The 212,679-nt window shown below is 37.9% G+C and overlaps 6 protein-coding genes and 2 long non-coding RNA genes across 19 annotated transcripts; 4 read left to right on the top strand and 4 right to left on the bottom strand.

Moving 5' to 3' along the window:
• Nucleotides 1-609: 609 nt before the first annotated feature.
• Nucleotides 610-41,792, bottom strand: LOC139140262 (cullin-2-like). 3 transcript variants are annotated; one of them, XM_070709387.1, is made up of 23 exons: nt 28,985-29,089; nt 26,195-26,295; nt 25,297-25,424; nt 24,658-24,760; nt 24,020-24,114; nt 23,075-23,177; nt 22,478-22,560; nt 19,896-19,992; nt 18,500-18,610; nt 17,682-17,844; nt 15,133-15,222; nt 14,853-14,887; nt 14,357-14,464; nt 12,112-12,174; nt 11,386-11,514; nt 9,503-9,589; nt 9,016-9,162; nt 6,878-6,955; nt 6,383-6,449; nt 5,751-5,950; nt 4,792-4,890; nt 4,524-4,640; nt 610-3,910 (listed from the first exon to the last, which is right to left on the bottom strand). In XM_070709387.1, exons 3-23 carry the CDS (start codon nt 25,413-25,415, stop codon nt 3,779-3,781), a joined length of 2,226 nt encoding a protein of 741 aa, XP_070565488.1. In that variant the 5' UTR covers nt 25,416-25,424; nt 26,195-26,295; nt 28,985-29,089; the 3' UTR covers nt 610-3,778. The 3 variants fall into 3 exon arrangements, with proteins under 3 accessions (XP_070565488.1, XP_070565490.1, XP_070565487.1); XM_070709389.1 differs by lacking the exons at nt 26,195-26,295; nt 28,985-29,089 and adding an exon at nt 41,771-41,792; XM_070709386.1 differs by lacking the exon at nt 26,195-26,295 and having other exon boundaries at nt 28,985-29,101.
• LOC139140264 (acyl-CoA-binding protein-like) lies at nt 29,105-41,780 on the top strand. Of its 2 annotated transcripts, none has more exons than XM_070709393.1 (4): nt 29,105-29,255; nt 33,659-33,776; nt 34,655-34,717; nt 40,849-41,780. In XM_070709393.1, the coding sequence occupies exons 1-4, from the start codon at nt 29,247-29,249 to the stop codon at nt 40,923-40,925; spliced, it is 267 nt and encodes an 88-aa protein (XP_070565494.1). In that variant the 5' UTR covers nt 29,105-29,246; the 3' UTR covers nt 40,926-41,780. The 2 variants fall into 2 exon arrangements, with proteins under 2 accessions (XP_070565494.1, XP_070565495.1); XM_070709394.1 differs by having other exon boundaries at nt 29,142-29,259; nt 33,663-33,776.
• Nucleotides 41,793-42,543: 751 nt separating the features above from the next.
• On the bottom strand, nt 42,544-105,818 carry LOC139140259 (sterol regulatory element-binding protein cleavage-activating protein-like). The gene is given in 25 exon segments (XM_070709383.1): nt 42,544-50,145; nt 50,652-50,714; nt 50,915-51,037; nt 51,040-51,126; nt 52,253-52,333; nt 52,623-52,777; nt 53,324-53,427; nt 53,731-53,819; nt 54,136-54,883; nt 56,645-57,229; nt 57,819-58,177; nt 58,525-58,878; nt 59,260-59,358; nt 60,031-60,125; nt 60,816-60,928; nt 61,615-61,741; nt 62,449-62,527; nt 63,044-63,146; nt 63,498-63,612; nt 67,116-67,324; nt 67,887-68,044; nt 74,365-74,527; nt 78,099-78,315; nt 87,272-87,351; nt 105,789-105,818. Coding segments are annotated over 23 exon segments (4,311 nt in total). The 5' UTR covers nt 78,218-78,315; nt 87,272-87,351; nt 105,789-105,818; the 3' UTR covers nt 42,544-49,962.
• A 1,975-nt stretch (nt 105,819-107,793) lies between these two features.
• On the bottom strand, nt 107,794-135,606 carry LOC139140255 (bifunctional coenzyme A synthase-like). Of its 2 annotated transcripts, none has more exons than XM_070709375.1 (9): nt 135,487-135,606; nt 132,664-133,274; nt 131,704-131,924; nt 130,868-130,999; nt 114,525-114,714; nt 113,415-113,564; nt 112,886-112,983; nt 110,823-110,969; nt 107,794-109,896 (listed from the first exon to the last, which is right to left on the bottom strand). In XM_070709375.1, exons 2-9 carry the CDS (start codon nt 133,265-133,267, stop codon nt 109,822-109,824), a joined length of 1,617 nt encoding a protein of 538 aa, XP_070565476.1. In that variant the 5' UTR covers nt 133,268-133,274; nt 135,487-135,606; the 3' UTR covers nt 107,794-109,821. The 2 variants fall into 2 exon arrangements, with proteins under 2 accessions (XP_070565476.1, XP_070565477.1); XM_070709376.1 differs by lacking the exon at nt 135,487-135,606 and adding an exon at nt 134,995-135,209.
• Nucleotides 116,827-128,095, top strand: LOC139140256 (uncharacterized). Of its 5 annotated transcripts, XM_070709378.1 has the most exons (12): nt 116,827-117,480; nt 117,998-118,148; nt 118,495-118,928; nt 119,328-119,462; nt 119,980-120,066; nt 120,395-120,698; nt 120,865-121,353; nt 121,632-121,775; nt 122,104-122,331; nt 123,219-123,409; nt 124,212-124,391; nt 125,087-128,095. In XM_070709378.1, the coding sequence occupies exons 3-10, from the start codon at nt 118,761-118,763 to the stop codon at nt 123,266-123,268; spliced, it is 1,605 nt and encodes a 534-aa protein (XP_070565479.1). In that variant the 5' UTR covers nt 116,827-117,480; nt 117,998-118,148; nt 118,495-118,760; the 3' UTR covers nt 123,269-123,409; nt 124,212-124,391; nt 125,087-128,095. The 5 variants fall into 5 exon arrangements, with proteins under 5 accessions (XP_070565479.1, XP_070565483.1, XP_070565481.1 ...); XM_070709382.1 differs by having other exon boundaries at nt 116,827-118,148; nt 120,410-120,698; XM_070709380.1 differs by having other exon boundaries at nt 116,827-118,148; nt 123,219-123,309.
• Nucleotides 124,798-130,857, bottom strand: LOC139140258 (uncharacterized). Its single transcript, XR_011553966.1, has 2 exons — nt 129,390-130,857; nt 124,798-129,036 (listed from the first exon to the last, which is right to left on the bottom strand). It is a non-coding gene; the product is annotated as an uncharacterized lncRNA (long non-coding RNA).
• Nucleotides 135,302-205,642, top strand: LOC139140254 (serine/threonine-protein phosphatase 6 regulatory ankyrin repeat subunit A-like). 4 transcript variants are annotated; one of them, XM_070709372.1, is made up of 27 exons: nt 135,302-135,582; nt 135,788-135,841; nt 153,500-153,583; nt 159,984-160,062; nt 163,058-163,128; nt 165,254-165,454; nt 171,963-172,050; nt 172,640-172,782; nt 173,859-173,984; nt 175,327-175,492; nt 182,309-182,332; nt 185,601-185,715; nt 188,889-188,971; nt 192,714-192,777; nt 193,067-193,276; nt 194,121-194,232; nt 195,096-195,170; nt 195,632-195,833; nt 196,515-196,720; nt 197,241-197,445; nt 197,937-198,024; nt 198,533-198,616; nt 200,627-200,772; nt 201,345-201,427; nt 201,822-201,904; nt 202,305-202,396; nt 203,018-205,642. In XM_070709372.1, exons 1-27 carry the CDS (start codon nt 135,481-135,483, stop codon nt 203,242-203,244), a joined length of 3,213 nt encoding a protein of 1,070 aa, XP_070565473.1. In that variant the 5' UTR covers nt 135,302-135,480; the 3' UTR covers nt 203,245-205,642. The 4 variants fall into 4 exon arrangements, with proteins under 4 accessions (XP_070565473.1, XP_070565474.1, XP_070565471.1 ...); XM_070709373.1 differs by lacking the exon at nt 182,309-182,332; XM_070709370.1 differs by lacking the exon at nt 182,309-182,332 and having other exon boundaries at nt 192,684-192,777.
• LOC139140257 (uncharacterized) lies at nt 185,734-187,803 on the top strand. Its single transcript, XR_011553965.1, has 2 exons — nt 185,734-187,149; nt 187,541-187,803. It is a non-coding gene; the product is annotated as an uncharacterized lncRNA (long non-coding RNA).
• Nucleotides 205,643-212,679: the final 7,037 nt, after the last annotated feature.

Here is a 212,679-nt window from a genome sequence, read left to right as displayed (position 1 = left end):
TACAGTATATTCTCTTCAATATATAAATGAGGATATTCAGCAAAAATGAAATGGAATGTTCCTGATCTTTTTATCTTCTGCAGAATTAATCAACAGGGGTGGTTCCCATGGAAGATTATAATAATATATTGGTAAACCCTTTCTTGGAACATATGTACTAAAACAATAAACATAAAACTGTGCGCAATGAGACCACCATTCAATGCTTCTGAAGTCAATCCACAAATTACTACCACACGTCAAATACCAACTCTGATGTTATTGACTAGGGGATAGACCATTAGATATCCACAGGGGGTGAGAGTCAATGAGCTCATGAACTTTTTTGTGTGTACTCTATAATTTGGCACATTTTCTGGACTTGTCGAAATATGGTCTTTTTTTCATAAATTCCGCTCTTTTTTCCAGTTTCCATTTATGTAAATACCCATTCTTTACAAACGTATCATGGCTACAAATATATTATTTTCTCCCCCTTCTTCCACATTGTTGACCACCCTACCCAGAGATCTAATGGTCAATCTCCACTTTACACTTGCATGACAGTCAGCTGTCACATAACTTTGACTAAAGCATGCTAGAGGAAGAAATGACGCAGAGACAATCCACTACAACCATGGTCTTAAATACAAATTTTTATTATTACCATTTCAATGAAAGCGAGGAAATAAAAATTCCTGTATTAAAGTTACTGAAGCAGCTGATGTCACAAAGATCACTGAAAAAGAAATAAGTCAAATGTACACTTCTAGACAATAAATACCAAGACTCCACCTCCCTGGGTGACAGTGTTTCCAGGCATCAGTTTTGTCCAAACACTGTACACCTCAATTTTCCCAAGATATAGCGGGTATCGGAATCTCATTCAGAGTCAAGCTGAAAAATACTTTGTGCAGGAACAGAGAGCTGGTTGACAAAGGAGCCCGAGTCTGATCCCGAGATTGGCTTTTCATTGTATGGATTGTTTTACAGTTCCCTTTTGCTTCTCAGTCTTCAAAATATGACTGACTGGTGAACCCACCATTTTGAAAACCACAGCGGGTCACATGCTGACTGGCTGATCACTGTGGAGTGCGGGACATCCCCCCAAAACACTGATCCAGTGCAATTTCAGAGTTGTGAAGTTAGGGCTCTAGGGAGGGATGACAAGGATATGATACTAATACAATGTACGGATCAGTTTGCTCCCCTGTCCTCAATCCAAGCTGAAAATAATCCATTTTTCATGTCTTCCATGTCTTTCTTTCTTCAAAGTTGACTTCTGAGAGATTTAATTTTCACAAAGACTCCAATAAGTTTGCTTGGACTATGATGCATGAGTTAATAAAAAATACAAAAAAAACTTCAAAGCCAGTGTTTATTTTAAAAACTTGGCACCACCAATGTTCTTGCATTTCAGATTTCATGCTAAAACTCTCTGCTTCAGCCCATTTTCTTTTTTTGCAGAATTACAATAACAAGAGATCTGACCTGCACTGAAATTTTAAAAGAGCAGTAGCTGTCACTGTTAATAATGATGTCATTATTTTTGTTCTAGTAAAACAACTGCAATCTATTCTTTTTCTTCTTCTCCCTAAAGTCCATTAAAATTCAATGTATCAGTCTTTTTAACACAATGTACATACAAATTACAATGTTGCTGTTGACAAATTAATTCTAACATGGACTAAAATTGTCTACAATAATATTGAATTTACTGTACAATGTGCCTCCTGGACAGATATTCACACTCTTAAACTTTTTCAATACTTTTATGCCCAACAGCTCGTAAGGCTCATTTTTCAGTTTTTACGGTAAAAAATTTTTTCACCATTTCAGTTTCTAGAATATCAACAATTGTATTTTTCCCAATAGAGTTCACATAGAGATAGTGGCCATTTTGAATTTCAAATATCGAGAAATGCAAGGTAGTTTGTTCATCTAGTTAGAACCTAACTTTGAACAGTGACCCTGATCTTTATATTTGATTTGGTAAGAGAATGGTTGAAAGTTTCACAGAGTTAAGTCTTTCATTTTTGAGACACGTACTACCTTCACTCAAATACAGACTTGTGTTGTCAAGTTGAATACTGGGCATTCTGACACAGTTTTGGGAACAGAACAAGAAATCATTGTTTTTCATAATACTGAGAATAAAAATAATGGAAAATGCCTCAAAAGTCAGTGTACATGGATCTTGAATGACTGACACGCGAGTGCAATGACCTTTTGTAACACATAGCAGTACACAGTACCAGTTATTAATGTGATAAACAGTCTAAATGTGGTTTTCTAATTAGTCAACTGTCCGAGGAAGAACATATGCACTAACACATTTGAACAAAGCCTGTGTCCAATCTTTGATGTACTGTCATACAACTTTTAGGGTCAGTCATTCAGTTCATCAAAAGAATCGCCGTGGAAAGTTACCTAAAGACTTCCCAACATCTAAACGCTTGCAACAGAGAATAATCATGACTTTATTGAGTGGTGGCTGGTATCCCTAAAAGATCACTTCATAAGCCGTGAAAAATAATTATTTACTTTACATGCCCTAATAAAATTTCAATGCAGGTCAAAAGAAGAAAGACATTAACCCCCTTCTCATATAAATATCACTCTACCTTAGTACTAGAGTCCCTCTAAACACCCCTGACTGCAAACATTTCTCAATTGTGCGTGTATAAAGACAGCACAAATAGTAAAGGTGATAGTCAATTACATGTCCCTGATGAAAGAAACGGGTGATGATGTAAGCATTGGTAATGAATTCAAACTGGATCAATTGTGTATAGATTGATACGGGAGTGCTCTGCAGGAGATGACTTGTTGCTCCCGAAATGCTTGATGTACAGGCTGCTCCTCTGTTATATTCGTCCTGCTGGTGTATTGATGATTGAAGTCTTTAGATGTTATATCTATGCATCAGATCTTGTGAGTTCATCTGATTTACTTTTCTCTAAGAGTTTGGATTAGTCACTGTTAATTTAATACCAATCTGCTGATGAATTTCTTCCCCGTGTTGTGTTTTGCTGCCTATGTACTCTATGTGAGTCTGCTGATCTAAGCAGCAAAATCATGAAAGTGTTTCAAGTTTGTTGATATCAAAACTGTCTGAAAGTTGAACTCTAGTTTTGAAGTTGGTTGTTGCTGGGTTTGAATTGGCTGTGGGTATGAGTGATGGAGCGTAGGTAGTTATCAGTGTAGTTTGAGAACAAGCAGGGAATCAAAAATTAGGCAGCTGGATGAGATGCTATCTCTCATTTAAGCCTAAATCCAATGTTTTGGGGTATATCTGCAGTGTTTCTCTTGAGATTTAATCTGAATGGTTGTATAGTTCATCCACTTCACATACACCTCTTTTTATAGTGCTTTCAGAGACACTGACAAAGTTACCGATGGACAATTTGCAAGATCACTTGCTAGCAATCCATACTAACGCCCGGGGAAGCTTGGCATGATGCAGAGTGGGAAACGAAGAAAGTGTATTGACATAGCTGAAACCTACATTCACAAAAAAATAAAATATTCAGCAACTGGTACAGATACTTGGGAGTACATGCTGTGGCTAGAGTGTGTCTTTCGACTGTGACTACTGTCTCTCATCTGTCTTTTCTACACAAAGAGGTCAACTCTTTTCTACAGTAATTTCCTTTCTGTCTCGGCAGCTTCCCTGTTTATGATACAAAAAAAACGAAAGCCGGCCAGGTGAGATGTGAAAGTGCCGCGGCAACTACTGTACACAGGTAGGTACAAAAAACCGGGAAGAGAGCCAAATTGGGATAAAAAGCCAGCTTGACTATGCTACATATTTGTATTCATCTGTAGATGTGTTATTTCTTTCAAGATACTGTTTGTCTATGAGGGACTCGATACATTTCTTGATCATGCTAATACTGGGTGAAAACCTGGCCTTCGATTGGCTGATGACCTGTCGAATGAAACAGACACAAAAAGCATATAGTTTAATTATCAGCTTGTCATTGTAATAAGTTGCTTCATGATTATTGACTGCATTACCATACCAGTATCTGACCCACAATAAACATTTTAACATATAATTGTGGACACAATACTATATTATAATCAAATAAAAATGTACGAGATAAGAATATAAATAAATAAGCAAACAATTAAATGTAAATTTGTAGTCAAATGGTAAAGGGAGAAGAATGGTTTCAGATCATTACTGCATCATTTCTGATGAATAAATGCACAGAAATGTTCTCTAAAACAGGACAACAATACCTGACCCACACATGATCCAAGAACTTTCATTATTTCAGTTCAAATACAAATTGTATGCCGAATGACTACAACAAAGTTTATTCATAGAATAATGACCTTTGTAAGCAGCACTGTAATGAGGATTTTAAGTACCAGTACTGAAGCAATTTCATAATTTTTTTACATTTTTCTCTGTAAGCTGAATGTCTTACACTTATGAAAACAAAAATTTCCTCTTTCACTTGTGCGGCGTATTGAATCCCCTTCAGCTTTTATACCAGTCAGTCTTATATAGTTTTTTAACTCCAATTTCTTACCTCTTGTATGAGTGTATTGTGTTTGAGAACTTTCCTAGCTTTCATAATTCTCACAATAGCTGCTTGAAGGTAAAGTTTCCTGTCTTCATCAACGGCATTGTGTGTTTGCTCAACTTCCTATACAGACAGAAAAAAAAAATGGCGAAAAAAGTATTAAAGGAAACTTCATTGCACTGACTTTCACTAAGGTTAATTCTTGGTGGAAATATAAAAGAAGTTTAACCATGTCAAGTCATTTCTGCAAAAAAATTGAACTTGTAATCCTTACCTGTGGAGTTTCTTTCTGAACGGCAGTCGTGATTTTGAACTTGGTTCTCTTATTGGTAAAATCTGTGTTCAGCAGGAAGGTAGACTTCCGGTCATTGCTCTGAAAAAACAAATGCCGTTCATAATTAGCAATGAAGGATTAATTCATATCTATCATTACAAAGATCCAACAATGTACAGCAACCCGTTTTTTGTAAAACTGATACATCAGGATTTGTTCACAACATTAACCCTTATCCTGCAAAGTTTATAATCCACCACAAAGTCAAGTTGGTTGTAACCAGTGAGACATGACATGTCCCATAGGTCATATTTTAACAAAGACTTGAACATTTAAAGGCTCAAGAAAACAGATACATAAACATGGTTTTTCGTGACTAGATCTGCTGAAACATAGCATGCCCAGTAGGTGGAAAAAGTACAGCCAGGTTTTGGTTCAATTCCCTTTTTATTGACTTGGCAGATGGGAAGTAAGGGACCTGGCTGGATTAAGGTTAAAGGTTTTATCTCTTCATGTTTTTGAATTTTTAACTTGAACCACATCAAATGAATACAGAGGGTGTTTGGATCAACATCACTTGGGATATGGAAGGGTTATTGATGCCTATACAGGCTGTCAGTGTGGTGTATCAAATCTACCAAAGCAAGACACTGGGTATACTAACATTATGTTTGTAACGAACCCTTTTTATGGTGTTGTTCCTACGATTTAGGACCATAGGTACATGTACTGTACTTTGTTTTGGTACAACTGAGACATATCCTCTGTCATCTAAAACAATCCGTCTGCTACCCTGACAGGAAACTGCAATGGGTGTCACCAGTGAGAGCTGTAAAATTTGCTGGCTCACTGCCCTTAACAAAAAGTTTTTCTCTATCCAAACAACATCAACAAAGTGAAAAACATGCTAAATAGAATCCAAACAGTTGATTTTATTGGAATTAAACAATTATTCTTACCTCTCCTTCTCTGTTAAGTATCTTAACATCGACTAGTGACTGAAGTGTCTTGGTGAGTTCCTTTTCATTGATTTGGGTCGTGTCTAACAGTTCCTTGAACGTCATACAATCACAGTTGTTATAAAGCAATAACACTGCCATCTGAAACGTTGTCACCGTCACTATGTATGGTTTCTTGAGGTATGAAAATTTCAGTTCACCTACAGTGTTGGAGACAAAATGTGTGCATGGTTTATAGCTTTCTGAAGGACATTGTATCCAATCCTGTGTGATCAACTTTTGAATGCAATATTGTTTCTGTACAACTGATACAAAAGCTGCTATGGGGATATGTCAGACAAATGGCATATGTTGTCTGTCTGACTTTCAGACTTTTCCATGTTTCAAATTGTCTTCTAAAAATAAATGCACTATCAATAACTGATTCGACAGAAGGCAATAAAATCTCCAAATGAATAATTCTATCCAGCTGTCGAAAAACATCATCATTGATCACTTTCTCTGGTTTTTACATCCCCACTGCCCTTTACAGGAGTCATAAAAATCTAAAAAAGTATTCAGTTTGAGAATTTCATATTGATGTTGCACACGAATCTCAGCTCAGAAGTTGCAGCAATTTTCACCCAGCTTACCTGAACACAAATGATGAAGCCATGTTAGTTTCCTGCCATTGAAACTGTTGTTGTAAAATAATTCGAACTGTATGGGAAAGACAAAAAGAGAGATTTTGTTGTGAAGAATGCTGGAAAATGTTAAAAAGACTTGTTACTCCCGTTTAAAGATAACTATGTATTATACAGGTAAGATTGTTTCAATAACATCTGGGAAACATTTGTTCATGCGTCATTTCATAGTAGGTTACTGTACTAGTTTTATAACTACTGAGAATTTACCATTAATTTAACTTATTCTTAAAGTGAGACAGAAAAATTTCCCTGTTACTCTTCATGTTTGGGGATTAACCTGTTCACCCCAATGCCCTGTAAACAAGTCCACACTCACCATTTATAACTATGAGTTTGGGCTAAACCATGGTGGTGAAAGGGTTAACCTACAATTACAAAAGACAAATTGATGCTGCAAGAGGCTTCAGATCAGAGAAAAGCAAAAACGCAAAGTTTGCCTACCTCCCTGACGCTCTTCTCCAACTCTTGTGGTATTGCAAATGGTGTTAAAGCTGACTGACCAAGTGGCCATGCACCAGCCTAAAATCAAACATCATACTTATGAATTTCACCAACATGATCAAACATTTGACAACGGCAAGTTTACAGGAATTTCTAGATGCATGTATTATGAATTTGATAAGGTTGCAGGGACTTGGTAAATACTATTAAAGACCTATTACATAAGAAGGAACTGTGATTGATTACTAAATAGACAGACAGCTATTCTATCTCTTACAAACCAATGATGAATTGTAAAATACTAGACACAAAACCGTCATTTTTCACTAGATATTAGCACCACTATGCCTGGAATCTTCCGAACTCTGACAGCCAGGTTTGGAATTTATGAAAATTTATGTGAATCCCGTGCCATTCTCCCTTTACCAGAATACGTACCAGTAACATTTATAATTTTGCATCAAAGATATCGTCCTTGAGGAAATGATGTGAGTCATTCCACAGTAAAGTGCAACCACTTTGTGACAATAAGGTCAAAAATTAAATTTATTAATCTGAATCTAAAAGTTGAGTGGGTGGACAGTACTACAGGTGTGTCATCTAAAAATATTTTTTTTAAGATAAATAATTTCTTTGTTTAAGAAGAAGGGCAAATTGTCGCGGCAACAGTAACGCGTGTAACATGGACAGACATGACATTGTATTGTATTTGATCACATGTATCCCATTATCATCCCTGTGCCAAGTTTGAAAGAAACCCATTAGTCTACAAGAACTAGAAACACACTTCAGAAGATGTTTTAATCTTAATATTATCAGAAGAGGAGGATATCTGATGCAACGTTATGGCAACTGGCAACGTATGTAACATATACAGACACTGGATTGGCTTTATACACAAATTGTGTGTGTTCCATTCTGAATAAAAGTACTTGATTGATTTATATACATGTATGTATATGTCATGACGAAGTTAAATACCTCAGAATTATGATGTGAATTGTTATAAATTGGCTCTGTGGATAACCATATCGACAACAGAGGGAAGACCCCTGTATTGTCTATGGGAAAACGTATGTAACATTGGACACACATCATCAGTTCTGTCCAATTCGTTCATAAACGATATGGGCATCTAAGGTGCATCGATAGTTGTAAAGAAAGCTTTCAGTAACTTTCTGATACAGATAGAATTGTCACACTAAAAAACAAATTAACATTATTCTATCCAGTATTTAATTAAACTACAATTACTTCCACGCGTGTAACACCGGTAACGCGTGTAACAAAGAGGACACACATCCTGCCATTCAGGTGCTCTCTGTAATGGTGGCCATCGGTTTATATTCAATTGCGCCATAAAACATGAACTTTAGGGCACTCTCAAATGACAAAATTTCAGCAATGTATACCAAAAGAATTTTTTTTAAATCTTGATTTTGGAAATGAGTTAACACGTGTAACATGTGGACACACTCCTTCCAGAAATATTTTTAACTGCAAGAGAACCCAAGCTTCAATAAAGACAGAATAAAGAATGTTACATAGTGGAAGATTTCATTGTTAGTCAAATGTATGAGTGGTTTGTTGCAGCTTACAGCCTTCACTATATTTATTGTTCTCATATTATCAATTCGCATAGAGTTGGACAGACATTGTTACACGCGTTAGCAATATTTTTGGGCATAATATTTGGCCCTTTCCTAGTGCTTTTTTTCTAAGAATAAATTTAGTTCGTAATTGCTTATAATACATTACTACTTTGCATTTGAAATCAATTCAAATGGTATAAATATTGTAAATATCCCTTCCTAATGTTACAGGGGTACAAAATGTCACAAAATGGTGAGCAAATAGAGGCCATATTTACAAAGATAAAAATCTATAATTTTTGTTGAGCTGGACATACAGCTTTAATATTATTTTTTATATATGTTCATATGTAGTACTTACTAAAAATAATAACATTCTGTGTGAATGCTGTTATCATTGAAAAAGCTAGAGCTCCAAAATTGGGAATGTCAAATGTTGCGCTTTACTGTGGAAAGACTCATGTATCAATGACACTTAGCGGACAAAATAATCAGCATCATCGTCCTTATAAATGATGAAGAAAAGTACTGAAGACAGACACTTACCTGAAGTACATAGATAGATAAGCTAATTCCTAGGTCTACCTCCTTTTCCTTGAGAAAATTACTAAATTTATTGTTGAGGTCACTACTAACACTCATATCTGTAAACATCCTATGAAGTTTATTGGTAAATTCGTAGCCACAGGCTTGCTGTAAGGAAACAGAAAAACAAAGCGTATTAAAAACTATGTTCCTTTTTTCAGCACTATTGGCTGCAGCATCAAAAAGCAAGAAGTAGGAGTCGAATTCTGCTTTTTACACTTGTTATAGCAAAAAGGTCAACATATTACCGAACTCTTTGATGAACAATTGTGTGATATCAGTGAAAATATGAACTGTATCAGTAACAGTGATAGTTGAAAGTTTGGTGAATATAATCACGCTTTACTGACTTCCGTCCAGATTGTATATTGTTGACGCTAAAACATCACTTGTTTACACACTGCTGCAATACTGTTTTACGACAGTCTTTCAGTTTCACTATACTGACCTTTAGCCTGTTAATCATTCCTTCCTCAGCGTCCATTGACATAGACAAGCCATGGATCAACCTTTTGGCCAACATTCGGGAGTAAAACTAGCAGAGCAATAGAAATACAAACACTGACATCAGTGTCTTTCATCATGTGTTCAATGACTGGCATAACAAGTGATGTCACACTTTTATTTAAAACAGGCACTGTAAAAGGATTGATTTGCGATTAAAATTTTCTGACTGCAAAATTGGGATCAAATAATTCTTATCTGACAAATCAACTTTTTATTTTACAACATTATTGGGAATGCCTTGATCAACAAAAATAAAAGTTCTCAGGTAGGGGTTTTGGTAACTTTTGAGGCATTCAGGTATCGCATTAGTTTCTAACTCATTATCAACAACTGTAGGAGAAAATAGACACCATGCACTGATGAAAATGATCTGCTTGCGATTCCAAAATACTACAGATGTCACAAGATATTGGATGAGATATGTCAGGGTGAGTGGGGACACTCCTTTCATTCAACTTGCTTTTTCTAGAAGTCAACACAGAAATTGAAGTAGCAATTGACATTCTAAAGCCTATATCACAGGAAAATATGACATTACATGGGTTCTATCTTGACTTCCTGTATTACTAAACATGAACAAGCGACCTAACGGCCGATATAGCTTCGCTGTGTTTATGTAGAGAATATCTATTTTTGACACATGTTGATAAAGAAGGTGGAAATCTTTGATAGCTCAATTCAGTGGCCCGTAAAAAGTGGCTAAAATAGCTGCAAAAACACACAATTGAAGATTTCATCAAACTTTTGAATATATCAGATCAGATCATCCCTAAGAACATGTCAAGCAAAGATATCTGACGAGTAGTTTTTTGAGAATAAAATTTTCTGACCAAAATGGCAACAATTGGCCCCAAAAATAAAAATTGCAGATTTCATCACAATTTCAAAAGATCAAATTTAGTTCATCTATAGGAACCTGCATATCAAATTTCAAAGCTATCAGACCAGTACTTTTCGAGAAACACATTTTTTGACCAAAAATGGAAAAATTGCCCCAATTGCACAAATACGAAATTGCAGATTTCCTCATTATTTCAATAAATGTCATTTAATTCATCTATTGGAACCTATATACCAAATTCCAAAGGTATCAGATAAGACAAGTAGTTTTGGAAATATACATTTTTTGACCAAAAATGGCCCCAAAAATACAAAATTACAGATTTCATCAGAAATTCAATATATTACTTAGTTCATCTATAGAAACCTGTATACTAAATTTCAAAAATATCAGACCAGCACTTTTTGAAAAATACATTTTTTGACCAAAAATGGCAAAAATTGCCTTAAAAGTGCAAATTTGCATATTTCTGCACAATTTGAACAAATCTCAAATATATCATCCCTAGGGACATATGTACCAAATATCAAAGCTATCTGACTGGTAGTTTTGAAGAAGAAGATTTTTAAAGATTTTTTTACCAAAAATGACAAAAATTGCCGTAAAAATACAAATATGCAAATTTCACCATGATTTGAACAAATCTGACTGAAGTCAGCCTAAGTAAAACTGCATATCAAATTTCAAAGCAATCGGACTTGCGGTTTCAGAGGAGAAGGCAATTGTTGACGGACGACGACGGAAAATCAACCTATTTGATAAGCTCCGCGTTGCTGACAGCAGAGCTAAAAATCTCAAATATTTTCAAGGTAATGTTAGTTTCAGGCATGTGCCAACAGGCACACGAAAACAATATTTGAAAGTTTTGATTCCAGTTCTAGCAAGGTATTAAAAAGTACAATTTGTCAGGTGTTTTTGAGGAGCTTCAACATCTGAAACAGAAAGGCAGATTGTGGCAAACCAGCCAAACTATGCTTACATACCTTTTGGAAGATGTCTTTATCATCAATGTATTTGAAGACTATAATAGACTGTGATAGTTTGTCATCAACCTCAGATTCACTGATTCCCTTGGAACTTTTCTTGAGTAGTGAGTCACAATACTTGGCTATCTGTGAGGAAAAAGAAAGGAAAAAAACAATCTGAGTATTGTAGAGTCCTTTGTAATGTCTGACAATGTCACCTGGTATGGCAATGATATGTTGATTGATGGACGTAAACTTGATGCTGTGCTTTCTTCAAGTGAATGTTTCATTTCAGCCACTGATAAATTGTTTTATTATTAATTATGTCTACTCAGACAGTAACCTTTAACAATGCCACCATTGGAAAACATGACAGGTATTACGCTTTCTGTGTAGTCTTTCCTCCATAACACATAAGTCTATTCTCACTGTTTCAGCAGTGAAAGTTAATCCATTTACTTGGGCAATGGTCAGACACTCGGCACAAATTTTAATCCGACCAAACATAACATTTCAGAACCCATGAAAATTCACAATTGACACTTGCTGAAATTTTAATTAAATCTGATGTGTGCTCCGAGTACTGATTTTAAGAACACATGCAACCTAGGTAATGTAAATGCACTTCTATATATCTAGTAGCTTACATGAAGACTTCTGCAGACACTCCTCACTGGGTTCATATCTGCCATTTGAAAATGAAATGCTAAAAACAATTACAAATTAAGATATGATTTATCATACCAGCTCCGGAGCTTTGCATACATGTCTTTGGGAAGGCTTCCAATTGACGACTGCTGTCAATGCCTGAAATGACAAAATTAAGATGAACATGTAGTATTAGAGTTGATCCTAGGCACTGAAAGACCCGGTTAGACAGTGTCTTGTTTTGTACAATTTATGCTTTACTGTTTATCTTAACTTTTTTCCTCCTAAAATTCCATTTGATGTTACTATAGTTACAAGCACATGAACATAAAATCTTAAATTTGATAACAACACAATTTTTTTCAACTTGGCAACTAGTCATATAGTTGACATAGCAATGTCCATATGGAGGTATGTAAGGGTAGCTCAAACCCCCAACTGGGACCGCCAACTGGGACTCCCAGTTGGCTTAAAATGCACTCTGGGACCGGTCCCAGTTCACTTCTGGGACCGGTCCCAGAAGCGAACTGGGACCGGTCCCAGTTGGCCTCTAGGACTGGTCCCAGAAGTGAACTGGGACCAGTCCCAGAAGCGTACTTGCTCGACGTAACTGGGACCATTATGATTGCGGGGAAACACACTTGTATCAAATGAACTGTACCATGGCGGTAAGGTACCTCCATGCTGTAATGACGAAACCATAATATTAATGGGAAAGAAGTTTCCCATCCCACTATATGCCTTTTGTAGCAATTGTATGCACTTGTTTTATTCATATTCTCTGTACTGTTGTGAAAATTATGTATGTTTTTTGTGTGGGAAAGCTAACATCTCCCAGTTTCATTCAAGGACAGTCAGGTCTCATTTCAATTCTGGGACTCGTAGCTCCATAGAGCTATGACAGACATACAGACTGAAATAGAAAACACTGAGACAGCATATACTACATATAGCTACTAGCTGTCAATGAAGTTTTGAAGCAGTGCATGTTGTTGACTTGTATATTCAAAACCCTTTGTCTTAAAATGTAATGGGACTATTATCACCTCATTGATGTCTATTTTTTCCTCGCATAACAATGAAATGATTCTGCTGTAACAGCACATGCATGCACTAATGGTTGCCCCTCTCCTATTTGTGTCTATCTGTTCAGAAATATAACTAGGTCCAAATTAAGATATCAGTCATATACTGCAAGTGAATTGCAATTCTATTAAAACACAGCGGGTTTTCATTAAAGGTTTTGCTTGCTGTTTTTAATGTAATGAAAGCCTTGATGAGTTAATTGCTAGTCTTGCACAGGTATTTTCATCTCCTTTTTCATCTGATTCAGTACACAGTCTCTCTATCAACGTGATCCGTGCAGTAAGATTTCAACACACACCATAGCACAGGACTAATTACTAGTTCTAAGAATGAGTACATCGCAGTAAGGCCAAAGTAATCAAATTCTTTGTTTAGCGCGCCCACTCAAATGTTTCGAAACATGAGCCGGAAGGCAGTACTAAAACACATACAAGAAAATCAAAACACACCTTATATTTTCTTGATTATTTCCATGTAACAACATAAGTGTCTATACAAAAATCATCAGAAACTTCCTTTCATCGTGATCATCATAAGTTATACCACAAGATGTGAAATTTTGTAAACAGGAAAGCTCAGTAAAATCCTATTCAAACCATTGGCAGTAGAAAAAACCCAGTATGTGCACACAGACAAAACAAAGAATTAAATTACTTTGGCCTTTAATAGTTGGGTTCTATTAAATGTCGCGTATACCTACGATTATGGCAGAGTAAAAAGATGAAAACATTAACAGATTGTTAGTATTAAGTACCAGTAACTGGGTTTTTTCATAGTGGTCCCAGTTTACAAATTGGATGTGTCCCTGAAGTGTACTGGAACTGATCCTGGAGGCCAACTAGGACCGCGGCCGTGGTCCTAGAGTTAATTTTGAAGCCAACTGGGACTGGTCCTGGAAGCAAACTGGGACCGGTCCCAGAGGCCAACTGGGACCAGTCCCAGTTCGCTTCTGGGACCGGTCCCAGAAGCGAACTGGGACCGGTCCCAGAAGCGAACTGGGACCGGTCCCAGAAGTGAACTGGGACCGGTCCCAGAAGTGAACTGGGACCGGTCCCAGAGTGCATTTTAAGCCAACTGGGAGTCCCAGTTGGCGGTCCCAGTTAGGGGTTTGAGCTACCCTTACATACCTGCCATATGCAAGCAAATCGGTGAATTATTTGTACACACTGAACATACACAATTCAAACTCTCAATGTCAGAGGATTCTGTATGAAATGATTTCCTGTAAGTAGATCTATAGTTTGAAATGACTTACTTTATCGAGAGCACTGGTAAAAGCCTGGTCACCAGCCAGAACATTCTGTATGAGTTTAGAAAATTTAGTGTGTACATCTAACACTGACTCTACGAACTGCGGCGGAACCTGAAATGATAGTGAGAATAATATGTACACTTGTAAGCTTTTAATAGATGGATTGCGCATGGTACTTGACACAGGAATATGTTTTCATCATATTACCTTATGTGTATGTGTGAGTTTGTGTGTGTGTGTGCGCGCGTGCGCGCATGCACAAATGATAAGGAGTGAGTGTTTGTGTAAATATGTGTGAGTTGTATGGAGAGATATTTATTCTGACCTTTCATTGGATATTAAATGTATGAGAATTTTTTTGACCAAACGACATGTCTCATGAACTACCAACATTACCTTCTCTGACAAAGTGTATGTACCTCTATGTTCTGGAAATGTTATAAACTTTCTCAACTATATACTAACTATATACTAACTCAAGTCACAAAGGACTACTTACATTATCTCCTCTCAGATTGCAAATTGCTTCAAGTCCTGCAAAAAAACAATGGGTAGTAATTTGGGTAATACTCTAGAGTTAAATGTGAACAAACTTTAACAGCACTACATCCTTGTAAAATCACTTCTTAGAGGTGTCCGTATAACAGTACTTGCACGCACTGGAGTACTTTAGGAAATATTTGTTTTACTCAAGTTTGGTGATAGAGGTCACAAATCTTTCAGGAGACAGAGAAATCACAATTATGCAACATCATTTGGAATTGTGAGTTGAGACTTACCTGTATCTTTGATGTGTTTCTCTAATTCCTGAATCATTTCTCCTAACCCACTCTGAATGGGTTGTAATAATTTAAACAGCCTTTGCATATCTGCAAGGAAAAAAACAAAGGCATGTCACAGTCATTAACCAGAAACCTTCTCTTGTAAATTGTAAATCACTATGAGCAATGAACATGTGAAACTACATTTAGAACAGAGGTCAGTGGTCTTTGGATTATCAAACTGAATATTTCCATACTACCTTGAGGAAGTTTTGTCAAGGTCAATATTGGGTTAAACCCTGAATTCATATGCACCACAATGCAAACAAAACCATGTGCAGAAACCACATGTAGATACCGGTAGAACTATGTGTGTTCCTATGCACGTATTTATCCATAGACCCTCGAGAAAAACGGGACAGGCAACTGCTGAGGTTTCTTTGTGCGATCTATCTTGGAATATATTAAAGTTTATTTACCAAGCGGTCCCCGCCCGGCGGTGGCAGTCCCCGGGTTGGTGGGTACCCATGCTTGTTACCCAAGTTTGAAAAGTACCCCCTTTCCAAGAATATTTCTGAGAAAACCCCCTATTTGTGGCAAATCTGGGAGAAATTAGCTGTAAAAAACATACCCTTATTTTCGAAATCTAGGAGGTTAGTATGTTGACTTCCAGGGTTGACCCTGGAGGTTGACTTTGTATACATGTACATACATCACAAATGTTTGTCCTCACCTGATTTTAGTCACATTCATACACAATCATCTAGAGTGAGACTAGACCAGATTTAGTGTCCTAGGGAGATTATGAAAGGACTACCCCTAATCTCGGAGGTTACTGTGAAAAAGTACCCCTTTTTCTCGATTTAACGGACCTAGAATCTCCGAGATGACTGAACAAAAACACCCCCTTTTCCGAGAATTTGGTAACGCGCATGGGTACCCACCAACCCAGGGACTGCCACCACCGGGGGTCCCCGACAACAATACTTCGTACTTAACACTGAATCTCATTAACGATCAAACTGACGTTCTGAATATGTACACTTTGCTCTTGCATGGGACGTTCCGAGTAATGACACGGAGAATTTGAGGGTTTTTGATACTAGTCATAGTGAATGTTCTGGTAACGATGAAGATCACATTTTGGATTCTAGCCGAAGCCAACGGGAAAAAACAGACGGTAAAAACAGTGTACATTTAGCCATAGACGCTGCAGAAAACTCTTGCTAGGTATCGACAATATAAGTTTACATTCCCTGCCATAAAAATCTCCGATAACAACAAACATTTACAAGTTAGACAGCTTTACACTTCCCCAGTCCTGCGAAACGAAAATCTGACCTTTATTTCATCTGTCACGCAACATTTGACGAAAATCAGGGAACATAAAAAATGACTACTCCATCGGAGCTCAAATACACGACCTCTAACATTTTGGTACTGTTTTAGCCTAAAGAAACACCAAAGTTCGGATAAGCTACACATGTGTACATCCGCAAGGTACTAGAAAATATATTTGTAACACTGACTTTCGCTGTCAGGAGAAACTTTGCGATAAATCGGGACTCTCCAACGGTAGGTGAAGTCAGAAGCGGTAAGGTAGACATGCATTTACACAAAGCTGAACGCTGTCCTCGTAAATTTGGCCGTTCTGTTTTCAAACAACAACATTCAAGTAGTTAACATACATACTTTACCGAATCATGGAGCACTCCTCGCACAGAAAATATTCCGAGGGTTAAAAAACTGCAAAAACGAGGGAAAATTCGGAGATACACGGACCATTGCGGAATGTAAACAACTCAGTGATGTCAACTGCTGTCAAGTCTGGAACTGCAGCGGTATGTGTTTCGAATTTCTATTCGAAACTTTGTCACTTTACAGCAACATACTAACTCCCTGCAGACTTCTAGTTGCATCGAATCTCGCTACAAATATGGAAAAAGTACTTTAAAACCATTTGCACGAATTCTTCTCAAAATATTTGTAACACTTTTCTTTCTAAAAATGGACTTGCGGGTAATCCGGGATAACTTGTAATCTGAAAATATTATTACCGTATACCCGCATGCACGTGTCTATGAACCGGACGTCGTGCAGTCGATCGGGTCCAGCTTCATTCCGTCAGCGACCCATTAACACCTTAATTATTCCAAGATAGATCGCACGCTGCTAATCCCATAGACCCTTTGTTCTCTAGCGCAGTTGCCTGTCCCGTTTTTCTCGAGGGTCTATGGTTTATCCATGCGTATCTGTTTGTACTGCTATGAGTATGACATACTGTTGTGAGTGTTTTCCAGAGAACACTGAAGTATTGACAGAGCACCATTTTATTCAAAAGAAGGCCAATTGGCTGAGTATTCTTGAATATTATCTGAATAGTAATGTTTCATAAAAAATATTGAAGATTAGTGAATCAGTCGTTCTAAATTCCAGCCAAATCCCTGCAATAGATCTTTACTTGTTTTAGTAATGTACTCATGAAATTCTCCACAAGAGATTAGTAGCATGTACAGCAATTTGTCAGAGCATTTTGTCAAAATGCTGATGCAGTTCTTTTTCCTCACCTTCTTTTTTTTCTTTCCTGACGATTTCTTTGCATTCATTGTGCAAAAAGAGCAAGTGTTCAGCCACCATCTTCTGCTGGCATTCGTTCGTAACTCTGTTGTAAGAACTAGGATGTAAAAATTTCCTACTGCGTAAATTTTCTTCAGATAATCGATGCAGCACCTGGTGAGAGAGAAGAGGTATGAGATTCATTCTTTTAGGTCACAGACAATGTTTCACCATTTCCATGACATGCTATGAACATACCTGTAAAGGATGGAAGTACGGGAGGATATTACATGATTTCATGAATTCAGAACAGGACACATTTCAAAAATATTTTACACAGACTGACAACAAAATTACAGGAGAACAGTACTTTCCTGGTACCGGTATGTTTCATTGTATGCTCTGACTACCACACACACATGCATTCACACACATACACATGTGCACACACATACACACACACACACACACACACACACACAAAGAAAATGCTACTGAATTATTTTACATGATTATCATGTTTGATCAATATTTACAGCAAGAAAACACCCATCATGTATACATTATGGGAAATTGTTCACTCAAAGGTAACAATATGGAAATATCAGTTGTACAGAGCTCAAATATTTTGATGTGTTATATGATGTGTTGTCTTGAAGTGGTATGCGTCAGCCTATTTGTCTAGTTTTGTTGTAGAGACCTAATGCTAGAACACAAAATGGAGCACCACTCTAAAATAAAGACTGTAAAAGCATATCATATATAATAGGTGCATAGGAAGGATAAGCCAGACTGTTCAATGATGTTACATAATGGTACATTTCCATACCTTTTCCATGTATTGTGAGCAGTCATTCTCATCAAGGAGTTTAGCGGCTTCCGCTCTGTAATAGTCCCCAGTCTCCTGAAGAAACGGCACTTCAAACAAATCCTGGTACAGCTGATGAACAAAATGAGCAAGAGGAATATACAGTTATAGCAGCATGCTAATTACACCCTTATTTGTCTAAAGAAATCATTAAAACTATGCAAATATTCTTTGAAATATTTCATTGCAACAGAATGTTCCTGGAACAGCAACGTACAAGGAAATGTCCCTGAATAACAACGATTAGTACCATATTTCAATCGGTGGTCTTTTCAACTCTTGTTGCAAAAATCAGTCTGCCCCACTCTAAAGATGGAACCAACCAAAGCGTCTTTCAACACCACTCTTGAATTATTTTTTTTAAAAAGCATACATAATGTTAAATAATACAGCACTCTACTTCACTATTCACTAATGTTGTGGCATATGAAGAATTTTATGTTTCTTTTTATTATCTAAAATATTTTGGTTAATTTCAGCATAGGGTTTAAAGTTTCACCTCTTCCAGTTAGTGTACTACATACAAACATATTAATGTTTCGCAATTTTTTTGGAAAAAGATTAAAAGTGGCGGTTGCCTGGAACTTCTGATAACTTTTTTACTATGTTTGTTCTTTATGTCAATTGAAAGGTCTTGTTCTTCTCCCCAAAGCATTGTTGAAATACCTACTGTACAGCCTGTCAGCAAAGTGTCTTTGTGTAAAAAGTGCTGTTATTGTCTAAATTTGAATTCCATTCTAGACCAAAATTCACCTATCAACAATAACAATGCAGTCTACATATGTACAGGCTGAGTTGACAAGGTGACTACTGTGTAACTCAATATGTTTTGGGGAGTAGAACAAGAAACTGAAGTTGACATCAAAATGAACAATAGTGAAAAAAAATCATCGTCTAATTCCTTTATTACTGGATGTATATAAAATAGTGACAATGTCACTGTTTGCTCCCATATAGTTATCAAAACAAGCCAACAATTGTAATTGTATGAAACATGGACATACCAGTCCATACAGACAGACAGACATGCACAGACTGGCACAGAGTGATGACATTGCCCCAAAGTGTGCCTTGGCCCAAGGAAAGTGATAAAGATATAACAAATGCAGGATAAAAGAACAAGAAATTGTAAATGACCACATTATCTTGGACATGCTCCATCATTCCATCGGTCTACTCACAGAATGAACTTTTTCATAACTAAATTGTCAATAAAGGATTTATGACAAATCTCAACGTCTATTAGAGAACTTTTTCTCAACATTCAGGTGATGAGTGAATCTTTTAAGACATTGAGTGGCAGAATAATATTTGGTACACACTGTTACATGTCAATGGTTGACTATAGCTTTCTCACCTTAAGTTTCATTTTCTTTTTGTATTCTTCCACATTGACAAATGAGTTAATCACACCATGTATGACGGCCTGGTTGGGACTCTCACCACACCTATCCCTACAATGTGTGAACAATATACTTACAGTTACAGTCAATACGAAACAAGTACCGGTAAATATGTATTACAAAATATTTACAAATAATATGAATTTATAGGAAGGATGAAGTTACTCAATGAATTTATCAGAACAAAAGCTAATTAAGATCATTTATTTATCATTGTAACGGACAGAAAGACAAAACTTTAGAATTGAGTCACAACTTATAACAACAAGTCATTGACAATGACATAGTCCCCACTTGTAATAGGAGTATTAGTCTTGAGGGGGCAGGGAAATGAGGTCATTAAGAAGTATCACTAAAGTGTATGTTCAGATCTATGGACACATAGGTCTATGTCATTGTTCCCAATTTGAAACAAGAGGCATGTCTAAGTTATGGTTCTAAATCGGGAAAAAAGATCAAACCTCTAGCTGTATTGGCCAGCCAAGAAATACATATGTGCATAATAAATGAGGTACAAGATGTGACATCTTAAGGTATATTATCCTATCAAAATTGAAGCGTAAAGAACTTGTGGTTACTGAGTTATGCATATATATGCATATTCAAGGTCATAGGTCATCAAGGTCACGTGACATTTTGAAAAAAAACATTGTATTGCTAATCCATCCATATATGCCAAAATTCAGACCTCTAGCTCTATTGGCTTGCCCACAATTATATATGGGCATAATTAACGAGGTAAAGCATGTGTTGTCATAAGGTCTCCCATCCTACTAAATATAAAGGACATAGCACTTGTGGTTACTTATTTATTGACATAATCGTGTATTTTAGGTAAAAGGTTATCGAGGTCACATGACATTTTGTCAAAAAATTTCTATCCTATAGTCTATCCCTATATACTAAAAATCATACATTTACCTCTATTGGCTTGCTCAAAATTAGATATGCACATAATTAATGAGGTACAATATGTGGCGTCATAAGGTGTCCCATCATGCCATATATGAAGGGTGTAGCACTTGTGGTTACTGAGTTATGGACAAATATGTATATTTGAGGTCAAAGGTCACCAAGGTCACGTGACATTTCGTCAAAAAAATTGTATTGCTAAGTTATCCCTACATACCAAAAATCAGACCTCTAGCTCTATTCGCTCACTCAAAATTAGATATGTGCATAATTAATGAGGTACAATATGTGGCGTTATAAGGTGTCCCATCATACCAAATATGAAGGGTGTACCACTTGTGGTTACTGAGTTTTGGACAAATATGTATATTTGAGGTCAAAGGTCATTGAGGTCACATTAAATTTTTTTCAAAATAATTGTATTGCTAAGTTATTCCTATATACCAAAAATCAGACCTCCAGCTCTATTGGCTCGCTCAAAATTAGATATGCACATAATTAATGAGGTACAATATGTGGCGTCATAGGGTGTCCCATCATACCATATATGAAAGGTTTACCACTTGTGGTTACTGAGTTATGGACAAATATGTATATTCGAGGTCAAAGGTCACCGAGGTCACATGACATTTTTTCAAAGTGTCTGAGATATCTGCGTGAACGGATGGACTCGCGTGGATTGACTCACGGACTGACATGACCCAATCTATGAGCCCCCTGGACTTTATCTGTGGGGACTAAAAACTGTGTCACTGCATCCTTTTTGCAAAATGAATACGATGAGAAACTAAATTTTTATTTTTCTTGGCCTTATACATGGGAGTCTATGGACTGCCTTATACATGGGAGTCTATGGTCTGCCTTATACATGGGAGTCTATGGTCTGCCTTATACATGGGAGTCTATGGAGGTGAAAACTAAAAAGTCCTCTACCACGGCAAAATTTGATCGCATTGTGAAACAAATCGACGTGCATCTGTATGAGGTATGGTACTATCCTTGTACCAAGTTTGAACGAAATCGCTCCAGGCGTCTCTGAGATATCTGCGTGAACGGACGGACGCACGGACGGACAGACGCACGGACGGACGCACGCACGGACGCACGGACATGACCAAACCTATAAGTCCCACCGGACGGTGTCCATGGGGACTAATTACAAACCTGTGAGAACTGGTCTGTATACAATGACAACATTGATACTTTAAGAGAAATTTACACACTTTTTCCTAATTTTCATCTGATCATTAATATGTTACTATGACATCATTACGACATTACTTTTCCATTATTTTGGTGAATATTCTGTACATATATGAATTTCACAACAAACTTTAGCAATCAATTCTCTATCACGTTCACTTATTCTTTTATAGGATACTCTTTACTACACAGTCTTAAGTCTACCTTGTCCAAATTCCTTTTCTTTGCTTGTTTGTTTATATTCAACTAATGCTGAAATTTTCTCTCTCAATCTTCACGTTGTCGTGCTAGCATTGTATAATGCTTGATTCATTTGTTTTATTCCAGATCTGTAGTGGGTCTTGCCCGCTGGTCTCAATAAAAACACATCAACATGATATTAAGTGAAATAATATTTTTTTCCTTGCATTGCATTTCTCACCTGTGTATTTCAGTGAGTAACATTCTCACCAGATGGTCTTTCAACGGTTCTATCATCAGTCTTTTCCAAATGTCAAGTGCCAGCTACAACCATTGAAACACACACATAAAATTACAAGTGTCATCAAAGCTGCCGATCAACGATGAAAAATTGTTAGCTAACATTTCCCCTATCACTGGCAAAATTTGAACATTCATCAAAAGTAAATTGTTGGATACAATTGGAACAAAGCTGCCCACTGGTTACAATGAACTGTCGATAGATATCATGCAAGTCACACATTACACTGTCTATTATTTATAAGTTGAGACAAATATAGAAATATGCCATACAAAACACCCCCACACACAGATGTAATTGTGTCCTTGAAAACAAAAAAAAGCAAAACACAAAGCAGTACGTGTGAACCACCTCTTCTACAGGGCACAGGCACTTTTTAATCCCTTTCCACCTAAAATCCACTACATACAAATACCACATATTCCACGTTTACCATCAAAATACACTGAATCATCCCAATGATTTGTTGCTGTATGGCATACATGAAATGGCAGTCTTTGTTATTCAAAACAATGTGACAGAAGCAGGGACTGTTACCTCTCCTATGTCCATCAGCTGCTCATTGATATCAATACCATAACCATATTGAATATCGGCATCACTCAACTTCTGCTTTTTAATAAACTGAGAATTTAAATACCTGATGAATAGATCACAAAAAGACGATTTATCTTTATTCATCGTTTTCATCTCCATTGTGATCATATTTTTTTCCTTTTCAGTTCTAGCTCTATTAACCCTTTGAGTGCGTAAGTCAAGTTTTGTCACCTTTAAAAAATATAACGCATATAATTTTTTCAGATCCAGATGTTTTCGGATTTTTCCCAAAATTTTGATAAAAACTGTAGCCAATCAAAAGTAATGTCCCTTTGGCCCAAAATGATCAAAACAAATACAGAAAACTTCATAAAAATTGGTAAAATGTTGCACTAAAATTAGGTGGGAAAAATTACAGCACTCAAAGGGTTAAACAGAGGTTGATAGGACTGGTTTACTACTACATGTATACATCATATGTTACTTTGAATCCTTCTGATCAATGCCTAGAGAGGGTGGCTTGGCCATACCTAGAGGATTATGATGTTACCGTAATAATACCAATGTCTTGACTAAACAATAGTTACTGGTGATTTACATCACATGATATAATGCAAAGCCTTTCACATTCACAAGAACTTCAAAATTACCATGTTTTTCACTTGTCACAGCGTAGACAGTGGAGAAACACTATGGTCAAAATTACCGAGGTTGAGAACACTGCGCTTGTAACAGGCTACATATAACCTTTATACCAAAAATTGCAGAAAATTTCATTGAACAGATTAGGAATTTTTGCCAAGTTGCTGATATTTTGTATAGTCATTCAATAAACAACTCTGGACAACATAGCCTAATACACAGCCCTGACGAACGTTGTATGTTAATTTCACCTAATATGTGGCCCTATAACACACAATGCTTTGAACACAAAACAAAACTTACCCATATAATTTATTCATGTAATTAGCTCCCCTGCTGTACCTTTCCCAGTATTTATGATACATCTGTAGTAGGTTTTCATCAGCTTTGCTAACTTCCTGTTTACAAGGCAATAGATTCCATGTGTGAAATTAAAAACATAGATTGAGGTACACATATGTATTATTTGTAAATGTTATAAAAATCTCCAGGGAAACATGATTTTCTCATACTGGGGAAGATGTACTCTAGCCTCCATGAGTATGATTTTCTAGTCACTGACACAGCATTGAAGACACCCTACACAAATTTTGATTTGGCGGAAAAAACAACAGTAGTACACATGTGTAAATGCTATCAAAGGAGCTTGATGTGTACTGCACAGGAACTATCAACACACTTGCCACTTCTGTAACTCTTGTCATCTTGCTCTCAAATTCGTAGTCAAATACAAGGATGCCATCAACAACAAAAGTAAATCTTGTTACTTTGTCTTTTGTCCATCGTTCACAATAGTTTGAAAAACACTCTATCATACAAGAATCTCAATTAGCATTGATCTGCAAAGTTACCACTGGTAGAATTGGAATAATTTATATCAGGAACTCAAACACATGTACCATTATGCATATTAACCCTCCATCCATGCATTGTGTACATACCTTATGCAGACCTTTGACGTGAGTTTCTAAGAATTTCTTAGTTTCGCTATACAGTTTGTCACCCAGAGGTTCTGGGTACGCCACACATAGTGCGTACACATCACTTTTTTGTGAATTAAGGAAAGATGTGCTTAAAACAAACAACAGAGAGCTTAAAGAAAAAGAACTACAATTATTCTTGAAATGACTATGAAGTACATAAATGTAACTGCTTTGTAAAAACAGGTAGTTTGACAATTGTTGGACATTACCATATAATAAACAAGGTTAAATCAGAACATCAATCATTAAAACAAAAAAATGTTAGGTTTTTAAAATAATTACCCAAAAACATTGATCACTCTTGCATTTCAAAGCTCTAACTCCAGTGGTATTAAAAACAATGTTTTCACAAAAAATGAGAAAACCGGCTCCTAAATCTGCATATTCGACTTTCACCATTATTTGAAAGAAGGCTGAGTGAGCTTATCCCAGAAAACTTATGTGTTTCTTCTAAAACAATATCTCAAGATATAAACTTAATGATAAACAGCCAAAGAATATTAAGAGTCAAGACTAAAAATTTTCCCTGATTTTTCAGTGGAAATCATTACCAAAACAAGAACTGACAGTTGAAATGATCTAACAAGCAAAGGATACGAGAACCTGTCATTCCAAGTTGCCCTGGGAACATTTCCAAGTTTGATAACTCCTTCAACAGTGTCAAGCAGCTTTCCCCAGGTTTCATCAAAATCCACAACACGTGGTTTCAGGGACATGACTTCAACCTGGAGAAAACAAAAGGGAAGAGATAAAATGTGTAAGTAGAACTAACATAACACAAAACAATTCTCCATGGCTTTGGTTAGGGTTTACTGCTGTCTGACATGCTTGGGTCCTAACTCAAAGACTTTGTGTTTTAACATAAAAAAAATTACAAAATGAATGTTGAATAATTTTCTTGAACTTTTTCTTAATCTGACAGGATGAGCCACCTAAACATTGGACTTCTGGAACAATTTTAGAGAAAGTGAATTTCATTGAATCTGAAATAGCGATGATGTGCATTGTTCACTTGCTCATTCTACAATTCAGCTTGAATATAACACCATTGGACAAGATATCACATGTTAGACCTGCAATAAAATATATATCAAGAAAGAAGCTTCAGAATGAAAAGTTTTTTAAGGACAATGGTTCATTTTGAAGGATGAGCTGTCACAATGACGACCAATGATTAAATATTGATCTATTTAAAGTTCCATAAGCTGTATCTTTTTGCTATTTTTTCAGAACTTTTGTTTTGTGGTTTCCCTACACTTTCTGCATCGACTCCCTAAACTGTAATTTAATGTCAAGTATTTAGCATATCAACACAACCTATATGAGTATAATCTACATTGTTATTGTTGAAAATTGTATTCAAGTCCGGACTAGAATTCATTTGTAAACAATAAACAATGATCACTACACACATACAAGCTGTGTTGACAAAAAAGAATACTGAAATTTCAGACACAGAAGTTGATATACAGAAGCAGAATACTGAAAAACTTGCCACAAGTTACAGCTTATGTCCCTTTAAATTGTCCAATCTCAGTTGTATACACTGTGTATTGCAGCCGTGTCATCTGTGTCCTTGAATGACCCAACCTTGACCTATTTACAAACAATAAACTTCATTGTCAAAGAAATGTGGTAACTTTGAGTGAGGTTGCATTGTTTAGGCACAAATATATGAAAACACATCAGAAACCGTTTCAAACTGTTGCCTTTTGTACAACATTTCAGAAACTATTAACTACACAGAAAAATTCACACCTTCACATGGAACCAGTGTCTGTGTCACCTACGGCCCATGGAAATACACTTTTTGAGCTAGCATAACTTTCACAAACAGAAGTGTCTCACTTTGTAGCACTACATTCATGAGAGCTTGAAACTGCTGATCAAATGTGATGCTAAAGCAAGAAAGAAATTAACTAGACGAGAATGGGATCATTTACTGTGAATTTCACTTATTCTGACAGGCTGAAACACCTAAACACCTCTGCTCTCATCATCTCATGGTTTCTGCACCCACATACAGGGAGATAGTGGGTGTTCATATATATGCAGGTATCATATGTCTTTATTAAAATACTCCTGACAAAGTAAAGCTACGCCTACCACATTTTGAGATCCATTTTATAGAATTGCCATTGTTAGAGAATACCAAATATGCGTAATATATGTACTGATGGGAAATGTATTTGTATATTGATGTGCTATAACAGTAACAAGTCATGGTCAGGTATGAATAACATAATGCATCCTTTTGAGTCCATTAAGGGGGCAAGCTCTGGACCTTGTACGCCTATATTTCTATGTCTGTACCTATCTAATTCACACCATGCAAACCTTTGTTTTTCCATTGAATTTTAAATCAACTGTAAAAATTTGCTTTCTGTTTAATCAGATTGAGAATATGCCTCATTAATCACCTGTCAAGTAATCCTTTCATGCTTATCACACACTTGATTATCGAAGAGTTGTCCAAAAGCAGATGGTATGAACAGCTCAATATTATTGCTACAACACATATTACTGGAAATGCAAGATATCTGGTAGCATTATGAATATTCATATGATGCCAGAGAGTGCAGTGGTATGAAAACTATACTGAGTATAACATTATCAATGTTGCCTCAAGTATGCAAAATCACTCCTTTGACCCAGCCTGTTTTACCACTTGCAATCAATCCTAATTTGAAATATCTTTCCCCAGACTACTCAAAGAAGTCCGGCATTAAAAGAAAGGGGGTTGGATTGGGTGATTGAAATACATCGCAATTTGTTTTGTATCTTTCTACACCACATCCAACCCCTTCATGAATTTTGCACTGTCATCATGGATTTTTTGTTTTGACTTAGGATTCTGTGCTCCATCCATCAAATAACAGTGCAGTTCAGTTGTAAATTACCCTTGCCTGGTGTTTATATAAAGACTGCAAAGGTTTTTGGTAAAATGGTGAATGTTAAAAATTGGTATAAATTGACAAAGCATGCCTTGAAGTCCACTTATAGACTGAACTGATAAAGAAGATGATGAAATTTCATGTTTTGACTAAAAATATGCACCCAAATGCGTAGATGGCTGTCTTCAAAACCAATTAAATCGTATTGCGAGGTTTCATTTAACATTCATAGTACAATATTATATGATCAGTTTGATGGAAACATTGAAAACAGCACATGCATCCTTTCATTAGAGCAGGGATATAGAAAAAAGCCAGCAGCGGGCTGTCAGCTAAATTTGCCAGCTGTGAAAATTAGAAGTTTTGTAAAAAATAAGGACATTTTGCACTAACTTAATGTGCTCACACACTATTTGTAACCGCCTATACTTGTATTTTTGCCTCTGTAACCAAAAATTTCTACATCCCTGACTCTTGGAGATGTATCCAGAGAGGTGCAAAGACATATGTTGTTGAGTTGTACTGGCAATTTGAGATAACATAGAGTACTAATGGTTTGTCAAGCTGTGGGTGAAATAATCATGGAAGGTCTGCACTGTACAAGTGTATGAGATAAGGAGATGAATGCTGTTAACCCTGCTTTAACATCGTGTATGACATGGAGAGATTGTGAGCTGGCAAGGGGAGGGGATTTTTATCAGCATCTATCAGATTCATCTGAGAGTAAATCCTGCAGTTGCACCTGAAAACAAAAACAGCGTTATTGGAAATGTAATAAAGGAAGATGCAAAAGAAAACAAATATGAGAACATCACTGCAAAGGTGCTCCTTCACATATGTCCCTTGGGATTGAAAGTTGCCCCAAACCTGTCTGTCACCTACAGGTCAACAGTACTTTGAAAGAGATTGCTCGAGATATCATTTAGAAATTTGATAAACCATCGAGACAGTTCCGTCAAAGTATATCAGTAGATATTATGTGACAATTATTACATTAATATTACATCGGCCAGTACACGGCACGCGCCGTAGTCGTGAGCGAACCATCGAGAATTGGCATCACGAAATAATGTCCACCCTCAACCAATACTTGCATTGCTGTCGGGTGGTTCATCACACCAGCTTTCATTTTAACCATTACGATGGTTTTCTTTGTACATCAAAAATAAAATTGCAAAATGATGACTAAGCGTTCTACGGCAATGATTCAAGAAAATTTTTGGCAGGATTTGGCGCATGTACCTGGCCTCAGCTGACTTGATTTTTTCTAACTTGCCGACACAGAAGATTCGTGATGAAATGCCTCAAACTCGGATCAAATATCTGAAATTTTCGAGCATTTTACGGCATCTCATAGTTTTCTCTCCTACCAGTTGACATTCAATATTTACCTTCTCAGATTACGATGATATTTACTTAAATTTCTGACGTTTTCCGTGTTGTCCCGGTCGACTTTCACCATTCTGTGGCAATCGCCATTTTAGGTAGAATCTCGATTTATCTCGTGACATATTTTATTTCTCGCGCGGATGACCTTTAACCTGTCGGGCAAGAATGAATCATCCGATTCATTCACTCGTCGACCCACTCGACCCATCATTTGTTGTAGCACCGGCTTAGAAGTTGAACCTCGTGTTATTAACAAAAATCAAAATGCCATCGGTAAGTTTCAACTAGTCCTTTCAAAATTGTTTCTAACTTTTATTCAGTTTACGAATCCATGATGATTCAATCATAAATCTTTTGAAGAAACCAGTATTTATATTTGCTGTCCAAAACCATCGAACAAAATAAGCATGCATTGATTCTGATTGTGTTGTCTGTTTAGTTTATCTCTAGCCGTAGCAGATGAATGAGATCCTTAGAACTTCATCTGCAACTTCACGGTACGATTTATTAAGTTGCGCGTTTTGCATAGTGCCTTTTTAGTAGTATTGTGTTTCCCTTTCATGCCTTTTATAACGTGTGAATTGTGATTCACGCGCGCAACCCTGTGTGTCTCAAATCACAGAGAAAGCCTTGCACTTTGTGCAAGCCATAGTATCCAGGTTCCAGTGTGACCATTCGATGAAGATGACCGATATCGGAGAGAGTTACGATTCCAATATTCGAGTTTGCAAATTGTACGGTTGTAAGTTACGGTTGTACCGTTCAGACAAGATACACGCTTGTGCACGCAAAGTTTAAAGCGTCGATGGGCGTGACCCATTCTGCGGCGTTCTGCATCGCGGCATCGCGTTCATACGTGGACAAACAGCGTGGTGAAATCTTGTACGAAGTAAATTTATTCATGGAATTGAACCCAGTTCGGAATGCAAAATGAAACAAATTTAGAAACACCGTCTGTTTCAGCGTGTAGGTCAAATTATTTTTTTTACTTTTTGGTTTCAGGTTCATTACTAATACCTCCATGCTAATACTAATTTTACTCTTTCGGCTTTAGCCCGCCTGACTGGTTGTGATGGGTATATGACCCTATACATCATGATCTCCCTGTAAATCAATGCAACCCGCATGGCTACAATTGGCAGTTATGCCGATGTATAATAGGACCTTGTTCAAGCTCACTCACTGTAGCCGTTGAAATCATAGCCATACTATAGATTCTGACCAGACAGGCAATGCAGGAACCATATGAATCTAGATCTTTATATTCTCAGCACATCATTAGAGAGTGGAAGTATGGATAATGTAACTGTAGCAAATTTTGGTGGCAGGATGAAAATGAATCATACACACCATTTTTACAACAATTACTATGAAAACTGAATGTGTGCCAGATCAGTATAAGTTATGCTAAAAGAATGATTTTGTCGAAGGATTGATATGGCGTCAGTACTATATTGATGTATTGACATCAAGCATTGAATCACTGCCAGGTATTGAAGTATGGTGCCATATTCTATATCATATATAATGTAAGTTTTTAAAAGAGGGACCAGACATGTTTTTAGCTCCAGGTTTAAGCTATGAACACAGCTGGCCACTATTCTCTTGATGATGTGTCAGTGTGGTTGGATGAGCATTGCTTAGCTGCAATATAATTGTAGCCCACTGGCCGTGCGCCGGCTTTTTCTGTCATGTTGGCTGTCTAGCACCAGCCCGGTAGGTATGCTATAAATTTTTAATGTGGTCAGATTTGTGGTGAATGGACTCTGTGACACAGGATTATCAATATTGTATTGTAACAATTTTGGTAACTTGTCGGTAATTGGAGAAAAACAAGTCTGCCCTTGGTGTTTGCAGATAAGAATAGACAGCTTGTAAATTAGAAACAAGAAATTTTAAGGCTTCCATGGTGCTCACCTAATGGCAGTAAAATGAAGCCAACATTGAGGCCAGAAATGTACAGGCAATCCCACCTATGGTGTATGAACCACAGTTGTTTCACAGCAATTTGACAATGTGCCTTAGGCTGAAATAATTAAATTCTTTAGTTTACCTGCATACATTTTTGGAAGTTTTCATCATGAAAAAGAACTTTTGCCATGTAGCTTTTCTGCCTACATCTTTTTACTGTAACAAATTTTGTAAAATGGAATTCAAATGTCTGCATGCTCACATTGTAATGAAAGTCATGGAAGTGAAAAAGAAGTATCTGCTTTGATTCTTGCACTGGCACTCATATAACATGGAAACGATCAAGTATATATTAAACTTGGATGTGTAAAATTTTCTGTGTTTATCTTTGAACCACATGCCCAATTAGATTTCAAGACTTTTTATTGGGCGCAAAACAAAGAATTTAATTACACTGGCCTGAATATTTGAACTTACATTTGACAAAAAGGCTATCATGTGTATAAAGTCACACAATACTTGTTTCCAAAATGGTAACCATGGAATTACATAACAAATATGCCATGTGATTTAATACACATTTTAATGATTTTGTTGGCTATTCTCATAAAAATATTTAAAAAATTGACATGTATATTGTACTGTGTATACATATACTGGATTCAGGTTGATTTCTTTATGTGTATTTTAACGTAAATATTGGAAACATAATGAGCATAATATTTTTAGCATGTAATAAAGACAACTAAATCAAGAAGTACATTAAAGCTGCCAGAATACCTATACTTATGCATACAATATTTAAATCACTACATAGATAAATTGTTGTCATAGAAGCTGAATGATGCATACAGGGTTTAATTAACTGTTGGATGATTGCTGTGATTTATGAGACACCAGTGAAGGGCATCATTACTGTAATAGCGGTAATTTTATATACAGCAGTTAGTAATTTGCAATGAGCGTTTCGCTCCCTGTAGTAACTCTGATTTATATATACTTGCCACAAATTCCATCGTGAGAAAAGCGTTACTGATATGCAGTGAAAATATATATGAGAGCATGGTAGAGTACAAATATTTGGTTTTTTTCGTCTCAGGACTGATCTTTCGCTCTATGCGGTGAAGATGCAAAAGATTATTACCCAAACTAGAGGTTGCATTATTGAACATTTGCCTTGAAGTTTTTAATTAGCTAACTGTCATTCTGTATTTTAAATATACAGAACCTGTCAATATTTCTAGAGTGGTAATTAATGGTTTTCTTTGTCAAAATAAAATCAATATCTGGTTATGTGTCTCTCAGTTAGTCGTGATTGACCTTGTGGCATGTTTGGCCAAATAATATTTATTGTCCAATGGAAGATCACCTCATATTGTGTGCTGGTATTTATGTCAATCACAGATCAGAAAATTATCAGGAAGAAATCACTATTGTCTTGTTTAGTTACATACATTTTTATTTGCATCAAATGGCAACTTATTTTGATAACAAGAAAAAATATGACCTTTGATTTACAGAATAAATCCTATACAATATCTGCATTTGTTGATACAGTGATTACACTTAGCTACAGTCTGAGTCCGGCACAGAGGGTGTACCGTCTGGTGGATAGCAATTGCTGTTCATTGTCTAAAGGTCATAATGTTTTGTGGTATTCAGAATTTTTTTTCATGGAGGATGCACAATTTGTTTCTTTCTTTCCCATTTTCTTAGATTCTGAATATATTATATTTTCCACATTTGAAAAGGGCAAAACTGTGTGAACATTTGTTTTGGCAAAGCCTCAGGCTGCAGTCCGGCCAAGAATGAACATCATCACTTACATATTATACGTCTGCAGGACTTTACACGTGACCCTCAGCAGAGGAGTGAATACCAGTATAATCAGCCATAAATTCTCAAAAGACACTGCTTTGTGAATATGTGAGATTTGCAGCAAGTCTCAGACATTGTTAAATCATACCAGAAAAAGTGCATGAAAAACTGACAGAAAAAAGTAAAAAAGTCTGTAGCACAAGGTCTACAACATCTTAAAAACAAGGTTCACCAAGTCACAGGCATTGAGTGTTGAATGTACAGTACAGTAAATAGCCTTTCATGTATTGCTGTGCACGCAACACACCCAAGCACCCACACACAAAGTCAGCAAATAACTATGCATAGGGATCATTTACACTTCTTGACCTTTGAACTTTATGAAAAACTAGTGGCCATCAAACAGGCATTGGCTAAGATGATTTATCAAACAGTGATTACTCTTTGGACCCTAAACCATGATGACCTTTGGATGTTAGAGCAAATTAGAATAATCAATAACTTTGTAGTACCAGTACAGTGTTGGTGTGTCCACAGTTGGTTTGTCTGTAAATTGAAGAATGCACCCCAAATTTGTGCTATAAATTAATGTGTGTAAAAGCCTGGTGTAAAAATAAATGGAATGTTCTGTGCATTGTTTATATGCATACTGTGTTTGTATTTTCAAAATCAAGTAATTTAGTCATAGACCCTAAAGGGTCTACGATCTAGTTAGATGTTCATTGAAATGTCATCACTACATTATTTATACTATATTTATATGAATGCACTTTACAACATATACCTGTACAGTGGTACAAATTGCAATCAGAATTTTGGCAAATTGCATACATTTGTCCCAAATGGTGCAGAGTTGAAATAAGTGAGTATTGTTGTTCTGTATCATAATTGCCTGTTTTTGTTAACTGTTTGTTTATTGTTTACTTATTTTGTTTACTGTCTTTCAGGCAGCATTTAACACAGCAGCTGAGGAAGTGAAGAAGCTGAAGCAGAAACCAACCGATGAGGAGATGTTGGAGATTTATGCTCTGTTCAAACAAGCTACCGTAGGCGATATTAACACAGGTAGGAGTTGGAACGTTTATTTGCCCAACTTTTGTTCAAGTTGTGATTCATTCACTGGTCGAAAATGTTCCACATCTCACAATGACTAACGATTGAAGAGTTCTTTCTGAATCAGAATCCAAATCGGTTTCACCAGACGTGATGCTGCCGCCAGTGCCAGTAGCTTCAGCATTTGATGCATTTCTGAATATATCCTTGACAGAGCACATAAGTATTTGTGACTTTGTATGACTACTGGAAAAATGAGGCTAATGTGCAGCATCTCGGAAGCTGTTACCCAGTTGGTTGGCTGAATCTCACCATTATCATTAAATTATACACAATAGACCCTAAGTTGCTGTTAATAGTGACAATCTACCAATCAAATATAACCTTCCACGCCAGCTACACATCAGCAGGAGAAATGCCCTTGTTTGATTCTGTAGTGAAAGTTGTTTGCTCCTTGTTCTTACATACTGTGACTGTCACAGAAAATATTCTCCATGTGATTTTCTATAATTTTCACATGCAAGCTACAAAGAAGTTTCCAACAAATTCATGATTACAATCAGAAAATTTACCACATCAATCCTGTTTTTACCAACATCTCATCCTCAAATACCCATTTCCTTACAAGTTAATAAGTTTATTTCAGTAATATTTAAAATGTAAAGGTTCAACCGTACCTAGACAGTGAACTTCCACTCCATTGTATGTTTGGTACCACTACATTCTTCAATTGTTAAGGTTGTGAACAGAAAATGACAGAGGTCATCAGATTTTATGACAACTTTAATAATGTACGTAATGATAGCATAATCTGCTTCTGGTAACAAAACACAAGCGATGCATTGCCCATGAATTAATCTTCGGTTGACATCAATATGATTGCATTGCAGATCGTCCAGGAATGTTGGATTTCAAAGGAAAGGCCAAGTGGGATGCCTGGGATGCCAAAAAAGGTTAGCCCAATCTCCATTACGAAAGTATTTTTAAGTTTCCCCAGAGGGTCAGTCCTGTATGTTTTTGAAATAACAGGAGTTGTTAGGATTATCTTGATTTGTAAAAGTTGTTCAAAAATGGACACAAGTCTTCTGCAGTCTTACCCTGTCAAAAGGTTTGTTTGACTAATTCTGAACTCTTTACCAGAAAATAGTTGTGTTGTCCAGACAGACCACTTTGCGTCAGTATAGCACCGGTGTTGGGCCAGGCTGAAGTAAAATAACCAATGTGGACACGCTACGTACGTCGACCTGAGGGCTGAAGTAGTTTGGTTGCGGCAAGAAGGGGGTTCAGGCCCGACACAAATTTGCATGTGTTGACAATTTGTGTCGGCCTTGGTCCAAGTTGACCAGGCCTCCGCCATGGATCAAAGTTGAACTAGTCGCCCTATTCACACAACACAGCACTTATCAAAAGTTTCCAATCCAGTCTTTATCATCCCATGTATACGCAGAACTACATTTTCCCACCAACTTTTGTTGTAGTTTATTTCTAATGCTTGGGCCTCAGCCCATCACAAAAAAGCATACATCAGAACAGAGAGATAGAAAAGTACAATGCAAAAAGTGTACTTGTTAATTTTTCAACAGTTAACACTTTTCAGAAGAAACTCTTCTCGAGCTTTAAATGATCTGTGCACATAAAGAGATAATTTGTACTGAACAAACTGGTTTTTTGAAGTTAACAGAGCAATAAATTTGTCATGTGTAGGATACAATCGGAATCTTTCTGGAATCAATTCTAGTCTATGCTGGTCATATAAAGGACAAAACAGTACAAAGTGGCATTCGTCCTCAACAACCTTACGACATTTACTTTGGCAGACAACACAAAATCTTTGTTCCGCTGGAACAACTGGTTTAGAGTGACGACCAGATTCAATGGCTAGATTATGACTGGATGTGAGAAGCCTGGCTTAACAAGATTTGAATTTCATTACACTAACAGAGGATAAATACATTTCAGGCTCTAGTAGAGATTTAAATTTTACATAAGTACACAGTCTTCGTGATTGTTGCATACTAGCAGACCACTCTTGCTTGTAGCAGTCCTGAAGTCTTAATTGAAATAAACGTAAAAAAGCCTTTTTATCACCGACCTGTTGTTCAACCCACGCAATTCCAAAGCCATATTTATAAAGAAGATCTTTAACCTTTGTTACCCAATTACTCCTTCCTGCTTCATCTAATTTGGTTAACATAGTGTAACAAGCTTTGGGATAACGGGTAGTGTCCATTTCTAAAAGTTTTAACCAATAAGATATGCAACGTTTCATATATGTACATGACAGGGGAAATCGACCACATTCTCCAAGGAGTACCTCAAAATTTACACTTGTATTTACCCCATTAAAAAACGACAAAAGTCCAATTGAACTCTTTCTATCTCAAAAGAATTATCACACCCCCAGATTTCAGCCCCATAACAAAGTACGGGTAAAACTGATGTATCAAACAATTTAAATGCTTCCCTTAAGGGGAGACCTAATTTTTTTATGACAATTTTTATTTGGTGCAAAGCTCTCTTTCCTTTCATGGCTAATTGATGTTTTGCTGGTGACCAAGACATTCTAGATGAAATTAAAATCCCTAGATAATTATAATGTTTGACTGTATTGATTTTTGCACCATTGTAGAACCAACATTCATAATGTTTAAGGATACCACCGTTTCTAAAGACAATGACTTTGTTTTATCTAAATTTACAGACATGAGCCATTGCTTGCAAAACAACTCAAGTTGATTTAACTTTCTTTGTAAAGATATCGGTAAATCAGCAACATCGGCAACATCATCTGCGTACATCAAAATTCCTAAATTTGGGAAATCGTCACTAATAAAAAATACCATAGTTCAGATTTATATCCATATATGAAGCTAACTCGTTCACAAATAAACAAAATAAAAAGGGACTTAACATACATCCTTGCCTAGTACCTACAGTACAATCAAAATATTCTGTTAAACCTCCATTACATAAGACACATGACTTTAAGTTATTGTACATTGAGCGAAGGACAGTTAAAACTCTACCGTGAAAACCATACGAGATTAATCTATGCCATAAATAACTGTGGTTTACTGAATCAAATGCTTTCGAAAAGTCTATGAATACGCAATACATTCGACATTTCTTTGAGATAAATACTTCTGAATCATTGATTGAAGAGAAAATATATTGTCAATGGTACAATATTTTTTCGAAAACCAGCCTGGGCTTCAACAATAATTCCAGATTCGTCTGCCCATTTTACAAATCTGTCGTTTACAATTTTTGTAAATATTTTACTCATCGCAGAGAGCAAAGAAATCCCTCTGAAATTATTTACATCAGAAAAGGAGCCTTTTTTATGTAGGGGGAATATTGTCCCTTTACACCAGCTCTCAGGAAAATTTCCTTTGCTCAAAATAAGATTAAATAAGTCACACAAATATTTACACATCATCTCAGTACCATGTTGAAACATTTCGTTGACAAGTCCATCTGGACCGGATGACTTATTCCTCTTTAAATGTTTAACAGAATTCACAACTTCTTGATGAGTAATATCCTTATTTACAGAGATGGGAAGATCATTTTGACAACTGTCACAATATAAATCATGATTTTCCAATTCACTTGAGATCTTAATATCGAAATCGGTGTCAACAGGATTACAACGAGTCTTGAACAAATCTTTAAAATAATGATACCATTCGGCAGATGCAATTTTATTTTGACTCGAAACTGTCCTTCCCGTCTTAATCTGTTTTATCATACTCCAAAATTTGAAAGGATCGTTCACACTTTCTAGTAAGCCTATACGTTGTTTCGACTTGTGAGCTTTAATTTTTGCGGCACACACTTTCTTGAAAAGATTGCGAGAATCTATATAACTTTTTAAATCATCTGCACTGTTTGAGGCACGGAATCTATTAAGATATTCAAATTTCTTTTTCCTAATATTAACACAATGATTCATTATCCCACCAAAGTCTTGTTGGTTCTGTACAATCATTATTAATAAACTTTGTGGGAATATTCATATTTTTACCAGCTCTTTCGAAATATTTTTCAAAATTTGTACAGCATTATCTACACTACATTGTTGAATTGAATGTTGGAAGTCAGCAAACCCCTTCCGTGAAACATCATCCTGTAAAAGGTTAACAAAATCTGACAAAAAATCTGACTTCCATTTATATTTTTCCCATGTATGAAGTTCAATGGAATCAAAACTTTCAGTAAACGCATTGTTGTCAACATCAATTGACAATGTACAAGAGATTGGGAAATGATCTGACCAATCATTATTACCAACAGTAAAGTCACATATGTAATCAAATAGTGAAGTGCTAACTATAATGTAGTCAATAGCACTTGTTCCATTATTTGTACAGCAAGTAAAATTACCATTGTTGTCACGTTGAAAACGACCATTTAGAAAATGTACATACAGTTTACAACAAAAATCAATTAAAGTACGACCAAAAGTATTTATTGTGTTGTCTCTGGATTTTCTACTTTCACAAAAATCATCAATCTCGTAGTCAAGGTGGTGTATATCATTTTCTTGTAGAGACTCTTTAAAATAGTCACAAAGATTACCAGTTCTAGCGTTGAAGTCGCCAATACGTCGGTTTCGAGTTACCATAAGACCATGCGGTAATTCAAGGATTTTAAGCTTTCGCCACTAGGGGCGCTCTTCCTTTGACCGGAAGTGAGGGCTACTTTCTGGACTCTGGTCTGCGTACATCGCGATAACACAGACTCCGTATTCGTAACCTAAGTTTAGTCTACTTTCATCTGCTCTGTTGTCACCGTAAGCGTTTGACTATGCCAAACTTTTACTGCAAAGCCGGCAAACTCGACAAATACCAATGGATGAATAGCATGACCTTCCACCGTTTCCCCGATGTTAAGAAACGCCTGAGATCGAAATGGATAAGGAAGATACGACGTGAACTTAGCTGGGTACCTAACAGTTTCCACATGTTTGTGATCTATTCCGCTCTCTGACTATGCGCTCCATAGACGTGTGTACATATGCCTGAGAAAAAGTATGTCAGGAAACCAAATGACTACCGGTATATTTCCTATATATAGGGATTATGCCACCATGTCATCTTCGACGTTTGATTTTACTGTGAAAAGTAGCAAGTTCATCTATCATGTAACCGTCGATCGTTCCCTATCATTCTCAAAATTCATACCTCGTACTTAATTTGCTTCAAAATCTCTCGTTTCGTGTGATTTTCTGCCGAATTCGACGGACACATCGCCAAAACATAAGCTTGAGCGACATTATTCGACCTTATTCGAGGGCGATGATTCTTATAATACTAAATGAAACGGCAACAGTCTCGATGTCGGCGTCTTGCCAACGCATGTAAAACGGGAACTTGCCTCGCTACTCGAAGAGCAAGATCATTAAAATGCATTAAAATAAATTTTCACAAACACAAACTAAGGAAAGAATCTGCACTGCGACTGATGAGAAACTACGCTCGGGTTTCGAATCGCAAGCATGAAGTGCCACTCTATTAACTTTTCACACCATCATAGGCCCGGCTGCGTCTCGCCATAAGCTTTCCCCACACGAACAAAACATTACCGTACACACAAATCCAAACTTCCCTACAAAACAAACATTTTTATTAACACAAACAATCGGATAAGAATGTAGGAACACATATTCAAAACGAATCAAACACAAACTCGACACAAAAAAAAACGATTTTGGATAGTATGGTAGGGAGCCTCTTTCACATGTTTTACATTAGTTCCTAATCCAAGGTCAGTGGATTTCTCAGCAAGCTCTACCAACTCAGCCTTTTTACCTTTGGAAAGGGGAATCTTCCTTGCTTTCAAAAATTCTCGTAGCTCTTTCATGTTCATTTACGGACGTCTTCACGCGTGATGTTGCGACTTCCCTCCATGACTAAAATTTTAGCCCTCACTTTTGAAAAATCTCGAGCGCCCCCATGCGACCGTTGTTAAAAATTCGTGCGTTTTCTGACAACTCGAAACCGACGTATTAAAATGAAATCTGGATTTATATACCTTGATTTAAGCTCCGTAACATAATTTTCTAAACGAATAATACCGTTGGGCTCATCGCCATATGTTGAGGCTCCCTGGGGTGGTACATATACACTTCCTAGGATTATGTCAACTTTTGCTCTGCAAGTGAGACCATGTACAGTTCACAGTACACGTAAGACATGCATTGGTTAATTTCTCCACCACCATTGGATGTATATCCTACGCTCATCCAATAAATAGTGACGATCTCTCCGATGATTGAAATGGTGAGTGGTGGTCATATTTGCCCTTCTTGTGCATAAAAAAACGCAGGAAAATCATGAACAGTAGAAACAGCGGGCCATGATTCAAATCCGCCATTTTGAACTTTGACAGGTCAGAGGTCACAAAGGACAGTAAATTTACGTCAGCCCAAATTCAGGTAATGGTAAGTGTGGATAAGTGCGGACATGGCCCAAATCTATTGTCAAAAGGACAATTATTTTATGTCGACCCAAATTTCAGTTGGATTGCAAATGTGCACAACATAATTGTGTCAGAAATGAAAATCATATATCAATACATCTTTAACAAAGATAAGAGTGACCATGTTTGGCAAAAAAATGCATGGCAAGTTTGTTTGGCAACCCTGGTGACACTGAGTGCAAACGAAAGAAGTTCCAGCATCTAAACACAGCTACTCATTTACATACTGAAATTACATAATTTTGTTAGTATTGGTACGTCTCTACCATAGTGAATACAGGTGATAATTACATGCTCTGATGCAAGTAGACAACAGTACAGCATGTAATAATAGGTCTTACATCACTCAACAGAAATAAGGTCTCATTCTCATTGTCCTTGTTTCTCACACATTTGCTACACACATACCCAGGCGTCTTGAGTACTGGGCAGGTGATAGGTGGCAAGAGAAGCAACATTATTTTACATACCAGCACAACATAACCCTTTCACCAAAATGGTTCAGCCCAACCCTATTGTTCTCATTGGCCTTTGAACAAGGAGACAGTGATGAAAGGACTGAAAATCATTGTTCAATACACTCTGTTTGCTGTTGTTTCAGGAACAAGCCAGGCAGATGCAGAACAGAAGTACATAGCAAAAGTTGAGGAACTCAAGGGCAAATATGGAATGGAATGAGCCAAGTGATACATTGTCAACCAAGGAGATCAGCTTTGTGTGGTTTTTATCATAGATAACTTCTAAGATGTTGTAATTTTGGAAGAGATTATCAGAAACTTAATTTTATCTGGCAAATGTTTATTTAAATTTCTTTGTGTAATATTCTTTTTGTTTTAAGATGTAATGTCATGAAATTTTGACCAGGTTTTTGTTTTAAGGTACATCCAAGAGTTGATAGTGCAAACAGGATACAAAAAAGAGGACTTCCTCTTTTGTAGTCAATCAGCTGTCAGTACTTCTCTATTGGCCCATTCATGTCACATGATGGTCATGTGAGCTGACTCAGAATGAGTAGATTTTTAGTAAATTTGTGTGACCATAGATTCCACACCCCAAATAGTGGTGGCGCTCTCACTTCCGTTGCACTTCTGCTCTGCTGCAGAAGTGAGAGCACCACCACCATTTGAAGTGTGCATAGATTCTAGTTTTGTAAGCTTCTCTATGGTGCTGAATTTGAGATTGAAAATTTTCTGCAGGGTGACATCTGGAATTATGACAGTTGCACATACTTGTTTTCGAAGCATTTCAAATGTGTCCTTGGAAAGTACTGAGAATCATACATAGTCCAACTGGTTGAGTCAGTATTGTTGTGAACCAGTATATCGCCAGAAGTATCTGAAATCAAACTTTGTAAAGCAGCATGTAATATCCTCACTGAAAGGTTCAGAAATTACTTGTGTTACATTGTTGTTCATGTAACCCAGAATATATCAATGTACCATGTGGACAAGAAGTCAATGCACGCATTTAGTATGTCGACAATGCATATGTGTTCGTAAAATAAAAACTGCAAAGGAACAAACCTAATCCAAAGATCTGTTGATGTGGCTGCGTTCATTTTACGGTTTGTGGCATTCATTGTTGTAGATGCAGTCTTCTCAATACACTAGTCTAAGACCTCCTCAGACACTGTATACAATATGCTCCCTTAGACCTCACCATTTGGCGGGAGTGTAGCATACTGGAGGAGGGGCCCTAGACTTCAGTACACCAACTGGAAAAGGATTTTTTGAAAGTTGAGAGAATGAGGAGTATCTGTTCACAGTTTTCATACAAAGTGGAAAACTTGCTGAAAAATTTCTTTATTGGTTGTTGACATTGCCAGGCCATAAATATTCATTATGCCATATTATTGCACACGTTGTCTGGCTTGTTTATGAGCAACACCCATTTAATCACAGGCCAATCATAAGAGGAACATTTTGACTGATTGACTTTCAAAGGGACGCCAGTGACATCATCGTCTCCACTGGAAACCATTCACTTTCAAATGAGCTGTTTTGCATCCTGGGAAGCTAAAAGTGGATCTCGAGGCTAGACGGAGTGGGGTCGGAGGCACGGAGGCCATAAGCGACGAATAGAATCTAGGCTAAAGAATGAGTTACTACCGAAGGAGAACACTAATTTGCCTCAATTGTGCTGCATGTCTCTTAGAATTATAAAAGAATTGAGTGTATACTATACGCCAGCTTATGGGGAATTCTAAATTCTTTTGGTATATTTCATATAAAATCTAACCCATGGCACTCTCTGCTCTCAGCATATGATGTCATAAAAGCACACAATATTTTTGTACTCCTTTTTTCCAGCTGTTATTTATTAGTAGTCGTCTCATCTATTCAAGAGCAAAATACATTGCACTGAAATTCCGAATGTTTTCACAAAGCTCTACAAGAATCAAAGAATACAAAACGTGAAAAAAGTGTGCAAAATTTCCAACAGTGTTGTGTTCATGACAGTGCTCAAAGAACTCTTTTTTTTCCTTTAATTTTAGAGTCACCGGGCCCATTACTTGTCTGTCTCAATTACAAGGGTAAGCATTACATCATATCAAAGGAATTCACAGAGACAGGCTGACACACACTCATGGCAGGATTTTGTACATACAAATGGGCGTTGTCAGCAACATATTCAATTTCGCAACATATCCAATTTCAGTTTTGTCACACACATATAGCATATCCCAGAGATGACCTGTCGCTTAATCAGGTACATACAATGTATGAATCCAGGGGAACAGGAAGTTCTATTTGAAAGTTCAAAGGTGATTGAAGTCCAGTATACCGTATAAGTGTAGTGGACATTCTATTCTGTGAAATACGTATCAATACGTCTGAAAGCATTTGATTGATAAACTCTTACTTGTAATCACCTGACTCTAATGAGAACTGATCACGAAACCAAAAGCTGTACAATTTGTGATAGATATGTTAATATTTGAAAATCTTTCTGTTTACATTTTCAAAAGTCACAAAAACTTTTTTCAAAGTTATGAAGAGTTAATGTCACCTGCTACATCATGTTAAAACTTATAAGAAAGATATAGACAATAACAAAACATAGGGCCAAAGTCCCTGAAGCTACTATAGACATGGATACAAAATTAAGTATTTCCTGACTGCATGAAATTATCTCACTAGGGTCATCCTAGGGACATTTAAACCAAATATTGAAGCTCTCTGACCAGCGGTTTTGAAAAAACAAGCGACTCAACAGTTGACAGAGCTCTGCTGTGTTATGTAGAGAATAACCTTTTGTGACACATGTATTGATGAAGAAGGTGGATATCTTTGATAGCTCATTTCAGGATTGCCTGACCAAAAATGAAAAAAATTCCGTAAAAATACAGATTTGCATATTTCATCAGACTATATTAGTGTATAATAGCAAATAAACGAGAGTTAATTACATTCTAATCAAAGAAACAAGACTTGCTTAAATCAAGATTTACGTCATAAAAAAACAGCATATCTGTCAGGTTATAAAGAATCTTGAGCTGGTTATCTCTTTGTAATATCAGTATTTTCATCCTATTAACCAAGCACATTTTAACTTTCAAATTAACATTGTAAGTATGTTCTGTTGAATAAGTTGAGACTGTACGTACTCAGAGAAAGCACACTGAAGAGACAAATGTTTCAAACTTAAGAAGTTCAAGGTCATCAAAAGCATTATAAGGAATCATGTTACACTTTCATTGCACTGTTTACACAGATTGCATAATTGCTATAAATAGCACATGAGAAATCTTACAGCCCAGCTTTACCATAAAAACCCTATCACTTTGACCACTCTTTTAATTGACCACTCTGTTTTTTCCTCAAAAAGTAATCTTATTTTATCCTTACCAAGTCAACCATAAATGGAAATTAGAACTTTCTCTATCTCTATTTATTTGACCACCCTATCATGACAAACTATTATGAACAATTTCTTTTAGATAACATAAATGGTGGTTCAGAATATATCAAAGTTGGGATTCAGGAAAGTTGCCTGTACATGTTTTAATCCTCAATTCACTATGAACTGTAAAAAAAGTTGAACTTTCTGATAATTCCACACTAAAATTGTTTTGGCTCTGATGATTTCCTAATTAATTCAATTATTTAAAATCATATTAATTAATTTTTTCTGGGTGAATTGATAGGGTTTATACAGTACAAGAATTACATACAATGTAAGTCAAACTTTGACCAAAAATGACAAAAAAATTCCTTAAAAATACACATTTGCATATTTCATCACAATTTGAACAAATCTAAGTTGGGTTATCCCTAGGGACCTGTATACCAAATAACAAAGCTGTCTGACCAGCGGTTATGAAGGAGAAGATTTTTACCGAAAACACCTTTTTGGCATTAATTTGCCTATTTTCAACAATATCAAAAAATTAAAAAAAATAGTTTCTCAAAATCATATTTTTCATCTACACAACAAATATCAAATCAGTAAGTACTGCGGTTCTCAAGATATTTGAGTGGACGGACGCCTCACAAACGGACATACATACATACATACATACATACATACATACAGACTGACGACGGACGGATACCCATCCCAATAGCTGCTATAGACTGTAGTCTATAGTAGCTAAAAATTGCTCCTCGTGAATGAACTTAACAGCACTGAGAGTGCTCACTTGGGAGATACAATATACAACACACACAAACACGACAGAGATGAGCCATGTAAATTATAGCGCCCTCTTGTGGCAAGATGACATGGCAGAGAACCTTTACTACTAATCACAGTTGCAACTGAACAATGATTATCTTTGCAAAATTGAGTATTTGCTCTCAGTGCTTCTGCCTTCTTTAGTTACGTGAGAGTACTCCTAATGCTACATTTCTACACTGCATTTTTCCATTTCATGAAAACAGGCGTGTTCTATTTAGCAGCTGGTCTCTATCCTACACTTCAGTGCAGAAGAGTATACTCTGCTATTCAGATGTAGCTCTGGCCAGCACTGACTGGGTACTCAAATAAGTACTTATTTACAGAGTTTGATGAACTGAGCTTCTGTACTGAAATTAACTATGCATGGTATATACATGTGATGGCTTGGTATGTGAATACATGGCAAAATTGCACGTCTGTTATCAGGATTATATGGTCTCTCCCTGGACATCTACTATTCACCTGTTGAGGCTAGGTTAAAGACGCAAAAAGAGAAAGTTTTGTTTCTCACCCTTCAGTCTGTTGATTTAGACTAGCCATGTCAATATGTTTTTTTCACATTCAAATGGAAAAACAACAACTGAAAAAAAATAGTTTTACGGAGGTTGTTGACGGAAGTTTCGTCACTTTTGCCTCCTCCACTCTATTAGCTTCCTCAGTTGCGTAACTTCGTCGCTAAAAATTACAATGTTTACAAGCATGACACAAAATATAACATGTAATATATGGGTTCACATATGCTCACACAATACAGTTGTGAACAGTGAAGTTATCGAAATTGACTTGCTGTGGTATCAGAATAACCACTGCATGCAATAAACATATCTGCTTTTGCTGTTTTCATGTAGTTGCATTTTGTGAGCTAAAAAGAATGACAAAAAAACCTTGTCACAGTGTCAGTTTAGTAAGGCACCCAGGCTGAGAAACAACTTAACATTTTCCCTTTGACATTCGGGTGAGTGTCCAGCTGGTAATGTCCAGGATAATGATCCCTGAACCCCACATCTTTTGGTACTCAACAGAGATATACAAACAAAAGTGCAATATTTTCTGAAACCAACACAACTAATTGAATTCACAAGTTCATGCGTTTATGGAAAAGCTTAAAGGGACGATGCCATCAGGGTTTTCTTAATATACCTCAAAATGAACTGAGAGCTCAAGATTTATAAAAGCTGTACTGCATGCTGTTGATGAATGGATTCTGTGGGAGGAAACATGGATTCATCAACAGATGCTTCTAACACACGTATGACTTTATCTTGTTTTCCTTTTTCTTGTGTCTCTGAGTGAGATTAAAGGTTTGTTCTGTACATCACTGGGATTCAGTATCTACATAGCTGACACTTGAGGGCACTCTGTACAGTCATCCTTTCCCCCCAAATGTGAAGAGCGCCCTCAAGCAACATGAGGATCTGGCATTTACACCATTAACTTTTCCGATATACAAATTTACAATACTCATGCTTGAAGCAGCAATCCTGTCCCTTTTCCAATCAAGTGAGAAAATAGTGCATGTCTACAGTGAGTGAACTTTGAACATTACAAGTTGCAGTATGACACTTAATAAGCAAAACAATCTCTGCAGCATACAATCACCATCGGTGATACAATGTAATTTCTCTTTAAAAAGTGACAAAGTCCTACAAAAAAAAGGAAGAAAGTGTTCTTCAAAACTGTTAAATGCCAGTCAACTATCCTGTACTACTATGAATATACTATAATTGTAAAAAAAAAAAACATTTTTGTGACACTGCATGACATTCAAGGATGCAATTCAACTGTGAGTCATGAACTCATGAAAGAAACCGTATACATTTTATGGAGTGACTTGATTGACAATGCCCATTATAAAATCCACTGTACTACCATTTCTTTGCTTGGTCATGTAACAAACCAGCACTGTACACAACACTGAAAGCTTGTCATGGACAAGGTACAAAGAATTCTACATTCCACATTCTTTTTTCAGTAATAAAGGTAATCTTAGCAAATAGTGCAGTCTCTGGATAAACAATTCAACACAAAACCATGATCAATTTACATCACACAAAATGTTAACAGAAAATTTAGTGCCTTGTCCCGACAGATCTTTTTCCATTGAACATTAAAAATCTGATTCAATTATCAACTTACTTTCCTGAGCAAATTCCACATAATGGCACTGAATTTGAATAGGTTTGGATTCTAGGTTGCAATTTGCACTGTGAAAAAAATGAGACACCTTTGTATCCTTAAAACTGCTGTCACAGAAAATCTATAGAATCAATGTACTTGCTCATCATACCTTTAATCATAATATATATATTTATACATCTATATATATCTGAAAAATCAGGAGAGTTAGAAGTTAATTTTTCATCTGTTATATTTTTTGTAAGTGTACATTATCGGAGGAAACAAAAGAGAAATCATTGAATCCTTTTTGACAAATAAAGCTGGTGGCAGTATCAAGTCAAAATTTTACACAATTTCAGTTTTTCATGATAAAGCAAAAATTTCACAAGGATTCAATTTGAAGTTTCTCAGGAAAATTTACAGTAATTCAACAATACTGCACATTTAATAGTTTAGCGCCAAAAGGCGAAAATGTTACAAAAATCTCACCTTTGACCTTCAACCAAGAGATGCCTTTTCAATCACTATATTTGTTTTGGAAGAATTTGAGAAAGAACAACTGTACCATGGCATTTTAAAAGGGCTGTACAACATTGAACTGCTTATGCATAGCACCCACTACCAAGTAACCCAACTTGGCCTGACAAGATAGCTTCACTTTTATGAGTGAAGGATCATGCATGAATAATTGCTTCGTAAAAATGTGGGAGCTGGTAATCCTCTGAATTATCCACTACAGTTCAAATTCTTTGCCTTCAAAAGTCTCCTCAAAGCATAATCTCAATCCTCACATTCATATACAGGTACCTCTCCTTTTATACTCTCTGGGTACATGTGGCTTGCTTTGTTTTTCTCATTGAAGATAAAAATCTCCTTGGTGATGTAAGTTATCAGTAAACAGTGATGTCACCTAGTTTTAAATTGTGATGTCATCTAGTAATATTATATAGGGCTCAGCCCTTGGTGTCGCGCCAGCGGTTAAGATGGGCAATGTTATTTGTATTGATTCATGATAAAATAGAATTAATTGTTACTTCATATACGTTTGTATGACAACTGTGCCCAGTTTCCCTCAGATGAAAGCAGTTCACGTACGTACACGACGTCAAACCCTGCAGCAGTGCAGGTATAGATTTTCTGTAATGTGTAAAAATGTTGGACAAAAATTGGCAATTTTTACCATGATAACAGCCTAATGTGTTAAAGAAGGGATGTATTATGCCATCGTTACCTTGCAATGGTAACCGCACTGCCCAACTTCCACTTGTAAGCTGAAAACTAGAGCGTTCCGTCTAAAAACTGGCAATTTTTGAATCTAGTTATTGACACAGGGGGCGCTTTTCTAAAATTCAATCCCAGCATTCTTTGCGTATGCCGCCGTTCATATGCACGACAGTTTTCTCCCATTTTCTTCTCTTTATGCGTGATATTAACGATATTTTGTATCAGCGACAAGGTGGATAATAACACTAACTGGCTAACAAAAGATATATTTTATAAATGGTATGCTATAAAATAATAATTTGCACGTTTTGTATTTGGTTATTTACGAGTACTCAAAAAAAACATGGCGGCGCCCATGAAGGTAGGGTACACTTCCGGTTCGTCGTATAGTTATTATGAATATGCGCACGCGTAGTCAGTAAGCCGCTGGCGCGACTATTAAATTGTGATGTCACAGTGTACCAATTGTGATGTCACAGTGTACCAAATTGTGATGTCACAGTGTACCAATTGTGATGTCACAGTGTACCATCTTGTGATACACATGTTGCACAGCTAAAATAGCTGAGCTGCCAAGCCCTGAACTAAAGCCTACAAACTATTAAATGAAAATTGCAAACTATAGCATTAACAAGCACTCTTCATGTTGATATGTATGATACATGCAACACTAGTGACTACAATGCCCATCAAGGTAATCTACTTGTGATATGGGGGTTTGCGTAGGCACTCTGTACTTTCTGTAAAATTGCTCTGTTCAGACACCTAGTGGGAGGACAATATCCATGCAATGAGATACCTCATCATTGATATGTTTTACATGGTACACTTCTCTGTCCAAAAGAAAGTTTACTCTGTGTGACCTTTATCTTTAGAATAGTTGATGTCTGTTGGAACATGCACTTGACTGCGTTTTGAATTTCAAAACTATTAGGGTTTTGATATAAGTTTCTTTGCGATGGAGATTTTTGGCAGTTTTACAAAACATTTTGAAGTACAAGGTGAGAAATATACAAATACTTATGTTGACAGTTGAGAGAAATGTGCAGTTGGTCCATTCAAATATTTTTTAACACTCAAGGGAATCTTTCAGAGATACCCACATGTTACCAACACTGCCAAACACACACGTTGAGTTTCCATAGATCTAAGTAAACTTCTGAGAATGAAACACTTTATTGAAGCACTTTGCAAGAATTTTACAAACATGTAACACATGTTCTTACGGAATATTTTGCGGCCAAAGCACATGTCATGAGTATCAAAGAATGAGTCTTCCAAATATGGTACAGTTGGTCTTTCCACAAATATCTCCAAAATGACATTTATTTTTGCGGAATATAAAAGGCATTTCATAGACCGTGTACATTGCATTCATAACATACCATCAACCTTAATCCTTGACAATATTCTCTGTACATATTCCCTTCACTAACTTTCTCTCTTCAAAAAGCAATTCCACACCTGATGCCTCGCTAGCCGTACAGTAATTTGTACCACAAAGACAATCGCTGCGAGGCACAAGTGTCAAGTCTCGGTCTTCTGTCTCCGTACGCGGCGCGAAAGCAGTCTCTCAACACTGTGAGAGGAACTGCGGGCTTCACCAGCACACACTTGTTAATCAAATATGTGTGGCTGTTTTATGACAAACTGGTGTTACCATTTTACGTTTCAGTATGTCCTTCATCCATTTTCAGTCCTCTCTGGCTCGCTGCATGACGATGGGGAAATTTACCACCCTCAGCTCCGTGCCAAAGTCACAGAGAACAGCTGAATAGTCAATGGACGAGACTTGTTGGACTGTTTGGTCCCTGCTTCCTAGCTTGACTTTCCTCAGTTTGACCCCATTGATGGCATCCCATAGTATCAAACATCCCTAAAGAAAGACACATACATTGCAAACACAGTCAGTTCCTATTCAGATACATCTAGCCATGGTAAACAGTGTTCACTACATATACGTGAGACCAATATATCTTATACAGGTGCTATTTACATGTGGTAATACTTCTCAACAATATGTATGACATTCACTTTCTCCAATACAATTAATTTCTCTATCAAACTCCTGTCTAATGATTGCTACACCGTAATGTAGGACATATCACTATTTTTTCAAATACATATACCAGTTGCAAATGATGTTCTTATATGCATACAAACACCTGGTAGGTGTATAACATTCATGAAGAGTGCAGCAGTCCCCTCCACATATCTTCCACTGTAATGAACACAGACAAACAATGGATGACAAGATACAAGTTCAATGTAACAGCTGTACCCATTCTGAAACAAACACGGATTATTACCCCTCTGTAACGGGCTTGGCAAACTATGATTGGAAACTTCCCTACTTATTACTATGATCAAGTTTCTACTCACCTGTCCACCTGATATCAACAGGTCATGTGATAACATTGCAACACTGTTACTAAAGCCACTCTCCTACAATGAAACCAGTAAAACAACATCATACTTATGTTTGGCATTATTTCGAAAGTGACTTGCAAATCACATACGTTATTGGCAAATGGGAGTTTGAATTGAGGACAACACTCAGAAATACACCAGAAATTCAATGTCCTATTGAAGTACAAAGCATGGATGGCTAGGTCAAGTTCATTTCTTTGGAGAAGAAAACGTACCTGATGTATGACATTCAGCAGTGATCCATGTCGTCTCTCCCACACACATAACCTATCATCCAGACCAATGCTGATCACATAGGCGGCTGTACAGGCCAGTGAGTTGACAGGACCACTGTGACCCTGAAGGTTGTGTTCACATGCCCAGTCAGTAAATCCCAGAGTCTGACGGAGCCGTCTCCTCCTCCACTAAGGGCTGCCAAGTGAACGGACTGTGAGGGAACAACAGAAAACTAATTAAAAACTGGTTTACACATAGATATACAAAAATGGGTGATCTCATCAGTACATTGCCAGCACTAGGGGTGATATTACAAAAATCGAGCAGCATAGTCATCTGGGTAAGTTCAGCTGTCTGGCCTCAATTGATATGCCGATGTAGGTAGCACATAGGTATTGGCTTTGCTCGAGTATTGAGACATAACAGTCTTATAAGATGTATGGTGAATTGATAATGTCCTGCAATTATCTAGTGATGCAGTTCCTATCTTTTCCTGTTTACCCTTCCAAGTCCTTGTTTCTATATTGTCGTGATACAGTGTTTTCAGAATGACGTATGGCATGCAGTGTTGGCAAAGACCACACAGTGTAGTAGAATGCACCTCAGGTACAGACATTTGGACTCTCAAATTTTTACAATAATTCCTTTCTGATCTACCACTGAAGATATTTTTACATGTTTTTACATGTAAGGCTCTTGGAGTAAGAAAAGCCTTAATTATCTCAGTTTTTTAAAATTGAAAATGTTATTTTCCCCATAAAGTTAGCATAGGGATGGTGGCCATTGTGAATTTCAAATATGAGTAAAGGTTGGGTAATTTGTTGCTCTAATACAAAACACACTGCAGTGTGACCCCTGATTTTCATTTTGAATTTGGTAAGAGTATGACTGAAAGTTTCATTGCGGAAAGTTTGAGCAGAAGTTTAGATCTGTCAGTTTCTGGGGACACACTACCTTAAAGGTATACAGTCACTTGTAATCTAAATATGCCCATATATGGTCAAAGGGGGCGTTCCTTGGTATTCAAAATGCCCATGTGAGGGCGCTGTTTTTACAAAGTGGCCACCCGCTTAAAATCTGTGATTGGTTAGATTTTTTATCTTTCCATGGTAACTGTGGCAAAATTGGAACAGGTGACAGTATACCTTTAACTGAAACTTGTCTAAGAAGATACCTCAACAATTATCATTGCACAATCACACAAAATTCTCATAGCATGACAATGCGAACACATAAATATTCAGAGTGAAACATCATCAACTGAACTGACTTCTGGCCTTATGTACCAAAATATTTGCCCTGTAATATGTCATGGCAGAGTCAATCAGTCCACTCACCTCGTCTAACTTTAAGGCTGTCACACTACTGGTATGCCCATGTAACGTATACAGACATAGGGCATCTTCCAACCGAAATACCTGTAGAGTGGAAGGAAAAAATATGTCCAAAACTGTAACAATTTTTTTATCATGAAAAAGACACATCAGTATTATCATAAGATTTAACTGAATTAAATGCAATGCAGTAGTAATTCCACTGAGCTCTCCTCTGATTGAAGCCTTTTTCATAATTACCTATTGAATAGGTTTGAGCTGACATGCAGTAAACAGCCTAAAGATAAAGTAGTAACGTCTAACGGAGCGCAGTGCTGATGATGTCATCTTCAGAAAGTGTATGTACAGCTGCTGTGAGTTTTACTGGGCTCACCTTGAGGGTGTGGTCCTGACTGGCAGTGACTACCCTACCACCAGCAGCCTTCAGACCATTGATTGGCTGTTGGTGGGCTTTCACACACCGCAACAGATGACACTGTAAAATACCACTGTAGAGTCCCTCGCTGGTCGACACATGCCGTGAATAGGCTGACAAGATACAAGACACATGGTCAGAGAACTTCAAGTTTGAGTCAAGGAGTGTGTCCCAGTGAACTTCTAGCTACAGGTTACAGGGTTAGAAGGCCATACCCTTGGAGTCAAGAATAGTATGGTGAACTTCAATTGATTCAAAATGTACAAGTTTTAAATGTACCTGCTCACAAAGTAATACCAATGCATAAATGATATTCAAAGATTTTATTACCATTCCGAAAAGTACAACTGTGACATAAAGTAAATTTTTAATAATACATTAGATTCTAATTTGATCACAATTACATATTTTCAAAGGAAGATTTTGATGCTTTGTCATGATTTCAAACTTCTTAATAAATTACAGATTATCAGTATTTCACTTTTCGCTTAGCTTTAAAAAATTCAGTTACCAAAATTTAGATTGAATAACAAACTTTTCAATTCGAGTTAGAGTAGTCACAGTGAGAGTCATCACAAAGAATATTTCATCAAGGGCTGAGAAGTTGCCTTGCTGTTAAAGATTTGACATTTCTTGGTTTGTCCTCTATGCTGACCTACCTGTTTGATATTGGAATGATCCATGTGGTGACGTGGGACTGTACATGCCATTGCCACTGATATCTATGAAATCTACGTAGCCATTCAACCTGGCTGTAACAATTCTGTGAAATAAACAAATACATTCACACAATCACACTTTCACTCACAGTGTCAACGTCACAGATTTAAATAACTGAGTGAAATGGGTCATTGCATACTTCAAAGAGTTACGTGTAGCTGATGATTATTCATACTGTAAACTCATATTGCCGTATATTGATATTCTAAAAGGCAGTCTGCTATGTTGGAAAATATCTTGCATGATATTTGTCTACGAAACTTAGGATATAACTAGCTTGCATGGAGGAAGCACTTCATTGTGACAACCACACCCATTTTTACTTGTGATCTGCACATAGTCTCACCTGTTTGATGTGATTACTAATGCTGTGACTCCAGCTTTGCTTTCATCATGATAAACATTTAACAAAAGGCCATTCACTGCATCCCACACCTGATGACAAGAATAGAATTTCTCAATTAACACTTTCAGGTGACTAAAAGTTTAGTCTAATTTAACAGCAATATCGACACTAAGTATTTGAAGAACATGATGAGCTTGATCAAAAGTTCCACACAGCGCCCTCTAGAGTTCTCTGGATCATCTGTAATCAATGTTGATCATGAGATGAATTCTTTCACATTTATATACAAGGGAATGAGACTGTGTAAGACATGTTATGAGTATCACAGTCATAATTTGCTAACCAACAGATAAGGAAGAGTAGTTTCAATGATAGATACATGACTGAAAACCATGAAAGCCTTACCTCGACTCTGCCATTGCCACACCCAGCAACAACCACATTGTCATGGCAACCAAGGCACCATATGGGTGGAGCTAGCACATTGGGCATATCCCCGCAGTGACCAAACGAGTCCTCATAACTCAACTGATGGGGTGTAAATAATTCCTCATCCGGAGGTGATTCTCCAAGTCCAAGACTCTCCATAGACACAGCATTTTCCAGGCTTCTCTGGGAAGCGGCTCCCGGCGACTGAATGCCACTGGGCAGGGTGGAAGTCTTTCCCAGGGACTGCAACATAAAGTACGAATCCACACTCTTGGAATGTTTCCTAAACTCCTCAAAGCTGTAGCCGTCCCCGGCAGCTCCCGCTGCTGCCCTGTGCCCTTCGTAAAAGCTTGAAAATTTACTGTCAAAGTCGTACCCACAGTTTCTCAAATCGTCGCTACCCGTCGACCTGTGGGTTTTCACTCGCTTCTCCTCTTCCCCTTTGGCACTGGTCTCACAGAACCCAGTGTCTATTGCACTGCGTAGGCAAGGTTGGTCCTCAAAGAGTTTGCGCTGGTTTCCTGACACAGCGCACAGTTTAGATGGATCAGACAAGGACCGTGGCTTGTGCTCCATGTCATGTATACCACTGCTGCTACTACTTGTACTGGGGCTCCTCACCATCCCAGGAGACGGTAACCCTCTTTGAGAAACCATTCTATCATTGCTCTTTCCATTTCCATAATGAGGCTTTCTGTATCGAATACTGCATAAATCCCTATATCTGGGAGATAAAAAGTAACATAACTACATTATTTCAACACCTCCTTTATCTGAGAAAGGTCTGGTTTAAGATCACCACACTTTTTACACATGAAACAAGTCATCGTTGATGACACAGTCCCCACTTGTTAATGGGTGCTTTGATTACAGGTCCTCAGAGAGGATAGAGTCCTCTTCATTAGGTCTGTGATAAAATACTTTTGAATAAATTCGCTTGATACATGTCTGAGTTGTAGTTCAGGACATGAAAAAATCGTAATAAAATGGCCACATGGTGGCCATATTGGATCGAATCACAAAACAAATCAATGTGCATATGTATGACACAGGTCAATGTCCTTGTACCAACTTTGATTAAAATCGGTTGAAATACGCCTGAGTTATGGCTTTGTACATGAAAAAATCATAACAAAATGGCCGCACAGCAGCCATATTGGATCGTATCACAAAACAAATTAACATGCATATGTATGACATTGGTCAATCTCCTTGTACCAACTTTGAATAAATTTGCTTGATACATGTCTGAGTTATGGTTCTGGACATGAAAAAACGTAATAAACTGGCAACACGGCGGCCATATTGGATCGTATCACATAACAAGTCAATGTGCATATGTATGACATTGGTCGATGTCCTTGTACCAAGTTTGAATAAAATTGGTTGAGATATGCCTGAGTTATGGCTCTGTACATGAAAAAATCGTAACAAAATGGCCGCACGGCGGCCATATTGGATCATATCACAAAACAAATTGATGTGCATAGCTATGACATTGGTCAATGTCCTTGTACCAACTTTGAATAAAATCTGTAGAAACAAGCCTGAGTAATGGCTCTGTACATGAAAAAATCGTAATAAAATGGCCGCCTGGCGGCCATATTGGATCGTATCACAAAACAAATTGATGTGCATATCTATGACATAGGTCAATGTCCTTGTACAATTTTGAATAAAATTGGTTGAGATATGCCTGAGTTATGGCTCTGTACATGAAAAAATCGTAACAAAATGGCCGCACGGCGGCCATATTGGATCGTATCACAAAAGAATTGACGTGTATATCTATGACATTGGTCAATGTCCTTGTACCAACTTTGAATAAAATCAGTTGAAACATGCCTGAATTATGGCTCTGTACATGAAAAAATCGTAATAAAATGGCCGCCTGGCAGCCATATTGGATCGTATCACAAAACAAATCGACGTGCATCTGTATGACATATGAAGTAATCCTTGTACCAAGTTTGAATGAAATTGCTTCAGGCATCTCTGAGATATCTGCGTGAACGGACGGACGGACGGACGCACGCACGCACGGACGCACGCACACACACGCACGGACATGACCAAACCTATAAGTCCCCCGGACGGTGTCCGTGGGGACTAATAACAGTTGCAAAGAAAGATATAGATTAGAGTATGTACGTTATCTTTTTTCTCCTCAGGTAGATAGAGTCAACGATTTCAAAAGTGAATTCACTATAAAATATGCTCAGATTTCAATGAATCTATCTTCCACAAATTTCGTTTGATTGATAAATCATCTGTTTACTGCCCATTAATAGTCTATATATCAACATTTATTTTGAAATACAACAATTACTATTCATATTGACAAAGCTTTCAGTTTGATGACTTAATTGACGTCTTTTGTACTAACAAACACTTCATTAAACAACAACAAACATGCTCATACAGGTACCAGCAATGAGAAGTTTACAGCTGAAGCACATGGAAAAGACAGAGAACTAAACCTCACCCTGCTCTGTTGATAGCAGTGACGCACTCTCCCGTCTTTGGGTCCCAGACTCGGATCTCCCCTCCAAGACAGGAACTGACAATGACAGCACCATCGCTGACCAAACACTCCACCTCCTGTATGTGTCCCTTGAGAACCGTTGGCGCCGTCTCAGCAATCTTTCTCACGTAACTCTCAGCCCGCGACTGAAGATATCTGAAGCTGCCTGTCTTGCCGTGGTTTCGGCCAGACACACATTTGTAGGTGACAACCAGCATAATGATAAAGAAGGCAGCACTCATCATGGCGAGCACGATGGTAAACCAGAAATCCCAGCGTGTGGCTTTGAACAAAGGCACCGGAGGACTGTCTATAAGGATCTTCCAATCGGTAATGTCATTATCTTCATCTTCCTCTTCCTGTTCATCATCATCGATTTCTTCTTGGGAAGTTATCATGTACTGTTCATCTTTATTAGGTACATACGGTGTCATGGTAGCTTGGTATCTATTGGCTTGGTTGATTTCTTTCGCATGTCTCATCGCGATGGCTTCTTCAGGATCAATGATGAAGGACAATTGAATTGGTGGCAGCATGCTGATATACCTTGAAGTTGAATAAAAAGTTCATTTGTAAGTCCTGAGACTCCAGCATTTCTACATTATCATACCTTCAGGAAATAAGCAGAATGGTACAAATCTTTTAGAGAACTTTCAACAGAAGAGCAGTAAGCACAGTGTATTGAAGTGTGAAATCCATAAAAGAATTGAAAGCTTACTATTTCAGCATTCACTAGGATTTTACTAATGTTATATGAAGTTCAGCAAATAATGTTTTGAGGTCTCAGAGGACAACGTGTTTTCTCCTTTGAGCAGTAAACAGACAATTATACTAATCTTCAAGTTCTACAAGTCTAGTAAATACAATGTGTTTATACAGCAAAAACTCTAAAAATCACCTGACAACATTGAAGGATCACAAGAATTACTTTTCTGTTGGTCCTATGGACCACCTATCGCTGAATAGGTTTGCTTACAAAGCTATAAGATAACATTTAAAAAAACTGCAATATTGCAGAGGTGTGGTTCATGGAGACTATCTGACAAGAATGTAAAAAATACATCAACTTGTTGACAGACTCAATGAAGAATTTAATAATCAAATGATAAACTAAAAAACAGAACCCACTTCCTACCTGTTGCTGAGACTGATGTTGTAACAATTGAACAGTGTCGGCCAGTGTCTGTATGATAACATTCTCCACCAGTCCTTAGTGCTTCCCAATTCCAATGGATGAGTGTAGGCGCTCTTGTCTTTCTTACGCTGTTTGACACTTCGGTCATCTCTACCAGCCGATGATATCAAGGTTGGCGGCTCACCCATGAGGTTGGAATCCACAACTGGTCTGGGATCAGGTGATCTGTGGTTTGCTATTTGGACGTTGGAGAGCTGTGACGGAGAGCTGGCGTTTGATTTACTTTCTGTTAACTGATGGACGATGCCTGACTTGTAGACCAGGAAACACGTCACAAGGATCCAAATGACACTTGCAACCTGCGTGAAAAGCAGACACAATAAAATACATAGGAAGTTTGTCACACTGCACATCAAGTGAAAGTGACAAAATCTGGATTCATGATAATAATATACATATTTCTGTTAAGTCTAAACAATGACAGTTTCCTTTATGTTCACACATATCTCTTAATAAATTTGGAACACATATGATACTTGCCAGGACTTAAAATGTAACTCACATATGTTAAAAATTCCTTCAGCAGTTTTACGTACATTTTGCAAACTCAGGTAGCGACCTCAACAGTTTGTGAGGATGTCATTAAAACTAACCATGACTGCCAAACAACAAAACAGGAAAGTATAGGAGTTGATCTCTGACTCACCATTACAATCCTGGAGACCACTCTATACCTAGCCCAGAAGAAATTCAACCTCAGTCTCTTCGGCATTTTGACTGCTGGTGGTGGCAGTGCAGCCGGTGGCATAGGTGAAGGTGAGGGCGCTGTGCCTTGGGTCGTCGGTGGGTTCAACAGAGACACAGTGGGTTGTAAATGTGAAGACTTGGGCAGATCCGACCAAAGTGACAAACCTGGAGATGACTTTGATCTCACAAGGTGACTAGATTGCACAGAGTTTTTGGATTCAGGAGTGGAGACAGCCTCCGTTTTGGCTTCTTCTTCGTCTTGTTGAGCCGCTTGCAGCTCTCGCTGCACGCTCTTTTTCTGCAAGTCAGACAGCTGAGAAAACAAGGGAATAAAGTTATTTAGTCATTAAGATCTATTAAGCATGAATAAGGAAGTAGGCACCATCATCACATATACAGAATCTTACATGTAAGAGTGGGAGAAGGGAGTATTGTAATGCAGTGTAAAAATAAGTTGTGCTTGTTTTCAAAAACAGATATGTGAAAATCCTACTTAATCACTTTGATTTCAGCCTTGATGTGGAAGATGGTAAGAAAATACACACACAGGTATACCGGACATGTGTAGGTTTCACAAACAACAGAATTGGATTTTATTATTGCTGAAGATGTTCTCTGATTTGTATAGCTGTTCGTCTGCTGGTCTGATTTGAATGGTTCAAGGATTTTATGCTTTCACAAAACGTTTTCTCACCTCCAACCGCCTGATATCAATTGAAAGCACTGTTACAAAAAACATCATTTGTAGGAGAAAATCCGTTATCAAACCCACTATGACAAACAGGCAAAACTCCTGGAAAACAAACATACAAAAAATTCCACAAGTTATTACTCTGTAACTTGAAAAAGTGCTGTTGAAATTTCACTACCACTTCCAATGTGAATCTGTATGAATTTGTAAGTACTGAGCACAAGAATTTCTATGGAAAAAGCCTTCAATATTGTGAAAAGCAAAGGGCACAGGTCAACCAAGCATACTGGGGCTGTGTATGTAATACCAATTTTTAACGATTGGTGCCATTCATTTGCAATAATGGAGTGTGAAAACAACATAAAACATAAAATATGGTACAACTTTCAGCATGAAAAGCTAAAGTTACTTATCATTAAATCTAAATAAGTATATGTTTGTATATTTTAAATGTTCATCAGCTCTGTATCAAATCTAAATGTTCATCAGCTCAGTATCAACAGTTTTTACACATAAAATAAAAGTTTGGCCACTAGGTGGCGCTGTCATTGGGTCGAACCTCTGAGACTAACATGCTTGAAAAAGTCCTACTTATTGTAGGACTGCTACTGTCAAACGATATCAGGATTAATTTCTTTAAATATAATTTCACAATCATTGTTTCATACATTTTCCAGATCTGAATGCTTTACCAGGATGCAGTCTCTACTAACGTCACACCCTTTCAGGTTAAAGTGCAAACTGCATCCTATGTAATTGCCATTGAGTACTTACCTGAATAGCTGGAACAAACGTAAAATAACCCACGCAAATGATCATCAACTCTGTGTATAAGTTTTTTGTGATATACCAGCCTTCACGGCTTAGTCCTGGAAAGACATAGAAAGGAAACACAAAAAATTTTCAGTAAGAATATCGACTGAGGCAACCTGTAAGCTTCAAAGCAAGGCTGCGGTTGAAAATTCATACTACAGTACAATATTAGCCTAGCCGTAAGACGTCCCACAGCAAATGAACATTTCATCGCAAACTCTCTCCCTTCCCCCTAAATGAAAGTTGACAGTACCACAGAGTTCTCCAACACATGATAAACTGCTGAAATACTTGAAGATTAAATTACTGACAGGGTTTTGAACAACAAAAATTTCAGAACAACTTCCGACTGGGGATTGAGAATCATGCATAGACATGGTTTCCATGGTGTGACTATACCATACATTTAAATGTGTGAATTTTTGCATGATAGTGAAAATAAAGGTAAGACAGATACAGATCATTTCACTGTTGTACATACATACAATGGGTAAAAGCCACCGAGTTTGCCTTAAGTCTTACAAACAATTTTTCTCATTAGTATATGCCAACAATTTGTGAATGCTGTATAACTTACACACAGTGATCTTTATCTTTCATAAATAGATGGTGGTTTGAACCAAGATTTGAAAATAACTGCACCAATATGGATCATCTAGGAAATGATGTCATTCATTTAATCCGGAAAACAGTCAAATGCTAGTAAAAGTTACTCTCAGAAGAAACAGAAATAAACTTTAACTAACCTTTAGCTACTCTAATTTTGACATCAAGGTGCACAGGGGTAGACACTACAGACTTTGTAAGTACCCAAATATTTTCTAAACCAATAAATACCACCATATATGGAAAAATTTCCCTGAAACGAAAAACATGACAGTAAATTTTACAAAACTTTTGTACAGTTATTATGTTTCTATTCAAAAAAGTATCTGAAAGGTGTTTTATAATAAGACTGAAAGATGCTGACATTATAGGTTTGGATACCATCTGGTTATTCCAATCTTACTAGCGATTAAAATTTCTATTTTCATTCGAGCTCTCCGGTGTACAGGAAACAATGCTACATGAAATGACAGGTATCATATGGTCTCACAATCCACATTGGGTACAAACTGCTGGTATGATTAAACCAACACCACATCTTTAGTACATGATACAGAAATTGAAAATAATCCATTTATACTGAATGATTTGAGAAAGAAAGGGATGCATTTGTCAGAATGCAACATCTTGATAATTTCAAAACAGTCTGTTGCTGGTAGAGAAAAGAGAGGTGCTTTAAAAACTACTGAATTATTACAAAACAGCAAGTATCTCTTTTTGAGCATATATTAAATTTCAAATCCTGTGATTAAAGAGAACTCTGCCCGAGGTAGGTAACAAAATCACAGCTTTATTCCAAGCTTATCGACAATGCTTGTATCAAACAATAGCAAGTCATCTGACCAAAGTAAAATGGAAGAAAGGTAAGTTAATTAGGACAATTAAATTTTGCATTATTAATTAACATTCAACTCCTCCAGTCCAAGAAAATAAACTTACCCTTCTCTGACGGTTGGAGTTAAACCAAAGAATGAACACAAACCAACAGACATCAAAAGTGATGCAATAACCATGGCGACAGCGCTGAAGGCTAAGCCCCATTTTGATTTCACCATCTCAATTTTACCTGTAAAAAAAAATCATAAAATGAAGATATTACTGCCTTCTGGTGAACTCTATTAAGAGAGCATTTTCATCAACTTATAAATGGTAACTCCATCTGGAAGCCATGCTGACAGTAAGAATAGCAGCGGCAAAGATGTTGAGGAAGTACTGCAAAGCGGAAATGGTGAAGACTAGAATTTTCCTGTGCTGGTAACGACAAAGATAAATGCCACCCACTAGGTCTGATATCAAGGACTAAAATTAGATGTTTTCCATACTTGTAAAGCTTGATTCCTCGCAACATGACGATGAACATAAAAAATCTGATACAAAGATGAAACAGAAGCAGTGATGTTTGTGACAGAATGAGATTCTAGAAAGCTACATATTATAGCTGTCAGTCATGTTCATTTTCTCTCAAATATTTCATCATTCCCAGCCTTCCCCATTTAATTTAGTGTTGTCACCACTACGACTGCAGTGACTGATATGCTGTTTGACACATATGAATGATGATAAAAATACATAAGGCATGTATTCTGCTACAGAAGTTTAGCTGTGGTATTAATAGATTCAGCAAGTTAACAGCCACTGAATTAACATTGCTCCCTGCTAATATACACGCAGAGATCAAATTGTGGAAAACGATATAGTAATCGTGTAACAGTTCAGTTTTCTTTCAAGTAACCTGCTTCAGCCTCCACCCAAAGACATGAATATGATACTTACGGACAGAAAAATAGACATACATAAATAGTATAAGATAAGTAAGGCCAAGCCATGTCAGTTCCACAAATCCTGGTTCATTCTGGTGAGAGAAAAACAATTCAAAGTCGATAAATACTAACAATTTTATTTCATTTCACAAACATCACGCAAAATACAATGAAACTTACATTGTTGATTCACTGATGTAGAAACGTTGAATCACATATTTACCAATTTTGAACAAAACCATTTTTCAAGATATTGCTAAAAAACATTTGTTTTTGAACAACCAACAGCTGGTTTGAGAAACTTCTGCTGATCCTATCATCTGGTATAAAGGCTTGCCCTGATAAATTGTTTGATGACCTTTACACATGCATTTCCACCCTTCTGATACCAAGTGCTATATTTGTCTAAGACCTTGAGAGCAGCCTTGAGTCTGGTGGCTGGTTTAATATATGACCTGGTTTCACAGCCATGGCTATCTATGACTACACAAGACAGGCAAGTGAAAAAGCCAAATACATACTTGGGAGTAATTTACAACCCTTTCACCACCATGGTTTGTCATTTACCAATTGTTATCAAAGATGTTAGTGGACAGAAAAGGTCTTACTTGGAAAAATATATGTGTCATTTCCTCTTCCTGGCTTTGGCTGATATTTACAAGGCTGTCTGGATAGATATGCTGAAGATGTGTCTTCACACCATCTATGAAACTGAATTTAGAAAACACATGGGTTTGTTACTTGCAACGAAAATACTATCTGTGACCAACGTCATTGAGTTCAACATGTAGAATTTGCTTAGAGAAATCTGAAGTAGTAACTTTTGCTACTTTCAAGTTTGACAATATGACTACTTTTAACTTTGTATTAAAGGTGTATTAAGATACAACTGTCAAATAGAGAAGATATGTACAATTCTCTGTATATGCCACTTGTGGGGGGGAACTCACACAGGTTATTAGGCAGCGACCTAATTCACTCTTGAGTGAGATTATTGAGAATGAGCAGGTCTGAACAAGAAGATACTTGGTAATCATAAATATTCCATGCTGCATCCCTTACCTTGCATTATAGGATTGCAGGACAACAGTAACGGAATAGGATATCACTCTTTGTCTATTGCGCATATAAAACCGGGATATTCCACTGTACTTCCATGGAATGCCAAATAATAAATCTGGAATAAAAGAGAGAACAAAATTCCATATAACATGCTAAGGAATGCATTGAAAGTATATCATCCAAAAATCCTGTACACTAGATGTCCCTTTTTCTGCCATAGAATCTTCAAACATGGTCAAACTTGAAAAAGCAAAATAACTGGCCACCAGTGGACTTAAGTCACGAATATTTTATAATAGTAGTAGTAGTACCAGTAGTAGTAGTAGTAGGTTTCATTATAGTGACTGGTGAAAAACAAGCAATGACAGGCATATTAGTCCTTTCAAAGTAAGTTGCATTTATTTCAGGACAACTGTTCCTGGAAAACATATTCATTAGTCAAAAGTTTTCGAAAACAAAACATAGAAGTTAATAAAACAACATGTCATATGAATATGTTGTATATAGTAGATGAAAGACACGATATAGGAGAGAGAAACGTCATCTAGGAAAGTATTGAATATTTACATGCAATGTAGAATTGACATCACTTTACACGTAACCAAGCATTCTTTACAATATGAAAGTTACCGATTTGAAGAACTGCCCAAGGACTCTATGAGTTTGGAAAAAAAGGTATTCATGGGCTGTATTTTCAGCCTTATTTTAGTTCACCAGTGAATAGCAATTTATCTCACTCAGTATTTGAACTTTAAGTGAACCGACGCTATCAGCATGGCATGGAAATGGTCTCCATAAATCATTCTAAATGGATTGAATCTGGTGGCATGTTCATACATTTGATGGAAGGGCTAAATAAAACATTAGGAGTCCCAATTCATTTGCTGAACTATTAAAGTCTAAGGTCTCTGCATCGACAAGTGCTGGCCACTGGTGACCTAAAAACACACATAATACATGACCTAAAATCATATTATATACATGTGCTATAAACATTACAAAAAAATCATTTGGACTGGCGACAGCAGATTTCAACTTAACTGGGTTTTTAAACTGCCTGGTAATCTATCATTTCTCAAGGTTATATGAGTCATATGGCTTAATTCTGAAATTCAAATACAACATACACATCTGGCAACGACTTTGAATTCCAAATCAAATCAAACCATCAATTCCACTACTCAACACTGGACAAATCCTCTTGGCCTATGACACTGAATTTCAACTGAGACCAGTGTATCTGGGCATGAACATTTCTCATGTCAATAACACTTGGTGGTTGCATTCTAGGGTAATCTACATCAGTTTCCATATTTCCTTACGCTTGGATTATGTCAATGTGATTGAATAAATGTAGATTAGAGAAACAGGTGTTTTTAGCGTTTACAGTTGCTTCTAAGAAAATATTGAATTATTTCCTTGCTATCAATTCAAATAACTGGTCCAGGAAATATTTTCAAATGGTTAGTTTCAAAATTCAGCCTTGTGTGTAAGCCTATCATATTTGGCATAAAAAAACATTTATTAGCAAGACTGATGGACAGGCTAGTTTACATTGACATCAGTCACAAAAGTCAAGTTGACCATGTTTTCAGTTTACACACTGGCTAGAGATGTCTAGGGGTCATTAGAAGTTGTGTCCTTGGCAGTTGATACAGTAAACGCCAGACATCTGATGTCTAGAATATGAATACAGACTGCCGACCTTGACCATCAGAGCATATGCTCGTTATTCAATGTCTGTGTTCAAACATTAAAGCTACCCTGTTGCATACGAAGAGGTATGTACACTGAGTTCCTCATTCCTCCAATAGACAATCCAGTAGTAATTCCACATGCCATCAACGGAGCAATGTTTGATGTTGCTTACATTCACCTTGACATATTTTACTTTATATCGGCAAGATGATCTTCCACATGGAAGTAGTAAGCTGTTTCCCAATCCTACGACAAAGACACGATAAGCCGTTGATGGGCGTAACTCTATTAACATGCCACTGTCTTAATGGCTAACAGAACACCTGTGAGATTGCATTATTGTACCAGTTTCTCCAATCACCACAAATGACCTTTATCTTTGCATGGCAGGAATTCGGTTGGACGACATGGTATCTGTCATTCAAGGTTCTAATTTTTTGGGAGACACTGCAAATACATTTCAGGCATGGCCATTTTGTGGATAGGTGCCACACAGACTAACAGCCAAATATGGACTAAACTTGCAGCAGCCACTCCAGACTACCTCTTTTTCACACAATAACATGTTGATGCCCCTATTCCCTGCAAAGGATGAATATGCATAGCTGTAACAAACAAACAAACAAACAAACAGTTGAAAGCTATCAGTACTATTGTCAAAACCAAGCATTTAAGGTCAGTTACCTCTTCCACTGGCCACATTGAGTACAAGTACACTAAAAAATACCGCAATTATACGGTGTCGCTCAAATTTGATCAGAATTGGTACATACCAGTATGCCCCAAAGATCAACAATGTATGTTGTTTCTATCTGTTCAGTGCAGGAAAATTCTACGTTGATGTTATGACAATGATTTCTGCACAGTACAACCAGAAAAACAACAAGAAATATTTTAAACAAGAAAAACAAGAATGACAAAAGTAATTAAGGTCTGAAACTTTAGGTACTGGAGGTCAACTTTAGCAACATGCATAGCAGAAAGGCAGCTAGCCCCCCTTAGTTTGACCACAGACTGTCTTCCTCCCCTCTACTGACGGTCTTCCTCCCCTCTACTGTCTATGGTTTGAGCAGGTCTGTTAATATGTAACAGTTCATAAACAATGACAGGAAATGACTCAAGTCAGTGGAGTAAGCCTGTGTCAAGCCTGTTTCAGAATTTCGCTTTTTCTTACCTCATTTGCACATTTTTGACACTGATGTGTTCATTTGAACAAATTCACATCTCAACCCCTACATCTACCTGTACACCAAATACTGAGACGGTAGCTTTGGCGGTATGGGAGCCTTTGTGTGTGACGGACATACATCCGCACATACCCACAAATATACAGACACAGACGCCACTTAGACTCATCATATAATGTATTTATATATAAAACCAAATGAGCTAAAAAACCAACAAACTGTCTGCAACCCTTATGTTGCCAGTCAGACTGGCATAAGCCCCTCACATGAACAGCAATCACTCAACAATAGGTAGAATATCTAAAGCCAAACACTGGACTCCGAGATGAGTTCATGCCAGGGTATTTCCACTGCACTTTAATTGTTCCCTTTAACAACACAGACATCACGTACGCCAAAAACTGATGGACCCTTTTAACCCTGCCTGACTTCTGGTATTTGCTTTAAAAGCCCACACCCTAAAATCGTTGCTGCTTATATGCAACCCAAAAACTGCAACTAACGGGGGTATTTGGGACAACAAATGGGGTATTTGGCACAACAAAGGATCACTTGGAGTACCACCACAAGGTAAACTTATTCCATGAAAGCAAGAATTGAGGGCAGCTGTGATACAATACATGTCTCCATTCTAAATGAACCATACCACTTTGATAAGTACCAGACACTCAAAACCTAGACATGGTAAAATTCATATTATACACTCGACTGGGCGTGCACTGCTTCTCTTTACCTTTCAGATTTGGTGAATAGTCGATAGTTGTTCCCTGATGTTTATAAATACTTTGGATAAGATCGCCGTCGCTTGAAAACTTTTCTTGCTGGTTCTCCCAGATGAGGGCCGGTGAGAGCATCAGGCAGTCGTGACGTGGCAGCACTTTTTTACTCTGGTGCTTTGGCAGCAGCTCCATCACGTAGTAACAGAAACTTTTGATTGAAAGGCTAGTGTTGAAAGAAACAGTATATTTTATTATTTTACAAAAACTATCCCACAGGAATCTTTTGGGAAAAAGTCCTCCAGCATCCAATTGGACTTCTTCACTACATTTGCTATTAAATTTCAGTGGTAATAATCTTTCTATCTACCGGTAGTAGAAATCTCATGGTAATTCTTATGGACAGTTTTAGTCTTGTGATAATCCCATAAGATTCCTACGGAATATGTTTCAGAAAATTGGTTGTACTCCATTCGTAACTGAAAAAAGTGCCATTTTATCCAGATATGGAAAACAACTAGCAACAATGGAAACACAACTTCCCCTTAGCTGTAACTGCTTTGTGATTTGACTCATTGAACATTCTGCTCAAGGGATCAAATAACCAGGCATGAATCAACTATGGGGTACATTACTGTTGCCTGTCCATGCATACTACGCTTACTATTATTATCAAATAGAGCAAACTTTGTATTTTTAATTTCTGCAATCCTAAACTACAAACTCTCACAAGTGCAGAAAGTTATTTATTTATTACAATTATTTCAACTAGAATGCTGCATACGTACCTATTATTGTACTTGAACTCATTCAACTCATTCAGCAGCTTGAAAACTTTTGACAGTGGTGCTCGGAAGGCGTCTGAGCGGATAAGGTTGGATTGCCAAGGTGATACCACAGCCTTAACATTGAACTGTTGTATGAAAGCAAGGGGAGGGCCATCAAACTGGAGAGAGAAAGCAAAAAGAGAAAAAACATTTATAAGTTTCTGTTCTCTAGAGTGTAACACTATCATCCACTTATTTCAAATTTTCCCTGTGAAAAATGAATTTTTCTCTTGATTTTCCCATACAGGCATCTGCAAATGTCACTATGTTCAGACAGATCTAACTGAAAATACAATTTGGAAAGGCTGAATAAACATCAAGAAAGCCTAGTCTGCCAACATAACTTTTCCATGATTGCAAAAAAAGGGCCAGCTGTACGTTGGAAATGAATAGTATTGAATTTATGTCTACATTCATTCTCTATGACCAGCTTATTTTCCCTGTGAAACCATATCAAACTGATCAGCTTGTTTTATTGTACAATGGTGACAAAATCTTCTCATCATTTCAGATGAACATCGACTTGCGTAGGAAACAGTGAAAGCCAAAACAACATCACCAACATTTTATGTACACATTACTCTAGTCTAAATAGAGAAGTTTGCTGACCAAAGAGTACATTTCTAAAATAACCTCGAGTTCCTATTTTAATACCACATATAAAATACAATGTTCAAATAAATTTGACATCAAGAAGAACTGCATGTCATTATAAATGGTAACATTCATCTCTTTTCCCTGACTGTATGGTCCATGATATCATGCAAGAATGTGATCATAAATTCAAGCAGACGCCACTTATGTGCATGCATATTTTCTGATATATATAAGGTTATGCCCTGTCAGAATAACGATAACAGTAGTTTAGCATGGTGTGGTGTCACTGTCGTTGGGACGAAAGTGAAAGAGTCCGGTGCATTGACGTTAGGTACTAACTCCTTTCAGACAAATGGCAAATGAAAAATCCAAAGATGATCAATACTAGTCTTAAGGGACAGAAAAATGTAAATATCCTGCTACCACATCACATACAGTAGTATTCTGCTGTAAGAGGGATGTCTGAATCATTCTGTTCTTATCAGATAAAATGGTGTCTTCAGTAAAGCAATAATTGCTGTCGATACACTGTCTTACATCAGACTCCAATCAGCCCAGAAGAAAACACCTAAATTATTTTTGTTCAAATGCTTGTTGGAAGTACTGTAATAATGCTGAACTTCTGGGAGACCTTTGCTGGTTTACATCTGCCTTCCCTGTGACACAGTGACCTTTAACCCCAGATCCAAAAGCACGACTATTTCTGTCATTGAATGTCTACAAAGAGGACATGCAATTTCAGCTGGTAGTGGTCGTCCACCACAAACCACTAAGTAGCATATTAGATATCCTATCATGATATTATGGTAGATCGCAAATAACCAAACCCCTAAAACATACATTTTTAATACTTGCCCAGCTTAAAGTATTGAAGTACTTTGTAGATCTACTAATTTATCTCAAACAAGTGCCCAGGCTGATAAGCACTTCATAACACCGGTGCACCTGCTGCAAATTTCACTACTCTGTCATATTTACAGAGGTCAACAAGTATCAAGATATTTCCCACAATACTTGATCACTCAAATTTTCAAGATAACCATAAACATCTTCTTTCAGACCACCAAGGACTACTTGAGGTATTGCTTCTACACAACATTCAAAATACGATCAATCTGATTGCTGGTGATCACGAATCAGTCTTTTGGCTGGATTCAGAGAAATAATGATTAAAGCAAATATAGTGGGTACCCTAAATATCATAACGTTTTAAGTACAAACTTAATCAATCATGTTGTAATGAGCATATACCTTACTAGCTTGTGAATTATTTATTCCTTTAACACACAAACACTAACAGTACCATTTATATAATAGCGTCAATGATATGACACTGTGCTCCTCCGTGCATTTAGCGGTAGGGATGCAAGGAGAGGGGTTTGGGGAATGTTGCTGAGAAAGATGCAAAGAAAGGGTGGAAATGACAAACTGTAATAAAACCTATTGTTTTTTTAGCAGTCAGCGTCCAGCTTGGTATAAAACATGCCATCTTGTACATGAAGGCAAAAAACATAATTTTCACATGTCCACCAAACTTGGAATTTGCATAGATGTACATAGATCATCCAAATTGATTTATCTGCAAGATTTTGTATGTTCCTTGCTACAAAATTCTTACCCAATTGAATTATAGCAGGAAAACATGCACGCATGATTGGACAGTGTGGACTGTATATTGCATGCACTACATCTGCCGTGATGATGGATTGTCAGACGACCACACTGCATCATGAAGTTTAAAACGAAAATATAATTCTAAACAAACTTTCTTCGTGTCATTGATAGCCTTAATTTTCTTTGGATATTGAATGGACACATTCATTAAAGACGTCACTTTAGCTTGTCATTGATAGTGAAATGATATTTTGCAGAAACTTGATCGGTCCAGCCAAGTACACATGCTTACTCATAACAGCTGGACTGCGATGATCATAACATTGTTTTGTGATATTCTGATACAAAATTAAAATAATTTTATTAATATGTCGCATTGACTATAAAGTTACAAATGTTTCCTTGGGTGTTGAAACATGTTAGCATAGTGTGTTACATTGAATCAACACACCAAACAGCAATGTTCATGTAAGAACAACCTGCTCGATTTCCATGGACTTTCTGGTCCGTCCATCACACTACTGTCTGTTTCCCCTCTTAGCTACCAAAAATCCTTAGTAAAGTTTCAAATTCAGTCTCAAAAGTTTTGAGTAAATTTCAAAATTGACTGTATTAATTAAATTGTCAGTTATCAACAAATTCCTTGTGTATGCCAATATAGCTCATCTCAGAACCGGACATACTTATATACACACAAGATTTGGCAACACCCTGACAATTAAATAATCTTAAACAGCACTGATTTACATTTACAAATTATTCTATGTGAAGTAATTCTTCAATTGCAGATACTATGATAGAAGAGTTCAGCACTGCCAAGATATGAGTATAGCACACTGAATTTTGAACCAGCGTTATGAAATGACTGAACTGTGTCACAATGAGTTTCTTTTATTAATCAATCGTTTCATTTTTTCTAAGATTGTAGAGACTAAAGGTTAAGGATATTAGTAACTTTAAACCAGGAAAAAATACCAATAAGTGGAAAGGATCAAAAGAAATCAACTTATTTATTTCTTTCTTTACATGTTACAAAACCAGAAAGTAACACATAATTCTAATTTAAGTGATTTTAGGCTAGTTTTACAAGCTTACTTGTCAATGTTTGATGATATAAAAGAAACAAAAAACCACGAATAAACCTCAAAAGCAACAAAATTCCAAGCATAACATTACACGATGGTTCAGAATGTTCATTTACAAAGTTCACTCAAAATGTACTTTGAAAACGATAGTATTTTGACAGCTGTACCGCGGCTACTTACTAAAAGTCTGTTGAAAAAGTCAGTAGGCCTACTATTAAAATCGTTGTTTTTCAGGTCAACAAGTGATTGAATCAGAAACATGTGTCATGAAACAGTAAAACAACAACTGATAAATAAGTAACTTTTCTAAAGAGTAACTTGAAACGCCTCGCCTGAAAGAAAATTTCATCCCGTTTCACAGAAACTGACTGCGTATTCGAGCGTCACAGCAATGAACGGTCGGGGAATCCCCGCGAAAAATCACTCACACATATGTACTCGTCCAAAACATTGATTGTTCACTTTTGAAACAAAAAACCACGAATAAACCTCAAAAGCAACAAAATTCCAAGCATAACATTACATGATGGTTCAGAATGTTCATTTACAAAGTTCACTCAAAATGTACTTTGAAAACGATAGTATTTTGACAGCTGTACCGCGGCTACTTACTAAAAGTCTGTTGAAAAAGTCAGTAGGCTACTATTAAATATCGTTGTTTTTCAGGTCAACAAGTGATTGAATCAGAAACATGTGTCATGAAACAGTAAAACAACAACTGATAAATAAGTAACTTTTCTAAAGAGTAACTTGAAACGCCTCGCCTGAAAGAAAATTTCATCCCGTTTCACAGAAACTGACTGCGTATTCGAGCGCCACAGCAATGAACGGTCGGGGAATCCCCGCGAAAAATCACTCACACGTATGTACTCGTCCAAAACATTGATTGTTCACTTTTTAGCTGCATGATTCAGCCTGCCGAAATATTTTTTTTGTAGATAAATAATTGAATTTATTACTTTTTTATTTAGTTTGTTAATGAAAAGTCATTTTAATATTTTTAGATGCTTTAAAAATTTCAAAACCTGCTAAAAAGCGACTATTTGGCCAAAATTCAAACGAAAAACAGGAAAACCAAGCTCGAATCATGGGCTATTTCTCTATGAATACTCTCAGTCTCTTTAAGCTTACGCATATTACTCTCGCCGATGCACGATTTTTGCATCGAAATTTTTCACTCATTTTCGTTGGTATGACTTTGAAACTCCAGGAAGCGATTGAGAAGAAAGGGTTACCTTGAATTATTGAGGTTTTTGCTGATAATTTGCCAAATTAAATGAGAAAAAACACTACGCAAATTTCCACACGCTTACACACTGACTGTTTCAGAGGCCGGCCTTTCATGTTCGTGTGGTACTACATGTGGAGGTAGTAGAGACTGAGGTTTCTTGCACGGTCGCGCCGATGAAATGGGAAGCTGAAATTTTCGCTCGTAATTTTACAAACGAAATCGTAAATCCACTCAAAACTTCGTATTTTTTGACATATTTGAAACCCATGAGGAACGTAATTCATTCTCCCCTGCACAGTATTATAATAAAAGGAGATCGAAACGACATGCATGTCCAGGACCAAACGCATGCATGATGTCGAGACTGAGGTTTCTTGCACGGTCGCGCTGATGAAATGGGAAGCTGAAATTTTCGCTCGTAATTTTACAAACGAAATCGTAAATCCACTCAAAACTTCGTATTTTTTTGACATATTTGAAACCCACGAGGAACGTTATTCATTCTCCCCTGCACAGTAAAAGGGAGATCGAAACGACGTGCATGTCAGGACCAAACGCACGCAAGATGTCCGTCAACATCCATTAATCTCGTAATTTACACTGACAGAACAAAAACAATTTGATCGAGCATGGACGTTCTAACGTAAATGCATCATAGTCTATCGCATTTTCATGTAAGCCAATACACTCACTTGTACGCTCTAAGTTCAATTATAATGTCAATTCAACACGATCTGGTATTTTCGCTGATAGTGAGTGTGCAACGTGAATGGTATGCCATGGAGGTATGCTAGTGTAGTCGTTAAATAACACTGATCACGTGGTGTGACAAAATAGTTTTACGGAAGTTGTTGACGGAAATGACGTCAATTTTGCCTCTCCCAACTCTATAAGCTTCCTCAGTTACGTAACTTCGTCGCTAATAATGTAATTTTTTTTTCAAATGAGAGTCTTATTGAAATTTCTTCAATATTTTATAGTTTGCTTTGTGTCTGTTTAATCCAATTATGCATACATTGAATGGATACTACAAGGATAGAGATTAAATTTAAAATGCATAATGGAAACAGTTGTCCACAATCCATGTTGTTTACATGAAATCTCACCAAATAATACTTGATATAAGGTCATGACCTCGCTGCAGACACTATGATTCGACACAGATCAGTGGCCACAAAGAAACTGACCAATCAGCTTCATTCTCATGGTGATAGATAATAGCTGTGAATTGTCTGCTGTCTGGATGTAACAATTCAGTCTAGACATGTTTTGTAATCACACTGCAGAATTGGATACATGGGTTACCTAATCCCACCTCTCTCTTTCAAACCGAGATAAACAAGAAATTATTTGCTCTGCTTCAGCTGGTAGATGAAATCAAAATCATCCTTTCCCTCATCAGAGAAACCACAGAAACTATCTTTTTGTTGAAAATTTTGACTTCTTTTTAAAAACTATTTCAGGTCCAATGGTGAAATTTGAAGTAAGATGAGAGAAAGTGAGGCTTGGGGCAGCGTAGTACTTATAATACTATGGCAACAATACAATTATCTTTTTTCACAGAAGTATGACCATCCTCGTGAGCCAGCACATTATTTTTGCTCCACGACACTTCCCAGAAATCAAGTGGTGATGCATCAAGGTCTAGAATCAACAATGCAATGGTTTATAATGGGTATAACCAATGGAATTATTCCTCTCACAGGAAACAACACATTTACAGCCTTTTCCCCAAGATATCTTTGTCCACTACTTGCTTTGAACCTAATCTGCTGTAGGGTTGTGGCTGCAGAATACATGTATCCCATGGCAAAGATAGTCTTAGTGATGTCAAACATAGTCTTAGCAATGTCAATGATAGACTATGCCAATGATCATAAGATGAGAACAGGACTCTTTTTTTCAATCTTACCCAATTGGGAGTGGAGGACTCCACACTAGCCTCTGGGGTACTTGGTGTGGGAGGTTGGGTTGGTCTGTTCTGACTCTTTCTGAGGGGTAAACTGTACTCTTTCACAGGTGTAGAGAACTCCAATGGGGCATAGCCAGGCAGTGGTAGGTTGACCAATGGAGCACTGAGAGAAAAAGACAACAAGAATGTGGTCAGATGAAAATTCCCTTCTTTTTAATAGATTAAATGATGGATGCAATCTCTTTCTAAATGTCTTTACCATGATACGTGCAATCTGACTATATGAACAGAAAACAGGCTTTTGGTTCTATGTATGTAAAAACAATACACACCCTACTATTTAGAGTGCACTAGTTGGTCAAATTAATTTCAATAATGTCATTTAACCGGGTCAGTAAGATATCTTTTTACATGTTAATCAATGTCAACCCTCCTTGTTTTAAAAGGTGAGGTTGACAATCAGTATAGTTCACTCACAGGTTGATAATGTTTACCAGCGACTACTTTGACAAATTTGTACAGTTTGCACTGAACAAATATTTACGCTGATAAGGAATTGCCTTGCCAAGTGAAATGATAAATCAGATCAGCCAGGAACAATGGAAGACCTAAAAATACCTTCAAGGGTATGATCTGAGAAAGGGTAATCAATGAAGGGCTTCTTTCAGTAAAATTACACAGCATTTGTATGCTTAAACTTAGCCAGGCCAACTTTTGGCAGGTTAAAAGGACAAATAATGTTACTCTCTAGGTACATGATGTCAACATTCCTGTTTGTAAGCAGTTATTTGGCATGTAGGCTGTCTATCGTTTCTACTACGAGTTAGTGCAGCAGGAACAGTTTTCCCGAGTAAGGGGAAAACCATTTGATTTCTGGGGGGGGGGGGTATGGAGGATTTTGAGAAAAAAAAAAATGTCGCCAGGTGAGATAGAAGAAAAAAAATTGATCCTGTCATGGCCTGAGAAAAAAAAATTGTCATAACAGACGGAAGTGAAAAAAATTGTCATAATGCACCAGAAATTAGCAAAATTTGGAAACCCTATTCTCATGTATTCTTTGCCGGCGCGGCGCAAATGTTTTTACCACAAGCAATTCTTATATTTTTTTCCCAGCACTTATGATATAAGCATGCACTACATAGGTCTACTTACACCTCAGTGCACTCAATGTTTTCCTTCCCTTTCCTGACCCAAGAAATCATATTTCAGGATTTCTGTTGCAATATCTCAATGGCATAGGCACTATCTAAAGGGGACTTTTTGACTTCTGTAAATTGTGAAAATTTTAAAACAGAAGACAGGAGTCAATAAACTAGTGTTAAAATCAATATAGTATTCTCTCAATATAAATATATTAGGAAGATGTACAAGTTGACAATGAAAAATTGAGGAACAACAAATGTAATGAAATACAAGGGAGAGGGTCACTAAAAAAATTGAAAACTTAAGGGGGCGTTACTCAAAATGTGGAGAGGAAGAAGGGGGACGGGTTACTCAATATATTTTGGCGAAATAAATTGAAACACATCTCAGATTGCCACCATTGCACACATCCATTTCTCAAAATGTTCAATGCGAGAAGGGGGTACCCCCTCTCGTGTGCTCTCCCCCCCGGCTCTTCTAACAGTGTTACTGGTAAAAGACAAATTTAAAATACCTATCGGATTTGCACTACACTGGACTGTGGCAGCACATCAATTTCTCAAAATTTTCAAGGATCTAGGACAAAACTGAACTGTTGTGAATTCATCCTTTATTATCACAGAGACATGTTTTCATTTACCTCAGTTCAATGACCATTTTGACAGTTAAACATACCATATTCATGCTTTTCATTAGAAGCTGGCAGCTGGAGAAATGACACAAGAAGGTCACAAATTTTCCGTTCCTGTATATTTATTTATCTTCAGTCTCTGGCAAACAGAACTGTTTTTCACAAATTGTATTGTCATTGTTTGGTTGTTGAATATTGTGATACAAACACTGATCATGCATAAAATGTAAAAAAATATTGCAGTGTTCAATGTCATTTTCAAACAGTTTTACCAAATGCAAAATAACCTGAAACTCCTCTCAGATTGCACCATTAAACACATCAATTTCCCAAAATTTCCAATACGAGAGGGGAAACCCCCTCTCGTGCTCTCCCCCTTGGGGTGTTCTAACAGTTTCACTTAGTAAAAAAAAATTAAAAAACACCTCTCAGATCGCACCAGACTGCACCATTGCACACATCAATATCTTAAACTTTCCATGCAAGATAGGGGAAAGCCCCTGTGACACTTTCCCCCTAAGCCTCTCACGTGTTCTCCCCCTGTACTTTCAAATTCTGCCCGGTCAGATATCCTAGTGAAAACCTTGTCATAATACCCATCCAAATTAAACAATATACTATATGGTTAGATACTGCGTGAGCTTTTATATCTTTATTTTATTGTGACTTGCAATTTCATTTTGATGGGTTCACCTTTTTTGAACCATCATGAGATAACTGATGATAGTCTAGCAGAGTACATCAGGATTTCAAAGGTCTTTACTGTTAAATTGCTGTATTTTGTAAATTTTACAAATACATGTATTTGTATTTAACTTTTCTAAGTGGGGGGATCAGTCAAAATTTCAGAGTTAGAGAGGGGAGTTACTCAAATTCATCATGGTTGACGGGGTGGGGGGGGGGTGGGGGGTGGTGTCACTTGAAATTTCTGAGTTTCAGGCCGTAAATAATGACGCTCCCTTATATACAACGCATCACAAACTTGATGACAAAGAAAAAAAATTTGCATTGCTACTCCATTTGAAAAAAAAAATTGATGCAGCTCTGACAGTAGAAAAAAAAAATTGCTGTCACTGTGACAGGAAAAAAAAATTTGCTCCCATACCCATTTCCTCCATACCCCCCCCCAAAAAAATCAAATGGTTCTCCCCTAATGTCAATGTAAACGTCACTCAATCCAGCTCTCATAACCCTGCCGGAATTAGTGTTTATTATTAAAAAATACAAACAAGATCCTCAATCAGTTATTTTGAGTTTACCAAAAGTGGTGTTACTTTTTCATAGTTGGCAAGATCAAACCTCTAAATAACTCATTTGCAATGCAAATGTATGACTACACAGTTATGTACACCATGATGGAGGGCCAGTGTGCTGGCATTTAAACCTGTGTGAACTCTTGCAAATGAAATGCTTCTCTACACGGCAGTAATAGTACCCAGTCCATTTTATTGATAAAGAGGGATTCAATTTTATGTCGCAGTACGAGGAACTACTGGGTATCCTGATTAATTTTGTTCTGCTCACTTCAGACATAAACTGTAGTACATATTACACTTTCCCACTCACATACCATTCAAAAATGCAATCCATTTAGATATGACATTGCTGGTCGTGGGTGTTAAATTTGTATCATATACAAAGCTTTTAAAGGTTTACTGACGCACAATCACGCCTACACAGTTATTGTGGCCTGTTTGTCAACTTCAAAATGGATTTCCTTTTATTACAGCTGTCTCAGAAAATCTGACGTTTTCCTTTCAAATGGATATTTCATCTTTTTAATGTAAGCCATAACTGTAGGAAAGATTCAAAATTTTTCTCCTTCAGATATCACTTGCACAAAAATGGAAAAGAGGCAATTCGACGTTATTCTTTACTTTGTCATTAGGCAGATTCTAATATACCGGTATGAGAAAGACAAAGAGAGCGCATGTTCAAATCATAACCTTCTCATACTCACCTGCAAATAATCGCTATAAGTATTGTCAAACAAATCATGAACGTTGGGTGACTGGAACAAAACAGGCCGTACTTGTAGTACACCTGGGACACCATGTTACGTAGTCTCTTGGTCGCCATCTTTGACTGTCTTGGTTTGTGAGGTGCTATGTGGCGGTTGGCAGGTGACTCTGGTAACAATGATGGATGATACGAATCCTATGCTAGCTCATAATAATCTGAAAGACAAACACAAACATTTATCAAGCTTTACAACAGTAACTGACTTTAAAATTTAAATGAAACACGCGCTGTGAGATTCCTTGCTGGTCTCTTTGTTAACATTTGACAGAATAATTCACAGGGAAATATCACATTATGTACAAAGATGGGACCTAGTTTGGAGCTGAATCATTTTTTCACTTGGACTAGTATAAATGTAATCTGTGAATCCTGTGAAATAATGGTGGTTTGTTTGTACATACCTCAGAACATGGATTGTGGTTAAATTAACAAACTATCACACATTTACTAGTAACCCTAGAAATAATTTAACACTAATTAAAGAAATGCACTGTATTGCTTACATTAAATACAAGATCATAAAAATAACATGACTATGTATTTTGACAGAGACATAATGACTGAATATAATAACATTCGGCCAAGGGACATCAAAACTGTCTGCCTCAGAGCAGAGTTAGTTGGTCAATACAGGGTCAACTCAATCAATATTTCAGTCAACTGGATCCACCTTGTAACAACACAAATCTTTCTTCTGAACTGAGTTCATCTTTAACCAACTACAAAGACAGATGCACAGACAATGCCTTCATTGATTTCTTGTTATGTCCTTGCTCACTGGGCATGAACTTCTTGAAAGGTTTGTTTTGCAGCACGGCTAGACATCAATTCAAAACCCTGTACTGTTGTCCTCCTTGTGTTTCCACAACAAACATGCAGAGGTCTAGGTCACCAATGGTTGTATGTTGTATCTACACATACACCTACAACCACACACGGGTGAGGGCAACATGCTATTTTTTACAGGCAGGGGGAAAATTTATTCAAAAAGTGTATACAGTATGGTTTGTAGTTTGATCAAAGCAAAGGCGGTGTGGGAATACAAATGATATTTCCTACAGGGAAAAAAGCATGTATTTACCAGTGTTCCATCTACAGAGGGGATGGGGATTCCCCTTTTGTTGAGATGTTGGTACCCCTAGTAATTTGTCAAGGGGAGAACAGCCCCATGAAATGGTGCTAGTCACACCTTATAAGATCTTACAAGATACAAGTAGAATGCACGAACTGATGAAATCACCCCTAAATTTTCTGGTAAAGGGGGAAAATCCCCCCCCCCCCCCGGTTGATGCCAGCCTGGATGAAACACTGATTTACTAGTCCATACTTAGGAGAAAACATACTTTGTGACTTTAATATTTGTCTGTCCACAAGGCAATTTATGGTAATGGCCTACTGACTAATATTTATGTGAAAATGTTGATATATTTGATAACTACTTTAGTTGAGAATGCCAAGAATGTTTGCTGAAATTATTTGGGTACAAAGGACAACTGTTTGCAACATCAATAATTGTCATACATTTTACCTTCCAATTGATAAAGAAAAAAATCTCAACTTGCCCTAAAAAATATGGGAACTTTAATTACTCTAACGTTTTATCTTTCCTGCAAATAATTCATTTTCAAACATCTGCAATCAGGTGGCAAAGCACATAGATTTCAACCCAACATTCCTTTAATACTAGTAGATTTCAGTGTATCGATGTCCTTGTGTATCATTCCTGCAACCACAATTCAATCCAATCAGGTGTAATTGCATTGTGAGCAGTTATCGGTCAGAAGGTCAGAACAGTGATAATGTGCACTGACGGTATACAATGGGAAGGATCTGACAAGATGTTAGAGATACTGCAGCCTGGGGACTAAATACCACTTGAAATGAATGAAGAGACAACCTGTGTGTATCACCAAAGGTTTTTAAACACATACCCAATACCAGACGAAGTTACGGCAAAATGGTGATAGTACAAAACTTGAAATGTTGCACACGCCGCTTGAAGATGTCCACTTCAAATTTTCACAGGACACAATAACCTGCCAGGTCAATGGCATTGGCACAGATAATGTATTGCACAGTCCTTTAAAGTAAAGGACTTACCTCATGATACACCTATCTCAATAGATTAAAATATCTGGATGTACTTTGTATTTACACAAACTATTCTTTCTATCTATCTTTTGTTTCTCCCATACAGTATTTTAATCAGCATACAACAAAGGAAATTTCACCTGGACATCAACTCTTGGGTTATCTGACCCTTTTTCTATTCTTTTATTGTAAGTTTGAGTTGACTGAAGTCATGTCAAATGTCAAATTCTAGTGTTGACAAACATGATCATTTGGAGGCTCCATACTGTGACACATATACATAATTTTCAAGGACTAGTTTTGCAAAGTTATGTATTAACATTCTTTTTTTACCTGACCTGGTGGTGATGATGTAGGTCAGTAGTGTACGTACATGTACATGTAGCAGTGACTTTTTGGGTAACTTTATTATTAAAGAGAAATAATCTGATTTTGCAATGATTGGACCCCTAACAATTAAAAATTTACACTATTTTATCAGCATGTTATGGTAGGTAGCTGTTACCAGAATGAGAGTTTTGATAGCATAGTAACACCAGTACACATTTACAAAACACAATAGAACAGTTCACTGGTACGTTGATGCAAGTATGTCATGGGTTTTCCCTCTGCCCTTGTAAATAATAATAATATAATCTTGTCGTAATTTAACACTTCGTCGTCCATTGATTATTAAAATCGATGGACGTTGAAATCTTGTCAAATGAACATATCGCATGTGGTCTCCACAAAAAATTATTGAAGTGAGAAATATCCCAGTTTCAAAATGAAAATTGCGTATTAAAACCAGAAAACCATTATTTAAATGTAAATGTGTGTTGAAAAATACGAGTCTTTTCAAATGTTTGGATATCAACCAAATTCAGCATCTTTAGTTGTCCTGAGTAAATTCTCTTCTACGGCTCTAGTATCTCATGTTGGATGACCTATGAACCTGCATCAGTAGCATCAATTTCTGTTGTTGTGTTTCATGCAACCTTCAACCATACAAGAAAGCAGTCTAAATCTGTAGCTGGAGCTGTACAGTGTATGTACCAAGTAATTTGCAAGTGCATACAAGAACCTCTTGTACTATGTGGCACAATAATCTTTACTGTAAGACAAATCAGTGACGTTTGTTCAAAAAGATTCTACAATCCTTGGTCATAAAACTGCATGGGTGTTTATCCTGCAGACTTAACGATCGTAATATTCTAAAACAGATCACAAAATGCCACTACAGGCACGTATCCATTGTTCATTACATTTTTTGCTGAATACGGTATTTGAGTGGAACTATTTCAGTCTGACCTAGCAAGGTACAAGCTTAGCGTAAAAAGAGACAGGTACTTAGTGTGTATGACATACACTTCACTACATTGGTATGCTTTCAGCACAGTACAATCTCCTAAATGATATAACTGAAATACTTTGCTCTCAATATGAAATGAGGAAATACCTGCCCCTACACTTTATGGACAGGCTAATCTGGATCGTAAACTAGCAAATAAACCGATGTTCATGAATTCTGTTCATATTCATACACACCATAGTTGAGCTTATTATTATAACTACCAGTATAAGACAACATGCATGTACAAATCACATCATAGCACAACATTTCAACTTTGATCCACAGACATCAATACAGATATTTGAATATATTATTTGCCTGGGATAAAATTTAAATAACAATTGCATCAGTCTTGTTTGCAGAGAAAGTTGCCACAGTGGGCAGATGCACTCGGCAGGACATCTTTTCATCACATCAAAACCTGCAAAGCAAGTACCTGACTTTTTCACTTCACAAATTCAGTGAATGCAGGTGGAATTTCATGTCAGTTATATTCCAATTTCAATACCTGGACCACAAACTCACAATTATTTTTTACCCTACTTCCTATTTCTATAGACGGTAGAAGTGAGACTGTCTATGCTACTTCAAGCTATTCATAATAATTTCGACTGTACGGCTTGTTAATCAGCAATACACTCACTTCCCCTTTGTCTTGAGATCATGAGCTCACAGTAGATTTTATCTGTACGAAGGCCACCTGTATCTCCAACATATCTCAATGAAAACTACATCTACATGTATTCATGAAGGATTATGCAACACTCATTAATCTCAATATTGCAACTTATGAGCTAATGATGAACTGATATCAAACAAAACGCTGAGACAAAACGCTGGCACCAAACTCTTCACTTGTAATCACATAATGCTTATTTGGCGATGTATTGATGGTATGGAAATGAACCTTTCAAATTCAAGGTGAGCATGATGCAGGGATTTATTGCTTCTGTCTAGACTTTGGGTCAATGACCCAGGGATCCAACTAAAACCATGGAAAAACATGTCACCTCTGATATCTATTCTTCATTACTGCAAGTAAACCTACATTTCAAAGTGGCAACAGCTTGAAAACGAAGTTTATTTATGAATTGGAAATTAATCCCCACATAGATGCTGCAAATATTAAGTTATTAGATAACCTTCAGTACTGCATGGAATTATGAATAAAAACAAATCCCATAGTACTTGCATCGTGGTTCACTTTTGCCCATTGATGGACGGACAGAACAGACTAGCCTTTATTATTGGTACACCTCATTTTAGGGTCAGTCTACGCAAACATGAATCTTACAGAAACAGCTCATCAATGAATCTCATCAAAACATGCAACATTTTTGATTGAGAAAAGTCCATTCTAAGCTGTTCAATGGTAATCAGTCCCACTGTGAAGAGGAAAACAAGCATTCTCCATATGAAAACCTATTCCTCTTCCACAATACAGAAACATACCTGTCTACAGCCAGAATTAAGATTTTTCTCACAATTTACAAGATGTAGTGTGTAGTAACACTTACACAGTTCCATTTCACCAAATTTGCTAACAAAATCAATATTGACATGGTTTAGATATGGTATGCTGTCATGGGACAAATACTGTTGAGTCTGACAACAGCCAATGACAGGATTCAGTGTGTGTGTATGTGTATATTATGGTTACAGTAGCCAATTGATGAAGTCAACAGGTATAAAGCCTGTGCCACAGTCACTCCACGTGGAGTGACCATGGCTGTGCACATGGTACCAGCACTTACAAAACACATTCACTTCATTGTTTACACAAGTACTTTCTCAATATACATGTAGCTAGGAACAAAGTACCGTCATTATTGCCAATTTCTCATTTCTATAATCCAATACTTTTTTGAGCATGATCTTTACATGACATAGGACATCGCTGAGTGACAGATGCAAGTCTCATGGTTTTGTGTTCATCAGTATTTTGACCATGATAATAAATATTACCTTTTTGAACTTGATTAGTTTCCACATGGTTTCTGATTGCTGAATGATGTACACCGTGGACAAGGTAGTTATGGCATGTTGCTAATTACAGATATGCATGACAGTGCCTCTACTAGTTCAGTAGATGTATATGTACAATCGGTACTGTTGACTTGGGGTGAAAAAAAGGACACTGAGTTTAAAAGGTTAACATTAGTGATGTTCAGATGAAATAAGCATCAATCACAGCAATGGTTTTGGCCATCTCATGAGATGCATCTCACGCTACAACTTACAAGTACAAAAGTACTTCTCAATATCAAAATATAATTTCCCCAGGGCTTCAATAAAGCTTTGAGCACCAAAAAATACCACAATGCCATGCTGGAATATAATTCATGCTATAGTATACTACAGCTTCTGCTAACATCTGTGAATCTTTTGCCGAAACTCTTTTGAGGAATTTCAAAACAATCTTCACAGCAATGGTTTTAAGCAAACTTTTGAAGTGTTTCAAAAAAATTAAATCATGTCCACATTTTTTTTCATTTAGTATAAACCAAGATTCATTGACATGTACACCTACTACAAAGAAACACAGAAAGCAAGAAGCGGGACATTTTCCCAAATTATTATTTACAATATCTATTCATCCTATGTGAGAATTGGCTACCTTTTGAAGGGAGTTTGATTGTAGAAATGGTTTCTTAGGGGCAGTGGATAATTAAAACAAGTGCACGGTAAACGCAACTTATGTGTTTAGGGGGTGGGGATTTGGCAGTATTTCAACTACTGTGTGCAAAAATCGCACATGTTTTTATATCCCAACATCTCGCTACACATTTTTATATATCGCAAAATATCGCACTATATTATTTGGTGTGTACCTGGACAGTGCAGCACCAGCACCACACCAGCATTCTTTTGACATACATGTGGTTCAGTGTAAAAGTAAAATAACGTATCAATCATTTTGAATACACTGTTTCATTTCATTCCATTGGTTGCATCATTGTTGAGTTTTGAGTTGGCGCTGGAGAAAGATCGATTTTAGAGGGGGTTGGTAGCATACGCGACGTTATTACAAATTGTTGGTATGCTGACAGAGAATGAGGCTTGGTTGGATTTTCACACTTCTACTTTCTTTGGGGGGGGGGAGAGGGGTTGAGGCCAAACACAATTAGTTGCATATACCTTGTGCATGTTTTAATTATCCACAGCCCCTTCACTGTATATGGTGAAAGGGCACATAGAGTATCATACAAAGGTAATAAATTTTCAACAGCTTGGTGATTTGCAATGTTGTTTGCTTGTTTCTAGCAACTACACCAGGGGTTTGGAAAAGGTCCTTCACCCTAAGGTCATCAGATCTGTTTGTACACTGGGGTTCATAGAAAAGTCAGCTCTGACACAATATGTAGGTAACCACTTACTACACGGGTGCTGGCAGCAAAAAACAAGGATTAATTGAACTACTTGTAAACAACACGCCTCCTTCATTCTTTTTTTGAGTGAGCGAAAAGTGACGAATTCCCAGGGGCACTGGCAATGTTCAATTGCAAATCATTGTATGCATCTTTACATGAAAGCAAAGTTTTTTCACAATCTTTTTTACCAGTATTACAACAGAGATTGATACTCACAGGACTATAGTTTCTTTACATGTAAGAGGCAAACTTTTGATCAGAAAACTGTTCATCCATCCAGACTGACTAATCCTTTCTTTGCTGCATGTTACTTCCCACTGCTAAAAAATCTTTACAATGTGTAAATAAATGGTACAAATTCCCTTCTGCCAGACTTCCTTTATTTCATAGATTAAATTTCTTTTATTACACGGTATACAGTGTAGCACCAAACACCAAAATTGGAGTTCAGCTAGAGTTACTGTAATGATTAAGGGATAGACCATGGAAGAGTTGGTCAAAGATGGTAAAAACAAATTTGCAGAGCAAAAATATTCGCTTTGAAGTCAGGCCTAAAATGTGTATATATTTGGTAAAAAATATCAGTGTCACATAAAATTCAAAATAAAACAACTTTGCCCAATTTTGGAATATTAAAAAAATTACATGACCACATGCTGCCCATCCCCTTTAAACAGCTTCATAAGGCCTTGCCTCATAAGTAAAAGGGGAGGATCTGGTGAGAACAAAAGACTTTCCAGTATAATGATCTGAAAGGTCAGAGCACCACCTATTAAGCTCATCTGACATGTGTCATAGTATTGGCATTACCGTTCCTGAAGGAAGCCTATATAGTTGTAACTTGTCTTCAGTTTCTGATGGGCTCTACTTGTCCCATTGCCACAACTAGAATCTCTCACGCTTGCACTCTTACCTTTGAACCTGCTTGTGAATGTAACGTTACTTTGGCAATGTCACCTGACTAGGGTGAAGCAATGCTCTTCATGACATAATCCGTTTGTATTTTAAGCACACTTTGCCAACTGAATAATCTTAATTAACTCTACATACATGCTAGACTTCAAACATCTTTTTGATCTGTATCACTGGCAATCTGGTACAACTCTGATATTGGCAAGCTAGGCAAGCATCACTTGTGACTGACACTAGTTCCGTTGGTTTTTAGAGAAAATTTTTCTTTTCAAAACATTTATTGCTACTAAATGTAATGTAAACTGTTATTTGCTAACATGCAATAAAATGTTATTACTATTATTAATGTACCAGACAATCCTCCATTGTACAGGACCAACTCAGCCACTAACTGGGTCACTGTCCATTTTGTGTATGAAGGGAAATCAGGTTTGTTCCAAGGTTGAAGAAGTTGGTTTAGACCATTTGGTAGCTCCATGGTTAGACTGAATGTGTCTAGTTGTAACCTCAGAAAAATTCAATATAAAATTTGCTGGTCTCAGTGCACATATACTTGACCATAGAAGTAGAGAGTAAGACCCATGACCTGACTAAGAACAACTTAGTCAAAATTGCTATGTGGGAGGTTCGAGATACTATTAACATCATGTGTACCACTGAGAAATGTAACATCAGTCATCATTACCTTTTGATAGATTCGGATGTAGCCATTTCATGCTAACAGAAGTGTTATTGCCTGATTCTAAGTGATCACCCAGTGCACCTGCATCTTGTTAACTCTTGTTTGAGTTAATCATAGACAGCAGCAGCTATCCAGCAATGAGCATAAATGCGGATGATGCCCGGGAAGAAACTGAACGGAATATTATCGGAGTTCTTCTGTTTATTCCATGCTGTGGCAGCCTACCTGCACAAGCTATGCGACATCACTACCGACCTATCATGTCGGATCTCAGGACTATGACTCATTCGGTATTTGCTCCCAGTTCCGTAGTTACAACCGTACAATGATGTACGGGCTATTATATTAGCGTTTACTTTGGTGGGTACTGTACCAGCACTCGCACGGCGCGGTGCCAGACAATACTTTGACGCACACGTCGTCGAAACAGGGCGTGATTCGCAATGGCACTTACTGCCTGATGCCAACGTGGGAATGGTTCTGCGTCTTAACAATAAGTATGCGATACGTCATCGAAACCATAACTTAACTGGCCATGTGCAAGTAGTACAGAAATGGATTATTTATACATCGATGATGCAATGAACTACAGACTAGAGTACAATGCGATTGTGTATGGATCGGAATGACATGAAAACATGTCCAAAAACGCAATTTAGTTGAATAAAAGTTAGAAAACCACACCTTTCCTTCTACAAAACTTATGTGCATAAAAAACTCACCATACTTATGCTCCTCTTCCTTTCGCTTTCAGGGAGTGTATTTTTTTCATCGTGTCAACGGTAATGTGTTCAGCTCACTGATAATGGTCTCATGCTAACGGTCATGAATTGGGTAAACACACGCCGCTAAAGTACATGTGAATTCTCGTACATCTATGAATGCTCGTACGAGGTGTTGCAAGGTGCATGCTTCGTACTTTCCTGATTGCTCCTACGAGGTTAGGGTCACGAATGCTTTAAACACACGCCGCCAAGCTAGATGTGAACTCTCGTACCACTATGAATGCTCGTACGAGATTTGGCGGGGTGCATGTACAGTGTGCTTTGAAACACCTTCCGCCTGGATAGGAATAAACTCTCATACCCTTGGTTATGCTCACACGGTTGTCTGCAGAATTCATGTACAAATTGCCTAACACCAAGTACACCCCTAGTGTAGGGGAACACAGTAGCTGATGGTGATGATGATTCACACGTACCAATGACAGCTCACTCAGTATCTCATAACCATCCACATATAATTCACATGGCCATCAAGACACAGAGACGTAGTACATGAGAACCAAGTGGAATAATGCCGACCTGATAATGTTCATACACACTCTTAAGTTGGTCGTGGTTGGCATGGTCCAATAGTATAAGGTGTGGTCAAATGCATAAGGTGCTGACATAGTGCAAGGCATGTGCTGTGTGGTCGTGGTCAGCATGGTCGTATAGTACAAGGTGTGGTCAAATGCATAAGGTGCTGACATAGTGCAAGGCATGTGCTGTGTGGTCGTGGTCAGCATGGTCGCATAGTACAAGGTGTGGTCAAATGCATAAAGTGCTGGCACACAGCAAGGCATGTACTGTGTAGTCGTGGTCAGCATGGTCATATAGTATAAGGTGTGGTCAAATGCATAAAGTACTGACATAGTGAAAGGCATGTGCTGTGTGGTCGTGGTCAGCATGGTCATATAGTATAAGGTGTGGTCAAATGCATAAAGTACTGACATAGTGCAAGGCATGTGCTGTGTGGTCGTGGTCAGCATGGTCGTATAGTATAAGGTGTGATCAAATGCATAAAGTACTGACATAGTGCAAGGCATGTGCTGTGTGGTCGTGGTCAGCATGGTCATATAATATAAGGTGTGGTCAAATGCATAAAGTACTGACATAGTGCAGGGCATGTGCTGTGTGGTCGTGGTCAGCATGGTCGTATAGTATAAGGTGTGGTCAATGCATAAAGTACTGACGTAGTGCAAGGCATGTACTGTGTGGTCGTGGTCAGCATGGTCGTATAGGATAAGGTGTGGTCAAATGCATAAAGTACTAACATAGAGCAAGTCATGTGCTGCGTGGTCGTGGTCAGCATGGTCGTATAGTATAAGTGTGGTCAAATGCATAAAGTACTGAAATAGAGCAAGGCATGTACTGTGTGGTCGTGGTCAGCATGGTCGTATAGTATAAGGTGTGGTCAAATGCATAAAGTACTGACATAGTGCAAGGCATGTGCTGTGTGGTCGTGGTCAGCATGGTCGTATAGTATAAGGTGTGGTCAAATCCATTAGGTGCAGACATACAGCAAGGCATGTGCTGTGTGGTCGTGGTCAGCATGGTCGTATAGTATAAGGTGTGGTCAAATGCATAAGCTGCTGACATAGAGGAAGGCATGGACTCTGTGGTCGTGGTCAGCATGGTCGTATAGAAGAAGCTGTTGTCTAATTCGAGAAGTGCTAACATACAGCAAGGCATGTGCTGTGTGATCGTGATCAGCATGGTCCCATAGTGTAAGGTGTGGTAAAATGCATAAAGTACTGACAGAGTGCAGCGCATGTGCTGTGTGGTCGTGGTCAGCATGGTCGTATAGTATATGGTGTGGTAAAATCCATTAGGTGCAGACATACAGCAAGGCATGTGCTCTGTGGTCGTGGTCAGCATGGTCGTATTGTAAAAGGTGTGGTCAAATGCATGAAGTACTGACATAGTGCAGGGCATGTGCTGTGTGGTCATGATCAGCATGGTCGTATAGTATAAGCTGTGGTCAAATTCGAGAAGTGCTAACATACAGCAAGGCATGTGCTGTGTGGTCGTGGTCAGCATGGTCGTATAGTATAAGATGTGGTCAAATGCATAAAGTACTGACATAGTGCAGGGCATGTGCTGTGTGGTCATGGTCAGCATGGTCGTATAGTATAAGGTGTGGTCAAATGCATAAAGTACTGACATAGTGCAAGGCATGTGCTGTGTGGTCGTGGTCAGCATGGTCGTATAGTATAAGGTGTGGTCAAATGCATAAAGTACTGACATAGTGCAAGGCATGTGCTGTGTGGTCGTGGTCAGCATGGTCGTATAGTATAAGGTGTGGTCAAATGCATAAAGTACTGACAGAGTGCAGGGCATGTGCTGTGTGGTCGTGGTCAGCATGGTCGTATAGTATAAGGTGTGGTCAATGCATAAAGTACTGACAGAGTGCAGGCATGTGCTCGTGTGGTCGCGGTCAGCATGGTCGTATAGTATAAGGTGTGGTCGAATGCATAAAGTACTGACATAGTGCACGGCATGTGCTGTGTGGTCGTGGTCAGCATGGTCGTATTGTATAAGGTGTGGTCAAATGCATAAAGTACTGACAGAGTGCAGGCATGTGCTGTGTGGTCGTGGTCAGCATGGTCGTATAGTATAAGGTGTGGTCAAATGCAAAAAGTACTGACATAGTGCAGGGCATGTGCTGTGTGGTCGTGGTCAGCATGGTCGTATAGTATAAGGTGTGGTCAATGCATAAAGTACTGACATAGTGCACGGCATGTGCTGTGTGGTCGTGGTCAGCATGGTCGTATAGTATAAGATGTGGTCAAATGCATAAAGTACTGACAGAGTGCAGGCATGTGCTGTGTGGTCGTGGTCAGCATGGTCGTATAGTATAAGGTGTGGTCAAATGCATAAAGTACTGACATAGTGCAAGGCATGTGCTGTGTGGTCGTGGTCAGCATGGTCGTATAGTATAAGGTGTGGTCAAATGCATAAAGTACTGACATAGTGCAAGGCATGTGCTGTGTGGTCGTGGTCAGCATGGTCGTATAGTATAAGGTGTGGTCAAATGCATAAAGTACTGACATAGTGCACGGCATGTGCTGTGTGGTCGTGGTCAGCATGGTCGTATAGTATAAGGTGTGGTCAAATGCATAAAGTACTGACATAGTGCAGGCATGTGCTGTGTGGTCGTCGTCAGCATGGTCGTATAGTATAAGGTGTGGTCAAATGCATAAAGTACTGACATAGTGCAAGGCATGTGCTGTGTGGTGGGCAGCGGGTCGTATTATAGAAGAAGCTGTGGTCAAATTCAAGAAGTGCTAACATACAGCAAGGCATGTGCTGTGTGGTCGTGGTCAGCATGGTCGTATAGTATAAGGTGTGGTCAAATGCATAAAGTACTGACATAGTGCAAGGCATGTGTTGTGTGGTCGTGGTCAGCATGGTCGTATAGTATAAGGTGTGGTCAAATGCATAAAGTACTGACAGAGTGCAGGGCATGTGCTGTGTGGTCGTGGTCAGCATGGTCGTATAGTATAAGGTGTGGTCAAATGCATAAAGTACTGACAGAGTGCAGGGCATGTGCTGTGTGGTCGTGGTCAGCATGGTCGTATAGTATAAGGTGTGGTCGAATGCATAAAGTACTGACATAGTGCACGGCATGTGCTGTGTGGTCGTGGTCAGCATGGTCGTATAGTATAAGGTGTGGTCAAATGCATAAAGTACTGACAGAGTGCAGGGCATGTGCTGTGTGGTCGTGGTCAGCATGGTCGTATAGTATAAGGTGTGGTCAAATGCATAAAGTACTGACATAGTGCAGGGCATGTGCTGTGTGGTCGTGGTCAGCATGGTCGTATAGTATAAGGTGTGGTCAAATGCATAAAGTACTGACATAGTGCAGGGCATGTGCTGTGTGGTCGTGGTCAGCATGGTCGTATAGTATAAGGTGTGGTCGAATGCATAAAGTACTAACATAGTGCACGGCATGTGCTGTGTGGTCGTGATCAGCTTGGTCGTATAGTATAAGATGTGGTCGAATGCATAAAGTACTGACATAGTGCAAGGCATGTGCTGTGTGGTCGTGATCAGCATGGTCGTATAGTATAAGATGTGGTCAAATGCATAAAGTACTGACAGAGTGCAGGGCATGTGCTGTGTGGTCGTCGTCAGCATAGTCGTATAGTATAAGGTGTGGTCAAATGCATAAAGTACTGACATAGTGCAGGGCATGTGCTGTGTGGTCGTGGTCAGCATGGTCGTATAGAAGAAGCTGTGGTCAAATTCGAGAAGTGCTAACATACAGCAAGGCATGTGCTGTGTGGTCGTGGTCAGCGTGGTCGTATAGTGTAAGGTGTGGTCAAATGCATAAAGTACTGACATAGTGCAAGGCATGTGCTGTGTGGTCGTGGTCAGCATGATCGTATAGTTTAAGGTGTAGTCAAATGCATAAAGTACTGTCATAGTGCAAGGCATGTGCTGTGTGGTCGTGGTCAGCATGGTAGTATAGTATAAGGTGTGGTCAAATGCATAAAGTACTAACATAGTGCAAGTCATGTGCTGCGTGGTCGTGGTCAGCATGGTCGTATAGTATAAGGTGTGGTCAAATGCATATAGTACTGACATAGAGCAAGGCATGTACTGTGTGGTCGTGGTCAGCATGGTCGTATAGTATAAGGTGTGGTCAAATCCATTAGGTGCAGACATACAGCAAGGCATGTGCTGTGTGGTCGTGGTCAGCATGGTCGTATAGTATAAGGTGTGGTCAAATGCATAAGGTGCAGACATACAGCAAGGCATGTGCTGTGTGGTCTGGTCAGCATGGTCGTATAGTATAAGGTGTGGTCAAATGCATAAGCTGCTGACATAGAGGAAGGCATGGCTTCTGTGGTCGTGGTCAGCATGGTCGTATAGAAGAAGCTGTTGTCTAATCGAGAAGTGCTAAAATACAGCAAGGCATGTGCTATGTGGTCGTGGTCAGCATGGTCGTATAGTATAAGGTGTGGTCAAATGCATAAAGTACTGACAGAGTGCAAGGCATGTGCTGTGTGGTCGTGGTCAGCATGGTCGTATAGTTTAAGGTGTAGTCAAATGCATAAGTACTGACATAGTGCAAGGCATGTGCTGTGTGGTCGTGGTCAGCATGGTCGTATACTATAAGGTGTGGTCAAATGCATAAAGTACTGACATAGTGCAGGGCATGTGTTTGTGTGGTCGTGGTCAGCATGGTCGTATAGTATAAGGTGTGGTCAAATGCATAAAGTACTGACATAGTGCAGGCATGTGCTGTGTTGTCGTGGTCAGCATGGTCGTATAGTATAAGATGTGGTCAAATGCATAAAGTACTGACATAGTACAGGGCATGTGCTGTGTGGTCGTGGTCATCATGGTCGTATAGTATAAGGTGTGGTCGAATGCATAAAGTACTGACATAGTGCAAGGCATGTGCTGTGTGGTCGTGGTCAGCATGGTCGTATACTATAAGGTGTGGTCAAATGCATAAAGTGCTAACATACAGCAAGGCATGTGTTGTGTGGTCGTGGTCAGCATGGTCGTATAGTATAAGGTGTGGTCAAATGCATAAAGTACTGACATAGTGCAGGGCATGTGCTGTGCGGTCGTGGTCAGCATGGTCGTATAGTTTAAGGTGTAGTCAAATGCATAAAGTACTGACATAGTGCAAGGCATGTGCTGTGTGGTCGTGGTCAGCATGGTCGTATACTATAAGGTGTGGTCAAATGCATAAAGTACTGACATAGTGCAAGGAATGTGCTGTGTGGTCGTGGTCAGCATGGTCGTATAGTATAAGGTGTGGTAAAATGCATATAGTACTGACATAGAGCAAGGCATGTACTGTGTGGTCGTGGTCAGCATGGTCGTATAGTATAAGGTGTGGTCAAATCCATTAGGTGCAGACATACAGCAAGGCATGTGCTGTGTGGTCGTGGTCAGCATGGTCGTATAGTATAAGGTGTGGTCAAATCCATTAGGTGCAGACATACAGCAAGGCATGTGCTGTGTGGTCATGGTCAGCATGGTCGTATAGTATAAGGTGTGGTCAAATGCATAAGCTGCTGACATAGAGGAAGGCATGGCTTCTGTGGTCGTGGTCAGCATGGTCGTATAGAAGAAGCTGTTGTCTAATTCGAGAAGTGCTAAAATACAGCAAGGCATGTGCTATGTGGTCGTGGTCAGCATGGTCGTATAGTATAAGGTGTGGTCAAATGCATAAAGTACTGACAGAGTGCAGGGCATGTGCTGTGTGGTCGTGGTCAGCATAGTCGTATAGTATAAGGTGTGGTCAAATGCATTAAGTACTGACATAGTGCAGGGCATGTGCTGTGTGGTCGTGGTCAGCATGGTCGTATAGTTTAAGGTGTAGTCAAATGCATAAAGTACTGACATAGTGCAAGGCATGTGCTGTGTGGTCGTGGTCAGCATGGTCGTATACTATAAGGTGTGGTCAAATGCATAAAGTACTGACATAGTGCAGGGCATGTGTTGTGTGGTCGTGGTCAGCATGGTCGTATAGTATAAGGTGTGGTCAAATGCATAAAGTACTGACATAGTGCAGGGCATGTGCTGTGTTGTCGTGGTCAGCATGGTCGTATAGTATAAGATGTGGTCAAATGCATAAAGTACTGACATAGTACAGGGCATGTGCTGTGTGGTCGTGGTCATCATGGTCGTATAGTATAAGGTGTGGTCGAATGCATAAAGTACTGACATAGTGCAAGGCATGTGCTGTGTGGTCGTGGTCAGCATGGTCGTATACTATAAGGTGTGGTCAAATGCATAAAGTGCTAACATACAGCAAGGCATGTGCTGTGTGGTCGTGGTCAGCATGGTCGTATAGTATAAGGTGTGGTCAAATGCATAAAGTACTGACATAGTGCAGGGCATGTGCTGTGTGGTCGTGGTCAGCATGGTCGTATAGTTTAAGGTGTAGTCAAATGCATAAAGTACTGACATAGTGCAAGGCATGTGCTGTGTGGTCGTGGTCAGCATGGTCGTATACTATAAGGTGTGGTCAAATGCATAAAGTACTGACATAGTGCAAGGAATGTGCTGTGTGGTCGTGGTCAGCATGGTCGTATAGTATAAGGTGTGGTCAAATGCATAAAGTACTGACGTAGGGCAAGGCATGTACTGTGTGGTCGTGGTCAGCATGGTCGTATAGTATAAGGTGTGGTCAAATGCATAAAGTACTAACATAGTGCAAGTTATGTGCTGCGTGGTCGTGGTCAGCATGGTCGTATAGTATAAGGTGTGGTCAAATGCATAAGTACTGACATAGAGCAAGGCATGTACTGTGTGGTCGTGGTCAGCATGGTCGTATAGTATAAGGTGTGGTCAAATGCATTAGGTGCAGACATACAGCAAGGCATGTGCTGTGTGGTCGTGGTCAGCATGGTCGTATAGTATAAGGTGTGGTCAAATGCATAAAGTACTGACATAGTGCAAGGCATGTGCTGTGTGGTCGTGGTCAGCATGGTCGTATAGTATAAGGTGTGGTCAAATGCATAAGCTGCTGACATAGAGGAAGGCATGGACTCTGTGGTCGTGGTCAGCATGGTCGTATAGAAGAAGCTGTTGTCTAATTCGAGAAGTGCTAACATACAGCAAGGCATGTGCTGTGTGGTCGTGGTCAGCATGGTCGTATAGTATAGGTGTGGTCAAATGCATAAAGTACTGACATAGTGCAAGGCATGTGCTGTGTGGTCGTGGTCAGCATGGTCGTATAGTATAAGGTGTGGTCAAATGCATAAAGTACTGACATAGTGCAGGGCATGTGCTGTGTGGTCGTGGTCAGCATGGTCGTATAGAAGAAGCTGTGGTCAAATTCAAGAAGTGCTAACATACAGCAAGGCATGTGCTGTGTGGTCGTGGTCAGCATGGTCGTATAGTATAAGGTGTGGTCAAATGCATAAAGTACTGACATAGTGCAAGGCATGTGTTGTGTGGTCGTGGTCAGCATGGTCGTATAGTATAAGGTGTGGTCAAATGCATAAAGTACTAACATAGTGCAGGGCATGTGCTGTGTGGTCGTGGTCAGCATGGTCGTATATATAAGATGTGGTCAAATGCATAAGTACTGACATAGTACAGGGCATGTGCTGTGTGGTCGTGGTCATCATGGTCGTATAGTATAAGGTGTGGTCGAATGCATAAAGTACTGACATAGTGCAAGGCATGTGCTGTGTGGTCGTGGTCAGCATGGTCGTATAGTATAAGGTGTGGTCAAATGCATAAAGTGCTGACATACAGCAAGGCATGTGCTGTGTGGTCGTGGTCAGCATGGTCGTATAGTATAAGGTGTGGTCAAATGCATAAAGTACTAACATAGTGCAAGTTATGTGCTGCGTGGTCGTGGTCAGCATGGTCGTATAGTATAAGGTGTGGTCAAATGCATATAGTACTGACATAGAGCAAGGCATGTGCTGTGTGGTCGTGGTCAGCATGGTCGTATAGTATAAGGTGTGGTCAAATCCATAAGGTGCAGACATACAGCAAGGCATGTGCTGTGTGGTCGTGGTCAGCATGGTCGTATAGTATAAGGTGTGGTCAAATCCATTAGGTGCAGACATACAGCAAGGCATGTGCTGTGTGGTCGTGGTCAGCATGGTCGTATAGTATAAGGTGTGGTCAAATGCATAAGCTGCTGACATAGAGGAAGGCATGGACTCTGTGGTCGTGGTCAGCATGGTCGTATAGAAGAAGCTGTTGTCTAATTCGAGAAGTGCTAACATACAGCAAGGCATGTGCTGTGTGGTCGTGGTCAGCATGGTCGTATAGTATAAGGTGTGGTCAAATGCATAAAGTACTGACAGAGTGCAGGGCATGTGCTGTGTGGTCGCGGTCAGCATAGTCGTATAGCATAAGGTTTGGTCAAATGCATAAAGTACTGACATAGTGTAGGGCATGTGCTGTGTGGTCGTGGTCAGCATGGTCGTATAGAAGAAGCTGTGGTCAAATTCAAGAAGTGCTAACATACAGCAAGGCATGTGCTGTGTGGTCGTGGTCAGCGTGGTCGTATAGTATAAGGTGTGGTCAAATGCATAAAGTACTGACATAGTGCAAGGCATATGTTGTGTGGTCGTGGTCAGCATGGTCGTATAGTATAAGGTGTGGTCAAATGCATAAAGTACTGACATAGTGCAGGGCATGTGCTGTGTTGTCGTGGTCAGCATGGTCGTATAGTATAAGATGTGGTCAAATGCATAAAGTACTGACATAGTACAGGGCATGTGCTGTGTGGTCGTGGTCATCATGGTCGTATAGTATAAGGTGTGGTCGAATGCATAAAGTACTGACATAGTGCAAGGCATGTGCTGTGTGGTCGTGGTCAGCATGGTCGTATAGTATAGGTGTGGTCAAATGCATAAAGTGCTGACATACAGCAAGGCATGTGCTGTGTGGTCGTGGTCAGCATGGTCGTATAGTATAAGGTTTGGTCAAATGCATAAAGTACAGACATAGTGAAAGGCATATCCTGTGTGGTCGTGGTCAGCGTGGTCGTATAGAGTATGGTGTGGTCAAATGCATTAAGTACTGACATAGTGCAAGGCATGTACTGTGTGGTCGTGGTCGGCATGGTCATTTAGTATAAGGTGTGGTCAAATGCAAGAGGTGCTGATATACAGAAAAGCATGTGCTGTGTGGTCGTGTTCGGCAGGGTCGTATAGTATAAGCTGTGGTGGGGCAACTTTCTATAAGGTTGTATTACTGTGAACTTGGAAATTTTCGCGACGATAAATTTTCGCGCTGTCCATAAAGGCGACTATTTCACGACGATTGTTTTTCACGTTCTCTCATTTCACTATAAAATTTTTGTCTGTTTTATCGATAACTGCACGGTTATCTCCGAAAAACAAGATATTGCACATTTATTTTTTTGTATTTGTAGCAAGATTCTTAGTTACAAAACATGGTGTCGTGACCCATTCAAACACGCGCAATGTGTAGAATGACAGCAGCATAGTTGCACTTCGGTTTTGGCCGTATTAAATTTAAAACAGAATATGTTTTGAGTGTCGGATTTCATTTGGCTTTGACACTTCGGCCGTACTAACTTTTTTTGTGTGTGTGTTTTCGGCCGAACTAAAACTCATATTGGCGTATGAGGGTGCAAGCAAATGTATCCGCACGGTTTAAAGTTGGGTTCCAGCGCGAATTTCCGCGAAAAATAAATCTGTGCGGATAATATGGGTCTTTGTGATCTTCCATGTAGCTCCGACGTCGGGCAACTTTTCATAAGGTTGTTATATATGGGTCTATGTAACCGTCCATTTAGCTCTGAAGTGGTTAAACTTTTTATGTGGTTGTTAAATATTGGTTTGTGCGATCTTCCATTTAGCTCTGAGGTTGGTCGATTCTCCATGATGTTGTATGCGGTTCATTTAGCTCTGAGATAGGGCAACTTTTGATACGGTTGGTAAATAATTATGCTGTCTTTTGTGTATTTGAGACTTTTCAAGTGATTTTAATGCTGAAGAAAACCTTCAAATTATTGTATTTGAAGTATTCGAAACCAAGCTATATTCTAAATTTTCTCCATTTAAAAATTTGTCTGTTTATCTCTCATATTGCCTACAATGGACATAAAGTGTTGTGTACTTCGCAATATTAACTTTACTGTGCAATAAGACTAAAAATACAGTTATGCTTAAGTTCATTTAATGAAACGATTTTGAATAGACACTTTCAGTTAGATCATGATCACGTAATTAAATCAGAAATCCCAATTATTCAACCTTTAGGTCCATAAGTATGATGTTGAAAGGACAAAGCTTTTTACAATCAATTGTATTTCGAGGTTTGACTATTTGACACATGCTTACTTGTGGCTTCTGGTGAAGTGTAAAAAATACTCTGCTCCAAAACAGACAAGATAAAACATTCCGTTAAACATTCTCTCGTACAGACAGAATATCAATTTCAATGCTCAACTGTCTGTCACCATGCATGATTTTACACTGTTACATAATGTTTAGACATGTAGGTTTATGATATGATCTTGATTATAGGGATTCCTTTCATTGAGACCAAGTCCTCCAGTGCCAAAAAACATTGCATTGTTTAGGTTTCGGAGTCGCCGATGAAGTGTTAGTGATGTGTTTTTTACAAAAGTGACTGGGAGGTGCTCTTCCAGTTCGTTACCGTTAGCATGAGACAACAACCTGTTTTCTGGAATTTATTTTCGGTTTTGGCGACCGTCTCAGGCACATTTAGGCAAATTTCTGCTGAAAACTGGAATTTCCCCAAGTGTATTGACAGGATATCCAGCAGCGATATCGGTAAACATGGTACCAGCTGTCCAGTCATAATATCCTCGCTGGACAAACAAAAGGCCTCCTTATGAAAACATCGCAACTTCATCAGCGACTCGAAGTTGAACTGAAATACTCGTCATACTCGAAGTTGACAAAAGCGATCTGTCGTTCAAAATGGAAGCACTTCCAACTAGAACACCAACAAAATCATCAAAAAGTCTCGATACTCTATGCATGTGTGGAGGGATTGTTGTGTTGAGTATGACACCCGCTATCAAGTTTTGTCAAAGTGCTTTAAGGAAGCAGATTTGCTCGGAAAAATTACCAGATTTGGTCATCCAGTTGAACTCGCCATCAGGCAACCCGATTTGTCGTAAATGCCACGACCTTGTGATAGAAAAGGGACGAATTTGACATCGACTTACTGCTTGAGAACTGACTAGAAAGCGACATGACACAAACGACAGTTTTCTGAATCTACCATTTTTGGAAACTCGCCCACGAAAACCAATTTTGCATCCTTTTTTTCGCAAAATTAAACAGCCCTGTAGACATCTTTGCTCTGCTTCTGATAGTTTAACATTTTTAGAAAAAGTAAGTGATTAGATTACTGTAATTTAAATGAGATCTCTTTACAGGAATAGATTAGAAGTTTAAGGACCAAAGATCAAAGTCAAAGATCGGTCACTGATAAAAATAATAATTACTCATTTTTTACGTGGTGGGGGGGGGGGTTAATCAAAAAAAGTTTTCTATCATACAAAATCAATATATTAGCGTTTTAGTTGGCTTAGAACTCTTTTCAAATTACATATTTTGCTTAATTTGGGGAAAATCGATCGAGTCACAAAGTAAATACAGAAATGAACAGAAATAAATGTGTTTTTATTGGAACAATGTATATATATCATATATCAATAACATATATGAGTGATAATGTAGTTTTCTATCCTGTTAAAGTTTTAAGTATGAATAGAGTTGTCACAACAATGAAATAATGGGACGTACAGATCAATCAACAATTAAGTTACAATTGGGTTAGGGGTTGGAGCAGAACCTAAAGAATTGTTTTTTTCTCAGACATTGAACCATTGACGTCGTCCCTTACGTAAGTGAGACGTATTTAGGGACGACGTCATTAGTTCAATGTCTGATAAAAATTGATTCTTTAAGTTTGGGGTCGGGGTTTTTAATCCCAAAAAGTTTTCCATCAGACAAAATCAATATAAGAGTTTGAGATGGTCGAGAATTTTAAAATTACATATTTTTGTTCCATTTGTGGAAAAAATCGACCAAGACCAAAAGTAAACTAAAAATTATAAGAAATAAATGTGTTTTATTGGAATATTGTGGATATTTCATAGATCATTATCATATATGTGTGATAGTATAGTTTTCTATCGAGGTTATGTTTCAAGTATGAATGGAGATGTCACGATAAGCAAATAATCAACATTGAACAATTAAGCTACAAGGGAGTGCAAAACTTAAAGAATTTTTTTAATCAGAAACTGAACTATTGACGTCGCACCTTACTGTCCCGAAATCGCCCGTATGATTACCGTTTTCATGTATGTTGATAAAGTACGTGTTCCAATATTAAAGTAACAATGTGAGTAATATGTGGCGATTTTTTTCGGTGGTTATGCTTTTAGCATTTATTTCGGTTTCTTATTCAAACCCCTGTAGTTATGTTTAACTACCAAGTGTAATGCTTAATATGAACCATTCAAACTTTTCCCCACAAACTTGTCACCTTGGATTACTCACACCTCTCTCAATCCTACTGTTCGTAATGTTTTCCCCGTAAACACATCTATCGCACGTTTTTAATACATTTCGCGGGTTCTTGAGCAAGGTTGGTTAAAATTGGCTGTTCTGGCCATTTCAATTTCCCCTCTTAAAATGTTTGAGACACTAACATTTACTACATAACATGAACGGAGCCCCTAGATAAAACTACAAAAACTACCGTCGCGTTCATCGAGAACAATGACCACAAAATACAGAAAAAACAACAAAAAGACATAAATGTGAAATAAAACTTGTATGCTTTTTCAGCGTGAAATATGTACGTGAAACATTTTCCTACGTGCGAAATACATTAAAATGTTCTCTGTCTTAAAAAGTGACACGCGTAAAGTGGAGGTTTATTAATCAAAGTGAACTTCCGGTATTTTTTCATGGGCGTGAGGATAAGAGAGGTGGTTTTGTCACTTAAGAACTTTCGTTTTGAGGGGGGAGGGAGGGGGTTTCAAGTGAAACGAAGGAATTACGTTTCTTGTGCGTCCGCTTTTATTATCGACAGCCCCTAACTTGTCACGCTTTATTCGTCTGGGAAAGAGTAAATTTTTATTCATAGCCTTTGTAGGTGGTTTCAACCTGATATAATATGAAATCCCCAGATTTTCATGTGATATCAGAGTGTACGTAAACAAGGAAAGTAAACTATGAACTTTAATAGACGTGGTGGATGTGACCAATTTTAGCTAAATTGGTCACAGCCACCAAATCTAAATCTGTGTGGGGGAAATGTTGTAGTGCACCAACGGTTTTTTATTAATAATTTGCTCATTCCTAACATTAACCACAACTTGTACTAAACGACCTTGGGACCACGATCACAACTGTTTAAATTACAGAGAGACATGCTGAATATGACCACACAGCGCTTGCCTTGATGTATGTAAGCACTATTTGCATTTGACCACAGCTTATACTATACGGCCATTCTGACCACGACCACACAGCACATGCCTTGCACTATGTCAGTGCTTTATGCATTTGACCACACCTTATACTATACGACCATGCTGACCACGACCACACAGGATATGCCTTGCACTATGTCAGTACTATATGCATTTGACCACACCTTATACTATACGACCATGCTGACCACGACAACATAGCACATGCCTTGCACTATGTCAGTACTTTATGCATTTGACGACACCTTATACTATACGACCACGCTGACCAAGACCACACAGCACAGGCCTTGCACTATGTCAGTACTTTATGCATTTGACCACACCTTATACTATACGACCATGCTGACCACGACCACACAGCACATGCCGTGCACTATGTCAGTACTTTCTGCATTGACCACACCTTATACTATACGACCATGCTGACCACGACCACACAGCACATGCCCTGCACTATGTCAGTACTTTATCCATTTGACCACATCTTATACTATACGACCATGCTGACCACGACCACACAGCACATGCCCTGCACTATGTCAGTACTTTATGCATTTGACCACACCTTATACTATACGACCATGCTGACCACGACCACACAGCACATGCCCTGCACTATGTCAGTACTTTATGCATTTGACCACACCTTATACTATACGACCAGGCTGACCACGACCACACAGCACATGCCCTGCACTATGTCAGTACTATATGCATTTGACCACATCTTATACTATACGACCATGCTGACCACGACCACACATCACATGCCTTGCTGTATGTTAGCACTTCTTGAATTTGACCACAGCTTCTTCTATACGACCATGCTGACTACGACCACAGAGTCCATGCCTTGCACTATGTCCGTACTTTATGCATTTGACCACACCTTATACTATACGACCACGACCACACATCACATGCCTTGCTGTATGTCAGTACTTTATGCATTTGACCACACCTTATACTATACGACCATGCTGACCACGACCACACAGCACATGCCTTGCACTATGTCAGTACTTTATGCATTTGACCACACCTTGTACTATACGACCATGCTGACCACGACCACATAGCACATGCCTTGCACTATGTCAGTACTTCACCTTATACTATACGACCATGCTGACCACGACCACACAGCACATGCCTTGCACTATGTCAGTACTTTATGCATTTGACCACACCTTATACTATACGACCACGCTGACCACGACCACACAGGATATGGCTTGCACTACGTCAGTACTTTATGCATTTGACCACATCTTATACTATACGACCATGCTGACCACGACCACACAGCACATGCCTTGCACTATGTCAGTACTTTCTGCATTTGACCACACCTTATACTATACGACCATGCTGACCACGACCGTATAGCACATGCCTTGAACTATGTCAGTACTTTCTGCATTTGACCACACCTTATACTATACGACCACGCTGACCACGACTACACAGCACATCCCTTGCACTATGTCAGTACTTTATGCATTTGACCACACCTTATACTATACGACCATGCTGACCACGACCACACAGCACATGCCTTGCACTATGTCAGTACTTTCTGCATTTGACCACACCTAGACTATACGACCATGCTGACGACGACCACACAGCACATGCATTGCACTATCTTAGTACTTTATGCATTTGACCACACCATATACTATACGACCATGCTGACCACGACCACACAGCACATGCATTATGCACTATGTCAGTACTTTATGCATTTGACCGCACCTTATACTATATGACCATGCTGACCACGACCACACAGCACATGCCCTGCACTATGTCAGTACTTTATGCATTTGACCACACCTTATACTATACGACCAGGCTGACCACGACCACACAGCACATGCCCTGCACTATGTCAGAACTAAATGCATTTGACCACATCTTATACTATACGACCATGCTGACCACGACCACACAGCACATGCCTTGCTGTATGTTAGCACTTCTTGAATTTGACCAGAGCTTCTTCTATACGACCATGCTGACCACGACCACACAGCACATGCCTTGCTGTATGTCTGCACCTAATGGATTTGACCACATCTTATACTATACGACCATGCTGACCACGACCACACAGCACATGCCCTGCACTATGTCAGTACTTTATGCATTTGACCACATCTTATACTATGCGACCATGCTGACCACGACCACACAGCACATGCCCTGCACTATGTCAGTACTTTATGCATTTGACCACACCTTATACGACCATGCTGACCACGACCACACAGCACATGCCCTGCACTATGTCAGTACGTTATGCAATTGACCACACCTTATACTATACGACCAGGCTGACCACGACCACACAGCACATGCCCTGCACTATGTCAGTACTATATGCATTTGACCACATCTTATACTATACGACCATGCTGACCACGACCACACATCACATGCCTTGCTGTATGTTAGCACTTCTTGAATTTGACCACAGCTTCTTCTTAAGACCATGATGACTACGACCACAGAGTCCATGCCTTGCTCTATGTCAGTACTTTATGCATTTGACCACACCTTATACTATACGACCATGCTGACCACGACCACACAGCACATGCCTTGCACTATGTCAGTACTTTATGCATTTGACCACACCTTGTACTATACGACCATGCTGACCACGACCACAAAGCACATGCCTTGCGCTATGTCAGTACTTCACCTTATACTATACGACCATGCTGACCACGACCACACAGCACATGCCTTGCACTATGTCAGTACTTACTGCATTTGACCACACCTTATACTATACGACCACGCTGACCACGACCACACAGGATATGGCTTGCACTATGTCAGTACTTTATGCATTTGACCACATCTTATACTATACGACCATGCTGACCACGACCACACAGCACATGCCTTGCACTATGTCAGTACTTTCTGCATTTGACCACACTTATACTATACGACCATGCTGACCACGACCTCACAGCACATGCCCTGCACTATGTTAGTACTTTATGCATTTGACCACATCTTATACTATACGACCATGCTGACCACGTCCACACAGCACATGCCGCGCACTATGTCAGTACTTTCTGCATTTGACCACACCTTATACTATACGACCATGCTGACCACGACCACACAGCACATGCCTTGCACTATGTCAGTACTTTATGCATTTGACCACACCTTATACTATACGACCATGCTGACCACGACCACACAGCACATGCCTTGCACTATGTCAGTACTTTATGCATTTGACCACAACTTATACTATACGACCATGCTGACCACGACCACACAGCACATGCCGTGCACTATGCCAGTACTTTATGCATTTGACCACACCTTGTACTATACGACCATGCTGACCACGACCACAAAGCACATGCCTTGCGCTATGTCAGTACTTCACCTTATACTATACGACCATGCTGACCACGACCACACAGCACATGCCTTGCACTATGTCAGTACTTTATGCATTTGACCACAACTTATACTATACGACCATGCTGACCATGACCACACAGCACATGCCGTGCACTATGTCAGTACTTTGTGCATTTGACCACACCTTATACTATACGACCACGCTGACCACGACCACAAAGCACATGCCTTGCATTATGTCAGTACTTTATGCATTCGACCACACCTTATACTATACGACCATGCTGACCACGACCACACAGCACATGCCTTGCTGTATGTCTGCACCTAATGGATTTGACCACACCTTATACTATACGACCATGCTGACCACGACCACACAGCACATGCCTTGCTGTATATCAGCACTTCTTGAATTTGACCACAGCTAATTTTTACGACCATGCGGACCACGACCACAGAGTCTATGCCTTGCTATATGACAGCACCTTATGCATTTGACCACACCTTATACTATTGGACCATGCCGACCACGACCAACTTAAGAGTGTGTATGAACATCATCAGGTCGGCATTATTCCACTTGGTTCTCATGTACTACGTCTCTGTGTCTTGATGGCCATGTGAATTATACGTGGATGGTTATGAGATACTGAGTGAGCTGTCATTGGTACGTGTGAATCATCACCATCAACTACTGTATTCCCCTACAATAGGGGTGTACTTGTCGTTAGGCAATTTGTACATGCATTCTGCAGACAACCGTGTGAGCATAACCAAGGGTATGAGAGTTTATTCCTATCCAGGCGGAAGGTGTTTCAAAGCACACTGTACATGCACCCCGCCAAATCTCGTACAAGCATTCATAGTGGTACGAGAGTTCACATCTAGCTTGGCGGCGTGTGTTTAAAGCATTTGTGACCCTAACCTCGTAGGAGCAATCACGAAAGTACGAGGCATGCACCTTGCAACACCTCGTACGAGCATTCATAGATGTACGAGAATTCACATGTAATTAATCTCGTACGAGCATTCATAGATGTACGAGAATTCACATGTACTTTAGCGGCGTGTGTTTACCCAATTCATGACCGTTAGCATGAGACCATTACCAGCTCACTGCAGTCCGCCATTTTTGGCATTTGATTACCCATGATGCACCGGTGGAGGCGGCACCCGGAAAAACATAGCAGATTGGTTCATATTCGGACATGCATACGGCCGGTGTATAAGGGACCGGCCATTTTCAACTACGTTGAGCATGGAGGGGATGAACAAGTTGGGGGGGGGCATTTTGAAAATTATCATCCCGGCGTCTAACCTATTCTAGTTTCATATCAAGGGTAAATAGAGGCAATATATATGAAAAATTGAATTAACCTTCAGCATTCTAGCCCAATGAATTGAAATAAGTCGTCCTTCAATTATTTTTAAAAAAAAATGAAAAAAGTTATAACTTCACCTTTTCTTCTTTCCAATTTTCACACTTACTGAAATATAAATCACAGATGCAATTCACTTTGGGTACTAAATGGTTTACATTCATTTGTATTCCCCTGCAAATACTAAAATTTACATTACATTAAAAAAATAAATAAAATAAAAGGTATTTGTTATATTAGGAGTAAATAGTTTTGAATTTTTGAAATGATTTAAGTAGTTTTGAGAGTTAAAATTACAATTTTTTGTAATAATGAATTTAAAAAGTTTCCCATAAAGAGAATACATTTTTCATATATACGTTGGATGTTGGTTACCATCTCATAAAATTAACCCTCTATTTCAAAAATAACACACAATTATTTGTAAATAAAAAACAAGAAGACTAAAATGGCAACCACAATCAGACATTAAACACTGGTAGAAATACCTCATTCTCTTCTAACAGTAATTAAATGATTAAACAATAAAAATCTTTCTCTTTGCCAATTTCTTTTTCATTGTTTCTCTATCCCTTTACAGCTGTGACATTAAAAAAAATCATTCTTTTATTTTTATTCAGCATCTTTAGAAGCTGTCCTAGGCTAATATATTGTGGCAATTACTTTTGTTCCCTTCTCTACGGTCATTTACCACATTATCATGGAAGACAAAATAAATACGTTTTTTTTATTCTGCTGCCCTTCTAAATTTACACAATGCCCGGAGCAGACCTTACTATGCAATCCACTTATGACATTCTGACACAACGTTCCTCATATTTCTGTTGGTGTAGCTTAAACCTTGTCACAGAAAGAGGAAATATTGTAAATGCATTGAAACAACAAAGCTGCCTGTTGTTCAGAATAAAGTCATGCATACCAGACTGACAAGGACTCTGAGCCCCTGCTACATGTATTGACAGATGACTTATGCCCTTATACCAAGATGGGCCATGCAATGGATTATTCATCATCAAACTCTGCCCTGATGTTTTAATAGTACATGAAAGTGGAATTCTTCATATACAGATACATGTATCAAACCATCAAAGGGCAGAAATTTAGCAAGCAGTATCACTTGCAAAGGGATAGAACCTTTTAAAACACTAGATATAATTTACAAAAAATGTATAAAATTTAGCAACTCAGGTCTGTTCATTTACAATACACACTTTTAATCCATTTTGAAGCAAGGTTTAATTCTCTAACTGAAGAGAACACATTGCCATCACGACAGCCCAAGGGAGCTGGAGATATGAAATGGCGCCCTCTTTAGGTGAAATAATAAGCTTTTATGAATCTAAATGATGCTAGGCACTGTCCCGTCTTCAGTAGCAAGGAAAATCATGCAGAACGTTATGAAAAGTTAACTGGCAAATGCATTGTTGATTTGGATGGGATTACAACCACACTTTCCTTTTACTTTAAAAAACAAATCCATACATTTGGAGTAGAAAGGAAGGCACACCTGTAGAACACATGGTAACTTAGCTGATCGAAGAATTCATTGCATGTCTGAAGGTGCCTGCAATGGTATATAAACACAAAAAAAACAAGATAATCTTGAACCGTCCTGCAATCGTGCTGGGTCCAGTGTCCTTCGGATCTTGCAAAGAGGAACAGAAAAATGAGAACATTTTGAGCACGATCTTGACATCACTAACCGTTTATTTATGAACAAAGACTGAATGCAAAAGAAGCTATACTTCTGTAATGTGGTAAGAATCATTTAATTTATTGCACTGATGAAATGGAAGAATTACAATTTCGACATCCCATATAAAACGTGTATCAAAAATGCTCATTTCATGTACATGAAAATACTAATTCATAGGCGAGCATCAGAGATTACAATAAATTTCTATTGACCATTAAGGAATTTTGCATTGCTTGGAAGGTCCAGTTTTTGGATACCTGGCCAGTTCAGTACATTATACTTGTTTTGACAATACTACAAAGTGAATACAAATCCTTTGTTTTTCCCATGGTATAAAGTTTGTTTCAATGTTGCAAAATTCTATATTTGATGGTGGAGTCTCATCACAAGTGGCCATGTTACATAAAAACCAACGTCATGTGATTGCATTCAACAATGTGACAAAAGCATGGCTCACATAATGATGTTGGAATTATGCAAAAGAAACATACATCAAGGTGCAGCAATTCTTTTTCTTTCCTCATTGTACAAATCCTCTATAAACAAAGGTTTGTTGAGTCTTCACAATGACAAACTATGAATATTTAACCCTTTCATCGCAATGGTTTGTTCTGATTCTATTGTTGTCTGTGGAAAAGTTGGACCTCTACACAGGGCAACTGGGTGAAAGGGATAAACAGCAGGGATCATATTAGTTGTACACAAGGCGGTGTCTTCCATACCAAAGATATGCTACAAGGAACTGTTTACTTTTTTGATCCTTCACTTTTCCAGGGGCAAAAACCAATCAACACGATCAGATTATCTTTATGACAACATTTAATGCCTCTTCAATGTATATAATTGGATCAAGTCAGTGATTATTTCAGTACCTCTGAAAATTTGGAAGATTCTTTCTTGACCTTACAACAAGACAATGTGGTTGGACAATGGTAATCAACAGGAAACAAAGGGTTAAAAACGTTTAATTTCAATTGACATCAAAAACAAACTTGGTAAGAAAAGAATTTAATTTGTTGTTCATGTAAATATACTACTGTGTTAAACAATCAAATATCAATGACTGTTCACCACTGGTTTTTTGTTCGTTTGTTTGACAAACTGATTCAAATGCAGTAGTTTATTCACCTTTCATGAAACTTCCTTCACACATATTGGGTTCACAATTATACAAAGCCTGGAATTCAAGAACTAGATATAGATATACGTAATGTAGGCACTGAAAATAACCTTTTTTTTCACATGAGCCGGAGTCTGAGAAAGCTGTTTATGAACTGAGACAGAAATGAAAATAACCAATGTAATGGTGATCAGTTTGAAAGTTGTCATGGAAATTTTAAAAGAAACCCTAAATTTATTAAGTATTCTTCACTGTTTGCAATGTATTTATTTATAAACAGGTATTATTGCCCAAATGATAATTTGGCCTTTGCGCTATTCTTTGACTAAATTTAGTCAAATTGACTGATAAAAACAGGACAGATTCAATTAGGGAATGTGGAATCTTTGAAAGACACATTGCAACATTTATGTCATGGCTGATACAGAAGCAGACAAGTGAGACAATGATCAAAGACAAACAAGCAACTACACAAGCTTTAGAGGATTGTTGCTGATAAAAAGCTGGCCACTTTGCACAGGTTCACCTGAAAGTCAACTTTGCTAAATCCATTTAACGTGATGTCAAATGATGCATTACGATAGACGCAAAATAACAACAAAACACAAGACATGTGAAGAACACAATTTATCTTGGACAGTGCACTGTGTAGAAAAAGTCCATGTCCCTATTCAGGTTAATGCATTGGATGTGCGTCTATATTTAGGCATGTACTAAATCAGCCTTTGATAGGTATCAATATAAATTATTCTTTCCACAGTATTTGACTCCGGTCTATAAGACCCTTTTCATAAGTCTAGCGCCCTCCTGTGGCCACTGTGAATTTGAAATCAAAGTGAGGCCACTGGGGAAAACCATGAATGGCAGAATACAGATGAAAACATTATTTTAAAACCGTATTTATACATTAAGCTGGTGTCCATACAGGATTAATCCTAGGAGAATTTTATTTCAAGTTTACAGTTTTGAATCTTCACTTTGTTGTGTACTGGAAGAAATTCTAGCTTGGAGCTGTTCCCAAGCCTTCTCTACCTGTGAACAAAACCAAAACGTCAACAGTTAAATGTACTGCACACTGTAAACATAGACTATAATAATTTATGACCTAATAAATCTAATACTTTAATTAATATCATATTAATCATCACATTAATTCAGACTTATCTGAGCATGTAATCCTGCATTAAGGGAACAATCTATCTGCATTAACCATTTATAAACTACAAACTATGACTATGTCTCTTCATATGAGGATACAAACGGCAAGTATAGTCTGCCAAATCTGTGACAATATTTATTTACTCACTTATTTCTATCCTCAATGATCATATTGCCTCATAAATTTCCTAATTCATCTCATTTAGTTTCCTATTTTTGGACACACCTTTCTTCAGGTATATCTGCATTGCACATTCATCTACATGTGCTTATTACAAATTTTGTATTAAAGTATGGGTACATGTAAGGCTAATGGATGGAACAAGCAAATAATATCCTCCATATTATAAGCCTGTGTATCTTACAGTAGACAAGAGGCTCTAGGATAGATACCCCTGAACATGAACACTAATATCCTAATGTTATCCCTGACCCAAGACCTGACTGTTGGGTGGTAAGTGTTCAGGGGCACCTGTTCTGATACCATGTAGGATGGATCTGTGAATATTCACCCTTGATAATGAGTGACTATGATTGGTTTTCATACTTGCTCAGTTCTAATATTTACATTTTATATAAATGAATACTATCAACTAGAAATTCAAGCACAATGTATATCTCATAGAAAGCTAATTTCCAGAGTAAAATTTAGCAGCATTCTACTTGTACCATGACCTTTCTTATTTCATGCATAATTGTGTACATTACTAAGAATATCATTGAGTTTGAACGGTATATACTGTACTGCATTACTTTTTAAGGAAGGCCTTAAGGAAGAACATAGCTGATGTTAGCCATACCTGTAGTTGAGTTACTTCAGGTTCCCACAGTGTGCTCAGAACCACATTAGCACTGGCCACCCTCTCACTGTTACTGATCTGTGATTCAACACGCTGCAGCGCCCTCTCTTCACTCAGACCATCTCTCTCTACAATCCTCTTCACTGCCTAACATAAAAATAAAATAGAGGAAACAGCGTAAGAAATAAGACAAAAAGTTTTTATAGGAATTTTCTACTTTTTCTAAACTACAGACAGGAGTGAGAAAATTGCCTGGGTGTTGGTGGCTACCACAGACCAGAATCATGGTTAATTTGCTGGTCCCACGACAAAGTGGACTGGTAGTCATAAAGCCATCAATTTCGCTAGAGTGGTCTTGCAGGACTAGCAGACTTACAAATCAAAGTTCATCTGAGACAAAAACGTTGGGTACAGGAACCAAAACCATGAAATTTCTTTACTCATTTTCAGATTTTTAAGTAAGTTCATCTGAGTGAATGTTTGAATCAAGAATCCTTTTGCATATTACATGTATTAGTAGAGGGCTGGCACAAGGAAATTTTAAGGTTTTTCAAAACTGACTAATGATATCAGGAATATTGGAAGTTTGAAGGAACCTTGTCTAATGGCTTGTGGAAGGTGACAAGAGTTAAAATATGACCCATAGTAACTGCTAATCATTCAGCTTCAGGGAACATTGTCTAATCAATAGTTTACAGTTTAACAGCTAACTGTTTGGCCTAATGGTTTCCATTTCAAACAATGGCACAATGACTGTCACCACAGTGGTCTACCCTGCTTGCAATTGACTAAATCTCTGACTGTTACAAACTACTGTATTGTTTTGAAAACCTGATAGCACAACCACAAACAGTGCATCAGTACAGCCACAGGAAGACTGTACAAAGCACCAATCAATGGCTGAATAGTAGTTAGCCTTGTGTTAACAAAGCAAAGATCTGTATATTGTAATTTGAAGGTATCATGCAGAGAGCTTTCTTTGGCCTGAAGAAGCTAATCGTCACTAAAAAATGAAGTACTGGTACACTACAAACTTCACATGTAATGAAATAATTTCCATAACATTTTACGTTTCTTTTCGTCAGCTTTATGATTTTCATATATTTTCACTGTTGAATTGTCCTACAGATGGTATCTGTTCATCACGAGTATTAACTTTAATTTTTTTTCAGTTGGACTTCTGGTGACAGTTTTGTAATTATCATGATAAACGATTCAAACTACAATGCAAAATTATATTTAAATAGGATGTGAACAACCATAGGTCCAATATCATATGCTGAGTTAAGTGGAAGTATTTACCAGACAGTGATAAGTCACATACATCCAGATACATGTTTCAAAATCTTTGACCGAATTTCTCGTACAGGAACACTGTACTTATAACCATTGAAAATCACCCATATGCTGTCAATCGGTGCCACTGTCAAATCTGAATCAATTGGGGCCAGGTTTAATTCACTCAAAGCTATTTTGGCTCAAAAATTGCTTTTTCATCTGTGTTTCCAGTGTATTTGACCTTTCATGGCTGTGAAATTGTATCATTGAATGTAACTTAGAATTAGACATTAGATTCCAGATATTTTTCAGACAGTTTATAGGTGACTCTAGATGTGTCATACTCCTTGAGTTTACAAATCACTTTGACCATCAAAATCTGTCAATATTTATTCTCTATGACGAAAATTCAGACACTTACTAGATTTTAAATTAACTGTAAGAATCTTTCCTTCAGAAAAAAGGATTTTACACTCACTGTCAAACATGACAGGCTTGCTGAGTATGATAACTACTTAAATACAAATATTAAAATCTACCAGACTTCTAAATTGAATATGAATTTGAAATTGACATTATTTTTGAATTTACTGCACATCAAAATTATGTATTCAATATATTTTTGCCATTTGGTACTGTTTAATTTGTGATTTTGGCACTAAACCTGTACACTTGAAGTGACAAGATCAGACCACTAAAAGCACAGTTAAGTTAAGATAGTTAATGTAGTTAAGATGAATGAAAGGCTGTTCTCTTCCTTGGTTCATTTCTTAAGATTTTCTCACCTCATCTTTTGGAACGACTGAAACCCAAACTTCATGAACAAAGTCAATCCAACCAGCTTCCAACAGTACTGCAGCGTCCAGAATGCACACTTTTATTCCTGCAAATAAAGAAAAAACAAAGAACCTTGGAATGGATACTTCCATCAGCATAATATTCTTCTTTCTGGAAGAATATAATATTCACCTTAAAGCGGTATAAACTTTTGCAACATTTATTTATCCATGGTGAAGCATACATTCAAATGGATAGAAGCTGTTGTACACACATATCAAATTAGTGTTCTATGCCGATCGTGTTCTCTGTTCTGACTTGGTATGGGGATGGGAGGGGGATGGGGATGTTGGCTTAAATTTTCTGTTTATTGATATATATGTCACACAGCAGTCATGGAATGTAGACACTGTTTTTTGCTTGGTTTCATTGTTAACTATCAGTGACTTTAACAATGACATTCGGAGGACAGCTACAGCAGAGCCAGAAACTTTATAATCAATAAGGTCATCAATGCACTCATCAGAATATCATTACCTTTGTTGCTACACTCAGCAATCTGTTCTTTGGCCAGCCTGGCTATTTCTGGCCACACAATCTGATTAAGAATCTGTAATCTAGATTTGTTGGCAAACACTTTGGCTCCCAAGGCTCGTCTGTTGATTTGACCAGTCTCAGCCACAATGTCTGAAAGTTTGGTCAGAAAACAACAACACAGATGTTAATAGGAATATTTACTAGCTCATGTGGAAATGTTTATCCTCCAAAGACATCAACTACAAAATTGCATGTTATGTTCATAAGGTTTCATAGCGATGTATGTGTGCGTCTGGAAACAGGAATAATCTATTGAACAAATAAATAATCTGGTACTAGAGCACAATAAAACAAATTAATGGTACTATATAGATACAATATACATATAAACTGTTTCCACTTGTATCTTTCTGAGACATTTTACTTTAAATATTGCCATTTCTTGCATAAGTTCTGCCCTTTCCTTCCAAAGCTGTAGACTGGTTGAATTTTTCATAATTCCTGCTGCATAACATGTTGGAAGCATTTTGAGAAAAGTTGGCATGTACTTCTTAAATGACCAGTACAAAAATATAAAATTTGGTACAATAATTCTTACCAAGGTTTATTAACCTTTCTTGAAAAGGTACCATGGCAAAACTGGTTGGTATTCACAGTATGATAGATAAACATTTCATTAATTAACACATATATTGTTTCCATTTCAAATGCAGTTTTCATTTGCATCTTTTCAAGACAGTGTACTTGAAATAAATGTAATTTCTTGTGTAAGTTCCACCCTCTCGTCATGAAACCATTAATGAAAAAACTACAGCTTTGGGAGCCTTTATAATGTGAAATTTTGATAGAAAAATCTTCAACAAATACTGGGGTTTTTACATTACAACTATTCCAAGGTTAACCACAGCGTGTGAAATATTGAATGCTCAGCTCTTGAAAAGAGCTTGAAGGCACTTACTTCAGTATCAATAAGTTGTTTATTCCAACACAGCTCTCACTGATATTTGTGAACTTGTTTCATGCTCACATAATACTCACAAAAATTGATTAAAACATTAAATGTTTCTTTGAAACAATTTTGAAACATTCTTTACATCATCAAGGTCTTACCTTGTCCAAATTCTTTGATGAGTTTTTGATAAGTTTCAGTGCCTGGCTCATATGCCTTGTGTCCCAGCTTGTCACAATCAATGACATATGCACCTAGTTTTTCTAATCTCCTACAGACGGAAGACTTGCCGCTTGCACTACCTCCTGTCAAACCCACGATGTACGGGACCTGAGGGAGCTCTGGTCTGTCCTTTATTACAAAGAAAAGGAACAATTACAGGTAAAAAAAAACCTTTTCAATTCACTTTTTCAGAATATCCTAGCTCACATGTCAAAAAGAAGTATTAAATATTTTTTCAAAATTTTTGGAATTCAAGGCATGTCCAACCATAATACATACCACATCTTAATCATGTCCATGAAACAGATTTGTGGTCAGAGAAGCATAATTGGGTCAGGAACTTCAAGTTTTATTCATCATCACTTCACAAATACTCAGTTGTATGAGAGCTACATGTACATGAGTTGGATCAAGGTGAACTTTGGTAAGTCAACACAACATCAATGCAGTAAAAAGATAATATCATAGTAACTTTTTTTATGATTGACTTACAGTAAAAACATTAGTACCATTATTATGACAAATTCGAAATAGGAGTACACAAATTCGACAGTGTGCACAATGTATAAATGAACCTACAGATGAGATGTCGATAAGAGTATTGAACATTAATCTTATACTGGTATATTGAACAATAATCTTATATATTGACAACATCAGTATGGTGAAAAGCGCTATCATCTCTGATATGTGACTGAAAGCATTGCAATCATAATTATCACAAATTTGAAAAGGAGATTATAAATTTAATGGCGCTCACAGATCTGCAGATGAAAAATGTTGGTATTGAAACTTGTATAACTTTCTCAATGAAGATTTGGTCAATTGTCCTATTCTGTTGCTTGCAATACTGGTATTGGTGAAGCTCACTCACAGAATGGTAACAAACTGGTCACACTCTGACACAAGACAAAAATACCGTCAATGACGCTGTACCTTCTCTAATGTGTGGCCAGGTCAGGTAATTGGTTGTTGGCATGGAGTTGTTGGTAAATAGTTGATGATGTAGGGGCATGAGGTGGGATATGGACCCAAAGAACAAAAAAAAAATTCTAAGCTACAGTATAAACTGCCTAAAGATAGTTCAATGTGGAAAAAAGTTAAACAATTCAGAAATAAGAATTAACAGTCCAAAATAGTAATGACGCACTTCCTTACTGACCTGAGTGCATGTGAAATACACAACCTGGCATCTGTAAATTAAACGTATACCAAGTGATCATTTCCAGTCACTTTGAACTGTTTTTAATGGATTTTCCAAAGAGTCCTGTGGAAATGATGAAAAACGCTTATCTGGTCTTGTGTTTGTATAACCTCATGGCTGATAATTGTCATAGTATTGAAAAAAATTGAAAGTGAAGAAATTACTGTTTTTAATAGGCATATTTTCCTTGAAATACATTACCGTGTAAAGAATATATGCTAAAAGTGTTTAAGAGAAATTTCTTTTCAAAAAATATTTAATTTGTGACCAAAGGATTTTTATTCTTTGAGTTTACAAATTCAAACATTGCAATTTGTTCAACCATCTTGTGCAGTGCAAAATTTATAAAATGACTGAAAAACAAAAAACTTGGCAGAATTACAGTCTTTGTGATGTAAAATTATGGGTTGACATCACGATAACTGTTAATCTGTTTGAAGTACTAATATACTATAATTTAAAAAAGAAAAATTCATGCAGAAACGGTAAAATATATTGTCAGCAATGTAGTGTTAATTTTGACTTTACATCAAAATATGCCTTTGCTGGATACCAAATATATAGGGCGAAATATCAGCCATGTTCAGGAAAATCCACACAACAGCATTGATCCTTTTCTAATTTGATTTGATTTGCTTATGTTATCCTTGTATGACAGTCAGTACAATATGGAACTTGAACACAACACAGTGAATAAGTATGCTGTAAATGAAATGGTGTGGCTGCATCCACATGCAGCAATAGGAGTGCCTTTGTCTCTCACCCCTCATTTCCAACCTGTCCCATCCCTGAAAAAATAGTTTGGTCTTATATTTATAATGTTAATAATTTCTGTATTTGTTAAAATGTGCGCATCTCAAAAACTTTTGATCATAAACATTTTCATTGTTTTTTATAGCTGACCAATCAGTTAACCTGTTTATTTTGAATATTTGCGCATTTTTCCTCAGTATTTGACATTTTCTGAATACCTTCTTATTCAGTTTGTCATTTTCTAAAAGTTTATAAAATGCTCCATTGTGTGGTCAAGCTTTCCACAAGCATCAAATATCGCAGGGGGGGATGTGCACGACGCGATTGGCTGAAAATATTGGCTAATTTGCATAATATTAATAATTCATGAGCAATAAAAATCTCAATTTTTTCCCGGAATTACGACTTATTATTTTTAATATCATAGCAACTTTCAATTGCAAGTAGTTGGAGACACAACTATGATGAAATTGTAGAGTTGTTTGCATGCTAACCCTCTTTTTCGGATTGGCCGATTACGTTGTACGACTGTGAAGAGATGTTGATAATATGCGGTTTTCTGCTTTATTTTATAACCGCAAGTCTCAATACTGAGATATGTTGTATACAATTTGTCAGATTTCCGTCTAGAATGATTGCTCCAAATTGCTCCACCCTTATTTAGTCGCCCCTGATGTTCAAAGTTAGCTAATTAATATGCAATGTCGCAACGTAACGTACTACGTCTCGTGAGCCCAGGTCAAAAATCAGGTGACTATGACGTAAGATGTCAACATTACGTCTGTGTGGTCACGAGCTCAGGGACGCTGGTCATGAGCACAAAATGAGCAAAAATGAGTAAAAAGAGTAAAGATTTACGGAGCTCTCCTGATGGAAAGAGCAAAACGGAGCAGAATGAAAAGTCAAGGAAAGTGTTTGGAATCACCGGTCGTGGCAAGGTGAGTGAGACATGGAGAATAGACGGTTCAAAGACCTTTAAATTTCGCTTCAGCTTGACGACATGTACCCCATCATGATGCAAGTGTCAGTTCAGTATATGCTAGTTTTACGTCACTTCTACCTATAAAGGTTTAAGAATGGGTGCCATCGTGCTATCAGTAAGTGGAAATTAGTAACAAAGATAGATTTCGCACCAGTTCTTCATGGATTTTTTATTGCTGAACACATAATCGCTGGGTAACCTTCCCCTTTAGCTGCTATCAGTGCATGTTAACCAGTATGCGTACCCTGTGTCACGCGACTGTTGCTAGTATTAAAGACGGTTGGTAATTACTGACAGTATAATTGTTAATCAGCATAATCTTGGCAAAATTTCAGGGCAGTACATTGTAAGCTTTAATTGTCAAAGTCAAACGATGATCTACTGCCATGACCAAACATAGGCTACCTGATAGGCGTTACATGTGTGTGATATTTACACATGTATGTGATATTTCTTGTAATTTATTTAAATAGACATGGACTCAAACGGAAGAAAAACTTCTGGTAGAGTATATGACAAATCATACTGAGGATGATTGGGCTGAGGGATTTTCTGCAGATTTTTGGAGGAACATGTCAAAATACATTGCGGAGAACAGTGGATGTGATAGACCTGAGAGAGGGTGTAAGTATAGTACTTAATTTCCTTTAGCATATCTTGAAATGAAGTGGTGGATGTTTAAGTGAAATAAAATTGCTTACACTTTGAAAAGGTGAACATGTAAATTCCCTGGAATTATGAATTATATTATATACCTGCATGGGGTAAGATATCAACTTTTGGCCATTAGGGTACTTATGTAACTTGGAATTGCTTTCAAACCTGTTACACTTTGATAAGGTTCCTTCTTTTTCAAAAATGAAACTTTTTATATTACAAGTAGTTTTTGTTTCAGGAAAATTCAAACTTTGCCATGATTTTCCTCAAACTGGTCCCTTTAATGATACTGTAACTCCCCATTTTCTTGTAGGGAAATCCTGTCAGCGGAAAGCAGTTCATTTGAGAGAGAAGTTTCAGAAACTTCATGTTGCAGAAGATCACTATGGCATAGATGTCTTACAGGATGATGTGGATCATGATGAAAACATGTCATCAACACTATCAGATATCATAACATCCCTTCAAACATTAGAACCAGTATGCTTGATGACAGTAATGGATGTGGCATTCAAACAAATTGTGGAAGATGTAGAGCTAGACTGACCCACTGATTTTCTTCAACTGGCATTGCAGGCTATGGCACATCTACAAGATAAACATAAACCAAATCTGATTTACCTAGCTGCTAAAGGTTTTGGTACAATGAGGACTGGTGGGGGTGATTCACGAATCCCAACTGACAGGATGCCATATGGGGTTTTGGAGTACTCTCTGCAGTTCTTCAATGCATCACATACAAATCAGGTATTTGCAAACAAAATAATTTGGATGTTTTTGATTTTATCACAATTTATCACCAATCAGGTGTTTCAAATTGTGGTAAAAATCCCCAATATCATATTTTATTGTTCAGGATGAACATTGTTCTGACAAAAAGTGCAATACATACATCACAATAACTTCATTAAAATATGTTCTTCAATGCATCACATACAAATCAGGTATTTGCAAATAAAATAATTTGGATGTTTTTGATTTTATCACAATTTATCACCAATCAGGTGTTTCAAATTGTGGTAAAAATCCCCAATATCATATTTTATTGTTCAGGATGAACATTGTTCTGACAAAAAGTGCAATACATACATCAAAATAACTTCATTAAAATATGTTCAGATTGTGAATACACCTATAAATTTACAGATCACCTGTCCCCCGGATCTCAGGAAGTTCACCCAAACAATTTATGATGAGATTGGAGGAAAGGGCTTGAACTTGTTTACTGGGCCAATGTTTAAAGCTGGAGATTGCACACCTGGCACACGTGATCCAATGAAGGTAAAGTGAAATACTCAAGATATTGTTAAATTACAGAAACATGAACTGCTAACTTGATTTGGTTGATAATATGTGCTTATTAAACAACCTAAATAGACTAATTCAGCCATTGTTTGTGTTGGTTTTCATTTTCCCACTTAATTTAAGAAAATTTTTGTCTGTTTCTATAATAAAAAAATTTCAAGTGGCCAAACCCCCCCCCCCCCAAAAAAAAAAAAAAATTGTAATTTTAACCACAATTTGAACAGATGTGACTGTGGTCAACCCTAGTTTCACAGAATAATCTTTTTTAACCATAAATGAGAAAAATTACAAAAAATATTCATGAAATGTAGCGAATTCCAGATATTGACCCTAGTTGCCAAAAAATCATACGAGGTCTGCCTAAGTTACTTTATGTGCCATTTTTTTAAGGAATTTGACCAGTCATTATTGAGTTTTACAATTTTGACTGTTTTTACTTTTTTTTTCAAACATATAACTTCATTTTATTTCTACCCATTTATTTTTGTTTTAGGCAAAAGTGAACATTCCAACAGTCAGTAGGTCAACCCTCAACAGGGACATGAAAGACAGTGGATTTATAAGTGGACCATACATTCAGGTATTCAATTCTACGTACATGTAGCACTGTCCATCCATTTTCATTTGTAACAGAAGAAGCCAGTTTGATAAAACACATGATGAAAAGATATGATTTAATTACAAGACAGACTGAATACTTGTTTTAGAATGGGTAGCTAGTTGATGCAGAAATGTCACACACATACACCAATAAGGTGACCTGATGACAGATAAGCTTTGTCTGTACAGGTGAAGTCTAAAATAGACAAAATTGTAGCAATAGCAATAGACTTGTACATTGTTCTTGTTGTCTGAATCCAATGTATTTTTTTCTGTATACATCTCCATTGCTGTCTTATAATTTCTAGCATTGTTATTTTCAGGATAAAGTCTTATCAGACATGAAAGAAAACATGCCCACTCTGAGAGTGTGGTTGAAGGGGGATGCTACAGATGTTAATAAAGGGCTCTTTGAATCAAGACAATTGGAGTGGAATGGAGATGTAGACATGGGAGATGGTACATTACAAAAAACACACAAAGAATATATTGATAATATTCAGACCATCAAAAAGACCGGTCTTGGAACAAGGCGAAATGTGAAGGCTATTGTAGAGGATCTACTCAATTTGAAGCATGGTATTGAAAATGACCTGCTGTTTGCCAAGAAAGGTTGGTACAGTGATAATTAAGACTTAAAAATTATTTTTGACAAAGTCTATAATAGTGCTAGTTTGCATTATTTATTTGTAACTGTGTGTTTTAATGTATTTTCTCAATACCAAACCACACATTTTTATTTCACAAGGAAATGATTTCCTATTTTATATTTTGATAGGCGTGAGTGCATCCATGAAAGAAAATGAGAAAATCATCAGTGGCAAAATAAAGAATGAATCCAAGATAAGAGCTATCCAGTGGGATATGATAGAATTTACACATATAGTAGATTGTTGTACAAGTGTTCTCCACAATATGAAATCCATCCTTAAAGATATCACTGGTGATGGCGAAATAGATTTACTTGGAGCAGCTATGGTTTGCAGTGACATAGATGATAACATCCTGCATACGGTTCCTGACTTGTCACAACGATTAACCAGTATGAGAGAAACTCTAGTGACACTGCAAAAAGGAGTCATGAGAAAACGACGCGTGCCTGCCAGCCATGTCTTTGTTTGGATGGTGTCTGATGAATTCCGTCAGTTCAAGCCATATGCTCTTCCAGTGAAGTGGTTTGCCTACAAATCATTGACAGATGTCAGACTGAGAGATGAATGTGACAAGGTTGTACAAGCTCTCCATGACAAAGGCTATGAAGTTCTTGGTAAGTCCACAGTTCAGTTAATTGAGATAAAACTATATTTTCATAGAGCAGTGTTGGTGGTATGCTGACAATTAACTCAGTCATGCATTACAGTTGATTCCATAAAATTTTGCTGGAGCAGACATTACGCACTACACTTTGAGTCATGGTTAGGGTTGGGTGTTGGGATGCGTTACTCACACACAAGTTTATCTTTCAGTTTATTCCAAAGATACAATGGAACCATTTTCCATCCGTAATTTTTTCCTCTTTATATGACATTTTTCCTGACACTGTAGGTTTGGTGACAGATGGAGAGTTCAATTCATTAAGAACAACTGGAAGGAGTCGCCCAATCTCAATTTGGGCCTTGCAAAAGGAGGCCAAAGCAGAGTTTCAAAGAAAGCCTGTTGAGGAAATGGTTAAAATGCTAACAGTTGAAGGTAAAAATAATAACAGTTCAATATTGACCTTCTGGTGTTATTACAAGTAACAAAATACTGCAGAGTATATAATCCCATAAATTGGCATTAACACAGTCATTGAACATAGCCTGACTCATTATTGTCCTGTTTGCAATTGAAACAAGCACAATAACTGGCCATAACATTTTTATATTCATCTCTTATAACATTTTTATATTCATCTCTTATAAATATATTTGGTAGTATAATAACATATTGTTTGTTTTGTTTCTAAATAATATTCATTAATCCTAACAAATCACTTAGAATGCGGATTTAAAGATCATCTGTTCATCTTGTTCAATAGTCTGTCCTGGTGGAAGTCTCCGTTCCAAGGCAAACAACCCATATCTGCCTGAAAGTGCCATTCAACAGATTGTTTTATGTCAGGAACAAGGGATGGACATTCATCAGATAGCTTCGCTTTTACGGGTTAGCCAAGTACCTCAAGTATGGAGAGACAGAGATCATAATGACCCAGATTTTCATCCCATGTGGAAAACACACACCTACATGCAAGAAACCTGGAGACCAGGTATGTCACATATACTACCAAGGGTAGGAATCATTACATTTTAGATGACAGCAGAGGCCAATTTTTTATCAGAATTTTATGTGTTTGCAATGAATCAACTTCATTTTGGTTTCTTAAATCAGCATTTGCTGCATTCTGAAAGTGTCACACAGCATCACAGTGTATCATAGATATGATAATTAATAAAGGTAATTAGATTTGAACTTGTGCTGTATATTCATCAATAAATTTTGGGCCAAGTAACTGTAATATTTCAATATTGTTTTATTTGAAAATTATCAAAGCATCATCTGATCACTCCATTTTACATGATTTCATAACACTTGATTTTGTATATACAGATAAAAATAAGATTAAATGTACTTGTCACCAAATGAGAGTAAGTAGTGTATGTTTTGTTTTATATTTAGGTCATAGTGAGAATCTAGCCGAAAAGTTGAGATCAGTCTTAGCTCAGTACAAATTTGCAAAGTTAGTTAGTGATTACACTGAGGATGGCATTAACTTCAGGGAAAATTTCTATGTAGCTGAGGTACATCCTATTACACAGGCAAAGTTTGGAGAGAGGGAAGATCACAACCATATTTTGAAGGTAGGGTATAGAGAAGTGTATGGTCTCCAGGTACATGTACTTCGTTTAAAATTTCTTGACCAGGGTGAGTTTTTTTATAGTAAAATGTTAAAAAATGTCATATTGAGAATGCTTAGTTCATTTCATGTGAAGTGGTACATGCATAAAATGTATCATCACAAGACTACATGTACTTTCATTATTTTTATTGGCCAGTCAAATTAAAGTGATAAGACATGAAAATATTTTAATATTTAATTTTGTTTTGTTAATTGCCACAATTGATAAGCTTGTTATTTTATTTTTTATTTTACAGAGAATTGCAGACTCCACCAGGCAAGGTGGGCCAAAGAAGCGTGGTTTTAAGATGAAGCGTTTAAAAGAAGCTGCAGATGATCCATCAACAGGTATCACTGATGACGCATTGACAGGTTCAAACAAGCAGTGTGTTGGAGATTGTGAGAAGCTTCTTAACTTACAAGTTGCAAACTGGTTATTGAGTCACGGGTATGTTTTGTTTTGTTAGACCTGCAGTCAATATCAAAAAAATACAGATAAGGCCAGGCTGAATAAATAAATTGGTCCTCTGAATCACCGCTTCAGGTTTAGCCGAATTGGATTTTTTTAAATGGAAATGTGGCACAAACTATACTGCCGCATTGCAGTTATTTTGAGATTGTTGGTGATGGCGCCCTTTAGTTTCTTGGGTTTATGTGCCTGCGGGGCTTCGAATGAGACTTTTATCACCGCCATTTGACTCTGAGGACTACCGCTACCGATAGTATTGACACGTTTCACAATGGGTGTAGAGTTTTCAGCTGTAATACCCTTAGCCTAATGATATTTTTATTGGTCACTGATCTATATCTTCAACTCTGTTGACCTAATGAGATAATATAGCATTACACTCACACTATAAGTAGTATTTATGAAGTGTGGGTTCTGATTGCTGCCATAGTAACTCTGCAGTATAGTGATACTATATATTTTTTTTATTTTACCAACATTAACCACTTTGAGAGAGAAATGGTGTAATTCTGATTCACTATTGTTTCAAGTGCTGCAGTCCCGTAACAGCAACATGTACCTAGCAGTTGCTTGTGTATGCATTGACAATCACTCACTCAAGGACCTAGACAATCATGATATGTCACTATCAACAGATGCAACTCATTACAAATCACTGTAATTCTCAATTTAAGTTAAACTGTTAGGATTATACAGTATTTTTTGTTGGTGATCAGGAATTATTCAAAATTTCATTAAATTGAATTTTACATTCCATATTTTATTTATCTTCCTTTTACAGGTACCGTACAGAATACGAACATGTTTACACTATTGCACAGTGGCACAGGGCTAGTGATGACAGGGGTATGACACAAGATGAGAGGCAAGAAGCTAATATGAACATGTACAGGTATATTCTGGATGAGCTGTTACCATGGCACCGAAAATGCTTAGATTTATCTTCCATTGATGTGAACATGTAAGCATGTTACTAAAGTCACAATGCATTGTGTGTAAACAATATAATTATTTTTTGATTTGCTTATGTTTTTGTTCATTCAACTGTGGAAAATACTTGTGATGAAATGGCTGTGTCACCATGAGTTGAAGACGAGTAGTGACACGGTCATTACCCCACAAGTATTTTCCACAGCTGAATGAACAAAAATATTAGTGAATACAGTAATATACTTCTCACATGCACAAGCCAAGTTTTCATCCGTTCATGCACATTAAATCATGTTTTGATATCAATTAATGTACAATTTTTAATTCTGAACTATATTTTTGTTGATATTCTTCTGCATGATACCAGTTGACAATCATCCGCTGTCATGTGTCATCACAAAATGTAAGGAATTTCACACAAGGCAGACACCAGACAATTTCAACATGTCACAAATTTTAATTCACCAGTATTATTCTCTACAAAAAACAACTAAACTCCATCAGCCTTTCTGTCATCTGCCTTAATTATCTCATCCAATTGCAGCTATTATCATGTTTAAATTCTCAAGGAGGAAAATGAGTTTAATTTCACATTATAAAATGTCTTTCAGCTATATTTACTCCTCATTGACTCACTCTTGACTAGAGTGATCACATGATAAGTCAGTTGTGTTCCGGAGCCATTGGTGCCATTTTTAATTCTATTTACTTGTGTTCTCTTTTCAGGAAGTGGTCTGCTTGTGGGTTTACACGGGAAATTCTTGTTGGCATATTTGCTAACATATGTGATCAAGAGAGACGACGACACAATAGTTTATCACCAGAACATCCAAGGGCATCAACAACAGATGACGTTGAGTGTTTTTTCTCTACTGCTCATCAGCACCTCGGTGACTGTTTCACACTCAAAGACTGGAAGCAATATTTTCCACATCTGTGTGAAGTACATTCTCGACGATTGGATTCAAATATGCCTTTCTACTATTACACATCTGACAATGAACGTTATTCTATGGATCCTCTGCCATCATTTGATCTACCAAAATCTGACAATAAACCATCACGCTTATTGCAACAACATAGAGTGCCAAGAAGAGACGTTCTTGCTGCAGTCATTCCAGGAAGAGCTAATTTCCCGGTCCATGGTGCACAAACAATACGTACACAATTTCACAATAATACTCACACAATGCCTAAGCCCCCTTGTCAAATATAACATCATAAATATGGTGTCTATTGAAAGTCTGATGGATCAGTAAAGGAATGTTCTCAGTAAAATACTTGGATATGGAATATTTTCACTGTAAACATGATACATTGATGTGTATTCCTATTCATATAAAGCTGTAATTATTGTATTTTTTAATCTTCTAGGAAATCAAGCACATTCTAATAGCAATCTTATCATGTAGTAAAAAATATTTTGGTACTGTCAGGATCAAACTAATCAAGCACATTCTAATAGCAATCTTATCATGTAGTAAAAAATATTTTGGTACTGTCAGGATCAAACTACTTTCCTGGATCACATAACCTTTACAGCCATGGATCTAGCTGTATTGTGTGAAGTTCGTTGTTCTGTGTTACCCTAGACTTACTGTAGACAGTGTCACCCATAAAGATAAAAGCCATATTTTAATTATTAGAAATATTCCAAGACATAACCAAAATGTTCTATGCCTGTTTCAAATGCAATTGTAAATAATTAAAAATTCTCAGCAAAACATGAACATTTTTAGATCCACTGTCAACGATGTGGAGCTTATCTGCTAGGGTGATTGTCCGTTGTCCGTCTGTCATCTGTCAACAATGGTCTTCTTCTCTGAAACCATAAGTCGGTTTGCTTTGAAACTTGATATGGAGGTTCATTGGAGTGACCTCAGTCAAGTTTGTTCAAATTGTATTGAAATTTGCATAATTGTATTTCGGGGCAATTGTATTTTTGGGTAATTTTTTTCCATTTTTGGTCAAAAAATCTTCAAGTCTGGAACCACAGGTCTGATTGATTTGAAACTTAGGATGGAGGTTTTTAGGGGTGACCTCAGTAAGATTCGATCAAATTTTGGTGAAATTCGCATAATTGTATTTTTGGGGCAATTTTCCTTTTTTTTCCAATTTTGCCATTTTTTAAAAAAAATCACCCCTCTTTTACAGAGCTTCGAAAGGTGTGTTGTTGAAAGGGGTAATTAAGGTAGAACGCACCTCAAGACAGACATTCAGACTCTCAAACTTTTACAATTCTCTTCTGATGTACCACATGTTAAAGCTCTTGGTGAAAGAAAACTTTTCACCGGATTAGTTTTTCAAAATTCGAAAATTTTTATTTTTCTCCATAGAGTTAACACAGAGATCGCGGCCATTTTGAATTTCTAATATCGGTAAATCTTGAGTAATTTGTTTCTTTAGTACCAAAATTTGAACGATGACCCCCTATTTTTATTCTTGATTTTGAAAGAGAATGATTGAAAGCTTCCTTGATGAAAGTTAGAGCAAAAGTTTTTTGTCTTTCACTTTCGAGGTGCATACTCCCTTAATTTAGTGTAGAGATTAAGTCCAAATGATAAGGGAACAGAGAAAGCCAAGCCATCTGTCTTTACATAAGTCATTAATGGAGGTGCTTTAAACTGAAATAAAAGTCTGGGAGATGGCATTTGGAAGAATATTCCTGTGAATTTGATCAAGAAATGTAATTACTCAAAACTTCTTGTTTTTTAATATCTTGATATATGTCGAAATTGTCATGTAATCTGCAATGTTAACGCTAGTACTAAGATAAGCAAATTTCTACTTTCTAAGTTGAAAATTGCTCACAATTTTCTCACATTTTTAGCATCTTTTGTAAATAATATGGAAGCAAATAGTGACAATTGTGGTGAAATTTTCATGATTGTATTTTCGAGGTAATTTTTCCCATATTTGGTCAAAAAATCTCAGAATCCTGCAGCCTGACTTTTTATGCTGTGTTCACCCTGGGCTATCCGACCTAGATTTGCTGCAGTTATAATAAAACCACTCTGATCATATGGGAGCGACACCGTCTTATTGGCAATATTTTTCAGTTACTTTCCACATTTTTTTTCTTAATGGAGCAAAAGTGTCATTGATGACATTGTTTTTGTTCAAAAACCTCAGAATCACCTGGACTGATATTTGAAAACTTGGTACCAATTCACAAAATGGATTTTCAGATAAACAGTAGTATGTTAACTTGACAATCAATTTAAAGAATAAACAATCTCTAAAATCCTGTATTGTACTCCATAATAATATAGGGGATATATGTGTAAGTGGAACAATGATAACCACATAACTCAACTTTGTGCATTGTAATAGCAATATTAATATTTATTTCAGTATTTGTGGCCTCTGGCCAAGATATACAAAATATATAAATGACACAATAAAGTGATTGCTAGTACATGTATTGTAAGTTAGACATTCCACAGAAGAGTAGACAGCAATATTAAATATACAGATAAATGGTGAAATAAATTAATATAGATAACTTTACAGCTTTGAGTTTTTGACAGTTTCCTTCCTGTGAATTGTGCATTTGGTAGTCAAACTGTAATTGTACAACAGACAAGAAAGTATTTGAATGAAAATTACTCATTGTATTTATTTATTTATTATTTATTTATTTATCAAGTTAAAACCAAACACATTTTAATGAAATCAATGCTCATGTATATTGGAATAAAATTAATGCAGTATCTGTTCTGCTTTTAAAATTCATTATTAATTGCACTCATCCATTCATTTAAATATTTAAATATTTCTCCTATCCCTGTTATTAGAATATCATATTGTTCTCTCTTGTTACTTTTTCTGTGACCCAGGCCAAAATATCTGCAAATATCTTACATGTCTTTCACAGGCAGAACTGGCCGAACCAGGATACCAAGACCATGCCAGAGGTTTGCAGATTTCCCCTATCCCTTGGATTTAGAATATTGTGTTTTTCTTGTTATTTTTCTATGACCTTGGCCAAAATATCTGCAAATATCTTACATGTCTATCACAGGCAGAACTAGCCGAACCAGGACACCAAGACCGTGCCAGAGGTTTGCAGATTTCCCCTATCCCTTGAATTCCTACCTAGTACTGCAAACTCTTATAACTTCTTGTGGCCACTCACCCTTCTTTTCAATCAACACAGATGTGAAATAACCCACCCCTGAATTCCTCCAACAAGTTAAATAATCAACCCATTCCAACTTCATTGAGATAATTAAATTATGGTTGATGGCAGGATGGACATACTTGGTGATTTCCTTTACAACATAGCCTATTCGTCTCCAATTATTTCTAAAGTAAACCTGAAACGCAATGGCATTATTATCTATTTCATTTTCTGGTTCAGGCTTTAGTCTTACCCTAACATCTCTGAGTAAATCAACATCAATCTCTGAGAGTTCCTCAAGTACATCCTGATAATCTTTTTTCTTTAAAACACCTATAACTTTAAAAGGAATACAGTGTGTTCTTGTATCGTTAATATTAATGTCCAAATTGTCATCATCATCCAATCCATACGTTTCATCTTCACTGTTATGATTTTCATACTCATCTCCACATGAAACATCTTCATGTGTCTGCTCATCGACGGTATACATCCCAATAAAAGGAATCTTCTGCCACACAAATCCTGGGTACTTGTCTTCATCAAAGTGATTCTATATAAAATTCAAAGGGCATTTTATCATTATTGGTAGCTCCCAAAGGGTGTAAATCTTTGTATGCACCACTGTGCCTGACATGTGAAAAACACTTACTCAGCAGTTTTTGGCGTTTGTTTTCAACATTATTTTGTCAGCAAATCCATCCATATTTAACATTTTGAAAAAGGATATATCAAAATCTCCGATCCGTCACAGTAGGAAAATGTATTGCGCATTCGATATTTACGGTATACGTTTTTGTTGCTTTTATTTTGTTTTTATGTTGACTCGATGCAGTATGCAGCAATCGCCGCACGCGCGCACGCACTGCTATCTGTTGAACAAAAAAAATTGGGAATGATACTTACATCTATCCATTGAAAATGCTGAGCATTTATCCTGACTGGTAATGAAATTTTTTCGAAGTCGGGTAAAAATTGGTTTTTCAAAAGGACGGCGCCGGTGAGTACACGATCGTTATCGTCTGCGTAGCAATCTAACTGTACAACATACGCCGTCACTCTCAGTTTGGGTAAAATTTCCACCGTCTCTACACTTTCCAAGCTGTTTACGGTTAGGGTAGATCTTGGGACTCCATCTTCTTCAAGGACATTACTTAACTCTAGATGGAAACCGCACTGCTGGAGTAGGTGCAACATATTTTAACTTTGGCCTACGACAATCCGGAAGTTTTCACTATGACGTATCGCGACGAACTAACGGTCACTGCCCTCGATCGACGCAACAGCGCCCTCTCGTGCACATCCCCCCCTGAAATGTGGTACTTCATATAGGAGGGTCTGCCTCTAGAGGGCGGGCATCATGAACACTCCTGTGTTTGTTGGTTAATTCCTCCACGTAAACTTCTGATTGTACTGTAAACATTGAACATGGCCGACGTCCGATTTTCCTGTCTAAAACTTTCACTCATTTTCGTTCATATGACTCTGAAACTCCAGGAAACGATTGGGAAGAAAGGGTTATCTTGAAATATTGAGGTACTCGCCGATATTTTGCAAAATTCAATGAGAAAAAATGCAAGGAAAATGCCGACAGGCTTACACAATGACAGTTTTCAGACTCGGAGGAGGCATATGATCATCTCTAGCTCTGCAGATTATGCAACAGGCCCAGATCACGTGAGGCCATGAGGGGATATCCACGCAACTCAGTACCAAACACTAGCGCTCACAGAGTGAGCAAACACAAAGTGAGTACCCCTAACGTCAGCTCAGTAGTCTGTAATAGATTGTAGTCAACTAAGAAACCTTGGAGAAAGGCTTAACACTGTGGCTATGCCGCTAAGTCCCTTTTGATTTTTGTCATAGCTCAAAATCGTTCTCCCACACCTCAACCTGAGCCATGAAACCCCTACCAGTTTATGATATGACCCATCACAATGGCATGACGTCAACGGATCTTGACAGACGGAAGTCTTGACAGACGGAAGTTCTTGACAGCAGCATATTGGTTTTCAACTCTAATACCTTCTCTGTCTATAAATAGACACGAGAAGGTAAAAACTAACAGTTGGTCACATGTTAGTTTGACTAAATAGGGGATAAGTGAGGATTAAAATTAATGTTCAATAATTTTATTTACACGCTTTTCCTAGATCAATTGCGATGGATGAATATGTCAAAAAAATTGTAGGGGTCTTGGAACATAACCCTGGGTTGGCACAGCTAACAAGTCCAGAGGTAACTTGAAGTTTCATAAATTCAAGAAGCACTTGTTTTAACTGCACAATGCTACATAAAAAATCACAGTACTCATTAAAAAGTAAAGAGAGTACTATATTAAACTGTGCATGCAAATACATCATTTTACATACATAATAACTTACCAGAGGGGGCTTGAGCAAAAGTCCCAGCATCCTTAGTCTTTGACTTGAAGAACTGATCTTACTTTCTTCATGTGGTGCATGATGGGTATCCTCCACAAGGTCAATGGTATACACATCAAGCTTGCTTAGTCCCTGTATAATACATACAAATATGCTCACTGAAGTTTTACTCTGGTAAGATACAGTGTTTTCATGTAGGAATCATGATCTTTGGTACTGTATTAGTTTCTTCAAGCATATCAGCGGTTCAAACACAATAACATGTTCACTGATGTCAACTCAGTCTAAGCTGCAGCACTTACTGGTATGGTAATACTGAATTTAACAGTAGCTTAGTGAAAATGTCACTGGCATCAATATCTCAAGCGTTTTACTCCCTGCCCCTATTCACTAGACTCAGCTTCTATTACAAACTCATTGAAACTAATACGCACAACTAGCATACATGAATATTGTAACCTGCAATCATCCTAGGTCAAACAATCTGCAATATGACAAGCACTAGAGCTAAGAAATATCGGCAGTTAACATATACATGACTATAGTATGACTGTTGTGGCTATGATTACATATTACTGTCTTTGCACTTTGCACATGCGACTTGGACTTCTTACCTTAAGTTCATCTTAAGTGCACAACATTGTGGCCAAAGAGGTCAAGTGACTCTCATTACCAGTCTGTGTATCATACCGAATCTGGAAATCTTTTATGACTGTACCTGCACATTTACGAACATGGTTATTTGCAATAACAGAAGAATGCACGATCTACAGATTTCAGAGTTATTTTTTCCGAACAGGCTGATTCAAAACCCCCATTACTCATAAAAACTGTACCTTTTCAATCCTCTTCTGATTAACCATGTCTCCACCTTTCTGGGTTTCTTCACTGACCACGATGCATTCAATGTCTGGATGTACGATGGATGGACCAAACGGATCAATGATTGGAACCACAGACTGGTCGTACAGGATCCACGGCTTCACGTCCTTCACAAACCCTACAACATCGTCAATTCTTTGTTGTACCGGCACGATCAGCTCACAGAGGGTTTTCTCTGGAAGAAAGTAAAAATATTTGAAACTATTGATTGTGATTCTGTAACACAAGCATGATACAGTCGGAAAGATGTGTCTTTAGAGAATTATCACCAAAATTTATTGTCCTCCCTTCATATGTTCACAATGGTCATAACAAATGTAAAGAGTTTTTAATTTTTGGTAGACTTGCTCTTTAACCCTTTGAGCGCCAAAGTCAATTTTTGTCTCCTTTAGAAAATATACTCCAGTCAATTTTTTTCAGATTTTTGACAAAATTTTGATAACAACCTGTTGCCAATTAACTGTGACATCCACTTGGTCCAAAATTATAGAAAAATTACAGAAAAATTCATAAAAGTTGGTAAAAAGGTTGCACTTAAAATTTGCTGGGAACAATTACAGCACTCAAAGGGTTAAACTATTACTATAAAATAAATTTGATTTGATCAATCGTCTGTTCAATGCTCCAAAAAAGTCTGAATACAGAAAATCGAAATTACACATAAATTTTAGAAATGTCACTTCTTTTAAACTCACATTTGTACTGGTTGTGTTTTTGTAGATACCAGCATGTGCAGGCAGCAAATGTTTGGCAAAGCTCAACAGATCCAAACCACTTCATTGCAATTACAATTGTGACCAGTTTCTAAAACTACTACATATTCTCCAGCATTCATGAATTTTTGATAGTGATGTTGATTCTTGCTGGAGAATCATGAAACTAAATTGTTGTATACAATGTTATATCATACTCACTCCTGTTCATTGCACCATCGGTAACGCCAATCGTTATCTTCTCTTCTGCTAGAAGACAAGATTCACTCAGTAAAATTTTGTGTCCATTGTGCAATCTATCAAATGTTCCACCGAGAACTATATGCTTGTAAGACGTCATGCTTTCCTCTGTGCTTTCTGAGGTGGCATCCTCCAATTTACAGTCTTCAAGATGTTTCACCTCAACGTCCACCTTGACACTATACCCTGCCCTGATGAACTGTTGCAGGCCATTGCCACTCTTGGGAAAATCAGTCAGCACGACCTCCACATCCCGCCCAAGTTGCCACGGTAACTGATGATTCAGTTGCCGATTACTGATGTTGTGGAGCATCACGCGGACGTCCAAATTCTGACATACATTGGCAGCGTTTGAGTATATGCTTGTAACCAAAGATGACACTTCCTTCGAAAGTCTGATAGTTGGAATAGTTTGGACATTGACTGACGACTGATGAAGAAATGGTTGCAAGTTGACGTACAGGGTTTCTTTGATGTGTCGCGATGCATCAATTAGAATTGGAGCTATATTGGACCGCACCACATGAATTGGTGATGTGAGAAGCAAGAGTCCAGTTCGAAACATTTCAAATCTGTAAAAAATTAGAAAAAAATTTTTTATACAGTGGAAACATTTTGGATTTTTATATGAATGCTATTTCATTGTGATTTGGATACAATTTACAGAAAATGCTACTCAGGTAGATGTAACAAATGACAAAGATTGACAGCTATGGAGTGACTAAAATTTATTTCATTTGACTAATTTCTGCATATTTTGTTTACATTAAACTTTGAACGACTTTATTTCCACATATTTCAGACAGAATGGACAATTATGAAGCATTACCACACACGTGAGATTCAAAATTGAATTGATCATATTCCGTAAAATGAAAGACCTTTGCAGGTTTTCTGTGTCTATATATGTTTAGTAGATTTCATACCGCTAACTGTACAATGAAACTGACACACCCACTTCTGGTAGAATAAAATTTACAATTTCATCGAGACTCAACAGACACATTCCACACTAATATGGATATTAATGACAGAATCTGAATTTTTACAGAAAAAAATTATGATAAACGGGTAAAATTTCTGGATGAATATTTTGTGCCTTGGTTACGCTGATAATTAAGGATTCAACCTGCCTTGCTGATGCTGGCAAGGTTCCAAATGCCCACTCTTGCATGTGTAAATTTTTAGTGTTTATATGGCTTTCTTCACAATTTTTGGTTCTGATTATATTTGTGTACATTAAACCCTATCTGATAGACCAATATCAATTAAACTGTCCTAACTTTTGGTAGACCTTTAAGCAACATCTTGAAGAACACAGATGAGCATGGATCTTTGCAAACTTCCTATGGTTTCTATCATTTGACAGAATTCAAGTCAATTTGAACAACACTGAGAAGTAGACATTTGATGTTTACCAGGTACAAAACAGGGTTTTACTGAAACACTTGTCAAAATTCATGCTCAGGGATGAAGGAGCTTCTTGTATACAAAATCCTTAAACTTTACATGTTTTTGGCAAAAATTTGGAGTCACAGAAGCATTTTGAAAACTTGAGTTCAAAATTTCTATGATGTCATTTCATTGTGTCTATGGCAAGTGTTAACAAGGAATCACAAAGAGCCATGTTTTTTTTGTTTTGTTTTTTTTTTTTGGGGGGGGGGATACTAAACATTCCCCAAAATAACAATTGCTCAGTAATTTGAACCCTTCATTACTGGCATCCTTACATGTTCTAACTCATTAAGATAAAAGCCCATACTCCAGCTTTTTAAAACTGCCACAGAAATGTGTATGGACATGTTTCTAATTAATGCATTGCATGTATTATTGGCTCTTGCTCTCCTTGGGTGCATGGCAATGGCATAGGGCCACCATCTCCATTTACACGACATGGTATATGCTGCTCATTAGAAATTACCTACAGAATAAAACTAGTAACTTTTAACTGTTGTGATTTTACTAATATATTACCACCATTATTTTATGGTGTCTGCACTTAAACACCAGAAGGCCAAAGACCAAAGTTAGGTTGTACATTCTTATGTTACTGGGCTTTGCATGAGAAACTAGACTTTAAAAAATATGTAATTGTTCTGTCTTTTGTTTATTGCATTGACTTGAGCAAATAAAATAAGCGCAAATTTTTCCAGCTTTGTCAAATTTATTATTTAATTTTTCTGTTGTACCATGATATTCTTGGTACATTCAAAAGATTCAATTTTTGTAAGAATTGTTTCATCTTTGCAATTGCTATCACTGACTGAACTTAGTTTAAATTATATTTCATACTATATGAATCTTTAACTGGCTGTCTGGGTGAAATGTCCACAACGGTATACAGGGGAGGGGGTAACCCTTGGGGGCAATCCAGCTATGATGTAATCACTAGCCACTGGCTATGGCTTCTTCTCTGGTGGTGGGTGTCATATGAACTTGTGAAGTTCCCACTTGACCAGTTTGTATAAAGTTGGTATGCGTGTCAATAACGAAACAGTTCCCATCGTGCAAAGCTCAAATAAAGGTTTTATCGCGTCCCAAAGGTCACTCGGCTCCTAGCAATATCGCTGGCATCAAGCCAGGCACACGGGCAAGCCACGACATACCGCTACCGCTGGCATAGCAGAGGGCACCGGGATTCCGAGCAGCGTCGCGTCTAACAAGCTAGTGAAGTTCGAAATTTCAAGCCGACAAATTTGCGGAAACTGTTCGAGAACGTGGACGGAATGTTCACTGGGAGAGTCGACGAAGTGTCTGCCCCCTTTGAGAATTGAAAGAATGTACCTATCTCCGGAGGAAAACTGGTCCCCGCTCGATCTCCGATTGAATCTGGGTCACGATTCGGATCGATCCCGTCGCAATGATTCACGATCTTTTCAGGTGAGAAGCAATAGTAATTTTGACCTTCAACCTTTATAACTGGGCATGCCCAGATCAATCATATGACGGTCACATGGGTGACTTTAACCAATCATCATCAATAAATTTACACTGACATGGCGGCAAGGGGATAGTCCATATAGCAAGATTCTTGGAGAATTCGATCGGATTCTGACCAGCCTTGTAATTCGAACCTCTTTTTCAGATAAAATTGGATCATTTTGGAACAGAGATGGTCATCCAGCACCTGTATGATGAGGTGAGGTCGCATTTTAATCGCTGATATGGGCAATTTATTTGGCTCCGTGTAAAGCGTGTCTCTCGTGTAACTCGTCAAACTCGCTTTCCACACAGTCACTGTCAAGTTGAAACACTTTGACCTTCGGCTGCAACGTTTTCGTGATTATGTTGAATATATTGTCAGTTTTTCATATTGCAGCTGTGTAAAGACTGTCTATGTACAGTGTCATGCCAAGAGATTTACCTCCTTTTCGTACACCGCCCCTGTCGAGGCGTAGCCTCTCTCGACACTTGAAATGAAACACGGAAGTGTTCTCGTGAGGGCACTCAACTATGATCAATCACTTTGTGGAGGGACCGTGCACTTTACAACATTATCGATGCTGTCAGTTTTAGCATATGACAGTGTTTGCAGGTAGTCTGAACAACCGGAGTGTTCAATGTAAAACTGTGACATTGATGTTCGTGACTGTTCACAACTACGCTTGCGGTTGCAGAGAATTACATTAACCCTTTTCCTGCCAAGTCGGTGAAAATCCGCTTGAAATTCGGTGTAGCTAGAATCTGAGCAGCCACGGCCGTTATCCTGCCAAGGCGGTGGAAATCGGGCTACTTTTTGGTACCCCCTTTCCTGCCTAGTCGACGGAACTACGTGTAGCAAACCCTTGCTCGCGCTAGGGGTCGTTCGAGGACAGGTTTTGGGCGAGGAACGGCGTTTGCTCTCGAAATGGGTTCACAGAGAGTCCAAGGACAGGGAAAGGTGCGGAAGCTACCCAGCCAGTCCCCCACCCCGGTGGGGGACTGGTTTTTTTGGGGGGGACGAGTAGCGTACTTGGCAGGTTAGCACGTTGACGTATTCTAGCGGAGTTTGGGGTAACTTGGCTCTGAGGCACTACATAGATTGCGGCCGAAATTGACCGTCTCGGCAACGCTAATCTGTAAGGCAACCGCCTAAGACCGCCTCAGCTGGCGGTGCAATTTTTTGCCAATGGTGCGAGACGAAAATCACGGACTTGGTCCTGATTGACGGAAGTGCGGACGGATTTGACGACTCGGCTTTCTCGAAGGCAACCGCCTAAGACCGCCTCAGCTGGCGGTGCAATTTTTTGCCAATGGTGCGAGACGAAAATCACGGACTTGGTCCTGATTGACGGGAAGTGCGGACGGATTTGACGGACTCGGCTTGATTAGTCCCTGACATGGAACTGATCCGAACGGACTTGAGCGACATTTGTGAAGGGTAACCACCGCTTTTAACCGACTTGTTACCTTCTCGAAAAGACTACCCACTCAGATGTCGGACGTTGTCGGCTGCACTTGGCTCTAGACGTTCAAGCCGTGCAACGAAACACACCGCCTCAGCCTTGCCATTCAGGAACATGGCCTCAAAATTTGATACCATTGTTCACCGACTTGGCGGCTGCGGTTAGGTGCGTGAACCGTTGTTCACCGACTTGTTACGCCTATGTTGTCCCTGTGAAGTTCGGCTAACGGCCGAGTCTAACGGGAGTTGGCAGACCTGTGTTTGGTTTATACCGTAGTATGACCGACTCAGGTAGAGGTACCTGTCGGTATATTCCGAGTTTTACGCACTCGGGCGTCAATGACGGGTCGTCATCACCGCTGATGACGTAGACGTGCTGGCCACGTTATTTGAAGGAGCCATGTTTGCCCAACGGACGAGGCCGAGACAGCCGTTGACAATTTTGGCATCCTTCATCTTTGACCGCCTTAGTTGGGTAAGCCGCTCGGCAGGCGACGGTTATGACCTAAACAAGCCGCTGAAGCACTGTTCGTTGCCGTACAAGAACGAGACGGCCAGTCCATTACTGCTTAATGGGCAATCTGTCGGGTTGGCTTGTCACCGACTTGGATGACAATACGCCCTGCGCAGGCGTACTTAGAAGGGACATGAGGTTAAAGATACGGGTTTCCCACCCGTACTAAACATGGGCTTGGGCAACGTCCTTGGGTGGCAGGTGCGCATGCCACGTACCCAGCTGGACGGAATGTCAAGTTGAGATGCTAATGACATTGACTATGTTATGCTAAGTGCTCGATTGATTTGCATCGCAAATGAGTATTATTAGCATATCAAATGGTGGCGGACAGGCAATTTACATGACGGGTAGGAATGTCAGCGCCGGTTGGTGGACTGATTGCCGTAGGTCCATTATAATAACAGGTGGATGCATATATTAACACCCCTGCGTCCAATCATGTCCAGGGCTTTGTTTCCCTGTGGCTTTAAAAGGGAGGGACCTGCTAGTCTGTCGACACTGTTCCAGACATGAGCTTGACGGACCGCAAAAGTTTTCTGAAGGCGAGCAGACGACTGAAGCTCAAAGATGCAGAGTCTCCGGGCGGTAGTGGTAGCGATCGTTGTGATGTCCCTAGTAAACGTTCTAAGAAGTCGGGCAAGAAACGCTCCGTAAGGCGAAGCCATCTCCGGCTGAAAAACCCAGTGGTAAGCGTAAACGTAAGACCGATCGTTCTGCCGATGAGGATGATGACGGGTCACCGGTTGCCAGTGGTTCTCACCCGGCTGCTCCGGGAGAGACTACTTCACCTGCAGAGACTACATCTGCTCTTGTGGGAGATACTTCACCTGCACAGACTACGTCTGCTGCTGCTAGTGAGACAGTGAGTAATGAGACGGCTGATGCCATTGGTTCTCCCCCGGCTGCTCCGGGAGAGACACCACCTGTTGCTACTATGAGCCCTCATCCTGCGTCAGGAGAGGTTCCTGTGCCCAGTGCGAAAGAGCTTGAGTCCTCGTCATCAGCAGAGGCTGCCGAGCCCGCTCCTGCCATAGTTTCGTGTGCTGCGATGTCCCCGCCGAAAAAGATAGTGCGGAGGGTTCGTTATCAGGATAGCCCACCTGATTTTGAGCCAGATATGATCCTTGATGCCGCTACGGGCGAGTTCAGGCCCAGACGCCCAGACGACGGTGATATCACCGCTGAGTCCGACTCGGAGGTTGACGAGGATGCGGCAGAGGACGATGACTTTTATGACAGGCAGTACGTAGGTGAGGCAAGCTCTGACGACGATGATGACGCTGCTGCTGTGTTGGCGGAGGACGACACACCTCCTGTCTGGCGTATGTCGGAGACTACCGATGCTAATATATTTGAGGAGACCAATTTTGACCATGAGAGAGGACCGACTTTCACCTTGCCCAGCCACGCCCGTGAGCTCGATTACTTTTTTAAGTTTATTCCAGCTACACTGATCAGATTGGCCAAGGACGAGACTAATAAATACGCCAAATTCCACCAGCGACATATCGCTAGGAAAATAGATAAATACTGGCGTAACGCTGACTACCGAGAGGTGCAGGCGTTCATTGGCGTCTTAGTCTGTATGGGTATCGACCGTAAATCATCAGTGGAGGATTATTGGTCTAGCGATCCCTTTCTGAGAAACCAGGGTATTTCTACTGTGATTACCCGCAGTCGCTTTCAGCAGCTTATGCGATACTTTCATCTGGCAGACCCAGAGAACGATCCACGTCGTGATCCTGATGAGGCACGCCGCCGACGTCGGTGTCAGGAGGATCCCCTGTATAAAATCAATCCATGGATGGAGCCCATAGTTGACCGGTGCGTAAATAATTATAAGATGGGTAGAGAGATCTCCATCGACGAGGGCATGGTGCGATTTAAGGGCCGTTCTAAATTTAAGCAGAGATTACCGCATAAGCCTGATCGAGACGGTTTCAAGATATGGCAGCTGTGCGACTCCACCACTGCATACATAGCTAACTTTGCACCGTACCTAGGTGTGAAATATCGGGATCGGACTGATGGGAGACGGCAGGAGCGAGGTGTGGTGAAAAGAATTACGATGGAGCTGGTCCAGCCATTCTGTGGATATAATCACAGCCTATTCTGTGATAGCCTGTTTAGCACGGTCGTTACTGCTAGAGAGCTGATGGAGACCGGGATCTACATGGTCGGGAGTTTCAACCGCCGTAATCGTCGCACCATGCCCCCTCAATTAATTCCGCCGGGTAAGAGGAAGCGCCTTCCTCTGTCTGTTGGGGATATGAAAGCCACGACCAGAACGGACTCTCGTCTTAACATCACTGCTTATCAGGATAGTAACGCTCAGGTGCTGATCTTGAATACGGTCTATCCACCCTTGGAGTGCGTGCCAGTGGGGGAGGGAGACGAGCGGCGACAAGTGCCTCTGTCGCTGTATAATTATCGCCGGTACATGGGAGGCGTCGACCGAGCCAACCAGAAGCGCAAGTACTTTCACACTGGGCGCAAGAACCACAGATGGTGGACATATCTGGCATGTTACCTGATTGATGTTGCCCTGGTAAATGCATATATATGCTTCAAGCATGTACACCCTGATAGTAAGCTGACCCATAAGATGTTTCATCTGCGTGTCGGGAAACAACTCATTGGCGGTTATTGTGGGCGATCGCAGCCCAGTGTGAGAGAGGTCGAGGCCACTGTTTCTCTTGCCTCGTACATCAATCCACAAAATCAGCCGTTGTCAGCCGTTTGGAGGGGCGGCAGAAATGCTGTAAAGTATGTAGCAGAGAGGGTAAGACCACTGCGAGCGGACGACTGTCTGAGACGTCCAAAGGATGTAGTCTGTGCGGGGTTCATCTTCACGAGGGCGAGTGTTTTGCGGCTTTTCATCATCGCATGATGCTACGAGGTAAGAGGAGCATTGGCGTGCAGACCTCTACTCACACAGCCCCGACGACACCCATCAGCAAGAGAACCCGACGTAAATAACGGACAGGGGACAGCTTCGCCTAACAGTGGCTTGACTGTATTCTGAACACGGACCATGATCACATTTTGAGCACGGTTGTGCCGTTTGTTTGTGCTTTACGATCCCGCTGATTGTAAATTGAAACACGGATTATTTTGTACAATCCCCGATTGTAATCTTTGTAACACGGACCATGCACTCGGACGTCGAGAACAGACTCTGAGATTTATTATTCGGCATAATGTAAATTATTCCCGAATAAAATACTATCTATGGATCGCATATTTTCGTTTTGTTTTGTTTTGTTTAGACGGATTATTTTGTACAATTCCCCCTATTATAATTTTTGAAACACGGATCTGCCACCCCGATTGTAATTTTTGAAACACGGACCATGCACTCGGACGTCGAGACAGACTCCGAGATTTATTGTTCGGCATAATGTAAATTATTCCCGAATAAAATACTATCTATGGATCGCATATTTTCGTTTGTTTTGTTTTTACCCCACTTTCGTTTTTGGCAGATCCGTAAGGACGCTATAGTAATGGATGAACGTGCGTTGTATCACGTGGGAGGGGCACAGCCCAACGGAGGCTGTGCTCGTGCGACGTAGACGTTGTACCAACCATCTGTCGTTGGGGTTAGTGCATAGAGCAGTTGCACTGTCCAGAGCTAAGGTGGTACAAAACTGCACCTTAGTAACAACTGCACAACTAACCTGTTAGGAAACGGTAACACTAACGAGCTAAGTGTTCACTGAACTGGCCAAACTACGTACACGCCTTCCTTCAATGGCGGAACTATGTCGTTGACACTACGTCAAAGCAGACTGCAATGTGCGACTCTTCCAAGTCGTTCAAAGTACGTGGCCAAGTGACACAACCCAGGGGAAACAGGACAGGTTTGAGGGTGCTCCCGCACCCATAGCACTAACCCCTGGGTCTTCTACTAACCCACGAGAGAGGTGACGTTTCCCCGGTGTGGCCGTGCGTGCCGGCGAACGAGCTTTACTTCCGCGAAAGTAAGCTAGAAAAGGGCATAAAAGTGCACGTCCCCCGGGGCAAACAACGCCCGTGACCTCGTCATTTCTGGACACACCTCATCAGCGGTTGCCCCTCTATACGGGCATGCAAAAATTTTTGAAGTCTAACACGTATATGGTCGGTAATCGTACCCCGAAAATGCGGTATTTTCCCGCCAAATGCCTGGCAGGAAAGCGTGCAGGAGAGCCTATCTTCTGTAGACACGGAAAAGGGGGCCGGTTTTGACCGACTTGGCAGGATAACGGACAGGGGCGCTCGGCAGGAAAAGGGTTAAAGCAACATTCACACCAATGACATGTCAACTGGACTGATCGTCTTTCAACCCTTTGCCAAATCTGAATCACCACCCAAAGGCAATGCACTTGCTGTGTCCCAGTTTTCAATTGTTGTCAGCAATAACACACATGCATTACCCCAGCGTGACGCCTAAAACCTGTCACAGACCCATTAATTACATTTGTCAATTGTAAATAGCACACCTGCAGTGGGCACTAAATAAATTATGGTATAAAAACGCCACCTCATATACTCATGTCATAGCTATAACTTTTGGCATATCACTGTAGGTTTTAAGCAGAGTAGGAGTAAATATCAGGTAACAACCTCCATGGTTTAAATGTACTTGTAATATTTTATGTTTTTTTTATTGATTCTATTTATTTATTTATAGTAGACCAGGGTTAAGGTCCATAGAAATACAAACTTTCAAAAGTAACTATAATTAAATTGAAAACAGGAAAACTCACCCAAAGCATATGATCAGTCGCAAAACTGTAAACTGTACCATATCAGTGAAGTGAACGTGTATGTATAAACACTTTTAATGAAATAAGTAAATATGTTTTTTTTCTACCCTCCGCTGTACACTTTTCATACTTCTTCACTGCTGAAGACCATTTGACTTGTTTGGAAGGAAAGATAGAGAGTAATAAATGATGCCTGTTGGTTTTGAGTCAAGACAATTCGCACTAAAACCAGGTCGCCCAACACAACTTCGTCTCAAAACCGTTTCGTACAAAATCCACCTTGTCACAGGTACATTTTCCTACTTTGTACCAAGACAACTTCACCCAAGTACCATGGGCTCATTACTTTCCTAGGGCATTTTGGCTAGAGTGAACCTCTTGTTCTCAAAAAAAAACATAAACTGTAGAATTAGAAAGAAAAGAACAATGCAAATGTGCCAGTAAAACTGCATGCACATGTACAATCATAGCCTAACGAGTATTTAATTATCGTGCCAAAAGCATCCAGCAATGAAAGCAGTGTTTTCCTACATGTTTCTACTGCTACTAGAAGAAGACGCCACAACTGGTGCGGTACCCTGTACAGAAGTACATAGTTTCTTCATATGTGTTCACTTTTAAGACTTCAATCATGGGATAGATGGGGAATGAAATCCCCATGGGCATTGGTAGGTTACGATATTTTCAGCTTTACTGGTCAGCAACAGTGTAGGACGAATCAGAGTTGTTGTGAGGATGAAATGGTTTGGGGGCGAAGAGGTTATGGTAAGAGGTCATTTGGTGTGAGGTGGTTTTTCATGCAAGATGATGTAGTGCATCTTGGTGGAAAACGTTACTGTTTGTAATTTAGATCATCATCAATTAAATTCGAAGGGGTGGAATATAAAAAGAAGAATTCACGATGAAGGAAATGGAAATTCACTGTGAGTTGCCTCATGGTCGCTTCTTGGCTGATAACCATCATTTTCTAGCATTTTCTGTGGACTTATCCACTGTGGAGCTGTATCATTGCCCTATCTTTGATTGAGTGGCCAAGACGAATAAAAAATGAATTGTTTCTTCTTATTTTTGGGAATTAAACCAGGTTCATTATCATTATAAGTTTATCAGCAAAGAATATTAGCTAGTATTACCAAAACCATGAAAATTCATTTTATTGTTGTTTTTTCAAGTGGAAATGTTGGATATTAAATGGATATACAGTTACCCTAAATCAATTACCCTTTGACGTTGAAATGTGACAAATGCCAAAGCAGAGTGAGGATAATTGGAAAAGCAAAGATGGAATGTTTTTCATTGAATAGTCAGTTTGAAAATTGAAATAAATTTCCACAAAAAACAGCTTTTGACCGTCATTTGTTCAGGTTAGCCAAGGTAACAAAGTGTAAAAGTGATCTTGACGTTGAAGTGGACACCTATGATTAATTGACCACTGATAACTGCAATGTCCCTGTACTTTCAAGGTGCAATGACTTTTAGAATGTCAGCAATACCAGTTAATCAAGCATGGACGTTCAACATGTTCTGTAAACAAACTGAATGTTGAAAGGCATGGCCAAAGATGGGTGACCGCAAGGATTCTCGTAAATGTACAATTATTTATTACAAGCCTATCAAATTTAGTCCCCCAAAAAAGCACTGAATTAACAAAAGAATCATACCAACATTCGGTGAAATCTGATGTGAAGATAAAATGTAACCTCTGGCAAACAATCATAATTTTCCAATAGAGAAGTATTTGACAAGGACATTTTATAAACATTGCATAATGTTATTGCTGGACTTATTGATTTTTGATTTAAGAATCTTCACTCTGTTTGTGTAGAGAGGACATAATGTGATGCAAAGTGGTTCAGTAAATATTGAAATATCTCTATTGCTTTTCATCTTCACTGTAAAAAAAAAATGGCGCTAGTTTTTACATGCAATTCTTTTACCAGATTTCTTCCTGTTTGCTTCGAGACATGCATGACATTTAGACATTTCAGGTAAACAAGATACTGCACAAAGGCAGCATAAATTTTACAGGAGTACCAGAATAATGAAGCAGTAATATTATAACCAGGACATCAGCCAACTACTTTGCTGTTCATCAGAGCTTGATGTAGAAAATACTCTGTAATTATAACCTACATTTTTCAAATTTTATGCAAATAAATGAAAAATGATGCCCATCAATATGGTGATCACCAGGTGATGACGGCAGATTGAAAAAACCAACAGTGAAATACGACTAGTCAGAGCTCAGAATGATCTTATTAAAATTTGATCTTTCCATAGACCCTAAAATATTTTCCTTTGAAGGAAAATGGTTTCTATTGTCTATGGACAGAGCCTGGTGCTAACTATTAATTAAGTACTATATTAACAGATTGTTTCAGTTAGTTTACAGTCATGTTCCTTTTACCGGTGGAACTCTGCTAATATTTCTGTTACAAAAGGAATGTTACTCATTGGATGATAATCATTACATTAATATACCAGTATATTGATGGCGCAAAAACAGTGATCTGATTGTGGAGGTGTGAAAATAACTACTATATTCGCAATATAGCACAGTTTGAACACCTATGTGGTCTCAGCAAGAGAAATATTCCTTTTCTGACATTTAATATAAGAATTTCAATGTACTATTACGATACAGCAATAAACCACTATAGCAACAGGTATACCATTCAGTTTTGACCAATTCGCACCATACTGTATATACACTAGCTATTACTCATGCATATACGTCATTAACTGGTGAAATCTTGTATTATACCATTGCTACTGTAGGTGGTGGTGTGTGAACATAATTGTAAGTGATGCTGCTAATGTCTTAGTGTGAACGGTCGTCATGGGGGTTTTGTGTTTTTCTACACCTTCATCCTGGTTTCAGAGCATGCAAGAAAGTAGCCTGCCTGGCATAAGTGGCAAAAGGCTTTTTGCACCTCTCTTCATCATCAGTCCATCAATCAGTGTTTGGAAAGACTGTTGATGTCATTGCTGCTGAACTTCTCAAGGCCTTTCAGGTTGAAATGCCATGTATGCATGAAATCAGGCAGGTGAAAGGGTGTAGAGTCATCCATTCAGAATTAGGAAATGTGATTTTTCTCTGCAGAGAAACAGAGCTTGTCATTCATACAAGACTATAAAATACAATGAAGAGGTTTCCTTTTCCTTTTGGAACTCTTCCCTCACATCATTGCCAAAAGTAATGTCTTCACTCTGTCTCCTCAACAATTTAATTTTATGTGTGACCTGTTTTGTGGCCAAATTGTTGACTCAGCTATTTGAAATGTGTGAACAAGTCAAATTATATTGACAGTTGTTGTGAAGAGCTCGCTGCTCCCACGGGAATGCTGTCATCTGGGTTGCTTTGAAGGCTTGAAATGGACAGAAATTAAGAATTCTTAAGTAAGGTAGAATGCAGCATTGTGATAACGATGAGACTGTGCCTTTAAATAGAAACACCCATATACTAATTCTGAATTCAGTATCAAAATGCCAACTGAAACTTGGCTCTCACCATTCAGCCATACAATAACTATAGCATAATTTGACACAGATATTTTTTCAAACGAAACTTAATATTATTCAGTAAATTTTCAATATGATCTATTGGTATTCCAGTATTAGAGTATGAATGTTACATTGGTAATCCCATGTTATACCGGTATGTTGATGTTATTGTCATTAGAATTGAAACTGCTGCATGCTAATGTAGGAGAGATAAATAAGTTAAATATTTATCAGTCTTCTTTTTGGACTATTTGAAAACCTTTGACTTGAGTCCACTTCTTGGAAATATAACTCCATGCATCAAGCCATGTGCTGCAGTCCTCTCAGACAGTCTGTGATGGTGTGTTTGGCCTCGCCATCTTCTGATGTTCATAATATTTTTGGTTGTGCTGTCTTATTGCAAGAACCTTATACATAATCAATACATCTTCCAAAAAACAAATAAATTGTGCTGTTCCTATAACATGGTTTTCAAAAATAGAGTAGGTAGGTCGGCAGGGATATTTTTTTCAAAAATATTTTTATTTTTAAGTATGCAATTTTCAGGGTTCAGAGCAATCAAAAACTGGCCACAACATCCCCCAAAAAACTTTTCATACATATAAAAGGAATAAAAAACATAAAAGAATTCCTCATTCAAGCAAAAATCAAATGCCAGGTAATGAATGCATGATTTTATGGGTTTTTTCTTTCTTTTTTTTTTACTCTATGTTTACGTAGCTTTAAAAAGTTCAGGGTCGGCAGGTAAAAAGAGGGTACCGGTAGGTTTGGTTATCGGAACGGCACAATTTTTTTTACTCGCCCTTAGAGCATGTGGCTCTTCAAATTTCAAAATTTATTGATTCATGCTGTGATCCAAATATATGTACTTGTATGCCCCACTGATCCTAAGTGCTGTTTCCATTTTGCTTTCAAAGATTCATCTTGCATTTGATAGATACTCCAAGGTACTGTTTCGTCCTTTCTTCCCTGTTTATGCTCAATGCAAATAAATTCCTTTGTCATGGCATGGGTGTACAGGAGAGTCTCAAATGTGGTGCTCTGACTAAAGTTACTCTCCAGTTGAACGAAACTTGAGATATGTTTAAGTTGGTGTGGTTTTACAAAAATGAGTTTGGTTACCAGATTTCGCTCTACCAGCCTTGATCTCCAGCAATGTTGGAGTCAGGTTCATTTACCATTCTTTCATCATATCAGTGTAAACATTTTCCAAGTTCATATAACACTGTCCCTAATACTTCGAAACATGAAATAATTTTACCATAGAATCCTGCAGTCTGATGACCCATGAGTCTTACAAAGTTCAGTGAATAATATTTACATGGAAACAAATGGTTAAAATCTTAGCTTTCTTCCTGCAACCTGGAAGTAAAAGAAATTATTTATTTATGCAGTGTTTACTCAGTGTGGTTATTCAGCTATGCTCAGACATTCCATCGATCACTCACAAATCACCGGCACTCAAACATAGCAATGGACCGTCCATCCACTGAGGACACCTACGGTATTCACTGTCTTTGTATGAACGTTACCTTTTCATTTCCAAGGTTAGGAGGCCTCTTGTCTTTGTGTAAGGAAAGTCAAAGTACATGTAAATTGGTTTGCTCTATGCAGATGACCCCCTTTGCAAAATCTTGTCAATGTCACAGTATTCTTTTGGCAGCAAACTAGTTTCAAGGGACTTAACCACACCAGTATGTCGGTGCTTCCAGGGCGTGGAAACATTTATCACAAATCTGGTAGTTACAAGAATATTGAAAATAAATGTGCATTGTAAATGCTGTCAGTCTTCAGCTTGTAAACTGCTTCCATTCCATTACAAATGTGTTTTTCTGATCATTCTATATCAGCCCAATGCAAGTAAGTCAGAAATCATATCCAGAATGTCAAACTTCTCAGAACCCTATCAATTTTTATTTTCTGAACAGAAGAAGAATATATTTCAGAGAAGTTATCATGAAATATCATCTGCCTGGCCTTCGTTATCAGTAAAGTCATACATGTATTATAGCGCACTCTGTCAGCCTGAAGGGATGATGAAGATAAATTCATTTCACAATTTTCATGATAATTATGTTGGCCCTGCGGTACATGTAGTAATATGATAGACATGAAGAATTATGCATCCACTGGATTCATACAACTGGATTGCCATATTCTCAAAATATGTCAGTGTTTGTGCAGGGAAGACAATATTCAAGTGTGTGTAAATATTTACTTGGGTAAGGACCCTCAAAAATAAGTGTGTGTATGTACATTTGTGCATATCCACCATTTATGTTGCAAGAACCCACCTTTATCATCAAAATTATTCCTTTCATACGGAAGTGTTTAAATTAGAAATTGCAATGTAATTCATGATATATTTCACTGTATTATTAAAATAAAATTACCTTTCACCTGTATTTTCACACACGATATGTCACATCATGTGTACATTGGCATGTCCTGTAAATACTATTTGCTGACTATATAAACATACAACTGACTCAACTTAGCTTCAGATTCCCAATGAAAATTTCACTGTCCTGTTCTGAAAGAGTGAAAGGGCCAGAAATGTTTGAAAAAGTGGGGGAAAACACTGAACTTCTGTTTCCGTGTAACAATCATTTCCTCCCGTTAAACTTGCATAGTACACAATATGGAACATGGCACAATAGCAAGTTCGTTTATGTACAGTTCACATTTATTAACAGATGTATACAGAAAAGTTATTTCACACTGATGAACAAGAACTGAAAATAGAAATTGGAAACATCAACTTTTTTCTTTTAAACCAAAAGTAAATTTTTAGTACCGTTTCAGATGACAGTAAAATGTGAAATATCATGCTCTCATATTTTCTTGTCAGTGCACAGAAACCCACAGAGAACAAAATGATTGACGCAGAATACCATTTGTGCTGTAAAACACGTTTGTGCTCTACTTCCAATTAAGAGAGTGCAAATATATGTACTTACCGGAGAAATATGAACAGTACCATAGAAAATTAAAAAGTACAGGGAAATTGTCTTTTGATTTACAGGCATACACAACATTTGCCAGAAATGATCTTATTCATAGTGCAAATGGCTGATATAACTGTAGAAACAGGCCACTGCGTTGCTCAGAAAACTGTGAAAAGTCAACGTAACTCTGATCTCGGTTGTCAGGGCTGTTTGCAGTAAAGATAAAGAGGACAGTGTCTTCAAAAATTTGGACTGGATTCATGGAGTCCAGTCCTGGTTTCAGACTTGCCATTGAAGAGGCAGGCAACATTCCCTGTAGAATGGTTACTTTATGTATACCTCATCTGGATTGTCCTAGGTGATTCTCCATCTCTCCATGTTTGGTAGCACACGACAATACTATACGTGCTGAGTCCAGTATCAAGGGTTTCGATAAGTTCAAGCACAAGCACAGTCCCTTAGCCGCAAGTTCTGTGACCGTGCAAATTGCAATACTATAAAACATGCCAGTCCAGCAGTTGTGACATAAACCGTCAGATGATAAACGTTTCCCATCTCTGGAATGCTGTCACATTGACAATACATTCCTCAGATATTTTTGCCATTGTTTATTCATGTCTCATATTTCACAAGTTTTTGACAAAATGAACTCTACAGAAAAGTCTTTGCAGCTCCCTACATATACATGTAAGTGTTTATTGGAATAATGCATGTCAGAATGACACATATGCACTAGTAAATTATCCTTACATTTTTTACCAGTCGTTTTATGTTCTTTTGTACTCCACGCAATCAATGAATTTATTGACATTACATCCTGAAAAATTTTAAGTATTACTACAAAATAAAAGCTACAGAAAAATTCAGGTCTGTGTAGTTTAATGGGCTGTTTGAAATATGGCAATGCAACAGTGATCCATATTTTCTGAATTGCTGGTATCAAGATTTACAATACTCAAGTATCATGTCATATATTTCAAAATTAATGTCATCAAGTTACCAAAATACCACTGAATGGATGTCTGCAACCAATTGTACTTAAGGGCTATAGCACAGAAAAAGTGAGAAAGATTGTTAAACAGTGTACCGTATAGTGTACAAAGATAAAGAATGTTGCCATCCTCGCAAACTATCTATCAAACTACAAGTTTCATCTCATTTGATAATCATTGACTAAATGTCACATCAGTACACATACTTTTACTATGGATGTGTTTGGGATTTTCGAAATCTCAAAATGGCAGCAACAATTTACAATTGCTTTGAACAGAACTCACATTTTGTGAGACATCATGATCACTTATTAGACATTCCACAAAACTCAACCCCTTTGGAAGGGGATCTGTACAACATACATGTACTGTTCTCAGACACACCAGTGCAGTAACCAGTATTTTGTCACAGGGTTTGTATGCACTCAGAAAGTTGCCGGGCTTTGAAATCATTCCTTTAAAAGTCCCTGTAAATTTGTAACTCCTAGAAAAAAGAACATTCACTTTCTGAAAGTCTTGGAAATTTGGTTCTGCTTTACATGCTCCATTGACATTTTGATTTTGACCCAAGTACCGGGTGATCCCACCTTGAAATTGGCATTGTACATCAGTTGCTACCAATGCCAGGAATTTTTGTTCACACTGAGCATGTGGACCCGTAAACCAGAACCATTCTATATCAGTATTGTTTGCCTATTCTGGTATTTTAAGTTGCAAAAAAATTACATCATAGGAAATGTTCACAGGTATTGTTCCCAAATTGATGTACATATTGAATAAAATCTGACAATATTGCAGGTACAATATTAATTAAATACACGCCCGGTTTAACCGAGATCGATACCAAATGTTGTAATTAATTTGATTGAACTAACAATAGTTAGCAATGGAGCCTCAAATGTGATTAGGGATGTAAAACAACTACAGTATCATATATCATTTTCAGTGTTTTCAGACCTTGCTTGTTGAACATACCCACAAATAGCGAATCTGTTTTGAAAAAATTCAACCACATCTACATGGAACAGATTAAAGGAATTCAGATTTTAAAAAAATTCAGCACCAACCAATATCATGATGTACTGAAGGAGTGAAAATCATTAACAAAGCCAGAATTATCTAATCATTTCGAATAATTTTGAAGGATCTATAAACATAAAATACATCGGTTTGATATATCAAATTTTGGACTGACTGACGAAAAAGTGTCATGCCAATGAAAAGTCCTTTTCAAAGTTCTGCTATGTCAGCAGATGTGTATTGACACATAATGTAGCCAGTATTAATTATAACTGCAGTATTTATATAATCTGACACAAGAGTAGTCTGAAAATTTCATGAAGACAAATAGATCGAATAGCAACGTACAGTAATGCATACTTGGCTCATCAAAATGATAGAGACTGACAGCCTGTTGTAATATACCTGCAGTAAATGCTATATATTCACTCAAATTCATAGTCGTTATGATTGTCTAAAAGAGAAAACAAATGGTATTGAAACTATCATTTATCTGTGGCTGGTTGCCATGATGGGTTAAATTTTTGGAGGTCGTATTAAAGTTGTAAGGACTTTCTTTTATAGCAGAGAGGAAAACCACTTCAAGGCCAGCAATGGAACCCATTTACTGCCATAGTATTATCAACTGTGTAAAAGTGTTACATTCAACAATACAATGTACAAGTTGCAATAATAATAGACTATGAATGTCTAAGAAGACAAAAATGTCATTTTATGCATGAAAAAATGTGGAGGAAAATTTTAAAAATTTTTGACAGAAAATATACATTGCTTTCAATAAAAAACCCTTGATATGCTCAGTATAATTTCCAAGAAAGAGTTTGCCTTTTCAATAGTGTTAGGAAAAATATACACTTTACAAAGTTCCGGTATATTATATCCATGGCTTTATATGATTAATGTTCATCAAAGTGATCTAGGACAAAAAAATGTCAGTACATGATTTGCATCATCGTCTTGCTTTACAACAATTTCATAGAGAAATCAGGTATCAGTCAACCGGATTTATTTCCCCCCATGTCCAGGCTGCAACATTTCCCGACATCTTTTAGAGCTTTATTACAGCAGTCGCCGGTCCCACCCTCACCCCTACCCACTCACCTGCAGAGGTCAATTTTAAGTGTAAGGTAGTTGTGTGCATGATTTTATATCACCAAGATTTATGAGTATTCTCTGAGCTATTATCAAGCCCTTTGTTACAAAGTATTTCTTCCTCTTTCCATAGGAATGCGATAATTGCATTTTCCCTATTAGCACCAAAGTATGATTTTAATGACAATCAGGAGATGAGGCTGCTATTGTTAATGACATATTTTATTGTGAAACATGAACTGTTAGCAGTGTTAGACACACTGGCTAGTTGGCTACCTGTCTTTGCAAGCCTGTAGAGGTCACATTTAGCTGATTTAGGTTGATTGACGGGTGTCTTTACCCAGTTACTGCATTCACAGACCGGCTGCCTGTCTGAGCAGACCCCAATCTAAAAATATCCTACTTCGCTGTATGCTGTGAGATATGTGTAGATAGTCAGTGAACCGTAGAGCTCTGTGCTGAGCAGTCGCTGCTGTAGGCGTTCTCTTCTCAGCTCTGTCTCACGACACTGAAATCCAGCTGTGGACTTTCTCGGTTTTAATATCAAGATAACAAGGCTTTTGGTCCGAGGTTTACTTATACAGACAAGGCTAGCATGGAATGCAGTGGTTCTTTGTTACCAGGTTGATGTGTGACGCTGAGGACAGAATTCTGCGGACACTGATATCACAGCCGCTGCACTCCGGTGATAATGGTGTGATTTCCTCCACACGTTATGTAATACATAACACGTAGCTCATAATTCCGTTCATCCACAACACTGAGAATTAATCCAGCCACAGCGGATATCTATCGCAGACTGACTTGCGATAAGGTTTATGAGCGAGCTAAATATTGTGCCAGATAAGCTCAGTCTACCAATGGTCAAGGTAGCAGTGGTCCATAGTGTGAATGGTAAACGGAGATAACGTGAAAAAGAGAAATTTACATTGCTTGATGCATAATATACCACCTCTCTTCAAGCATGGAATTATTATAATTTCATACAACGCACTACTGCTGTAGAATACCCTTGGTAAACCCTATGGTCTTCATCTATTTATTTACATGCAGGAACGGATGTTATATATATGTTGATATATATTTAAACCCTGTGTGTTAAATATACATTTACTGTCACAGTGTGGTAATTCACACGAGTTCAACACAGGAGCCCATAGTCTGTCATATTGTACATGAAGAGAGCACGTCATTTTGAGTAATAGCTGCTTTGCCTCGGAAGAAGAATGCAGAAATCAATATTGGCATGTGTCATTGAACTTTAGCTTGGCTTGTAATTGAGCCAGTGGACTTTATGAATATTTGCTGCTGGCAAAAAATTTTTTTGTCTCGTGATGATGACTCGTGATTACTAATGAATGACAGGCAGCAAGGATGTGGCTCTGACAAGTACAAGTTCATCTGTCTGCGAAACGGCTCATCTTCCAGACTTCCCTTTCCGAAATTCCCAGCCTTCTACACTCTGCGGTGAAACCGCATGGGATGCCTCCTGACACACTTGCACAGCGTCCCACATGTTGTACTGACATTCACACCAGGGAGGAACGTTAGCATCGCCAATCAACATGTTTTGTTTGTCTCTACCACAGCCACCGATAGTACAAGCTGTGTTCCACGGGGATGCTGATGAGGTCAGAGCTCTTATTTATAAAAAAGAAGATGTAAACATTCAGGTAGGTACTTATATTTTCTCAGTATGTCATTGTGAAATGGTTGGTATGTACATCGTTCGTAATGATACTGTTCGTACATAAGCTTATACATGTGTGTGTATAACTCATTACCCTGTCAAACGTTTGAATTCGCGTTTTGACAACTTTACATGTATTAATCTGTTTTGCAATGAAAGTTTACAGCCCTGAATATAGGCATAGCAATAATAATTTCTATTCACGCTTCATTTGCTAATTAATTATAATGTTGATGATCAATTTGTTTTGGTTGAATTCAATTTCTTGTCTTGGAAAGGGTTGAGTAGTGTGGTTTGTTTTTTGCCAGTAAATTTTTTTTATATATATGTCAAAAGATTTAGCCTACAACAAATATATTGAAAGTGTGCTGTGAAATTTCAATCAAACATAATTCCAAGACGCTAATCTATCAATTACTGTAAATTGACTCTATGGATGGGAGCAACAAAACCTCCACAGAAGCTTTGTAATTGCAGAGTGGCTACACTACACATATGCAAAGCTGGCTGTACCATCCATTTAGCAGTACCAGCATTATTTTACATGATTGTACATCTCTCTCCAGCTGGTTTTACAGATGCGCTGCTCCCAGAATTATGTACTTGTACCAAGGGTATTATATTCCCCAGGGTTTCAAAGTTTATTACTACAGAAAAAAAAAAATCAGTCAGAAAGAGAGAGATTCATGTAGGCTGTAATATGTGAAGAGAACTGCATTTATCACTGTCAGAAGCATGCTTGTGCAAATGTGCATGATATACGGTATACTGTAAAGACTCGTGTAAGATGCAAAAAATTTATGTGGCAAGTAGAGTGATATCCATTTTCTACTCAAACACCCATTCCAGAACACCAGCTGCAGTTTCTTTTATCCCCGTGATCATCGTAAACGGAAAATTGCAGGAGAAATGAAGCGTAACATACGATGTTGATGAATAAAAAGTACATGACACATATTTTCTTAAATTCCTATCTGTTTAATGTACAACTAGGTCATTGTGCCTCCTGGTTGGGAAAAAAAATAGAATTCAAGAAATAAAAATAGATAGCTGTGAAATTTGTACCTCCTCATGTCCTACACCCTTAAGTTAACATTACTCAAATACTACGTTTGGGGCTTGCATGGTAGTTGAGTTTGCAAACAGAGCATTGGGTGAGAGATAATGAAATTTTTTTGCGTATTTTTGGCAACCCTTTCATCTCCATTTCCCAATGTAGAGGTCCAACTTTGCCATAGAAAACCATAGGATTGGAACAAACCATACTGATGAAAGGGTTAAAATTTGCCATCTAAAGTCTTAGTAGCACGATGTTGTGATTTCAAGTTTTGTACCCTTGGTGCACTTGTACCCAGACCATTACATGTATAGCATTACTCCGAGCATTTTTGCTGTACTTGAAAAATGTGTCATACATCTTGATGGGGTCAAAGGTCAAGGTGTCACTTACCACCTGTGTGAAATGCTTGAAATTAACATTTATCAGGTTTTCTCGCCATGTGATTTTTAGAAATAGACAGATTATGATGGATGGAATTTTTTTGGTGCAGGACTCCAATAGTATAAGTGACTAGGCAAATTAAATGGGTGCATGTGTACTGTGTATTCTTCATGTATATATACGCATGTAAAAAATGATATTGAAATTGAAAATACACATACACTATGTTTTTGTACATTTGGATCATAGAGGTGTTAAAGCCTTTTTTTGTCATTTTCATCGACATATTATAGAATTACATGATTCATAGGAAGCATATAACCTTTTTATGCACAGTTTGTGAAAATGTGCCTTGGTTTCAAAAGGTTTTGTCGTTCAAATGAACAGTAACCATGTCACTGGCTCCTTCAATTACGTTAAAACAAGACTTTTTTTATGTCACTGAAAATTTTTTCAATTTCTTCCCACTAGAATATTATTTGGCTTGAGTCCAAAGCAATTTAACCTATTGATCCCAATTCCCAATAAAATAAATAAATCCACAATCACCATTGATAACAGTTGGTTTGGGCCAAACCATGGTGGTGAAAGGGTTACTTCTGCATGCAATTGACAATCTTGATGCATCAATCAGGAATTTAATTTCTGTAGTTTTCAATGGCTGACTCATCTTCCAAATGTCAGAAATCTGAATCTTTTCTAATGTGTCCATATTAGACCTCTTTTAAGGATAGTTCAAGCGAAAAGCTATCTAAGAATCGTGGTTGTGTTCATAAATTTGTAAAAGGAGTTAAAAAACCCAGAAGAAACTGTGTGTTGTCCTTTACCCGTTGCCATTCCAAAGGTGCTATAAAACAATATAGTTCTTCTGTAGTGCTTTAATGCCATGTCTGTTTATGAGGAAAAATTGATAGTTGTATGATATGATAGATAGGCAAACGATGTACCATGTCTCAATTGTGTTCGTTGTAGGCAATATATGTTGGTCATAACATTTAGCAAATTACATCAAATCTTTTATGATGAACATTTCCAGGAATTTCTCGCAAAATTCCTTGAATATTTCTTTTAAAGGTATACTTGTCATACATCTCCCATTAATCAAAATTTACACAAATACAGAAAGACACGGCATGACCTTTCCTTGAAATTACAATATTACATCAGGACAGTTGGAGACACAAAAAAACCACTTATTGATAATATCATCATCTGCAGTTCATATAGTTATACAAGTAAGTTTCACAGCGACAGCAAATCTTCCGTGATGATTAATGATAATAATTGCACAGTAAATTCATCCCCAGTGCTTGACATTCACACAGGAAATAAAACCCAACGGGGAATTTCCGGAGTATAGTAATTATTTCAGAAAGAGATAATACCTGTATAAAGACTCCACCCTCACTTTTCATGTAAAGTGGGTACCTTTCATTTACAATTTTTCTACGTTGATTTATCTAATTAGCTTTCTAGCCAGACAACTGTCAGTCGACTATGCTCATGTCAACTCCCCAGACTACAGATAGGGATGTATGTCTTCAGGGAATATTAATTCCATTATGTTAAGTTGTTGAACTTAATGATCATTGCAATAGAAATGTGTTGTTTACCTCGATACAGTTGTTTTGGTAGTTAGAATCGCCAGAGAGCAGTAAGCCGACGCAAGCGCAAAAGTTGCTGCTATTATTGAAAAAAAAACCTGAAATCTATCCTTGGGAAGCGAACATTGAATTCATGTACTGATGTGATAGAATCAATTGTTAATGTGGATAGATTACAGGAACTGTAAATTGTGAAAATGATACACCACAGATGTGAAGGATTGATTGTGCAGAAACCACTACTACAGCTACAAAGAAAGAAAGAAAAAGATTTCTATGTGATGATATTACATGTATTTTTTGGCTACAAATCAAAAATGTGCACAGATTCTGTGACTTTAGAATTTGCGTGTAATGTCTCTGTGCTATGAATTAGAGTATTGTGATGTCAAATGCCACAAACTGCAGCATCCACTCACCTCAATCAAGCCAAGCATTGTGTTTAACTCTGTGTGTTGCTTCCTACATCTTCTTTTATGTTTCTGGTAACAGGACTATGTAACTAGTGATTGCTAATGCAATTCCTGCAATCAGTGAAGTGAACACTTTAAATTTTATTTGATGGTATTCAGTAGATTTCATACTTTGAATAATATGCTTTTCAAGTTTTATATGTAATCATATTTCAGTTTACATCTGATACACTTGGGCAGTTGTAACCTTCAGAGTAGTTGAATATGCTTTCTTTTTCAAAACCAGCAAATAAAACCTCCCCCCTCCCCCCCCCCCCCCCCAGACCAGACGTCCATTTGCAAAGGACAACCATATGCCCTTGTAGCCATTTATGTCCTATCAAAAGAACTGTTGCAATTCAAAGTCAGCTCACGGCGGCGACTGTGCTAAGGAGATAGACATGGTTTGTCTCTCGGTATTTAATTCCGTGCTCTAAAAACATTTGCATGCCAGTAATAGAATTGATACACCCAATTTCCAGTCCAAGATAGCGCATGCTGTCTGTTTTCAATCCGGACGTGGATTGTTCAAAACCACAACTTCAGGCCACTCTTCTTTTGTAAAGGTATTTTCCATCACCACAGGTCAGGGCTTTCAATCAAAATAAAAACTAAATTTTGAAAAATTTGGGACGGAAAAAAACACAGGAAATATGTGTATAGCTTGTTACCTACATGGATGAGCACTGTAACTACAAACAAAAGGGACAAGATGTTACCTGTTCAAGCACCATGGTGTTTTCCTATTTAAAGACTGACAGATGTTCTCTGGTGAAGTGTGATCTAGTAGAGACAATTCAATGATGGATATCGGACGCCATAATATGCAGCAAATATTGACTTAGGATATTAACATCAACACCTATGCATCCAGCTTTGGTTTGACACTGGTGAGCTGTATTGTACAGTTCTTCTGTCAGTACAAGCACCCTAATTTCAATATTTTGATGATTTTTCTGTTTACATTGAAGGATGAAAAGCAAGATTCATATACACCATTGTAAATACCAGCCAATGCTGCCACTAACACATTGATTTACAATGAAGTCTATACATTTGTTCATTTCTTGAATTTCACTGAAATAGACATGGCATGTATACCGGTATATGTTTGTTAGTCCCCACGGACACCGTCCGGGGGGACTTATAGGTTTGGTCATGTCCGTGCGTGCGTTCCGTGCGTGCGTCCGTGCGTGCGTCCGTCCGTTCACGCAGATATCTCAGAGATGCAAGGAGCGATTTCATTCAAACTTGGTACAAGGATTACTTCATATGTCATACAGATGCAGGTCGATTTGTTTTGTGATACGATCCAATATGGCCGCCAGGCGGCCATTTTATTACGATATTTTCATGTACAGAGCCATAACTCAGACATGTTTCAACCAATTTTATTCAAAGTTGGTACAAGGACATTGACCAATGTCATAGATATGCACGTCGATTTGTTTTGTGATACGATCCAATATGGCCGCCAGGCGGCCATTTTATTACAATTTTTTCATGTATAGAGCCAAAACTCAGGCATATCTCAACCGATTTCATTCCAAGTTGGTACAAGGACATTGACCTATGTCATACATATGTACGTCTATTTGTTTTGTGATACGATCCAATATGGCCGCTAGGCAGCCATTTTATTACGATGTTTTCATGTACAGAGCCATAATACTCAGACATGTATCAAGCGAATTTATTCAAAGTTGGTACAAGGAGATTGACTACTGTCATACATATGCATGTCAATTTGTTATGTGATACGATCCAATATGGCTGCCGTGCGGCCATTTTATTACAATTTTTTCATGTACAGAGCCATAACTCAGACATGTTTCAACCAATTTTATTCAAAGTTGGTACAAGGACATTGACCAATGTCATAGATATGCACGTCGATTTGTTTTGTGATACGATCCAATATGGCCGCCAGGCGGCCATTTTATTACAATTTTTTCATGTATAGAGCCAAAACTCAGGCATATCTCAACCGATTTCATTCCAAGTTGGTACAAGGACATTGACCTATGTCATACATATGTACGTCTATTTGTTTTGTGATACGATCCAATATGGCCGCTAGGCAGCCATTTTATTACGATGTTTTCATGTACAGAGCCATAATACTCAGACATGTATCAAGCGAATTTATTCAAAGTTGGTACAAGGAGATTGACTACTGTCATACATATGCATGTCAATTTGTTATGTGATACGATCCAATATGGCTGCCGTGCGGCCATTTTGTTACGATTTTTTCATGTACAGAGCCATAATACTCAGGCATATCTCAACCGATTTTATTCAAAGTTGGTACAAGGACGTTAACCTATGTCATACATATGTAGGTCTTTCTTGTATGTAGGTCATTCTTGGCCATTGAGCGCTATCTGTATCAAAGTATTTTATCACAGACCTAATTAATGAAGAGGACTCTATCCTCTCTGAGGACATGTAATCAAAGTACCCATTAACAAGTGGGGACTGTGTCATCAACGATGACTTGTTTCATTTCATGTGTATGTTTTTTGGTGTTTTTGTGTGTCTGTCTAAAGCTGCATATTGGATACCATTTTTGTGTGTATGTGGTATGTGCTTATAAATACTCAGGTTCATAAAAGAATCCAGCAGCCAGTTTTACTTCTTGGTATAACAATTGAGTGTTCATGCATTCTTTTCAGATAATTCTGCTGAAAAGCCCATCACACCATTCCCATGATTTGATGTATAATCTTCTCTCCCCTCCTATTTGAAAATGGAATATCCTTTACTCTCACTACAGCACTGTGACTACATTACTTTCAGCAAAAATCTGCCAGATGTTCAGTTTCTCCATCTGCCCTGAAAACCCTCTAATGTTAAAATTGCCCCCTATTTTTTTTTGCCTAGGATATGGAAAGGCGGTCTCCATTACATGCAGCAGCATATTGTGGTGAGGCTGAAATCGTAGACTTGCTGATACAGAGCGGTGAGTATCATTACAGATTGCTGCAGATGCTGAAAAAACAATTCTTTCTCAAAATGTTATGTAGTCAACCGTGACATCAGTTGACATGATGGTCGTCACTGGTGTAAAAATACTACACTGATTCACAAATCCTGGATGGATTTTAAAATGATGAGATGAAAGTGTACATGCTCTTTCTTTTGATGCTGGACAGAGAAAGATATTTTACTCTTTAAATATTGAAAGGCTGCAAACGATGCCAAGACTAAATTATTGTTTTTTCTTAACGCAGGAAATGTCATGATAATGCACTCTTTCCTTGTCCAAATTTTTGCAGATGACAATATCTTTTGTGTAGATATCATGTTATACTCAATGCCAAGAGATTTCTCAATTTTCTTTGTCCTGTTATACTGCAATATACAATCTGATATTGATTTACATATATGGTATTAGTGTTCACACACCTGCTAATCTGGTTATTTTGCCGATAATAAGTTAAATTACTAGCTTTATTGAATAATCTCGCCATCTTATAGTCGCCAATTTCATTTATTATGTATGATTCATATGAAAAACCTAACAAAACTACATCACTATCGTTAGTGGCAAGCGGTGTGCGGTGTATTACTCAAGGCCTGTTTGCAAGCATACCTTGTGAACACTTTGATGATGTCATTTTGACAACCACTCGAAATGACTTGTCAGAATTTGGAACAGGTGAAACATGTAATTGGAAAGTACAAAAACCCTTTCCTTCACAAACAAAAATAAAAGCTAATATCAAAATATTGTATTACTCATGTTTTACATTTCAAGATGGTAATTTCATATTAAGAAAAGTTTAATCATGAATGATTTGTGTATACCAGAAGGACACTAGCTTACATGTACATCCTACTTGTATAGAATTCTACTACAGCTTAATGGGCTCAGTGTTGTACAGTGTTGCTATCATTTGCCTATGAAATATTTAGTGTACTTGGTGATTTATATTCAGTTTCTTAAATCGTTTTGTTTCTGTGAATGTTATCACTGATTCCACCCCACGTTTGGAGGTAGGGTTCCGTTACTACATGTAAAACCACATCACGATACTGAATCACAAGCTGTGTTGCAGAGACCCCAACACTTCATCAGGACACTTGCCATGGCCTGGGTCATAACAATGGTTTCTCATTTGTCCATAAACCATATAAGCAAAGCATTGAAGAAAGAAACATGGCGTGAACCACTTGTCACCATACCCCTGTACTTACAGGTCAAAAGACACACCCCCATACTGTACAGGACATAAAGGTCAAACCGGACACAATACCGGTGCTTAAACTGTGTTTCCTCTGGTTTCTGAAATTTTGTAGTAAATTTACGAATTGGGTATTGAAACTTTTAGTAAATTTTGAAATTCATAAGTAAACTTAACCGTTCGAATACGGAATATCATTCAATCAAATTCAAATTAAGTACAACATGTGCTTAGACAGAACTATTTTGAGGTTTGGGGGCCTTCAGCTCTCAATCAACTAGCTGCTTCCTTGCATTCGTATATTTACGAATCAACAATGAAAAAAATTAGTAAATCATCTAAAAAATTAGTAATTTTACGAATTTGAGAGTGGCAGAGGAAACACAGTTAAATATACGCATGCACCACAGCAAAGTGCAAATAAAATTCATTTTGACAAATGACTCAATGATGCATAATCCATGAATACAGGGATCAAAATTTGGTTGGAATTTTAATAGTTTTAAAGATAAAAAGATCAAAATAAAGTTTAAAAAAGTGAATATGTGAACCCACTTCAACTGTTTGTTGTAATCAGTTAAGGTGGTTGGAAAGGCTATTTTTGCACCAATTCTTTTCTCAGAGTTAATGTCAAGTTTCAAGTGTTAGAATCAAAATATTTAGTTCAAATTTTCAGGATAACTCCCTTAGTTAATATTTTCTCCAAAGAATATAAAAATTGTATATTTGCAGCCATGATTTTGAAATATGACACCAGTAAATATTAAAATTAATTTTTCATATTTTTTTACATATTTGAATTTAATAATAATTGGATAGTATTAATATTACCAAATTAGTTATAAATATGTTGACACTATTTATTGTAAGATTTGTACGGCAGGATTTGTAAATAAAATTTGTTTTTATGATTTTATATATCAAAAAATTATTAAAAATTATTTCAAATTTCAAAATGTGATTTTTCAAAAAGTACTTCAAATACAGGAAAATTGTGCCGTACAAATCTTATCTGTAACCTTGTTAATAGGCTGTAAAAATTCCATGTCCATATCTCATTTCAAAGTTGGATTAAATTGGTATACAATTATGTAGGAAAACTGTTATTCTGTCAAAAATGTTGAAAACAAGCCATATTTGCACCCCTCTTTTGAAGTCATAGAGCAGTTTTTTTTGTTAATCTCACTTTTGACACCTCTTTGACACTCAAAGAATCTAAAAATGCATTTACAATTATAGCAGTCACTCACTCTGAATGCCAGCACCGCCTTGTCAAACTTTCCTGAAAAACAGCAAATAATGACTTTCCCTTTTCAAACATTTTATTAAAAGCTAGGGGACCTCTACCATAGTTAATACACTAAGGACTCCCCAACTTCTTCTTATTTGGTCAGTTTTTCAGAAGTTTTAACAGGCTATAACTCTGCAATGCCTTTGTGCCCAAATGTCTAGTTTTTTTTATTCCACAGAGAATGTTGACTACTTTCATATTTTAATAGTTTTGTTGAAATTTATAACTGACGCTCTAGCCTTTACAACCACCTTAAGTCATTGATATGTCATGGGACCACATGAACCTTCATGTAGTGATTGTCAAATTGTTACTACCTTTGACCCCATCAATGACAGCTGCATACCCAAGCTGCCACTGAACGGCATTTTGACATATTTCTTATCATCCTAGCATAAAGTCTTCAAGTGAATATTTATTGCCCTGTAGTGGAGGAGCCCATTGCATGCTCACTCATCCATTTCTCCATAATATCATAGGTGCCAGAGTTAATACAAAAGACAACAGGTGGCTCACTCCTCTACACAGATCATGTGCTTCAAGAAGTGAGGTGAGTGTCTAGTTTATTGTATCTGATAAATCATTGCTATATAAACATTTGTGTATTCTTTATCATCAAGTTATCCCCACACCTTCATTTTCACTACCATGGATCAAGTTCTTATTATTTTAAGTATATTGTCAAAAATAGTAGAATTCAAAGCACAGTATCAATATGTACATCTTCTTATCCTGATGAAATTTTTAACCCACTGAATCCTTCACCAAAGTCTTTCACATTGATGACCTTTCCTGCCCACTAAACCCATGCTCTGGTGAACCCAACCTTCCTAGTAACTGTACCCATTTGCGCCCGTATCCAACTCTTTCTAACCCTTTAACTGTTGGTTAAATCCCTAACAAATCAATCCCTGTCACACTAATGACCCTTTACTGTGCATTCATTCACTGCTCCAATGAAACCTCACTCCCTCCTGTATCAACAGCTTCCATATATCCCCAAAACCTTCATCTTGTTAACCCTTCTGCCCATCCCAATATTTTCACCCAACAAGCCCACAAATCCTGCTAAACTACCTTCTCACTCTTTTCACCTTATCAGACCTGACTCTGCTAACACATCCACATGTACCTGCTAACCCCTTTCAACCGTATCAAATCCCCTTACCCTGCTAAGCCTTCATCCCACTTACTCTTTCCACCCTATCAAACCTGACTCTACTAACACATCCACATGTACCTGCTAACCCCTTTCAACCATATCAAATCCCCTTACCCTGCTTAGCCTTCATCCCACTTACTCTTTCCACCCTATCAAACCTGACCCTACCAACACTTGCATATGTACTTGCTAACCCCTTTCAACCCTATCAAACTCTGTCACCCTGCTAAGTCTTTATTCCCACTTGCCCTTTTCACCCTGTAGAACCCTTTCAGCCAATGGAGCCATTTCTTTTCATGAACAGTTGCTCCCTATGTAGATCCGGTGAAACCCTGAAATCTGCAAGCATTGGGCTGAGCTTTTGTAGGTTAGAGTGAAGCATACATTACCCAAGTGAATGCCACACAGGAATTTTTCCTGGAGGCTCAATGATCACTCACATGTGGCTGGAAAATGAACTTTCAACATGCAGACATTGTTTGATGTTGCTACAAGACTCCAAAGTGCCCCTAGCCAGCATTAGAAGACATGGCATGAACTCCACACTGCAGATTAGATAGTTGAAGAGAAACTCACTTGACCTGTTTTCTAATCTAAGACGTAAAAAACTGTCGGAAGTTTAAGATAACTGAAATGATTTAAGATGGCCCTTTATTGGTGGTATGAGATTTCTCAGTCATTATCCCACCACAGAGTTATATCTTATCTCAGAAGATTGCCAGTCTCTTTACTTCATTTCCCTAATACATAAAATCTGCCTGGTTCAGAACCATCTTAAAGTTCTATGACACTACCCCCTTGAATCTCAAACCTCATACTCATAGCGTAGGGTATCAACTCTCCCAGATAACTGTGCAGAAGGTTTTTTGCATGTGATTTCGATGGCAGTGTAATTTCATCTATGAAATACGTACAACCAGTGAACAACATTTTGATTTAGATGTTTTGGTGACTGGATTACTGTTTGCTTCCAATGTCAAGTTGAAACAAAAATCCATGCTCAAGATAACTTTTCTGCAGCTTTTTTAGTCCCCACGGACACCGTTCGGGGGACTTATAGGTTTGGTCCCGTCTGTCCGTCCATCCGTCCGTCCGTTCACGCAAATATCTCAGAGATGCCTGGAGTGATTTCATTCAAACTTTGTACAAGGATTACTTCATATGTCATACATATGCATGTCGATTTGTTTTGTGATACAATCCAATATGGCCGTCGTGAGGCCATTTTTTCATGTGCGGAGCCATAAATCAGGCACGTTTCAACCGATTTTATTCAAAGTTGGTACAAGGACATTGACCTATGTCATGCATATCCACATTGATTTGTCTTGTGATACGATCCAATATAATAGGTTTACATCAAAGGTACATCAAAGCTTCTAAATCCCACTTCATGATTGTTGAGAAAGCTGCTCTCTGAATATGTATACCGGTACATGATATCTCCCATGTGTTTGCAAAAACTTTACATCACCAGTCCCAACTCATGATGAACCATCGCTTGCTTCTGCAGGAGGTGGTCAAAGTTCTTCTGAAGCACAGCGCAGACATCAATGCCAGGGACAAGAACTGGCAGACCCCTCTCCATGTGGCGGCGGCCAATAACTCAGTGCAATGTGCAGAGTTGATCATTCCACAACTGACCAATGTCAATGTCAGTGATAGGCAAGGCAGGACCAGTCTACACCATGCTGCTTTCAATGGCCATCTCGAGGTAAGTGTTGGTCTTCAGTTTTGCCATGTATTTAGACTACAGGAGTTTAGAATGTGTGGAAACAAATGGCTGTAGACTTTAAACTTGTATATAATAATGTAAAATGAATAAATAAGTAAATGAACAAAATTATGTATTTTTTATTTATTTATTCATTCATTCATTCATTTACTCATGCATACATATAAACACACACACACATACATACATACATACATACATACATATATACATACATACATACATACCGTACATACATACATACATACATTACATACATACATGTATGCATGCTGCAGGCATACACACACACACACACACACACACACACACATACATACATGTACATACATACATACATACATGTGTGCAGAAAAAATAATTCCAACAAATGAACATTGATCATGGAAAAAGTATGTAACCGTATAGATCAATAGAAGGGAAACACTATGGTACATAAGTATTGATGGTTGTTCAGTTGTAGGGTCCCAACAGTACCAGGTTATTCAAATTTGCATGTAGTAATCTGCAGTCTGCGTTTGAGAGCAGCCAGTAAGTGAATTATCAAGCAATTAATTACGGAGGATAACACAACCTAAACTGCAAATGAGTTACAGTGAAACCACATTCAAGTCATGTGTCAGTCTTTATCCATTAGCTGGCATCAGACATGTAGATTTTTGTCATAAAAAACTCAATCAATAGACATACTTCTAGCAGAGAATAAATTTCATTGCAGATTGCCTTAAAAAAATCTTCACATGTATTTTTGGGGGAAGAAAAGATCTTTTACAGGATGTATGCACTGAACAAGAATGTAATGAGGATAATCCTGAGATGATTAACTTGTCCAGTCCAGTCTCCAGAGCTTCTCAGATGTACTTAATAAAACTTTGATCGCTTTTGAAATGGCAGGAATTAACAGCTGTACATTGTTGGTAGCTGTCTTGCTTCACAAATGATGTCGTAATTAAGGAGAAGTTATTGTCAGGTTTTAACTGTAATTGGTACAAATCCTTTATCTAGCTTGTCCTTAAATCAAATGTTCGTGTCAATGCAATTCTTGAATCATTGCTTTGTGGTGATGTTTTATTACACCGGGTTACGTTGAATGGTAAGGTTGTACCAGTACACACATTTGACGGAGATTGGTGCATTACTTAATTCTGTGATGCTCTCTGGGCATATACAGTTACAATTTACACAATACGAGTATCAAATAGACATTGCTTGACAAGATACCGCTGTAAATCATCAAAATTTGTACTAAAATCTTCCTGTATTAAACAAATCAAAATTTCAAAAAGTGTTATATTATCAAGGTCATAAATTCAACAGTTAAATGGAAAGCAGGCTGTTCATGCAAAGATTTGTGAAAATGGTTTACAGATCAGACTTGAAGCAGGTTGTATGAAAGTGGAACAGACAACCGGAGGATCAATCCAATTACCTTCACACATTGTACTTACCCTTCGGAATATAATGTCTGTATGCATGCATGTCAAAAGAGGGCCCATCCATCATAGCCTTGTTATGTCTGTCTGCAGTTTCCATTGATATTTGCCAGACCTCTATTATCATTCAAAGTCTTTCCCCACTGTCTGCATTATGCTCCGTTAATTGCAAAGAATATTAATTGATGCCTATCGCTAATTTTGTAGCTACTATAGACTATAGTCTATAGAAGCTATTGGGATGGGTATCCGTCCGGCGTCAGTCTGTATGTATGTATGTATGTCCGTTTGTGAGGCGTCTGTCTTAATCTGAAAAATATCATTTTGAGAAACTGTTTTTTTTAATTTTTTGATATTGTTGGAAATATGCAAATTAGCACCAAAAAAGGCGTTTTGGTAAAAATCTTCTTCTTCATAACCGCTGGTCAGACAGCTTTGTTATTTGGTATACAGGTCCCTAGGGATAACCCAACTTAGATTTGTTCAAATTGTGATGAAATATGCAAATCTGTATTTTTAAGGAATTTTTTTGTCATTTTTGGTCAAAATATTTGTTTCTCAAAAGTTACAAATCTTCAATTTTGTATTTTTGCCACTTTTGGTCAGGCCATCCTGAAATGAGCAATCAAAGATATCCACGTTCTTCATCAATACATGTGTCACAAAAAGTTATTCTCTACATAACAGCAGAGCTCTGTCGACTGTTGGGTCGCTTGTTTTTTCAAAACCGCTGGTCAGACAGCTTTAATATTTGGTTTACAGGTCCCTAGGATGACCTTAGTGAGATAATTTCATACAGTCAGGAAATACTTAATTTTGTATCCATGTCTATAGTAGCTTCAGGGACTTTGGCCCTATGTTTTAAAAAAGATGTTGTTGAAGCCTTTTGTGTAAATGTGGTCAGTTTTAAATAACCATCTTCAATTCTGGGTTTTGAAAAAAAGCTGAAATTGTAAATTGCACAGGCTCTGTTCCATGATTTTCTGATTGTGAGTGAAAATACCAGGTATTCCTGTACACAAACATTATGATAATGCATCGAACAGTAGCATTTGAAGAATGAAAATGTTGATTCTGTAAGTCTGTCATATTAACAGAGGTCATCTGGAGGAAACAATAGTGCATGGATATCTGTAAATTTACACGCCGACTTCATTCAATATGATCTGACCATCTCTGTCATGTTTTTTGAATGTTTGCAATATAAGTAGGTGTTGTGATACTGTAAGCCGATATTTTTCTCCAATTTCTCTTCCTTGTTCAGTGCAGTTGCTCCAAGCATGACTATATAAAAGTGCAAAATTATCAATGTGGATATGCCACTGCAAACTTTGACAGCTTCAAAATTAATACAAAAATATTTAAGAATTTAGAATATATTTATCACTATTCTTGACCTAGAAATATGAAATTACTTTTACAGAAATGATCAATGGAAGGTCATTTTTTATAGGAAATATTTTGTCCAGTGTACAGTTTTGCAAGTCACAGGAGAACAAAGGTGTATTTTTAGGACTGTCAGCTGCAAGTGGACTGTGGGGTCAAATTCTCTATCGGCAGCATTATCAGATTGTAGATAGTGGCTAACATTTTGCTGCCATTAAGAAACAGGATACTAGCAATATATCACAGCTCTCTGATAATCAAATTGATGTTTGTAGAGCTATGTTGTAATTCGGTTGCGTCTCTTTTGAGCCAGTTCAGAAATCGACAAGGTCAGATTCAATTTTCCTATTATGTATATTGTCTTCACTTCATTTCAGAGGGGCGTTTTGTCAGAGGGTAGTGTTTTACAGAGAGATTGTAACTTACAAATCAGAATGCAGTGTTCGTGACACATGTTATTTCATTGAGTGGGCTAGGTTCTCATAGATTAAATATTCCGATAGCTAACCCGTACAAATCACATTTGATTCGAGCTGTTGATTGTATCAGATTTAATTTGTTGCATTTGAAGATGTGTTAGGATTGCTCCAAGTATCCAATTTGACAGTACAGTGTCGCCAATGGATAGAAATTGGTCAGTTCCGGTGATTACAGTGATTTGCTCTTTACTTCTCAAAATCACCATTTGTGGTGTTCAGAAACACATTCAGGACGCGTGTCCTAACACCTACATGTCTTTAACCCTTATCCTGGCAAGGTCATAGGTCGCCCTCAGGTCAAGATGGTTAAATCTGATGGGGCGTAACATGACCTATGTGATGCATTTCATTAAAGACTCAAACATTTGAATGCCTATGAAAACATAGATACTGTAAACTTGATTCTGACCATACAAAGCTACTACAACAGAGCTTAGCACAACAGACCAAGCTGAGTAGGTGAAAATACCTGTAGTTTTTGGCTCAATGCTGCTTTTTTGCTGACTCAGCAGATCGCGTCCAGACCAGCCTGGTAGGATAAGGATTACTAACACAAGAAGTGTTATGACCTGAAGGTCAATAGTGACCTTGTCTTCCAACTGTTTGTCCGAATACCATGCAGACAGTGGTGATTTTGCAAAAATATGATGAAAATCTCAATGCCACACATCAAAATTCACCTGTTTTCTCAACACTGTCAGTTTAAGTCATGTCATGGTGCTTAAAATTTAATAAAAATGTGACCCTGCACTAAATGGCAAATGTAGAAATACTGTTCATGTAATGACATGCTAGTAATTTTGAACAGCTTACAATAGAAGGGGAAAGTTTTAGATAACACATGCTAATACCCATGTCATGCATTCGGTAATCTGTATTTACAAGTAAAAATTATTGCAGGCTTGGTACATCAAGGTTGGTTGTCTAGTTTTCGCTTTCCTGTGAGTTCGTTCACCTATTACGGTATTGTTGAGTTTCTTGTATTGAAAGCATTTTTTCCGTGATACTCAGTAAATTGTGATGGTAGTAGTGATTCAAACTTACTTCCAAATCATCAGATTGTATGCAAAATGGTCTATTATATTCTTTTTCAGTTTTTGAGAAATTGAGAAAAAAATGTTCCAAAGGAAATGAAGATTGACCGTCTGTGTCAATACAAGAAACAAATGTCATTAGATGGAAAGCCATCCAGACATCATTTTTGTCAGCAGCGATACTGTATGGTACATATTTATCAATTGTGAACACTCTGAATCAGAAAAAAATGAATTTATGAATTTTTTGTAAAATTCATGCTAAGAAGAAAATGCATCTGATCATCTTATTGTGCTCAACCTAGACACCATGTTTCATCTTGTCAGCATAGCTTGTATGTTGCCAGCATTGTCGACGACCCTTTTTTAATATGCATGTCTTCTTTTTGACATGATTTAGGTTATCTTTTGAATCATTGGAGCAACTATTTGATGTGTTGTTTTGTTGTGCGAGACGTGCAAAAGAAAATGTTATGAGTGCTCTGCTTAGGTGGACAAAGAAAGGATATCTGATATGCACCAGAAATCCATGATGCATAGTATTAGAATTTCAGATTCACTGAGGTAAAATGTGCCTCGGAGACGTATTCAAACTCTGAAGTATTTTCAATACTTTGCAGGTATCCTGCCTGGGAAGATTCTGAAAGCTTATGGAGTAAATTATATTTTCAGTCTCCTTTGTATGAAAAAACAAATTTTATTTTACCCTGTAGGGAAAAGACTAGGACGGCGTCCATTTTTCAATAGAATTAACGTTAAATCATAGGTAAATTATTTCAGTGGTACCAAAATTTGCCCGGTGACCCCTAATTTTTGTTCTTGATTTTGAAAGAAAATGGTTTAAATTTTCCTTGAGGATAGCTTGAGCAAAATTTGAATCCTCCAGTTTCAAGATGTGTGTGTGTATACCACCTTAAATTTGGTTTTTATCAAGGAAAATTCACAGCTGTCCATGCTGTGTTAAGAAGTTGAATCCTGTATTTTTCAACTAGAAAAAGACAAATAAAACTTGTGAAAGAAATTATCAAATATTTAGCTATTCAGTAGAGTCCAGCTTTACCCAAAATTTTCAATTATCTTCCAAAATGATTCTAACAAAATGTCATGTACCAAGGAAGTCTGTATAAACACCTCTGCTACGATTTCAGATCATTACACCAGTCCCACTGTACTATTTTTGATGTGCAAATGTCAAGAAAGATAACAACCAAGATGAGACCAGCCACAGTCAATCTGATCAGATATTATTTGTCAAAGTAAAATGTCATCTGTCCCGTGTGTTTCTCTCCCCGACTGCAATTTAAAGTTTTGTCTCCTTCTCCTCTTAGATAATTCTAAATATAGAACGGTTTATATCGAGGGCTTGACATCATCACTTTAAATTAGTTCTGTCCACTTTCAAATGAAATTATGCTTTTCCTCCCGCAGTAATTGTGTGTAATATGCATCACATCTGTGTCAAATTATCGAGTGAAATTTCATGAAAATCTCTTAGTATTCAATAAAAAAATTCTGTCGACCAGAAGTAATTAACTTTTACCAGCATACCAGACGGAATCAGCGAAGGAGTTATTTTTGTATCGTGGAATTCAAAATCCCTGTGATACTTGAAACCAGGAAGAACCGATGCGGAATTCATGAATTGTGTTACAAATATCTCGTGTCTGCGGTTATTCCAAATGAAACTTGACATCCTGCTAGTTAGCATCTAATGTGCTCTGACGTCATATGCATATCGGAGTGGCTACTTGCCCAGTCTGAGGAGAGTAGGGAACACTGCACATGGAAATACTTTCTCCGTTGAAATTCCATCCGTTATTGGGAAAATCTGTATTTAATCTTTAGTCCAGTACCTGCATGATACGTTCATTGCTGTTGAACTATTGGGATTGCATAGCTGCCTTGGGTGTTGACTCTTATTTTACACTGAGAACAGGAAACGACACATTTAGAAACTGTTATTAAGGTTGTTCCAGACGACACTGCACAAATCAAATTTGTAATTATGACTGCATTTTCTGCAATAATATTTAAAGCGCAATCATCATTGATTTCCTAATGATATTAAAATGGAGTCACATTTCATGAATATCTGGTTAGAATCTCTGTGCAAATTTTAAATACCTCTAATCTTTATATCTACCCTGGCCTACAGATGGTTGATCTGCTGCTGTCTAAAGGTGCAAGCATCAATGCGTTTGATAAGCGTGATCGAAGAGCCATACATTGGGCAGCGTACATGGGTAAGTCACCAACATTGTGAGATTTTCACACGAATTATCAAAGCTAGAAAGAAGTGAGAAATATGTCATTTGTGGAAAAACTAAAATTATAAAAATTAGAAATAGGTGAGAATTTTTTATCAAAAGGGAATCAATATTGTCAATGTAGACAGAATTCTCTTATGGAAAAAAAGTGCTTGTTTTATCATGTTTAGACATGCGAGAGGTTTCTCAAAGTTTTTTTCTCTGGTCCAGTCATTACTCCTATTTTTAAAGAAATGTAGTCAGAAACGTGCATTTTACAGTTATGAAAAGGCATCAATTTTATGATTACACAGGAGGTGCATTACAGATATTTAGTACTGATTTGGATTTTGTATCTTCTAAAACGCCATACACAAAATAATTTCTGTTCATTTTACGTAGTGATGTCTACCAATCAGAAACCCCTTTAACTTGTGTTAAACTAAGCAAGTAGGGAGGGTTGCTGCATTATTTCAACTGGCCTTCTACAAAAATGTTTTTACTTGATGGAGTTCCTTTGCTCGTTTTACGGTACATTTGAAACGGCCGTTGTCAGAAAATATTCTTCAATTTGTTGACTCGCCAGGTCACGTTGAAATTGTGAAGAAACTGATCAGTCACGGAGCTGAAGTGAACTGTAGAGATAAGAAGCAGTACACGCCGTTACATGCAGCAGCTGCCAGTGGACAAATATCCGTGGTCAAGTTGTTCCTAGATATGGGCGTGTCGGTGAGTCTTGTACTGTACCTTAGGAAATATAAGTTTCTTCAGATATTGGACCATCACACTTTGCTCAGCAGCTACCATCAATCTTACAGACGGTATCTGTACCTTCCTGAACTGTAACCACCTCAACACCGATTCTTCCGATGACAAAGTCCGTGATTACAGGTTTATTACTAAATATAACTGCACAAGTGTGACTCTGTACACTGCTGCTTGAGTGCTGACAAATTTTGTCAGTGTTGCATGTGCAGATGTTGTTGAATAGCATGTAGTCTGAGCGATTAATGTGTCTTTTAGTTTTCATTGTAACACTGGCAGTCGCCAACTAAGATGTATTTTCGTTGTTCTTACACACATAATTTCCTAATGTAATCCAAGAATGTGGACAAATATTTATTTTTGCATACTAATGAGAGACAATGACATCATTTGTGAACAGCTGAATTCTTCTGATGAGTTCATTTCAAATTACAAATAACATAGTTCTATCAATGACATGCAAATAAAATATTTGTCCAGAACGTGTCGTTAGACTGTTTGAATTTTTGGGTAGAGGAATAACAAAATGATAATTTATTTGTACCAGAATTGTGGTAAAGTCTAGCAAAAGCCCCCTTTGAAAGACTCTGATGATGAGCTGCAACAATAGCCCAGGCAAAACACGAAAAATTTGTCCGAATTTCTGTCGGTAGAGGCTAATGTTGCACACATTGTCGTCACAAACATACAATCATAGGTACCGTTGTTCTATTGCTTCAGCTGTCACTATTATTGCACCTCCTCCATGTTTAATTTATCCAACCTGGTCTTTTGTTTTACTTCACCACTAGCAATTTCTAAAATTCAATTATTGTAATGTCGTACAAACGATAAAACTTATTTTGTCAGTTGAATGTTGCTCTGGAAAACAGTCACTCATGTTTATTATTGAACATTCACTGACTTCAAATATTATGAATCCAGTACACACGAACAAGGTGCCTACTGCATACATGTGATGTAATAGACATCTTTTATCAGACAGATCTAGAACCACAGGGCTGCAGTCTGTAATGACTCACCAATTTTTTTTGCAATAGATTGATACTCCTAATTCCTATGGCAACACACCGATGCACGTTGCGTGTCACAACGGACAGGACGTCGTAGTCAATGAATTGCTGCTCTATGGTGCTTCAGTCGATTCACTCAACCAAAAGGGACAGGTAAGTTGCAATATACAACCACACTGTGGAATTCTTTACATGCTGCCAGCAAATTAAAAATTTAGATTGAATGAAACCCACCATGGGAATATGGCAGTTTAAACACCTGTCTGTGTTGACACAAGGAATGCGCAGTGCTATACATATCAGAGATCCAATGATATTATTGGATAACAGTTTTCAACAGAATTGCAACTTAATAAACGTGTTACGATATTTGTCCCAAGTCTCAAGACGGCTAGAATATGTTCAGGAGTGTACGGATCATCAAGGGATACCATAAACCTGGTACTTAAATTATCTTATACATAAAGTTCCCAAGATGTATTAGTTATTGTGGAATTTCCACATATTCAAAAGATGACGAATTCATGATGCAAATTACCATTTCCCCATGTAATGTTTCAGCTACATAATTGAAAAGAATGGGAGTGAGATAGCGTGGAAGAGTTTAATTCTGACCCCATGTGTACTATCATCTCTATTGTTACTGTGATTAGACTTTGTGCAGTTAGTCTTGTGGATTGAAGCATGCTACACATGGTATTATTACCAAATCTTGAAACAAAGAAGTGCTTGTTACATTTTCGCCTATTGAAAAAGACCCATATATCACCGAGCTACATGTAACTTGTTACAATTTTTAGGGCAACCCTGCTCAGGTGGCGCAAGTATTTGGTGACTGTAAATTTGAACAAGCTTTCACAAATGCACATCTGACACGTGTGAATCATTGATTTTGTCACTTGAGAGTGAAATGAAACACAGGCAGTCAAGCACTGCGGTGAAACCAGGATGAAGCATTGGGGAGATGTAAATTTCTTATCCCTTATTAAAAGAACTTAAACACACACACCTATAACCTGTCAACTTAAAGAGATATTTGTGTTTAGTGAAATGATTAGTAAGGGAAAATGTTGATGACATTCAAAGATTACTGTCAAATGTGCCATATTCATGTATACCGGTATTCATGGTGAAGATGACAAAATTTAAGTTTCAAAAATTTAAATTTAAACTTTAATTTAAAACATTTGAAAAATATTTTATATGCGTATGAATAAATTCCAGAAAACTTTATGAAAAAAAACTTAATGAAAAAGGTACACTATGTGAGAAAACCCACCGTCCCTAAATACGTATTAGGTCCAACTCTGATTCTCTTTGTCAGTTTGTGCTCCCTCACTGACGATAAATTGAAAGGATAAAGACTGTCAATGCCTGTCGCATCTTCACCACCATGGTATGGTCCAAACCCATTGTTCTCAATGATTAGTGTGGAGCTGTTTACGGGGAATAGGGATAGACAAGTTAACACACTTTAATTATGGAAATTTTCCAGAGTCCATTGCATCTAGCAGCAGCATCAACCCATGGTGCCTTGTGTCTTGATTTACTGGCCAATGATGGGGCTGACTGTAACCTCCAGTGCAAGGAAGGCAAGACACCCCTGCACATGACGGCAGTGCATGGAAGATTTACAAGATCCCAGACACTGTTACAACACGGTGAGTAACTCACAGCCATTGGGTAGGTGTAGGGCTACTGCATGGTAGATGAAATAGAAAACCTATCTGTAATTCAGATATGATTTCCCAAAACTTGTATCTACATGTAGCATCGTGGTCTGATTTTCTGATAATGCCATAAAACTGCTCATTTGATCATGATAGAACTTCAGTCTAGAAAAATTACGTCACTTGTGTCCCCTCAAAGCCAATCACTAAATTTATGCCTCAAGTAATTGGCCATGAATGCCATGGGAGTTCTACTGTGTCCAATTATGGCACACAGCTCTGTGTCCTGGAGACTGGTCGTAGGTGTACTAAGTAGTTATGCCTGAAAGAGTCACGTTTGGATGCGAGTTATATAATTTTTTCTAGACTTGAATCCTTTCTCAGTCAAGTGAGCAGCTTTATGGCTTTCGCACAGAATCAGAGCACGATGCTAGACGTGAATTTTGGTTATCATACCAAAACTATGGAGTGGTTCTAGACAACAGGAAACTGGGCAAACACAAACTTTTCCAAAATGTAGTCAACAGAAAGACAGTCATGTCTGTTAAAACAAGACCAGCAGACACAGACAGACAGACTGACTGACTGACTAACTGACAGACTAAATGACGGACAGACTCACAAACATCATACAGAGCACCGTCCCTCCACCCACCGGTCTGGAAACAGCTCCTGTTTCTTTGTTCCGATGCGCGTTACGGGTAAACATATCAATTACAAAAAATCCGTGAATCTCTGACACCTTAAAGGTGACAAGTACGTGAATTTGCATGAAAAATATGCTAATTTTAACCAAACTGACCAGAATACACTGCGCTATTCACTACAGCGATTTTGCTAATAAACTTGTCAATATTGTAACACAAACGTTTCGATATTGAGGTGGGCGCCTCAAGGTTCTTTCACATTTTTAGCTCCGCTGTCAGCGACGCGGAGCTTATCAAATAGGTTGATTTTCCGTCGTCGTCCGTCGTCGTCCCGTCGTCCGTCGTCCGTCGTCGTCGTCGTCGTCGTCGTCCGTCAACAATTGCCTTCTCCTCTGAAACCGCAAGTCCAATTGCTTTGAAATTTTATATGCGGTTCACTTGGGGTGACCTCACTTAAGTTTGTTCAAATCGTGGTGAAATTTGCATATTTGTATTTTTGGGGCATTTTTTGGTGTTTTTGGTAAAAAAAATCTTCTTTTCTCAAACCGCTTGTCCGATTGCTTTGAAATTTAATATGCAGTTTACTTATGGTGACTTCAGTCAGATTTCTTCAATCGTGGTGAAATTTGCATATTTGTATTTTTAAGGCAATTTTTGTCATTTTTGGTAAAAAAATCTTTAAAATCTTCTTCTTCAAAACTACCGGTCAGATAGCTTTGAAATTTGGTACATATGTCCCTAGGGATGATCTATTTAAGATTTGTTCAAATTGTGAAGAAATATGCAAATTTGCATTTTTAAGGCAATTTTTGCCATTTTTGGTCAAAAAATGTATTTCTCAAAAAGTACTGGTCTGATAGTTTTGAAATTTGGTATACAGGTTTCTATAGATGCACTTAGTAATATATATTGAATTTCTGATGAAATCTGTAATTTTGTATTTTTGGGCAATTTTTGCCATTTTTGGTCAAAAATGTGTATTGCCAAAACTACTCATCTGATAGCTTTGAAATTTGGTATAGAGGTTCCTACACATGAACTAAATGATATGTATTGAAATTATGATGAAATCTGCAATTTGTATTTTTGGGGCAATTTTTGCCATTTTTGGTCAAAAAATGTGTATTTCCAAAAGTACTCATCTGATAGCTTTGCAATTTAGTATACAGGTTCCTACAGATCACCTTAATGATATTTGTAGAAATTATGATGAAATCTGCGATTTTGTAATTTTGGGGCAATTTTTGCTATTTTTGGTCAAAAAACGTGTTTCTCAAAAAGTACTGGTCTGATAGCTTTGAAATTTGGTATACAGGTTCCTACAGATGAGCTAAGTAATATATATTTAATTTCTCCTGAAATCTGTAATTTTGTATTTTTGGGGCAATTTTTGCAATTTTAGGTCAAAAAATGTGTATTTCAACAACTGCTCATCTGATAGCTTTGAAATTTGGTATACAGGTTTCCATAGATGAACTACATGATATTTATTGAAATAATGATGAAATCTGCAATTTTGAATTTTGTGGCAATTTTTCCCATTTTGGTCAAAATATGTGTTTCTCAAAAAGTACTGGTCTAACAGCTTTGAAATTTGGTATACAGGTTTCTATAGATGAACTCAATTTGATCTTTTGAAATTATGATGAAATCTGCAATTTTTATTTTGGGGGGGCAATTGTTGCCATTTTTGGTCAGAAAATTTTATTCTCAAACACTACTCATCAGATAGCTTTGGTTGACATGTTCCTAGGGATGATCCGATGTGATATATTCAAAGTATGATGAAATCTTCAATTGTGTATTTTTGCAGCTTATTTTAGCCACTTTTTTCTGGCCACTGCATTGAGCTATCAAAGATTTCCTCCTTCTTCATCAACATGTGTCAAAAATAGTTATTCTCTACATAAACACAGCGGAGCTATATCGGCCGCTAGGTCGCTTGTTAAGTCCCCGCAAGCGGGGACTTTATGGGTTAGGTCATGTCCGTCCCGGCGTCCTTCCGTCCGTGCACCTGTCATCAACGATTTCTGTGGCATCTGTGAAGCGATCGTTTTGTAACTGGGCATAAATGTAGTACCATATGGTCTCTTGATGCACAGTCCTTATTATCTCAAAATAATTCAATTTAGTCACCAAAATTACTCTTGATGTCTTTTATTCAGACTTTTTTTCTCTGAATCGAATCTGAAGCCAATGTTTGGATCATGTAAATACACTGATGACGTAATCACCGGACTGTACGATTATTTATGGGGGAGACGCTAGCAAAGGTTGTAGTCGATTCCAAAAGGTATTTCGCAGGACTGGTGACGGTTTCGGTTGGTCAGTTTTAGGAGTTTTAGGCGTCAAGCGTTGTCTGTCGTGATGAACGAGAGCCACAGAAAGCTTTAGTAATTTGCAAAAAATGTCATCTCGTCAGTTTTAAACGTCATCGTTGACAAGCACTACGGTTGTTTATGCGGGCTCCCGTAAAATAATGGTATGGTCAGACGATTTGAATCGCTGGTGATCACATGCCTCACAGCTGATCAGCTTTATGTCGCCCTACTATTGATTGTGCCCAACGCACATAGATGCTCAAATGATTCTGTTTGTCTTGAGCGTAAAGGACATTTTACCCTACGTATTCGTGACAGATGAAAAGGTAGGTGTATTTTCATGTGCAACTTTGCTAACAGAGTGATTTTGGACGCGTTAACGTGTGATGGGTGAGTGCATGGAGGTGCAACTTTGCTAACAATAACAGAGTGATTTTAGACGCGTGTGATGGGTGAGTGCATGGAGGTAGCTACCTCTAGAGTGTAACTACATGTTCCGAAAACCATTTCGTTTAGTGTTATGTCGTCTTCAAATTTCCTGATCTAATTCATTTGTTAACGTGCAAAAAAAAAGAAACGAGCAAACAAAACAATCAATTTGACGTTTAATGCATACTCGACTCGGAAACAAATCCATGGCATTGTTTTCACATGGAGGTATAAACGAGACCTAGTTTGCTCATACGAAGATTTTATCGGTATGATTTGATTTTCTAGAGTGCACTATTTTTTCTAATGTAATCGCCTTTTCCCGATATTCCTTTACGAATTGTGAGTCATTTCATGGTGGTAGCAGCAGGAGTTTCGTTCAAGTTTAACTGTCTGGTTTGGTATGTCTCCTGCCCGTAGTAGGCACGTACGTAGTGTGCCGTGGATGGGAACGTTTTAGGCGGGCTCTGCGTGAGAAACAGCGTGCTTGACATGATGTCAATGACTGTTGGTGTTGATTGATTGAAATTTGTGATTGTTTGATGAAATTGGATCAGTACACATGCAGAGATATTTACCAGTATTTCATCCCGTGATTTGTCAGCATACGTGTCATGTACTACTCGATGCAGTTTCCGTTTGCGGAAAATTTTGCGTACTTGCGTAATTACACGCAACGAAATAATTTTGAATGCATATTGAGGCCGGTCATTGCGTACGGCATACGTTACTAAATTGGCTGCTTTATCTTGCAAAAATATACAAAAGCCCGCTTCAAAAGGGGCACTAGCACCTTCTGTTCTCCGTGTATTTTGAATAAGACTGAATCACTCTAAACTACGCGACCAGCTTCTGATAATATTGTGTCAGCAGCAAGAACCGATATACTAATCCGTCGATCACGCGTCACAGTGAACACGTGCTGTGAAATGTGGCTGTTTGACAAAGTTATCTGTTTGGGATCAGACGGTCCATCATGACGGGACGAAAAAATGAAGGCGGCGTTCGACGTCGACTGCATTGGCCACGAATGATGCCGTCCGCCAAGTAATGCAGTACCGAAAAACCGTCATTAATATTCAACTTTTTTCGCTACTCGGAAGTTGAAAGAACGGCTAGTACGGGATCTGAAATAAAATACTCGAGAAAGAACGTAGACTTTCAAAGTCTGAAGGAGCCATAAAATCATCCACCCCCACCGGCAGCGCCCCCAAGCGGTGAAATGATGTAAAAACGAAACAATCAAGACATTTCAGAAATCGCCTAATGATACTCAGAATTCAACATTAACACAATTATCAGTAGTTTACAGCTACTAAACATTCCAAACAATGTAAACAGCGGGGACTGTGTCATCTTTCGATGACTTGTTATACATAAAAATTCATTTCTTTTCAAAGCTGTTGCGTACTCTTTTGGCCTCCAAAACAGATTGAGCTTGCAAGGAATCGCCGCTAGACAACTGTACGTGACTGTACCCCTAAGTCTTAAAACGGATAAACAAAGACACAAACAAAATCACTAGCCCAAAAATCATCGTTTCGGACGAAAAAACATCAAAATAAGTGTCTCACCATTCGTAAAATATCGTAAATTTAATGTTCAATGACTGAAATATGCTGAGTGGGATTAGATTCAAATATGGAAGGGAGGAAACAAACTTCGTGACCAAAGAACCAACGTGCGCGATCAAAGTTTCAAAATGGCGTCGCGGCAAACTCAACAGCATTCCGAAACATCAAAAGCATAAATTTCGAGTAATGTTAGAATGGAAATCGATTCTAGAAAATAAACTTTTAGAAAGGTATACACCTCGCAAGTCAAAATTCACGGGGAATTTTACGGGTTGATTGGCAATTTTCGTTGTTCAAAAAACGCATGGCCGACGTATAGCGGCTGCCATCTTGATTTTTAACAACAAATGCATCGTCGAAAACTCGGGCGTTTTCTACAACAGAACAGAGTAAACGACAAAAAAAGGCATACTACCAATTTTAAAATCCCCATCGCTGATCGATCACGCCAAATTCGTTTCGATTTATTCTTATTTCTACAAGTGAAAGGGGGGAAAACTTTTGTACTATAAGGTGCCTCTTCCTACCTAGCGAGGTCAAATTTGGTGGGCGAAAATTCGACGAAAAAACACGGAAAATCATAGATGAAAATCTAAAAAGAAATTACTCTCAATAAACACAGTTTCTCTGTTGTAGCAGAAATCCTGGCTATGGTAACAAAGTTACCTGAGGAGCAAAGACATGACAATAAATAAAAGTTCTCCGCACCGCAAGATGTTGCCAAACGCTACTGATGGCGTCCCCAAGCAAGCATTTACATCCGTAACGCGCTTCGTACCAACGGTAGAGCAATTAACACCTTAAAACAATAGCGCACGTGTCGCGTTTCCAGACCGGTGGGTGGAGGGACGGTGTACAGAGAAAGGTTTAACAAGTTACATACTATCGCAGGTTCTTATTAAGACTCAGGAGTAAAAAAAAAATGAAAATGCCATTTTGTCATATGAAACCATGATTATGTACATGAATCAGTAGGGATTATTCTCCTGGCATACATGTAGAATTTTTTAAAAGTTGTAATGCAGTGCATCTCTTTGTAATGCGAAGATATAGTCTTCAAAAAAGCTGAGCAGATAATGACCTCAAAATGTTATGTAGATGGCAGTGCACTTCACGTTTCCTCCACATTTTCTCCCCATTTAATCCACTAACATTTAAAACTCTTTCAAAACCAATAGTTTTATTAATTTCAAACAATCAAAAATTGAAATTTAATTTTCACATCCCAAACATCAAAATACAATGGAATAGGCACTACCCAAACAATTTGGACTCTCAGTGTTTTGAATCAGGTCGGCTTTGGTAAGCTGCAAGTAAAATTATGGTAATGAAGGAGTTAATAAATAGCTATTGTGAAACCTGTAGGCTCCAATAAACTCAATGCATTCTGTATCCAATCTATGAGTTTGTGAAATAGTCATAGATTTAGGTAGAACCTCTGAATATCTTTGCTGTATCTGTATGGTGATGTAAGCTTGCAAATGTAAGCTTGCATGATAGCATACCCCACCCCTCTTCCTCCGGGAATGAAAGATTTTTGTGCAACCCAAGGTAATCCATGTCATCTTTTACTTTATTAGTGGTTATCTGCATGCTTAAAAACACAAACATATGATTAGTATACAAGACAGTACGGAAGCATGAACCCACCGAGGCATTACAACCCATATCCAGTACCTGCTTTGCTTGCTTCCAGTGATATGTTGCACTACTGCTTGCCCTGCATCCGTATTTTGCACCGCCTGCTCAGTTTCAGTGATTGTTGAATTTTCTTTCGTTTATTTGTATCATCCTGTTTCTGAAAAATGTCACTGTTTTGTCTCACTTACACTCCAGCGTTACAGTCAGTTTTCCGCCAGGGTGAGTAAAAACGTTACTGCCCGAAACATGCATGCTGAGCTGTCTTTCTTTTTTCGTTTTGACTTACAGCCCATGTTACCCTTTCCCCATATAATTGTCTGGTGCATCTGTCTATTCTCAAAGATATATAATGAAATTAAGTCAATTTCCCCTTCTGATAGAACTTTCAATTTCATGGCATAGAAGACTGAAACTTTGATATTTATGTCAAAAGACTTGGATAGAACCGGGCATATTCTATCTTACGCTGTGAGGTTCACCTAAGCTCACTCTCTGGTCCTATGAATATATCTCTGCCTTGCCATCTCTAACCCTTCACATTTCATGGACAGGGGTGTTATAAACACTGATATTCTTTCAACTTGCAACCTTTCTATATGAAATTCTTGTTCTCATTACCCACAGTAAAAAGTTCACATGATACAGGCCAGCAATGCTGTACAGTGTCCTTGTTGAATGTTCTTTTTGAGTACCAGTGATTTGGCTAGTAGCTTTTCTTTACTGTTGTCCTACCCCACTGTTCTTTTTTTCGTTAATGTCTACACTTCTGGTAGTTTATCCCGGTTATTAGTCCCCGCGGACGAAGTCCGGCGGGGACTTATAGATTGGGTCCCGTCCGTGTGTGTGTCCGTCCGTCCGTCCGTCATCAACAGTTTCTCAGACACTGCTGAACCAATTTTGTTCAAACTTGGCACAAAGGCAAAGCACTATGACCTACAGATGCACATCGATTTATTTTGCGATACGATCCAATATGGCCGCCAGACGGCCATTTTATTACAATTTTTTCATGTACAGAGCCATAACTCAGACATGTTTCATCCGATTTTATTCAAAGTTGGTACAAGGACATCGACCAATGTCATAGATATGCACGTCAATTTGTTTTGTGATACAATCCATTTTATTACGATTTTTTTCATGTACAGCGCCATAACTCAAACATGTTTCAACCGATTTTATTCAAAGTTGGTACAAGGACATTGACCAATATCATAGATATGCACGTCAATTTGTTTTGTGATATGATCCAATGTGGCTGCTGTGCAGCCATTTTGTTATGATTCTTTCGTGTACAGAGCCATAATTCAGGCATATCTCAACTGATTTTATCCAAAGTTGGTACAAGGACATTGACCTATGTCATACATAATGCACATTGATTTCTTTTGTGATACGATCCAATATGGCCGCCTTGTGGCCATTTTTTTTACGATTTTCCATGTCCTGAACCATAACTCAGACATGTATCAAGCAAATTTATTCAAAGTTGGTACAAGGATATTGACTTATAGTATACATATGTACTTTGATATAAATATGTACTTTGATTTGTTTCTCGATGTGGTCCGATATGGCCACATGGTGGCAATTTTGTTATGGTTTTTTTCATGTCCAGAGCCATAACTCTGGCAAGTCTCAACTGATTTTATTCAAAGTTTGTACCTGGACATTGACTTATGTCATACATATACATGTTGATTTTTTAAACAGTAAGATCAACTATCTCTGTGTGGCGGCGATTTTGTTACAATTTTCTCATGTACTGAGCCATAAGTCAGACATATTTTCACCAGTATCATTCAAAGTTGGTACAAGGACATTGACATATTTCATACATGCTCGTCAATTTGTTTCACATCATGTAGCAGTATCATGTCAATTATTGAAGTTTCATAATTAGGCTGATATGTCAAGAAATACTGCATCAAATTTCATGAAACTTTGTACAGATGTTAAGCTCACATTGCTTTAACAGTGAAAAAGACATTTATCAGTGTCATTTTAATTAATTTGTAATTGCATATGTAATGAACTTTCCTAATTAGAGTGATATATCCACAAATACAACGTCAAATTTGATGAAACTTGATACAGATGTTGATCTCATAGTGTTGTAAATACTGCATTAAACTTTATGAAATATGGTACTGGTGATAATCTTTTAGTGTTAGGATAGTATGAAAAAATGTTTTGCAACATCCTGTCAACTAATTCCCAGTTGACTCATTTAATGACCTTTAGGATAGTGGCCTACATTGGTTTTATGTTTTCATCACCATGGAACTCATTCTTGGCCATTGAGTGCCATCTGTATCAAAGTATTTTTATCACAGGACCTGTAATCAAAGTACCCATTAGCAAGCGGGGACTGTGTCATCAATGATGACTTGTTTATTATCATGGTTCTACATTCAGATAAGTTACAACATACAATATGTCTTGAAGCCAATACTTTCCCATCAGTGTATGGATCATGGGTGCATTTTTCTGATGGAATTTTAGGTTTTTGATCACAATTAACAAACACCTCCAAGTTCCCTGAAGTTTGTAGGGTATAAAAAGACCATTGAAACTGAAAAAGATGGGCTTTATGTTGAAGGGCAGTCGCTGTAACTTTTGGTGATTTTTTCGCTATTTTACTTTTCCTTGTAAATTGCAAGTTCTTGTTCTACTCCCCCAAACATTTTGAAATACACTCTGTATTCAGCTTGTCAACACAACACCTCTTGGTGTAAAAAGCACTGCCATTGTTATTGTTTACATCTGTGTTATAGTTCCAACTAGAACTCAGATCTCAACAAGAATGCAGTTTACACATGTACAGCCTGAGTTGACAAGCTGAATACTGTGTATCTCAATGCGCTTTTGGGTGTAGACCAAGAAACTGTTGTTAACATAAAAAAACTTTGTGAAAAAAATATAAAAAGTTACAGATACTGGGCCTTTAAACATGTATTCAGTGTTTTCTTTAGTTGAAGTTTAAAATGGCCTTTAAAACTGTTGCTGGACAGTATCGTTCAAGACAAGCGTTTTATCACTCTCTTAGAAAACTAATTCTGAAAAAAAATGTGCAAAATTTGTGTGAATTTAGAGGAGTGTTTTCGTGGAAGAAAGTAAACCCCAAATAGTAACCTCAAAATTACTTGGTTTTCAAAATGAATGTAAAGGGAGCGAATGAAATAAGAGGTATTCTCCTGAAAATGTGTCTGAGATGCATTGTGTTTTAATCGCTAGTTTCTCATTTGTCATGAACATTTAATATGAGTATTGTCACATTTGGTGAAAGTGATTTAAAAATGTGTAGGAATATTGTATACTTGAATATTTCAACATATATACCAAGAAAATCATTTAAAACTCTTTTTGTTTATAGCTTCCCATTTGGTTGAATTGCTGTCTCGATTCAATGGCGGTATTAATAGTCATTATTACGTTTGTTATGTGCAACAATCAAACTCACAACTTGACTGAATTTATTCACCAGGTGCCCACGTTGACATAGTAGATAAGAATGGAAACACGCCGCTGCATATCGCTTCAAGATACGGACATGAGTTGCTGATAGGGACCTTACTAAACAACGGAGCAAACCACAACAAGTAGGTAGTCACTTTGAATCATTTACACGCGCATTACACTTTATAGCACTCATCGAAATTATCCAGTTTACGATCGACTGCCGTAAAGTTACTTGAAGTCTCTGTAGATTATTGCGTGTGTGTAGACAGTATGTATGCACTCATCCATATGTCGCAAAAGCGGTAAGTCAGTAGTGTTTATTTATGGAAAATCAACAGCAATACTTTGTGCCTCTTGAGAACTCTTGGGACAACCTTCCCTGTGACAACAATTAGGTTTTCTTAAGGGGCCTGCCCACAGCCTTGTGAAGCAATTATACAGTACACCCTAGGATTACGTTAATTTGGAAGACTGTGAAGTGTTGGCCAGCTGTTCTTCAGTTTTGCCCTATAGTTTGGGCGTCGCACATTTTTTGCAAGGGCCTCTGAGTGAGAGTCATTGAGTAGCCCCAGGTTACCAAATTTCTGTAATTCTATAAAATAGATTTGTCAGAAAATAAATTTGATGAAAGCTTCCATTAGGGTGTATTCAGGGTTTTCGCTAAGCGCCGGCCACCGGCCAATTGGCCGGCTACTTGCACTGAACTGGCCGTCTACTTTTCCTCAAGCCATTACGATTATTTTGATTTTATACTCGTTCATGCCCATTGTAGGTAGATATTTGTCAATCCCTTGAGTAAAAAAGAGGTCAATTCGAAGTTGTTTCTCATGAAAAAATCGACGAACTTGCTGAGCAAATGGTCGTGACCGATCGAACATGGTCAAATATTCAGCGTTGCGTCACGTAACCTCAGTACGACGAAAGTACGTACGATGCTATGTACTCAACAGGACGCACGATGAGAAGGGGGCGTGACTATAGCGCATCCGGGACACACTTAGTAATTGTAATAATGACGTCAGCGTCACCAGTCACACTTTCCAAAAGGATTCCGTTATGGCGTCGTCGGCTAAGCGGACACGTCTTCAGGGAAGCTTGTGAAGTGGGGGTCCGCCAAAATGGCGGAAAATTGAAGATTTCTTTTAAAAGGTAAGCTTTAAGCTTCGTTTGGAAGTTATGGACCTCTTTAGAAAGAATTTAGACCCGAGTTTCACTAATTTTTGTCGAAATAATTCATCGTTGGTCAACTGTGTGCAACGTTCAAGACCAAACAATCGAGAGATGGACGTTCATGTACGTGGGTTCGTTCGCTACGTTTTGTCAATTTTGTTGTACCTGAATTTTTATTTTGAATGTAGACTGCTATGGAGTATTGTTTGTATTAAGATGACAAATTATTATTAATATGATTTCAGTCGACAAATAGCAATGCGCACAGTTTACGTCACAGGTTGAAATTTAACTGATGAGTGACGTCAGCGTACCCAGTTTCTGTGCGCCAGCTGATTGTAAACAACGGAGATTGATATTTCTTTTGTACAATTGTTTTTCAGGATAAGTTTTCAAATGACAGCGTAAGTAATAATACCTTTAAAATTCGGTGTGCCACGGTCTAATGGGATTGTTGTTTAAGTTGCACGTACCTAGTACTTAAATTTAAAACTGTAACACTGCTTTTTCTTTGTAATAACTTTACTTAAATCCTTACACTTGTCTTGCTGCCTATATTAACTCCCAAAGGTAACATACATGTTTTTTGTGTGCTGATTTTACCTTACTTAGTTTGCTTCGCCAATCACAGTTACACTTGCATCATTTTTTCCCACTGCCTATCAAAACTTTAAAGTAAATATGGGTAATTTGCTCCCTAGCTATTATTGTATGAGTAGACAAGTGGTGATCTTGATAATTATGTTAGCATTTCCAATGATTTGGATTCTTCATTTTCCTTTTTTTTTATCTCAGATGGGGCATCGAGTTGTGACAAAACCGTTCAGCCAGACACTGGCATTGCATCATCATCATGTGAAGCCTCCTCATCTACATCTTCAGTGCCAAAGGACATGCAGGCCATGGCTACTCGTACAAGTGATCTTGAATTTGATTAATCCTCTTTTTCCCCAAGTTGTAGTTATTTCCATGTTTTGTCTATGGAGCTTGGTAGAAAGAGGATTAAATTGTAACTGTAATAACATCATGCTACTAAATAAAAGGTTGAAACACTGAAATGAGTTGGTGTGAAGAATGATTAATAATGTGTTGGGTCAAAGGTCAACATGCCGTTCCCCCCCCCCCCACCCCCCGCCGCACGCAATTGGCCCCCTACTTTGCAGCTATGGCCTTCTACTTCAAATTTTAGTGAAACCCCTGGTATTCAATATGTACTCAACAAGTGTGCAGTCTTCACCAAACCTGTGTGCACAATTCTGAAAAAGGAGGGCCACAAACTGTCTCATGTTTTGTGGTAAATTTGCATAGAAAATAGTCTGATGAAACACAAAACCTGATTGGCAATATATGTATCCATCTGTAGCTCCCACTTTGCTGTAATCTAATATACAATGAACAAATTACAGGGCATTGAGATGATAATGTGATTACCTTTTTATTGACTTCTTAATTACTGCAGGTTGTGGGCTCGTTACTTTCTGGCCAGGTCAAGCTGCAGGACAACAGTTGACTGAACTAAAACAACCATTGTTTGCTACAGTTTGCACGTTAAAAATTTGACTATACCGGTATCACATTCATTTTGTCGCTCCAGGGTTCCCAAAGATTTTCCTATTCAAGATAGATGACATGCATAGCGAATGCAGTGAATATTCCCTACTGTCTACACACACGCAAAACTTCTATCAGCAATAGCTTTAGATATATTCCATTGTTTTTTTTGTTCCCTATTAAAATGGTAAATACATTTTCTTGTTCTATTGTAAAATAATATATATAACAGCCTACTGTTCAACTTGTCAACACAACGTGTAGGTGTATAATGTCCAAGGTTTATTGTTGACAACTGAATTGTTGTCAAGACTAGAATTCGTTATCAACAACAGCACTGCACATTGTATACTGTGTGCTTTGTTTACAAAGCCACCATCTACTATACTGTGTGCTTTGTTTACAAAGCCACCATCTACTTTATTTCAATGTACTTTAGGGGTAAAAGAAGATAATTTACTTGTTTACCAGAGCAAAATTAGTGTAAAAATTATCCAAAGTTACAGTTATTGTGCTTTTGAATAGTAAATGCTACTATCACAAAAGTTGACAGATGATGTAATTTTTCCGTTCTCTTTTTTGATCTTTTCAGGAGAGGTGTGAATGGAATGCTGCCTCTACATTTAGCAAGTCTAAGTGGATATGTGGACTGCTGTAAGAAGCTACTAGAATGTGGTGAGTAAAGGTGTTCTGTGTCAGTGATATGTACTGGATATCCATAAGATTTTATGGACTGATTGTCAAGTGTTGTTGCATGCAGATCAAAATTGTGATGTGTCTCTGACAATAGGCCAATCAATAGCTTCCCAGAGGCCAACAAACTTGAAAGGGTTTGTTTCTTGTGCATTAATCTAGTTCATTGGAAGTAGATAGGTTGGATTGTCATGGTGGGTAAATGGGTTGAGGTAAGGTACCAACCGATTGTAGGTCATGTGGAGATTGGATTTTGTTAATGTCTTGATTGTGAACTTGCTACATAGGAGGTTTTTGTATGAATTGCGGTAGATATTTAAGAAGGGTGTTAATTACAGACCTGGTTGTTTTCAGCGCACAGTGTGTGGTATGGTAGTCAATTAGTGCTGTTTGGTATAAAACCAATATATGCTGGTGCTTATATTGGCTTTATTGGAAGAGTTGAAATGGGTATTTGGGTGTGTCATGTAAGGGTTCATCAGTAGTTCAACTACTGGTGTGCCCATACCGTGAAAGGGTTGAAACGGGTATCTGTAGAAGTGTGTGGGTGGCTTGATTATATGTGGGTTTATCATCTATTCATGGATATTTGTATGTGCACATGTTCAACATATGTAACATTCACCATTGTAGCAGTGTTTCCTCAGCCCATTTGCCCAATCACATCATGTGAATGAGATCTGCCCCAGCTAAACTGACAGCTTCAACTTACATGATACAGCTGTCTTGCTGGCAATTATCCATCAGCACAAAGCTATTAAAGTATTTTGTTCACTCTTTGCGCTATTAGGACGTTCATTTGCATGTTGCTCTTCAATCGATCCTGCAAAAGATTTCCATCAACTTATTTAGTCCCCATGGTCCCCCAAGTCCGGGGAATTACAGTTGAGTTCTGTGCGTGCGTTCACCTATCCATTCATGCAGATATCTCAGACATGTCCTGGTCTCTTTCTTTTAAACTTGGTACCAGGATAATATACGATGGTTAGATATGCATGTTGATTGGTTTTGATCCAATATGGCCACCAGGCTGCCATTTTGTTTCTATTTTCTCATGTCTACAGTCATTATGCACATTTGCCTTGACTGGGACAACACACTATGACTGGCACATGTGTGCCAAATTATTTTGTGATTCAATCCAATATGGGGGCCACATTGCCACTTTGTCCTGATATTTTTCATGTCCAAGGCTGTTACTCAAACATTCCTTTACCAATTTCTTCTCAACTTAGCACAAGGATAACACACTATGACTTACATATGCATGTAAAATTATTTTGTGATGCAATCCAATGTGCAGGAGAATTTCTCGAAATTTTGTTATGAATCTTTCAGAATCTGTACACGAATCTGAATCCATTTTCGTAAATTAATGAGACTCATAATGTAAGCCCACATGTCTACCCTTGTGCTTTAATACCATCATTTGTTAGTCCCCGTGTATGAAATCCAAGGGGACGAATTGATTGTACTCTGTTAGTCTGTCTATCTATGCATCCATCAGTCTGTCAATGCAGATATCCCAAACATGCCCAGATCAATTTCTTTCAAACTTTGCACAAGGATAATAACACACTATGGCAAACATATGCAAGTCAATTTGTTTTTCGATACTACAAATACTTGTTATCAAACATTCAATGAGGCCATAACAGTGAATGAATTGTTTGGCAAAAGGGTCTTCTGGTTTGGCAAGTAAATTTTGATCTCGTCTAGCATAAGTCATCTCGATGTTTTTTAAACTCAGAGGAAACACTGATTAACCCTTTTCCTGCCGAGCGTCCTTGTCCGTTATTCTCCCAAGTCAGTAGAAAACCGCCCCATAATATGTGCCTGCAAAAGATTGGCTCTCCTGCATGTTATCCTGCCAGGCATTTTGGCAGAAATCGCCCATTTTCAGGGTAGTTTTAGCCGTACTTATACGTGTTAGACTTCGATAATTTCTACATGCCCGTAGACAGGGGAAGGAGCTCAAGGGTTGCTGCAGAAAAAAATTGAGGTCACCGGCTTTGTTTGCCTCTGGGAGTGCGTCATTTTATTGCCGTTTCATGTTTATTTTTTCGGAAATAAACTCCTTCAGTATTACGCACGTCCGCTAGGCACAAACATCACCTCACTCGTCTGTTAGTCAGAGACCCTGAGGGTCGTGCTAGGGGTGCAGAAGCACCGTCAAACCTGTCCTGTTTCCCCAGGGTAGGGTCATTGAATACGTACCTTAAACGACTTGGCAGTGTAGCACAAAAACTACGTTTTGCCGTTGTATTAACGACATGGCTGAGCCATTGAAGCACAGCTCCACGTAGTTTAGCCAGCTCAGTTGGGAGTTGGCTTACGAGTGTTACCATTCATTACTGACTTAATCGAGTGGTCCTCAGTCAGGTACGGGTTTGTACCGACATGGCTTGGGCTGCAGCTAACCAGTGATAACCAGTCACTACACCCAAGTCTTCAGTTCACTTTTGCGATGCACAGGTGCAACGCAATATGCTTCCATTGTTCTAGCCATCGACGTGTCCACATGCCTGGCAGCCATATTGTACTGCTAGCTGGTTTGCATAACAAAAGCAGTCCCTGCTAACTGCAGGCGGTATCCCCGTAGCATATTGACCTTATGTCACCTTTTGAATTCTCTGTACGCAAACAGCGTACGTAGTTACTAATGCGTCGGCAAGAGGATACGTTTGCCTGCAAACCAAAGCCAATACTTCGGACGATGGAATAAATAAAAAATCCAAAGCTACGTCCATTGAATGGCACGGCCAAGGCGGTGAAGGACGTTGCCTGGCTTGAACTTGCAGAGCTGAAGCCCAGCTTAGTACGTCGGACACCAGTTTTGTAATGGTATTTCCGAGTCGTTCATATCCGTTCCATCGGAGAACAAGTCGAGCCGTCCCGTCAAAAATACGTTCTCATTTTCAGTCACGCACAACTGAATAAGTGACTTTCGTCTCGCACCATCGTCATATCTGCCAAGTCGTTTGCAAGAGGTAGCCTTCTAGATTAGCATTGCCGAGTTGGTCAAGTTCGGCAGCAATCTCTATAGTGCCAGGCAGCCAAGTAAGTCCAACTCCGCCAGAAAACGTCACCATGCTATCCTGCCAAGTCCGCTAAAAAGCGGTAAAAAAAAACCAGCCCCCCTCGGGTGTGGGGGACTGGCGGACAGGTTTCTGCACCTTTCCCTGTCTATCGACTCCCTGCGAACCCATTTCGAGGGGAAAAGGCGTTCCTTGTCAGAAAACCTCTCCTCGGATGACCCCTAAACGCACAGGGGATAGCAAAACGTAGTGCCGTCGACTTGGCAGGAAAGGGGGTACCCAAAAAGGGCCCGATTTCCACCGGGTTGGGAGAATAACGGTCACCAGTGCTTAGATTCTGGCTACACCGAATTTCAAGCGGATTTTCACCGACTTGGCAGGAAAAGGGTTAAAGTAATGCGTTAAGACCATACTCTGTACATTTGCTGCTGTAAAACATGACTGTTTAATGCTTAGCTTATGTCATCAGCCCTTGCTTTCTGCCTTAACTGTGCTTTATAAAGTTTGATTATGCGTAACTGTGATTTCACCCAACACTGATTTTACCCAACTGTGATCACTGATATCATTCGTGTGCTGTGTCTTCAAAGTAAACAACAACAAAACAATGAGTTTCTGTTCTCTCACTTATTAACAACCTTATTGTTACAATTAAGGTTACTCTCAGTATTGTAACCACGTTACAGGTTATGAGATGGACGCAACGGATGACAGCGGCAGGACATGCCTACATGCTGCAGCTTGCGGCGGGTAAGCAGCAAAATTATATGTATAATCTGTGTAAACTGCATTGTTATCATTGCTAAGTTAATTCTAGTTGGGACTAGAATTCAAATATAAACAATAACTGACTGTATTTTACACCACGTCATATAGACACTGTGTTGATGAGCTAAATATTGGGTGTTTCAACGTGCTCTGGGGAGTAAAACTAGAACTTGCAATTGACATAGAAAATGAAATGCAAAAAAATATCATTAAAGTTTACAGCCACTGGCCCTTTAAAAGTCTTTAAAATCTGTTTTTATTTTCTGAACAGTAATGTTGAGTGCCTAGACCTGTTGATGAGTAGCAGTGCTGATTTCACAGTGACTGATAATTTTGGAAGGACACCTTTACATTATGCAGCTGGCAATGTTCATTACCAGTGTGTACTGTCACTGGTTGCCGTGGGAGCCAATGTCAACCAGACAGACAGCAGGGAGTGTACACCTCTGCACTATGCTGCGGCTGCGGATTCTGATGCCAAGTAAGTGATTCCTCCACCGTCTACTTGTTGTTGTGTCCCAAGCATTTTGCCAGACAGATGTTCAGCTTTCTGAGCTATTTTTGTGCTTTTTTCTCTGGTTGAACGCTGAGCAATGAGCTGTTTAAGGCAAGAGTAGGAACTTTTTGCAATTTTCTTAAATAAACCATATATCTATACATGTAGTGCAGAATCTGTGCCTGTGGACACCTATTGGGACACATTCTCTATGAACCCTTTGAACTCTGACCTCCCAGACATCATGCATTGATTTACATCACAGCAGGGAGCAAAATTGTAAAGGACAGGTTTTAAATCAAAGATACAAATGGAACAGAATGTCTCATTTGTAATTTAAGGACCCATCTCTTCTAAGTTAACTTATACTACTTGAAAGGATGTCCTCGATAGAGATGCTTTACTGAAATACTGGTAGATACAATGTTCTTTGAGTCAATGGCATATCGATTTGGTTTAGCGGGCACATTGGTCCCAAGACAGAACATGGTAATACACACATTGAAAAGTCAGTTAGAACTCAAACGATATATATTATACACAAAGACAGCAGTAGCAGATGAATACCACTTTCTTTTCGAGTGTCCTCTATATCTTCCTGTTTAAGAAAATAATACTTTCTTGGAGACTTTTTCTAGGAGCCAGAATTCTGTAAAGTTGTTAAACTTATGGGCACATCTACACTGACACACTCTTTAGTCTTTATAGTGTTTAATGCCTGTGAGTGGGAAAGTAAGTACAAGCATGGCTTCCTCTGTGTGTTTAATAAGCATGAGCTGTTCGAAGATCAAGAAGTACATTTTGTTTTTGTTGCATTTTTTCTTGACAGAGTTGTAGAACATTTACTAAGGAATGATGCCAATCCCTGTCTACGAGACGAAAACGGATTCAATCCAGTACACTATGCAGCAGCCAACGGCCATAAATTAGCATTAGAAATGGTAAGCCGAGGGGTATTTGACCCTACTTGACCTTTCTGACATCCCTCAACTCTCGGTTAAACTGTTCTGAAATAAAGGGATGAGGAGATTTCAGAGAATTAGGGATGTACACATGAAACGTGACTGGTAAATACCAATGGATTGTAAAAGGATAAAGCTTGAAGTACCACTGAAAGAGAAATTTATAAGCGTGAGGGATTTGTGATTCAATAGGTTTATGAAAAATGACTGTCAGAACATATGAGTTATAGATAATGCTAATTCTCATGTGTCCGTGTGCTGAAGGACAATATTAATTGATAGGATCTGTAAGCTACAGAGATTTGTCATGGCCTCAACTTGTACATGAAATATGATTATGTTTAAGTACTCATATGATAGATAGGTAGATAATGACCATCGACAAATGAAAGGTAGATTTCTAAAGAGAGATTTGCTGTTGGACTGTTCTTGTGCATGAAATATGACAAAAGTACTCGTGTGGATTATAGATATCTAATGCCTATTGCATTAATCATACAGGAAATACAACTGAAAGGTAAATCTATGATAATGAAGGCTTTGTCATAGGATGTACAAATTATAAATGATAGTATCACTCAAGTAATACAAGTTGGACAAAAACCCTTCTCTTTGAACTGTATCTGAAGGAAAATGGAGATTTCTCTTTCTCTCTCTTGAACAGTTTACGAAATTTAACTTGAAGCTGGCATTTTTTCAGTTTGAGGCCAACATTTTGTCGTAAATTGATTGTTCGAACAAGACAGTCATAGGTTGGTTAAATTTCTTACTATGAATGTCTTGAGGACAGTGAATCCACAATCATGATGTTAGAATGAGTATCTTATCTCCGCTTGTTTCAGTTGCTTGATGTCGCAGCTACTGATTTGTTAAGTAGAAGTGGAGCTGCACCTCTCACCACCCCATTGCACTTAGCTGTAAGTATCAACTACCAATATCACAGATTTGTTGTTGGATTTGTGTTATCCGTGTTTAAGGACATTCTAGTTGTAAAAGTTGACAGTCTCCATATATCAACTTTCTACAGACCAGATCCATGAAAATCTGCAAAACTTGCTCAATTAATCTGTTTCAGACAACCTCTCTTCAGCAATTATGCAATTGGTAATTAACCAGTAAGATACATACCTTTTAACCCGAGATGGCAACTGTGTGCTTTTTGACACAATTATAAACAAAAGGTGTCAAATATGCATCTGGGAAAGCAATGCTGACATTAGTTGGAAGAATTGTTTATTTCATGAAATTTACTTGAAGTCATTCTATTCAGGCAGTTCCATTTCATCAGTGTGTGCATAGCAAGAAGTAGTTATCCTCTCACGTACTCAACAGTGAAAAATCCAACAATCTCCATCGTGCCTATTTTGTTTTCTTCCAGTCATACAACGGCCATGTAGAGGCCCTTCTTGTCTTGATGCGTAACATTATGAACTTAGACATCCAAGATGGCAACGGCAGAACACCACTAGATCTCGCAGCCTTCAAAGGCCATGCAGAGTGCGTTGAAGCACTGATTATGCAAGGTGCTACAATTCTGGTCCACGACTCGGTGTCAAAGAGAACTCCATTACATGCTGCAGGTCAGTAACTTCTCATGGAAACTCTCTTCCTGAGAAAATTCCTCACATAAGCAGAGTGACGTTGTTAAAGGTATACTGTCACTTGTTCCAATTTTGCCACAGTTACCATGGAAATAGAAAATCTAACTAATCACAGATTTTAAGCGGATGGCTGCTTTTCAAAAACAGTGCCCTCACATGGGCATTTTGAATACCAAGGAACGCCCCTTTGACCATATATGGACATATTTAGATTACAGATGACTGTATACCTTTAACATAGCCAAGAAATGTGGTCATTTAGTATACATGTAGAAAGAGAACATCCCTTTGGCTACTTTGAATAAAACATTATCAGCTGTGAATTATTTGTCGTTCGTCCAACAGTCATGAAAATAAATCCAAACTCTTCCATTAGGAAGAAAGGCTTAAAAACATTGAAAATGATCATAACTGTAAATAGTGCAGTATCAACATTTCCATGTTCATTCAAAGAAAAAGCTCCTGGAAAGAGGTCGCCGTTTGACTAGAGAAATTATTTTAAATCAGATCAAAATTCTTTGAAAATGAATCGTCACAAAATGGTTGGTGTAATTCTTCAATATTGCAGCTACCCACTAGTAAAATTTCTTATGTGAAATTGTAGAAGCTTTATTGAGCTATGTATCTCACAAATGCTGGGACTATAATTTAATTTTACAGGTTACAATGGACACACAGAATGTCTACGAATTCTGATACAAAATGCTGATAGCCAGAGTATCGTTGACTGCCTTGACGAGCAAGGCAGATCACCGCTGATGATAGCTGTAGCCAATGGTCACATAGATAGTACACTATTGCTGCTAAGTCAAGGTGCTAACGTCAATGCTGTTGATATCTACCATAGAACAGCTTTGCACAGAGGGGTAAGTACTTCATTGATCGACGCTTGCTGGTAGCGTAAAATTCAGAGTGTTCATCTTGTGTTCACTTGATCCCAGGATGATGGGAACACAACATTGATTCTTAGAACAGAACAATTATGTGGATTTATCGAAGTGGAGGTGTGGTGAGTTGCCACACCACACATCTCAGCAAGGTACTAGGCAAAGACATCCCCTATTAACCTAGAATGTGCCTCATGGACAGAGATTTGGTCTCAGATTGTAAAATGCAATATCAAGCAAAAGTCAACTCAAGGTCTTGAGAAAATCTTAAAGGCCTGTGTCGGCGTCAGATTGTCTTGCAAGGAAATTTACTTACTTGATTACAATTTCAATGGAAAACAAAAGGCTCTGACACGCCATAATCTTCATACAGACTAGAACAAACTTGATCCGAGGGATCACGTCCCTGGCCTTTAAACCTGTTAAGAAAAATAATAATTCCTCATGAACTTAGTGACCCATAATTAAATCAATATATTCAAATTTTGTTGTCCCCCAGTCTGCCAATGGTCATGAAGAGTGCGTGGACGCACTGTTACAACACCATGCTGACCCTTCGTGCAGAGATGTCAAAGGTCGTACACCATCCCACATGGCCGCAGCGTGCGGTCACGTCGGAATGCTCGGCGCTCTTATACAGGCTGGCTGTGACAATGTAGTTGACAATCAGGCTTATACGCCACTTCACTGGGCTTGTTACAATGGTAAGTGGAGTCACGACCAGCACCTGTTGTTTGTTCTTTATTTGATCATTATCTACGTAGAAGTAAACAGATGTTGACCTTATGTTCTTTTGTAATAGTCACATCGTCAATTGTTTTGTAGGGTTTTGATTAACAATGCTATAAAATGGAAACAATAGATAAAGTCAAATTTTTCAGTGCTCAGTATCATGCACAGTAATGTCAGATGTCAAGGTACATGAGTGGCATTTCTTAGCGTACCCCTTATGTTTTCCCGTATAACCTCAGTGAGAGTTTGCGGACATGAGTCTAAACTCCAACCAATCAATTATTTTTTACAGTCTTCATACAAACTGAACAGTTTTATCGATTTTGTCAAATCATTTTAAGTAAGCCAGGTAACATACAGCGTAACAAGGAATTTATGGACTTGTCACTTTGTGTTGCCGTTATCTTATCAAAAATTATCACACCCTTCCTCCATTCACCCACTCTTTCTATGCCTTCCACAGGTCACGAAAGTTGTGTAGAGCTACTTCTTGAACAGGACCAAAATACATTTTTTGAAGGCAACACCTTTTCACCATTACACTGTGCAGTGTGAGTAGATTTATCAAATCGTATAACTGTGTTGTCGTATTTGCTCCAACCCTGTCATCTACATATCAAAGAGAATAGTGTTAATTACTGAATTTTAGGACAGCGGCAGTTGGAATATTTGGAGTGATGAACATTCTGGAAAACAAAGGCAATAGATTATTATGATATTATTATGCTAGAGGGCGCTTTTCAGAGATAAAGAAATGCAGTGTTTGTGATGACATGTGAGTGGTTAAGGACAGATGCCGATGATGTTGTAAGTCTCACCAATAGACATCAGCCACAACCTCGACCTTCATACTTGACCTCCACATTTCATGAAACTCACAAGAAATAGCATTGTAAAAATGCATAAATCCATGCAAGAATGTGTGTCAATCTTGCAGATTGATCTTTTAGTACTGAGACCTTTTAAGAACCTTGGTAGACATATATGTAGATGTGCCCCTCAATATTGTTCCCAGGGTCAGTCTGGTATATTGATATTTGTCTTTTGTTGTTATTACAGTTTGAACGACAATGAGAATTGTGCTGAATTGCTGTTAGAAGCACTTGATAATAAGATTGTCAATGGCCAAGATGAAAGAGGAAGGTAATGATGACTGACTATGCCGCCCTGTGTAAAGTCAAATAATTTATTTCCCACATTTCCAGCTGTAAAGTCCAATAATTTACTTACCATATTGCCCTGTATAAAGTCCAATGATTTACTTACCATATTGCCTGGTATAAAGTCCAATAATTTACTTACTGTATTGCCCAGTATAATTAGATACAATTCCCTAATATTTTTCTTGGTTCAGCGAAGGAAATACTCGTGAAGTAATGACCATGTCACCACAAGTCGAAGACGAGTGGTGACACGGTCATTACGTCACTAGTATTTTCCGAGCTGAATGAAGAAAAATATCAGGGAAGAATATACTTATCACATGCACAAGCCAAGAATTCGTTATTTTTTGCAAAGTAAAAGAAGTTTTCCATGACGATTCCGCGTTTAAACTTTTGAACTACTTTAGGAATTATATCAATACGCCGTGTGCAAGTTGTCAATCATTTCCAGTCGTCCGTCGTGTGAGCGAGGAATTTTGCATTCATGTTCATTCATGTATGGAGCAAATGCCAGATGACCTCTCGGTCTACACGTACCTTCCGCAAAGTTATACACTATTTCAAAGAAAGCATGGGCCTACAAATTTACCTTCAGACGAGGAGAAGCTATTTCTTGGGAACAAAAATCGACTGAATCTCGACAGTGCAAACACTGTAAACGTTGCGCCTGACCCTGGTTGCAATGCTTACGGAACCCACGGTAATGCTACCAGCTTCCAGTTTGTTGTTTCCGCAAATTATTCACGTAATTTGGGAATATACAGGCGGTACACTCTTGTGTTTCCATTGTTCGGATTATTATTGTCGTAGTCTGTGAAAATATCAATTTCATTACATGACTTTTGAAGGCCGGGACAACGCACTGGACCCCTTGTCGAAAGTTCAGGCGTTGGTGGGGTCTATACGAATACGAACCCCCACGCATGTTGGCAACAAAACTAAAACACGAGGACTCAAAGATTTGCCTAGTCGATGTATTATTTCAGATTCCAATAATCATGACTAATGTTAACGATATTTTCACATCACACACATTTTGATTGTGGGAGAAATACCGGCCGCCATGTTGTTTGTTTACATTGACGAGCACACCGAAGATAGACACAAAAAAAGGTCTGACGCACCAAAATTTATGACATAGACGCGGGTTGTAGTGATGTAGAACGACCAGCGAATAAATCCCGTATTTTTGTTCGGAGATGACAAACTTGGCTTGTGCATGTGATAATTTCCAATAATTTACTTACCATATTGCTCTGTATAAAGTCCAATGATTTACTTACTGTATTGCCCGGTATAAAGTCCAATGATTTACTTATTGTATTGCCCGGTATAAAGTCCAATAATTTACTAAACATATTGCCTGGTATTAAGTCCAATGATTTACTTATTCATTGATCCTGTGATGAAGGGACAGGTTGTTTATAAATTGTACCTAAAAGTAAACAGGGCACCTCAATAAAAGTTCACATGGAAAACAAAGGGCTACAACCATGTAAATGCTCAGTGTCCACAATCACAATGCGAGAACCAGGGATAGAGGACTGCCCCTTTAAATCCAAAAGTTACCCACCATATGGTCCTGTGTAAAGTCCAATGATTTGCTTATTATATGGTTCTGTGTCAAGTCCAATGACATTATTATGGCCCTGTTTAAGGTCCAGTGTTTCCCATTCCATTGATTGAATGACATTCACTGTGGGTACGCTGCAGATTTGAAGCTGTGCTATGAGTTGTAATTTGTGGGCCATAATTTTTAGAACTATAATAACAACACAATGTATGTAGTTTTGGAAGCATAGTGTAGATTGCATCATGTAGACATTCTGTGTGACACAGAAGGCGGAAGAGGCTAAAGGTATTACACAGTACCCTTTCACCTGTATTGCCCTCAATTGAGGTCCAACTTTGTCACAGAAAACAATAGGGCTGTACCACATGTAGCCAAGGTAGGGTTAATCAGAAGTCATATTTTTTCTCTCAACCTTAGAACCCCTCTACACGCAGCAGCTTTCAACGACCAAGTGGAATGCCTTCAACTTTTACTGAGTAATGGTGCTGAAGTCAACATATCAGACAATGCTGGCAAAACCTCTCTCATTGCTGCATCAGAGAATGGATCTGCTGGGGCTGTAGGTCAGTACAATTGCCCTGACTGTTGGCAAATATACTCCTTTGCCCGTTTTAAAGCCATGTTTCCAATATGCTGGTAATACTGCAGTGTGGCAAAATTTTACATTTGTCTGAATTTTGTATCCCCCTGGCTTCATATCAGCAGTACCTTAAATTGAATTGGGGAGGGGGTGATTGTTGGTCACTGTCTCTCCCCTTTCACTTCTTTCCCAATTTTGATATTCAAAATTAATGCCACTACCAAAAGTTTCTTTTGAGTTTTCTGTATTGCTTTTCCTAAAACTTTTCCCTGCTTTGAGATTTAATTATGAAACTTTGGTACCTTTATTCATTTCTTGTTGTTCACCCATCAAGGTGCATGCTAATAAACAAGTTTGATTTAGCACATTCAACAACACTTACTGTACGGATACATAAAATCTGGTAATTTTCACTAAAGCCTGCCATTTGTTTGAGATACCATATATATGACACAAGGGTGTTTGAAATAAACAAAGTACTCTCCTTTGAGAATATTGGTCAGAGAATAGCAATTACCTTCAGTTCAACATCAAATATCTGGTTTTGTTTCACAGAAGTACTCCTTAATAGTGCTGGAGCTGATATTACGCTAGCAGACGAGTGCAAAAACACAGCCCTCCATTCAGCATGTAACCAGGTCTGTATATTATTCAACAATCCAACATGTTTCTCTCTTTTGAATTTGTGTATTTTCATGGTACTCTACTTATTTGCTACCAACCAAAGGTTCTTAAATTGAAGGTGAGATTGAAAGAAAGATGAGTGTGGGTAACGTTGTACATATCAATAGAGTGCAATATTTGCTTGAATGAGAAAATTTGTGCTGTAGTTCTTGTACATCCCTTCCGTGACCTATGACCCTGATTTGCCAATAATTCTTCTCAACAGGTCAATCCCTATTTAAGGGTTTTTTAGACATCTGTAAAGTAATGGCAATCAAATTTTAGTGGATTTGTTTCACCATACACACTTTCGAGATATTTTTGTATGAAAATTATCGTTCAAATTATCTTTCTTTCTGTGTATTTCAGAGTAATACCACTTGTGCCTTGCTGATTCTAGAGAAGATTGAACACGTCTCTCTCATCAACCTAGCAAATAACAAAGGAGCAAGGTATGAAACAAGAAATTAGTTTTGTGCATATTTTTTATCTGATTTTTCATAATATTCAAATTTTACATATTCTACAACAATTGAAACCATCTCACTCTGTGTTGATGTAAAGAAATACTTTTGTTGATTTAAAATCTACTTTAATCAAAAGGAGGATGACAAAACTGGAAATTATTTTCTGATTTTGGGTCCCTCACAAGAAAATCTACAGGAAATATCTGTTTTAATCTTTACTAACCTCTTAGTACTACCATAGTCCAGGAAACAAGACACTATAAATAGATAGTTTTAGGAAAGACATGGCAGTATTGCTGTCAGATAGTTAAAACAAATGGTGGGTTGTTTTCCGTGGTCGGGAAAAGCTAATGATCAGAGTGTTTTCCCTTTTTTTCCGTAACAGTCCTCTCCATATAGCAGCCAGCAATGGACTTGTAGCTGTGGTACAAGAACTCATCTCTAAAGGTGCTAGTGTCTTAGCAGTAGATGAAAATGGTGAGATACATTTCATCCAGTCCATCTAAACAAGTCTGTAGAATTTGCATTCTCACCACTTTTCCTGTTTTCTATTCATGTAATAGTGGTGCATTAGTCAGTGTTATTTCATATATGTGCATGTCATGGTATATTCTACTAGGATTGTAACTTAGACCTTTGTATTAGGGTAGGGCAGTCTCTCCACCTCATTTCCATTTCGATGTGTTATACTATGCTGCAAATACATATTTTTAGAACAGTACACACCATCTTGAATTTGTTTTAGTGACATGTTTCTTGTCTAATGAAAGCAATGCATCTCAAAATTCTCAGAATTAGGTTTTTTCAGTTTTTATATAAAATCCTGCCGTTTTTTGTAATTTCACAACACACCACTATTTCATTAAAGAAAAAAATCTGCACCCCATGTGTCAGCTACTTATAGTAACAGAATCGTCGTTCAAAACTGTACAAAGGGACATTGATATTTTTGAACGGTCTGTAGAAAAGTGAGATTACAGCTTTTGTCTGAAAAAAAATGTCGGCATGGATTGTAGGTTAACTCTTCATTTTGTGGAAGTGTTGCAAAGAGTGCAAAATGAAATGCTAAAACTCTGAAAATCATTTGCACTTTACCAGGCTATACTCCAGCACTAAGCTGTGCTGCCAGCCCTCAGGTTGCCGACTGTCTAGCTCTCATTCTTGCCAACATGATGCCGTTTGCATCACCGGGAAGCACCAACAACTCCAGGATAGCATTGGCCATGACAGGGGAGCTCACCAGGACACCGGTAGCCGGATCAGACACCCCCGACAACAGTAGCAGGGCAGAGAGCTTTGCTGACTCCGACTCAGAAACATACTAGTAGCGGTCTGCCACCCCTGTGGTTTTGAATAAAGAAATTAGTGATAATGACCAAAGCATTCGCGTGTAGGTGATCTTATTCTAACAACAGGGGTGTCCGCATCAATCAGCAGCAACTCTGATGTGCTACATTCCATAGAGCCACCCATTATCAAACGCTGGATAGCAAACCAGTGACTCATCTCCCCACCCAGATACCGGTCCACAAGCCTTCAGTAACACCTTAAGCAGAACTTCACCCACTAAACATATTCTGGGACAGCTTTACATATTCATGAACAGCTTAAAGCAACAAAACAAACTGAAATATATCAACGCCAAGGCCAGTTTGTATATTTGGTGAGGTTGATGGGTTATTTCTTTTCAAAGCGTTGAGCTTTATAATTCAAAAATACGGCCAAAAGAATTCACTTTGTGGATGTGTATAATTTTCCACCTGATCAATAAAATGTCAGTCTTTAATAGTATGATGTATATATAATAAATTGCATTTTTTTGAAGAATATTATTCAGAGGTCTTACATACATTCCTACTGTAAATGTGTAATTTTGCTCATGCATGCAATCTATGTAATATTTTTTGCTCATAAGGTGCAGTTCTGTTCACATTTCTGTCTCAGATTGGTGCGAGAACTTTCTGTGCTTTCTTAGTAGGTTTTGGGGTGTCACTGTCTAACCAAGTGATTATGACGTTGAAGTACTTGTCTTTTGAAAACATCACTCAATCAAGAATTCCCCCTCCTGCCCCCCTTCAGTGGCTATTTGTTTCATTTAAGTTAGCACCTCTGTGTGGGTAAAAAATGACGAAAAGTATTGGGTTAATGAAAAAAAATGCAATGAAAGAAATTCATAATGCTTTGCCTTTCTCTATCTTGTCCTGAACATGGAAGTGTTGTAAATTTTCAATTTGAGTCAATCTTGTAAAAAAACTTTGATAGCCAGTTTAACCTGTACACTCTGACTCTCTGTTCACAGGTCCACAATCACCATTGATAGATAACTGTGTGTTTGGGTCGAACCATGGTGGTCACAGGGCTAGCAAAGAGCTAAAATATGTTTCTCTGAGAGAAGTGCCAGTATGATAAGAAATCTCTGTATGAAATCGAATGACCTCCTGTCTGCCCAAGTATTGGGTTGCAGTTAGGACATCTAGTGCCATGTTTCGGAAAAAGTTTGTGATGAAAGTAAAAAATTGCACCATCTGATGTACAAATTGAAAGTGAAAAGAGAACTAGGTAAAAACATTGCAGCTGAAGATGAAATAGGTATTTCTTTCACTGAGGATGTTCAGGAAGAGACAGGTCAGAGAGGAGCCATTGTATGGCAACAAGATGGCGATCATTGTCTAAGATAATTATAAATGTGTAATGAATATTCATATGGTAGTTCCACCTGCCAACGTCCTGCCCAGAGGTGCAATCTTGAAACATTTGGAGCGTTTCACCTCACAATACATTATCCAAAACTCTCTGTAACTGCAAGTTTAGTCTGTCCGTCTCTGCACATACCACTTCAGCTTCTAAATTGTCCTCCATTCTGGTACTGTAAGTTATGACTTCTACCTCCCAAAGGTTGATAAACTGCAAATGCCGACCACTGTCAGTCTCGTACCGGAAAGTTCCACCCATTTCTGAAAATGGTGCATTCCATACCAATGAATTTTTTTCCTTGGTTTATTCCACAAGGTTAAGATATGAATATCATTTAAATACCTCAGACAGTTTATCAATATATTTCCACACCCTTTTATGAGGCTTTATCATTTTCCTTTGCATTTTTTTTGGCCGTGTGCATTAGAAATGACATATTTCACATATGGTGCTGGCTGTATAATGTAAGCATTGTATAAACAAACAGCCATTTGTCTGGATAATTCACTTTGTAAATATAGGCAAGCACATTTTTTACAGCATTTAGTCAAATTGTGTAACACTATGATAAAACTTGAACATAATTAGTCTCTGATTTGATCATGATGAATACTGAAACAATAATTGTACATGAGTGCCATCATAAATGATTGGCGCCCTCTATAGTTAATAAGAAATGACAGTTTTGTTTTTGTGTCACCGGCACCTCTCTGAGAGCACAATATTTGCAAGCTGCGAAAACTGACAGATATTTTACCTTCAAACATTTAAGAAAAAAGAAAATTCAGGTGGAAATATTTTTGTATTTGTATGATGTCTCATCTTTGTAATTAATTCTCTAAAAACTTGCCAAAAAATTTGTAACATGTCTTTGAAATCGTACAGTGATGTTCGTATCAAAGAAAGTAATCGAAAAATTTGTAAATGTATGTCAGGGAATGTCAGGTATTCAATGTGTGCTCAGGTTTAAACTGCTTGCTCTCTGCACTTTACTCCCATGTATTAAAATGGAATGACCAAAAAACAGTACCTAAGTTGTTTTATTTATTTTTTTTGCAGCTGGTAGCCACATTTTCAGTTTCACTGTTACTATGTATGAGTAGCCATTGTGAGGGATGTGTATTGTTAACAATGTATATGAGTGCAAAGGAAAGCTGATGCCATAGGGTTTGCCTTTTAGCAAGGGAAGCCCTGAAGGCCTTTGTACGGATGTTTCTTTCTTGAGATCATCATTTCAATGATTACTATCAGTGTCGCCACAGTAACATGTAACTGCAACCATAGCAGCAGGTACAGCAACTATAGCAACAGTGTGTAACCATGGCAACATGTATGCAACCGTCATAGCAATGTTGTCCTGTAACCATAGTTACATACATTGCAACTATTGTAACATGCTGGAATTAAGACAAAAAGCTGAAGCGACGTTTCTGTGAGCACAGTTCTGTAGAAATTATCAAGCACAATACTTTGGTGCCTGTGATAGTATTAACAAATCTCCCAGATTCTAAGTGGCATATTTTTTGTAACTGAAATTGAATATTATTTAAATGGATTAGTGGATACCAAAAGCGCAAAAAGGGTATGTTAGTAATACAGGAATGCAGCATATAGTAGACTTCAGTGCAGAGTTGATTGTTTTGGCCGGAGTGGAGGGGAAAAAGGTACTTCCATGCATTTCTCGGCATAGTAACAGGGGAAGCCAATAAAATGTGCAAGTTTTGTTTTGTTGAACTAGGAAGAGACCCCTGATAACGTGATGAGACAAGATGTGTAGTCACCAGTGAGTGTATTGGATGGAAACAAACTCTCACTGTGCTTTCTGTCAAACTTACTGATGTTGTAATGAAACAGCTTGAATGTAGTTGCTCATGAACTACCAAAGAATTACAATTAGCAGCTAGTTAAGCAACATGTTTTTAAGAAATGCAACCCAGGAAAAGATGTGACTATTCTAAGGAGCAATTTTGGAATTCTCTCTTGGCCTAAACAGATCGTGTGGTTCACTGGAAATTTTTGTAGGTGCAGTTAAAGTACCATTATTGTCCATATTCTCTGTTTCACCACCATTAATTTACAGTGTGCTTGAAATAGTAAAAAATATCACGTGAAAGTGTACTAAAATGAGAAAAACACTACTTGACGATGTTTTGAATTGTATTCAGTAAACCATATGTTAAAGCTTTTGCCCCCACTTCCAAGTAGTTGGGTCCAGTTAGAAATTTAAACTAGTACAGATCATTCTGTATCAAGCTAAGCCATCTGTTCACACACTTTAGGTTTCAAATGGAGAAATGCACACAGCATTTCGATCCCATAAGCATGATCATGTATGAAGAATTTCTCCCATTTCAAAAATGTTACCAAAAGTGACCATTGAAGATAGAGCCTTCGCCCCTTTGTTGGACTTTGACATTGGTTCAACCACGGTCCCTCCACAAAGGGACCGTGGTTCAACCCTGCTGTCTTCTTACAGGATGGCAGGACCTATATATTGTGACCTTTAAATTGCAATGTAATTTTAATTTTCCCTTGGAAGCAGATATTGACAGTACTTCAGTCCAGGGTAGTGTGCTAGCTGTTTGTGAAGTGTTTGAACATACCTGTGACTTGAGACCAAATTTGTGGATTGTAGTCAAAGTTATTGTCGACGAGGTCTTCCAGTTTGATATTTGGTGAAAAATGAAGATGTAATTTTATATTTTTACGGCCACATGTATTTGCTATCATTGATGATATTAGCAAGTTTTAACTTTGATATTCAAGCAGTAGGAGATAGACACCGTATAGTTTGTGACATAGGCTACTGCAGGCCATCTCTGTATATATAAATGGTGAAAAACACTCGCGGCACTAAAAAAACGTAGGTCGTGACCTTTGCACTCTTCAGTTCGCCCAATCAGCATGCATGCTTGTCTGCCAAGATTCTAATTCAAAAGATGAGTGAATCACTCTGTCAAACATACAACCCCAAATTTCCCATCCATATTTCAAAAGACTTTACAGATTTTTCAAAAACCAGTGATAGAGCAAGGAGCTAACAGAAACTCTTTACTTACTGTCTGCATGCCTTTGTGATGTTTGTCTCTGTTTTTTTTCTGTTTAACTTTTTTTTTCCAATTTTGTGATGTGTACTTGGTAATTGATGGACACTATGCAAGAGACTGTTACAGACTGGATAAATGTATTGTACATAATGGATATATTACTGAATATAAAAAATGTGTTACAATACAGTCATAGTCACTCTCGATAAACTATTTGTTGTCCTGTGTATTTTTTCCCTTGTACTGAAAACACTTTTCCTATGCCAGGTTGATCTGCCACTATAAAGTCAAGTCGGTTAAATCCAGTATTTGAAGCATAGGTAGTATTTGCCATAATGTTAACATGCTTTAGCTCCTAGCCAAAAATACATGATTTTCACCAACTTGGCCTACTAACGCATAACTAAACATGTAAGTTTTCCTAACTTACCTGATAGTGATAGTGTGTGTTGCAATGATCTTCTGAGTGTCTTGATTTACGCTGATTTTGACTTGACCTGAAAAAAGTGAACTGCTTCTGCCTCGCCAAGTATGCCAGCACTTTTTCAGACGATACTCCAACGATTACAGTGCTTTTATTAGCTGAATACGTTTATCGTTTGTAAACCTGTGGATAAGCATTTGCGTCAGCAGCAGAGAACCAAATTAAGGTTGTGTTGCACACCTTTTTTCAAAGCAATCTTTCTTATCAAAGATGACATGAAAATAATCTCACACAATATCTTTTCAAAAAGCATAGAATCTGGCATAGTATAGCAGCAATAGTTAATTCGAAGAATGAAGGGGTACATATTTGGGATGAGAAAAGCCTATCGTGATAAATAAACATAAAGTCAAAAACTTGATACTAAATGAAATTAAATATATAATTTGAAACTAGAGTATATGAACAACAAAAAAACCGACATTTTGTTGGCGTTAATTTTCATTCTTAGACGGCGGGCGATGAAAGATTTACAAAAAGTGATTAAAGTTGTGATAAGCAAAATGAACATGATTATTAGCAAGAGTGGTGCTATGCGTAGCGGGTGTGTCCGTACACTAGTCTGGAAAAAATAGAGAACACGAAATGTGTCCGTAAACGAAAAAAAAACTGCTGAAAACCAGGTACTGAAACTTTGCGTAAATGTAGCTCTCAAGATGAAGATGGTGCATTGAACAAGTAGCACGATTGGAACTAATTTTGGTTTAATCATAGCCCCTCGAGGGGCTATGGTTTAATCTGGAAATGTAAGCTCATGCACTTGTTTTTATGAGTACTAGTAATTTGCAATATTGCAACATTCAGCTATAGGGCACCCAACACTTTTGAGAAATTTGGAAAGATCCAATTCTCCCAAACTAGTTCCAATCGTTTTAAGTGAAATTGATTATGTGATTATATCAGGAATCATAGACTACTTTTTTGCATTTATACGCCGAACGTTGCATATGGTGTTGATGCTGAAGACTTACATTTGGAATTGAGTTTTGTTTGAAATGGCTTCCGATTCACTCTGTGATGCTACACGATTTGTTCATACCAATGGTGGACACAGTGGCTTAATTTGAATCCGAAACTGATACCGCGTCACTTTACAAAGACTGCCTTGACCAAAGGACTGACAGTGATACATTGATTAGCTTAGAGGTGTGAAATCACTATAATCGCGAGGACTAGGTTTGACAAGTGATAAACGATTAAAGGTGTCGATGAAATCTCCTTGAACTGTCCGCCAATGGGAAATCAAGCAGTTTGTGGTTAATCAAACCGCCGACAAGTAGAAACTGTGATCAAACTACGGTTAGTTGACCTGATCCAGCTGTGGAACTTTCCTGACGTCTTCCGTCGCTGACGGCACTTTGCTTCATGCATGCGTGGACATTACCTTGCCCTACATCTATTGAGACACCTTGTTTGTCTGTAGTCTAGTTAAAAACTTGAATTTGGTCCATAAGAGATGCTCGAAATCTATAATTGATGTACATAATAAAGATGTCGACAGAAAACAAGATAAACTAAATTTTCTGATCGTATTTTATAATATTTGAAAAAAATTGCCGATATTTCATAAGTCATACTACATCTGATATTTTTATCCATTTTCTCATCTGTCATTTTGTGTCGGTGACTCTCTTTAGAACGGGAGAGGTATAGTTACTAGGTACAAGTAGTTCTTTACTTGGGAGGCGAGCTTTCCCTTGATGGCGCTTTGAAAAAATTATGGGTTTTGAGAGGAAAAAGAGGGGTTCGTCATTCCGGCCACATCTGATATTATTTATCCATTTTCTCATCTGTAATTTTGTGTCGGTGACTCTCTTTAGAACGGGAGAGGTATAGTTACTAGGTACAAGTAGTTCTTTACTTGGGAGGCGAGCTTTCCCTTGATGGCGCTTTGAAAAAATTATGGGTTTTTTGGTCATTCCGGCCACACCCAAAACATTGAAGCTGAGCATCTCTACGCTATCACCCGAATGTTAAATTACAGTCTCACACTCTCTAGTCCAGTTTCATCCAAAATCCCAACCTACGATGTTTTATGACAAATTCGATTTTCAGATACCCTGCATATGATTTCTTCGAACGTATGTTTTTTTCTGTATTTGTCTGCATGGTTCCAACGCTCTTAATTCGGCAAACACAATTTTTCAGAATTGTTCTTTAATTTACTCAACCAATACACTAACAAGCCGACGCACTTTGTAAAGAATAAGGGAGATATTCAAATCGACTGTGCATTAAATGCTTACAAAACCAAATTTTACGCTATGCAACCTTTGCAATGATAATTAATGCAATTATCCCAGTTTAATTTGTCTACTGCATTAAAATCAATCGTGCCTCGCACGTGCTTATTGCTGTATATAAGACAGTACACGCCTCGAGATTGAAGGACCCAAACTTTCACTAAAGCACTTCTCTGTCACAAAAAAATCGAAAATCATTCCCTTTCGAAATAGAGAATAAAAATCAGAGATTGTCGTGAAAAATTGGGTATTAGCGAAACGAATAACATAACGTTTACCGATACTTGAAATTCAGCAAATTAGCTGGTGAAAACTTGACTTACACAATGAGCTTCAAAACGAGCCCCAATGACTTGTTAACCAAAGGAAAAAGGTATTGTGAAACTTTGAGAGTCCGGATAACTGTCTCCGAGGCGTATTCTAAACATCCTTGAGAAAAGGCTAGATGATAAGTCAGCTTACAACTATAGGTCACTGATCGTGAACTAGGGGGTGTAAACCGGTACTCAGACACCTATCACTATCATAATAGTCGTCTGAGGTTGTATACGCACCTAGGTAGCTGTACTATCGCCGATGTCGTTGTTAACATTGTTGAGAAAGATTAACCGAGGTGTGAAAGATGTGATGAAGACGGATTTGACAGCATCGAATGAGCGGTACTTTTGATTACGGAGAGATTGCCTCCGTGCTTAACGCAAAGGTGTGAATCGAGGGCATCAGAAAGGGTTCTCACACAGACTCAGTGTGATAAAGCACAGGCCCCCACCCATTTAAGTTACATCTGCTTGACAAAGTGCAAACTATCTGTCCATACCTGTGAAAACAAGCGTTTGAAAGTTTATCAAACTATGGTCCTATTGTGGAGGTGTCACAATCAGATAGTAGGCAATAAAGCTGGTTTTGCTACTACCGGTATTGTAAAAGCACAGTGCCTCAGTAGTAAAAGTTATTTGGACAGTGCATTAGCAACGCCTCATCTTGTACTAGATGATATCGCTAAGGTTCCACTTGCCATATCATAATCAACGATTAATATGTATGTATATGTATGTATGTATGTATGTATGTATGTATGTATGTATGTATGTATGTATGTATGTATGTATGTATGTGTATGTATGTATGTATGTATGTATGTATGTATGTATGTATGTATGTATGTATGTATGTATGTATGTATGTATGTTATGTATGTATGTATGTATGTATGTTATGTATGTATGTATGTATGTATGTATGTATGTATGTATGTATGTATGTATGTATGTATGTATGTATGTATGTATGTATGTATGTATGTGTATGTATGTATCATGTATGTATCTAGGTAGGTATGTAGGTTTTACACATGCATCTAGCAATTTTCAGACTAATTTTCCTATAGGTCTTGATGACGACCCTTTTAAACCACATCAGAGCGTTTGTTTCACAGCGTAGATTTATCAGCCTATTGCACGTAATCAAGGCCAATATTCGAACTCCCAATTTTCAACTGTCGAACTCAACATTTTCAACTTTCGAACTCCCAATTTTCAACTATCGAACTCCACATATATCAGCATTGGGTATAGGTGTTCTGATAGACAAAGATTACATTGCTAGCTCATATTACAGTATCTCGACGCTCTGTCAATAATAGACCGTGACATAGTAAAGCCCTGGTCCTTGTTCTTCAGAGACCATTTATCCCGGGCCATTTATACTGATCTCATACTTTTTTTTAGGAACCATTGCTTGTGATTAGCGAAGCGTGTCTTGAATGTGTTATCAGTGAGGCCTATATATCTTGCACTGGTACAGAAATCTGGACACTTTCTAGCCTGTTTGCGAAAAGTATGAGAGAATACATACTATCAGTATTATCTCAGCAAACATTGGTTAGCAGATCGGTTGTGAGAATTCAATATATTGTTGATGCAGAACGAAAAACACAGTTATCGCTGGCTGATTGCGATAAAAAAAAATTCTCGCAAATTAAGTGCAAGATAGTATGTATCCTCGCACGCTTCTCGCGAACATGTGAGAAAGTGTCCCTTTCTCGCGTTTCTCGCAAATTTCTGGAGTGGTGTTCCTTATTGACACCTGTTGAGACTTTGGACTTGAAATGACACTCCTGGCGTGGCAGTCGCCATTCAACAGACATGAAGACAAATCCCAGCAAGTAAGTACGTTTCCAGCGGTATTGTCGGTATTATCTTGTATAATCAAGTCACATACAATTATAAGATGGTATAATAGTGGATTTGGTTCAAGCCTTGAACCAAAATCTAGGATACCATGTGTCTGATA

This window comes from Ptychodera flava, chromosome 9, assembly GCF_041260155.1.
Source record: "Ptychodera flava strain L36383 chromosome 9, AS_Pfla_20210202, whole genome shotgun sequence".
Taxonomy (NCBI): Eukaryota; Metazoa; Hemichordata; class Enteropneusta; family Ptychoderidae; genus Ptychodera; species Ptychodera flava.
The sequence above is the reverse complement of the archived record's forward strand: the minus strand, read 5'-3'. Positions and strand labels throughout refer to the sequence as shown.

Bases quoted from the DNA above. Each gene is read 5' to 3' on its own strand.
- LOC139140262 (XM_070709389.1), bottom strand. From the start codon at position 25,415: ATGTCCCTGAAACCACGTGTTGTGGATTTTGATGAAACCTGGGGAAAG. The intron at 6,450-6,877 runs GTAGGCAAACTT...TTTCCCATACAG, and splicing joins TGGAGAAGAGCGTCAGGGAG to TTCGAATTATTTTACAACAA. The intron at 4,891-5,750 runs GTAAGAATAATT...TTGTTTTTTCAG, and splicing joins TACTTAACAGAGAAGGAGAG to AGCAATGACCGGAAGTCTAC.
- LOC139140264 (XM_070709393.1), top strand. The intron at 33,777-34,654 runs GTAGGAGTTGGA...ATTGCATTGCAG, and splicing joins CGTAGGCGATATTAACACAG to ATCGTCCAGGAATGTTGGAT. The intron at 34,718-40,848 runs GTTAGCCCAATC...CTGTTGTTTCAG, and splicing joins TGCCTGGGATGCCAAAAAAG to GAACAAGCCAGGCAGATGCA.
- LOC139140256 (XM_070709378.1), top strand. From the start codon at position 118,761: ATGGCACATCTACAAGATAAACATAAACCAAATCTGATTTACCTAGCT. The intron at 120,067-120,394 runs GTATTCAATTCT...TATAATTTCTAG, and splicing joins TAAGTGGACCATACATTCAG to CATTGTTATTTTCAGGATAA. The intron at 120,699-120,864 runs GTTGGTACAGTG...ATATTTTGATAG, and splicing joins CCTGCTGTTTGCCAAGAAAG to GCGTGAGTGCATCCATGAAA.
- LOC139140255 (XM_070709375.1), bottom strand. From the start codon at position 133,267: ATGTTTCGAACTGGACTCTTGCTTCTCACATCACCAATTCATGTGGTG. The intron at 131,925-132,663 runs GTGAGTATGATA...ACTTTCTTCCAG, and splicing joins CGATGGTGCAATGAACAGGA to AGAAAACCCTCTGTGAGCTG. The intron at 114,715-130,867 runs GTAAGTTATTAT...TTTGTAATAAAG, and splicing joins TTTTGCTCAAGCCCCCTCTG to GACAGACCAGAGCTCCCTCA.
- LOC139140254 (XM_070709370.1), top strand. From the start codon at position 135,481: ATGTACCTATCTCCGGAGGAAAACTGGTCCCCGCTCGATCTCCGATTG. The intron at 198,025-198,532 runs GTGAGTAGATTT...TTGTTATTACAG, and splicing joins TCACCATTACACTGTGCAGT to TTTGAACGACAATGAGAATT. The intron at 202,397-203,017 runs GTGAGATACATT...GCACTTTACCAG, and splicing joins CTTAGCAGTAGATGAAAATG to GCTATACTCCAGCACTAAGC.